Source organism: Spodoptera frugiperda, chromosome 29, assembly GCF_023101765.2.
Source record: "Spodoptera frugiperda isolate SF20-4 chromosome 29, AGI-APGP_CSIRO_Sfru_2.0, whole genome shotgun sequence".
Taxonomy (NCBI): Eukaryota; Metazoa; Arthropoda; class Insecta; order Lepidoptera; family Noctuidae; genus Spodoptera; species Spodoptera frugiperda.
This window is the reverse complement of record NC_064240.1, coordinates 11,834,828-12,112,371: the sequence shown is the minus strand read 5'-3', so window position 1 is coordinate 12,112,371 and position 277,544 is coordinate 11,834,828. Positions and strand designations below refer to the sequence as shown.

At 34.9% G+C, this 277,544-nt stretch overlaps 9 protein-coding genes across 14 annotated transcripts; 3 read left to right on the top strand and 6 right to left on the bottom strand.

Annotated features, from left to right (window-relative positions):
* The first annotated feature begins 1,254 nt into the window (after positions 1–1,254).
* LOC126912730 (waprin-Phi1-like) lies at positions 1,255–3,380 on the top strand. Its single transcript, XM_050706382.1, has 3 exons — positions 1,255–1,380; positions 2,354–2,551; positions 3,195–3,380. Exons 1-3 carry the CDS (start codon positions 1,356–1,358, stop codon positions 3,353–3,355), a joined length of 384 nt encoding a protein of 127 aa, XP_050562339.1. The 5' UTR covers positions 1,255–1,355; the 3' UTR covers positions 3,356–3,380.
* A 93,344-nt stretch (positions 3,381–96,724) lies between these two features.
* Positions 96,725–133,687, bottom strand: LOC118268596 (probable muscarinic acetylcholine receptor gar-1). 2 transcript variants are annotated; one of them, XM_035583138.2, is made up of 6 exons: positions 133,467–133,687; positions 110,782–110,883; positions 110,000–110,156; positions 106,163–106,319; positions 101,810–101,993; positions 96,725–100,683 (listed from the first exon to the last, which is right to left on the bottom strand). In XM_035583138.2, exons 3-6 carry the CDS (start codon positions 110,077–110,079, stop codon positions 98,582–98,584), a joined length of 2,523 nt encoding a protein of 840 aa, XP_035439031.2. In that variant the 5' UTR covers positions 110,080–110,156; positions 110,782–110,883; positions 133,467–133,687; the 3' UTR covers positions 96,725–98,581. The 2 variants fall into 2 exon arrangements, with proteins under 2 accessions (XP_035439031.2, XP_050562335.1); XM_050706378.1 differs by lacking the exon at positions 110,782–110,883.
* A 12,862-nt stretch (positions 133,688–146,549) lies between these two features.
* Positions 146,550–162,093, top strand: LOC118268089 (aminopeptidase N-like). The gene is given in 14 exon segments (XM_050706680.1): positions 146,550–146,589; positions 148,386–148,857; positions 149,667–149,831; positions 150,294–150,608; positions 150,806–150,989; positions 151,384–151,541; positions 156,563–156,771; positions 157,228–157,367; positions 158,146–158,280; positions 158,678–158,858; positions 158,976–159,153; positions 160,756–160,902; positions 161,102–161,180; positions 161,256–162,093. Coding segments are annotated over 14 exon segments (2,706 nt in total). The 5' UTR covers positions 146,550–146,564; the 3' UTR covers positions 161,574–162,093.
* Positions 162,094–163,313: 1,220 nt separating this feature from the next.
* Positions 163,314–189,294, top strand: LOC118268088 (aminopeptidase N-like). Of its 5 annotated transcripts, none has more exons than XM_050706699.1 (14): positions 163,314–163,921; positions 167,559–167,711; positions 167,780–168,067; positions 168,437–168,617; positions 169,063–169,337; positions 169,598–169,763; positions 170,491–170,668; positions 170,969–171,072; positions 171,390–171,584; positions 171,722–171,912; positions 172,197–172,373; positions 172,462–172,608; positions 172,698–172,773; positions 173,275–174,608. In XM_050706699.1, the coding sequence occupies exons 1-14, from the start codon at positions 163,392–163,394 to the stop codon at positions 173,485–173,487; spliced, it is 2,874 nt and encodes a 957-aa protein (XP_050562656.1). In that variant the 5' UTR covers positions 163,314–163,391; the 3' UTR covers positions 173,488–174,608. The 5 variants fall into 5 exon arrangements, with proteins under 5 accessions (XP_050562656.1, XP_050562654.1, XP_050562655.1 ...); XM_050706697.1 differs by lacking the exons at positions 167,559–167,711; positions 167,780–168,067; positions 168,437–168,617; ... (8 more) ...; positions 172,698–172,773; positions 173,275–174,608 and adding exons at positions 179,022–179,180; positions 179,317–179,604; positions 180,007–180,187; ... (8 more) ...; positions 187,957–188,032; positions 188,253–189,294 and having other exon boundaries at positions 163,315–163,921; XM_050706698.1 differs by lacking the exon at positions 163,314–163,921 and adding an exon at positions 165,579–166,305.
* A 325-nt stretch (positions 189,295–189,619) lies between these two features.
* On the bottom strand, positions 189,620–211,427 carry LOC118268349 (aminopeptidase N). The gene is made up of 13 exons (XM_035582802.2): positions 210,760–211,427; positions 202,767–202,940; positions 198,595–198,912; positions 196,372–196,561; positions 195,315–195,571; positions 194,785–194,977; positions 194,408–194,594; positions 193,401–193,498; positions 192,800–192,988; positions 192,075–192,253; positions 191,377–191,499; positions 190,745–190,829; positions 189,620–190,400 (listed from the first exon to the last, which is right to left on the bottom strand). The coding sequence occupies exons 1-13, from the start codon at positions 211,239–211,241 to the stop codon at positions 190,293–190,295; spliced, it is 2,583 nt and encodes an 860-aa protein (XP_035438695.2). The 5' UTR covers positions 211,242–211,427; the 3' UTR covers positions 189,620–190,292.
* Positions 211,428–214,145: 2,718 nt separating this feature from the next.
* Positions 214,146–233,140, bottom strand: LOC118268354 (membrane alanyl aminopeptidase-like). Its single transcript, XM_050706679.1, has 15 exons — positions 232,995–233,140; positions 230,842–231,310; positions 228,359–228,517; positions 227,553–227,867; positions 227,095–227,278; positions 226,469–226,710; positions 226,120–226,309; positions 225,516–225,733; positions 225,188–225,218; positions 224,490–224,669; positions 223,859–224,043; positions 223,385–223,552; positions 222,782–222,925; positions 222,467–222,536; positions 214,146–219,429 (listed from the first exon to the last, which is right to left on the bottom strand). Exons 2-15 carry the CDS (start codon positions 231,306–231,308, stop codon positions 219,217–219,219), a joined length of 2,766 nt encoding a protein of 921 aa, XP_050562636.1. The 5' UTR covers positions 231,309–231,310; positions 232,995–233,140; the 3' UTR covers positions 214,146–219,216.
* Positions 233,141–234,376: 1,236 nt separating this feature from the next.
* Positions 234,377–247,033, bottom strand: LOC118268345 (membrane alanyl aminopeptidase). The gene is made up of 16 exons (XM_035582795.2): positions 246,879–247,033; positions 245,443–245,686; positions 244,385–244,665; positions 243,881–244,036; positions 242,140–242,457; positions 241,686–241,869; positions 240,900–241,138; positions 240,430–240,613; positions 239,758–239,944; positions 239,326–239,423; positions 238,821–238,997; positions 238,201–238,388; positions 236,511–236,678; positions 236,121–236,261; positions 235,624–235,699; positions 234,377–235,115 (listed from the first exon to the last, which is right to left on the bottom strand). The coding sequence occupies exons 2-16, from the start codon at positions 245,680–245,682 to the stop codon at positions 234,798–234,800; spliced, it is 2,955 nt and encodes a 984-aa protein (XP_035438688.2). The 5' UTR covers positions 245,683–245,686; positions 246,879–247,033; the 3' UTR covers positions 234,377–234,797.
* A 5,933-nt stretch (positions 247,034–252,966) lies between these two features.
* LOC118268367 (membrane alanyl aminopeptidase) lies at positions 252,967–264,253 on the bottom strand. Its single transcript, XM_035582826.2, has 16 exons — positions 264,094–264,253; positions 263,480–263,736; positions 263,067–263,347; positions 262,311–262,466; positions 261,765–262,085; positions 261,321–261,504; positions 260,048–260,286; positions 259,409–259,598; positions 258,809–258,995; positions 258,093–258,190; positions 256,421–256,600; positions 255,915–256,099; positions 255,430–255,597; positions 254,889–255,029; positions 254,414–254,498; positions 252,967–253,235 (listed from the first exon to the last, which is right to left on the bottom strand). Exons 2-16 carry the CDS (start codon positions 263,732–263,734, stop codon positions 253,035–253,037), a joined length of 2,871 nt encoding a protein of 956 aa, XP_035438719.2. The 5' UTR covers positions 263,735–263,736; positions 264,094–264,253; the 3' UTR covers positions 252,967–253,034.
* Positions 264,254–267,749: 3,496 nt separating this feature from the next.
* On the bottom strand, positions 267,750–277,205 carry LOC118268536 (membrane alanyl aminopeptidase). The gene is made up of 16 exons (XM_035583073.2): positions 277,043–277,205; positions 276,415–276,644; positions 275,068–275,345; positions 274,728–274,883; positions 274,336–274,656; positions 273,929–274,112; positions 273,521–273,762; positions 273,099–273,291; positions 272,636–272,816; positions 272,309–272,409; positions 271,847–272,026; positions 271,179–271,363; positions 270,304–270,471; positions 269,256–269,399; positions 268,844–268,922; positions 267,750–268,167 (listed from the first exon to the last, which is right to left on the bottom strand). The coding sequence occupies exons 1-16, from the start codon at positions 277,044–277,046 to the stop codon at positions 267,955–267,957; spliced, it is 2,859 nt and encodes a 952-aa protein (XP_035438966.2). The 5' UTR covers positions 277,047–277,205; the 3' UTR covers positions 267,750–267,954.
* Positions 277,206–277,544: the final 339 nt, after the last annotated feature.

Here is a 277,544-nt window from a genome sequence, read left to right as displayed (position 1 = left end):
GTTTTCTCTTATGCAAACTTTACGTTAAACTAAATAAATGAATGTGTTAACTTACAAGATACAGACTATCATTAGTTTTAATCATTAGAATGAAACAACGTCCAATTTATTAATTATATATTGAAACAAAGGTACTGTCTTAAAAATAATTACAAAATTTTGACCGTGTTAAACCTATGTACGGGTTAAATAACCTAGCAGTATGTCTCTGCCCTTATATGATAAAAAGTTAGCCACCAGTGATTGTTATTATCATACAGGGTGTTATCGATTGTTCTTATACCGACCTCTCTAGTTATCAGACATCCCTCGTGACATTTTCAACTACAATGAAGTGGTATTTCGATCTAGGCATGGGTCTTACATTTTCATAAGTCAGCCTACTCTTGGTTTAGTTATATCATTGAGTTTTTGGATAATTTCGTGTATAATGACTACTTAACACGAAATTAATTATGTTGAACTGGTCCTTCTCTTGACACTGGGGAAATCACTGGCTTAATTGCAAAAAAGTAATTGTTGTTTTTGGAATCGAATGCGCAAAAAGTTATCACTCTGATATTAGCAGGATGGACACACCGTCGACTAAGATGGCCAACTTAAATAAGCACTTTATGTTTATGTGTAATGTTTTTATTATGTGTCATGTCATACATTAAAACCAGTCGAGCAAATTCTTTGAACAGTGTATATTATTAAACCGTTATGCCTGTTATTTATTTATTCATCTTTTTTTCATTTTGGTGCCGATTTTATTGAATTAAAAGCGAATTGCTCCTAAAAGAAACATCAGCATAATAATTCATTCGATACCTGTCAAAGAATCCAATTTGAATTCTTACATGTAAGCAAAAATATAGGTAAAATTACGTCGATATATCTGGAACCAAATAACAGTATGAAATATTATGCCATTATCGCTACATTAGCTCTAAAACCATGTCTAGACGAAGTCTAGAAGTGTTTGTATGAAAAAACCTGTTGAGTGCCGAGCCAATATTTACTTGGTACTGAGGTAAGCATAGAGGTTTCGAAAATTAATGGGTATATATATCGATACCTTACGGTAAAGTATTTTTCTATACTACCTTATTATAAAGCTGAGGTTTGTTTGTTTTAACTCGGGTGGTTGATTTATCTAGTAAGGCTATAGGCTATACAACATTATGCTACGACCAATAGGAGTCGAGCAGCAGGTGAAACCGCGTGGGAGTACCTAGTCAATATACTCTTCATCCTATTTGTCTGTAAATCACATTATTTATATTATAAATTCGGGATAATATTATTTTTATGCATTTCATTACACTGAGTGCCAATTACAGATCGATAGTGGTCCACGGAGTGCGTCCATAATGTATTATTTTTTGTTATTATTTGGTAAGTTCTTTTTATACTATTATGGGTAGGTACAAAACTAAAGGCTTCCCTGATGATATAAATCTCCCTATTGATGCCGATCATAGTGGCCAGCTTGTCTAACTAGACTAACCCTCTACACAGAAGATATTATAGTGCATAAGTGTGTGTGCAAACAGAGATATACACTCTCTGTTCCTTCATTCTCTGAAGTAAATAGGACGGCAGACAGACATAGGCGCAGGGCTCGGCTTACGTGCTTTCCGAGGTACGTGCCGAAACACCGCCGAACTTGGTGACTCCTAACCTGATGCTATATGCTTGCTTTAGCTTAAGTGCATCTTGGTATTAGAGGTATCACAAGTGCGAAATTGTTTAGTAGAGTTATCATTTTTAAAAAGTCTTACATAAATGCCATGAGTTGGGGTGCCCCATAAATAAATGTTATGTATTTTTGAGACTTTATTTATTTAAAATATCATCATATAATGCCGATTCTATTTAATTACCTATATTATAACTTGGGATATGCTGAAGGACTGTTTTTGTATAATTTTCTTATCAGTATGTACAAAAGACAGTCAACTTTGACTGTCTTGACTGAAACGAAAGAACTTCTGATAATGCATTAACATGTATTTAAATGTTATTAAGATTATTAAACTTGCTGTGCATTATAGATAAAAAAATGCAGATCTTTCTCATGACCTGAGTTGAAGACTGATAAATTAGTTTAAATGTTTTTTTTTTATAATTTATATCAAGCGTAAATTAACCTCAGCCCAAGAGCGTCTTGTTGATAGAAGAGTAAGGAGGTATAAAATATCAATACCCTATAATTCTATATAAATTTGACTGACAAGGAGTCTCGAGTATTACCGTACTGGTTTTTTTTTCAGTTTTTCGAACATTTTAGTAGGGGCACGGAGTCTGGAATTATATTCGGGGATAAAAGGCGTGACGTTGTTGTTCTATATAATTTTTTCTGTTTCAGTTCTATCCTTGGTGAATATCTCGTCATGTGATCCAGATATAACTGGTTCCTGTCCCCCAAGCCTGCCAGTGGACGTTTGTGACGAAACATGTAGAAGTGACATTCCGTGCACCAAACCTAAGCAGATGTGCTGTGCCACTGCTTGCGGAGGATCCATATGTGTCGATGCTATGACTCATAGGAATAAAGTAGATGAAGGTTAGCTTAGGACTTTAGAAAGTCATTGTTAATTCATTATTTATTAATTAATTATTTAAATTGTTAATTCACGTAGATTTAATAGTACGGATTATGTTTAATTTAATTTTTTTTTACTTGAAATTCAATAAAAAATAATCATTATTTTAATGTATCGAATGTTGCCACGCGTAGTCACACTTACGATAGTGTTTATTCATTACGAGTTCAAAGGCGACTAAAATTTAGTCTAATGTTTATTATTGGGTAATTTTATAAATATAATAATTGGGTGCTGACTGTGACTGGTCCTACAAACGTTTCTGCATGATATTTTCTTATAAAATCAATCTGCATGCCATCATGTCAGTTACATCTGCTTATGATCGAATTTATCAAAACATGAATAAGCTTCTGTGAAAATTGAAAATTGTGTAGGTTAATGTTAATTGTTCAGCAGTGAGGAGCAGATTAATAGTTTTATTTATAATTCAGTTTAGTTTTTTTTATATAACAAATGAATTTATTATTGTTATAAGGTATGATGGGGTTGACATATCCTTGTTGGACAAAAACCCCTCAAAAAAAATTGATAAAGATTAAAAAAAATGCTAAGCTTCGATTTTCCAATCAAACATAAAATATTTTTTTCTAAATATTTCAGTGAAGCCAGGTCTTTGCCCAGAGAAACCCCGTGGTCCTTGGATCTGCACAAATATGTGCACCAGTGACTCTGACTGCCGGCGGGTCCTCAAATGCTGTCCCAACCGATGTGGAGCAAACACGTGTCAGAAACCTGAAGCACAACCATCAGATAGAAAGTAAATCTGTTTAAGGGTAGTTCTTCAGAGACAAAATTTTCGATGTCTATGAGAATATTTTTGAAACCAACTAACAAAAAGGCATGCAATATTTTTTTTAGTATAGTTTAGCTATGTCAGTTACTAGGACAAATAATATTTTTTAAATAATTGCAGTCTAGGTACAAAATAGTTTTTTTTAAAGCTTGTTCTTCTGATTCATATGGCGTGTCCGTTTGCCATTTTCCGGAACAAAGTAGTCGATTTCGCCTTTTCCCCTTTGATACTTCAATATAAATTATAATTACATAGAAAGGAGATGAGTTGTCCTCTTCAAAAAAAAATATGCATTCGTTATAACTATGTTAGTATGATTATAAATAAATAAATAAGAAGTGTCCGGCGTATAATACTGATTCATGTGGCGTAAGCTGCGCATGACCATACTTGGTCGGGTATTAATAATGAGAGTCTGGCTTCCTGTGCGGAGGGAAACCAGGCGTGCAACGGACAAGCTAGGAGGCGGACGTGCGGCTGGTTGGCCTAGATCCAGGTGTTACTAAGGTAAATATCTGATTCATCTGTGTTTGGTTTACATGGCATCCTGATTACAATGCCTATTTTATAAAATTTACTTTACAGTTTTAAAACTTTAATCTATGTTTCGTGTGAAGCTTTTTGGTTATACATTCGTGTAGAAAAATGACAAGAATGAAGTCTGTATATACGATGAGTTATGCATGATTGTAAGCAAAATCCTGATTCATCTGTGCCTGATTCGTATGGTCAAAACCGCATATGAATCATAAAAGTTGCGTTGTCGATATTTTTATTAGTCTTATTTTTAAATTAACTTAGCTATAAAGGTTATAGCTATAATTTAAAAACTTTTTTTTTGAGGAATGTAATTAATATGAGTCTGAAATTGCTAATCCGCCCTGAGCAAGCGTGATGATGAATGCTCGTGATTTCTCTGTGCGAAAGTACTCGAAAATGGTATTCTAAAAAGAAATTAAAAGAATGTGAAATTAAAATAAATACAGAGCTCATTTACATACAATTTTCAATTGTTCAACAGATTCATCTGTAACAATTTCTGATTCATCTGGGCAGAAAATATTCGAACGTCGACATCCCGAAAACTATTTTTTAAAAACGAGTCCCTCATTCGAATATACGTTATTTGGTATACCTATTTTCATATGAACACGTGTTACAGATCTTAAAGTGGAATTAAATTTTGGCCATATGAATCAGTCGAAGAATCAAATTTCGAAGAACTACCCTTAAATAAGTAACTATTAACTATTTTATTAGACGTTTGTTAGGTTAAGTACTTACTTGAGTAATCAGAGTGTTACATGGTAACACTATGGTTAGTTGTAATAGGATAGATGACGATTTTTTATTTAAATGTCCGTCTTGTAGAAAATTTAAAAATATTAAACGCGTATTTAGAATTTTCTTACGGAAATAAATTCTTTTGAAGATATATATATATATATATATATATATTTTATCATTTTATACGCAAAGAATGACGTATTTGTTCCCACTGTTAAACTTTGATTCATTTTATCCAAGTATGTTTATCTTATATGATAAAATTAAAAAATACGTGTCTAACATTTTTTTATTACCCAACTGACGGATTAAAAAGATTTTTATTTTTTTATAACCCACCATCATCCCTATTCTGCTTGCAACAAGACTGAAACATCGTAAAACTATTATACAATGTACGGGACTCATAACTAGTGTTAGGATCTCCTCTAATCTTGTATAAATATCATGAGATATTTCTCTCATAGTAATAATATTCTAGTTAAGCTCTTGAACTGAACCAACTACGCTTGAACTAATTAACTGCACGTAGATTAACTGTCTCAATGAGCTAGTTTAGTTAATGTTTAGATTACAAAACACGATATAGTGTTTCTATTTAATAGCATTTAATTAAACAAAAGCAAAATATAAAATCAAAAACATTTGCAAACAGTAAAAGGAGAAGGATTTTGATAAATTATAATCGTAGCAACCTGCTACGCTTTCGTAGCAAAAGCCTACGCGGCTACGGCGTAGCTAATTCACTCCATAATTCCTTGTTCTCTACTTTCAATTTCACTCTAATGCCTTCCTGTAAAATATGAAAATTGTTTTTTCCAACATTACAAATGTGAATGTTTCACTTAAATTATGATTAAATAGGAAGTTTAAGTAAGATTTGTTGTTCTAAACCTCGGTGTAAAGTTTTAATAAAGGTTGTTTGGCAAGAATATAATTGATAGAATTTGTAATACAATATGTTAACTGTAATACGTAATACGATTCGATGACTCATGTGCTCAGTCTCTATTATATGGGACTTATAACACAAATTGTGAAAAGTGGGTGTAAAGTGGCATTAAGTGCCGAAGCATGCACCTTTGCTGTATATTTAAATCTGGAGATACTAATAATTTTCTATACACAATGTAAAATGGCTTCTGGTGTGGTATCATTTTCAAATATTTGTTCAGGCAGGGGATTGGAAAATATGTTCCTGGGATGCTGTTTCGTAAAGTTATGAGAAGCATGAGTATGTTTCTCATTCATTCATTTCTAGAATACTTATAACAGGCTTATAGGTTACTATTACTATTTAGAGTTTCACACACACTCTCACACTTTAGGTCTGAACACGCAACATATATGTACTCAGTACAGGAAACACAGTTCAACTAATTCCCTCTCCAGACGCGATATAAAAGTGTCGTTTAAGACTTAATTAAATTCTTTCAAGCACCCTGTTAATGAGTGCTTGAGACGTCAACGGTCACTAACGTTAGAGAATCTTATTAATTTTGTAACATGCTGTACTTACTCCAGTGCATTACGTGTATTAGGTGGCTCTGATGAAAGTCTTGATTTTAAAGAGTTATAGGTATGCTATTTCATCTAGGGATATGTTGTAACAGGCGTTGCACCTCGAGGGCTGGACCTAGTGAACTCGGTGCTCCCAGGGTGATTTTAGTGAAGTAAAAATCTAAAGGGCTCCGGAGTAGATCTACTTAGAGTATTTGGTACAACTGGGGTGGTTTTAGTGGGGTAAAAATTCCACACTTCCTAGTCTTTTAACCCCAAAAAGCTAAGCACCATTTGAAGGTTTCCCTCCGTCATCAAAAAAAGGTATGCTATCTCAAGGTTTAGAAGGGCATTGAAAGAAAAATAGAAGGAGAACGATATAATAGCCAAAATCGTGTTTTTCTCAACTCGATTCGGTATATTCGAATTTATGGGTTTTCAAAATCATTCATTAATAAAAAGTCCTTATCATTGCTAGCGCACGCGTACCGTATTAATTTCAGTGAAATATTAAAATTGTTTTGAATGGAACTGATTTTTCGGTATAAAATTAAATGATGGACATCAATTCATATAGAACTTTTTGTACATTGTACAGTTTCTTTTGGCAGCATACAGTGATAGAGGATAAATGTGGGAGAACCATGCTTTAGCATAAATGGACCGGCTCAATCCAAGTAGTACCACGGCCTCACAGGAAACTGACGTGAAACAACGCTTGCGTTGTGTAAGTAAGATTACCGTAGGCCGAATTACCCCCCTTTCCAATCTTCCTAATCCCGGATTCTAAACAACCCTTAAATTCTGCCCTTATGGTGTTGGGTGTCCATGAGCGGCGACGATTGCTTACCATCAGGTGACCCGCTCGCTTGTCTACCGGCTTATATCATAAAAAAATAGGAGCATCCGCAGTTAGAAGACACCTTATAAAAGATTATCATTAATTCGATCCTTTTTTATAAACCTTGTTTCAGAATCCAATATAATTTCTCGATAACATGAATATCTACATAAATATGTGAAAAAAATAACCAAGGTGAAATAAGGTGATATCAATTTCAAGGTCAAAAAATGTCACGCTATTAAAATACTGAATATCTTCGGAGCATATGAACTCCCTTATCCTTAGAGACTAACATTGATATGTTATTATCCAAACAACGTCTTAGTCTCAGATTTACGACTCAAGTCTCATAAAGCAGTATCAAAGAAAACCAAATAAACAAATATATATTTCTTATAATTCCTGGAAATGTGACAAATATCTGTTATTTGGACTGATTATTATGTGACTAAGGTATTCCATTAAGAGACTAACGTGTACTGAATTTGTGTTTGTTGCTTTGAAGTTAAAATTTATTAAAAAAATATTATCAGTTGTTTTTCTCGCAGCGAATAAAAATTTTTCACATTTTCGGTTTATATAATATAATAAACTTTATTCAGAAATGTAAATGGACTCAAAATGTACAGAAATACTCCTTATGTAAGTAGATATCACATAATGAGGTACCTAACAGAAGGTCTCTTTTTCTTCTTTTTTAAAACGTTACCAGTGTGGACTGGTATTAGATAAGTTAATCGGTATGAATACAAATATCACCTCCAGACTGAATGTTTTAAGATTGCAAGATAAAAGTTAAAATATATAATGTCACTATCTGTTTCTAATCACTCTTTAAAACGCAGACTGACGTCACACTTTTTTATATTTTCCGAGATAGTTCTATGAATAGAAAATCATGGTACATACTGGGAGTTTGTAAAGAATGGATGCATTTATAAACACTCATATATTTAGGTATATACAATCACAAACATATAAACAATGTAACTCCCACTGTATTACAAACAGAACATTATTATAACCACCAGTAAATAGAAACTAGCCAGCAACCAACGTAAACACAACACTAACATTCAACCCGACCCGATTAAACCCAGCTGGCTACCACAAAAAGTTTCAAAGAAAGGATTCTCAAAGCTAAATGAGTTGTTCACTTACTTCACTACCCACTACCCGCTTACTTGAAACTCATTTATTTACTTGAGTTACAGCAAAATAAATTGATGTATCGACTTTTTCCATTAGTGAAACATGTTCGGTTTCGAACACCTGCGCTTAATCACGCCGCCTCGGCACGATTTAATTCAGTTCATGACGTTTTTTTTAAATATATTCCCGCGTTGTGTTTTAAGTCGTTTTATTTTTGGTTAATGTGATTTTTTTGTTTCGATTTAAGGTTATTTGAAAAAGATGTGGGAAGATATACTGGTGTGCGTTAAGTCTTGGATGATAAACTGATTGTATAAGTCATAATAATATAATGTGGACATAATTTATTTCAATTATGTATAGACATAATTTGTGAAATAAATTATTTTCTATTAGATAGGGAGTAGACTAGAGCAGATTTATTACCTCATTGTAAGCGAAAAGCAATGTAGGAACTAAAACAGTTCCTTGTAAGCAATCGTTGCAAAATTAAAGAATTATTTCCACATTCTCACCACTGACTTTCATGACAACACAAACATAACACAATATTACAAGCTAAAAGCGATATATGAAGCTGAAAAGCTGGAAGAAAAGCTGAAATCTTCAGTAAATGAAGGCTTTACTTCAAACGTCGGCGCGAACATGATCAAGTGGCGATATATCATGCAGCCTCAATTACCTCGCTCCGTATCGGTGTTTCGATACGAAAACTTAATGTTTTGTAACCACAGGTTTATCGCTCGTATTTGATACATTGTTTATGTGTATATTTTTATACGTAATATCGAATTATTTTTGTCTAAAAAAACTGTTAAGTGAAAGTAGGTGTATATGAAAGCGTGATGTTATTATTTTGGCTTTTCAGGCTGACTACTTTGTTTTGTAGATTGCGTTGTTATAAATGCAGTTGCCGAGCAAGAGCTCTTTTTTTTGAGGAGGGAAAATAATTCAATGATTTCTCCCGCCTTTAGTAAGGCGAGAGGGAGTGTCAGACTCTTACTGACTAAAAACCACGTCGTTCCTAATCCTGCTTTTCGAGCCGGAGCCCCGTAAATCCGCTAGGTAGTCCGCAGCTCCAGATCATCATAATCGCTTAGACTGTCTTGTAGACTGCGTTGGTCACAAAAGTAATTGCCGAACTAGTCCTATCTTAATTGGATTAAATACTTGATTGTTCGTGATGATTTAAAAAAAAGACTCAAAAAGACTCAGTACTGCCATGGAGCTTGTTATTGTGCCCGGTCTATGGCAATAGGTTATTCCTTCGTTGTCCGTTAATCCGTCTGTCAGTGAAGCTAGGTGCTTGTTATGAATCTACATCATTTATTTCGTATATGGTATTGTTCGAAAGAATCCAAGGAACCCTGCATATTCTAGTGCCTTTCTATAAAACAAACCAAATCATCCAAAGTCGAAGTCGTCAGCATTCTAAATCAATTCTTAATTGGTCGTCCGTTGTTCATCACAGACAGGCTAGAAATATCAGCAGGTCAATAAATTGTTTAATTTTGTTCAAAGTAATTTTCAGTATTTTGTGAGATTTTGTTTTGTAAAAAATTCATTTATACCATTTAATTTCTCGTTTGAATTTTTTTAAGGTTTTAGTGTTTCGTATCTACTAACTAAATAAGAAACTAACTTGCTAAACATCGTTAGAGTGACGATAACGATCACACTTGATACTCGAACTAATAATTTGTAAAGAAAATATTTTTCTTACTTCAACATAACCAAGTGTCGCATTATATCACGTCGAATCTGATTCTCTCATATTTTTATTAGAATTCCATAAGATCGAGACGTTTATTTCATATCCTCTAACATAACATACGCAATAAATAAAGAAAAAGTAATTTCCACAGGGATTTGTTTATTAATATTTTTACACGATTTTCAGTATGTGTTTGTATACCATGTTCTATGATGTATGTCTGATTAGCCAAAAGAAAGACATAAAATTCAACCTTTATGAGTTTTATGACTTCAATGAGCCTCGTATTGTTCGTGATGTTTACATTCATTCAAAAACATAGGTTTTGAAAAACATTTTGGCGTACTGAATTTTGAATATGTTATCTACTCTGTGAAGAAAATAGCGTTAATTAAATTTAGATCTACCGTTGAAGAGTGGAGGATGTAGGTCATGCCCATATTCCGAGTTGTTGGGCAAAAATAATAATCGGCCACGGATTTGTGGGCAAATAGTTCAAGAAAAAATGAACTGATTGGTTCGATGATTGGGTTTTCTAGAGGTGATTGAGAGTGTTTTTTTGTTTTAAGGTGGGAAGCAGAAAATGCATTCTTCTTAGTGATTCAAGAGATTTGTGTATAGAATGTTAAAATTATTTATTTTTAGCAGGGTAAAGGCCTCCTTACCCTCCTTCTACGCCTTTCTGTGCAGAGCTTTATTTAACAATTTGAAAATTGTTAAAACAAAATAATAAAAATGTGCTTATCTTGATATTTAAAAATGCGATATATATATAAACTTCTACCACATAGAATTTAAATATCTTATAGAGGTACAAATGCGTAAAAAATATAACTGTCATACTAATACCACTACTTCATACGTAAAAAGATCTCATTTCCCACCCTTTCGGAGACGAACCAAAAACACGGAACTACGTAGGCACATCGTTTTCATTTTAACAGTACACTACTCCCACTAAAAACGCTTCAACAATCGCATCACTCAACGTTGCAAAAAAAATATGAGCGTCCGTAACGAAAGTCGCATTGTCAGAAACTCGGTAGCGAGCACAATACAACACTATAGTCGCGATTATTGTCGGACGGCCGACTGTTCGTGAATGGGCCGCTTTATAGCAACGGTTTTTAATGAAAAATAAGATACGTATTTACTGAAATGCCTTGCTGTTTTCGTTTTTTAAGCAATTTAGTATATTAAAAGGTGAGGACAGACGATAGTTAGGGATTCTAGAAATGGATTTTCTTTTCTGTTTGAGAATGAAGATAAAATTCTAAACTAAGTGGTGTAGAGACAATTGTGTATTGTTATATTTGAAAGTAATTGGCGACAAACTGAAAATCTTCGAGACTTTTTTATTTAACTTGTAATGATTACAAGCACAGTTACGGAGCAGAGTCGTGAAGAGTCAGCATAGAATCTTGGATTAACCTTTCAAACATTATGGTGAGACTCTGATATAACTTTACGATTATCCAATGAAGCCAGTCTATAAACAGACTAAATGATAATCACACTCTAAATCACATCAAATCGAATCGATTCCCAAAGCCTTAGAAATAAAATTAAAAGTCTAAATTCAATGCGTTTGTAAATCGAAGTACATCAATCGAGATTATTGAAAGGATCGAGCTCAAATCGAGTAATACGTTCAAAGTATTCGATTGAATGCTCACGACATTCGTATAGATTTGAGTTTTGGTTATTTCGGTATCTGCGTATGAAGGTATAAATAAAAAATTGCCATGGGTGTATGTATGATTAAGAATTGAGAAAAGCTTGGAAGTGTACTTGTGTTTTCTTTTTTTTTAATCGGATAGAGAGATCAGTGCCGTTCATGGACACCCGCAACACCAGAGAAGGTGTGTTCATCGCAAATAACAGTTGCGTTGCCCCTGCCTTTTAAGAAGGAATATCGGTTCGGAAATACCGCTGACGACAGTTTTCTTGTGCGAGGCAGAAAGATTCGTGAGAAACGTCCAGTTCTTCAGTCCAGTCTAGTTCAGTCCAGTCAAGTCATAACTTATTGAGATTAGTAACAGTAGTACATATTTAGTGTATTTTATAATAATCGCATTCATCTCACCGAGATAGTTCTCTATTCTTCTGATATATATAAAAAGGATTTTTGAAAATAAGCTCTATTTACTAAACCACTGTATTTGCAAAAAAACCCAAAGTCATTGACACACAGGTATAAAAGCTAAATAAATCCGTACTAACTATTATTTTTATTCACGCGACGAGCTAGAAAATCGTGTTTCAGTAAAACATCAAAGCATAAACATTTGATTTTAAAATCGTACCTATTTTTGTTTTTTCCGTTTTCATGGCACAGTTTGCGCTGTAAAGTCCGTACCGTTTATTTCCCTGTTCACAACTGGAGGTTGGCTCAACGTACTTTATTAGAAACGGAAACGTTTACCAGCGCCCTCTAGTGACTATTTTTTAAACATTTTTTTCTCTTACAGTCTCTGTTTATGATGTTATTAGGTAGTCTTAGTGTTTCCTGGTTGTTTTAGATGTGAGGTTTTATTTTTTAATGTAAAATTGAATATTTTATTTGCTAATACTTATCATGATGTTGTTAGTCTTATCTATAGTTAAAACGTTACAATCCATCGGGAATTTTGTGTTTAGCTAAAGTTGAGATTTCGATTAAGATCGCAACTTAGTACTGTAACAAATAAAAACAACTTCAAAAATACCAAAACGCAGAGAAAAATACACACCAATATATTCACAAGTACACCTTAGCCTGCCCATCAGAGATAACTATCGATAACAAGCTCTTATCAAATCAAAAGCAACTAGTGAGTGAACAAACTCATGTAATTGAATAGTTAGAGCGTTTAGAACAAGCTTTTAAAGCAGAGCGAACACTAAACAATGTCATGGGCTCCGTATAGCTTAATCGATGTAGATGGGTCACCTACGCTACCGGCGCACACTGCTTTTTTGGTGTATGGCCTGATTTAACAGCGGATGGAGTAGAATTTGTATTCATGATTGGGTAGGAGTTGGGGTAATAAACAAAGGTACGATTGCTTCATAACAGATGATAAGGACCTTTACGTTAATAATTCCTGGTCTCAGAAATGTTTCACAACAGAAGATTTTTTTTGATAAAATAAGTGTTACTTTTTTCTGAGGGGGGAAAATCATCCTATCACTTCTCTAGCTTTGGACGAGGCGAAAAGGAGTGACAGACTTTAACTGACTAAAAACCACCCGTAATTCTGCTCTTCGAGCCGGACCTTCGGTAAACTCGCTGGATAGCTCGCAGCTCCGGAGGTAATCCGTAGCTCGGGAAGGGGTATACATACATGGATACTAAAACAATGCTAAAGATCATAAAGTATAAAATATCATGTAACTTTTTAAACGTAGTCAACGTAGCGTAAGCATACTTTCTCAGACAGAGGTTTTAAAAACATACAAACATTGACAGACATCTTTAATCCTAACCTCACTTTACTTCCACTCATCGCTCAAGACTTGCAGGCACAACAAACGCCCTCTGGTATGTAGGGCAGGTTCACGTTATTTTGGTTCGTGTACCTACACCCGTTCGCTACCGTGAAGGTAATTGCGCAAATGCGGATCAGGCCTTTAGCTTACGCCGGGTGACGATTTGGATTTTTACCGGCTTGCCACTACGCCGCAAGAAAATAACTTACGATATTTTACCGGCTTGCCACAACGGTACAAGAAAATAAATTACTACATCATGTGATATGCCAACCACAGGAATAAGAGGATTTAAGGCCTCGTTGCAATTTTTGGGCGAAGATTACTTTCTTCTTTCTTTTTCCTTGTATTTTAATCAACTTGGTCTTGATGGTGATGCAGTGTCTGATGTAATGAACACCGTACTTGTTTTCCTCTAAGTAAGGGATCTCTTTATTTACTTTGGAGTAACTTTACGCTGGGAGTGCTTCATTGTTCATCAAGCACTAATTTGATTTTGATTCTGGATCAATCAGAAATTAAAATCATGAAGCAAAATAGAAACTTACATTCATTTTCTTTCTCATTCACTACATTTATAAGTAAAAAACTTTCATCAAAGAATGATTATTATGAAAAATATGTTTTTCCAAACAATGAAAGTATAATAAAATATGAAGTAAAAATAGTGGAGCGACTAGTAAAAAACAATGCTCACTATCCATTCGAAGAGGAACCACTCTTTCCTCGGAGGCAATTTAATTTTCTTCGGAATGTTGCTGCTCATTGCATTTCAAGCGGTAAATCTTGATGAGGCACGACTTCCATTGTGCGAAGTAAATATCATTATTGCAATCGAAAATTACTTTGCAGACAGAATAACAACATCTACTGCTATGTATTTTTCTATATTTTTTTATGTTTTAACATCGTTGCCCCACACTAGGACTTTCTCTTGTGTCGTGGGGGTGTTTACACACAAGTTCACATACACGTAGCACCCAGGTCCGAAACAAGAATTTGTGGATTACACAAAGAGTTGCTACGTGCGAGAATTGAACCCGTTACACGTTGCGTGGCAGCCGGTTGCCCAACCCGCGCTAACCGTGCAGTCAATGTTGCATGATGTTGAAAATGTTTCGAAAAACTTGGTACATAAAATCGACTTAGGAATTTGAAATCTGATTTAAGCAGTTAGGAACGAAAAAATAAATTACGATACACGTTAAAATAAATTAACCTTTAGACATAGAGTATACAAAAATCATATATGGTATTTATGTCGCCCAAAACAATATTGGCAAATCTCCTCTTAACTGCTTCGGAAGTTTATTAAAAACAGATGAACCAAAACGCTCAAGAACGAGATGTCCTGATAAAAAACATCATTAATTCGTGATATTCAATTTCCTTTCATGTTAAAGGTGTTTTAAGGAAATAAATATTGCGGTCCGGAATTTAGGAAATGGGCCAATTTCCACAGCTATTATGTTATATTGTTACGTGTCATACGGTTATTCGTGACCATTTATTGGCTCGTAATGTAAATGCGAAAAGCGCAAGCAAAGTGCTTTGTATTTAGGTAAAATGGCTATACAATTGTTTTAATGATGTTATGGTATTTGATTAGTGTTGAACTTTTTATATCGTCACATACGAGTTGGCAGTGTCTGTTAAGAGTTGTGAAGTTGCTACTATTGATATTATCGATTTTTTTTCTTTGTTTCGTTGAAAAGAATTTGTTGAAGAAGTTCTATCTGTTCTGAATTCGTAATAACTGGTGAAGTATGAATTCACTTATACTTTTTAAAAATAGATGGTAAGTTATTACTGATTGTTTACCATCAGATAAACTGCTCGATTACCTGATATTGCCCGTATTCCATAAAAAATATATTGGCACATGCTAGTTAGATGCACATTTTTAAATCTGCTGAATAATAAATAATAACAGATTTATCTATTCATTATTTAGAGGTAACAAAACAATATAAAATTATCGAAAACTTTACTATAATCAAAGTGCACACTATACATTGCTGGATTTATCGATAATTCTCAACCAAACTGCCTAACATTGTAAACGGTGAACGGTGAATTTTGAAACAGTATCGCGTCAAATTACGGCCACGTTTCAATTTGCTTGCCTAATTGAGATTGCTTCCCGCATATCAATTTGATTTGGCGCCCATCTACTTGCGTCCGACATTGGGCTCCTGCCAAACCGATTTTATGTTATATCTTTATGACAGGAAACTGCCAGCATTAGGAAACTTGGAGTTGTTTTGAAATGTTATTGGACTGTTATTAGGGTTATTCATTTAGTTGAGGTTGGTTTCGAATTTTGGTTTTGATTAAATCAAGTCTTGTGGAACGAAATGACAGTTAACATATTGGATTATCACAATGACTGCGGTACTATACAAAGTACTGTTTCTATAAAATGTTCATTAAAAACTAGAAAACTAAATAAGCTTTAGCTTCTTCTTCTTCTTCTACTAAATAACTTTCAGAGATTTTAACCGTGATCTGACTCTTTACACTATATATACACAATACCACACATAACAACAGAATTATTTACCCACTCATGTCTACAATTTATAAGTCCCAACCACATTCGCCAACCAGCCTTTGTTTCCAACAATACTTTAAACAAATTGGTCCATAACCAACTCAAACATAAGTCTATTTTAGGGTTATCGTGTGGTTCTTTGGGCCCGTGACATTTCGCGAAAGGTTACCCCCAACCCTGTGATATTGTCGCGGCAACCTTGATACTGTCATTATTATTGTAATAATCTATATCGTGATTGATGTAAGGTGAATATTGTGGAACATTTCCTGGTTGAGGGAGTAGTGTGGCAGTAGTTTGTATGTTAAAGTATATGTGTATTTTATATATTTCAAAAAAGTATTGAATATAAAAGGCTGATGACTGTTGATGAAACGAAAGAGATATGTAAGATTCGTAGCAATTAGCGTTCTATTGTTTCTGCATACCCCCATTTGAGACAGGCGTGAGATTATGTTTGTATGTATATGTATATTACTGCTGAAATAAATTGGGTTTCGGAGATTTTAGCTACAGCTTATTTTATTTCGAATTTCTTTGTCTAAATGCTATTTTAGATATGCATGCAACTCCGGGTTCAACAGGTCCACTCACAAAATTTCAAACAATAAGGCAGTCAGGTAGAAAAATCAATGTTATTCACATTCACACAGTTTTCAGTTACAGTTTGTTCTCTGAAAACTTATGAAATAAATAAGTTTTATAAGTTTCGTGTGCACCCACTGATGTTACTTCTTAACAAGTAACTAAGGCTGAAACTTTCAGCCGACTTTCAGCGGACGGAGAAAGTTATCTGAAAAGTATGTAGATTGCATTATTTTGGGAGGGGTTAAAGGTGAAAGGGGTCCGGTGCACGTACTACATAGTAAATATGTAAACCTTATAATATGGTGTTGGATTTTTCTTGAAAGAGATAATAAAATATTAAATGATCATTCTATTGGTTACCTTATTAGTTTTAATTTATTAGAAGATGATTATTTTATGCAAGTGCAAATTGAAAAAAATGCTATGGAGTTTGGAATTATTGTGAGAGCCCTGTAATTAACTAAAATCAAATTAGACTAGTAGAATGCATTTATGTCAGCTTGGAGTTGTCATGCTCACTCAAAGGTCTCATTGGCGGTGGCACGGGCATTGGATCGCTCGATTCCCTGCAACATGGTTGAGTTGGGCGGTGCTGGTGTACGTGTCATGTTCGTGAACGGGCGCTGTCAACTGGGACTGGTCAGCTCCGGACTGCATTAATTTTTATTGTCCTCTAGGTTATTTTCTTTTTCGATCGCTTCGACTGTATATTAGTTTTACATTGTTCTCACATAGTTGAAGTAATCGAAACAATGTAACCAAGAATTGTATTGTAAATCTGATTGAAAAAGAGTAACCTATGGAGTTTCTTGCTCGTTCTTCTCCATAGGAATCTACACTTTGGAACGAGCAAATAGCTTCACTAGAGGACTGACCGACAGACAGACGTTATTAATATTATTATATTTGCTTTGACGTTCAAAAGTGCCTTCCTGGTCTATTTGAAATAAATGATTTTGACTTTGACTTTTGTTCCCAGTGTAGGGTATTACATTCATAACCTCATGCCTGTCTCCTATGGGGGTAGGCAGAGACTCCTTCGCTTCATCACCAGCCATCAGTCTTTCCTATCCGACCGACACACAATTCCTTACTAATCATCCTTATCCCTTTTTTCGCCAATAACACCTTATACAGGGCTAAATGAAGAGGGGACTAAAGTTCTGTATGGCATTACATTAATATTATTCAACCTGGGTATATGAATCTGCAGGAATTAAAAATCTAAATGTTATGTTTAAATGTTTACGTTAAGATTAAAATCGACCAGTTCAATAGTTGTAATTCCTTCAACTTCAATCGTTTCAACCGCAGTTCTAGGCTTGAGCCCACTTCCACCTACTTGTAAACATTGCCCTTGACCTTGGTTGTCGAACACAAATTCACAAAGACTTGTAAAGGCTCTGTGCTGTTTTGTACAAGGGTTGTTTGCTAAGCCCTCGATGTTTTGCTATTGGAAGGCTTCAGAAAGAAAGTTAATTCGATTTTTGGTGGAAGGCCAAACATTGTAGTTGTAAGAATTATATTATAATGTGTCTTTCATTTGTTATTTTATCGATGTACATTAAGGGCACTATAATTACTAAATACCGCTAACAATAATATATTCTGTAGTTAGAAAAATGTCTATCAAATAATCGATTTAAATGTAGAGAAAAATAATTTATTTCTTCTTCATGTTTCATTTGTTAAAGCCGTTGTTAGAATTAGTCGCAACAATATTGGTAAAAATTTAATTTTATTTTTAATAGGTCATCTTATGTATAATTTATAGTGAAATAGTATTTTTTGTTAAGATAAATTGCTGCATCCTAGCAGCGTCATTTTGATACTAATTAACTACGTATTTGTACAACACCTTGTGTGGGTACACGATTGCTTCGTGTGTATAGATAAAGATTTTAAAGATCCCGAGACCACATCAAATAAAATTTCAAGAATTAATTACACTTTTGACAAATAATGTAATTTTAAAGAAAAACTCACTTGTATGACTCTACGTGTACACAAATACGAACAAAGATCCTTCTGATCCAAAGCAGCCTTGCCTCACAGTCACAGTATCAATAGTGTATAGAAGGGTAACACATTTGTTTGGAACAAAACTCAGTTGAAGGTGATACATGCTGAATATGTAATTTAATTTGTAGACTATGTGAAGGGGAGGGCTAGTTTTTTTTTTATAGAAATGAAGTGCTGTCCCTTATTTTGTGACGTTGTACTTGAACGAATTTTTTAAATACTATGTTGCCCTCGGATTTTCTCCCTTGCGTTTACAAACATACACATGACATCCAGATCTAAAATGACAATTTATAGACTATATGAAAAGTTGCTCCATGCAGGAATCGCACTCGCTACATTCTACGCGGCAGACGGCCAGCCACCGCATCAACCGTGCAGTTAAAGATAAAGCGATGAAATTACTTTGTCCAACATCAAGTTTGATCTAAAATATTTCAAGTGCTAAGCTACTTTAACTAAAATACTTGTAATATAACTACTACCTTGACTCTTGTATCTCTTTCTTGCTAATATTAAGTATTCATTAATGAAGATAATTTCATACAAACTGTAGCCACGAAATCCCACAAACATTAACCTTTAACCGCAGCCAAGTTCCCAAGTGCGTCCGTATCAAGGCTCCCGCCACAAGACCAGCGTTCAATCAAAACTAATCCCGAGGTAAACTAACGTAGACTAAATCTAACCACGCACTAACCACAAGTTGCAAGTTTACACAGTTTGAACCCAAGTTTTAACCCAATAGTCCCCTTGTAAGCTCGATTAACCGCCCAACGTAAAACTTAGGTAATGAGGCTAAGATTACTTTGAAGTTTGAAGCGATCTTGTTTAATAGGACTCGTTGGTCAAGTGGTCGTAGCCGCTGCTAAGTCTGTAGGTTAAGAATTATTGCGATTTTTGTTAAATTTTTTTTCGTAGTAGTTGCTACGTCGTACCATACTACAATCCTGCTACGCCGTAGCAATGTGACAACGTGTTTTTATAAATTCTATCATGCATGATTTTAAGAGCTGCGAAAGAAATACAAATTCAATAATATAAGCACGATTTTATTTAATTTAAATATTTATGTTTTGTTTATTGGATAGGTTTCGTTCTAATAAACAGACACGTGGTGTGAATATGAAATTACTATAATATGAATACAAATTTCTCTAAACAAGATTACAAAATTGAATAGGAGAATATTCTAAACCATCCAGTTCAATTGAAATCCGAATTCAAATCAATACAGCCTTTTTCCACGAATATTTGTACATTGAATAATAAAATTACTGTTGCCGAAAATGAACCTTTGCTACCCGATCCCGAACGCGGTATCTTCCACAACGCACTTTTTTGAATTGCATCGAATTAACATAAATATTATTTTTATAATTCCAACCAACTGATGATGTAGTTCAGTACTATGTAATCAAAAATACAACCGAAATGCTTTATAGTTTATTGAGTAATTCGGATTCGATTGTCGGGTAAATGACATATTGGGTACGGCAGGTATTAACAAATTAAATAAGCGACATTATCAAAATAATGCAAAGATATAGTTTAACTCGTGACTTATAAAAATTGGAGTAACTGAAATAGGTCTACTTGGGAACATCTACCCAGTACCAATCTGGGTGTTTGTGGGTATATGGGTACCCATAAAAGACTCCACTTTACGGCTCATTCAATAAGACGGTGTCAACACTACGTATTTGTTTAGGCTGCCAATAAATCTACGTATGTTTGTGGTACTTCGGTACTTTTAGTGACGTGGCTTTCGAGTTATTTCCTTCGTACTAGATTTTGTATAGTCAACTGATTTTTATATTTATAGATTCTTGATTTTGTATGCAGTAGATTTTCTTTTTGAAGTGAAGATGTTTTATTGTGTGTAGTTGTGATTAGATTTTTGTTGGAATTCGAAAGTAGGTTTTGTAGTTTTAAAAATGTCGTTTTGGTCATCAAGAAGTATTATCAAAAAGTTTGATTTTAAATTTATTGTTACATGGAAATAGTAAACTTTTTACTAGATTCATTTTAACGTTGCTTCGTTGGTTGAGTGGTCGCAAGAGCGACAGCCAGACAAGGGGTTCGATTCCCGGGTCGCCAATATTCTCTACCAACCTCTTCGGGGATTAAGAACATGATGATATAATACAATTTTAACGCTGCATTACATAATCCGAAATATCAAGAATTTATACCTCCACCCCTCGGTCATTTTAGGCCCAGTCACTAACTTTACTTGCACATAAACCTATTTATTAAACTAACAAGTAAACCTAGTCGCATCAACTCCCACCAATATAAACTAAACTATGAACACACAAGTACATGATTGAACATTGACACGGAACGTAACGTTAGCACGCATGGAAGCCTATCTAAACTCACAAGTCATAAAATCTGAGGGTGTGAACAAGGTACCTACGTAACACGTACAACGACTCTTATCGACTCAAGTTAGTATATGGTGAGGCTAGATGGTATGTGAATGAGGTAAAAATGAATATGGGAGAACGAGTTTGTGTAGGGAACGATGAAGGTGAAAGTATCGCCTTTTTTTGGTGTGGATATCTAATGAGGAAAGTGGAGGTGAAGTAAATGATTAGTTTATATTTTGTTGATTGAATAATCCATTTATTCAAATATTAAATGGAATTGAATGAAAAGGGACATCACGATGGCTTTAGATAAAAAAGGATAATGACCCTTCCTACAGTCGAGCAAAAATGATTGGATTGTGGAATGATCTGAAACAAAAAGGTAGTTTGTTGTTAGATGACAAATGTCATGTCATCTCTTATGTTAGGATAGAATGTATGGTAATAAAACTTCAAAATGTATTTTAAATTATCTAATTTTGATATCCATTTTTATAAATTGTGGCGAATTTCCTATCTTAATATTGACCTTCTTTATGTTTCTTAGTACCACAAGTTTATAGTTTCTTTTGAAGAAGTTTGTGAAAATGATTCGATTGTCTCGAATAATAATATTTTCGTGGAAGCGTCCAATGTCAGTGATCGTTTCCTACAGAAACTATTCATGGCTTCTTAGAACTAAACATGCTAAGGTAATGTGATATTCAAAGCATTTCATATTACCTGGTATACGTATGAATGTGTGAATTTATTAAATTACTTCATTATCACACATTGATTTGCACTTTTTTTTAAGATTAGCCCTTTTAAGATTAGCCAATCAGCCTTTTACATAACAGATACGATTTTAAAGTAATTATGTGTATGTACTATTTAGTACTAAGAACTTCTTAGTTGTCGTAGGCGCGTTCACATACACAACACAGCCAAATTCAGAACAACAATAATCGTGGATCACATAAAGAGTAGTACTAAAGTTGAATTTGACCATTAGATCAAGTCTACAACAGATAAAATATCAAAAACATATTTAGAAGAGATACCGAATGACATTGTCGAAACATCGAAAGTTATCGTGCTCGCTCGTTAAATGCTAATCGATAGAGTATCGAGCAAACTTGAGTATCGCATGTCGAGGAAGCCACCAAGGCCAGGGGTAAAAATATTGTGGAGAACGGTGCACTGTCTATGAATTATTTCGTTTACCTCCATTTTGGAGAATTTCAAGGTCAAGTTTGTGCACTACAAGGAAAAACGAAGTAGATTTTCTCGTGGGTTTGTCAGGTAGGATGAAAGTAAAGTTTTCTTAATAATTAAACGGCTGTTTTATGTAAAGACGTTTTGTCATGATTCTTTACTGTTTTTCGTAGTTCTTCTAGAGACAGGTTTCATTTTTAATGTGCTTAGTTTGAGTTGTTTTGCATTGTTTCGCATTTAAAATATTCTGTTTAACGATTTTGCTAGGTATATTGCCTTCTTTTAATGATTTAAATGCAAATAAAAAAGCTTAAAAAAACAACCGCCTTTGTTCAGTAAAGTCGGTTATTTTTTGTTTGTAAAATGTATTTTTATGGAATGTTGAAATTATACCTAACTCTTAGAAAACATGCTGTATAATTAATAAATAAATTATATATAATAAATTATCATTGTGATTATAAAACACGAAGAATATTTTCTTCATAAAAATCCCACTTTATAAAAATATCATAATATAATGCCTCCGTTTAATCGCATAATCACAAAACTCACGCATCACGGTGACGCGTAATCTTTTGCGTAACAAAATGTTCCACAAACGATAAAGTTTAAGCTATAAACCAGTTTATGCTCTCTCGTCTACATCTTACATTTTGCAAACATGTGTTTCATCTGTATTGAGATTAATCGTTCATAAAATGGCAGAATGCTCGTTGTAATTATAATTTCTATTTAATTAAAGGATGCTAAATATATTAAGCTAGGTACAGGTATTATAGTACAGGTCGTTTTTAAGGTCTAATATAAAAATAATTAGTCGTTTGTTGTAACCTGTGCGTAAGGCAGTTGTCCCACCGGCAACGATGAACGAGTAACGAGTAGAGCTAGAACTAGAAACGAGTGAAAACGAGTGAAAACAAAAACAAACAAGTGAAGCGAGCACTCGCCGGCAGTGTGAACAGTCAGCGATCAACTATTTGTATATGCATCTCTTTTGTTTACACGGAAAGTATATCTATTGTACGTTTCTTGAGCGAGAAAATAGCCGATAGTTAGTCGTTCACTCGCCGTTGGTGGGACAACTGCCTAATGTACAGTAAAAAATGTAGTAGACGCATTTTATGATGTTGTTTAAAAAGTTAAAAAAGTATATTTTAAGGTCATGAATATTTTTTGTAGTTTCTATTACATTATTTTGTTTCATTGGACTTTTATAATACATGCTATTCTAGTACAAATAATAGTCTGTATTCCTATAGTCATATTCACGATCGTTCGACCAAGGCAATCAACGAAATATAATAATTATTCAAAGGTTAACGTTACTATGTAATCAATAGCAACTCCTAGCTAATATTATTAATTACCTAATATCAAATTGGTATCGAATACAAAGTACTAAGATTACTAAGCTTAATTGCCTGTATTGTTAGGTAGGTTTCAGTTTCAAAAGATGAATAGAATACAATATTCAACACTGAATCATGAAATGCTAATAACCAAAGGATCATTAGTAACTAGATCAAAATATTAATGATGTTGTAACAATACAGTCTGTGTTATTTTGTAATAAATATTATTTATTGTTAAATAACTCAAGTAGGAGTAGATTCTTCATAAGTTATCACACTAATATTATAAATGTGAAAGTTATCATGAAGTCTTCTTCTATCATGATATCAAGTTCTGATGATATTGTTAGTGACCATGTCAGTTTAAAATTTTATAATGTAATAGTTTGTTTGTGTGTTTCGATGGACTACTATCATCCCGCTGAAACTGCTGAACGGATTTTGATGAAATTTGGTATACAGACGGAACGCTGAACACGACGGTCCACCCGCACGAGTTTGGTTCTGGTCGGGCGGTGAGCTACCCGTGCTCGCCGTCCGCAAACCCGCTCGCCCTAGTACATCAATACTTAATTCAACATTTCATTGTACTCTCGACAGTAAGTAGTAATAAGTAAGTTAAGAACAATACATACATCAAGTACCACGGCCGTAACTTCAAGTTTAAGTTGAATATTGAAGTAGAACCTAAGTTTCTTGTGAACAAAGAGCTGATATGAATGAGTGAGTGACTTTGTAGACATCCATTCATCTCGTCTCTCTTATCTTTTTAAAACTAGTTTTGTACCTTTTTTAACTAATTCTAGTGAGAAATGATGTAGGAGAAAGTTAGAATGTGAAAGATTGTGGTTTTCAAAGTCAGAATTGTTTAATTCAATTAATGTTGTGTTTATAGGTTGTATGTATAGTTTACAGATCTATACAAATTGAAGTTAATTGATTAAATACGTATTAAATAAAGTGCTGATCTTCGATCAAACAGTTTTCATACTTAATCTAAAGTGTTAATGCATAAAATCATATCTGTATTTTTTTTAATAAATATAAAGATAAAAATAATAAGTTATTTACAAAAAGGAAAAATTAATACATTGCCTCTTAACTAGAGTATCTTGTTATATTAACATTTCAAATATTAAATATTATACCTAACATAGAATAGTGGTTCCTAAACAATAGAACATTTGAATTATAATACAGCGTGTTCACATCATTATACCAACCCTTCATTATGGTACGAGTTGGTATAATGAATCATTTTATTGTGACATCATTCCAACCGGCTTGGCTGATTTTCAATGGACGCGGAAGTGGAGCCCGCTGTTCATAATGAAACATTTCTGTACAAGACTAAAAATAAAAATGTATTTAGAAAAAATATTGCGCTCATTTTTTCTGAAGAATGAGATTTGGAGCATTTCTCCAAATCTCTCATTTGTATTTTGAACACTATGTTATTGGTTTTAGAGCTTATTTCAATTTTGCTTTTACATCGGTACGGTTATTATTAGTGTACATATTTTTGGTCCGCGTTCTTCTCCTAAGGGATAGACAGAGCACTACCCATGAAATTAAATATCAAAATCCCATGAAATATTATTAGCTTGCTCAACTCGGAGCTTGCATTTGGGTTCGCATACTTATCAATAATGGTAACTTTAGAAAAATAATAATATTACTTTTGTTTTCTAAAAGGATTCAAATTACTTTTATATAAGTATTTGCGACGCATGTAATAAAACCAAAATTAGGGATCGTGCGTAAAACAAATCATTCTCTCATTAATCGCCGCTAGTGGTATTTCAGTGAATTCATCCAGTTTTTTGGCTCGTCCGATTTAGTGGAAAAAGATGGTGGGAACTTTGGCAACGTGTGGTCGCCACAAAAACTTGGCGAGCGAATACACGGCTGTGTTGTGTGGACCGACATGTTTGTGTTTGGTTTTCATTGTAGTTGAAATTCAGAATGGTTTAATATATAATGACGAGAATTTCTACTGACTTCAGCTTTTGAAGATTATTGTGTTGATAAAGATTTTTGTACATATTTAATAACCCCTTGTTATAAAATATGTACTAAGTTACTATACGATCGAATAGGAAAAACCTTATTAAGTCTCTCGAGGCAGATTCCGTAAATCAAAACCCTAAATGACATGTGTAAAGGACAATTTATCAAAATTTATTACAATAGACCTTTTTGTAGTTCCATCAATCAGTTACATGTGTCCCTCGGAACTAGTTCGTAACATTCGTTCAATAGTAACATAATAGAAACTTTTACAAAGGAACATATTTTTCTGAGACACAAAACTGTCACTAACGCTTGTTTCCTTTTAAATAACTTTGATTGATTGCGTACTAATAAAAGTTATGATAAATGTTAATTTTGTTCTATATAAAGAGCTAAAAATATACCTAAAACGAATACATCAATGATATAAATGAGAAAATTGGAAAGTTCTAAAAACAAATTAATCATCGCGTCGAAAATGGAACCTGAAACATACCATTTCAACGATTTCAAAATCGGTTGACTGTACTACGGCGTAGCAGGGTGCTACGTCGTAGCAAAGTTACACTGAATTATTTATAAATTATTTGTATGTTTTTTGGCAACTATTATCATATGATAGCATTTTTAAATATTATTTGATTTATTAGTTTCCTATGATAGACTATTATTAAAAGAAATTTAATTTCATGAAAATGGTTTCGGTCAAACTTTGTCTAAAGTGTTAAATAAATAAATCTTCATTGGATTTCAGACACGTTACATGATTGTCAAAATTTCTTGTACAAAGTTATGTTATGAGTTTCAAAGTTAGAACAAATTGTTGTTTATTATTCTAGTCGAGTTTCCGAATAATATTTTGTATAGATTTTATATCAGCAACTTGTAAAGAGGGATTGACAATATTTGGGCGACAATGAAACGGGGTTTCGTAATTTTGTTTGATTTTCAGTTATTTTTTGTGTCAATCAGTTCTATTACCTTTAAACACATACAGCAGTAGAAATAATATGTGTACGTTTAATAATTACTTTCTTTGATTTATCACATAATAGTCTATTGCTGGACTTAAGAGGGTTTTTCAAACAATCTTGTGATTTCACAGGCTGCTTGAAAATCATAGTTTAAGGTTCACATATATAAGAAGAGCTCTCTGGTTTCTGTCAAAAAATCACTTTCTGTCAAATGTCAAATAGCAAGGATGGTGACATAAGTATACCACTCTGTTGCCACCATACACTACAACTTCATCTCTACAGAAAGTACACTAAACCCAAACAAGTACACCCTGTCTATTTATACCCGACAGTCGTAAACTACATCCTTTGTATGACGTCGGGACGAACTTTTTTTCATAATCACGAACATGAAATGCTCCACGAGACAGGCGTTGAGTTTATGTGCTCAGTAAATATGGGAGACGAGTGAAACCACGTGTTTATATTGAGGATAAAAAATGTCCACAAACTGCTTTATATTCCTCTTGTCTAATACATGTTGTCGTAAAGTATTTTTAGTGTTAAGTTGTGTGTAACATGTATTGGGTAGGTTTAGGTAGTCCTTCAGTCATAGAACAAAAAATCTAGAAGATACTACTTTTTTCACATATTTTTGGTATAACTAAACGTTATACGAATATTTAATAATACGAAAATGAAGAAAACTGAAGTTTCAGGAAACTGAAGAGAATTTTTCCGACTGTTTGACGTGGTTATTTAAACTAAATTCAAGTCAACGAGGAACCCATAACTATCAGTAGCATGCATATATTTTCAACAAGTCCCTAAAACTTAGAAACGTTAAAACAACTGAGATAGTCAATCGATTCAAAACTAAAATACTCCTGTAATATTTCAAGTTCAAACACAATCAAGATAAAGTCTTATACCTTTGTTCCTTTTCATTGAAGCCACTCCCTCGAAGAGATGAAATATGGGATGAACTAATAACAAGGTTCAATGAACTTATCGACGTTAATCTGTAAATTGACACGCGATTATATACGAACACGTTTCGGGAATCGATTGAGATGATTCTCTGGGGTATCGAGTTGGCAACGTTATGTAGTAAGTACTTGAAGATAATATATGGTATCTGTAATTCTCAACGGGTAGGCTGTGTTTATGATGTATTGAATTATTGTTTGTTACTGTTGTAGTTGTAAAAGGGAGCTGGGTTGGGGAGTCCAGGTACTAAGACTATACTACTCTATTATTTATTCAAATAGCTTCACTAGAGGACTGACCAACAGACAGATATTTTTAATGTTAGCTTTGATGTTCAAAAATGTTTTCTGGTACCTTTAGTACGAGTTTGATTTAAGATCAATGAAAACGAAACGAGAGCGTGTCCGGCGCTCTGATTGGTCTGCTCGAATGAATCAATCAAACAGAGCGACGAATGCGTTCGCAATTTGATCTCATTGAACGTAAAGTAAACTCGTACTAAGGTTTCTTCATAATGATGTGTACAACTTATCTGAATAACTTAGTTATGACTACTCCACTGACCAACGTGTCATATTTTAAGGTGGCTTTAAAAACGTACAGCCGTGAATGGAAAGTGTTAACAAACCACTAAATATGACCATAGCAACAGCGCACAATTAATTTTCAACCTTATGGTTAATCGTAATAAAACTCATATTCTATAATCATAAAACAACCGCCACCGAGTTAATTATTCGTCATTATAAACTTTTAATCTGTTCCGAAGTTTTATCACGATCCTACCCCTGGTTTGTTGACACGATGAGAAAATTACAAATCGTTTTCATAAGGCTGTGTTCTAATATAACGGGGATACGCGACCGTCGCGCGATTAAGCGACTACAGAGGTTGGGCTTTCTGTTTTAAAATCAGCTGAGTCATCAGCTCGTCACTTACTTTTTAGTCAAAGTTACACCGTCTTATTTACTTTGATTTTTGACAGAAAATACTAACATTAGGTCTCAGGTTCGATTCTTTAATCAGAAAAAGTGTTATTGCTTTGGTTTCTCAAAAAAAGTCTTAGTTAGGCATATAGAATTGTTTCTGAATTTTTCAATTCATCAGAATTTTTGCCATTGCCAAGTAGAGGCGTTGTGAAATTGGAGATACAAAAAACTTGCATTGCTTTCAACTATCGACAAATACTATTGCTTCAAATTCATGGTAGAGGTTCTGTTAAACATAAACAACGGTCGCATTTTCACGTTACGTCACAAGTCCACCGACTAAGCCTAATAAATCTTGATAAATAAAATATGCATTGGAAAGTCACAAGTAAACATTAATTCATGGTTGTTTAACTTTTTTTTTGTGCTTGTTTGTGCGAGATCCGTTTACGAAGACAGCATCAATCTCTGTCAGTGTTGAGGCGTCTGCATAAATGTATAGAGTTGTGTTTACAGGGGTCGCTGTCGTTTTGGAATTGATTTCTGACGTTATTAGAGGTCATAAGGTTTGTGTTTTTAATTGGAGTTGTTTGTTATTTGATTTGAGATCAGTTTAACCTCAGATTTAATAATTAAAAGTCAGCGTAAGGGATTCTGATCCGGATCGTGGAATATCTAGCGGGTTACCGGGGCTCCGGCTCGAAAAGCAAGAGTAGGAACGGGGTGGTTTTTAGTCAGTAAGACCCCGACACTCCCTCTCGCCTCGCACAAGCCAGGATAAGGAATTGAATGATTTTCCCCCTTCAAAAAAAGCTTAAAGTACTCTTTTAAAAACTGCAATCTTTAGAATCTATTTTACTATTAAAAGTGGAACAATGTATTTCTTTGTCTATCCCGAAAAACACAAAGAAAAAAAGAAAGAGCAATATGTAAGCGTTTACTATGATCGCTATATTTTTATGAGTACTTCCACGGAGCTGAAGTGACAATTCCGTCCTCAATAATATCCAATTTGCATGCATATTTCTCTCTGTAGACCAATTCTATGGAACACAGAGTCAACCCAAAACGAAAGTATCCAACATCACAAAAATCCTAAACATTTACATAAAAGTGTCATACTACTTTAAATCAAACACAGACGTCGACTTCCATTCCAATTTATACCTTCTTACATCCGCAATAAAGTTCTCATTCGACTGGAAAATTTTATCTTTATCACAACCAGAGGGCAATAATCTGGCGCTTTTCATATCTGTTCGGGAAAATGGTAGTCATTAAGTGTACCCTTTTAAATATATTCATTTTAGGCCACCCCTTAAATCGTATGTATGTTCGTAAAAGATAAGTCGAAAGCTATTCGACTAATTTGAAAGGCTATTATAATAATTTTCATAATGTTTTGCTTGAAATTCGTTTTTTTTTTTCGTTTACGATAGCTTTTCTTATACTTAACGCCATTTTTTTGGTTTGTTCACGTATTGATTGGACTTCGAAGTACAGTACTGACAGCGACTATTATAGTAGGCTGCGCGACGTCAGATTTGTGAAATGACTTCATGAATAACGTTTATTTAAAATTTGTATCTCACTTTATGTGTGTCACAAGTGGACGAGAGTACCAGAATCTTCTAGATATTTACTAGTAATTGGTTTCTTAATTACTAATTCTAATTAGCTAAAGACATGTAGTTGACCTTTTTCTAAATTAACTAAATATGACGGTTTATTCACGTACATTTCATACTGACAGCCTACTGTTGTAGGATGCGCGACGTCGCCGCGTCTGCGCATGCTGCTTATGATGAAGAGTCAATGACTCGAAACCAAAGCTTTTCTCCATTAATATACGTGTGTTAACTGTGATTTCTAGTTTATCTAGTATGTTTCACGATAGTTATTATGATAACATTGACATTTCTCTTTCGTTTTCACTCTCCCCTTGCCATATTTTAAAGAAAGCTTGACTCAATGACAGTCAATCATGATGCTAATCAAAATACCTAAATAATAAGCCAACTGTAATCAAACGTTGTCTGCCCTAACACTTCCCCTTTTGGGATCAATCCAGTAACAATAGAATTGACAGTTGATGCCGAGGCAAGCGTGAAATGATTCAGATTCCAATTAACTCACAGACGTAGATTGAGCGAATAATTTCAATGGAACTATGTCCTATTACGAGTATACGTCAAATATAGGTTAATTACAGTTACTAGTAATATATAATGTATTATTGATTTTAAATTTATTGAGATCAACAATTATTTTAAAAAGAAACATAAAAAAAGTGATTTCCAAAATGTAGTTTCACCGAAAAACAATTTTTGTTCGTTGCGAGAACGAATGCTTGGTTTTGAAGATTTTCTATTTTATAATTAATGGTGTAATGGAAACCGGAATGTGAAATGGGTAGTACTGTATGAAGATGATGTTTTCACAATCACAAACTGCTGATGATCATTGTAAACTGTCATAAACAAAGAAACTAAATTTCTTTTTTAAGGTATAAGCCGGTAAACGAGCTGACGGATCATCTGATAGTGAGCAACGAAACACAACGCAAATATTGTTTCACGTCGGTTGTCTCTGAGCCCGTGATATTATTCCGGTCGAGCTGGCCCATTCAGAAGCATGGCTCTTTCATACTTAATAACCTCCTTCTTGTGTCTAAAATAAATAAAGTTTATAGAACTTTATTTACAATATTCGTATACATATTCCATTAAAACAAAATTCATAAACACAAATACTAACACATGACACCATATAACCACACTATTGCAAGCACATATTAATTACAGCACGGGACGTTACAGAGCCGTCACTAAACTGAACTCTGCCGGTGACACGATATATCAGGGAGTTGCGCTAAACTGAATTAATGCACGGATATCACATAATATTAATGACACAGCTAATGACACGGGTAATGACGCTGAAACAGGTAGATAAATGAGTTATTCTCCTATTTGTTGTGGAATGATGTTAGTGATGTTTAGTTTTTATAAAAGGCGAGTAAATGGGGCTCTGGATCGAGAGGAAAGGAGTACTTGGAGGAAAATTCACCATTGTTTACTGTTTTAAGAATTTACAGACATATTTATTAGATACTAGCTTTTGCCCGCGACTTCGTTCGCGTGGAATAGTGACTTCCGGCAAATTTTTGGTTTTAACCACATAGTTCCCGATCTCGCGGGATCTCTTCAAAAATGAGATGTGGAAGATATTCCAGGGAACTCTTCAAAAATCAACATAATGAGCTCTGCGTTTGAATTTAATAGATGTATACTCACTTAGGGCATTGAAAAAATAGTTTAAAAACGGACTTAAACTAACTTAAAACTAAAGAAAGCTACGAATTACGAATTTATAACAATTAAAAAAGAAACTATATTACAACCTATCCTCTATGCTATAATAACCAAGCTTAAACTAAATAATTTAAAAGAAACGACTTAAATCTAATCTAATTAAAAAAAAAATTAGACTTACAATTTTATTAAAAAAACTAACTACAGTAACTACTTGTGGTTCTAATAATCGATATCAAACTAAACCTACGTTAAATAGTTTAACCAGAAAACCAGGAAAACCCAACAAATAAACTTATTAATTGACAAATACAACGAAACCAATTTAGAATATACGAAACAGCAGGACCACTACAGACAAATAATCATACGACTGATAATACACTTTTTCTACGATAGTACCGAAGCGCTCGGCCGATACCCAACCAAATGAATGTAACGAAACCATAGCGCTATCGAGGATAAAGACAACTTGGATTATTTATTTATACTCCGTTCGGGCATTTTCTTTGTACTAAAAGTTTAATTATATTGATATTATTTTTTTCATACCTTTTTACTATTTATTTACTTTTTTTCGATGAATTAAAACAATAACATGAACCGAAGTCGTGTAACGATCGACATAGAATTATCTATACTCCGTTAGAGCATTTTCTTTGTACTAAATGTTTTATTATATTGATATTATTTTTTTCATACCTTTTTACTATTTATTTACTTTTTTCGATGAATTAAAACAATAACATGAACCGAAGTCGTGTAACGATCGACATAGAATTATTTATAAATAATTTATTTCTTATTTTTATTTTTTGATTTTTGAAATAAAAATATATCTATGTCCTTTCTAAGGTTCTAAACTATATCTGTACCAAATTTCAACCAAATCCGTCAAATAGTTGCGGAGATTAATGGTATAAGCATAGAATGTTCGACGTGATTCTTTAATTTGACATAACTTTTTTATTTATGAACCGATTGACATGAAACAAACACTAAATGTAAATTTAAGCATCCCACAATATATTCGTGAAAACCGCATCCAACTCGGATCAGCCGTTTCTGAGATTAGCGCGCACAGACGAACAGACAAACAGACAAACAGACAAACAGACAAACAGACAAACAGACAAACAGACAAACAGACAAACAGACAAAAAAAAAGTTAATTACATTTTTGGGTTCGACATCGACATAACAATAACCCCTGCTATTTTTTTTATTTTTATTTTCAATGTACAGACAGCACTTTTCTACGATTTTATTATATGTATAGACTAGCAAACCTGGCGAACTCTGTTTCGCCACCAATGTTATTTTTTTCCTGAATTTTCTTTGCTATAAACCTCACGGAGCCTGAGACCTTTCCAACGAATGTAAAACCGTGGAAACCGGTTTGTGCGTTCTGGAGTTATAGCGTCAGGAAGGAAATCCCGACTTATTTTTATATAATAGATTTGTAAACAATTACAAATATCTAATAAATATGTCTGTAAATTCTTTTAAAGTTTACAATCACATATTTTTTATACATTTTCAGTTTATTAAAAAAATATTAAATTTATTTTTATACAACTTAAATATATAGGTATAATAAACTAATTAATAGTAATAACTATGACTGAATATTAACAACAAAAAAATAATTTTGATTAGGTACTTATTTATAAGATTGGCATTTAAACAGTAGATTGCCTTATGTGTCGAGCGGTTGCAAGTGTGACTGCCGGGCAAGGGGTTTCGGATTCGATTCCCGGGTTACTAATTTAAAATCCTTCATTAATACATATAAGGAAGTTATGAATAACAAATCATTGCATTAGTCAGTCGATGACAATAACCAGTGGTTTGGTATCACGGATATTAAGCTAGAATAATTAATGCCTATGCTTTTAATTACATTGGTAACTAGAATTCAAAACAGTTTCTGGCTATTCTCCGGTTTGATGTGTCTTGTTTTGATGTTTCTAATTACCGTAACCGGTTAAAATGTAAATGATATTTTGACCGAAACATAATATTATGTAACAATATGAAATAAATCAAATATATAAATTCAGTCGTCAATGTGGCGTGTAACAAATATTGGCGGATTTGTATATAATGTGTTTAAGTCAAAGTAAAAATGGTCATGGTAATTAGAAACAAGAAACGTCAAACTGGAAAGTAGGATAAAGGTCGTTTTATATCAAAACATTACCCTACACTAGGATTTCCTTCTCTGTTGTGGGTACGATTATAGACATACACATGGCATCCAGACCCGGAACAACAATCTCTGGATCACACAAAGAGTTGATCCGTTCGGGAATCGAACCAAACAACACGTTACACGACAGCCAGTTGCCCAGCCACCGCGCCAATCGTGTGATTATTTTTATAATAACAAAAGTAAGGATAGGGATATTAAGGATTACACTTAACTCCATTTTCAGTATTAAGCTCTACCATAAAAATCAAAACGAACAATACAATCACATACAATACGACCTACACCATCAACAAACAATATAAAATCCGATTTAACAAACATAATATAATGCGATATTGACAAAAAGACCTCGCTGCCATGAGCCTATTTCGATGGCGGATAGACATGAGTCAATATTCGAACATACGAACGCTACAAATATTTGCTGACAACCATCCCTTTTTTAATTGGCAAATATACCACCCGCATTTTCCTTTAACCGACGTTTTTTGGATATAAAAATACCATGGGCCATGGGATTCGGGATAATCGATTTAAAACTTTATGGGTACTGTATTAATATTGGTTATGGGTTAACGTTTTTATTGTTTGGTTTGTTTAATTTATCGTGTAGAAGAATGCTGCGTAGGGATTCTGTTTTTGGAATGAACATTAGAAAAGATTGACCCTTTACCCTTCTTTTAGAAGCTTAGTTTAACTAAGTAGGTTTTGTAATATTTCTCATTTTGGTCTGGGTCTGGGTGTCATATGTGAAATCATATATTTGTAAACGTATCCACGACACACGAGAAAATTCTAGCATAGGTTAACGATTTTTTTACAATAACGAAAACCCTGGTATTTTTTTATGGTACAGCGGACAAACGTTCATACGGGTCACCTGATAGTAAGCGATCAGCACCGCCCATGGACACCCGCAACACCAAAAGAGTCACAGGTGCGTTGCCGGCCTTTTACAAGGAGTACGTTCTTTTCTTGTTTGTCAAACAGGTCGTATTGGTTCGTAATTAATTTTAAAGTTTATAGGATACTCATCTTTGAAATTTTTCAGGATTTGTTATCAAAATCATATTCTGAATCACATAAACTCTTATGTAATGAAGTATTTGTTGTGTAATAAAGAAATAAAACAATATCTGTTAATAATATCACAACAATTACAATACACTCGAACACATTGTATCAAGCTGTAAAACAACGAACAGGCTTAAACAACATTAAGCCAATTATTAACATGAAATCTTCTCTCAATAAATACTCGACCAAAATAATCTGATATCACATTAAGTATCAGTTGGCCGCAAATGATCGAATTGGCTCGCGTTTACTGGACACCACTATTCGATAACCACAGAACGTTTTATGTACAGGGTCTATCTATTCATTTTTGTCAAACTCCATTTCCAACCTTATTATTTTGGAATAAAGTAGAAAATCCAATGCAAAAACATAACAAATTGGATAAGGTTGACCTGCTGGCGTCTGTATAAGAAGAAAACAGAACATTCAACTCTATTTTTAAAAACATAAGGTGGAAAATAGGATGGTTTCATGTCAGCCGGCGGTGTGAGTCTACCAATAATCAGATTACTAACAATATTCAATTAAGGACGCAACAGTTTCGTGAAAACGCTGCAGGGTTTGTGTGTTCGGGTAAATTAATAAATAAAAATGTTTGAAAAATTGTTTGGTAATCAATTTCCCTTCTCGATGATAAATGATGTTTATGATTGTAGAGTTATCCATTTAACTTTAGAGTAAGTATTCTTTTCATTTAAAGAAAATAAATGCCTGGCACCAACTGTTCTCATACTCCCAACTTAAATGTTTCAGCACGAATGGGCCGGCTCGACCGGAGTAATACTACGGTCTCACCGAAAACCGACGTGAAACAACGCTTGCATTGTGTTTCGTTGTATGAGTGAGGTTACCGGATGCCCAATTCCCCCCTTCCCAATTTTCCCAATCCCTGATTCCCCAACAACCCTTAAATTCCTGACCCCCAAAAGGCCGGTCTATTCTAGAACTCACTAAGAATAAAATAGAGCGAAATTATTTGGTAACTTTCTTGTATTTCGCTGTGACCTCATATTCAATACAACGTGTGTATTCTGAAAGTTTTTTGCAACATTAAAATGTCATTAACAAGTAAAAGTGTACAAACATACACGGTTCATACTTTATATATTTTATTGGGAAACGTCTGCCGTATGTAGAAGTGGCAGAATATTTACAATTTACATGTTTTTGCTACCTTATTTTATATTCTAATCACAGTTTGGCAAATTACGTTCCTTTCCGTTTGCTTTTCCATCAGAAAAATATACTATGTAGCTATGCTACGAAGATGTAATAGCTAAGCGGTGACCGTTTCCACTGATACTAAGCTATGTAGCTGTGAGCAGCTCGAGTATGCGATGTATCAATAGCAGGGAAGCCATCAATAGCACGCACCTTTCCATATAAAAAACATAGCTGAGTCCGTTTCGACCAATGTTAAGCTGAGTATAGGATTGGTAAAAGCCAAACGCATCCATAGCAACGTAGCACATATCTGGTGGAAAAGAATCCTAATATTACATTGAATTCTTTCTTAAATTCAGATGATCTGCTCATAAATACAAATAGGACTGACCAAATAGCAGTACAATAGTAAACCACATGACATGGACTTAAACTACTACACTGTTATCGATCGCGGTTAGCAATCCGGATCTGCATGAATTCGTAAGACTGAGGTTCGGACCGTTGAGGTCATGTTTCTTGTCACATTCGAATGGACACTATTGAGCTGTGATTGAGACTATAGAACACGAGATCTTCGGTTCTTAAGGAAATAAATAATATGTTTTACTAAAGTGGAAGTTACAGGATTGAACTGAGGGTGAATATTTGAAAATGTCAAACGATTTTCTATAAACTTAATTCGTTACGTCTTGGTCAATCTCTTCTCCCGGTGTCATTAGTACGATCCGAAAAAAAATTGAATTCAATTTAGTCTTTTAATCAAAGATAAAGCGTAGTAGTAGACCGTTGTATTCAAGATCACCTCAAACAAAAATCAACTTAAACGCTATAGCATTAAAGTTGTGATTTCTTCATAACACTTGCACTGTAGTATGTCTGCGTCGAGTAGGGCTACTGTCCAGTTTTTCTTGATCCCTCAACTGTTATACAATTACAGTGTGTTGCTTACACTTTTGGTAGAAGAGTCAAGGTCAGTTTACACTGGTGGTTGGTCGACATGTATATTTCGACGTGTTACAATAGGCAACCACAGACTGTTCTGACAAAACAGGCAGCATTATGCCCGTTTAGACGTCTGTCTTTTGTTGACGCCCGTGTTATTTGGTTAATTTAATCTGTCTCGTTTCACGGGTCTGTGTTTACGTAAATACACATAATACGTATCCATTTCAATTGTAATGCGTTGGATTCACGATTGTGTATCATAGAAACAGTTGCTATTCATGCGTCAATTTTGAGCAATATTTTTTGTTTGAATTTTGAATGGTTACAAATACATTGGCACTCGGTTTTTATATTCTGAAAAGTTTGTTTTTCAACAAAAAACAATACTACCTAGTTTTTTGTTTATACAAAAATGTATTGCATACTGAACTAATGATGAAAAGCTTAGTTAAATTGCTATTTTATACAAACAAAGATGAAAAACACACTGAAAGTTTGAACTATTCATTAACCAGCAATAATTCTGAAAATAAAATAAAACCAAGGAATCATGCCTTTTATTTTTGACTGTGAATACTACCAAGGAATCAAAGCTTAAATTACAAGATTTTATAGTAAACAATGGCACACAGTAAACGTTTGTCAGCGTCTTCAATATTCGCCATATTTGCAGTTTGCAAACCGTCCGCTTGGTACACAGTTGTACTGTAGCTACCTACCTAGTATAATAGCGTAATGGTTGCGGTTGAACTTTGGAGACTGAGGTCTAATTTATAAGAACAAGCGACAAATATGTAACGGGAATGTATTTCAATATCGTGATTTTTTTCTTATGTTATCATATAAATTTCTATACAATCTAAAAAATTACAGCTATAGAACATGTCATAATTATGAACTAGAATACTTCAATTCTGTTAAGTATGTTGCCGTTTCTACATCGTTTAAACAAAATCAGATAAAGTCATCTACCAAGTGACTTTGGTAAACCACTCATAGGTAGAGGAAACTTCATCACGAAATTATCACAGAAAAAAGCTTTCACCTCGCGGCCGATGCGCTGACGGCGAGCTGCAAGCGCATGGGCGACACGTCGTAAGCACGCTGGCAGCTAGCGGTAGCAAGGTAACAAGTCGAAACAACACAGTGCCGGAGGCGAGTCGGAATCGTGCTTGTTAAATTTGTTGTGTTTTCACCTTTACAGGTTTTCGCTTGTCTATTGTATTGATGACCTCGTTATGATCTTATAACTTGGAGTATAGACCCGCTTAACTTTAATACTATTGTGGTACACACCGCAGCGGCCACAGTGTCTCGAGTTTAGCTGCAAATATTACTACCCACTTCTTATTTTGTTCATAATTTTGTTGCTAACAGATTTTTGACGTATCTTCAACTTAACTTTTAAAAACATCGCCTTGTTGTCACTTTCCTTCCATCTGGGTAGTAGCCAAAAACATTGGTATGTCGATTAAATCATCTTCAACTTAACTTTAAAATAACGACTTGTTGTCACTTGCCTCCCATCTGGCTATGTCATATAAATCGATTTTAGAATATAATTATCATCACTTAATTTCACCATAAAATACTTTTCTTTTGAACGAACACATAAAAAAGATAAAAACAATCGTGGAATAGATCCGCAGCAAGAAAGTATTGTAATAAAGCTACATAAAATATAACCAGTAACTTACTACTAAAGAGAAAATTGTGTGAAAACGACAATGAGAAATTAAACAATACTTAGGTTCAGCAAAATTGTATGAAGGGACAATATCGTGACCTATATTCCGCGCCGTTCCTTTTAACTTTATCAATATTGATATTAGTAGCATCGCTGGGAATAAATAGGAAGACGCTAACGAAGTAAATAATAATTTCGCTTCAATGTTACACCGTGAGATATTATCGTACCTAGTGGAAAATATTACAATGACGCTTTTTCATGGCAATAATAAGGTACGTAGTTTTTGATTGTCGCATAAGTTTTGTCTAATGTTGGGAATGGGAGAGCCATGCTTCGACACGAATGAGCCGGTTCGACCGGAGTGATACCACGACCTCACAGAAAGCGGACGTGAAACGACGCTTGCGTTGTGTATCGTTGTCTGAGTGAGGTTACTGGTTGCACATATACCCATTTCTCAATCTTCCCTATCCCTGATTCTTCAACAACCCTTAAATTCCTAACCCCAACGCCAGCCGGCAACGCACTACGAAACACCCATTTCAAATGTCCATGGGCGGCCACGATTGCTTACCATGAGGTGATCATAACAAAAATCGTTATTTAGTAATCATAGTAACAAGTTTTGTTATGATCACCTGATGAAAGCGATCGCGGCCAAAGACAGAGTTACTTTCAAGTAATTCTTCAATACTTCAGTGCCCCAGTACTTCAATGTTCAAATTAATAATAGTACAATATGTATAGGTCTAGTATAGTACGCTGTAATATTCAAAATATAAACCAAATAAAAAATATACCCAAAACAGTTTCAGAGAATTGTTAAATAAGCTCGAGGTACGCGACATTATTATCTAGAAAAGTATCAAATAACCCTGAGCCTACAATACTGGCATTATACTTATAGTAACGATTTCAACAAGTATTACAACCCTAATATTTTGTAGTTACCTTTTATGTTCCACTAACGCAATACGATTTGCGGTTTACAGCTCGAGACTTTGATTTCAACTTAGCTAGGGTTGGCAGAAGTAGAGTTTTTTATTTGTCGGATTAAATACAAAAATGTAGATGTGTTACAATTTTCGAAAATAGAATAACAAGCACATCTGTTAAATAAATAATAAATAATTGATGGCTTCAAGAATACGTTAAAAATGTAATTTATGTTTTAAATACGTATGTAATGTATTATTGCCACCATTATTTTAGATGGATGATGTAGAATGTCATCATTCTCTTCCCACCCTCATCCGTTCGAGGACAAATAAGATCTACAATATTTGTGTACAAACATTCATTTAACTAAATACTACGTGGTTACAAACGCAAAGACCGACCAATCTTCCGTATCATTTTTCATCAGTAGCTCTGATTGGTGGGTTTATTCGAGCCGGCCAATCCGAGCCGAACGCGCTCTCGTTATTATTACTTTAAACGTAAAGCAGACTCATACTAAGGGTATAGATTCCAATAACGGTTTACTACAACCCAACAAAACATCATTGACGCGTGCATTTTACTAACAGTTACTTCAATATAGTTTTGAGGGTAACCGATTTTTGCTCTCACATTCGGTACATATGTTATTAACTTCCTTTAACTTTTCTCATTTGACTAGCTGTCGGGGCAACCCTACTCCATGTAGGCGTGTCACCCCTGACCTTGGGCCGTCAACACGCGACGTAACCTGTTTGGGTTGTCTCCAAACAATGTCACTGTATTTATTCCCCTCGACAATGTTGCGGCAACCAGTTTTATTTACAACTACAATTGTAATCGGAAAAGTACCCACATTTATTATAATAGAGGTTCTTGTGGTTCGTTATTTATTATTCTAAGTGGTATTAGGCTGAATTGATCCTTTTTGTAGGAACGCAAGGTAATTTATTGACAGTATTTTGTCTAGGCATCATAGATTGATCTATTAAAGCGTTGTATATGGGTTTAACAACTCATATATAGTCGCCTTGATCATATAAAAATCAGTGATACCAGAGATTTTAAATTTAGTTTGAAAATTTAACTATAATCATAAGTTATGATTTATAAACTAATGACAGCGATGCGGACTAGTACTTCGACGCCTAACCACACTTAACCACGCCTATTGCCTTTATTTTAGTTTTATGTTAGTTTTTATTTCTTATTTTTTTGGTATTTTTAAGTTGTAAATAATGTGTTAGTTTAGATTAATAATTATTCCTAGCTACTTAATTCAATGAAAACTAAACATAAATCATAAAATTTACTTCAACTATGCATTTCTAAAAACAAACCAATTCTTACTTCAAACCCTATATATCTCTCTCATTCTAACACAGAACTAATCTCGGCCGTATAAGCCACACATCTCAGGCCTAGTAATTATCTGGCAATAGTACGGCACTCAGTAGATACAGCGTCTGCCACTTAAGGGCCAATCAACAGGTTGATTGGAGGTCGTGACGTCTTCCGACTCGATAAGGACATTGCTTGTTGGCAACTAGCAAACACCTCGATCTATTAGGCTGCTGTTACTTGTTTATACTTGTTTAATAGAGTGGGTACTTAGGCTGTTATCAATTTTCAAGTTTATGAACGGTTTATAGTTGATGGTCTTTGGTTTTCTTTAAAACTGTGATAGGAGTAATTCGCTTTAAGACTCAGTCAAAGTGATACTGAGTCATCCACGCATAAACAACCAAATGGATGTTAATTAAAGGTAAACTATTATATTATATTCCTTTTTAAAAGGCCGGCAACGCGCCTGTAATTCCTCTGGTGTTGCGGGTGTCTATGGGCGGCGCTGATCGCTTACCATTAGGTGACCTATCTGCTCGTTTGCCCCCTATTCCTTAAAAAAAGACAGAATTAAAATATGGGCTTATTTTTATCCCATCAATGCGAGCGAAGCCACTGGCAGAAGTAACTCCTAAAACCCCCCAGAAACATTCGTCACACAAACTTCCAAACACGCATATTTCCATATTTATAACATAAACTCACGTCGGTTTCTGCTATCAAGTAGAAATGACAATATTCATGAATAAATGTAATATCCAGCTTACAGTAGCAAATTGGTGCAGTGGAGTGAAGAATTCTTAACAAACCAATGCATATAGCTGTAATGTATTGCAACTAGCAGTCAATGTGCGCCAGGCGGTACTTATCTGAACATGGATTATGTGAATGTGGATAAGAAATCATTAAATTTTTTATTAAGATTGTCTTATTAGCTAGCTTGCATTTATAACGCAACATCAACTTCCAGTGATATTAATTGACTGCACTGTTGTTTCTGTGACTGGGCAACCGGCCGCCGCGCAACATATAGCGGGTTCGATCCCCACACGGAGCAACTCCTTGTGTGATCCACAAATTTTTGTTTTGGGTCTGGGTGTCATGTGTATGTAAACTTGTATGTTTGTAAACGCACCCATGATACAGGAGAAAATCCTAATGTGGGACAACGTTTTAAAATCTATAATATAAAAATAAGTCGGGTTTTCCTTACTGACGCTATAACTCCAGAACGCACGAACCGATTTCCACGGTTTTGCATTCGTTGGAAAGGTCTCGGGCTCCGTGAGGTTTATAGCAGGAAAGTAGGGAAAATCATTGGTGGCGAAACGGAGTTCGCTGGGTTTGCTAGTACTGTATAAAATATATCTTAATAAGCAATGTGGACCTTATAAACTTAGATGCCTGTACTAGGAAATCCCTTATTACATGACATATGTATTTTTATAAACCAAAATTATTTATTTTTATGACTTAACAGATATCAATAAACAGCGAATCCTTTTTCAATATTCTACAGTACCAATACAAATTACTGTTCGTATAAACAGAGGACGAAATACCATTTATAATCTTATCCAGCTTTACGTAATCGAAGTCATGAACGAATCGGTTTTGAGTAGACCGTGTATGCACGCAGCGAATATAGAGTGGATTCCCATGTTTCCTACACTGTGTTATGAATATTTAAAAACGGCTTTTTTATTTTTATATCGGTAAATAGGACCACTCTGAGCTGAATAGAGAGATGTTATGACTGAGAGGTTTTATATATAGCTGTGATGCAAAGCTGGTGATGCTTAATGCTATTGAGGGGGTTATTTAATTTCATTATCATCATCATCAGATCAGCCATAAGCAATGAGGAGGTCATTGAAGGAGGCCTATTTAATTTACATGAGAGAGATTTAGCCGGTGGAGGGGCAGACGGATCACCTGATGTAAGCAACCGGCGCCGCATATAGACCCAAAAGACCACATATCTTATAAGTGCGTTGACGGTTAGGAATTTGGGGTTCACTCAGACGACAAAACACAACACATTATTTCACGTCGGCTTTCTATGAGGTCGTGGTATTTTTCCGGTCAAACACATTTCTATAGTCTCCACGCAATTGTGAATTGGAGTGCAGGGTTTTCAGAGAGAAATTCTCCGTCCGGGTCTCACGACACCCACTGGAATAGTAAGGATGGTGACTATTGTATTCTACTTTGGCGACATCACACGCAATGTCAGTGTTCTCTGATTTCTAACCAATGAAGACTAACATAACAAAGCTAGCATTGTAATAGTTTGACTAGGAATGTTTACATAGCCATAGAACAACCTGTACAAGTGTGCACTAAATAAATATTTTGGAACTCTACAAACATCCCCTGACCTAAAGCCGCTTTGACCTAAAAGCCGACCCTCAAAATATCCGCGACAAAACAATCTTTGTAGGATCAAAACAAACACAGGTTATGTGGACTCACCGAAATAGTCTAGCTCAATGGTCTAGTGTCCATTTGATAACCTAAAAAAACCTTTATTCACTACATACATTTTAAAATCTCAAACGAAACCAACATTATTAAAGCTGAGCCAAGCGAAATTGAACCTCATTTTGTTGGTGGTAAGAGTGGAACAAAGTGCATCTTTTTTATCTTTGAAGCGGGCGGTGGAGAGATTGCATTTTGTTCATACGCCGTTCATCTGGGGGTCGACGGTAAAGCTAAGAGTGGTGAGATGCAAGCCACAGGCAGATTCATTTCTGACTGGTTAGATAGATTGGTTTATTTAAACTCCAGAAATTGAATGTTGGTGAACTATTTTCGAAAGAGACGAGTTATTCTCGTAAATCGTCCATCTGCCCAAATAAGAGACCAACAAAGGGTCTTAAAATATTTGACAAAAATCAAATTACTTAAAATTATGTTTTCTGCGCTAGTAAAGGGTCTTAAAATATTTAATAAATAAAAAAAAACTAGTCCACTAAATTACTCTAGTTTTCGTACTGAACTTATTCACTCTAATCTCAGCTAACATCTCTCCTACCCAGTTAAGAACAGATCACATCAAATACAGTTCATAACCTCAACCTTCATATCTCAATGACCCACAAGATCACAAACATCACTTCCTACCTTTCTCGCTATCAGCTCCTGTCTTCCGCCACTAACCCCTTTCCCACTCCGCCGAAGCACGTGAGATCATATGAATACGAAAAGAGGCCCTTCATTCAGCCGCCAAGAAGAGGCTCGTTACGCATCTCCGGCTCAAATGGAAACTTTTATCGTAGACTCGTAGACTCCACACTGGTTCCCGCAGGAACGAGAATATTAAAAGGACCGCCATTATGCTCGCTGTCTCTCTTTCGAGACTAATTATAAGCCGGTCTAAGTGTACAAATGAGTGGAAGTAGGGCACTGAGTGAGGATTGATTACGAAGTGCACTTGCCGTGATTAGCAGTTTGGGAAAAGAGTTGAGTTACGGAGAAATTTATACATTACATTTGGGATTTTCCTACGGTCTATTTTATAGCGAGGCACATAGTATGTTGCATTTTTCATTGTACTTATTCATTGGTACCTGAAAGATGATCAAATATTGTTTCATTACGATATAAATTGGTACCTGACATTTGTTTATTATGTTATACTTACTGTTAAATTGTAGATTTCCCACTTCTGATTTTATGTTATAATGGAGATTACGAACTCAGAAAACATAATCATAAATACCCAAAGCATGGAGTTCGACAATGCTAATAAAAATTTAAACAAAACAGTTACGAAAACCCAGAGAATGCTATTTATATGCGCCGAGTGCAAGCAATCGAGGTTTCTCAACGGTGCAGCTAAAAATTCCATTAACGCTTTAGCAGAACTATTCGTCTAGAATGCAGAAGGTTTTCCGAAAGGCGAACACAAAAGAAAATGTTACATGTTTCAAGTATTTGCTTCAATGAACTCGGATCCACAATGCTCGTGTTATAAATATAGAACGGGTTCAAATAAACCAGGATTGAAATGCATAAAATTTTGCATTTTGCGTCATTTTCAAGTTAGCATATTGTAGGTATTTGTTTAAAGTAATGATGTAAAATTGTCTGGATTGTATCATATAACCTGTTGGTGTCACACATCACATCAACAGCCTGTTATTGTTTCTTTTATAGTGGAAAAAATATCGTATATTTTATGTGTTAAGTATGAATATATTATAAAAAATAATTTATGTTACAATATTTCAACAAAGCACAAACTTTTACACCTATTGTTGTATCTCTCCATCACCTTAAGGTTGACTGTTAGATAATGCCTAATTGGTATTAAGCCAACCATAAAAAGTATGTACATAAATAAATAAAAAATAAATAAATAGGGCTCCATTTTCTTCTAACTTGTAGCAAAAAAATAATAAAAAAAACTAAATGTATAAAACATAATAGAGAAACGCAAGGTACTTATTAACAGGTCCAAAGTTGACGAGCATTTTGTGTCTCGTTAGATCCAATTTTAACTGTTAAATTCGACCTAAATACTCCACGGAATATTGGGTCACTTGGCTTTGAACAAAATCTGGTTGTTCTTTGAAGCGTTCTGGTGGAGATTTCGTAATTTTGTCACAGGTTCCCTCGTTAAATTGCTGAAGATATTTCATAATCAACACGTTCCACGGTGACAAAGTAATGAAAGTGATTTACGGGAAAACATTTAAGAACAGTTTCGAGGCTTATTTAAATGACAATTTATTAAGTACTGGCCAGTGCTTTAAAATGATGAATTATTTTTGTTTTAGCGAATGCAAAACCAAATATGAATAAAAATAAATAATTATGTTTAAACTTAGCACAGTTTTTTTTAGCTTTTATAAGTCTGGCGAAGCGAAGATTTGGCCAAAGATGGAGCACACAGACTTAGATAGTATCTATTTACTCTGACCTTTAACCCGTCGAGTACGATGCACTTGTTACACCTGATTCCATCGTTAGGTCTACATGTGGAACATTAAACCTTCGTATTACTAACGTCAGCTATAAGACATTTATAAATGTAATCCACGAAAACATAAGGGTTAAACATTGCTATATCCTATAAATAATAATAGAACATGCAACTTTAATGGTGCTTACACCAGCAACCAGTAAGACAGTTAGATGGCTAGGTGAGTTTCCTTCTCATAAAAATCCAACCTTATGTTCTATTTAAACACAATTAGGTACAGTTTAACCTAACCCGTGTACGTAATTTGTTGACACATCATTTATTAAATGTAATCCACGAAAACATGAGCAGCTGTTTCTACGCTGACGTAGTTCCTACGAACACGTCAACAAAAATAAGGTCCCGATTGTAATGGAACAGTTGGGTCAACGTAGAAACGCAATATTATATTCAAAGCGTAGCAATGATATAATTTTTTTACATAGAGATAACTGAGATCTGAACATTTGTGCTTCACGCCCCGTATATTGAAATCTAATGGTGTACAAATAACTAACAAGCTAGCTAAGTGGTCAGCCCAAATATGATGTTTTTTTATGGTATAAGCCGGTAAACGAGCAAACGGATCATCTGATTGTAAGCAATCGCCTGACTATCATAGGCTATTGCTGATGGTGAAAAAAGCTTCTATTTGGTCTATTAGCAGCTCCATATTAAGTACTACACAGGCTACTTAACTGTCCATAATACTCTAAAATAACGGCAAAAAGATGAAAATAACAAACACATCGGGAATAATCCCAACTCGTCTCGTAATGAGATTCCAGTCGGGATTCAAGCGCCATTAGGTGCCTTAATTGACTCTCAAGGTAATGGCGGCTTGCACCTGCCCGCAATTTAATATTGCCAGTCGGAAAATAATATTTTTTTTTAAAGAATACATCATGGAGATTATGATTTGTTGTGGAGATTTTTCTTATTTTTTGTAGATGAAAATATATTTTATTATATTGATTTCTTTTAACATTCTTTTAAATGTTATTAATCATTTAGTAAAAGTTGCCTTACTAAATGAATGTGAAATTGACTTTCTTTATGACGCTTTCACCATAATGGATTTTGCTTCATTAAAGGAGATGAAACTTTGGAAAAGTAAGTTACTTTTTACAAAAACCACGGACAGAAGTTAGTTAATCAAATGCTATTCTTCATCGGTTAAACTACAAATTAAAATAATCTGTGTAATTGTGCATGTGAAGCCTTGAATGACTGTACCAATATAAGTATGCTTTTCCACTAGAGATGTACTATGCTACGTTGCTGTGGATGCGTTTGGCTTCCACCTTATTTGGAAATACGCGTGCTATGGATGTGTGCTATCCCTTCTTATCTTAGGCTTCCCTATTATCGATACATCACATATTCGAGGCGTGGATGTTTTTCGCACAGCTAATTTGCGGCGGCGCATCTTCGTAGCACAGCTAGCTAGCACGCACATCTCAGATGGAAAAGCACCCTTAGTGCTCGAAATTCTAGTTAGCTGATTTTTACAGTTATGAGAATAAGGCTTTTTTTAAAGAAAACAAATCTTTATGGTTTTTGTCCATACAAAGCCGGGGTAAGCCATTATATAATTATTGGTATTCTTGTTTAAAGTTGAAGCAAGTTACATAGCAGCCATCCTAGCATTTACTGATCATATTATTTCAGCTTCACTTGTTTCAGTCGAGTTCCAATCTTACCATGAATGCAGTTCAGCGCGATAACCAAATTTAAATTGAGATTCAGTCGATATTTAATTGGAATTTCAAGTAGGTACTGCATAGATATCTTTGCTAAGTAGTTTTGGCATTAATTGCAATCTTAGTACCAAGTAAATGAGATGAAAGATGCAGAAAAAGCTGATTGTAAGTTTAGTCATACATTACATACAATTACTTACATAGTATAGATTCAGCCACGGTTGACGCGGTAGTTGGGCAACTAGCTGCCACGTAACGCGTAGCAGGTTCGATTCCTGCACAGAGCAACTCTTTGTTTGATTTACAACTTGTTGTTTCGGGTCTGGATGTTATGTGTATGTGAACTTGTATGTTGATAAACGTACCCACGTCGCTGAAAAAAACCTAGTGTTGCAACTGATCGGGATTTTTCATATTCGACGGCCCCTTAAAATTATTATTGGCCAGACAAGCCAACCAGCCAAAATACTGAAGTATAACATCATACCGCGTGCCCCATAGCTGTATCGCTTACTCTAAAGCACTTTCATTTATTTCAGAGTTGTGTGAAAATAATTACACCATTATCTTCATATTTCAAGTGAAAAAGTAACATTTTAATGGCGCTGAATTTGTTAAATGGCCTTTGAAGTGGTTTTGTGTTTTTATTTGTGTGTTTTTAAGGTTGTGGAGTGTTCACGACTGTTTTTTTTAAGGGACAGACAGATTGATGTCGAATTTTTGTTACAGATGTAAAATTCGTAGCAATCGGCGTTCGTATGCATGTCTACTATAAATCCTGATTGTTGTTTTGCCGAGGAGTAAGTAGAAATGTAATGTCTTAAGTTATTTCTAATAGAGGACAGATAGTGAAGTAACCGATGGGACAGTGTGAGAGAGAAAGAGAGAGAGAGAGAGAGAGAGAGAGAGAGAGAGAGAGAGAGAGAGAGAGAGAGAGAGAGAGAGAGAGAGAGAGAGAGAGAGAGAGAGGAGAGAGAGAAGAGAGAGAGAGAGAGAGAGAGAGAGAGAGAGAGAGAGAGAGAGAGAGAGAGAGAGAGTGGAAGAGAAGAGAGAGAGAGAAGAAGAGAGAGGAGAGATAGTGAAGAGAGAGAGAGTGTGAGAGAAAGAGAAAGAGAAAGACACAGAGGGAGGGAGACAAACATAGAAAGGCAGAGAGTTTTTGTAAATGCTTATTATTATAACATAGCCATTAATAGTTTCATATCTCAGACTATTACAGGGACTTAAACAATTATCTGAAATGAACCTGAGATACCTCTCTTATCTAACCAAGTTACAGTTACACGACAACAAAACAAAATGTGATTTGTTTAAACTCGTAAAGTTGTTTTATTTCTTAAGCCGTTCTCGGATTGAAGTGTCGAAGTCGAAGTGTTTGATCGATTCCTTAGCGGCGTGTTAAGTTTACAGTGATTGCTCGAGACACTACCGCGATGAAATGTTTATAGCTATTGAGTCGTTCTTACAAATGTTACAGCGAGTCTGTTTTGTGTTTTCTGTGTAGTAAGTTGGTATTGGTGATGTAAGGAAAGCTGTTAAGTAAAACTTAGTAGATTACTTCTTATTTTTGTGGTATACGCCGGTAAACGAGCAGACGGATCGCCGACATTGCATACAAGCCGTTGCCGGCCTTTTGGGGGTTAGGAATTTTTAAGGGTTAGGGATAAGCAACATTGGGAAAGTGTGTAATTGGGTAACCGGTAATCTCACTCGCATAACGAAACACAACTCGAGCGTTGTTTCACGTCGGATTTCTGTGAGGCTGTGGTATCAAGCCTGGCTCTCCCACACTTCTTATTTTATAACATTGTAAAAATATTCAATTGTTCTGGTTGTGGAAGAAACTTTGTTAAGTTTCAAAGTATAAACGATACTGCAAGAAGATAGGAGCAATTAATATCACTATTTATTCTGTTTAACAATTTTATTTCTTTTATTTCATCACTCTCTTTTTCTAAAAATAAGTAATTGTACTAACTTACGTCCCATCAAAAACTAATCCAAACAACATCAAAGCGAATGATAGTACCACATATGTATTTCATTGTACATAATATATTAAATTAATAGAATTAACTTAATTTAATATCGGCTTACTAAACCACATCGAAGTAGATATTTATCATAGTACACAAAGCAGCTAATCCGCTGAAGCAGCGGTTTACCTAATATGTTAAATGAACTGACTCTCATTTTGAAACCGCTCGGTACAAATCGCTGTAAGCGCTTTATGGTACACACGGGCGAGAAGGTTGGGTAACATTTTCTAAATGTCCTGATTATGGGAGTAAATTAGATTAGATAATAAGTACCTTAAAGACATTACATACATTACTTCACGCCTTCTCCCATGGAACAGGCATAGACAATGGAACGCCAATTGCTACGAAGAATCGTACACACCTCTTTCGCTTCATCAACATTCAGTCTTTTCATGCATGCTCGTCGGTTAAAGGTATTTTTTGTAAGCTAATTTAATTTGTTCCTTCTTTAATCTTAACATTGAAACTGATATTCGACGTAACTTTTCTGGTGTTGCGAGTATCCATGGGCGGCGTTGGTCTCTTAAATTGTGGCGAACTGTCTGCTTGTTTGCACCCTATTCCATAAAGTAAAATGAAGACAGTAACCCATTGGAGATTTCTGTCTTAATTTTTTCCATAGCATCCAAAAAAGCTTATAAAGATTGTAAGTAGAGCATTGGGGCGATAACCTTTGCCTCCTCGTTGGATACATCAAGTCGCATTGTGTCCCCCCGAGTTAATTTACATTTGTGAAACATAGCTCATTTGACAGGGGGCATGGAACCGTTATTTGTTATCGAATAATGTGACCGGAATATTAAGTGCAGTTAATAATTTAATTTTCAAAATTATTCTAAATTGTTATGAAAGGAAAGGGTTGGAGTTTTCTTTTGTAATTAGCATAGAGATTAATATAAAATTCGGAGTGTTAGCTAAAGTAGTATTAGACGTATTTGATTTTTGGAAAGTCAAAGTCAAAAGTCAAAATCAATTTCAAATAGACCGGGAAGGCACATTTGAACGTCAAAGTAAATATTACAACAGTAAAAAAATCTAAATTTTTCTTTGTCGGTCAGTCCTCTGGTGAAAAATCTTAGTAATTCTCGTAGGAGGAGTTCTTAGCAATAGTTTGGAATACGGTAATAGGCTAGAACACATTACTAGCGAAAAGTGCGTAAGTACTGTGTTTCTCTATTTTCTTGTGATTAAAAATTGAAAATATGTTCCTCAGTTCCAACTCTTTGGACTTCATCCAACAAGCCTTAAACACATTTGATACAAAAAGTACCTAAATACCTTAACCTTAGTGCTCATTTCTGATTAATTGTTTTTCTGTAGAAGAGATATTATGACAAGGCTATCGAAGCTTACTGTCCACTTCACAATCTCGAATGTGTCGTGTAGATTGTAAGGTTGATGGAGTGCTTAATAGCTCGTATCAATCCCGAACACTATTGTTACCTGAGCCAATGTTAGAGTATAAATGTTTATATAGCGCTTGGGAATAGTACCTATGACTTGTGTGCTTTGAATGTACTTTTTAAAATAAGATGAGTGAACATTAAATTAAAAAGACCAAGGATTTTTCAACTGAATGATTCCACAATGACTCTATGATTTCATAATTATTTCATAACGAGTTTCTGCTAGCGGTTTTGCCTGCGCTCCTGTGGGATAAAAATATCCTATCACCCAAGTCAGGGCTGTCTGTGCACTATATTTCATCGAAATCCGTTCAGTAGTTTTATCGTGATTGACAGAGCCTAAACAAACAAACATTGATATTTATAATAGTAGTGTGCTAGTGTGGTTTAATTCCTTTTCAAATGCGATTACCATGCGTTTGTGAGAAACCCTACTAAAATACTATGTAAAGTAAGCGCTTAGTCCAACAATGGACCGTCACGGGTTGTTAGTGATGCTGATGATCATGACACACTAACTTTACAAAGTAACTCTCGGGCAATTACACTATCACATCAAACTTGTTTGGATATTTGGGTTTTTGTTCGTCAATCACGCTGAAACCACTGAACGGATTTTGATTAAATTGGGTATACATATAGGGTATGAGTTGACCTGTGTGATATGATACTTTTGTCTTACGAGAACACGTTGAAGCTGCTGGTAGAAACTAGTATAATTATATGCTTTAAATTTAGAATTAGTCAAAGTCAAAGTAAAATTTTATAAATATAAAATAATTTCAGTTTTTCAAGTGTGTCTTATTCATACTCCTAGAGCATTAAGCTTATACCTGTTTAATATATGTAGCAAGGTATTGTGTGGCTACTGCCTGAGAGGCTATTGTTAGGCTATAAGACAGGTGTCTACGAGGAATCAATAATCAAATGTAACGCTACACTGGACGCAAGTGGAAATAATTGTTTCTCCTTTAGATACCTGGAACTATGTTCTATCGATGTTTGAAGTGATTGATCTGAGATTTCAATAGATTTTATGTGTTGAGGACTAGGTTTTGTTCGGTTGTGGGTACTGGTTTTTGAATGGTTCTGATATTATGAAGCGAGTAGCAGGTTCTATGTAAAAAATTGGTATATGGTAATATACATCATCTACCAAATAGACGCTAATTGCGTATTGTCCTACTAAAATTTTCATAATCATACCAAGATAAAAATCTATTCAACATTAACGCTAAAAATTCGCGACAGCGCAGCCGTACAAAACAGCGACGAAAATAAAACAGAGCACTTTTTAAAAAACCGACCAAAATGTCACTGGCCGGCGAGAAAAAGAGCAGAGACCGAGTGGCCATTTTGTGTACGTCACATGCCGTCATGGCGGACGGCGTCACCACGAGGCGTGACGTCACAGGCGACCGGCGGCTGTCGGGGCCATCAGAGCCCGTTACTGACCGTCAGTGGGTCCTTTGTCATGCAAATTTGCGTCAATCGGCCGCTCACTCCTTCGCAGTAAATTGGCGGTGTCGGGAAACCGCGTGAACGTAATTGTTTGTCAATGGAATGCTGCTAATTAAGTTACGTAGATGTGATTGTTGGCCATTCTCAGTCGGTGAAGGGTTGATATTAATTTGAGGTCTTTCACTAATTTGTTGCAAGTTAGTTAGGAAAGATATTTAGTTGGGTTTCGGTTTATTAATTTTAGTAGCTTTCAGACTAATTTGTTGAGTTTCTGTAACCACATCGGTATAATAGGCAAATAGTTTGTCATACATACATTTAACTGCAAAAATTGTACATAAAGTTATATTCCTAGTTCTCTTCGCTGAGTTCGTTGTTTAAAATGTTCCGAATAAAGTTTGAACAACTAATATTAAGTAACTTATAATTTCTTCAAAGTTTTATCTACTGTGAGTTCAAACTTTAATCGTCCAAATCTTTTTTTATAATGTATCTTTTTATTAGGTACTAATTAACTCTTTCCTTATTAACCCGTGAACTCTGTGATATATATTGTGTAATTTTCTACAAATTTTGGACCCAGTTTGGACGTTGATTTATGCGAAGTGCAAATTAAATACGGCTATTTTCTATGCTATACGTACCTACGTAATGTATGGCTTAGTGTGATTTTCATCAACCTCCGAATGAAGTATATTATTTTTTTATGTACTTATATTTAGGAATACTTTCTTATTTGTCTTCCCTCAAATCTTCAGTCGTTAACTTGTACAAACGCCTAACAGAGCTTTATAAAATACGCGACTGTTTTTGATTTGAATTTGTAGCCAATCCCTGTACAAACACAAAAGAAAACAATGAAAACATCAAAAAACAAACCGAGTTTTATGCAATACATGAAAATGTAATGACAATACATAATAATATGTAAACTGAATTCAACACAAGCAAACAACGTAACACAGAGTATACTCAAGCAAAAAGGAACACAGATTTTTCTATTAATTAAAGGTCCAAAAAAACAATTCGTTAGCCCAACAAAATTAACAACTCCAACCTTAATCTATGCGAGACTAAATGAATTTTCATTCTGTGAATTATTAGCTTGTTAAGAGAGTAAAATTCATTAGGGCCCGTCAGACGCGACGAAATCGCTGAACGCGGTACGTTGCGCCTCGGTAACGGACACTTTGAAAGCAATTTAGAACTCAGCAGATTACTGGTGATTAATATAAATGTTGTTTATATAGCTGTTTACTGGTTAATGTACGGTTAATTTGGTATAAGGTTTATTTTCGTATCAAACAGTTGGAAGAGGTAAGAGCTAATAATGACAACAGTCATTATCGTCGTCCAGAACTGCTTGCAATAGTCTACTGTTGGGCGACAGGATGCCTTGTCAAAATTTTCACGCTTGGTGGTAGGTGGGATAGCGGTCACCTTTTAAGATGGTAAGTTATATCAAGCTGTTTGGTGAGTACAAAGTCGACCGTCACCACCTCAAGTCTTCTCAAGTTTGTACACATTTTGCAGAAGCTAGGTAGCAACTTTACCATAAACCAGAACCTTAAATTAATCATTAATTTTTACAAACACACCAATAGAAAAAAAAACTGTCAAGCATTATTCCTGAAGGAGTTGGCAGAAGTGCACATTACGGTACGTAATGCCACTGTACAATGTACATCCACTTTTCACCATTTATGTAATAAGATCCATGTAATACGGGCTGAGTTTATGGCTGTCAACTGGATTCAATTTCAGACAGCGTGCTACTATTGTAAAATTTTCGAAACACTGAAAAAATACCAACAATACTTTGTCTGACAAGAGAATCGAAATCGAGGCCCCTTGCCCCATAGTCGCACTTACAACCACTTGACCAACGAGCACAAAATTGCTCAAAACTTGTGCAAAAACATAAATTTCTTTCATTATAAAACCATTGCAGCACATTGTACTAAGCCTGGGCTCATTCTCTTCAATTATGCGACACTTAATACAAATTACTCGGTGTTTATCGCGTTCTACTTCGTTTACATAACTTTAGCTGAGACTTACTTGTACCGAAAATACTTAACAGTGCTTAATGGTAATTTTGTTTTTTAAAATACTTTCAGAACATAACATCAAGTAAACAAAAAAAGGTAAAACTGGAGTGAAGGTGTAGTGTTTTTTTTTTTTGAGGGGGGAAAATCATTCAGTTGCTTCTCCCGCCTTGGGTGAGCGAGAGGGAGTGTCAGACTCTTAATGACTACAAACCACGCCGTTCATACTCCTGCTTTTCGAGCCGGAGCGCCGGCAAATCCGCTAGGTAATCCGTAGCTCCGGAAGGTGTAGTGTAGGTGCCATACATTCAGACTATTAGGTAGATCAATGCTATGTATGTATGGATCACCCAGACTATCTAAAGCACAATCAAAATAGTTATTGATTGCGTGATATTGATTAACAAAAAATAACATATAATAATCAGTAAATTATTATACATGCGACATAAATTAAATTGTATCGGAATTTGTACAGAAATAGGTAACTCTAAATATACCTTTCCACCAGCAAAGTCACGGAAATAAACTAGTAAACGATAGTAAGTTTGCAACAAAGTCAAACATTATGACCTTTAACGACATTAAAAACTATACACTAATCATATTATTGCTGTGCGCCGAAAATTGCCCCTAATGCGCCTAAACTCAAGGTCGAGAATAAAGTAGGTGATTTAACGAATAAATTATGTATAATTAAGGTGAACGAAGGTTTATTTAAAACACATTAGGTTTGTATTGGGTAATTAACGTATTATGAACTGTGTTTGTTTTTATCAGAGGTTTAACAAAACGATAATTATAGGATTTAGCGAGTTCTGTTATTGTTTTGTTTGGAGTTTTAAATAAATGTTTTTTATGTATTAGAATGTGCATTTCTTTACTTAGTGGGTCGATTTAATTTATTCGTTCTGCCAATTTATCAGACTGCAGGTAGTCAGGAAGTCAGTTCAATGTGTAGTTCCTTCATCGATTTTTATGACACCTTTGATCGCTCTTGGTAATTCAAACGGAAAAAATATGCTACGTAACTAAATGAGACGTTAATTCGAACTTATAATAATTTTATGTTAATTCAAACTCTTGATAAATAGAAGTTGCATAGAGAAATTTGTAAAAATAAGTACCTAAATTCTGAGGTAAGTCAAAATTTCGGACTATTTGATATTTCAAACATTCGTTTATTTGAAGAAATATTTCATTTTTAATAAATTTGAAAAGAGTCCATAAAATTTCGAATTAGCGAGTGTCGTCTGTATGTGTATTCAATATAAATATTATCACCTTTTAAATGAAATGGAATCAATCGATTAATTCAGCGATTGTATGTATCAACACACTCATGAAAAATGTTCTCAATCGCGAATACTAATGAAAACGGAATGGATCAATTAAATTCCAATCATGAAAGCTGAAACGATATGCGATTCTGGTCGAATATTAAATCCGAATAATAATTTCTCGATTTGGATATTTCAAATATGCATGGCATCGTTATGAAGTGCTTTCACGGTCGAGTGAGCGTAAGCAGGTAGCAGGAGGAATTTCAGTTCCGATTCCTGATTCTATGAAGCTGTTTTTGTGGTTATTGCATATTGATAGTCGGAAATGTCATAATCAGTAACGTTATAGTCACTTATATTATACACTCATGCCAGACAATGACTCTTATTACACTGAACGGTAGAGCTACTTTCATGATACAAGCATTTAAACCTTGATACCTCTTCTATGCATGACATAAGTACTTTTTACAGTAAGCTCTGTTGCTACCAATCTGAGTATAAAACAAGACCAATAACTGCACGGTTGTCGCGGTGGCTGGACAACTGGCTGTCATGCAACGTGTAGCGGGTTTGATACCCACACGGAGCAACTCTTTGTATGATCCATAAATTGTTGTTTCGGGTCTGAGTGTCATGTGTATGTGAACTTGTATGTTTGTAAACGCATCCATGACACAGGAGAAAATTCTAGTGTAGGGCAACGCCTTTAAAACAAAAAATAATAAACACGAGATCACAACGAAAAATCCTTCTACTACTAGCTACCACCAAAAAAACTCTTAAAACATTACAAAAAAAAAGAAGAAAGAGCAACAATCTGTCTTCGATAAAAATCTTCACCCTTTTGATCCTGCGTAGTGCTGTTAAGTCAATGTTAGTCTTAACGTGGATAATCCCGTTTTTACACTGAACCATTTACCCGGGCTTAAAGCGGCCAAAGTTAGGGCCGGCTTTCCCAAGCGGTGTATTGGCGGTATTTTTTTTATCCGCCTAAAAAAAGAAAATGGGTTTCGGATTGCGCCAAAATCAAGTTAACAAGAGAACATTTTTACAGCGTGTTTGTAATCTGAGTTTATATTTCACTGGTTGCTGTTGCGTTTGGACACCTATGTGTAATGTGTATATAGTGGTTGATGTTTATCAATAGGTGTATGATATACATTCCTAACTATTGGTGGTGAATATGATCTCATGTAAAGATCAGGTACAAAACACTGAAACAAATTAATTCAAGCCTTCATGAAAAGAGTGTATTCATTCTTAAAAGGCTGGCAACACCTGTGACTTCTCTGGTGTTATGAGTGTCCATGGGCGGCCCTAATCGCTTACCATTAGGTGACCCGTCTGCTTGTTTGCGCCCAAGAAAAAAATCAACCTTTTTATTACGGAAGAACTTCAAAAGGCATTTTACTTTTTGCAGAGAAACACAAAAGAGTGTGTGATTTTTACCTCACTAAAACCATTGCCGGTGGCCACTATCATCACCTACTCTGGAGCCCCTAAGCAAAATAACCCTGATGTAAGAACATACAGAACTTACTTTGCACAACGATATAAATCAAAGAATATCATTGTTGTATCATATCATCGTTGAACTAAAGCAACAATAAAAATAAAGAAACTTGTATATAAAATCTCATATCTTGTACACAACATCTCATTCAAGCTACAACATTATATAATTCTCGTCCTATAAACGAGTCTCACGTTTAAGTAGCTGTCATGTATAATGAGAGCAGGTACGTCACTAATGTGATTGCTTGCTAAGCGCCTGATAAACTAGCCTGCATCCTAGATCACTGTTTAATGCACTTTCAAACTTAATATTCATTACTTTGTATATATTGCTGTTTTATTAAGCGATGTTTTGTAAAGAAAATGTTTGTATGAGAAAGAGGTAAAGCAATTGTGACTTTTTACATAAAAAATATAGTGGTTGGTGGTGTGAATTGGTAGTGTTTATTTCAATCACAAAAATATATTGTAGAATTTTTCTACCCTATGTCTGGAACAATTTGACTATTTTGCCTTTTTATGGAATAGGGGGCAAACGAGAAGACTGGTCATCTGATGGTAAGCTATCAGCGCCGCTCTTGGACACCGTAATGTTCTTGGTGAATAATCGAAATAAAGCTCTTCAACGCGTAACAATGGGCATAAAATTACAATTATATAAGTCTCTCCAACATTTAAAAAAATAAATTCCGAAATAATTTCCTTAATACTAGTAGATTTGTAACAAAAAAAAAAACAAACAGAAAACGTTATGCAAAACCGAAAGAACGCATTATTTCCACGGTGGCACACAAAACAATTTCCGAGCTCCCATTATTACGTTGCAAGACGAATAAATAAGGCTTCCGTTGAAGGAAATTCTTTGAAGCACTCAACTCGCAACTCTTTAACTTTATTCGACGCGACTATTAGACGCACTGAACAAGGTAGCTTTATATTACGTTAGTATTTGCTCATTACTTTGAACACACTTACACATTCAACATTTATGATGCCTTAGTTGCACGACACTCCTCTAGTCGATTTTCGAGCTTTACGTGGATGCTTTTGATAATGAGAACTGGAATGGCTTGAAATTAGTTGAGTAACCTTATCGAACAGTTTTGTATAGTACAATCAAGAAATTATTATATAAAAATATTCACGAAAAATACAATAGGACAATTAATTTCGACTGCACGGTTGGCGCGGTAGCTGGGCTATTGGCTGGTGTGCAATGTGTTTCGGGTCCGATTCCCTTACGTAGCAATTGTTTGTGTGATTTACAAATTGTTATTTCAGGTTTGGATGTCATGTGCATGTGAAATTGTATGTTTGTAAACGCACCCACGACACAGGAGGAAATCCTAGTGTGAGGCAACGTTTTTTTAAGAAAATAATTTCATATATTTCAAAGTAAATTACTTAGTAGCACTACAATATTCACCGGGCCTGCTACTATAGGGCATAATAGAACTTTTACTAAGGCTCTATGTAATGATAAGATATGAAGTATGAATAGATTCTAAGAGACTAGCCTTCACAAAAGACACATTAAGGCCAATGAGATATGTAATCTGCCGGCAAAATGAGATCCCTGTAATATTTTGGTACAGATCTTGATCTCACCATTATATCTTTAGCAGGTGTGATTAATCTTATTGTGCTTATTTATTATATTAGCTATTTATGTTTATAAATGTTATTTCTGTTAGCTAATTAAATTGATTATGCTTAATTTATTGCTTACCTAGCTGTAAACAATGTATGTATAAAAGTTTCAACTTCCATTTCTTTCGTTATTGCAATAACTATTCTCATTTTCATTAAAAAAGTCCATGAAAGAAAGTATAAAATACTAGTATATCTACTTTTATTATGATTATAAAACGCTCTTAAAAAGAGTATTATAATTAACATGCATACATAACCCTGTCTCCCATTGGGGTAGGCAGAAATAATGAAACGTCCTTTGCTACGAATCTTACATACCTATTTCGCTCCATCAACAGTCATCAGACTTTTAGTAGGTTAATGATGCTTTTAATTTGGCCCTTCTTTAATATATCGGTTATCTGGTCGCTATATATATAGTATGTAAACAAATAAAATAAAAAACTTAGACAAAAAACACATAAATAATCATTCTTATTATTCTTCTACAAAATGGTACACTACAAAAAGCATTTCTTTTTTAATCTTGTATCTACCTACAAACAAATTATCCAACTCGATAGTTAATAGTTGGAAACTTCGCTCTGATAGTTAAATACTTGACATGGAACTTACTTACACTTTTACAAGTTTTCTGAAGCGCAAGTTTTCAGTGCAAAATCTCTGAAATTAGTTTCTCTAGTCACACGAAAGGGTTCATGTAATAATGTACTTTAAATTAAATGATATAAAAGTTAATATGTTGTTTTTTTAAGATTATGTAATGTCTGATAATAGGTACTATCGATTTTGATATAAATTTGAAATGATGATTCATCATTTTTAATTTTCCTAACTATAATACCTCAATTTATTTACAATATTTCAAATAATACCGCTTTAGAATAGTCATAACACAACCATTGCCAGTTAAAACTGAATACCAATCCAACACAATGCTACACGTGTCTTTACTTAAGATCTCGTTCTAAAAGCCTGTACCTGTCTCCAGGGCCATAAATCATCGAATACTGAAGTTTACCAATTAATAACCAATCGAGTGTCCTAGCCATTGAAACCCAATCAAACTTTCACCAAAGTATTTCAAGTGATATCGTAATTCTAAGACGGTTTACATTTCAAAGATTTTATTTGACTAACATTCATTTGAAAATGTTGATTCGTTATACCCAAATATTATTTGATCGAAATTATTTTTGGCTTGAATTAAAACTTTGAGAATTTGTGAGTTGTTTTCGGAATTTGTGTTTATTTTTTTGTAAGTTAAGTAAAGTAAAGTAATAATAATAACTTTCTTCGAGATGATAAGAACAGAACAACAATTTTGAATATTTAACAAACCTTCCATATTAAAAACTGTCAAATATCAATTTTAGAAAGTATTATGTGTGAGAACGGTAAATGTGAAATGGTGAAAAGTGGGTGTAAATTGCACAGTGACATTACGTGCCATAATATGCACCTGGCTATCCCTTCTGGGATAAAAGGTGTGATGATACGAACGAAGACTTAAATATCTCCTGATTTAAAAAATAAGCTCTTAATGTGTGAAGTCAAATACAATCTCGTCGCTTATTGTTCGCTTATTGATCAACAATGTTATAAAAGGACATTATTGAAAAAATAATAATGCATATGTTTTTAGTATGTAAGTATCAGTCCTACGTTTTGGTATTTTTATGAAATGAAAGCTGCAAAGACCTTCAGTTAAATAGTGAATAAATCCTGTCCATTTTAATTCTCAAATGCCAATATTATTACAACTATTAAGCACATAATTTTGAATATAAATACTAGATAATTTTATGTGAATAAACCCACTAGAGATACATTTGACTGCGAACTTGTTACTTGACTGTTTAATTATAATAATAACCACTTAATTTAAAGGGACGTCAATCGTCAATTAGGACCACTAATGAAGCGAATGCTCTGTTAATATAATTTGTTACTTTGTAGTAGTTACATACCGTATGGACAAACCTCTTATGGCCTAATTAAAACCACATATTTGTAATCATCTCGGATGACAATATACGAAAAATTTGCGAAATTAGCTCAGTAGTTAAGCCAAAAGGTGCAAGAAGTACTACTTTTAGTTCCATTTGAGTCACATGAGTAATTTCCATACTATATATGTATAAGTATGTAGAGGCTGCACGATAGATTATTACGCTGCTGTAGATAGATTTACAATCAGATTAGATGGTTCTAAATAGAATAAAATAAAAAGCCAATGTTTAAGGCCTACTTAGCCAACTAAATCTTAATGTCAGTTAAGTGTCGTTTCAGTATTCCACTTATATTTGAGACGTTCTTAGTTTTGAGATGCACTTAACTAAGGGCTGTATTTGATTGACTTTCGAGTATTCGGGCATAAGTCACAAAACTGCTTTATAAGGGTAAAATAACGTTGACTTTTCAAAGTGTGATATTGAAAACTCTACCAACATTCTCTTATAATCTAAATCAGAGACGTAACCTAACCTACTAATATTATAAATGCGAAAATTTGTATATGTTTGTATAAATGCGAATAAGATTACCAGTGAAACTTAAATTTTACTGAATTATAATTTGGCTGTCTCTACTTATTATTTCAAAGTAAAGGGCTTAATATTTTGGTATACTATGGAGATTTACTGAAATGTACTGTGTAATTTGGTCTAGATGTGCCCAGTTCAAGCCTGGCTGAACTATTCTATTATATGCTCCGTTACGTTATTCAATAATCTGGTCATATTATTATGCTGCGGACGGATGCTGCGAACAATTTAGCATCCCATATTCTGCAAGGCATTTTAAGAGGTATTGAATTTAAACAAAAATATTAAATGCAAGTAAATATAGGTAGTGCTTCATCCTACTAATATTATAAATGCGAAAGTTTGTATGTATGCTTGTTTGTTTATAACTCCTTCATGTCAGAATGGCTGAAGGGATTGAGATGAAATTTAAAGCAGGGGTAGATTATAGTCTGAATTAATATATAGGCCACGAGAATGCGGGCGAAGCCGCTTGTAGAAGCTAGTATCATATTATAATTTCAAATAATATGTTTCAAATGTAACTTTTTTACAAAGTGAGGTCCATGTAATGAGAGATAAGGTTTAAGGGTTAAAAGGTGTGATATGTGCTTATTTTTCAGTAAAACGGGATCTAAAATGTAAATAATTAACGAAATATAAGTAATAGCGTTTAAAATAAAGTTGTTCCGTCCCAAGCTGGATGTTAGTGTACTGTGGTTTCCGTGGTTACTGCGGTTAGACAGTTTCAAACCTGTTGAATTGGGTCAAGGTATCATTTTCTAAACGTCTCTTATAGTCGTAAACTAACAAAACACACAATTTGTGTTGTGTTTTATTTAATTTAATACACCATCAAAATACATTTATTTCAGATGCAATAAAAAAAAAACAAATAAGAAGTAGGTACAGTTTAAAAAACATATTATTAGTATTGTATGGATTTAATATCGAATGTCCCAAGTCTGCAGTGAAATGAGACCAGTTAAGCACGTGCGAGGGCGTTTCGCTGGTTTATGCAAACGATAATGTTAAATTAACCAACGTTTGGGCAGCACTGTAGCAGTATCTTTTAGTTTTCGGTGATTTTGACCGCATTTACGACCTTTAAGCCTAGCCACGATTATACCAGTACTGGTTGACCAGTGATCTCTATGTGTGGACGTCAGCAGGAAACGTCTTCTGAATAATAATGATTTAATGATTATTAATAAAAAATGGTTGTTGTTATAAATCACATCATAAGTAATCCCCGAGAAAAAAATATATAAAATAGAGCAATTGGAGACATCAACAGGCTCGCCGCACACCGCAAAACTGCGGACAAAATATTTACAGTACACTTGCGATACGGGCACAACAAAGCGGTGCAATTTAGACAAATATAAACTGTTCCTTAAGTAAATAAGGTTGGTTTTACATAAACAAAGTTTAAGGTAAATCGCAGCTTGAAAATTGTGGGAAGGTTGCGTTCAACTCCATGAATTACTCATGTTTATTTTCACTTGAAAGAGTTCGTGCCGCCAACGGGACTCGAATTTATAAAATTACTTTGAATTTTTCATTTTTAAAAACCTACTTTTAGAACTATTTTATGTAAAGTTTTACTAATGTCGATTAAAAGGTCACTGGTAAATCGAATATTTGCATGTCACTTTATGTAAATTTTATGTCTTTTAATTTTTATAATTATTTTAATTTAATTAATTAATACCGAGTTGCATTAAGGCTTGGAATTAAGTATCTAGCATTAGTTATGAAACGCAAAGTCTACGCAAAAAAATGCTTTCTACTGCAATATGAGTGTCTAGTTTTTTAAATTCTACACACATACAATACATACGTACATAACCTCACACCTGTCTCCCATGGGGGCAGGCAGAGACAATAGAACGCCAATTGTTACAATTCTTTTTCTAAATTCTAGTATAAGTAAAAAGTTCCCTCTTCAGGGAATTACAAGTCCTATAATAATATTATATTGTACGTTTATCAAAATTTCATAGAATATAATATGCTTGAAGACATTCCGCCGTACTAGGCTTAGTGTTCACGAGTGCCAATAACGATGGAGCGCGAATATTTTCATTTATGGCCCATAGAGTTTTATTAAACCGGTTTTGTAGACACACCTTATAAAATTTTATAGGCAAAGATCTCAGCTCTGCGTTTTTATACTCTGTTTACATAATTTATGTTTTTGTGGCTCTCCCTATGTTATATAACCAGGATTTTGTACGATATTGGCTTGTTTTTTTTAATAAAATATGCAATGGGATGGTATATCGCTTCTGGTTTATCCTCAAAATATTGGAGAAGGTGAATTTTTTGCGTTATTTTTGTCAGGTGTCAGTAAAAGGAAGTGTGTTTGGAGGAAAACGTCTTTATTTTGTGCTATGAAACGTTTCAGAATGAATAAATTAATAATACAATTCGTTCCTGATTTATCTTTAATGTTTCGTTTGGAAAAAAAGGACTTAGTACATGCCTACAAGTTACTACCGACCAAAGACAAAATCACTTATGTGCCTTACAAAGTGAACATTTCTATGAACAAACAAAGGCATCAGATATATTATGTTGGTACTGCTATTAAAAAGCAACATTCAAAACAACACAATATTTTAATTGACAGCAATTGAAGTGAACAACTATAACTTTACACGATAGAACCAGTTTAAAAATTGCAACCAATCTTACTCCTTCAAAGTTTCAAGTTGACTCAAGTAGTATCGCTTGACATAAACGCTAGGTCACTGTTCAGTGTTCAGCTTCCGAAGACTAAGTTTTTAGTACTTTTAAAGGCGTTAAAACTGGGTTTTATCTTGGTAGGTAAGTCGCTATTACTGAACACGTGGCTTGGAGATATTGATGTAATATTCGGTTATTCAATTTTGAAAATCATTTTATTAGAATTCTGGAATATTACTATATGTGTATGCTTCAAAAGTATGTGTATGGTTAAGTATTTTTTTGGAATAAGCCGGTAAACAAGCACACTGATCTCTGATGGTAAGTAATCACCGCCGCCCCATACACTTTAAACACTAGATGTGTTACAAGTGCGTTGCCGGTGCCTTTTGGAGGTTAGGAATTATGGATTGTTATAATAGGAAAGGAAGGAGGGTAAGTGGGCCTCCGGTCACCTCACTCACACAATGAAACACCACGCAAGCGTTGTTTCACGTCATATTTACCTCAATATTGTTCACCGTATTATTGAAAAGTAGTGGTTGTTGTTGATGTGCGTCTACTATTTTTTAAACGGTTTTAATTAAACTGTTTTTATTTAACCTTTTTCTTGACGTCAATTCGATCTGATATTCGATACTCACTCTTAATATTGATGACCATGCAATATTAGGCCATGAAAACCGTTTAACCTAAAACAGTATTTTTATGTTTTATTTGCTAAACAAAATATTGCACCAAAAGCGGTAGAAGTATCAAATAAAAATATGTATTATACAAAAATCTTATTATTGTTTTCAGCTTACCTAGAAAACGGTTAATTTTCTATCTTATTTATGTTTCGTATTTTTTATAAATTCAATATCATTTACTTGACCTTTGTTGGCCAATTATATTGTAATTGGAAACTATTGTTTATCTCGCCGTTGTTTTGGTCTGTTAACGTGGGGAGTCTATTATTAAATTATGAATCTGTTACTCGATATTAAGAGTTCTATGAAGCTCATATTGTTTTGTCTGGTTGGAAAAATATGAACGTTCAAAGAGTTACCAAGAGATCAGTCCTGATTTTAATAACAATTGTGTGTACCTAGTAGAGGAAAACAGTAGTGCTTTTACTAAAAGTAATCGAAAGGAGAGTGCGTTTGACGCTCTGATTGGTTGGTTTATTCGAGTCGGCCAATCAGAGCGCCGAACGCGCTCGTTTCGATTACTACGTAAAGCAAACTCGTACTAAGGGTACAGTTGTATTGTGATGTCACATGACCAGTTTATCATGGTCTCGCCTTGTATGATCGTTCATATCGTGTTATGGTGATAATATTTGAAAGTCTTGTACATTTGGGTGGTTTACTTATAATTCTCGTATATATAATTTATTATCTATATTTTTCAGCGCGTTCATTAGTAACAAGAGTAATAAAACAATAAATCAGACACGCGCCCTGCTATACAAAATTGTAATGTACTGCAGGCTGCTGGTCCGCTCAGTTATGATTTTGGGCAAAAGTAATTTCCGAGCTCCTAATTATGGTCTATTATATTCCTTATAAACGATTTTAATCGACGCTGGGTTTTCTTGGCAGTCTTCTTTCTTTTTCACGCGGTTCTCGCAAGAACTGAGATTTTTTAGAAAAGCCTAGTTCTGAGGGAGTGTCTTACTAAAAACCACCCCGTTCCTACTCCTGATCGAACAGTATGACAATGACAATAAAGTAGTCTATCAGGTGGCATCAAAGAAAATAATGATGAAAACATTTAATTCAGACTATCATTATGAAACTTTGAACTTAAATTTATACAGCAGAGAAACCAAATTGAATTGCCAATACATGATTTCCACACATAAAATTGGAATACGTTTGTAAAATACGAGTAAATACGTATTGGGTTTTTATTATATCGTAAATAAAGGGTTTGGTTATAAAGTTTAAGTTTACTATGAGTCGTTTTTTTATAAGATTGGAGTACTAAAATGTTTGGTGAGATTTTTCTTACGTACGCTATTGAGGCGTTGGTGGTTGATGTGTATGTGAGTCGTGTGAGTAGGTTTATGGGGGTTATTGAACTTTGAGGAGTAAGAGTATAATGGCCTTGGTTACTTTGTCAGATACTTGGTCGGGAGATATGTGAGAAGTAGGTTTTGTGTTATTGTCATGCTAAAATCTCACGATTTACCATTTACAGGAACCTATATAAGTTTCATGTAATATCTTTGGCGAATCTGTTGCCATATTTGGGCACAATTCCAGATTCCATGCGATTTCTTAGATTTTTTCGAAATTTCCTAATAGTGGATCTATTAGAAATCGAAACCGGAATCCTTTGTCCGGCAGTCCCATTTACAATCACTGCATCAACGAGAGTGCGTTTTTGACATATACAACTAACATACACACCCAAAGTACACAAAATTAGATTGACAACAACGTTTTATACCAAAAGTTCCAAAAAGTCTAGATCCAAAAAAAATCTAATAAGGTAGTCGGGGACCTAATATTGATTTTTCATTAAATCGTTTCGTAGCGCGGAGAAATCGAGATAAAATATATTTGGCCAATGTGGGTCACGTCTCAGCTAATAAATATTATATTGATTCCCATTTTATTATGATTTGAAAATTAATGGCCTTTCGGTTATAGGTACAGATATCGGCGAAAGTTTCATAATTATTTAATACACATACGAATTATTGATGAGGTTTATTTTGGGACGGTTTTGTACTATAAGATTTTTTTATGGTATAAGCCGGTAACCGAGCAGATGGATCACCTGATGATAAGCAATCACCGCCGCCCATATACACCCGAAACACCAGAGGCTTTAGAAGGGCTAGGAATAAGGGTGTTAAGTAGTTTGGAATTTAAGGGTTGTTGAGAAATCAGGGTTTGGTAAGATTGCGAAGGGGGTAATTGGGCCTCCGGTACCCTCACTCACACAACGAAACACAACGCAAGCGTATTTTCACGTCGATTTTCTGTGAGGCCGTACTTGAATGTCTTTTCACCAAATCTCTACAATAATTCAGAATCCAGAAAAGAAACCATTCTTTAACAGTTTATTGGACCAGTAAGATCAAAGGCCGACTCGACGGTCAGAAAATAAAACTATTTACAAACAACTTGACCTCACACTAGACAATAAACAGCCGTAGCCTTCCTCACTACTTGACAATGTAAAGATATTTCAGCAACCCCAGTACAGGAGCAACAAGTACATAAATTCCCTTATTAGGCCATGTACACATTGACGGGATCACACGATGTTTACAATATAAACGTTAGAACACACTGCTTATTATTCATCGTCACGTTTTTCAATTGAGCGTAAGCACGTATGTGTGTATACAGCCTAAGACCACGAGCCTGCTGTACGGTACTTCATTTATTATAGTACTAGGTTTGGAGCTTGGTTTTACTTGAAATTATTGGATTATTTTCATGATTGCTTTTACGTCAATAGCACGTAACACTAGACTGATATAAAACATTACTTAGGTTTGATATAGATAATCTTCATGCTTGCCAGGGGGATTGGGGATCGTAGTTTAAAAGATTCATGTATTATCGCCGTCCAATAGGTACATATTGCAATAAGGCACTATATCGCATCACATCAACAGACTCGATCGGAGAAGGTTTGAGCATGAATTCACCACGTTTTCCTTCACCACCATGTTTTAACGTAAAATTTATAAGTACGTAATAGTACTAATTTGAAAATTATAGTAGTAGTATTTAGTAGTAGTATAACTCGAAAAACGCCACATTGGTACTTGCCGTTGGAAGATTTCGAAACTGCATTGTTATGCATGAGAAACGGGCGTCTAAAATCTTCGGGCCATCAGAAAGGAACTACAAGGTTCCATAGTATTGACTTTTACAACACCTAGGAGAAGAGTAGGGCCCGATTACAAAAGTATGACACTGTACCCTTAGTACGAATTACAAAGTAATTGAAACGCGAAAGCATTTGGCGCTCTGATTGGTTGGTTTATTTTAGTCGGCCAATCAGAACGCCGAATGCGCTTTTGTTTCGATTACTTTATACGTAAAGCAAACTCGTACTAAGGGTACTGTATAGTTACCATGTAGTTTGCTATTATATCTATTACGTACAACTTGTATGTATAACCCTGAAAGCACAAACTCCATAGAGTTTGTTATGAGCTAGATAGTTTAGCCGCTTCTGTAGATCCATTACCGTGTGGCATAGGACGTAATAGAATAATGCACGGTCTAGCCGAGCAATGTGAAACAAACAAATTTTGTTGGTAGTGCACCGCTAACTACATTACCGTATTTCCTTTCTAGGTATCTTGCTGATGCTGTTAGGGATTCTGTTATACAAAGTTTATAGTTATAGCGGTTTACTATGGATATATGTTTTGTGTTTTTTAAGTATGTGTTTAAGCTTTCGGTTCTCCGGAAAACAGATTAAAGTGTTCTTAAATTAACATATATCGTAGTTATATTATCATGTGGGATACAGATAAAGTGTGGGAGAGCCTTGCTTTGGTACTACCTCACAGAAAACCGACGTGAAACAACGCTTGCGTTGTGTAAGTGAGGTTACCAGAGTCCCAATTGTCCCCCTTCCCAATCTTCCTAATCCCTGATTCCCCAACAACCCTTAAATTCTTAACTTCCAAATGGTTGGCAGCGCACTTGTAACGCTTCTGGTGTTTCAAGTGTCCGTGGGCAATGGCGATTGCTTACCATTAGGTGGTCCATCTGCTCGTTTACCGGCTTATACCACAAAAAATCAATGGAAAATTATTACTGCGGATTTTTAAAATTCGATAATAACCTAACTCACAGTACACTAAAGTGAATGAAAAGCAAGAATCAATACAAGATGACCATTTCTAGATTTAAGTTTATTACTTCAATGACTCGTAGCAATAAAACTCAAATATAAAGATAAAAAAACAAATATAGGTTGATGCGACGTCGAAGTACAGTTAAGATCACAAGCAGTAAGTGTGGAATAAACTTCGCTGTGCACGTAAAGCCAAATTGAATTATGTAAATATGTACTGGAAACAGTGAGGCAGTCTGTTAGCACTTTATTGTAACAAAGTCACTTTTGGACGCGAATGTACCAGAGGAAAAAGTACAATGAGCTAATGTGATTTGCATTTTCTGAGTAACTTCGTTTAGGACGGCACAGCAGACGCCAGTAGGGATGCTTTTCAAAAAACAACTTTATTGCTAATGAAATAAAGACGCTGATGAGTTAAATTGTTAAATTAAGTATGTATCTGTTATCTTGTTTGAACAGTCTCTTTTGTCATGTCGTTTGTGGTTGCAGTGTGATGGGCGATTAGCCCTTACTTAAAGGGTTTAGGCTTCTTTATTTTGATTGAAAAGTCATGTGTTGTTTCCTATATTGCACAGAGTCCAGTCATTATATTACTATCTGAAAATAGAAAATACAATAGTTGTGATCCGATTTAAAAATAGTATTTTAACTGCCTCGTTGGTCGAGGGGTCGCAAGGGCGACTGCCGGATAAGGGGTCTCGATTCCCGTGTCGGGCAAAGTATTACTAGGCTCTTTCGGTTTAACGAAAATTTCTCAGTAGTAGCACAGAGTCCGGAATTGTGTGTCCAGTATATGGCAATAGGCTGACCCCTATTACATGGGACTTATGACACAAATGGTGAAAAGTGTGTGTACATTGTAAAGCGGCATTACGTGCCGTAATGTGCACCTCTGCCTACCTCTTCGGGGATAAAAAGCGTGACGTTGCTAGTATTGTAACTTTTTCTTTACATTTTGAACTGTTAAAGAAATACATAAGATAAAACCTATTTCCTTCTCAGTCTCGTCGGCCCACGCTGCAATAACCGGGCGGCAGCCGGCGCGGATTAATGACCGGCCATCTAACATCGCTCACTTACTGAACTAACTTTACATAAATTAATTAATGCGTTGTCCAAAATCTTGGACGATTTATGAGACAAGGGAGTATGTGGGAGAGTTTAGTATGAGGATCAAGATATTTTGGGTTCGTTTTGGTTTCCTAGGATCAGAAAGTGCACAATTTCAATTAAGGATCTATTTTTCGTCCATTATATGACACTTTTTTATGGGAGGAAAATCGTCTAATGACTTCTCTCGTCTTGGGCGAGAGCGTAAGACTCTTACTGACTAAAAACCACCCTGTTCCTACCCCAGCTTTTTGATCCGGATCCCGGTAAACCCATTATGGGGCATAGACTGTTAATGTCTATTGCTATGATAGTTAGTACCCTCTTAGTCGGCTCTAAATATATTTATGGCAAAAATAAGGTTTACATAATAAAAAAAATCTAATCAATACCAAACAATATAATACCTCGTAAGACCTAACTACTTATGATCAAAGTAACCCACACATATGCAGTGAAGATAATCTCAGAACACAAACGAAACACGAAGACAGTTAGGCGGCCTATTTGCACGCATCCGTAATTCCCTAATGAGGTCACCACTGTACCAATGACGTCACACCTCACGCGACACGCGACACTCGCAGTTACAGGAAAAATGTACACATTTAAAAAAAGGGGTATGTATAGAGATTTCAATAGAATGAGATGTGAAAGAGTAAGACTAATATAAAAAGAAATATATTTGGCAATGTGAATGATCCGTACTGATATTATAAATATGAATATGTGTTGCAACGAAATGAAAAACTATGAAAAAATATTTTTCAAATTCCTGTTAATACAAAATTTTTGTAAGCGATTGCCACTATAAAAGAGTAAGATTAGCCCACTCTAAATTTACAAATGTAAACTTCTACAAATGTTTCAAACAGAGATTTCTCTATCACCTGTTATGTCGTAATATAATTATATACATGGGCTTTGTATATAGTTTCTGTAACAAGTCTTGTAAGGTATCTCGTTCGCTGCCGAAAATTTTACTGACTTCGTGTAATATTACTAGGGCAAGCCAAAGTTTGGAACGAGGTAAGTATACAACATTATGTTATACGAACATTACACTTGTTTTCTACGAAAGGTACGGCAGAGAAGTTGAGTTGTAAGGCCATGTTATGTTGAGAGTTCATATTTCGTGTTAAGTCAGGACATACGCCCTTAACATTTTGTAAGTTCCTTGTATATAACATGATTCATCTTTTGATGTTTTAGGTTTATGTTGATGCATTCTGTTTAGTGTATGTTTCCGGCTTGACAAGAGTAAGATACCACCGGAGTTATGATATGATGATGTGCACTTTTGATATAAAAATTTTAGTGTATATTTCCGGCTCAAAAAACACCGACGTGAAACAACGCTTGCGTTGTGTTTCGTTTTGTGAGAGAGGTTACTGGAGGATCAATTACCTCCCACCCCAATTTTCACAAACCCCGATTCGCCAAAAACCCTTAAATTCATAACCCCTAAAACGCCAGCAATGCACTTGTAACGCCTCTGATATTTCGGATGTCCACGGGCAGCGGCGATTGCTTACCATGATAAAAATATCGCATGGGATCCTGAAATTAGTCGAATAACTTCTTCAAACTATTAAGAGAGTAAACAGAACAACCTAATTAACTGCATGCTTGTTTTATAATGATTACTTAGAAAACATCAAGAATTTTCATAACCAGCGCAAAATCAATTAAATAGAGCATTAAAGAACTATAGAACTCGTTAAGACGATGAAATAAGACCCGTCTGATAGCGGAACAGCTGTGGCTATCAAAGGACCCCTATTTAAGTGTCATAATCCGATCTTCGTAGATTGTGTGCCGTATAAGAACACAGATGTACGACTACTTACTAGAAGTGACATAAAACTGATGCTGTTATGAGTAGTTTATTAGTTCGATATTAAGTGGGGACAGCGGTCTTGTTTTGGTGTTAAATATTGTGGTACAGAATCCGTGTTATTGTATAGGGCAGAAGTTATAGGCACAAAATCGTTACTAAGGAATAGTTTAAGTAATCATTGAATGTCTCTGAGCACGGCTATTAGAATTTTTTCAAAACTTTTTAACTCTTCGTTTTGATTATCCGATATGGTAGTGACACAAACATCAAAACAACATTACTAAAAATAAGTTATAAATTAAACAACAAGATATTTCCACACATGACGGCACGGTTGGCGTGGTGGCTGGCCAACTGACTGCCGTGCAACGTGTAGCGAATTCGATTCTCGCAAGGAGCAATTCTTTGTGTGATCCACAAATGTGTATGTGAACTTGTATGTTTGTAAACGCACCCACGATACAGAAGAAAATTCTAATGTGGGGCAACGTAAAAAAAAAAACCATAAAATCAACCAAATCACACACCCATTTTAAATTAAAAGCCACATCCAGCGCTGCTACCTCTCCTATACTATTGAATACGGTCGTATTAATCCTCGCCGACCTCTCTACAGCCTTTGATCCTGGACACAAAGGATGAGCTGCTTACCTGAGCATATTCCACATAACTGATATGGAATTAAACTTCAAGATGTCTGCCTACCCCGTTGGTATGCGAGCGTTATGATGCCGCATACTCTAAAGTGTTGGTTGAAGTTATTTCGTAGGTAGTACTTAGAGTATATAGGGTACTTGACCTTGGAGGGTTAGAAGGTGTGTTAGGAGTCTTAAACGGCTTGTGTTCTTTGTTTGGTTTTAAGTTGGCCTTAATAACTTTTTGTTAAATGTATTAGTGACAACTATTTACTTTCTTTGATAAAAATTATCTAATACAGTCATATAGTCATATTAGACCATTTTAGTCACACTCAGAGTCCTGAGTACGGTTTTTACCGCCGTACTCAGAGTCATTTAATGGTAACTTAATCCTATCCTTAGCAATTGTTTTTAATAATAAATTATTAGTAAGGAATAGTTTAAGTGATCAATAAATGTCTCTGAGTGTGGAAGTTAGTATCGAACTATCTAATGATTGTATTGAAGTTTCGAAAATTTACATGGACGTTTAAAATGAAACTTTGTAGTATAAACTGTATCATCTATTTTATCTGGGTAGGTTGATCAACATTTTTAGTACATGCTAGAAATTGTACCGAATTCAAATAGGTATAGGTACTCTTTATCATGTCAAAGAAAAATAATCACTAATGAATTTTACGTAGCAACCTTTTTAGCATACGTAGATAATTTGCATGTTTACGCATAAGCCTTCGATAGGACTGAAATAGAATAGCAGTAGAGTCATAGTAAGACAAGGCATACTTGATTTAATTTCTAGGTCGAGGGAAAGACGGATCTGAAATCGATGAGCTCGCATCGCACTTGTAGTCGAGTGGAAAGAATCGAGTGTAACTTCGAGATCAAGATTAATGCATACTGGATGCAAAAGACTGACTTGTCAGTTGCTGAACGCGTGGTATGTTCATGGTTGAAGTAACATGTTTATGGGTTTTTTCAGTAGATACCTGTTTGGGGAACAGAGAGTAAAGTTCCCTAAGAAAAGGAGGATCCTCCGATCAGGCGAGGTGATCATGCCTGGCGGGCTTTCTGCCTAACTGTTGTTCGTTGGGATTTTCTATCCATGTTTATTCGCATGTAAAATTCGTATGTACGATGTAGGATTTATGATGTCATCCATTGATTTGTTTATCAAATGTTTATGTGCGAATTTTATCATCTGTCTGTTACTTATCATGTGTTGCCATACTGTGGCATCAAAACGTCTGTACAGTAATATTCTAATTGTAAGCTATAATTTTTTCTTCTACTATTTTATCCGTGGTAGTATTCACTATGTCGACAAAAATAGCACTGTTTTACGTATTTTCTCCTTCTCAATACCAAAATCAGTAACGAAAAATATAAACAGATATGCATTTTTTATCACGTTTCCACCATCGAGATTCCCAAGCCACAATCCTATAAATTCCTTCCCCATACATTATGCAAGCATCGTCCATTTTTTGGTTCACCTCTATATTCAGCATTCCCTACTTAAATCGAATTTGGTTGGACAGTCAAGTGGGTAGGTAATGTCTGTCCGTCTGTCAGTTTATGTTCGGCACGTACGGACCTCCTCTGAGACTGGTTTACTATTCAGGGATTTGTCACATTAAGGTATTTTTAGACCACATACCTGGAGAACTGTTGAGTTTTGGATAAAGAAATTGTGAATTGACTGACAGAATAAATGAAGACGATGTGTATAGTGTAGGTAAACATTTACCAAAATCCTTTTGTCTCAAAAACAAGGCTTCATGCTTTATTACCTGGATAAACCTATTCACCGAAAAGCTAAATGAACATGTTCTAGAAAAGACACAGCCTAAAAAAATGGAGTACCTTCGAAACAGGCGCAGTGAACCAATCGATTAGTTCACAGAGATTATTTTCGATTAAATATTTTATGCTACGACGCAAAGTTCCTAAAAGCAAATTTTCTGGATCACTGGACAAAATAATGCTTAAAGATTGGGTCCATCGATATGACATTAAAGGCTGATTCTTTTAGGTCGACAGTTCATGACTTTGAGTATCTTTTTCAATGTTGGCAGGCTGTTTAGTGTGTGGCGTTCAAAAGAGCGTGATGGTTTCGTCCTTAGTTGGTTAACATGTAAGTATAGCATAACGATTTTTGTGATACTCTCAGTATATTTTTATAATAACTATCGTAAGATATACTAAATTAACTAAAAAATTACGGTTTACGCACGTAAATTAATGGAGAAAAGCTCTACTAGTTTCAACTATCCTACTGACCGTAGGCTGCGCGACATCACCGCGTTTGCGTACTCTGCTCATTAAGAAGAGGCTGTGACTCGAGATTAGTAGAGTTTTCTCCATAAATTTACGTAAGTAAACCGTGATTTTTAGTTAATTTTTGGATAAAATTTATGAAATTACACACAAAATGACTCTATGTCTAAAACAAACTTCCACTAGTTAATTTACTCTACGTATGTTTTCGACCATCTACATTAATGCATTTAATAATAAACACATTACCAAAATTATGAACTCAATAACCACACCAAAAAACAGACCATACCAACATACACTTAAGATAAAAATTCACACAGCACACAATATAATAAATCAGGAACGCCACACAATCTGTAACATAAACCTGAATCATCGATTTACGTTGGTAGCAGACGTTCTATAGACCGTATCAGGACAATATTGGGTGACAGTACATAGTATACAGGTAGTGACATAATATTAAGGATGAACCTTCACCCTGTATACGTGCTAAGTGCAAGCTCACACGACATCGCTTGATAAGAGTAACGTCTGGTTCAGACGCGCGCTCGTAATCTGTTCGAGTTTCCGATGTACCAAATGTGGTTTAGAAGTACAAGTTTATTTTATCTTTTAAAAGTTTGGTTGATTTACTGTTTTACTTGGTTGATGTTTAGTATTTGAGGGTTTTTTTGGGGCCCAAAATCTTGCAATGATTTCTCTCGCCTTGTGTGTGGCGAGAGAACAGTTGTCAGACTCTTACTGTTTCAAAACCACACCGTTCCTACTCCTGCTTTGAGCTGGAATCCCGGTAACCTGTTAGGTTTTCCGCATCTGCGGATAATTTTGTGTATATATATATTTTTTAAGAGGGGAATATCATCAATGACTTCTCTCCTTAGGCGAGGTGAAAGGGAGTGTCAGACTCTTATTGATTAAAAAAATTGGTGTGTGATTCTTATGAGAGTAACTGTAGCGCACGAGATCATGAAAACCAACCCTGTTTAATAGTTTCTGCCTATGTCTTTATTCTGACGGTCAAATCCAGAATAAGTTTTGTTTTGTTAATACTGTATTATTAGATTTTGGAGATAAAAAATCTCATTAATCCTGTTCCCAATTATGTAATCAAATTGACATTGTTATTTCGACCATTGAACAAAAATTGAGATTAATCAAAACGATTGTCCTTAAATTTCACTTTATCCAGCTCACTTCTAAACTTCACCGAATAAAAATGTTGAATCTAAAAATCGTTTTATATTCAAAAGTGCTCGTAAAACCGATACAACACTGATGTTACTCAACATTCTTCACTTTGTTTTCATCAAAGAAAATATCGGAAAAATATTTACCGTGGCTCTATCGTGTTAAAATGTTCTCGAATGAATCTCATTTTGTTGGAACGCTTGTGTTATTCGATTCTTGTTACGGTGGCAAAGTCAATTTTAAGACGTTGCCTTTTGACGATAGGCGCTGTATTGAGTTAAAGCGGTATTCAGCGCCTAGTAGCGCTTTATTGTGCCATACAATGTTATATGATGTCGGTTGCTGATATCATTTGATTCGATTTTCGCTTATGTTTTAAAGTTTTGTTGTTTTTCGTGCTTTATATTTTGTGGAATTGCTTTATTATCTTATTATTTTACGCGTAAGAAGTAATTACTGTCATTTCACAAACATGTACTGTTTGTAATAAATACCGACTCTGTACGTAATCTGGTACGCAGTACCGAATAACGTTCGATTCTCGAAGAGGTCGGGATATAATTCTATGTGCCATCGTCCAGAACGCATTCTCACTGTTTTGTAATAACACCCCGTTGACACAAGAGCACGTGTCACAACTGATCGATAGACGGGATCAGTATTTATTTTAATTTTATTTGCCAATGCACAAATTTTAAAGCTCGTTGCCACCACACTTACATAATGACCACGACCACATAAATGCTTAGATTTTCAGCATTATCATCAGTCCAATCCTCCAGAATTATGTCAATATTTACTTACATAATTCCAAAGCTTCCTAAACAATAACCTTCCAATTGATATAACCACATTTGACTCCGTGACCTCAGTTTATTCGACAATATTACGGCGTCATGCTATTCTGTAGTAATACAACTTAGCATTGAACCCAATGACCCATGTTCACGCTCTAAAAAGCAACACTTCTAATGAAATCAAGATTGTTAGTTATTTACTACATTTTACTTTCATTAAAAACGTATTTAGTTGTTTCGCTGATAACAATTTTGGTGGAAGCTAAACAGAAGTCTAGAAAGTTAATGCTAGGAATAGTTAACTAGTTTTCAAGGTAATGTTAAGTATGGTTTGTCTATTGTAGCCTTGATGTCTACAATCCGTTACTTGTTTCATACAAAGTCTTTGTTTTATACAAATTTCAGATCTGTACTCCAAAAGATCTAAATGGCTCATTATTTCCATACATGGTGTGTCTCTTTTAACAAATCAGAACTTAATTGTCTTTCAAGTATTCACTAATTTAGTTGACAAACATTTCATTGACAAGATTTATTAATATTTTTATATGGAACCGCTGGTCTGTCAGTATATGAGACACAATAGAAAACACAAATATATTGTGTCTCGCGCACATCAGATCTCCAGCATACTTATATGTTTCCTATGTATATTGTATGTAAAGGGTGTCCCAACAAGAACGCAAGATTTAAAATGTTAATAAAACGCAGATATTTTTTAAAAAATCGTGAGAGCTTTATAATTTCGTAAAGTAGAGAGGATGAGGTTAACTATGGAACAATACATCGGGCAGATGGCTGCGCTGGTTTGCTGAAACATACGCGATCTTTGAATGAAATTTTCAATGACCGTTTTACATAAATGCTGCGGTATTTCATTAATACAGCGTCCAATTTCCTTTTTAAGGCTTGAGTCGTCGTCGGCTTATTCGCATAAACCATCGACTTTAAGAATACCCCAAAGAAAAAGTCTAATGGTGATAAATCACATGATCTAGGCGGCTAATTCTGGTCTCCAAAACGTGAAATAACACGACCGGGACATGACTGATGCAGCAATTCAATTGTTTCTCTGGTTGTATGACATGTGGTGCCATCTTGTTGAAACCACATACCCTCCAAATCCATTTCTTCAATTCGAGGTACGAAAAGACTGGTTATCATTTTACGATACCGAACACCATGATTGACTGTTTGCGCTTGACCTGCTCATTTTTAATCGTGTAGTGCTCCATTTTTATTAACCTCGTACCTTATACTAACAAAAAATAACACGTGTTCAAATGTCAAACAATGATACTTCGAATGCCGCCAAATTTAAATCTTGCGTTCTTATTGGGACACCCGTTATATCAAAATTGTATCACAATACAATATAAAATCTGTTTGTTGTAATCTGTTGTTTAAATGTAAACATATTGTAGTGTACTGTAGGTTCAAAGTATTCACAATAAATACGGTAAAACCAAAAACAAAGAACCATTCGTGTTTTCCCTAGTAACATTGTTATTATTGAAATATATCAGAATTCCAATTAAAATCATAGCCAGCAACAATCTACGTATTTCATCGTTTGTTAAAATGCTTTGCGTTACACGTGTTTGGTGGAACAGTACGAAAACCTTTTGTTTCGTTTCGTATACGAAACTGGATTGTTTCGAAGCTGGACGGTCTCATTCACCGGCAGACAATTGGTGTCCGTTCTGAAGCGTCGGTTCGACATTGTCTTTGCTGCTTGTTTTACACCATGTAGGACTCTGTTGCTGTGTAAATAGGGCTTATTTTCAATTGGTATGTTGGTTATTTGTTGTATGAGAGATTAATTTTATATAATTTTGGTATTATATTTTATTTTGAGAAATTTTACAGTTGTTGCTGAGTATGATGATGGTGATGTGTTGATGAGAGCACATATAATAAAAATAAAATAAAAATGCTTACCTCTTTAAATCTGGTAATATATGCTTTAAAGTATGGTATTAAGATGCATTTTAGATAACATCAAATATTGTTCTTCTATTCTTAGTAAAGGTAAAATAGCGTAGCTTCCCAAGATATTGTGTGAACGGTTCCAGGTTGCTCAGGATTCAAAACAGCACATACGCCGACAGCGTGCTGCGTTTCACACGCGAACTTATCGGGCCGAAACAGCACGCGAACTCAACTCTCATAATCAATACCTTTGACTTTAACTAAATAATAATAAGGTTTCAAACATCAAGATTCCAATCAAGGTGACCAGTTTCTTAAGTAAAAACAGAGAGGGAATTTTAACTAGAAGTGCCTGTAGTTTACATGGGAACTATGAATCAGCTATCTTTAAGTCTTGTGTAAGGGTGCTTTTCCACCAGAGATATGCTCAGTAACTATGCTACGAAGATATTATAGCTAAGCTGTGAAACTATGTGATTGTTTCCATTGATACTAAGCTATGTTAGGCTATCAATACCAGTTAGTTCGTTCAATATCTACGCAATATGGATGCAATTTCTAGTGTTGCAATTCAAGAGTATGAAATTCTACAATAGCAATGTCAATCGATCAGAAGTCGGATTCAAGGGTAAGCTCCCAGCAAAGGGCGGATAAAAATTGGTGATAGCGGTAATGATGCTTTGTTATTTATTAATACCCATAAAATCAATAAATATTATAAAACAAGATGTTATTTGATAAAAAGAAGTAGATACAATCATACAGTACGTCGTCTTTCTTTAGCTATAAAAAACAATTATGGGTATTTTGCCCAAAATTTTTAAAAATTCAATGGCTCATACTTAGCCCTCTCAAATTATCCCACTAATAGAAACCTATTTACATAAATAGTCACAGAACAATCATACAAATTCTATAACTGAAGTAGTTCTCGGGGTCTCAATTCTCTGAACTTCGAGGAAACTGCAATTTAATTATGTAAGGTCCAGCGCAGAGCAAACAGTTATACGTGCTTTCCGACACACGTGCGTTGAACACACCCAAACAACCCGAATGTACACACGCTCACATCAAGCTATGGTAACCAGTACAAACTGACCGTCGAATCTGCGGAAAGTTCATACAATGCGAGACCATGATAAGCTGGTTTTGCATAGCTTCATGTGTACATACATTTATGTACTCAGGTACATATTGTACCAAATTCCTTATTGTTTTCGTTGAGGAAATTGAAGGAGGTTATAATATTGCATTCGGTGTTAGATATCCTTCTCATGTTGTGTACCTTAGGGTTGATACTAGGCATCCGGAGCTGCGGACAACGTAACGGGGCTTCGGCTCAAAGCAGGAGAAGAAACGGGTTTTTAGTCATTAAGAGTCTGACACTCACTCCCTGGAGAAGTCATTGGATGATTTTCCCCCCTCAAAAAAAGGGTTGATACTAGGCCTTAACCAGATATGTCTGAATATCCTATGATGTTCATTCCTACTAATACTTATATCCCTATTCTTTCACTCTACTATCTTCCATATTTTATTGAGATTCGTTGTCAGTTTTGCCAGATTTTTCAATATCATTGATCTAAAACAAATGCGGTTTTAAAATAGTTTCCCTATTTTAATCTGCGTCTAGTTAATCTTGGGTTAAGACTTCTAGTGACCTCGTATCAATAATTCGACTTTAGGTCTACTAAGATTAATATGATAGATATCCTAAGTTTCCAGACTATAGACATAGTCGTTGACCTAACAGTTGGATGTTTCCTCCGCCATTGATTTTAGAGTGTTGAATACGACAATCCCAATCGAAAGGGAATTTATACACGGAATCCTATTAAAATAGGAAACTTATTGATGATCAATTTAAATGTGAGAGAGTCATACTCAAGTTTGGGAGAGCCAACTGGATCGGAGTCATAGGATGATAGGATGCCTCGTTTCCGGGAGGCCCTATTCCTCCATTCCCAATCTTCCTAATCCCCGATTCTCAAACAACCTTTGGGGGACCAACCCTACCCCCAAAAAGCCGACAACGGACTTGTAGTGTTTCAGATGTTTTGGGTACCCATGAGCGGCGGTGATTGCTTACCATCGAGTGATTCGTCTTATACAAAAAAAAACAACAAAAAGTCCACAACTTTTTTTATTAACACACAAATTGAGTCTACACCCTGTGATTTAAAGCGACGAAGAACCTATTCAAATTTTAACGTAATAAAATTGCGACCTTACAAGAAAAGCAATTAACACCAAATTAGACTGTAATGATTTCTCATTAGTTAACTGACAACACCTGTGATTATAATTACGAAGCTTAATTTATGAAGCAAATTGTTATAATGATGTAATGGCGAAATTGATGGCAGGTTTAATTTATTATTATTATTACATGTTCTTCATCTTCTTATGTAGAATTTTGAAGGTAAATAATATATTGATTATGAAATTAAGATAGTCTTTTTTATACTTTTAGTTTTTCAATTAAAAATGGTTGTTTTCCGTAACGGTCCTCTGCTTGACTATGAGACTTCTCTAAATTAGACGGTTTTACATAATCTCTTTATTGGAAGTTAAAGTTTTAGATGAAACTTGATTAACCATCTTGAAAACATCATTACATACAAACTGAGCTAAAGCTATCATTTGGTACACGATATCACATAGATCTTTCATGTAAAAATGCAAACAAATTAATTTCTACTCTGAGTACATAATACACTTAATTACATTGTGTCGGTCGACATTCGAGTTTCTCAGTTAGTAACAGAAGCCTGGCAACACATGTAACCAGAAGATTATAATTAAACTCAATGAACCATATTATATCGTATTAAATAGATTATCCGCTATTGTGTGTCAGGCTGTATCAAAGGGAGCGTTGTCGTTGATAATAATAAGATTTATAATTCTTTGAAACGGTAGGCGGTGTTGCAGATATTTAAGTGAATAACTTTTTACTATTTGCGTGATTGGTTCATTTTTTTATAAGAGAAGACCACCTCAACCTCGCTTCACCCAGTAAGTCAGGGTTTAAAGTTGATAATACCATGAAAACACCGAAATTTTATTTCATATTGACTTGCACTGGGTAGTACAATTGTAGAATATTCGTAAATCCATTATCTAGAAACAATAATTCAAAATTCAAATCATTTATTCCAATTAAACCATAAATAGGTTATTTGGAAATGCAACAAATAAAAAAGTAAATAATAGTTTTTCTAATAGCATTCCAAAAAATAATAGCGTTTGTGTAGCTTCGAATGGAGAAGAACGAGCAAGAAATTCTATTGTTACGTTTGTTGAAACCCATAAAAATAAACTAAAATATTTATCTAACACGACAACAAATCCTCACCCTTCACTCACACTAGTAACAACTTGTACAACTTCGTTCATTACCATTTTTCATTAGTTTCCCAGACACGTCTTACAAGTTCTTCAGAAAATCTTATCCCTTTCGCCTGAAAGTTTGACTGAAGGAATGAAAAATGAGGGAGGCTGTACAATATAGCGGTTATTGAGCGAGAGTGCAAAGAAAACGTTTAAACATTCTACTAATGAGTCCGCGGATGAATGATGCCTTGAAACAAAAGACTGAGATGAAATACGAAATGGTCGCAAGGGGTCGTTCCTAGTTTGATAGTTTTTTATGGAATAGAGAGCAAATGAGCACTAGGATCACCTGATGGTAAACGACCAGCGCCGCCTATAGATACCCGCAACGCCAGAGTTTACGATAGGATTGAAATTCATAGAAATATTTCCAAAGAAAAAAACCTTACAAATGTTTGTCGTTCAAAAGTGCCTTCCTGGTCATTTGAAATAAATAATTTTGACTTTGACTTTGAAAGCATATACAATTTTAAAGCTAAAAGATCGATGACAATAGGCTCATCCCCCATTAGACGGGACTTATAACACACATGTTAAAAAGTGGGTGTACACAGTACGTGGTATAAACAGTACACGTGCCGTAACGTGCATTTCTGCCTACTTCTTCGAAAATAAGAGGTATGGTGACAGATATATTGATAGATTTTATTACATTGTTCATGAGTCGTATGAACACACATGCATTATTTTTAAACCATTGAATACTGAAAAGAACCAAAATTATAATCTAGATTCATTTAAAAGTTAAAATGAACCTCCAATTTTGAAAGTAAGCATTATTCTAGACAATATAATATATACACACTTGTACTCATAAACAAACTACACTTTTATCCCATCATCCCAGTGTGATTTCCATTAAGAATATGAAGAGACTGAATAACAAAACTAAAACATCACAAATCAAGAAGAAGCCTACTTGTACTACTTGTAGAAAGTCGGCGCTAGTAGTGGTCTGTCTCCCTCTCCGTACTCTACGATACTTTCATTGTTGGACGGTAAAACATGGTATGTGCCATTATTTTTAGAATTTTAACGCTGCTGTACATCGAACCTAACTTACTTGTCCTACTTTAAGTGAAACGTCTCTGATTTATGTGTCTAACGTTAATGTATATTATTATTAAGTTTGTTCTTAATTTCTTTAAACTGCTTTATACATTTTACTTGAACGGTCTAAAAATAATGGTGAGCCTACCTTTGTTTCGTATATTTTATAATTGTCTGAATGTTTCCTAGTTAGTAAGACCTAATAAATAAATAAATTACCCAACTACATGTTATTTTTAGTAGCAATACATCTTTTATACAAATCGGTTGTCTACTCATTCTACATAACATTGAATATATTATTCAACATAACATCTCCAAAATACAACATCAACATAAACATCTTACCGTTAGGAGTTATGCCCCAATAAATATAGTGACGTCATGATTTATTAGTGATTAAAAGGCGGCAGGGTACATTTTGTTTTTATTTTAGTGAAAATAATGTAGTGGCCTTACCGTGAAATGATCTAGTCAAAACAATAAAAGATACTTTTTTTCTATTTACTATTGGTGATATGATATTCTTATAAAATTGCTTCTTCTTTGAGTATTTGGTATCTGTATCAGGTGTATAGACATAACGACTGTCTGTGATTTTCGTACAATAACAACAATTGGGACCAATTTTATCTCTTGAACATTGAACTCTGGATTGTAGGAGATATTAGTTATTTACTAAAAGTAAAAACTAGAACATTTCTTTTAAACGTAGAACGTTTATGCAACTGCAAGATTAGATTTACCATATGTGTACATATTTTAAATAATACAATTATTTTGTTATTTAAAACACAACTATCTTCAACGCGTTGCATGAAATAAATACGTTTTGTATATCGGCTTGCAGATACACCGAGTGTGAATATAAAGCTATTGGAAAAATTGACATTTCAAAATTATTCCTTAAAAATGATCTAGGTTTAAAAAATCAAACACTTAGTTTTTCTTATATTATAGTAGGTATGGTTGTTTTTGTTCAAGAAATATTTCTATCAAAAAATATATTGTCTGAAATGTTAACCTAAATAATGCCACATACCTTGTTCCTAACTCGGACCGACCGTTTCATTTCATGCAGCGTTGTGAATTTAATTCATTGCTCGCCTCACCAGCATTGTTTGCAACTATTGCTCTCGTTGTTCGTTGCTTGTTGCTCGAGCATTCGACTGTAAGCTAAGTAATTACTAAATATTTATTTTAATGGCTTCAGATTGAAATGTTTCGTAAGATTATTGTCGTGGATGTGATTTAGTTGATGTTTTTGGAGTAATGTTAAAAGAATATAGATAAGTTACTTTTGTAAATATTTTTTGGACATTATGTAATGGCATTTTTTTTTTTTAAAAAAACGTTGCCCCACATTAGGATTTTCTCCTGTGTCGTGGGTGCGTTTACAAACATACAATTTCACATGCACATGACACCCAGACCCGAAACAACAATTTGTGGATCACACAAAGAGTTGCTCCGTGCGGGAATCGAACCCGCTACCCGTTGCACGGCAGCCAGTTACCCAGCCACCGCACCAACCGTGCAGTCAATATTGATTTAATAGCATTTAAAGATATGAATTTAGTTGCATTTAATGTGAGTGCTTTCTCTTAATCTCATCAAACATTAATCAGACGAAATGTTAGGTAACGTCTAGATATTAAAAAAAACAACTGTAGTGTGTATGACAGATGAATATTTCAGAACACTATTCCAATATAGCCTAAAATTGAAAGAGCCTGAAGTATGAAAGCATATTTGTTTTTAATTCAATTTTCTACGGCGACCAATACTGTTGAAAATTGAATGTTTTATAGAACATAGGGCTTCACCTATTTACTTTCACGTATAAATTGCAGCAATGTAAATTGAGTGCGGCCTTTCAAAAACGTAGATCGGGTTTGTTCAAGTGAAAAAGTGGAAAAACGTTTATAAATATTATATATATCCTAAAATTTACATATTGCATATGTCATATACATAAGTGGTATAGTTTCCATAAAATTGTGGGAAATGCGTAGTAATTCGTAGCACCAGGTAGATAATGCCGTAGCCACAGCGTAGCATTTTCGTAGCAAATTCGTAGCCAATCTGTAGTAGCAGCGTAGAAGCTGTATAGAGGCTGTGTAGTAAACATATTATAATAGATACCATACGTTTGGTTTCAATTTCATTTCATTACAAATTAAACACTCAAAACTAAGCTTTAAAATTTCTGCAATAGAGTCTAATCACAGATGCACAGCCTTACGATGCTTTTGTTTCAAATCACATCGTACTCCGTCTCAAGGGAACAGTATAGCAATGTTCTGTCAGTCAGACCATGTAGCTACGTCGATATGTCTTTCGCGTCGACCTGAATATGTCTGCTACAGAATTTACAAATGGCTGCTACGTAGTCCTTTGAGCATTGTAAAAGGAGAACTCCAATTCTACGGGTTTATGTTATATAGATGTTGTGTTAGCTTGTTATTAATAGTTACTGTAAAAACTTAAACAAGTAAAATTTAATAAGTTATACGTATTTTGTGAAGGACATCGTGAGGAATTTTTTTTTATCTAGGAAAATCATACAATGACTTCTCCCACCTTGTGTGAGGCAAGAGAGGGAGCGTCAGACTCTTACTGACTAAAAACTACTGAATAGATGTATAAGAAGTATAAGGGCTACGTTTTGTCTCTTTCTGACTTTCCACTTTCCTAAAATAACCGGAAGAAATTTGTAAAGAACATATCGTAATTTTCAAGATAGAAATAGGTATTTTGACTATTTATGACTTACAAAAAGTCGTTAATTTATTTAGAAATCAGCCGCTAACTCCTTAAAAAAACACGTGAGAAGACGTAAGCAAAAAACTAGTTATGCGCATAAAAAAATTCACAACACTGAAGAAAATTCTAGCGTGAAAGAAGAAAAATAAGTTATTGCTATCCATATCACATAATCTATTGTATTCGAACATAAGTATAAAACACGGAGTTTATTCTCTTTCTCTCAATCAAGTTACCGTTTGCCTCTCCTCGAATGATGAAAAGCAAATAAAGCCTAGAAGACTGGCGCCCGGTATTCGTAACCAAATTTTGTCTCACCTGAATATGAAATGAAAATGTACTGAAACTTTTATATTTCGTGAGAGTCACGTTTCCAAAACTTGTAGAAGTGGCTTCGAAAGATGAAAGTTCTCGATGCGGTGTTTTGAATTCAAAGTAATATTATGTAATTTAGTGCTAGGTGCTAGATAATGTAAATACATACATTTTATTTGATGAAATAATAACTATGTCACTAAATTATTAATTTCTTGATCTGGAGGTTGCAAGTTATCTAAATTACTTTAACCAATAAGGATCCACTGCCACATTCAGAGACGTTGATTGATTACTTAAGCTATTACTAAGTACCGATTTTGTTCCGAAAACAATTGCTGGGTTAAGTAAACATTAAATTAATGAGTACGGCGGTTAAAGATTATCATCTTTCTCATGTTCACTCATTTCTTTTCTACTTTGACTATGCAACCGAAGCCGCAGCTAATAGCTGGTATGATTCATATTTTCTAGAACTACTGATTTGTATTCCATAGATTTATGCATATAAAGTAAAACCTTTGCAAAGCGTGTTCTCTTTAAACGTAGACAAACTAATTTCCTGATGGCAAACACCGGATATTGTCTTTTATTCTTTCTTTATTTCGAAGCCTGGTTTTATGAATGCATCATTGAATGAAACTACATTCAAAGATGTTTATTTTTATTTACAGTCGTATGTTTTTTCTGGTTCTTGGTTTACTTTATTTAATTAATAAAGTTACACCAGTTTTTTATTACAATAATATGAAAGTACTCTTGTATCAACTAACTGTTTAATTCATGACGGAATGTACATTTTAAGTGTGGGAGATTCATGCTTCGGCACGAATGGGCCGCCTCGACCGGAGTTATACCACGACCTCACAGAAAACCGACGTGAAACGCTTGCGTTGAGTTTCTTTGTATGAGTGAGGTTTAAGTTTTTTACGGAGGCTTAAACCATAAAAAAGTAACATATACCAGGCCAGAACATCTTTTTGTTAGTTAATTATTAGTCTTCTAGAAAAGGTTGATCTTTTTGCTGTATATTGGGCACGAACGTAAACATCATGCTTTATTTTTCAAAAAGCATATAAAACTCGACTTTTGTTGTGCACAATCCAAAATTACATGCTATTATTTTTCTATAAAACTCGTCTTACATTTTTGCCCAACCCGTTGATTTACGAGACAGTTTTAATTTATGTTTAAGAAGTTCATAAAACAATTTGAATAGACATTGCATTGTGCTAAGCACTGGCGTAACCACGAGAGATGCAACAAGCATCATTAGTAGCTTGGGTCTGTGCCAACAATCCGATGCTCGCCACATGCTCTCTGTTGAAACGAGTCTCTAGGATGAGTGGTCAGTTATTAACTGTCATTAAATGACTAACTTCTTGATCTGAAGGTTGCAAGTTTTTCAATTCATTTTAACAAATAAAGGATTTAAAGATTATCATCTTTCTCATGTTCACTCATTTCTTTTCTACTTTGACTATGCAACCGAAGCGAAGATATTACTACCTATTAGCTACATAGCAAGTACGATTCATATTTTCTAGAACTACTGATTTGTATTCCATAGATTGATTGTATATTAAAGTAAAACCTTTGCAAAGCGTTGCCCTTAAACGTAGACAAACTAATTTCCTTGTGCAAACACCGGATATTGTACAAATATACTTTCACGTATTTCATGAACCCAGGTTATACCGATGCAACATCATTTGAATGGATCTACATTCAAAGATGTTGCTCCATGCGGGAATCACAGTCGCGGCAGCTGGTTGCCCAGCCTTTACTTTTTTTAATCGATAAAGTTACGAGACTTTATTAGTTAACGATAACAGATATTTGTTAAATAATAATTTTGAAAGTTTTGTATCTCTATTTTTACACTTTAACATTAAACAAATGGATTTCGTTACGAACTGGTTCAGCGACGGGCGGGCAATTTCGAAGTATAAATAAACGTCATTGTTATATTATTATGTGATGTGAGGATTGTGTTCTATGATATATCCACTTTTAGTAGTAGTGGGATATATACATATTTTTTGGGAAAGTAAATATAACATAGAGGTGGACATTATGTATCCTATTATAAGAAGAATAGAAATCTGAACCTATTGTTGACCACAATACTTTAATTATATGCGTTTATCCAACAATTTCGCCTAAGCGATTGTCTAGTTGTAGGTGATGATCAAGCACACCTCGTCTACCTATGAGCAATTTCTTCATTCTTACACGAGCTCTAAATTGAATCGAGTACTCAGAGCCAGTTAATTTATTTAACCCGGTCTTTACCAATAGTTGTTACGGAACGAAAATCGTTACTAAGGAATAGTTTAAGTAATCATTAAACATTTTGTTACGGCTAGTAAAACTTCATGTTTAACAGTGCACAAACTCCATAGAACCAATCTTTCGATTTCGTTAAACTTTACCCAGAAGCATTTTCTTGAGGGAAAACAAAGTCGTTGTTATCGTCAGCTTCACTAAGTAATACATCGGCCAGACGAAACAACTATTTGTGGATCATACAAAGAGTTGCCATGATTAATCAAAGCGATGCCGGTTGCCCAGCCGCGCAACGAGCAGTCCGAGACAGTATTAGTTAACGATAACAGATATTTGTTAAACGAAAAAGTTTTGAAAGTTTTTATCACATTTTTACACTTTAACGTTAAAAAATGGATTTCGTTAAAACTTTCCCGACGACGGGCAATTTTAAGTAACATTCTTGTTATAATTGATTATTTTAATAGTAGTGTGTTCTAGTATATCCAGTGGTTGGTGTGGGAGATATTTATTATCTAGTATATATGAACATAGAGTTGCTTATGTCACAATGTTAAGAAGAATAGAAGGTAACCTATTGTGACAAATTATTCGTTATATCCACAATTTCGCGATGTAGGTCTGAGAATCGTTACTATCTTTTTAAATCTAACCGCCGAAGAGATTTAATGGTTACTTCACCCATTTACAATTTTTCGGAACAAAACCGTTACGAAGTAAGTTTAAGTAATCATCAAACGTCTCTGAGTACGGCTAGTAAAACTTCGTGTTTAACAAATGCACAAACTCCACAGAACCAATCTTTCGATTTCGTTAAAACTTTAACCAGAAGCAATCTTGAGGGAAAACAAAGTCATTGTTATCGTCAGCTCTCGACTAAGTAATAAATCGGCCACGTAGGATATTTGCAATTTAATAGCCATATTACCATAAGCGATGTCCGGCTGCAGCCGCCAGCGGAGCGGGCCGTACGCTTTAATAATGCTTTTAGTACCGCGGTTATAAAACCCGATCACATCAACCTTTGGATAGCCTATTATAAGTGGTATTAGCGGTTTTTAGTTACATTCTGGTTTAATTGATTATTTTAATAGTAGTGGCGTATTAAGTGGTTGGTGTGGTTTGTGTAGTGTATCTAACTATAACCATGTCACAATGTTAGTTACGCCTCCGCCGAAATGTCTTGTGGTTCGATGATGAAAAGGACTAGGTCTGAGAATCAAGTTGCTGCAATTACCCCGCACTACTCTCCGAAATTTATACCGGTAAAAAACGTGATAAGGGTTGTTCGACCTTGCAATTGTGTTCAAGGCTTTGAAGCATAAACTCCACAAGCGCATCATCGTTGACCGAGCTTCTTTGGCCTAAACGCCTTTCAATGTGTTCGAGCGCAATTAACTAAACTTTGGTAGAGTTTGGTTAATTCACGGTTACACCTTACCTGTAAGATGAACTGAAGATGTCTTTTACTCTAAATCCAAAATGAAGACCTGGGAATATCATAATTACAATCCACTAATTTACAAGAGCTTCTTGCTACAGGTAATAATTATAATTGACCGCATTTCGAATCTAATTACTGTTTCACATTAATTTACCTCGACTATTAATCAACGTAGATTGGCTAAATTCAATTAAAATTACTTATTAGTAGCGATGAGTCGTGGTGGCCCAGAGGTTTAAGATACCCGCTCCTCATACATGTGGGTGCGTGTTCGTAACCTACCAACGGCAAGTACCAATGTCACTTTTTCTGAGTTATATCTACTTTCTAAGATTATTCAGACCCTACTGAGAAACGGTGAAGGACAACATCACGAAAAACCCTTGGCTTATAATTTCTGATCATAAATTACTTCTGCTCTTCGAGTCGCAGTCCCGGTAAACCTGCTAAGGAGTCTGCAGCTTACAGGTAGCTTGTGGATACCAGCATGCCAAAAAAATATAGGATATTACAATCCAAAGAAGATTTGTGTGTTGGACAAAATATTATAAAGTTAAGCTACTAAATATTACTTCATGTTTATGGCCCTTAAAACATAAACCAACTATCCATTGATACAGGAATAGGTCAAAGAATTCCACGTCACCCACACTCATTAATAAATCCAACTCCTTTCACATACTCACACGTCTAATCAACATTCTTCATTGAAAATAGAATAATTCATATCACAATAAAAGCCATATTCGAATAGCCTGCATAATTTATAAAGATGCCATGATGTTCTGAAGCGTCCACTTGCAATAACAGAATGGGGACGACGATGCGCTAATTGCAACGACGGCACATGATATCACGCCAATTAATTTCACTCGTGATCATCCCTATCTTCTACACGTAAAGCCTAAAATCCTCTGGCAGAACTGCAATAAAAACTTTGTTGACTTATATCGAACAAAGTTGTTGAAGAATGTTGTGCAGATATTGAAGGCTGTATGTCGTTGTGGTAAGGTTTAGTTTTGTGTAGATGGTTGGCATGAAAACGTGGTAGTTGTATCGAACGAGGCTCGATTACCGTGGTGCAGCCTAGCTCCCGACATTAGTTGTATAAAAACTGATGCTAACGTTACCTATAGTTGGTTCATTCAAATGCAATACAATATTATTTTACTAAAAACTTTTAAAAAATATCATATAGAACTCAATCTCTTTATTACCTGTCTGGTTAGTTGAGTTGGGGGTCCCAGGTTTGATTGCTAGGTCGAGTAAAAAGTCGAGTAAAAATATAATTGACACAGATGTGTCAATTATATTTTATCGATGGGTGAGCATATTACTAGTTGCAGTTTAAGTATCTACTTAAACTGCACCTAGTAATATGCTCACCTCAAATTATATGAGGCTGATAATATAATTGGTAAATGGTTATACAGAGTGATATTATACGAATAATATTGTGATTTCTAAAATGTACACAACTTATTACCCACTAGCGTCCTATTCACAAACGCAACACATGTTTAATTAACTTTTCAACACAAGAAAGTGAATCTTTAACAATGGTAGCGTGCTTATGAGTTTATTTCATTGCACAGAAATGCGACAGAAGTTTTACTATTATTAGAGCTATATAGAATATACCTAATCCAATTATTTATCACCCCTACTCGTCTTACCGGTGTCACAAGTCGATTAACAGTGACTGTGTAGATCCACTCTCCAATAAATTTGCATTTTCTGAAAAGTGTGAAGATACACAAGGGATACCCTTTTGTCTAGAACATGACAATGACAGATGACAGTACAGTAGCACATAGACGATCGACAAGAAAATCAATGAATAACGTAATAAGTAAAATATGAAATGTGTATGTTTGTAAACACACCCACTACACAGGAGAAAATCCTAGTCCTACATAGCACATGTGAAGTTTACATGCGAATAAACATCGATAGAAAATCCCAACGAATAACTTTTGGGCAGAAAGTTTGAAAGGCATGATCATCTCGCCTGGTCGGAGGATCCTCCTTTTCTTAGAGAACTTTACTCTTTATTCCCTAAACGGTCGGGGTGGACAAACCCATAATAATAAGGACCATGACGGACTCTAAGTTCCACATTCTCATTGTAAAGTTTCACATTAGAAAAGTTAACCTTACATACATACGCATGTCTCCCATGGGGTAGGCAGAGACAATGGAACGCCAATTGCCACGGTTCTTACACCCTTCTTTCGCTTCATCAACAGTCATCAGTCTTTTCATGCATGCTCGTCGGTTAAAAGTTAACCTTCTGTATTCCATTTCATTAATGCCCACTGTCACATGTTCATTCCGCGAACTATTGTTGTATACGCCATTGCGTATATCGCATAATTTAGTCCAAGTGTAACTGGTCCCCATTGGCCACATGGGGACCAATTGTACCCATCAGGTTGTAACCGAAAGGTTTATGTTATGGCTACAATCATGTTTCCTACATCGTATTATGCTGTCAGTGTATGTAATGGAGTTGTGCTTGATTTGTGGTAGGCTGGCCTTATTTTATACTAAGGGTACGATATATAACGTAACTGGTGAAAAGTGAGCGTCATATTGTAAATGGACACCTCTGTCTACCCCTTTGGGGATAATGTCGTGTTGTTTCGCTTTATATTAAGATTGGTATAATTTTAGGTGGCGTTGTCATAAACTGTTTTGATTATTTGAAGAAATATTGGTTTCCTTAATGTATTTATTATGTTTGTTTTCAAACAATAAAGGCGAGGGAACAATTTGTGACAATAGTATTAAAATAAATTGCCAAGCAGATACCAAACAATGTCGAAACTCTACACGCTATATTTTCACAAACTGTGCACCTTTTTGGTTGTTTAGCAGTTTTTTTATGGTATAAACCAGTAAACTAGCAGACGGATCACCTGATGGTAAGCAATCGCCGCTACCCATGGACACCCGAAACACCAGAGGCGTTAGAATTGCGATATGGGTGTTTTTGCAAACACATGCAATCAAATGTTATTGATTAAATAAACTGAAATATTATTAATACAGTATTATGTCAAATGTATATTAAATTAACTAACTAAATACATATAGATATGTAACTCGATAATACAATACAATAGCTGAGAACAAATTGAACGGGCCAGTCATTTATAACACCTTCTCCTACCATGTATTGTTTGAGCTGACAGCTATCGCAAGGGTCCAAGTTGTAAGCGTATAGCGGGGACGAGGTATTGATGGGGTAGGAAAGTTTTGAGTTAATTATACAGAACTTAAGTGTGAGAAAGCCATGCTACGGTACGAATGGGCTCACTCAACCGGAAACACAACGCTTGCGTTGTGTTTCTTTATATGAGTGAGGTTCCCAATCGTCGCTTACCCAACAACACAAGAACTGACTGAAAATAAAGAGGTAGACTGAGTGTTCTTGAGTTTTACAAATGGAGGGAACTAGAAACATTTGATTCCATAAAATTATTTTGCAACAATCTAGAAATTATTCAACAAGTTTCTATTGTAGAAAATATCCCTTCCAAACAAAATGCTATTCAAACCAATTTCTTTACAATTGTGTATGAATGTTATAATGCATATAATTATATCTTCTTCTTTCATGATTTAAAAAACGTCTTAATTATGACCACACAACCTGATTTATTCACAAGCAATCGCCTTACACTTGTACCACACGCATCCCCGTCACTGCCATTGTCGTGGTGTTGTGACGACTATCTCGCCTTGTTCCATACCTACCCTATGTATCTACAGGTATGGTGGAACGATGCCCAACCCTACTAATGATGTATACTTATTCCCAGCTTCCTTTCAAGCCTTGCACAGCAAAGGGAATTTTAATGATAATTTCATTTTTTTAATTCTGCAAACCGGTTTATAAAAGGGGTTTGGGTGGTACGTTTTTCTGATTGTGAAAGGATGGATTTTAATGACAATAATTATATTACAGTCGTTATGCTCTGAAAGGTTAGGTAGAGATGTATTTTTACGTATTATGTGTGAAATAATGATTATAGCAGTCGCGGTTTTATTACACATACTGGCAGGCTGCTACGCATGTGAGATACGAGAACTGACAGACTGGTGATCGGTGCTAGGATCTAAGAGTGCAGGTTCAGACCATGACAGTGTCAGTGGAAAAAATTGGCGTTTCTCAAATGGTCATGCTAAATGAGTTATTCAAAAATCTATAACAGGTGACGATAATACAGACACGTATTCGGGAATTAAATTCGAGCCATTAATATAAGACCTCAAACCTTAAAACGTCTTACTATTGAAAATACGTAGTATTGACGTATTAAGCATTTATCTCTTCAAGCACTACTAATTGATAACATCGTTTTCCAGCCAACGGTTTGTTAGTCATTAAGGTTATCTAGTGTATAAATTAAACAGTCTTTTAAGAATTTAGAACCGAATTTACAACTAGGCATAGATTTTCTACGGTTAGCATAAAAAACCTGAATCTAAATTAACCGCACGGCACGAAATGGCTAAGTAATCAGTAGTTACCGTAACGCGATATTTTGTGGTAATTACGAAGAATTTTTGTTAAGAATGTGAACGAGCCTATGTAAATCTACAGTAGAAAGAAAATTCCTCTTTTCCATTAAAATAAATATAAAATAACTAAGTTTGTTTTGACATTGTATAGTTGACTCTTTTAACTTACTAAAACTTAGACTAGTCTAATATTCTTGTTATCATATGAGTTACAAGACGTCCACTGCTGAACATAGGCCTCCTCAAATTGATTTCCCAACTGACTGATGGACACGACCTGCATTCTGTGGATTTTTGCAACCTTACCCATATCATCTGTTCACCTTATCTTATTAAGTATGGATAAACCGTTACTAATATCCTGAACAGTCTCTTTTTTCATTTGTATAGAAGGCTACACGTAATGATGTAGTAACTATTTTAAACTTCAAATTACGTAGATAGCATCTAAAACTACCTTGACTTTCCATAACAACATTATCAAATGCGTACTACATACAACCACAATCTCCAAAACTATTATGTGAAAGGTCTAAATAGCTAATACAATTTGAGGGCTCACCTTTCTCACCAATCAAGGGTGGCCGTCGCTACGTGCCAGCAAATGAGCTCTTTATCCAACCTAGTTGTCGTGGAAATGAATCTGACCTCAGGATTAGGCCTTCGTTTATTTTCGTCTTCAGAATAATGGTGTTTGTCACGGCACTGTCACCTTCCTAGACAAATTATACCAATTTTATACGTTTCTTTTTCATTCGTTCATTTGTTTTCACTGATTACTTGCTCGGTTGTTTTGTAATTGGATCAGGGTCACTGATAATCTTGCCGTGTTGATTTCTTTGCTTTATTTCGGTTGCTTGTGGATTTTCGTTATTTTGTTTGCTTATCAGAGGATTGTCTTACTTGCTGGCGTAGTGACAGTTGCTAAGATCGATTGTCTGCTTATTTTTTTAGACGGATGTAGAACGTTTATTTTATACCCCTATCTAATCATAGCAAATTATGAATACAAATGATAAAATGTGTTTATTTATATTTTAATGTTTTTCTGGATAGTAAAGTGACCTAGAACATCTAAAGGGCAATAAAAATAATCTGTTTGATGAAGAAATGAAATCAAGTCCTTATAGGTAGCTCTCTAGCGCCATGTCAAATAAGATCAAGTTTCGCCTAATAAATAGGTAATGAAAATTCTCAATTTCACCAAAACACGAGGAGATGGGGAAGTCATTAGATTACAGTGATTCGAAGTAATAATAAAATATGATTATGTTGATGGATTTTTTGATAGAATTGATTATATATTTCCTCTTAGACTTGATAAGTTATTAGAGAAAAGGCGTTGGTAAGACGATCAACGAAAAATTGGCAATTTCTGTTTATTTTATTTCTGTTAATTGTAAAAAACACATGACATCTGCATTGTATACAGCATGATTTTAATCCACACACTCGAAAATAGAATCCATAGCTATACACATGAAAGTCCAATTTTCATTGCACACAACTTTTAAATCCCAAATCCCTTTGGACAGTATTGCAAATTCGATCACATTGTACACGTTTTAAAAGGCTATAGAGCTAAACGGGGATTTGCGACGAGCTTGCGACAACCGAGCTTCATTTCATCGCAATATTTTACTATTAAGGGCTTACTATGATGTGTGATAGTGGGTTTTGTATTACAATTATGGTTATTGAGATAGCATTATTGTGTTTATAGCATTATTTATTTTCTGAGCGGTGAGTTGCATTGTTTTGAATATTATGTGTATGTTTTTCTTTTTGTTTTATGTATGTATAATATATTCTATTTTTATTTTCCTTTTTAGAGTAGTCTAATGTCCTTGAAAGACCTCGTTAAGAAAATTATGAAAAGATAATGACGATGACCGAAGGTTTTTGAAACGTTAAAGCAAATAACGGAAGGTATTCATTATAATTACTAAAATAATTTTTAGTAATTTACTGACTTTAAATGAAATACAAAAATGAAATTACTATTTTTATTCATTATAATTCTCATTTTCCGACATAAAATGAACAGACAGTATACAAAGCATATGTACAATTTTATATAGTAGTTATTGACACTGTTCTAAGGCGAGAACACTAGATTAATATTATATTACTAAACACAATACTGCCCATGACCAATTATTATAATCATTATGACTATTTATTATTATTTACATTTACTAATAATAATACGATGACAACAATGAGTTTCTTTGGTATAAACAGCTTAAGATTAACAGGTATAAACTTGACTAGAATAAAAATATTTTATTCATAAATTATTTAAACATTTTAAAATAAAATAACCTTTAATAATAAATAACAATAAAAGGATCAAAAATAAAATAATTGACGATAATGGGCCGCTAATAAATAATAAATTAAATTTTTGGCTCAATCCGTAAAAAATAAGGTATTATTATTGTTATTATTTCTACGGGAAAACACTTTCTAATAGTATATGACATCCATTATAATAATCGGGGCATGATACACGTTTACATTATTAATTTCTATAAATGCATTTGAAAAAACTGATCGCTTGTACTGGCTATAATAATTCTATTTTCCTTTATTAATTCTTTAATATTTACCAACTAATTTATTTCACTTTTGTCTTTCATTTTTATTCTGCAATAACTTATTAAATACTCACAAACGATACTTTTTAATATACAGATTATTTAAAGCGACTATACATTCATAAAAATTATCGGGAACTATAAAAAATCTATTTGAAAATGCTTCAAGTTTCGTTTTTTATAAATGACACTATCTGATATGTATTTACACGATGAGTATTATAAAAATATCAGTCCAAAGGAATTGAAAATCTAGGTAATAACTTATCTGTGTATATGTATATTTCTTGTATTAATAATAATTAAAAGTAATCTACTCAAAATCTGAAGCATTTTCTCTCAAACTTATTTCTCAAATCAACTATGTTCTAATAATCCAGTTTACATAAGAAAACTAAGTCAGATATTACGGATACACTATTTCTTTATCACCTAAAACGGTTTAGGCCCGCATTTTTAGTGTTATTTCTATACAAATATTATTTTAATTGACTATTTCAAACGCTAGAAAACTTTAGCTGGGCTCAAGGCTAAAAGCTTCGAAGCGTAATCTCATTTGAGTATGTGACCATGAGTGAGTTAGTCTTGTTCTGTTATTACATCAGAATACTTTGTTTCTTTATGTTATTCTTTTACTATATTGACATCAATAAGTTACTCAAAATTATTGTTATTTTTATTCTAATAAATTATTTTAATTAATTTTAATCTAACATTAAGCTAAATACCAACTCATTGTCACACACAATACTATTGTGGCTTATTAAATACTTCATTTATTATCATTATACAATAAATATTCATATAAATCTAAAAACATTTATATTACCACAATGTCTTCGACATCACTTGAAGCAATCTCTATCAGACTAAACTAGTATTACATTAATTAATTATAACATTAATTAGAAATACGAAGAGACTTTAAATTCACCTTTATATACACGATCTAACAATTTATTGTCAGTTCTGAACATTTGAAGAAATAAAAATCAAAATGTACATTTCTATTACTATTTACATTTAATAAAGATTTGCTTTTATAAAGCTGAAACCGCTATACATTTAATACACGTACGCTACACGACTCCATGTCTATACAATGAAAGCTTTTAACAAAGTCATTAATTTGGTATTGTCTTATTAATATAATAATCATCTTTCAATGAAAGTTGTGCGTAAAACATTTGCCATCGGACTTTCGGTCAGTTTCTCCGGTTTACGCGTGTCGGTGACCGACATACATGGACTAGGTGATGTGGAAGTCCCCCCGGAGGAGTCTCGTGAAAGTCTTCTTGAACTGCTGGTTGGCGAGCGCGTAGCAAAACGGATTGATGGGACTGTTCGCGTAGCACAAGAAGTACGAGAACATGTACAGATGTTTGTTAATGCACGGCGGGTCAGTGCAGAAACCCTCCACCAGCGCCAGTATGTGATATGGAGTCCAACAAACGACGAACGCGCCTAATATGAACGATATAGTTCTAAAAGCTTTCCTCGCTCGGTTTTCCGATTTCGATTTCTGACGACCAATGCTCGGGAACAGACCGTCTCGCTTTGAACGTTTAACTTTTAATTTTTTTCCTATATTTTTTACAAACTCTTTCTTGGAGTCGCCGCGGCCTGACCCAGTTACCACGGTAGTTGATATATCACTATTTTCGACCGCTGGACTTATTGCGGGATTGAGTTTTAATGGAGACGTTTTTGCCTCAACCGGCTTTGGAGGTTGAGGTTCATTGTTGTTGGAAGACGACGATACAAGAGTAATGACAGGCTTTGAACGTTCCCCTGTAGTTAAACTCACCTCGGTATTCACTTTAATTGGAGGAGGCGGGGAGAAATTCGTTTTAGGCTGTGTTACTTGAGCTTCTGCGGTCGCTCGTATTAAGGCTGCTTGTAATAAAGACTTGTTAGTTTCGTTACCTGAATTTAAAGTAGGCGGAGATGATGGTTCAGTCGCAGTCGCGGTGGGGAATGTGACAGATGAGGGTGGGCTCTCGTATGTGGGTGATGGCACATTCACAGAACTCTCATCCATATACCTCAAGTCTGCTCCGTCCATACCTACAAGCATATCGTACGACGTCCCATCTCCTTTCATAAGTCTTACAGTCCTAGTGCGAGATGATTCTGAATGTGATGGAGGGCTTTCAGAAACTGGAGGACTACACCTGAATTCTGTCGGGGGTGGAATGATTCTTTGAGCAATTGTAGTCGATACTTCTCTTTGTTCGGACGGTGTTGTTATACCAGATGATAATGGGGACATAAGACTAGCGGTAGACAATGGCACATTTGGTATAGGAATATTGTCGGTACCCTGCGATGTATCAGGGTTGTCAGTGTCAAGTAAACTCTTCTCTGATATCTGTGATAATGATGATTTTGGCTTCTCTAGCTCGTGTTTGAGAATTGGTGACTGTTTCATATCAGTTTTAATCATCATTCCGCCGTTAAGTCGCATGTTATTCAATAGTTGAATAGCACCTGTTTGCATCACTAAGTTAGCCACAGACGGCCGTTTCTTAACATTCGTCTGTGTAGTACTTTCTTCATCTGAATCAAAAGCTGGACTACTCGACCTTTCTGCTTCCACCTGATCTTCTTTCTTATCTCCATCAGATTCAGCTGTAGTAGAAGTACCAGTTACAGTAGCACTACTTTTGTGAGCTGAAGACTTCTGACTTGAATTGGAGTCACTGGATCCACCAAGATTAAGCAACGGAGCTGCCAGAGAACCCTTTGACGTGGAATCTTTCCGCATCGCCTCAGATACTTTCATCTGATCCTCACTGGATATAGTAGCTTTCGATAAGGCTGCCATTCCGGCAGCTCGGCCAGCCATTCCTGTCATAACTCCAGCACTTAATGCCACCATGGACTGCATCTTTCTTTGTTTCGCTTCGCTCTTCTTTTGCATATCATACGCTGTTTTAAAAATTCCAGCATAAAGTACAATCAAAACGAACAGCGTAGTCCAATAATAGCCTATGATTAAAGCTGTATTGAATATTGGGTCTTTTAAAAACTGCACGGCACATTCGCCTTCTTGTAAATCTCTGTATCCAACAAAATGTTCCCATCCGAATATTGTCGTAAAGAACAGTAAAGCTGGGATGATCCATGTTACGGTTACCATCCAGATAACTCTATTTTTCGTGCGCCAGGCTCTATACCGCGCCGCAATTTTCACGCTGCAGAATCTATCTACAGTTATAAGTAGGACTGTGTATTGTGAGACGAGACACACGGTGTAGTCGACTGATAGCCAAAGGTCGCACAGTAGGGGCCCCAAATGCCAGTAGCCCTTTAGAACGTAGTCAGTGTAGAATGGAAGTGACAAAGTACCTGTAGACAAAGAAAATAATGTTCCGTTAAATACTTTCTTCATTATCAGACATTAAAATGTCAAGGGTGAAACTTCTCAAATTCGGAAATACCTTTTAGTCAGAATTAATTTATCAAAAGCTTGTAACAATGTTCCAGTTAAAAGTTTCTTAGAGTAAACAGAAAATAATTAATCGAATAAATGGTTAATTTTATTTACTTTAGTTTGATAACAGAGACAGGTTCTCTTTTAATAAACATTTAAGTGTATTTTCATGAGGAATTTATTTACTGTTTTAGAAAACTTTGCTTTTAAACTTATCTTCAAATATTTATAGAAGTTGAAATATTTTCGGAGTTAATTAAGCTTCTCTAAATATTTTTGATTTCTTTTTATAAAGTGTTAGTTTTTTCGTAGCTTTCAGTGAAAAGAAAATACTTTAAAGTAATTTGTATGTATAGATTATTTTATTATACAATATAAACTACTACTTTGAAAACGACTAAGGTACTAGGCCAAGCATTTTTAATCATTCCTTCGTATCTAGTAGTATTATAAAAACATTATAACATTTGTTTATAAATAAAGTTGGATATGTTATCCATTCATACATCACTCAAATTGAAGTCAACACCAAACGAATTAGGCTATCTACTAAAATATGACTAGATTACGGAAATTTCCACAGAAATCGGACGTTTGGGAATATAAAGGATTGATGACTATAACATTGTAATTTAATTACGAAGCCACATTTTTAACTCCTTTTTTAATATAAAAACTACTCTACTAAAATCTTTAACGTAGTTCTGAAATTTCAAAAAAGCTTAAATTTATGTGTCCACAGATCCGCATCGTACGCATCGCACGCACCACGCGCAATGGATTTTAGTTTATATTGCATAGAAACTCATACATCCGCATCGTACGGACCGCATTATCGTACTGATGACGTCATACGGAATGCGTACGATGCGTGCAATGCGTACGATGCGGGCCTGTGGACGCTCACCTTAAAATGAAGAAATATGTAAAACTATAGTTTTTACTCAATAAATAGAATGTTGAAACAAATGAATGAATTTCAACTCTCATGAAGTTATCTTCAAGTTGACAAAAATATTTATAACTAACCAAAACTCTTACCAATTAACAGATCGGTGGCAGCTAGCGAGGCGATGAAGTAGTTACTGGGCTGTCGGATGGTCCTGTCGACCAGGAAAGCGAGGAGTACCAGCACGTTACCGCTGACTGTCAGTAGGATGACCAACACCAGGCACGTGGCAAAGATGGCGGCCAACCACAGCGGGAAGGGCGGCAACACTGGTTGCTATATAAAGAAACAGAAGTTTGGTTATTTACAGGTAAGTGGTTTTATTTAATAATACGCATTAATAAAAATAATGTCGTGTTAGCATGGAGGCTTAAGACACCCGATTCTCATGCATGAACCCTCGAAACCTACCAACAGCAAAGTATCAATGTGACATTTTTCAAGTTATATGTACTTTCTAAGCATATTTAGACACCACTGACTAACGGTGAAGGAAAACATTGTTAGGAAACCTGAACTTATAATTTATAATTATAAGTTTGAAATCGCCAATGCGCTTTGAGCAAGCATGGTGATTAATGCTCAAACTTTCTTCGTGCGAGAAGAGACTTTTGGTCAACAGTGGCCACTTATGGTTTTGTACATGGATGGATGATTAATAAAAACTAAGCTTATGTTATCGACATGTAAATCATCATGAGTGAGTACGGTATGTCTCTAGTTCTTTCTCAATAATAGTTATTTATTTTGCTACTTAATTTTTGGTTCATTGTAATTGCACATGTATGACAAATGTAATGTATAAAGTAGTTTCAGATTAAAAACAGTTTTAATGATTAACTCATTGAAAACCATTAAAAATAACCTCTGTTGGAAACATTGCTGATACTAATTATCCATATTATTCAAAAACAATAATAATTATTACTGATCACTATTATGATATTGTTGAAATGGTCAGAGTGGTTGAAATGATTACTCAAAGTGCACATTCAGATTTATATGTGCATCCAATATTATGAGTAACGCTGTGATGGTAGATTGATTAATTGGTGTCGTTGGTCGAGTGGTCGCAAAGGATTTCGAGTTCGATCAGCCGGGTCGGGCAAAGTATTACTGAACATTTATCAGTTCTTAAACATTTCTCTGTAGTAGCACGGAGTCATGGGACTTATAACACAAAAGGTGAAAAATAGGTGTACATTGTACAGGTAGGCATTGCGTTAATTTTTGCCGTAATGCGCATTTCTTCGGGAATAAAAGGCGTGACGATACGACGACGATGCAAAAGGCATGATATTTTATGAATCAACAATATATCAATGATTTATGTTTTATGGGATCCTAGCGGATGGATTAATAGCAGGACATTCAACCTAATTCATAAATCCTTAGGATTACAACTATATAGTAATATACCTACTCAGAAACCGTTTATTTAGGTTCGTCCCATATACTCATATAAATTTTATCTCAATCCTCGTTTTAAAACATGAATTATGTCAGGGCTTAAACATTTCCACCATTTACCAATATATCTTAGAAGTAGATAGATCATGTACACCTAAATATCCGTGTGAGTAGTTCCTAATATTATAGAAACAGAGATTAATTCCAATTTTAGATATTGCCACTACGATTTATTAGGGTTAAGGGATATAATGTCTATTAAAAGCCTTACTAAAATCCCTTCAAATTATACGCAGCTCTAAAATTTGTAATGATCTTTGCAAAGTTTGGTCGACAAACCAAATGGTGACTAGAATCAAGTTTTGGTTATTAATAAGCTTTTAGATATTCAAACTGATTGTTTTAGTTTTAATGAGTTACCGATATATTTTGGACTGAGTGGGTTTTATTAAAATAAACCTAAAGTACGATTAGTGAGTTATTTGTTATACCATCGAGTTGTTTTCGTAGCTCATCATTAATGCAACTGCTGTAGCAATGTAGATATTTTATCTGTACATTGTATAACAACAAGTGCATATACGTGATATAGCATTGTTTATCTAGCGATTTAAAGATAGACCTTTAACCGTATGGTAACAAAGACGGAAGAAAGAATTCTCCTCAAAATGTAAAATAGTCGATAGCTCAAAACACGCCCATTAGCATTTCAAATGCAATCAACAACACCAAAATCACTGTCCAATTTTACATACATATATACATTCTAAGCATCTAACCTACATGATGTGGGAGAACCATGCTTTGGCACTAATGGGCTGGCTGAATAGGAGTGATACCACGGCCTCACAGAAAACCGAATTGAAACAACACTTGCGTTGTGTAAGTGAAATTACCGAAGGCACAATTATCCCCCTCCTAATTCCCGATTAAACAACCCTTAAATTCCTAGGCCGGTAACGCACTTGTAACGCTTCTGGTGAGAGCGGCGATTGCTTACCATCCAGTGATCCGTCTGCTCGTTTACCAGCTTATATTATATAAAAAGGAGTATAAGTAAACTGGTGAAAAGAACACTTTATCCATTGCATCTATGCACCAGTGCTCACGCAAACATTCCAACACACGGCCGTGACACAATGGCGACGTCGATAATGTACAATCGATTAACTGTCTGCACCGTTAAACACTGGGTCCCACCTTTGTTACCCTTTCTATTTTAAAAGAGGTTGGCAGAAATAGAAAAGCTTGGTTTCAAGGTCTCTGTTTAGTTAGTTACAATGTAATTTGTAATTCTGGGCTGATGATAGATCACTAAAGGAACCTTACACTGAAATCCAACAGGTTAAAGGATAGGTTAAAGAAAAAGATGATGACGACGAATGACTGTTGAACCAGTTTTAGTGTACTTCTGATACAACATTTTGGATTTACTTTATGGAAAGTCAAAAATAATATAGCTGATTATAGATTCGAGCTACACTGATTTTCAGCAACCATGGTGATTAATGCTCAACCGAACAAAATGAATCCTTTTACAGTAGTACACCAATTATAGGCTGTTGATGTGATTAGAAAATTATTATAAAGATTTCAGAAACCAGAAACAATGAGACGTTCAAAACTAACGCCAATCAAAAAGACCAAAATGTTAGATTCCGTACTTTTGATTGAGTCATCAAGAATAAGAAAAGTTTTTCCGTATCATCCCTTTCATTGTTTGCGCCATTCAATAAAACACAATAAGAAAGCTGCCTATTCATTAACAGTAGGAGTTTCTTATCTACAGGCTCTACAGCGACCGATATTAGTGCAATTAAACTTAGTGAATGGGCCAAAGGAGATTGATACCGACTTAGCCATTTTTATCGAATGAACAAAGGCTATGAAAGAATAACAATTAAAGTATCGGCTCCGGTTCCTAATAAATGTTCAAGTTTTAATTACTTTTCGGAGGAGTATTGTTTTGAAATATTTAGGACTTGTTACACAATGTCTGGATAGCTGCTATGTATCAGATAACTTTGACTTAGATACGTAATTTGTATGTCTTTGTATGTCACTATCTGTCACATAAGTTTATCGGAAACTTATATATAGCGGTGTAACAGACGTTTTATGTAGTAGGACATGTATCAGAGCAAGAACTATTTAGTATTTCTTAATTTTTATTGGTTGTCTTCAGTTATATTTATTATTGGTGCTATTCAGTTATAGGCATATTGTTTTTGCATTGTTTTCAAAGATTCTTTAAAGAACAACATTCAGTTTTCATTAAAAGTTCAGGCACAGTTTCATTTTTTAAATGGTATTCCAAGGATAACAAACCTGACAAATTGAAAATTTACATCTCCGGAATAAACATAGAATGGTGCAAAATATTATGTAACGAACTTACAAGAAAGTAAGTTTAAAGAAATTCCTTGAACTTCCAATATTATCAGTATGAAGTAAGTACTAATTAACATCATTAAATATAAAAGTTTTTAAAATTCTATTCTTAACATAAATGTAGGTAAATCCGACGAACATTCTCTCGCAGTCGAGTTATTTTCAACTCGGTAACGAAACAGCAAACTTCGGTCATTAGTGGCTTGTACTAGTTCAGTGCCTGAGCTAAAACACTTCTTACTTCCAATCCACTACAAGTTCCTATAATATTTTCTCAATTTTTCATAGAACAAAGATAATTAATAAGTTCGTAAATTAGGTCGACAGATATGACGGAATAAATGGTAGATGTGAACTAATTGTTTTTGAAGATAAACTATGAATGGCGCAATCAAATTGGATGATAGATTGTGTAGTTCGAAATCAGGCACAATTACTTATGGGCACTTTTTTAAGACTTGATATTTTATTATGTAAGTGCCTAGGTACCTTACGTATGCTTTTTATGGAATAGGGGGCAAACGAGCAGACGGTACCACCTGATGGTAAGCAATCAGCGCCGCCCATGGACACCCGTTACACTACCGCCCTTTAACTATTTTAATACAATGTATAATTAGGTTATTTATAAAATGGAAACTCACCAAGCCACCATTAACGGTGAGAATATTTTCGAATGTATTGTTGAAGTAGTAGATGTCAGTGTAGTTCGTGCCATTGGCCACTAAGTACTCGCCGTGACACTCTTGGTACCCCCCAGCGGTGGTTAGACATGTCCTCTGTCTCATCTTCTGTAGTTTCCTGTTGACAAACAAACATACATTTTCAAGCTAAATGTTTACTCATAACCTATAGTCCCAAACAAATTAGTCACGTATATAAGTTATAAAAAGTAAATTAAAACATTACACCATTAACATTATACATTACTTTAATCCGATTTAAAATAACCATACTATTGAAAAATCATTTTATATTGAAAATATACCCCGGTCCAAGAGCATTCCCCTGAGGAACCCCACACAAAAGGCTTCAAAAATGGAAGTAATGAAGCACTGCAATCAAGGAACGCAATCTCCACGAATGGAGTGATATCGTTCCTCGGCTAGATCGCTTACGTTTTATTAAATTGTGGACTCATCAACTTTTCGACCACATTCTGTGGCAATAAAGCTAAAAGGTCCTTTTGGAAAGATCTGTTATGTAGCCATAGGGTTGTTGGGACAGACCCTTGGCTATTTATATGTTCTTTACGACGGCGAAAAAATTGTAGCCCGTCCCTCAGAAAATAACGATGACTCAATAGCAGAAATATGTCTGCGGTTATTCGGAGTTCTAACACATTTTTTGTAATCCTATTTGTTTTAATACAGGATTACTTTTTATTATAACCACAAGCCGATTACAGTACATCTTAATATTAAGACTTTAACTAATGCACTTATTGCAAATTTTCAATGGTCCCCTATAACAATGCTGCAAAAATGCTGAATGCTGTAGCTGTATGATGTTTCTCAACAAAAAGCTTCGGTGCTGATGTTTTATTTTTAATCTCAGAAACAGCAAGCCACATCCAATACTGAAAAATGTTTGAGTCTACAATCAAAAAACAGTGCATTCACCGGAGCCTTTGCCAGCATGCATATTTGAGGATCTTTTAATTTGTTTTCACTGGAATTCTTTTAGAGCTCTTCAGATACTCGTACTCTGTGAATTCAGAGTGCAAAACAAAACAACTGTGGATTGCTTGCTTTGTTATTTTTACCTTGGTACTGGTATAAACAATTCGACAGTTATTTATGAAAACTGTTCTTAATATTGTATATTTAATTTATTTGTGTGACTTTGTAAAATGACTGCACGGTTGGTGCGGTGGCTGGGAAACCGTTCTGCTGTGTAACGTGTAGCGGGTTTGATTCTTGGATGGAGCGACTCTTGTGTGATCCAATAATTGTTGTTTCGGGTCTGGGTGTGATGTGTACGTGAATTTGTATGTTTGTAAACGCACCCATGACACAGGAGACAACCAATTGGCCAATTGGCCATGGTCGCCAAGCTTAACCATTATCGCCAAGATAGTCGCCAAGCTTGGCCATTATCGCCAAGCATAGTCGCCAAGCTTGGCCATAGTCGCCAAGCTTGGCCATAGTCGCCAAGCTTGGCCATAGTCACCAAGCTTGGTCGTGGTCGCCAAACTTGGCCATAATCTTCTAACATGGCCATACTCGCCAAGTTTGGCCATACTTTCCAAACTTGACTGCACGGTTGGTGCGGTGGCTGGGCAACTGGCGGCCGCGCAACGGGTAGCGGGTTCGATTCCACGGAGCAACTCTTTGTGTGATCCACAAATTGCTGTTTCGGGTCTAGCTGTCATGTGTATGTGAACTTGTATGTTTGTAAACACACCCACGACACAGGAGAAAATCCAAGTGTGGGGCAACGTTAAATAAATAAATAAATAAAAACAAAAATTGGCCATAATCACCAAAAAATTAATAAATGGGTTGTTGTTATTTTTATGATTATGGCCTGTTGTCCGGTCTTAGTTAAATATATACAAACTGAATAATTATAATTATGACACCTCCAAGCATTCTAATTTAATAATCATATTCTATTTTCTTGCTGACTCAGAACTCACAGTCAACAGTATTATCGACCTTCTAAAAAAACTATTTGAGGAGTATTATAGCAAGTCATTTTCGTGGAAACCTACGTGACTGTACGAAACACGTTGGTGCACAACGTGAATTCAATTATAATTGTGAATCGATACCTGCTTACTAGTAGTCAGTCATTCGCTAATAAATTTTTTTGGAGGCAAAGAGCAATTTTTATCTGCTAAACCTTTTAAGCCAACCGTAAAAATATATATATTTTTGCCTCATGAATGAATGATTGAATTCTTGCTTCTACTCATACACAAATTGGGTTAAATAATCGTATTTGTTCTATTTATAAAATATCAATATTTATAAATGGACTGGATTTTTTTTAAGGAATAATCTGGTAGACGACCCGCACACAACGAAACACAACGCAAGCATTGTTTCACGTCGGTTTTCGGTGAGGCCGTGGTGGTATCACTCCGGTCGAGCCGGCCCATTCGTGCCGAAGCATGGCTCTCCCACACAGTAAAAATTTCAATCCAAATAAAAAATTAACTTTGAATTCTACAGCAAAAATAAAACCCATTGCACGTAGCTTCAGCACATTATAAGAATATAAACAGCAAAATTTTACCGACCAAACCTTTTCTTCATGAATACAGTATAGTACTAACTTTAGACGTACAGATATTTCACCAGACCTCCTCCACTATTGTGTTTTATAATTCATGTAGAAACTGAATTTAGTGCAACTACATACAACATCGTGAAGCATTCGGAATGTCTAATGGGTCATAGTGGGGGCATTTGTTTGTTTTATAGACATAATAGCACTTTATTTTCTTTTTGTGGCTGCAGGTCTTAAAAAGATACAGTTGAAGTTAGGTAGGTATAAATAATCAAGGCACATCCAATTTCTGAATCGGTATCTGCTTAACTATGTTCTTGTGTATATTATGTTCTATGTAGAGCATATTGTCTAGTTTTATAAAGTTCTTGGTTGGCTGGTAAAACCAGTGTTTGGATCTTTTGATATCAAATTTCCACGAAAAGAGACTAAGCAAGTAATTTAAGTAAATCTAATTTACTTGAAACGATTTAGTAGTGAGTTGAAAATTCCAGGACGAATCTTCTGGTATCTAGGCAGTTAAGTTATTTAATGGATTAAGTACTGCAATATTCTGAATTCTAAATATACTAAAGCCCAATACATCCACAGATGGCAATGTTCTAAAATAAAAACGTAGGTCTAGTTTTAATATTGTGTACCCACGCATTTCTATAGAGGAACACGTGCGTCATGCCGCGTGAAGATTTCACGAGCAGGCTTCGTCTGTGAATGGTCGGCAGTTACCGAAACATTCACGTGTTTTATGTGATACTCAACTCGATAGGTTAAAGTGAATCAGAAGCTTATAGCCATATTTATAACGGCTATCAAGATTTTATTCGATTCTGTGAATCTTGTAAAGTAGAGATTCTCTATCGAGTTTTGTAATAGTCGGTGTTATATTAGTTGCTTTCTCGATATTATTATGGAAATTTAACCTCGTGAAACGTAATGTGAAATCTCAAATTGACCAAGAGAGAGAAGAAGAAGAGTGGTGAGAGAAAGAAAAATCAATTGCTAGTCTCGCTAAAACTCGAATACCGCTAAACCGATTTAGCAAATTTTGGTCTTGAATTGTTTTTAACACTTTGAACGCTACAGGGGTCACCGGTGACCGACGTTAGCGGAGGATTTGCCTTCAACAATTTTTTATTGACAGTCAAACACTTAAGCAAAGGAAGGTTTAAAATGATCAATTTCATACTTTGTACCGTTTCTAAAACAAAACTAAGAATAAGCTAAGAAGATGAGTATCTACATACCATTGCGTAATAAAGCTGGTGCCGATTGTATAAATCGGTGTGGACCGGTTGACGTCGAGGCTGGTTTCCGTAACGTTCATCTTAAAGGCTTGCTATTGAAGGCTGCTATTATTGTCTGAGTTTTGTGGTCAGGTCTTGCTACCGAACCTCAGTGCGTCTGCAACAAAACTGTACGTAAAACTAAGGATTATGTAGTCACAAAAATATGAATAGGCTCATAGATTCGCCCCCTATTACATGGGAGTTATAACACAAATGGTGAAAAGTGGCATTACGTGTCGTAATGTGCACCTCTGTCTACTTCTTTGGGGATAAAAGGCATGACGATATGACGATGAAAAATATGAATAAGAATGTCGTAATTAAAAAAAAATGTTTTTAACTTTGATGGTAAGATATTAAGATATCGTGACATATTAAGGGTTCTTTGCTTCTTACCTCCCCAAATAACATTAAAATTAGAAAAATATGATCTTAAAGTTTTTGGTATTATTAAAAATACTTTTCGGACTAATGCCCACTGTAACAAAACATTTATAATCATCACTATCATCGTCATTCTCTGTTGCTTGCTTTCCTTCATTAACAATAACCATCTTTTGTGAATTCCCTTCCATTCATCACCGAATTCACGTTTGAAAACCACACATTCGTCAACCTTTACACCGTACCTAACTAGAACACCCTTGACACGCAAAATAATGCAAACATCAACGTAGAATGCATGTCTTACTCAATAGCTATTATGTACCTCCCTCACTGTCGCGCTATTCAAATCTCACCGTTATAGATAAGGAATGTGCCAAACGGGGAACGGGTGTCGTCCGGTGGCCGCGGCGGCCCGGAACGCTAGCGTCGTCCATGCGATCACGGCTTTATTTCATCTGTAAAGGAAACGCTTGAGTTTGATCAGTGGACCGAGAATGTAGGTGGGAATTATTTTTGTTTTGCTTTCGGTATGATTATTGGAATTTTATGGGCTACTGAATATTTTGCTGGTGAAATATTGTTTATCAGATATTTTTGTGAGAGGTGTCTTTGAACAATTTTGTGAGAGTTCGTTTGCTAGTTAGTGGCAGGTGAGAGTGGAGGCTTATTTAGTATACTTTGGACTTTTAATCTAATTAGTGGGTTAAGTAGATTAAGGCTTTTTATTCCACTTTAAATTTATCATAACCTAGTGTAGCTTTTGTTTCAAAATATTAACTTTGTTTCACCTTATTTTCATCGTCTAAAATCACAAAACAGTAAACTATTATAAAATAAACAGTAAGTCAAGTTAATTAGCATTATTTATTTACTATATTAACTTTTTGTATCACATTTTTCTCTGTATTCAGAGTGGTACTTCTATAGCTTATTTGCTCAGTATTTTTCCCCGTAATACGCGTATAAACATGTGTAGCGACAACCGAATGGTTCAATGATTGGCTTACTCGCCTGGAAATGGCCTATCTCAAGGACTAACAACAAGATATACTGATGTAGCTCACATTGAGCTACCCCACAATTACAAATAACAATAGAATATCAACCTTATTCCAAAACGATAAAGTTAAAAATGGATTAGGGTAATTGGACAGTTTAGGATAGGTTTATGTGCTTGTGTCCGTAACTGTATCGTCTGCAGTAGGTAGACATTCGATGTAGTAAATTTTCGCCCTTATATTATGTATCATTACGGTCGTAAATGGTATGTAGGTACTAGGAGGATTTACTTCAGCATTTGTGGTTGTGAACAATTGGTTCAGCAGAATTGTGAAGTTTAGAAGCTTGGTTTAGAAATGTGATTCGTTTTAATGGTACATACATGGTAAGGACTGAAACTTAATAGTTCGCTACAATATAATTAGGTATATCCAAATTCGATCTCACAAGTGGTCATTAGTACCTACAACTACTTAGCAATAGGAATCGTGTTTGATCGTCGATCATTGACTATACCAGAATAATAGAAAATTTCTTGTTTACCATATCATAGTACGAAAAACAATATCGATACTAAAATGCATCCTATTCCAAATTTACAGTAGGCTGTGCGATGTTGTCGTGTCTGGGCACGCTACTCATGATGATGAGTAGAGCATTTCTCCATTAATCACAACACACACATCAACAGCCTATAAGTGGTCACTGCTGACCAAAGTCTTCTTCTCACACGGAGAAGATTTGAACATTAATATTAATCACCACGCTTGCTCATTGCGCGTTGGCGATTTCAAACTTTTCAAAACATACTTAATTTTGTATGTCTCACGATAGTTATTATAAAAATAAAGCATCCTATTCTAGTAACATTCCACGACCTCATGCAACCATTTACAAAAAGGGCACAATACACCCATACATCTATCATTATCCACATAAACCAGCCAACAAAACAAAACAAAAGAAACACAAACCATTTCCTTATTTATGACGGACACCATAATAAACACCTTATTATTGACGCATTCGGTGTTTATACCACCGAGCCCTTATTACAACACTTTAGCCATCCCATATCGATACATATTACCGATATGCCATGAGGAAAATGAGTGTTGTCGTGTAACGTTCAAATGTGTACTTAATATGTAATAGGTTAAGGTTTTATTTTGTGTTTTGAGGTGGAAAATGGGAAATGGTGCATTTGCTCCGAAATTCTTGTTTCTTTATTTAAGTATATGCTTAATATGTTACAGGTTAAGGTTTAATGTTGTGTGGGCATAATACTATACTTATGTATGTTTAATCAACGATTGAACGAATCATATTTGCCACGAAAATGATCTTTATTACTTTAAAAATGAATGTAAATATTGTTTTAAATAAAAATTAATAATGTATATGTAATGTTGTTTGTTTTTTGTAAAAATTCCTTAAAAAAATGGCACAAATTCTTAGGCAGTAAAAATGCCTCATTGAAGCGTTAAATATTTAACTTTAATATAAGGTAAATGCTGATTAAACAATAATAAATATAGAATCAGTATCAGTAATAGTACTTGACTTAAGACTTTCTAAAACATATTCTAGCTAAGAAATTACAGTTACAGTGCTCTTAGATAAGGCATAAGACTTAGACATAAGAGACATGAACTACCTCTCATTCGCTACTATACACCCTAAAATATTAGCCCCTCTTTCTACTAAGGCCTATATTCCAGTTTTCGGCGTAGTAAAAGGTGTATTCAGGTGAGTCAAGGCGAAATAAAGGGTTTCGAAGGTCAGTACGTACGGTAATGCAGTAACTATTATATGCGCGCCGTTGGATTTTGTGAGAATAATTTTAGGTGATTGACCTTTGGGGATATAGCTTGGGAGGTAGCTTGGAAATTGGTTTTTATATAACATAGGTTACCTTCAGTGTTGTTACGATGGTAGGTGGAGGATAGGTGTTTTATCAATACTGAATATAAATATTATGGATGAGTTTTTTTTTTGTAATCTAGTATGAAGGTTTTTATTCTCCAAATGTGTAAGTAAAACTGTTACTATTACTGATTGGAGAAATGCATACGAGAAATGGTAAACATGTCTTTTTAAAAGAGTTTCTTGCTCGTTCTTCTTCATTCGAAGCTACACTTTGGAACGAACATCTAGCTTTACTGACAGACTATTATGAATTGTTTCTTTATTTGTTGACATTTAAAAGTACCTATTTATGGTTTAATTTGAATAAATGATTTGACTTTAAATTCGTTCGTTCATTTCGTTCAAGTAATATTTGGATTGTGTAACTTCACTTTTACACTTAATTCATCATATCATAGCGGTCATATCGGTTTTTTGAGAGATCATGGTATCATTTCGGTCTAGATGGCTCATTTGTGCTGTTTCTTCTATGAAGATTCCATTCAGTTTGGAAAAAACGCCATGCCCTGATCGTACTTGGGACGATTTTCCCTCAGTACTATCGTTGACAAAAAATATAAGGAAAATATTACATATTTCGAATAAGAAACAGTTGAAATAAATCATCATCGAATTCTTTTTGTTATGAAGTTTAAATTAGGAAGCGGCAGCCAAAAAAGTTTGAATCGCAATATAATAAATAAAAGAACGAATTTCCAAACTTATTTTGGTATAAGTTTAACTTTTTGTTGATTATATTATACAATCTAAGGAAAAAGGTAAAAAGTGTAAAATAGATGCAAATACTTATTATCTCATTTCGAAGAACAATGCAAATGAAACTATAGATAGCTGTCTTAAAGTACAAAGTCAACTGAATAGCAAAAAAGACGACTTCATTCAATACTATCTAAGTGATATCGATCTCGTTAGCAAACAGATCAATCATAAAATAAAACCTTTTTACTGACTCTATCTGACAGCATAGATCTGTATTATCACCAAAGAGTTTTTAACTAGTTACACAATGGACCTAATTAAAATAAAAATCTTAAAATTAAACCTTTTTAGTAACATTAATCGAGAGAATAAATCTGTTTTACAACCAAAGAGTTTTTAATTCATTACACAACGGACCTAATTACAACAAAAATCTTAAAATAAAACCTTTTTACTGACACTATTTGACAGAATAGAATCTGTATTCCAACCAAAAAGTTCTTAATTCATAAAACAACGGACTTAATAACAGCAAAAATCTTGAAAATGACAGTTATGATAACATTTTTAATTATCCCTTTGAAATTCTTTGATATATAGAAGTGGGAGAGATAGTGGAGTTGTGAATTCCAAGATGGAATTTAATATCGAAGCTCCAATTACGGTCCAGATATTTTTGTTAGTGATTAATGATCTAGACTGAGTGTTCTGCGGACTTATGAATTTTTTGTTCGATTTGTTTTGTCTTGTTTGATTGTTTAGTGTTATTTTGATTGTATATTTTCGCTCTGCAGACAAGATTACAGATTTTTTTAAACGTATGCAGTAGGTATATTGAGATAACTTATAAAATAACACTAAGAAAAACGTAAAATAAATGTTAGCATCAGTATTAGATAACAAATATTCTTGTTATTTACTTCATTAACTAAAAAAACGGTTTACTCACGTAATATGTATACTGAGAAATGAAGCTTATGAGGAAGAGTCCCTCTGTGACTCGAAACTAGTAGAATTTTTCTCAATATATTTACGTGAGTAAATCGTTATTTCCAGTTAATTTAGTATGTCTCACGATAGTTATTATTTATTCATTGCCTCCACATATGACTATGTGTGTTTCTAGTTAATTATAGCATTTAAAACTTTTGTTTTTACGCTCGCTACGCTTGATCCTCGGAGTATGTATATAACAGTTTTTATGTAACCACTAGACCAAGTTCAAATGTACAATTCTAAGTACCTTCTGTATTTTTTATTCACGACTTGACCTCATGGAACATATTGGAAAAGAAAAATTACATCATCACATCAACAGCCTATAAGTGGCCACTGTTGACAAAAGGCCTCTTCTCACACGGGATAGGTTTGAGTAGTAATCACCACGCTTGAACAATGCGGGTTTGTGATTTTAAATTTATAATCAAAAATTATAAGCCTAGGTTTCCTCACGATGTTTTCCTTCACCGTTTGTCAGTGGTGTCTAAAGAATCTTAGAAAGTAGGTACATATAACTCGAAAAAAGTCACATTGGTACTTGCCATTGGTAGGTTTTGAACCTGCTCACCGCATGAGAAGCGGACGTCTTAAACCTCCGAGCCACCACGACTTTAAGAAAAATCAATTGTACCAAAATTGCATCGTCTGGGCCCAGGAGATTAAATTCAATACTCTGAATGTCCTCGCAATACTGCGCGCTCTCAAATGTGCATCGTTTGAGATAACTTACGTTTGCTAGCCTCGCTCGAAGTATTGCTATTTGTGGCCCATATGTAGCCAAACGGTTTTGAAGATCATGTTTTACAATATTTCTAACGGGACCTTCTTTTGACTTAACTTGCCTTAATATGTGGTTTAATTTTTTTATTTATTTCTAACTGATTCAGATATATTATATTTTTTAAGGGGTGAAGTCATTTTATGTCTTCTGAGGACTGGCGAGGCGAGAGGGAGTGTCAGATTTTTACTGACTAAACTTTGAGCTGGAGCCCCGGTAACCTCTTACGTTGTAAGGAGCGCGGAATCGGGCATCAGTTCTAAAGGTCCCTATCTGTGGTGCTCTGGCTCTTTGAGGGTCTGGTTCTGGTCGGGCGGCGAGCTACTCTTGCCCACCATCCGCAGACCCGCACTTACGGTGGTAGATATATTATACATCTCAAAAATACTTAGCAACTATTCCGATATAATAAAAAATAAAATATTCCCGAAGTAAATTCTCACTTCGCAATTCACAAATAACAAAATAGTTAATTACTTAGCATGATAAAATATTCTCTAAAGTAAATCAGCGGGCCGTGAAATGGTGCAAAAATATGAAATACTTAAACTAAAGATTTTTACTTTTCCAAGATGGCGGTTGGGTACTCACGAAAATTAAATTCCATTGATTTAAAAAAGGACCACTCTTTCGGCTGTGAGCAGGTGACATTCGAAATGACATTGACATTAAAAAGCTTCATTTAAATAAAGGGGGGCAGGGGAGTTTTTATGATGATTAGATTTTCATTTTGGTAAGGATAGCAATTCATTTCTACTAAGTCTTTTTAAATGATGTTAAATATGAGGTCTGATTTTGATCTCTGTCGAGCCAAACTGGTAAAAATAGATCTAAAATGGTGTTACGTTTTTGACCGATAGTTTCTTTCTATTACCTACAACGACTCTATTAAATTCTTCAAAAATCTGAAAATATCAGGAATTTGTTGGAATAACAGTTTTTATTTAGCTATAATACATATATAATACGTAGGACTATTATTTCTCTGCTTCGCGCCATAAATCCAATCACAGGTGATAATGGTTATATTCTTTTAAACTCAACCCTTTTTTTAAACTTAAAAACATATATTTTCATGTTGCAAACGGATTATTTATCCGTGTTGGCAACAATGCTGAAATATTGGAAACTCACAAAAAATAATGAACATGGTAAATATTCCGTTTTAAATTCTAATGATATTACTAGGTAGTGACCATGTAAGTTAAAAAAAGATACACTTATAGAAATAAGCAAGAAAATCTAGAACTACGCATAAACAGTGATCCACAAAGTTAACAATTATAACAGCTGACGTTTTATAAAAACTGTTTGCTTACTCAATGCAAAAGGGTCGAAACTGTGTTACAATAACAACTGAACTATCGAAACGTAGTTAGTATGCAAATTGGTTTGTAGATTCGAAATTAATAGAAATAGATAATGGCCAGAGATTAGGTCGACTGTTTAATATTCCGTGCGAAGCAATATTATCTAGGGATGGATTTCAAACTTTGAATGTAACAAACTTCGATTTTGATTTTGACTGCCTTTCACTGATTGTACTTGGGAAGTCAATACTGAGTCCAATTTCCTGGTCATACAAAGAATTATTGGGTTTTCCGACACCCAATTTCTCATTAATCACCGAAAGAGGCATTGTGAGTTGTAAAGGAAGGAAACTTTTTCATTTTTAGGGTGTTAATTACCTACATACTACTTCCAAAGAGTTTGTTGTTTCCTAAATTAACTTGTGTTTTAAAGTATTTACCGATCGTGTTCGTCTTGGTATTACTTACACTTCATCATTAAAAGTAAGTACGTACGGTAGAAAACTTTTCTGGTTTTTCGGTTTCGAATATTCTCAGTCAGTAACATAGAAGTCTGGAATTAGTGCCCAGTATATGGCAATAGGCTCACCCCCTATAGATGGGATTTATGACACAAATAGTGAAAAGCGGATGTATTGCGTACCGTAATATGCAGATGTGCCTACTGCCTACTGCCCTTCGGAGATAAAGGCGTGACGAATATAAAGTCCTTGAAAATAAATTTGAATTGTAAAGAGAAATTACTAGAGCATTGGCAAAAGGCTACCGGGATCGGAAGGCAAGGAAGGTAAGGAAGCCTTTGCGTAAGACGATCAAAAAGAGGTGAAAAAAAAGTCCAATAATAATAATAATTAGAAATAAGCGAAGGACGATTACGAAGCCTTTATCTTTTAAAAAGGAGCTCTAAAACTTATTACAGGTTTCTTCTTGTTTTATGAATAGCAAAATGATTACTTATTGTTCATAAAGTTTCTTTTGTTTTTAGTTCACCGTCCAAAAGAGTGCGGGAAGATAATTAAGGCTTATCTGGAAGACGTCGTTAAATACTTTTGGAGTTGAGGATTCAGTTGCGAAATTTTTAATTGACGGATTGAGGTGCGATTGCCGTGAAACTGGGTTGATGGGGAGGGAGAAATGAAAGGTGATTTTGAAAGGGTTCAAATCCCCTGCTTTATAACGTTGAACGTTTTATCTTTGAAAGTGTTTGTCAGTGTGAATTTTGCTCTTTTATTATTTTTTTTGATGGTAATGATGATAGAGAGGTATTTTGATAGTTAGGAAGCTAAAGACATTTTTTTAAACGTCTCACCCTTTATTCCTGAAGGAGTAGACAGAGGTGCACATTGCGGCACGCAATGCCGCTATACAATGTACACCCGCTTTTCACCATTTGTGGTATAAGTCCTATGTAGGGGTGAGCCTATTGCAATATACTGGGCACAATTCCAGACTACGTGCTACCATAGATACATTTTGGAATAACCGAAGTTAAAAAAGTTATTAATCATGTCATTTCTAATTATAGTACAAACTATTTTTGCCTTTATAAATAAAAAAGAATGCAAAATTACAAATACAATTTTTATGTAGATTAACAACAATTTGTAACGTATAAAATATAGTGCTTCTGTAAAACTAAACCTGGCTTGTTACTAGCCACTTATTTACGAGTATGTGCCAAAATCTGCATACATGAATTAAAAAATCTCATCGGTCCACGCATGCATTTAAATAATAATGTGTTTTCTCACATGCTTCTGCATAACAGGGGAAAATATGCAGCCTTTGTCATAGGTGTTATTCATAAATATTTTTACTGTTAAAAACTGTTTTGGTATACAATTTAGTTTTATATTGGAAGCATGTAAAACAGCTTATGATGGAAGTGCATTGTGTGAAATATTTTATTTGCTATTAGGTGAAAAATATAATATTATATATTTAGGTAATATGAAATCGCATTAAATTCCAGGATAGCTCGCTGCCCGACCAGAACCAGACCCGTGTGTGTGGCGGATCGCGCCAGCAGACCACCTTAGGTGGGCCAGTAGGACTGATTGCTGATCCGGAGCTGCGCACTACCTTTCCAGTTACCTGGGGCTCTGGCTCGAAAAGCAGGAGTAGGATCGGAGTGGTTTTTAGTTAGTAAGAATCTGATATTCCCTCTCGCGTCGCCTAAGCCGAAAAAAGTCATTGGATCTTTTCCCCCTTAAAAATAAACATAAAATTCCATTCTGGGAAGAGATTGGTGCGTGGAGACATCAGGGTTGCAGAGATTTTAGCGAAATACAGATGCAAACTCCACGTCATGTCGTTGGTTCTAGTTGACAGTTGTTGTTATGCTTTGTCCGAAAACTTTGACAAAGTGGTTTACCAAGAATTCGGACTGGGTCAACCAACTTCGGTAAGTTACTAGCCCCATAGTACAAATGCCTCCAAAACATTGTTTGTTTACATTGTAAAACTCAAAATTGCTATTGTTTGAAACAACTGGAGTTGCTATTTATCCCCACTTGTTTCTCAATTTCTACGTATTTTAACATCATCACAATTTCAGTAAATATAGTTTCAGCTATTGTGATTTAGGGACAACAATAATACACTTATACACTACAATATACACTCACAAAACAAATATCTACAATATTAGTTATGAGTTTAAAATCGCAAACCCGTATTGAACAAGCAAAGTGATCAATGCTCAAACCTTCTCCGTGCGAGATGAGCTTTCCAAGAGAGAGAGAGTTTGGTCAGCAGTGGCCATTTAGGTACAGGCTGTTCATGATAATAATGATGATGATAATCTACAAAAAAACATCAACACAAACGATTAAGCTTAAAGACTTAAGATCTTAGTAAGAAGAAGAACTTGGTAGGAAAAGTAAACAAAGGTTTTATACCGAAACATTACCACTTTATGGGATCCGAAATAAAAATCGAATGGCGTTCTATCGGGAAACAAAGATACGTAAGCTTGAGGTCTCCGATTTATGTGAGGACGTAAAACGCAAACTTTGGTGACAGATGTTGACCAGTAATGAAAGTGTACCGAAATGTTCGCCGCACACGTAATCTGCGATCTGATTCCGAAATAAATAATTGTGGGTTTGTGTAATTGATATTGTAGTTATTGGTGTGTATTTGTTGCAAGAAAGTTTTTAAAATATAAATCTTATCAAAACGGAGCCCCAGACAGACATATAGCGTCTAGATTGGCGATATATTAAGAAGGGTCAAATTAAAAGTACCTTTAACCGAAGAGCATGCATGAAAAGACTATATCTGTTGATGAAGCGAAAGAGGTGTGTAAGAATTAAAGCAATTGGCGTCCCATTGTTTCTGCCTACCACCAAGCTGACAGGCGTAAGGTAATGCCGAAATGGAGAAATAAATAGAACAATAAAGGACGTTATTTGAAACTTTCAGTTTTGGGAAATATAAATGTTCCAAGTCGAGTAAAAAGTTTTTAGCATCTAAAAAGTATTTTCTTGGGTGAAGATGAAACATTTCTTAATGTCCTGAGATAATCACGTCTCCTTCCTCCTGACATAATATGTTGGACTTACATCTGTCTGTTTTTCACACACCCACGTCGTTTTTTACGTCAGACACTCGTTCTCAAGCGACATAATTACCGCATGACCTTCAAAAGACCTTAAAAAAATCAAAACGTTCACCAGCATGACGCTGTTCACCCACCCTACATAACCTGTCTACAGGAAGAACAGGGGTAGTCTATTTTTAACCCAAAATCCATATGACTAGGGTCGCATACCCATTGGAGCATAAAATCATATTTAACACACGTGGCAACACCGTCCAATTAATTTGAATTTGGAACTAAATCATCGGTTTTGCTGGCAACACAATATAGAATTGGCGGTAACTTTATTAATGGTGTCTGGTTTGTTTCCGATTAACTTATTTATTGTTATCTATTCTAATTTGTTTTCGTTTACTTTACACATGATATTGGACTTGTTAACACAGAAGAAGTTGAAGATAATAAATTAAATTGAGCAGTTATACTTATAGCAATAGGTTCATTACAACATGAGACTCATAATAATTAACTGGTAAAGAGGGTCTTCAGAAATCAAAAGTGTGACTTTACGTAAGAAATTAGAAAAATAGTATCACCACTCCTTTTATCCTCAAAGGGATAGACAGAGGTGCACATTGTGGCTCGTAATGTGTATGTGTTGAAAACATAAAATCTAATGCAAATACAATGAAAATTTAAAACAAATTTACAAAAAACAACAGCAACAAAGAGAAGAATCAATGTGTTTAATAGAGAATTAGCCGCAAGAAGTCTAGCCCCCGACTAATACAGTGTCATTTATCTAGATTATGTTCTAGGCAGTAAATCGGGTCGCTTGCAGAACAACTTAGCCGCAACTTTAAACTTATCTGCTCTCCGCTTATGTTGCCTGTTTGTAGACGTCTGACGCACGTACTGGAAAATGTATAAGTAGTAGGTGTTATTTTCATTCATAAAATTATAGTGTGATGATATTTATTATTAGGCTTTGAATGAGTAATTTTGCTTGTTACATTTCTAATGGAATGTTTTACTAGAAAACAGGCATATAACGAAATATGCAATATGCAATGCAACGTCACGCCTTTAAGGGATGCCACATTACGGCACGTAATACCACTATACTATGTACCATTTTTCACCATTTATGTTACAAGTCCCATGTACTAGGGGGTGAGCCTATTGCCATATACTGGTTACAATTCCAGACTCCGTGCTACTAATGAGAAATTTTCGAAAAACAGTAATAGCCCAGTAATACTTAGACCGACCCGAGAATCGACCTTGAGACCTGTTATGTAGCAGTCGCACTTGCGACCTCTCGACCAACGAGGCAGTCGTATTACCAAATACCACGTATAATTTCAGATACTTTGCTATCATGAATATTTTTTTAATCAATACATAATTCTTAGTAAACACTGGAATTAACTTGCTATCTCAAGTGCAACGAACAAATGATACAAAAACAGACAAAGACCATGAAAGATAATACAATATTATATTAAAATTTCTATTCCTTTCAAAAATCATTTGCATAAAAAGTGAATCTTGGCGTCGCCGTCGTCCTGAAGCGTTTAAGCTGCTACTGAACAAGCTCATAAAAATTTAAAACCACTGAAGTTAGTTTTAAATATTTAACATTCACTTTTTAAACTGTTTGAGTTGCATTAAAAGGGAAAATATTATTTTCATAAACATGTTTTTAAGTTTTGCATCTTTTGAATCAGTTTAGGTATATTGTTTGTTTTGTGTAGTTAAAAAGAATCTACCTACAACGCTCCTTTTGAATTTCGATTAGTACTTTAAAAATGTATTAAATTATGTTTGCTTACATTGTTGTTTTAGTATTTATAGTCCAGTCATTTGGTAGTTTTACCTGGAAAGTTTTCCGGGAGTTTTGAAAAGTGGTGAATTTATAGATTTGGGTATGCTCTTTTCGAATTTCAACTTTGCCACCTCGTACAACCGCCGCTCGCGCCGCCATATTGAAAAAATGGCGGCTAAAAATGGTATTTTATTAATATCTCCGTTCCGACGCATTTTACGAAAAAATATTTATCTACAAAATTAAACTAGAAAAAATTTCCTACAATTTATGTATTGATAACTTTTTCATAAAATCAATAGTTTTTGGCGTACGAGCGCCGCAAAGTATTATTCATCTGCATCACCACGTGTACAAACAATGTGTGTTTTTTAAATGTTTCAATTCTTAAAAACTAATTATGATATCACGTTCAAACCAATTTTCTTTGAAAGTTTCCATAAAAATCTACAGCATATATTTTTTTTAGTTTTCTTACTCACTTATTTTAAAAGTTAGAGGGCAGGACACATTCGATAGACCTCATGTTTCCACTTTGGAAGTGTCTATCTTTCAAACAATTGATTTTGACGACGGAACGGAGATATTAATAAAAAACCGTTTTTAGGCGCCATTTTTTCAATATGGCGGCGCGAGCGGCGGTTGTACGAGGTGGCAAAGTTGAAATTCGAAAAGAGCATACCCAAATCTATAAATTCACCAATTTTCAAAACTCCCGGAAAACCTTCCAGGTAACCCCCTTTTATCTACCAAATGACTGGACTATTAGTTTAGTCCATCTAAAAGCCTCAGGTTAATGTCAACGTTCGATATGTCTAGGAGAAAAAGAGATTAACCATGTTTTCACATAACAAAAAAAAAGGGTGTAACATTAACAGCCGTACTCTGAGTAATTTAATGGTTATTTAACTCAGTCCTTAACAATAGTTTTCAATTCAAAATCGTTACTAAGGAATAGTGTAAGTCGTCATTAATTATCTCTGAGTGTAGCAGTTAATGAAATAACGAACAAAAACTACTTAAAACTAGTGACTAAAGCTACTTAAAAGTAGTCTTTACTCATCAGATGTACAAAAAGGACAGAAAATCTAATCCTATATCCACCACAAATTGCACAACAAGACACAACAGTACCTATCTAAAATTAAGACCCTCTCAGTTGTATCCCGATTGGCTATTCAATAGTTAATTATAGTCCCTCGGTAGTACAGTGCAGTCAACTTGCAGTATTGCAGCCAAGCTTTAATGGAATAAGTTGGTAGTTAGGCTCACCTGTACCTATACGGGGTACGTAGATGTGGTTGGTTCTATTTTGGGGGTGAACGGTGCATAAGGTAAGTTAGTGGCTGTTATTTTTTAAAATAAACCTAAAAAAATGTTTATTAAAGCTCTAATAATTATAAGGTGAAGTATTGGTCATTTTGACAAGTTTTTATGTATTCAAAGTGGATATAGAGAGGAAATTCGTTTTTAAAACTTATAATTTTAGTCACTTTTATCACAATTTTGCCTTCGTAGGCAAAAGGAAAGGAAGGAAAATAATAACCAGTCGTATCACGTGAGATACGTGGAAAATTACCGAGTACAGAATATATAATTTTATATACTTTGATTCTACAGAATAAATAAGATATTATATTTCCTAAAACATGGCATCTTATACTCATAATTTCAAGTCAAATACACAAGATATCAATTAAAATTAAAACCACTCTTAGTATCATAATTACACAGTTACAATTTCAATGCGGAAAAACTATTCCAAACTAGGTTCGCTTCGGTCTAGTTAATGCATAAGCACCGGTGTTAACTTTTCAAGTTAGTGAAGTTATTCTCTTGATTTATTTAAACTCTACAGTTGAGCTGTTTCGCTGCGATACTGAAGTACTTGAAAGTTGAATAATGTAAATTTTGCTCAGGAATTGGCAGGCAAGCTTCTCGTCATACAACAATGTTTTATTTGTGGATTAATCAGGATTTTACTGCCTACAACTGAGATAGCTTATATGCCTACTGAAAACGAAGTTCTATATTATGATAAATTATATTTTTATTTTGAGATAATATTATGTGGCACTTAGCTTTTATCAACCTGCATTACAACATATATTATTAATATCTGGCTTTTAAAATTTTATTAGAAAATAAAAGAAATGTAAAACATTGTGCTACCTACTCTTTTGTCTGTCTATTACCTATAAAGCAGTATTTTTTTAAAAGACGTGGCCCCACACTACGATTTTGTCCTGTGTCATTAAATATAAATTTCACAAACACATGACACCCAGACCTGAAGCAATCCGAAGAAATTTTTGTACTACTAGCACAAGCAATCTCACTGGCACTATAAGTCAATGATATCACAAAGTTTCCTTTTTTATTACACTTCAAAATAAAGTACTTACTCACGACGTTTTGCCCTAAAAAAATGCCTCCAAAATCACCACATGATAACCAAAAGCTATAGCCCTGTAATTGTATTACAGGGTGATACAACTGACAGCCCTTAAATTACTATTCTGTGCGAGTGACAGACCAATCTCAACAGACGACGTCCGGACATTTTCGGACCATCCAACTTTAGTGTGTGTTTCATATAAAGTACCTATTGAACAGATTATATTTTTATTTTTACTTTGATAGACATGCTTTTTATAGGATTTTTGTTTTGCTATTAATGTAATATGTGGGAAGTTCGGGAGTTTTTTTTAAAGATGTTTTCAGAGTTTTCGTGATCATAACTACATATAGTATAGTATATATTATATGTAATGTTATTATGTTTCATTACAATTGTGTGAATATTGATCACTCTTTCGATTTAAAGCTCTTATTATAGGGAATTCAAACTGTAATAGTGAAATCCAGTTTACATTAAAACATATAAATATACCTCATCTTATTCTTCTAATCACACACCTTCCTTCCTTTAAAAACCTTTTTTAAGGGGGGAATTCATTAAATGACTTCACTCGCCTTGAGCGAAGGCAAAAGGGAGTGTCAGACTCTTACTGACTAAAAACCACCCCATTCTTAACCTATAAATACCTAATCTACCTACTTATAAAACTTTAGCAGATATACTAGACCACCAGCAGCAGTAGTGGAAGCGGATCTGCCAGTGACATCACTGGGACTATCTGACAAGTGACGTCATCGAGTTGGTACTATCTGATGAGATGCGGCGGAACGGATATTGCATCATGTAGCTACGCTGATGGGGACACGCTGTATAGTGTATATAGACACGCTGTATATGGACTGGGACAAACATGGAGCGTTTGTTGTTGTATATGGTTGGTGGGGTAGGGAAATTAAACCTGCTTGTGGCGAGTTATGGAATAGGATTTGCATTACCGTCCAGTTGCCATGACTTAGTAGTTTACAAAATGGTGTGTATTTGCAATTCATATTAAATTTAATAAAATTTGTAGTATAGCGATTAAAAAAGAAACATTTTTTTAAGGTGAAATGTAATTGTGTATATTTATTTTTTTATGATCATATTATTATGCTGAGTTGATACTGGATGTTGCTGGCAATTTTATTTACCGTCTTCATTTTTTATATCCTAAAATTTTCTCCTTACTCTGAAAAATACTATACTGAAAACCACAACAAAATCGATTTAGCCAAACGCGAGATAATCGCACACAAACATACATACAGGTCAAACTGACAACCTCCTTTTATTGAAGTCAGTTAGTAAATTATAAACCACTCAATATTTACTCACGAGCAGTGTAGAAGAGTATATTTATATTGCATTTGAAAAGGTTTCCGTATAAATGTGAAAGGAAGGAGCCAATTAAGTGGCCAGGTAATGAGACCAGCGCCTCTCTAAGTTCTTATACCGTGGCTAAAGTGCTCTAACATCTCTAGAGGTGGACTTTCAAAAGATATTCTAGAAAATAGTTGGTATTTTCTCAGTGATATATGATAGTATGGTAGTCTGTGTAGTTGTATGTGCTTGTCTACATTTTTAGTATAAAGTGGGTGGTTCTATTGTCAGTTGGATATTTTATTTTTTATATGGATTCCATTATTGTAATTTTACAGCTTGAAGTTTTAACATAATTGGTACTGTTATATTCTTTTGGAGCTACGTAAAGATTTATTGCAGGTGATTGGTAAATTAGTGAATGATATTTAAACACGTGATTTTACTTATGATTACAAACAACTTTCCCAAAGAAACTTTTTTGTATACTCGTTAGCCACCCTATATTTTCTAGCTTTATCATTCTTGATATTTGCAGTATCTGGCAATTACTAACAACGATGTAGTGTAACAAATATCTACTACATTGAAAAATACACATCCAGAACCAATGTGAAAGAACAAACTTGATTCTTCAGATACCAAAGCAATCAAACGAATAAAAATAAAAACGAGCAAGTAAGCACTTCTGACACAATAACGAACGAACAATGAAACGAAATAGATCGCCCATTATAAAATTTTGTCTTACAAAGCAAATACGAAATTGCAATCTCGCGAGAAAACCAAAGCGTAATTAAAATGCTAGTTACAACGCGTTTTGCTTTCCAGCCAGCCCGAGAATTCGAAACGATCTGTTCAAAAAAACCGCGCCAACTCTCAACAGTCACGTTTTAAAAATCGAACACCAGAGAACGAGATTTATCGTCTAATATCGTTGAAACAACGGCCAGTACCATTTGTGGATTGGCAACACTGGTGACTACAGTTGCCGTGTAGAAATAAGGTTTTAATCGTTTGTTTTTTTACAGGTTAAGGTGCAAAGTTATGGAGTTTTTACGATTGAAGATCAATCCAAACTGTTTTCTTGTTGTGATTTCTTGTTATTTTGTATAACGGCATCATATGCCGTAATGTCCTCTGTCTACCGATTGGAGGATAAAGGGTGACTTTACTTTTTTCATATCTTACTATTTATTGTCTTCTTCTTAACTTATGATTTAAAAACTTAATTTAAATCACACCTTATGTTACTCGTATATACTACGTTAGATTATTATTGTGTTTCAGAAACAATAACCTATTTATACAAAAATATCAAAAGTTATACCATAGCACGTGTATTCAATACATTGTAGCTAACGTAAATAGATTCCAAATACAATGCATAACACTGTATGCATTAGCTTCGGTTTAACGCCCTCAAAGTAAGCATAAACCGATGTAACAGGTTGCTGACTCATTGCCGATATTGTGTAGTTTGGGTGTCTGTAAGCATTTCGTGTAATTGTGTTTATTAGTGTTATGTTTGTATGTGTGTACTATGTAATGTGATTTTGGTTTTATATTTCAGTAGAATGGTTGGTTGAAGGACATCTTTTACCTATCGAGTGTCTTGTGCGCCACCATTGGAGTATAAGATAGTACATATCCCAAGCTTGAACATGCCACGGGATAATTAGTCTACTTCGATGATAGTTCCAAAGGTTATTTTACTGTAAACTGGTTTACTTTATCGCTTTGTTTTTATGTATTTTATCTGCCCATGGTTAGTTCTTGAAAGCTAAACAATTTGGGTAATTGAACAGTTGAATCTTGATTGACAAATTCTAGTCGTGTGGATCGGAAATTTAACACACCCGCTACTAATGCATGAGAGTATGGCATCAAAATCTAACAACGCGACGGAAAGTACCAAAGCGACATTTTCTAAGATTATTTAAACACCACTGACAAACGGTAAAGAAAACATCGTAAGGATACCTATTTCTTTTTTGAGCGAGATAATCATTCAATGAGCGCTTTGTTTAGCAGTATATACGGTTGTAGATGTGTAGAAAATTCGTCAACATGTATAAAATATTTGTAAATAAGATCTTGCACAAAATAAATCATCACATCCTACTCTGACCAAAAAAAAAAAACAAAATTCTTATTTATTTTAAATAAAAAATCAAGAATACAACTCCCCAAGCACAGCAGTGTATTCCACATTTAAACGAAGTCCACAGACTAGTAATCCCGTGGTACCTTGCGTTTCCATTAAGCTGTCTGCAATGTTATTCATCATGTGCACCACCGTCTCACCATGTCGAAACAAACTGTACAAACAGACTCACTGATGTAGCTGCACTTGTTTTAAGTCTTGAGTCACGTAGACTTTTGTAAGGAGCTAAATTGAGGCTTGAGTTGATAGTACGAAGGTTTATATTTGTATATTTTATTTTTGTGTTGGTACTGAGATATTGAGTTGTGCTAGTGTGTAAAATATAGTATTTCGATTATTTTGGCTTGCGGATGTATTATACTTTAGAAGAGCGCTCAAAAACTAGTACCAAATAGTGTTGACAATATCAAACGCCTTATTATTTAAAAGGGTGTTCAAACTGAAGACTGAATTCATATTTTTTTAGTTAAAATGGAAATTAAATGACATTATTTATTAACTGTTATCTTATTTATACCTTGAAATATTGTCATATTTCATTGTTGAAAGTAATAATGATAATTACAAAATTAAAGGACACGTTTTATCTAAACAAAATATTAACCAACACATAAAAATACCCGACATATTCATAACAATATAACAGCATAACTGCAATAAAATGTCGATAATAACACAGCACTCTGTATAAAACATAGTGTGTTCATATTTACACTACTATCGTCCGCACACAACCGTCAACAACGCGCATTACGGTAACCAAACAAGCGTATATACTTTCAATATTTATTCAAAGTTATACCACGACCAGAAGCACCTTTAATGGTAGCTCATATATTTTTACTATTTTCACACATAGAAATAAGCAGGAATTACATACCTGTATTGTATGGTAATAGTCTCACTACCTATGATATGTGAAATGAGATTATATAAAAATTCACCATTTTCACTCATAGAAATACGCAGGAATTACATACCTGTACTGTATGGTAATAGTCTCACTACCTATGATATGTGAAATGGGATTCATAAATAAAAATGAAAAGAAAAACATGGTTTGCTATCAGACGGCCTGTAAATATTGTTTATTTTGCCAAGTAGTATAAAAAAAATGTAGAATAGCTTGCGTTTCATTGGGTATATGAATCTTTGATATAATTATTTTTGGTATGTAATTGGGTATGAAAAATATAATCCTTTAGAGTTGCAAAATGATAGTTAACATAGTAATTTTTGCTCCATACACGTTTTTCCAGAAAACATTTGCACAACACCCTAAAGAGATTCTTGTGTCAGAGTTTGAAAAACTGTCATAAAATCACAAGCACTTGAAATATTTCGACTTGGGTCCTAAAAATGAATGGAACATTAAGCGACATCCCAGTCGCCAAACAATAAATAAGAAAAAGTATGAAAGGAAGCAGAGAGAAACAATGAACGATACAAAGTAAACGACTTAAAAAAGACAATGAAAATCTGTTCGGATTACAAAAATCTACGAACTATTAAAAATGTTCACATTTTTTTTACGTTTGATGGGTCGACGTTGTTCCGCTATCTCGCCTGGTGGTAAACGATGATGCAGCCTACGATGAAGCACGTCTGCCCTAAAGCAACCTATTCATTCGGGCCTTGAAGACACCCAGATTATACATATCAGGTAACACAGTCTACGGCAAAGAATTCCACTCCCTGGCAGTTCGCACAAGGAAGCTTGAATATTCAGTTCAATTCGTTTGTAATACATAGCATAGCTTATAGAAAAAGCAGTCTTGTATAAAAACTCACAAAATTATGAACAATTTGAAATTGGAATACACTGGTCTTGGACAATGGTAGCGCCATCTAGTGATAATATCGAAATACAATAATCTGACTGGTTTCTTACAAAGCTTTCTGAACGAAGTGTTATGAAACTGGATAATGAAGAATGAATATTATTCTATTAGGATCTTGCCACTTTTTGATTTTGGTAACGGAACAAAAAATGTTAATCAAAGCGAATGAATTGTGTTCTACAGTAGAAGCCTCATTATTCATAGAAAGTCGAAAGGTAACATAGCTTCGAGTTGACTGATTCATATTGCATTTTTTATGTTTTTAGTGGTATAAGTGTTTTATGGAATATGTGACAAACGAGGAGACGAGTAACCTGATGGTAAGTCACATAACTTCATAAAATACTAGAATCCGTTGGGACAGTAAGAGATCAACTTCCAAAAATACGGTTTAGGAAACATCACTGGCTCAATTCAACGCAGCAATATACGAACATTAACCGTAAACCCATTCTCACATACATATCAATAAATTGTCACCAACTTATTGCTAGTCCATTGTCTTCCATATAATGACATAAAGCCGTTCTTTGAGACCGAGCCTATTCAAGTGTCTTCAAAGTCATATCCGGATACACAAGTGCATGTTAAGTCTATTGTGTACGGATTTACTTCAAAGTGAGTACGGAGTAGTTGTCTTATCCATATTATATTAGGTAAGCCATATTTTATTTCGGATTTTATACTTAGAAGATTGTTTATTAACAGTTGGCTGAAATGATCATTCATTACTGAATAGTCAGAATGGAATTTAATAAACAGTAAAGGGAGAAAATCAATCAATGAATTCTCCCTCCTTGGACGAGGCGAGAGGGAGTGTCAGACTCTTACTGACTAAAAACCACCCCGTTCCTACTACTGCTTTTTGAGCCGGAGCCCCGGTAAAACCCGTAAGGTAGTCCAAAGCTCCGGATCAGATGATCAGTAAGTCTATTTAAAAGAGATTATGATGTTCTTTATTCGAGAAGCAATATTTGTATGCTTTATAAATCTCTTAAAAGTTGAAGATGAACTTCATATTCGAAGGTTTTATTTATGAACGAGAATATTTCTTCGGAATTCGTATCACATTACCGACTGTTTGAAAAGTTAATAAAATACATATTGTATTATTACACTTCTGCATATATCTCTGGTAAAAATAGACACAACATAATAGTTCTTTATTGACACATCACCCCGTTTCAAGGTTCCGTCTTCATATAACATAATGTAATGCATATTCAGCACACGACCCTAAAAGATAAAGTATTCTTACATAAGAAACAGAAAGCTCACTCGTAAGGCGACGTAAGATGGCCATAAATATCAAAATGTTTTAAAAATATACTTATTTTAGGGAATAGAGTACTTTTTTGGAGAGAGGGAAAATTATCCAATGATTTTTCCCACCTTGAGTGAGGTGAGAGGGAGTGTCAGACTCTTACTGACTAAAACCCACCCTGTTCATACTCCTGCTTTTCGAGCCGGGGCTCTGGTGAACCCGCTAGGAAGTCTTCAGCTCCGGTGGGAATATAGTATTTAGGAAATACCGAAATTACCGAAATATTAGAGCAACAGCTTATAATGTATTACTATTACTGCAGTAATACTAACTGCCGTACTCAGAGTAATTTAATGGTTACTAAACCCAGTCTTTAGCTATTGTTTTCGGAACAAAATCGTTACTAAGGAATAGTTTAAGTAATCATTAATGACTGAGTACGGCGTTGAGTGAATATTTATCCTGTTTTAAATAGCTACTTAAAATCTATATATCAGGTATCAATAAAATAATAATTTCATGTGATACGTTACTGATTGTTAAAATTATCATGATTAGGTATAATAATATTTTTGTGCTTCAGCTTTCAGTAGTAATGAGGATGTCATTATCTGACTACTAAAGATTGTATAGAAGAAGAAGATTAAAACGTTACTCTGATGGAATGATGAAGGGTAATTATTATGATTATTTCGAGGTGGCTGCCCGGTCTAAGACGTCCGCTTTTCATGCACGAGGCTGCGAGTTCGAAACCTTCCAACGGCAAGTACCAATGTGACTTTTTCCGAGTTATAATATGTACTTTCTGAAATTATTTAGACACCATAGACAAATGGTGCAGGAAAACGTCACGAGAAAACCTGGGCACGAGAAAACTCATAATATTTAATTATAAGTTTGAAATCGCAAACCCGCTAAGCAAGCTTGGTGATTAATGCTCAAACCTTTAGCAGACCAAAGACTTCTTCTCATATGGAGGTTGGTGTGATGTGTGTGAACCATTGTGATTCTATTATTTTAGATATATTGAATAATAAGCGTAATTAAAACTTAAAAAGATTGTAGCCAAAAAGTTAGTCATCAATAAATATCGAATTCATGTCTATTTCGAAATTCCAAGAAGCCAGTGTTCTTGAAGAGGCTCGTTCATTCGACATAAGATCTCTTTGCTGTAGGCTGCCATTAATTAAAATGTACTGCGAAAAAAAACTCATTTGGCCTCAAAGACAAAGGCACTGCTTGAAACAGCCTCTTTATGAATTTTCGTATTCATGTTATGCTTTTTGTATGAATATTTTAATGAATTTGACAATTTAATAGTTTTATGAGTATGTTTTGGTTATTTAATTTCTGCGAAATTAAATGTGTCGTGTATTTGACTGTTAAGGCGTATTTGTTATTTTTTTTATAAATTAATGAAATGGTTTTTCAGTGACGATTTTAATAAGTAAAATTGTTATATACATTTAAACTTCATAGAGTGTTGGATACATGAAAGGATAATAATATGGCATTTATTTTAAGTACATAAATTATTATAAGAAACAGTTAATAAACTCTTTTGTACCAAACAAATAAAGTTAACTTATAATTTACTTTAATACGTTTTTGCTAACCAATCCCTTGGTGACTAACTGATGAAAGTTTAAAATTATAATTTCCATATGTTAGAAGGATTGTAGTTTCCACTTAAACTTTGTCCAGGAACGCGTCCCGTGAGACATATAAACCCATTTCTAACTCAATGTTAAAATAACCACCTGAAATTCAAACTTAGAACTTCATTTAAATAGCTCTAACTACTTTTTAATGTCCTCACCACGTACGTAAGATTTTACTGAAACATTTTCATAATGTCATTTAAAAATAAAACCTCTATGCACCATTAAAAACGAAACTCATTTATCGAAGGTACGATAAAACAAAATGTAGTTTTAATATTTCAAAAATGGAACTTACCGATAAGAACTAACTCCAATAACATACATAATTGAACACTAGCCACTGAATGAAAAAACAAAAAACGCTCTATCCATTTGAAAATGGAATGTGAAGTTTGAAAATTATTCACTGTTGAAACTGACGAATAGAAAGTGGGTTAGTTGAGTGAACGACGCGGAGCGATACGCGAGCGGAAAGGCTGAGGCGCGCGAGATAACTGGCTACGAAGCGTAGCGGTGCTACGGTGCTACGGGGCTACGAGCTACGACGCAACAGGCAACGTTGATTGTCCGTTTAGACGGCACAGTCGAGATTTTAATTGAAAGATTCGATGTTTGATAAACTTGTGATGATTTATGATAAATTGTAATAAAATATTTACCTAATACATGGTTTTATTCATGAGTTTTACAAAAATATACACATACTTGTTAAGTAAAGTTGCAAGCCTTACTTGTTGGGAATGTAATTCGGGTTGAATATTTTTGAGATATTTAATAATAAATTGTATTCATTGCAGATTTAAATAAATATTTGTTCAGCAGTGGATGTCTCTCGGCTGATCATGATGATGTTTGCAGATTTGTAAATAATTACCTACACATAGAAAATAACTGTACTATGAGTTCTCACCTATATACTTCTTATATGGCAACAAGAGCAATATTATACAATGTTGTAAAGAACGTAAAAGATTCAAATAGATTACTTTACGAGCAATGAACTGAGAATGTTCGTGTGGCGATATAATTTCGCTCGTAGTTCAAATGAAGTTTCTTCTTGAAAGCTACTTAATTGAAGTAGTATTTGGTTTAGGTGTGATATAACACTTGTATTCTCTGAGGAGTTTAGTATAGCGTAGATTATAGTAAGTATAAGTTAAAGATATTTTTTCTTAGAAAAAATATGTTTATATCGAGTTTTAAGTTGTTTTATTTTGTGTTTTTTAAGACTTAAAGCTCTCACCTGTGAACGTTGAAACCAGCCACTACTTGCAATTACAGTTAGAGTATACAGGTATTAAACTGAAACATAATATAATTGTTGACACAAGTTATTTTACTTTTAGTTCTAGTTTAGGAACTATTTTGAAATAAAATAAAAAATAATTTTATCCGCGAATTAACTGTGAGGTCTATTGGTTAGGTGAGGTTAAGTTAGATGTACTTATTGTGTATGATTTATTTCTATGTATGTATAACCTCCAGGGCTTGTCAACTGGAAAAGAGATATTAATTATTACAAATATGTTATCGGCTTTCATTTCTCACTAATCAAAGACGAAGAACTCGACTAGTTACGTGAGTCAGCCGATAACATAATAATTACTTTAGTATATCTCACGAAAGTTATAATAAAGATCAGAGTCATGTCGATAGTACAAATTATAAAATTCGCCGTTCCTTTGAGTAACAGTAATACGATAATAAGGTAATTTATGTTCATTACTTCGTTCAGTAACCCAATTTAACACTACTTAACCATGTAATAAAGTTATTTTTACAATAAAAATGTTCAACTTTCAGTTAAAAATTTCAATTAATTAAATATTTCCATATCAATAAACCCGAGTTTCAGTGGCCGTACTTCGTATTAAATGCAGCCAACAATTTATAATTTAATTTAATACGTAGTAAGTATATGAATATCATGTTAAATCAATAAAAGGAAACTATAATTAGTTCAATATTATTTTGTTATACAAAATAAACATCCTATAGTTATTATTTAAAAAAGTGGCTAGCTGACGTTGAATAAATTTAATATTACTTGGGTTCGATTTCTATAAATAAACCTACTAGTTTTTTTTAACGCACCAGGAATATTTTCTCTCAACAACATGCAACGTCACGCCTTTTATACCCGAAGGGGTAGGCAGAAGTGCACATTATGAGACGTAATGCCGCTTTACAAGATACACCCACTTTTCACCATTTGTTTTATAAGTCCCTGGTAATAGGGGGTGAGCCTAGTATTATGCGTGCATTTACAAATGTACAAGTTCACATGCACATGACACCCAGATCCGTAACAACAATTTGTGGATCACATAAAGAGATCCGTGCGGGAATTGAACCCGCTTCACGTTACACGGCCGGTTGCCCAGGTATGCGTCAACCGTGCAGTCGAATAATGAAATAACTATTTTTGTGTTGCGTAGCCCATTTAGTTGAGAAAGGATTAAAGACGACAAGCAGCAACGGGTGAAAACACGCGGCTGTAGTTAGTTATATGGTAAATACATATAAATTGCATGTAACTAATTAGTCTAGTATTACCAATGATACACAATCAGCTGTTTGGGTGTCTCAAAATTAAATACGCACAGTAATGTCGCAGCAGACGATTCGCTACTGATAACAATTTTTATACTAGATTCAGACTGATTAATGTTTTTCAAGGATAATCTTATTTATCTGATACTGTATTTTTGGAATATCAATTAACTGCAACATACGCAAGAGGGATTAGGCTGATGGCGTTTTTAAATGTCTGGTAGGTAATCTTTTGTGGGTATTACCTACTAGACGTTTAGGTACAGCTTATATTTATAGAAACATTGATTAATAATTACCCTAAGAATTTCAATTACTTATCAGTGTCGTAGTACGCATTCTATTTCGTTGGCTATAAGTGCGACTTACGTGCAAAAGCTCATGGAATAAATTCCAAGGTCAGGTAAATTCTAATTGTTTTTTTTTCAGTTTTTTAATTAAGTTCTCAGTAATGTTTAGTATGCAGAATCGATAAAAAGATCCAGTATAAGGCATGAGATTCAAATTGAAATCAGGTTATTTCTACGTAGATATGTATGCAGAGTACCTTTCTGTATACCTCCGAGGATTTAAAAGCGTGATGTTATGTTATGTAACACTTAACAGTAGTTACAATTGTAATGAAGAAAAAAAAGGTTCCTTCAGAATTCACACTTTCTACAAAAAACCTTTTTTCGAAGGCATTAAAAAGAAAATGATGATGAGAGGACGAAGCCCTTTGATGCCGTAAGCTAGACTGATGAGCATGGGATTTATAGGATCGATTACTCAGTATATTTTGTGACTTTTTTAAGGTTCTTATCAAGTTTACGGTTTGAATTATAGGAAACCGTTTTCAACTTAAATAAGTTCCTTCAGTCAAGTCATCAGTCAAGAACTGATGGCACTGAAACAAATATGTATGGTTTAAAAATAACATTTTAATAGTGCATAGGGCGTTATAAAGTTATTTAATTGTCAAAAATGTTAGGGGTACCTAGAAGTGACGTTACGCGATATTTCAAATCGATATATCTCCGAAAGTATTTGTTTACGTATGAAAATAAAAAATTCGTTTCTAATGTTTTCAAATAATCTACAACACGGCATTAAAATAAAAAATAGTCGTCATCTACACATCTTATACCAAAGAAAATTCTAAACTCTTTGTAACCGTAAGAATTTTCAAAAAAAGAAGAACTAAATAAAAATATACTTATTTGAGAATTTGGCCATCTCTCGCTCTTGTAACCAATCTACGGATGACGCTTAGTCAGAAGTCTGAATTTATTTTTAGAATTTTGTTCTTTATCTTCGCCGATGCAAAATTGCAATCCGTTGTTCAAGATAACCAATTGCTTGTTTATGAGGAAAATGGTCGTGATTTTGATAATAATGACATTGAAGTTGCTACCCAATTTTTTTGACAAATAATTGCACAATGTTATATTTTACACGCTTAATCCTTAGAAAGTACAATATAATTCTGAAAATGTCACATTGGTGCTGGCCATTAGAATTAGGTTTTGAACTCGCACTCTCAAGCATGAGAAGCGGGCGTCTTAAACCTTCGGGCCACCACACCACAACAATTACTAACAATTACTTAGTAAGGAGTAAAAGGCATAAAATAACAAACATTTCTTTAATAGCAGTTTTCAATAAAAATATAGTGTATTCAAACCCACCCACAACAGAAAAATAACCTAATATAGAGCAAATTCTACAAAAACATAACAAATAAATCCTTTTTCAAACACAGTGATATCAAATATACGTACCACATCGCGTTGGTATTCAAACAAAATATGTCTTACTCTACAATATGAATGTGATAATGACACTTAACTTTTACCGACATCAAAGTGAAAGCTCGGCACACTCTCTTTGTGAATCTGCGCATAATATCACTATTATTCCCCACGACCCACATAGTCGAGAATTTTCTTTTAAGTATCATTTTGTTTTTAGGAGTTAGCGAATTTTGTGATAATTTAAAAAGGCTATGTAGTCATATTTTCGTCTTTGTGTGTTACAATGCTTAATTAGTCGTGTCGTCGAAAGTATGACTGTTGGAAAGCCAGGGTGTGCATTTATGGAATAATCCAGTAATCACCTAATGGTAAGCAAGCGTTGTTTCACGTCGGTTTTCTGTGAGGCCGTGGTATCTTTCCGGTCAAACCGGCCCATTCGTGCCAAAGCATAACTCTCCCACACGTGATATCTTGGTTGGGCAAATGTGCCTAATCGGGATTTTGTATATTGAAAATGGTCATAACAGATGGTCTGAAACTGTTTTGTGCAGTAATAGTTCCAATTTGCTTCCAATTACACGGGCTCCTTACGTGACCTAATTTTTTTTTTTTTATTTACAGACTTGTAGCACTCTTGCAATTTATTTTGGTGTTACGAATGCGATGCGAATCGTGGGCGGCGCTTATTGCTTACCTCAAATTGCTTAGTTTGTTTATTTGCCCCTATTATATAGGTGCTGAAAAAAATTCCTTTGTCTTTAATATGTGATTTGAAACATAATCCTACGTTCACGGAATAATGCACCTTATGTGATAGGTAAGTAAGTACAAAAACAAAAGTAATTTCTTTATAAAAAATTCGCTTCCGATAAGACTAGCCGGTGCAACAATCACACTATTTATAGATATGACGAGGTTATTATCTATTCAGTAAAATAATAATATAATATAATATAATGTTTAAGTCTGTTTGTTTAGATGTTTGTCCGTCAATCACGCTGAAACTACTGAAACTACTGAACGGATATTGATGAAATTTGGTATACAGACAGGGAGGTATATACACAACCTGCGCATCTTCCTCACATAGCTACATAGCTTAGTATCAATGGAAGCAGAAATATAGTTTTTCTGCTTAGCTATATTTTCGTAGCCATATCTACATAACACATATTTAGTTGAAAATCATCCTAAGTAGGACGGCAAATGAGCACACGGATCACCAGATACCGGTGTAAGCACTCGGCGCCATTCATGGACACAACACCAGATGAGTTGTATATAGAACCAGCCCTATGCGGTAATCTTCATTTTTTTTTTAATTTTTTTTTTTAATTACGTTGGACCACTAGGATTTTCTTCCGTATCGTGGGTGCGTTTACAAACATACAAGTTCACATACACATGACACCCAGACCCGAAAAAACAATTTGTGGGTCACACAAAGAGTTGCTCCGTGCAGGAATCGAACCCGCTACCCGTTGCGCGGCAGCCAGTTGCCCAGCCACCGCACCAACCGTGCAGTCAAATCGCAGTAATACGGCGAAATACAATGCAAGTGTTGCTTTCACCTGCCTGTGAGACCGTGAAATGACGCCTGTCGACATGTAATAATTTTACAATGATATATCAATATAATATATGTCACGTGTATTTCGATGCCATCATAAGAATTTAGTTAAGGGAACATTAGCAATTTATCTTCAAATAATGCTCATTATGATATGTATTGATATAAATTTAAAATCAGTAGCGAGATAACACAAACACTGATTGCAAGATTAGTGATCGGTGACCGGGTTCCATTGTAGATTGGGTAAAGATAATATGTAAAATTTTGTCAATTCTTAGTATGCAAATGCGTAGAAAACTGTAGCTGATGATTAATCGCTCATGCAGTTCAGTATGTCACGGGTATAAACCCAAGGTCAGGTAACGGGTGAAGTAAATACTATATATCTATCTATATCTATTATTCGGATTTTTTGAATGTTAGCATGTATATGTAGTTACTAACTGTTGCCCGCAATGTCTGCCGCGTAGAATAACGATTTCTAACTTCCGACAGACTGACTGACGTTTTCTGAAATAAACCTGCCAATGAAAGTCCTGTCAAAATCGTTCCAACTATTTCAGAGATTAGTCGGAACAAACAAATAAACAGACAGACACAAATTGTAAAAAATGTGATTCGGATGTAAGCAAAAGCGACAATTTCTATATTACAAAAAGAAACTCCAATTTTATTAACTAGTATAGATTTTCAGAAACACGGCGGTACATAACATGACTGCCTGATGTACGATGAATAGGAATTTTCAACTCTTACAGGCAATCGAGATGAAATTATCAAAGACTGATAAAACTCACTTAATATTGTAGATTTTCAATTTAAAAAGTCTACTTCATTAATCTAAAACAGTATAGAATAGATTACTTGATGCTGCTCTAGCAACTGCATAGTAATTTTTTAAATGTGTGAAAATAACTTAATGTTTACATAGTATTTCACGTTACTCTAAGTATTATGTTCAAAGTATTTATTATTCATTACAGTATTGGTTGAAACGTGCTAATACTTTGTAAATCTTGTTTGCAAGATTATTGTTTTGACTTCAGAATCGAGTAATTTTACTAAACAAATGTTTTATCATTTTTCCTTCGTGTTATTTTGTATTCAGTTAAGTGGATATATGTGTTGAAACTAGTCACAAATGGTGAGTGCATTTGAATATTTTAAAATAGTATTAATATCTGTTACTTTTGTATCTATTACTTTAAATATCTATTAGTTTAAAAAGATAAATCATTTACGTCATAATCATCAAGAGCCTATACGAACATTAATTACCACGCTTGCTCAATGCGGGTTGCAATTTTAAACTAACTTATTAGCAATTATAAGACCAGGTTTCCTTGCGATGCACTTTTCTTCACCGTTTGACAGTGCTGGTCACACAACTCACATTGGTACTTATCGATGGTAAGTTTCAAACCCGCACTCTTATACATAAAAGGCAGACGTATAATTTATGTACCGGAATGGTTTCATTTAAGAAATATGACGCATTTTTTATTTTATCGAGAAATGAATTGAATGAACAGCAGTGGCGTAGCGTGCCTTGACGGGGCCCCGTATAAAAATTTGTTTGGGCCCCCTATTTTTTTGAGGAGGGAAATCATCCAATGACTTATCCCGCCCTGTCTCTCAAGCCTCAAAGAGGGTCTTAACGACGTTGAGCCCATGTTTGGTGGCCCTTAAGACAACCTTAATTTTCCTAAAGTTGCTGCCAACTTTTGAACGCATGCTTTACGCGAAAAAAGAATATGGCATTTGTAATTTCTGAAATAAAAAAAAATTGGGAAGTTTTTATTTTTTGCTTATGCACGTTGGGGGCCTCCATAGCCCGGGGGCCCCGTATAATTGATACGGCAGATACGGCGCTAGCTACGCCCCTGATGAACAGGTAGGCTATCAGCTTCTACGTAGCATATTTTGGGTTCGATATCGGTCCAGATTAAATATTTGAATGATCCGCTGATATTTGTTCCGGGTCATATCTATGCAAATTCATTTGTGTTTTCATAACATTATATTAATCACCTTTTAGTCTCGTTAAGCAGAGACATAGATAAAGGGGTGACTTTGAGATTAAGAGATTAAAAACCAAACAAGAAAAGAGAGAATTCCTTTTTAAAAGGCTGGTAACACACCTGTGACTCCTCTAGTATTATAAGTTTTTAAACTGACATGGTCACTAACACTATTATTAGAACTTATAACGGGATATTTACCATGTTTATTCCTCGAGTATTGCGAGTGTCCATGGGCGACGCTGATCGCGTACCATCAGATGATGATTGACGATTGCTCGTTTGCCACCTATTCCATAAAAAAAAACAAAAGATTGCCTGACCCGAGTATTCAAAATCAGAATCTCAACCAGTCAGTGAACTTACGACTGTTGAATCAACCAGACAAGCACGGAGCTGCGGACTACTCCGGAGCTGCGGACTACCTAGCGGGCTTACCGGGGCTCCGGCTCGAAAAGCAGGAGTACGAACGGAGTGGTTTTTAGTCAGTAAGAGTCTGACACTCCCTCTCGCCTCGCCCAAGGCGAGAGAAGTCATTGGATGATTTTCTCCCCTAAAAAAAGCTCCAGGCCCAACATTTAAAAGAAAAACAAGAAGCTTTACTTAATTTATGATAATGAAGGGTTATGGACAAGAAATTAATATTCAGAGACGGTAATACCTTAATTGAATCGGGCTCGTTGGTGAAAATACTCCGAAGTAATCCAGAATAAGCGTTGTTTGTTGTTTGCCATGAATCTCTGTGTAACTGTGTACAAAGATTTGCTTATATAGCTGTGACTCGTCTCAATGAAGCTTGCTTGGAGAAAGATGATAACGAAGTAGTCTTACGATTTTGTCCTTTTTACCAACTTCATTACATAATTTGAAGAAATATTTTTAAATAACCTTATATATAATAAATATTAATTATTGATTGTCTATATCAAATACCCGTCCTAGAAAAACTCACCCCCTATTACATGGGACTTATCACACAAATTGTTAAAGGTAGGTGTACAATATACACGGAATACCACTGTAGGTGTACCTACAGTGTCATTCCGTGTCGTAATGAACACCTCTGCCTACGCCTACGGGAAAAAATAACCCTTACAATAACTACCCTCCTAACTACCGTACTAACAGAAATTTTATGACTACTTAAACTATTCCTTAGGAACGATTTTGTTCCGAAAACAATTGCTTAGGCCTGGTTTAAGTGACCATTAAATGACTGTGATTATGGCGGTTAGCGGCCTACCTATTTGCGATATATTTAAGTGTTACATTAGTATTACTTTCCTGTCCTTACTAATAACGAAGAGAGCTTGTTCTAATTTTATACCTGAATTAATTAACTAGTTTAGATCCCTTAGTATGAGTTTGTTTTACGTTGAACAAAAACGAAACGAAAGCGCGTTCGGCGCCTTGATTCGACGATAGGAATGAACCAACCAATCAGAGCGCCGAACGCGCTCTCGTTTCCATAACTTTAAACGTTAAACAAACTCGTACTAAGAATGCCTGGTACCTTGGCTAGCGTACGTATAGATAGACGAAAGTGCAAATTGATATTTGCGATGACCATCGGGAAAGAACCGGTATAAAATAGATTATAAAGACAAACATTCCGACATACACAAAAATAATCTGATTATATATTCCAATATAATTAAGTATATCTTATGATGGAGACTACATTTCTAATTAGTCATACTTGATCGATTTATAATACAGATTTGTATATGTACTGACACCAGATTATTTTAATCTTTAATCTCATGTTATTGAACCGAATATCTTTAAAAATTGATATAATTTTTTCACACATCTATCTTAATACTCTCTAGTTCCTCCATTTTAGCATTTAATCTAAAATCTCAGCGTTATTCGAACAGCGTATCCCGTGGGAATTGATATAATAGTTTCACACACCCATCTTAATACTCTCTAAAAAAAAGCACTAGCTTTTACCAGAGAGCTTTGTCCACGTTCCTGTGAGGATAAAGGTAGGGACCTTATTACCCTGCAGGGGACGATCATGGTTGAAATCTAAATCTGAATCTAATCACCCAACTTAGCTAATACCCTGTCTGTTTGTCCTAATCACATCTAAGGATCAGGAAACTTTTCACATTTCAGTAATATTCAGCGTGATTGACGATAGTAGATAGGAGGATAGGATATAGTATTATAATTTGTAACATCATTGTTCGTTTGCAATTTTTTGTCGTCTCAAATAATTTCTCCGTTTATAAACACGCTGAACGGCTTATTACATTTAATTTAAAAAAGTAAATAAAAAAGGCTTTTCGTTGAAGTCATAATTTGTTATAGTTAGGTACGCCACTTGAGTCAATATTTGAATAATTATGATTAAGAAACCATTTTAGTACTGTGTGAATTAACTGTGCAGGTGTTACTTACCTGAAATGATTTACCTGTTACACGGTCTATTTGGTGCGACATAAATTAATATTTTATTAGCTTTTTTTTGAGGGGGGGAAATTATCCAATGACTTCTCTTGCCTTGGGCGAGGCGAGAGGGACTGTCAGACTACTGACTAAAAACCACCCCGTTCCTACTCCTGCTTTTCGAACCGGAACCCCGGTAAACCCGCTAGGTAGTCCGCAGCTCCGGGATATTTTAGCTACAGTGCTTTTTTATGAAATAGGGGGAAAACGAATAGACTGGTCACCTGATGGTAAGCGATCAGCGCCACCCATGGACACCCGCAACACCAGAGGAGTCACAGATTGCTTCCCAAACAATATGATAAAATAGATGTAAAAGTAAGTTGGTTTATGCTCTTCTCAACCAATATTTTTGTTGTTTACTTAGAAGTAATAATTATATTGTAGGTAATATAAGCTAGCAACTTTATTACATAGCTTTAGGTACCTAGCCTGGCTATGACCAATGAATGGCTATTCAATGAAATAGGATTTGCAAACGGAACCACAGACGATGAAATCGCTCTTCAAGTATGAAAATAATCTATACATCGCGACGTCGTAATACCATGAGTATCAACATTAAAAAAATGCCCTAATCGTCACTGATAATTTTAGGCAATCAATTAATATTTATTGATAATGATCATGACACGTTTATATATTATTGTAGATTAATTTGCGCCAGTATTGTAGTGTCCTCGTAAATACAAACACAGGTGAGTGTTCCTTATATTTTTTTGGCAAATATGCAGCAGATTTTTTAATATTATTTAGTCTTTAGTTATAACCTTGAGTCTTTAGTTTAATTTAATATAATGATTACTATACAAAAATAAATTAACTAAATAGATAAATAAAATAATGATTAATAAATATTAGTAGATTATATTTATGATAAGATGTTTTTTTAACGGACTTTGCCCGAAAATTTTTGAGACTATTAATTTATGTTAATAGTAATTCGAACAGGACATTTTTACCTAGAAAGCCTTACTATTACTAGTTTTAATAGGTAGGGTATTTCATGATTACTGATAAATGACACAACATGTGGTACAGTTAAGCATTGGTATGCAGGTAGTAAGATGAAGATTAATCTAATACAGATAAATATTATAGCTATATTGTTATCCTAAATTATTATTTGCATCTCATAAATTATTTATCAAAAAAAGTGTTTTGACCCGAATGTAACTGAAATGAGTCATACATACTCGTATTTGTGTATTACATACTTTTTATTTACACACGTGTGAGTTTATGAACTCATAGTCAATCAAGAAATATTTTTGGCGATTGTTTTACATTTGGTTGTTTCGAATTCTTGTTTGCTATAGTATTTAATTGCGCAGTCTCTGAGTAAATGTAAGAATTACTTAGTTACTTACCGTTTTAGGGTGTTACCACACCAATCGAGCGAGCGTCGATCGATGGTAGAATGGATTAGTCGACGTCGATCGATAGTATCTACCACACCAATCAATCGATAGCCGATAGATGCCATCGATCGATGGTAGAATGGATAAGTCGATGTCGATCGATAGTATCTACTAGACCAATCGATTGACCGGCAATCGATCACTTGGTTAGTCGACCGGTATCCGTCGATCATGTGGTAACACCCTTACACTTTACCTAATCACTAGATCTTTTTAAAAAAAATTGCATATCTACATGTAGTTGGGAGTAGAAGGAAGGTCATACGCTAAGAAGGATAGATACATTTAGCATGGAGGGATCTCCATTATTTTGATTGACATAGGCTATTGATGTGAGTAAAACCGCGGTGTAATGTAACACTATCAAACTTTGGCCAAGGTCATAAAAGTGAATAGTAAATGCTGCGCATGTGCTGAATTTCAGCAAATAATACTAACAAACGCTTGCTCAATGCGGGTTGGCGATTTCAAACTATAAGCCATATAATACAGAAATTGTAAGCCCAGGGTTCTTCACGATGTTTTCCTTCACCGTTTGTCAGTGGTGTCTAAACGGTCTTAGAAAGTACAAGATATTATTTTTACATAAATAAGCATAAGACTTTGTGTTTGAATTCCGAATCAGGTCGATACAAATCCATTTCGAAGGAAAACCGGACTTAAGTAGTATCGAGTGCATTTAATAAAAATATTATTATCGCTAATCATACTATTTAAATAGATTAAGATAAAAAAACATTAGGTACAATTATCTTTTTTTATTTGTGTGTAATAAATACTTATCGATTTTCATTCTAAAGTAGGTAATGTCGGTATGATAAAACCACAAATTGATTGCATTAATTCTTTTTATTATACATATATTTCAAAGTCATAATCAAATAGCGGACATTTAAAAAAAAGTTAGCGCCTCTTTCTTTTGAGGGAGGAAATCATCCGATGTTTTCTCACCTCTTCACTCTGAGTGTACTCAGAGTCATTTAATGACTACTTAACACAACAGTAAGCTTGCTACAATCATTTTGGTTCTCACAAAGTAAACGTGGGAACTTACGGTACTAACTAAAACACTCTTCAAAGAAAAGGTTCCGTAAAATTTCAATAGATGGGGTTATATGTCCTAAAATTTCACTATCCGTAAGAGGAAAATATTTTATTATTATTAAATTTTACTTCACATCACATGAACAGCCTATAAGTGGCCACTACTAACCAAAAACCTCTTTTCACACGGAGAAGGTTGCGCATTTACTTAAAATCAAAATATTTTTCTAGATACAACAATATTCTCTAAGAGAAAATATTATACCCATCAAGATTTTTTCTAATACACTCGATGTTTCTGCCAATTGAAACATATTTATTTACCCACCGCTTAATAGTAGCCATTTATATTTTTCTGGGCGCCAATAAAAGTTATTGTTTTATATCACATTGGAAATCTCGAGAATGTTATCGCATTGATAAAACAAAAAACAAGTTATGTATACCTACTTGCTTTTATGTAAAAACGTGCTACAGATATATATACATACCTACACGTGCCAATTTTATATAGATGTATATTTATCTATTATTTTCCATTTGGTAACTAAAGATTAGTGAGCCAGAATATTTAGCGAAGACCAATCAAAAATGGACTTATGTGAAATGAAATATGGTACGTATCAGGTTGCATTATGTTATTATAACTTTGTTTATTATATAGATTACGAGCAGGATATAAGGAACATTATTGATTGCACAATGTTGAGAGATTAGACTACTGCGAATGAGTAAAAACAAAATTTTAAACTTAATGTAATTTGTCGTAATTTTGACAGCAAAAACTGTTGAAAAATTAAATATCGATTTGAAATAAATATACTATATTAACATATGTGGGAACTATTCTAATCTTGTCTGTGGACCCTAGTTTTTATACAAAAACTAATCACTCTGAATTTACTCATTATGTATTCATCATAGTATGAGGTTTTATAGCCTATAACCTTCCTGGATAAATGGACTATCCAACACAAAAACGATATTTTAAATCAAATCAGTAGTTTTAGCAAGTTCAAACAAACAAATTCTTCAGCTTTATAATATTAGTATAGATAAACATATAAAATTAAAGATGTAAGATTAATAGTACTCTTATATATTATCTTTTAAAAATCAAATTAAGGCAGTTCTGTTAGAATGGACTTCATGATGGTATTCTACAGACTTCCAAAATATTGAGACTACTCAAATGATTGGGTAACTCCATCTTCAGCTATGTCAAGTGGATTGTTGTAGAATATTATCAGTGTTGATAACCTATCTATATAGGTATGTGCCGCTCTATACATTTATCACAATAATCTATGAGACGGAGCCGGGAAGATAAATTAATACCTACATGTACATGCTAAGCTGCGTAAGAATTTATATAAAACATTTCAAGACAATGAATGGGTTTAAAAAAACAGTAGTTTCGAGAGACTCTGTGGACCAGTAGGCTGCGCACGCTACTCATGATGAAGAGTCCCTCCGTGACTCGAAACTAGTAGAGTAAGAGAAAGTAGTACAGCTTTTCTCCATCAATTTACCTGGAAAACCGTGATTCTTAGTTAATTTAATATGTCTCACGATAGCCGGTTTTAAATGTATGATTTTCAACAATAGGGTGAGAGATTCGAAAACTTGAGAAGTATTGTGAAAACTAGTTTAAGTGGTATACACTTACTAAGTATATTTATTTAGATATCACTGGGGAAAAAACGATAAGGAAACCTAGACTTCTAATTTTTGAGCACACGTGTGTTCCTTCCTTCTCCGTGTGAGAAGAGTACTTTGCTGATGATGATGATGATGAAGTAGAAAGATTTTATATTAGGTTATACAGTTAGTTTGTAGAGAGAGTTCTAAATGTTTACTTGGATTTTATTTTTGTTTCATTATGGGGTCATTAGAAAAATCGAATGCCAGTAAAAATCTATATTTCATTGTCTTGTAGAATAGAGTTATTTGAATTCATCTTTAAAGGAATTTTAATCCGGAACTTAGAGCTCTGTAGAACTAAAGACGAAACATTTTAGATATTGTTATCGTATCATTTATCAATGATCTGCCAGGAAATTCCAATGTGTTTATTGGGTGTTAATAAAAAAATAGAATATTTACTATTGCGACTAATATACCTAAAAGGGTGATATTTATAACAACATTTCCCTTAGAGATTACCCCTACCACCAATCTCTCCAATCTACGAATCCCCAACAATCCTCAAATTGCTAACTCTCAAAAGTCCGTCAACGCACTTGCAACGCCTCTGGTATTTCGGGTGTCCATAGGCGGTGTCGATTGCTTACCATCAGATGATGCGTTTGCTTGTTTATATTCCACTCATTTATATCGATTATATCGCATAAAAAATCCTATTCAGAAAATGAATTGTTTTTAATTTATCCTATTTCTTTTCTCTTACAGAAATGTATTTACTGACACTACTTGCCCTCATCGGGTCGGCGTTTGCCGTACCCGTGACAGAATTGTCAAAGCAGAGCCATGCTGACAAATACGTCCTACCCAGGACTGTGATGCCGTCATTCTACGACGTCGTTCTATTCCTCGACCCCGACAATGAAGCCTACTTCGAAGGATCAGTTGACATCAGAATCATTCCTGTAAAAGACACAAATGAAATAGTTCTACAAGCTATGGAGATGACAATTGATTCAAATAATATTGAAGTGTTTACTGACACCCAGCCTGAAAACAATTTATACAGTTCACACACGTTAGCTACTGATGACACACATTTATTCAAGATCCAGTTGAAGGAAACATTGCCGGCTGCTCGTGTCCACACCATTAGAATCAAAAACTTCAGAGGCCAATACGCGACTAACATGTTCGGTATTTACGTGTCCACATACACCAATGAAGCGGGTCAGACTGAGTAAGTATTTTCTTAGCTATTTTAATTACAAATACTCACATGTAATTATTTAGTGCTACTCCAGATAATTACTTCTCCTACTACTATTCCAGATTTCAGTAGCTGTGGATTTGTAGTACTATTTAAATTTGTTTTCTTTTGCTCAAAAATTACAATTACTAACAACATTTCCAAGTAAGCCATTTCTTTCGAAATGATAATATAGTACATAATACATATTAGACAAGTCCAATGTAAAAGAGTTTCACGCTAAAATAATACAAAGAAAACATAGTAAAAGTTGGTCTAGAGGGTGTCTTATACATAATGCATTATTCACATTTCTGCAAAGCCCCTGTTTCCACAAACAATACGGAGTATATCAAATCTTGTTATAGCACTGAGATTACAAGGCTATGCAAAAGAAGAGTTTTAACCTTTTGTTTATGTTAAAATAAAATAATAGAGCGAGTCTGGATTAGAAATGAAATGAAATAAAATGATGAAATGATATTTATTTCTGTAAGTAGGTTATAAAATAACACTTTTACACGTCAATATTTCAAATAGCTAGATGAGGCCGGCATTTCCTATCCGACTACTCTGAGAAGAAATGCCAAAACAAACTCAGAGGTCATAGTCTCTTTTAAAGTCCAGACAATGAAATAGAGGATAATTAGAATTCCTGTGTTCGAAATACGATTGTGAGTTTTTCGATTTAAAGTTATTTTCTACGATAGAATAATAATTAACAAACATGAAGCTGAATGGTACTAACCAAGTACTTACATAAAATGTAAAATATATTAAAAGATTTTGAAAATTTCCAGAAAACTGATTACGTCACAACTGCAGCCTACTTTTGCCCGCCGTGCGTTCCCGTGCTTCGACGAGCCTTCCTTCAAGGCCAGGTTCAGGACCACCATCTACGCTCGACCATCTTACAGCGTGGTCGAGAGTAACATGCCTTTGAGTCCCCCCGACGATTTGCGCAAGTAAGTATTCCGACAAACATTTATTACTTATACAAACTTACTAACATTTAACTTCTGTACCTGTTTGACGAGGAACTCGACTAGTGTCGCGGAATGCTGCTCATGAATATGAGCGTCTGGCATGGCTTGAAACTAGTCGATTTCCTCGTCAAACAGTTACTTAAGTAAGCCGATAAGATAATAATTAATTTAGTAACTATGGTTCTCGAAATTTATATTGAAATTATTTAACTTTTGAAACCAAATTTTAAATTAAACTGATTTTGAATCAAAATTAGTTTAAATTAATTTGATTTTGAAAAGAATTTTGTGTACAACAAAATTCTTGTTAGGTACTTTCATTTGTTAGAGTTTCGTTTTATGCAACACATACACACATAGTGAATACATTTTATCGTTAGTTATAATAATACTACTTACCTACACAGTCGATGCTCCAATCACATAATGTTATTTTTGCAGAGAAAACGTTCAGGGATGGAATAAGTACGAGTTCCAAGACACTCCATTGATGTCCACATACCTACTGGCTTACCTGGTCTCAAACTTTGAGAAAATTGACAACGCGGTCGAGCCCATCTTTAACGTTCCATTCAAAGTATTTTCAAGGCCTGGCATGCAGAAACCTGCAGAATTTGCCCTAGAGTTCGGACAGAAGAACATGGTAGCGCTACAAAATTACGTTGAGTTTGACTATGTATTACCCAAACTGGACAAAGCTGCTGTTCCTGATTTTGCTGCTGGTGCCATGGAAAACTGGGGGCTGGTCATTTACAGGTATGCAGTCCGTTATGGTCCATAGTATTGCTCTATTCCGTCTTTGTGATTATTTCTTAGAATCTTGTTTTAAAAACTGAACAGTTCATAAAAAATATATTGCATTTTATTGATTTTTTAAAGCCTTTTGATTATTGACTCGAGTTTTTAAAACCTTTTGATTATTTGTAACGGAATCAATTTTTTTTCGATTTTAGAGAAGTGGCTCTTCTGGTGACTGATGGAGTGACGACTACTGCTACAAAGCAAAATGTTGGTAGAATCATCTGCCACGAGAATGTTCACCAATGGTTCGGCAATGAAGTCAGCCCTGACTCTTGGACTTACACTTGGCTGAACGAGGGCTTCGCTAACTTCTTTGAAAACTTCGCTACTGATATGGTGCATATTTTTTTTTTTATTTCAAGAGCTATCGTCAATTTGTAATCTATCCATACTTTTAATCAAAATTATTATTTAAAAGATCGAGTGGTTGCAAGTGCGACTACCGGGCAAGGAGTCTCGGTTTCGATTCCCGGGTCGGGTGAAGTAGTACTGGGCTTTTTTCGGAAATTTCTCAATGGTAGCACGGAGTCTGGAAATGTGCCCGGTATATTATGGCTCACCACATAAATTGTGCAATGTGGATGTACATTGGCATTATGTGCCATAATGTGCACCTCTGCCTACCCCGGCTGGGATTAAAGGTGTGACGTTATATTTAAAAGTTATGTTCATTGTTAAAAGTTAAGTAACTCACTGACCTTTTTCTAATTTTTTTGCTTTGTGTCCTCAGGTGCTGGATGAATGGCGTATGATGGATCAGTTTGTACTGGCTCTACAGAACGTCTTCCAGTCTGACGCTGTCCTCATGGTGAACCCCATGACCCACGCTGTCTACTCTCCCTCCGAAGTCATATCAACTTTCAATGCTGTCGCCTACCAGAAATGTAAGTAAACAGCTATACTGTATTTGCATCTTTAGTTTTTACGCTTTTTTTTTTTATGAGACATGCCGGTAATCGAGCATACGTATTACCTGATGGTAAGCAATCGCCGCCGCCCATGGACACTTGAAACACCAGAGGCTTTACAAGTGCGTTACCGGTTTTTTGGGAGTTAGGAATTTAAGGGTTGTTGTTCGGGAATGGGGATAGGGAAGATTGGGAAGGGGGAATTGGGCCTCCGGTAACCTCACTCACACAACGAAACACAACGCAAGCGTTGTTTCACGTCGGTTTTCTGTGAGGCCGTGGTATCAATCCGGTCGAGCCGGCCCATTCGTGCCGAAGCATATCTCTCCCACGCTTATTGCAATATTACTCGTAATATCAGAACAAGCGTCAAGCGTTACTAACATTGAACGATTATAGAAACTTTTTGTTCCAATTGAGAAAGAATCATCAAAATCCAATAAATTTTCTCTCCTTCTCTTCCACATGTAAGATAAATATTTGTGTCAAACGGAACAAAAACGCATCGACTCGTACTAAGTATTACATATTTGGCCCATTAAATAAACGCGTAGAATTATAGCCTAAAACATGTAGGTACTGCGAAAAACGTCCAAGGTATAAATAATTACTAAAAATAGAACTGTTAATTTGTAAATCATTTAGAAATGAAAAAAATACGACTAAGTATGTATAGTAAATTATACAGATAATACATAACCTAAAACATTACAAAATTTATAGATACAATATTACCACTCATCTATATCTACAAAACTTGAGAAAAAAAGCATAGTTTCCACAAATAATGTGTTATAATAAAAGTCTTCTTGATGGCCCCAGTGTGGTTTACTTTTTTGCAAAACGAAAATGTCTCTTATCAGGATTGAGAAACTGATACAGTACGCTATCACCTACTATCACTTGCTCGTTATCTCGACTGACATGTGAAATGACTTTTGTAACAACTTTTTAGGATATAATGCTATCTAGATACTAGTATCAAGTTCTTATCTTAGCTTGATATCTGTATTTGCTCGAGAACGTTTTAAATTGCGTTTTTTTGTACAACCGATCGTGGTTACGACGTCATTCGAGCCAATGCTTACTGATGTATGATTAATCTGACACTTTATGGATACTTATTAATTATAGACAATATTCTCATCCTCATTATTTCTTTAACCAACCGCCACCATACTCAGAGTAATTTAGTAGTTGCTAAACCTAGTCCTTAGCAATTGATTTCGGAATAAAATCGTTACTAAGGAAGGAAGTTTAAGTATTCATTAAACATCTATAAAGTACAGCAGTAAAACATATTCTGAGTAAAAACTACCAAATAATTGATGAAGTCTAATTTCTATATTTACGGCATTACAAAAAATTTTCAATTATTTGGTTTATAGAACAACGAAAAAACATGTCATTTTATATTATCGTTTATTAAAAATTGATGTTCGGCTGACTTCTTAATAATTCTAGCCATATTTCATTTTCCTTTACTTATGCAAATATCACATGGTTCCGTAATTCGTATATGCTTGCAGTTCCTCACTTCCAGAAGTATTCCGTCATTGGTCAAACTACAACAGAAAAAATCAATTATGTAATTATTTTTGTTAATTTTTGTTCACCAAGTTATAAGAATTAGTTAAAGATAAAATAATTCTAAGTGAATATTTAAATGATACGGGTTAGCGTGAAATTCGTATTCTTGTTATTATGCCTAGGTCATCATTTAGCCATCTCCTTCCCTCTCTCCTTCTCTTCCACATGCTAAGATAAATATTTGTGTCAAACGGAACAAAAACGCATCGATCGTACAGTATTACATATTTGGCCCATTAAATAAACGCGTAGAATTATAGCCTAAAACATGAAGGTACTGCGAAAAACGTCCATTGGTATAAATAATTACTAAAAATAGAACTGTTAATTTGTAAATCATTTAGAAATGAAAAAAATACGACTAAGTATGTATAGTAAATTATACAGATAATACATAACCTAAAACATTGTTTCAAAATTTATAGATACAAATTACCACTCATCTATATCTACAAATGCTCTACTTTAGTAAAAAAGCATAGTTTGAACAAATAATGTGTTATAATAAAAGTCTTCTTGATGGCCCCAGTGTGGTTTACTTTTTTGCAAAACGAAAATGTCTTTTCATAATTGAGAAACTGATTCCAGTAGTCTATCACCTACTATCACTTGCTCGTTATCTCGACTGGCATGTGAAATGACTTATTGTAACAACTTTTTGGATATAATGCTATCTAGATACTAGTATCAAGTTCTTATCTTAGCTTTGTGATATGCAACTAATTCATTGTGTTCGATGGAAAAATTTTAAAGTTGCATTGGATCTTTTGTACTGACCGATCGTGGTGTACGCACTGTCGACTTCTCTTGCTGAATGTCCATTATTGCAAAAATTTATAGTCTTCAACAGGCACTGGCAATGGAACCTGTTTGATGATATATTTATCCCTGAATTGCAAGAATAGACAATATGTATCATAGGTCATTATTTAGCTTTACCACCATGTGGCTCGCAACCATACTGCCAGAGTACTTTACATCATTTGCAAATTAAAACCTTTAGACATTAAACAGCCTTCCACGGCAAGGTTTTACCAAGAACACCTTGCTCATGCCACTATAAAATACGTTACTAAGGAATGTTTCTGATTAAGTCTTCGGATTATAGACTATTCATTATGTATTTGACTTATTGTTTACAGCATAAACACATTCTGAGTAAACATATTTTGCACCAGCTACATGTAAAACTATAGAAAAATGTGCCGTTATTACTTAATCAAAGTAGACATCCAATTTCTTATAACTTTACGGCAACAAATTGATGTCAATATGAAAGCAATTATAGTTCTGCTGGATATGAGTCAAAGGTATTTAATAATATAAATCTCTGGTGGCGGTACCAATGGCGTCAATTTGACTTTGGCGCTAACACAATCCAGGCTTCATTTTTGAATTTCATCCCAATGTGGCCATACAATATTCATTAGTCCAATAGCAACAATTTGCTCTGAACTGCAATCAATTTTATATCTGAATGCAGCTGTGAGGATTCACAACATTTCTATCTTGATATGATGCAGTTCAAGTGCATTTCGCGCTTCGCGTTGCTCAGTAGTTTAATTTGCTCTTATATTTCTTTGACTTGCCGTATTTCGGTTCTGCGGCCTACAGTTGGTGGCAAAAAACGAAAGTCCAACTGAAAATAAAAAGCTCTCATACATTTTCTGCTTAACCATGTAAACCAAATTGTAGTAGACCAAATAGTAGCACAAAAGTGGAAAAATCAATATGAAGACGTGAACTTACCTTGATTAACAAACACTTATTAGCAAATAAAAATCTTCAGTCTTGTAAAACTCGAAAAATATTAAGAAAATCTCTGGAAAATTTGAAAAATATACATTTTATTTTGCATATTTTAACCTCACCCGCAACACGAATGTCACTGTCATTCACACCAATAGACTATTGAAAGAGCATCTTTCTTCGAAAACGTGAATAGGAACTTTAATTTACACAAAATAAATTTCTGCACACGCGTAGACAGTTGATAATTTGCATTATTTCTGAACGCACGATGGAGTTTCTATTAATGCTTAATGCACTTTTCAACATTTTCAATGGATAAAAAAAAATACAGACAATTGTTTATTCTCCCTTTTCATATTTATGCATAAATGTCTTTATTTACAGAATTTGAATTTAGAAACAACAAATATTTGACGACAAATGAAAATTTATTGAATCTAGCTTTTTCCCGCGACTTCGCCCGCGTCTGGTGGCGGTCAAAATGCTGCCGTATGTCATCAAAATGTGAATTACTTGAGAATATGTTACTGTTAGCTTTTTAAAGATATGTATTCCATAGAAACACGACCGCCGATTCCATTTTATAATCACGAAAAGTAGCCAAGGTTATCTATATTATTATCCTTTAGTTCCTAATATTGCCATGTTTTGGTTATATTCCAAAAAAATCATTCGTAAGCGTAACCTCAACACAAACAATTACTTTCGCATTCATAACATTAGTAGGCAGGGATATTGGCGATTTAAATCTATAATATGTGTATTTAAATAAGAATCGAACGCGAGTCTCCACAGGCAACGTATTAACGAAAATGACGAATTTTCAAGCACATTAATTCCTCTATCAAACATTATACGAAGTAGATTTTTTTTCGCTCCTCATTAAGTGTCTAAATACAAAATTTCACTGTTACAGCTTTAAAAATGACTTTCCATATGACCATTCATCCCCTATTTTTACACTGGCATTTTGTTGCAGTAAGTAAGGTCTATTCTATCTCAGTACCAAATTTCATCAAAATCGGTTCACTGGTTTAGGCGTGTTTGCAATTATGCAATTACAGACAGACAGAGTTACTTTCGCATTTAAATATTATAGGGATTCTATGCTCCAAGTCTCCAACGCACACTTATTCAATAGCATTTGTTTTTTAGTATCCAATAGCATTTAAAACATAAGTAACAATGTTATTTAGTTAGAAAACGTTTGTATGGGATAAAGAAAAGGGCAAGGGTTTTTCCGTCAATTATTTGATATTTTCTCGCCGTAAAAACCATCCTTGAAATTCGACGAATATTATGAAAAAAGGGCCAAATTGGTCCAGACGTTCTCGAGTTATGCGCTTACCAACACTTTTAGCGATTCATTTTTATATATAAGATAATAAGTTAGGTGCCACCAGATACGCAGTGAATTTTCTTTATTTTGATACGGAAAGTTAAATAAATAAGGTTGTTTATGTCTTTTTAGAGTTATTATTTTTTTTAGTACACATTTACTTTATTTTACACTAATATAAATGACATGAACTTTCTTAACGTAAACAATATAAGTATATTTGGTTACATAAAGCTATGTATAGTTGTACCTTATAAACATTCTATGTCAATATTGATTTACTTAATCCAAGAAATCTTTCGTTTTCTTTGAACACAATTTTTGTTTTCCTAGGAACGTTACCTCACAGACAATAAGCTGACAGCTCCAGACCGCTGGCACGTACCCATCAACTGGGTCCTATCCACAAACCCTGATTTCACAGACACTAAGCCACAAGGGTGGGTGCGTCCTACCTTCCCTGCTCTTTCCTTCGACATCCCCGGTCTGGCACAAGCTGATTGGTACATCCTCAACAAACAACAGACTGGTAAGAACTTCAGAATTATTTAAAGAATAACAAATTCTCACTCAGCCAAATATTGTACCGAGTAGAGGCGTATTGTAAGATCCACACTTGAACAGTGATAGATAACACCAGGGCCACGACCATGTTAAGAGCGTACGAAGAAGAAGAACATAATTATAAGAACAATACTCTAATCCTAACATCCTCTATGTAATCACTAACAGGATTCAAGAGTAGATCTAACATCATTCTTCTTTGATTTTATACCGTCCAGCCATTTCAAAGATTAGCTAGAACAAACAGACAGATAAAAATTGTAAAAATATTATTTTGGTGTATGTATATTCATATACTCATAGTAAAAATCGGTTATTTCAACATTACAAACAGACAATCCAATTTTATTGATTAGTCTAGATTGTAAACAGAGCATAGTTTTATATTTGGTTTATTTTTACAATGATTTATGTTTTTTAGGTTACTATAGAGTGAACTACGAAGTTTCGAACTGGGTTGCATTGGCGAGCGCATTGGGAGAAAACCACGATGTAATCCATGTTCTGAACCGTGCCAACCTTTTGGACGACGCGTTCAACCTGGCCAGAAATGGACGCCTGGTAAGCAAATCTAGGAAACTGCTAAACCAAAACCAACAACCGACTTCTTCTACGTATATACCATAGGTAGTTAGGATTAGAATTTCATTAACCAACTGTAACTGTTCAATTACCAGACTTAAGAAGAATGCGACAAACTCATATCATATACCTACAGATATTTTAATGACGAATACCAAATAGTAATCCCATTGAAATTGTATTCTTCTTTTTTAAATTACTCTGAGCGCACACAAAAGGTATTTCAATTCGCAGCGATAATTGGAGTGGAATAAAACAGGATTGTGGCTTGCAATATTAACTGCTGGTTTGAACAGAATAGTAACGAGATTCTGGCTCAGCTTCAGTGCAACTTGTGCTATACAAATTGTATGAGACTGAGAGCACCGACCAAGTTTTATGAGAAAGTATGCCTACGCTGCGGCTTTTGTTCGTGGATTGAGCATTGTATGGATTTTTTGAAATGCCCTCAATTATCATGTTTTTATTTTCATGTCCTTTTATATATCCGTGCTGTAAAATACTTTCTTTTCTTTTTTTGCTCTCGCGTATGGATCTGATGTAAGTACATGAGTAGTAAAATTGGTGTCACTTAATTAAGACTTCTTATTTCATTTGTATGTCAATATCTGACGCGTATTCTTCTTACTAGTAAAAGTAGAGAAGAATAAACTAATTCATGGATTAAGAGAAATAGACACCATCTCCTAGTTCATGTTATTTTAAAGAGAAATATATTTCGGTAAAAATCTAATCCTTCTATTTTTTTTTTTTTCAGAATTACCAAGTTGCCTTGAGCTTATCCAGGTACTTGGTCAAGGAGGAGGACTACATTCCATGGGGTGCCGTCAATCCTTCAATCACATATCTCGACTCAGTCCTCACTGGATCAAGCGTTTACAAATTATTCCAAGTAAGTGCCATTTTAATCTGTATCAAGTACACAGTTACTTCCTCGTTAACATTGCTGAATATCAGGACCCTTAGTACGAAACGAGAGCGTGTTCGGATCTCTGATTGGCAGGTTCGAATAAATCAACCAATCACAGCGGCTGACGCACTCTCTTTTTTATTACTTTAAACGTAAAAGCAAACTCGTACAAAATTTCATAATTCTCAATATTGTAGTGTTTGTTTGTAGACTCGGTCATTATTACAACGGAGTTGTTTAATAAATCAATCATAATTGATAACTGATGTCAATTCAACGGCTTTGGCAAGACCTTGTTGTGAATATTTTAAAATGGCCGTGAATGTCTGTAGCTTTGAAGCAATGATTCGCTTTACTAAACCTTATTATTTTTTTGCAGCAATACATTCTACAGTTGACTGCCCCGTTGTACGAGAAACTTGGATTTATAGCAGATAATGATGATGAACACGTGACTGCCTACCATAGGAATATTATCCTGGATCTGAACTGCCGTCACGGAAATGAAGCGTGCACCAGTACTGCTCAGACACTCCTCGAAAATTTCAAGGACAATCCAGGTAAGTCAATGAATTTAATTATTTTGGTCGCACCTTTTCAAGGTTGGATAAAGTTTTTTTTTTTTGCTTTATGAAAAGCAAAAATATTAACATGTATTTATTTATTTTGTCATATAGTTGCACATAATTTGAATCCTGACATTCAAAATCTGGTTTACTGTGCTGGTCTTCGTGGAGGCAGTGTGGACAATTTCAACTTCCTTTGGGAAAGATACTTGAACAGCCAAGACCACAGCGAGCAGTCCATTCTGCTGAATGCTCTTGGATGCACCTCCAATGCGGAACGTCGTGAATTGTAAGTTGTATGTTAATTTAAAGACAAATATAATCTAAGGTGTCGGAAAGCCACGCTTCAGCACGAATGGTCCAGCCCAACCGGAATGATACCACGGCCTCACAGAAAATCGACGTGAAAAAACGCTTGCATTGTGTGAGTGAGATTACCAGAGATGCAAATATCCCCCTTCCTCATCCCAATCCCCGATTCCCCAACAATCCTTACATAACGTGTTGCAAAAATGCTTTGTATCATATTTTTCTTCCCAATCAATGTAGTAACCTATATTATTTTTGTAAGTCACAATAATCATAATACAAATATAAGTAAACGGCCACATGAAATAAAGATAGATTGATGGATTTCTTTCATAACTGGAATCTACGTAATCTTTAAAATTTATCAGTAGATATTATCCCACCCAAAACATAAATGTGAATTCGATAATATTGGAATGCTTCGCCTATAAAAGAAGTGAGATCTAAATAAGTACCAAGTTCCATACACAGACCTCAGTTAAAAATGATATAACAAGTTGGCAAGTTTTCACACACTTTGTTATAAACCTACTAAACGCAATGAGTCAAGTATATAATTTTCTATTAAAACTTGCCAAGTTATATCATTTTTAACTGAGGTCTGTGTATGGAACTTGGTACTTATTTAGATCTCACTTCTTTTATAGGCGAAGCATTCCAATATTATCGAACTTGGCATCCTTTCACATTTATGTTTTGGGTGGGATTTCATTTATTTTTGTAAGGTTTATTTTCTTTTTTTCTTATTTTACTTTACTTTGACTAAATACAAACCTTCGTAACGAATTTTAGGTCGGTACGACCATTGGAAGATATAATATAAATTTTTTGTTTTAGTTCCTTAGGGGTATGAATTTACACCTTCATTATTTTTAAAACCGACTCACACTTGGCCATTTTCAGATTTTTTCCTTTACCTTGACCTAAAGACCTACCTCCATGCCAAATTTCAAGTCAATACGACCATTGGAAGTGGTCTAGGTTTTTGATGAGTGAGTCAGTCAGTGAGTGTATAGTAAAAATAGCGATTTTCTGACGTCAATATCTCAAGACCTACAATAGGTACATTAATGAAATTTTGTATTTTAGATAAGTAAGTAGATCTCGACAGATACTAGAAATTTCATATGCGTAGATAAAATAGATTTTGAGTTATAGGTGGGTCGAACTTGGCCCGAAATGGTTCGTGTAATATAACCCACGGCCGGTGTGTCGGTTTTTTTGCTCGAACTTGGCGGACACACTGCCGTGTGTCTAGATAAAGTCTCTCGATACGATTGACAAACTAGATAATATTTCATCGTTACTTTTGGTAATTCGAATTAATATCGATTTTTGGGTTATTTTTTTCATTCTATAGTTTGTTCTTGCATGCATACGAAATTGTGATTTAAGCACTTACAATCCACTCCAATCCAATGACCAATTATTACCTCTCCAATGAGAAATTATTGAAAAATAAAATAAAAAGAAATGAATCTGCTCAGATATACACATGAATCATCAGTGTGTTTCAATCTTAAATACACCTGATATGATGTTGCTACTAAGAACTTATCACATATATTTTATTTTTCACCAGCTACATGAACCAGGTTATTAGCGACTCGTCTCCTGTCAGAGAACAGGACAGGCACACAATCTTGGTGTCTGTCACCAACGCCAGTCCTGAGAGCACAAATGCCGCTCTTGACTTCGTTGTTGAGCACTTTGCGGCTATCCAACCAAGGTAATATTGTTAAAGAGTTTTTTTTTCTTTCTCAGAAATGATAGTAGACAATTGTTTAAATATACTGAAATCAGAATTTATAAGAAGAGCGGCAATCCTAGATTTTTAATGAACGAAAATTCTTTATGAGTTTGTCCTACAGTTTTATTTTTTCGTGTTAAGAATGTAGTTTTCTCTTACTTTACTCATATTTTTACAGAGTGCAAGGTTTGACTGGCACCACCAACATCCTGAATGCGTTTGCCAGAAGACTTACAACTCAAGAACATTCCGCGAAGGTAAATATTCTTTAAATTCCCGTATATATTTATATCCAAGTGACTTCTGCTAAATTATTTGTTTGCCTTTTCTAGATCGATGAGCTGCACACACGCCATCAAGCCATTTTCACCGCTGGAGAGCTGGCTTCAATCGCTGGAATCAGAGACAATATTGCTGCCTCCATTACTTGGAATAATGAATACGCACAAGTTGTCGACGACTGGTTCCAGGACAATTACGGTGACGGCAGTGACGGCCCTGGCGATAGCGGTGAAGAGGGCAGCGGTGGAGAGGGCAGCGGTGAGGATGGAGATGGTGGTGGCGAAGACCCCGCTGGTGGCGGTGCTGCCAGCCTGGTATCAGGCCTAGTAATCTTAATTTCGTTTGTAGCAACATTTTTCAATCATTAACATATAGGTTGTACTAATTATATTTGTCTACGTTTGGCTTAGTTTCTACATTCCTTTTTATTTGAACATAACATTGACTGGACAATATTATTATATTAATGTTCTGATTACAAAGTATGTATGTTTGAATGACGATATATATCCATCTACAATCTACGTGCGACAGAAAGGTAACATTTATTAAAATAAATAATATATTACTACATCAATGTTAATGTCACATTAATGCTTAATCCAATCTAACGTTTAATGTTATAAAGTAATTATTATTACATTCAACAATGAAGTGTTCCATTAAAATACTAAATCATTTGAAAAGACAGCTTCGTCTATAGCTATTAATGAAATAAATTATGTAAGACTGTTACATTCAAATGGAAAATAATTTTAACTGTTAATATTGTATAATAAAAATCCATAATTTTTGTTTATAATAAGTGTACAAATAAAATAAGATTATATTTTTCTATGAACCTTGTTAATGTTTGTATAGTAAATATTTATTAAATAATAATAATTATATTTGGATTTTTATTTCATAGAATTATTTAAAATTGTATGCAAATGAGGCTCAAAGACGAACATTGGCTTACTAGAAATGATCTTAATAATTATTCGAAGAGGCATAGTAAGAGCCTTAATATATCGAACATAGAGTAGTGTAGTATCTGTTTTATGGGAAATACGGCAAACGTGTAGACAGTACCCTCAGTACGAGTTTGCTTTACGTTTAAAATAATCGGAACGAGAGCGCGTTTGACGCACTGATTAACTGATTCAAATGCACAAACCAATCAGAGCACCAAACGCGATCTCGTTTCGATTACTTTAAACTTAAACAAAACTCGTACTAAGGGATCAATTGATGGTAAGCAATCGGCCTGCATTGCTCACGGGTGTTAGAGATTTGAGGATTGGGATTGGGCTTCCAGTAACCTCAGTTACACGGTGAAACACAACAACGGCTTGGAGACCATGGTATCACTATGGACGGGCCGGCTATTCGTGACGAAACATAGCTGTCCTAGACCTCAAATTCATTTAATTTCTCCCAGGTACCAAAATAATTTGTTGTGATTTTTTATTTATAGGCCTCATGAACCTATTTCCGACCACTACTGAACATAGGCTTCTTTCAATAGCTCACGATTGAGTTTGATCAGATCTTGATCAAGTATTTCATCTAGATTGCATTTAGGTATCATTTCCTTAGCATCATTGGTAATTCCAAGTACTTGAAAACGTCAGATCTCTGAGTCATCTAAACGTCCATTGCACAAGAGACAATTTATTGTTCACTATGATGCGACACTTTTTTTTACATTTGAAGTACAAATTATGAGAACATCTTTAGATTTTGTAGATTTTCATTCAATTCTTGGTGCTTTTATTCATACATAATTACGTTCTATTCTATCCTATGCAGAAACCAAAAAACTACATTTACTCTTATTAGCCTCGCATTCTTTAGTAGGCCTCATGGCCTTTCAGTTACACTTAGATGCACTACTACATTGATGAGTTTTCTGTTACTGATATGCTTAGTAAAGAAACATATTATAACCGTAAAGCAGTTTTGTATATTATTTAAAATAGATAAATAAAAGTTTGTAACAAAAACTAGAGTACTGTGATAAATTGGTCACTCGATAGTAAAAATGATAACTAATCTTGAAACACAGTGTACACACTTTATCGTCCCAGTGCCTACACTGCTCAGAGCTAACTTTAAGAAAAATCTGGTCAGTTATTTATAGGTCATCGACGTATACGCATTAGCGTAAATTCGATGAAAAGTTACCATCTAGTGTTGTCAAAATGGGTCTATTTAGATTCGTGTTTCTAATAACTATAGTGTCAGTTACATGTAAACCTGTTGATTTGAATATTGTTCAGACTGAAGTTGATGAGTTAGGACTTGAACCAAAAAGTAAAAATGTGATTAATGTTACTGAAGGCACATCAAATGAAGTTACGAATAATGCATTGGTAATGCGGAACCAGGTACGTCCTGGAATGGAAGTATCGAGTTATGCTGTGGAAATAAACGCTAATGTTGAAGGTGGTTCGTTTGATGGAAGAGCGATCGTCAATTTACGAATCTTCGATCACGATACAAGAGAAGATCCAATTGTTTTAAACGTTGCCGGTTTAAATATAAACAGTGTGCAGTATGCTATTATGGGCGGCAGTAATCTGTTTGATGCCGACTACTCTACGGATGATGATGACCAAATATTGGAAATAGAACCTGGGCAACTAGGTTCACAATACACATTATACATTGAATATTCTGGGTCTTTGAATGGGGTTGGCAAAGGATTGTACAGAGGAAGCTATGGAGACAAGTAAGTACTTTATTTATTTCATTTTTTACTTTTAATCTCAAAACGCATTATTGGAAAACTATCAGGTTTCTGAATTGTAAGTTATAACTGAGCAACATTAATCGGTATACAGCCAACATAACTATAGCTATGCAATACCTTTACATGTGTGGGTAATTTTATAGTAATGTGCATAAAAACAAACGTAATAGCCAAACGCCTATTACGCACACATTGGTAAATACTATATTTTTTGTGTCGGTATACGTATTTTTATAATTTAATACATGGGTATTTACAATCGATGATATCATTCAACATTTTCACTTGAATAGACGTAGTGCTTTGCTTTGCTTGCTTCATGATTCAGTAGTCGTGGTGATGGTACCTAATACCTACAACACCCACGCTTTGATGTGTGTCAATGATGTTTCCACTTCTGGATATGTCCAGAATTACTGTGAGTAATTAAATACTCAATAATAATTAAAACAGCAAAATACACTTAGAGTTGTCCATTTGCCATTTTAATACTAGTAAGATAATGTGCTCACCGTCTAGTCTGTCGACAGCAACGATGAAATGCCCTCGGCTATCACTATAAGATGACGTAAAACAGTCGATTACTTTCATGTTATCATAGTACATAAGTTCTTTCAAATTTTGCACACAATACTTACTCACGTGAAACTTTTGAGGAAAAATTTACTAGTTTCAAGTCGCAACGGGATTCTTGTTCACGAGCAGCGTGTGTCGCGTGACGTCGCGTTCAGTTCGTGTGAATAAGCCCTAATTAAATTAAATTTAATTAGTTGATAGTTTAATTAGTTGGTAATTAAATTAAATTTAATTAGGTTGGTCTGTCTCATGATAGTTATAACAAAAAAAAATGTCTATCAAATGATTGTCTTTGATTAGATTTTATAGTCTTTTTTCAAATCATATGGTGTATTACCAAATTATTATCACAGTTATTAGTTACATACTATTACTTTTTGTCATTAAAATAGACACCATCATTCCTGATTAATATATGCATTTTTACCATCTGACTTCATATTGATAACTTAAATATTTGGTTTACTCACGTAACTATTTGAATAGGTAACTCGACTAATTTCAAGTCACGTTAAAGGCAAATGTCAGTTGTTAACTTAAAATAGTAATAGTAATAATTATGTCTCATAAGACTAATTATTTATTATTAGCTTCTGACCGCGGCTTCGCTTGCGTTTCTGTAGGATAAAAAGTAACATATATGTTATTTTAGATCACAATCTATCCATGTTCCAAATTTCATTCCGATTTTTTCAGCCGTTTTAACGTGATTGAGTAACAAACCTACCTACTACCTACCTAACCTATATACACAAACTTTCGCATTTATAATATTAATAAGATTGTATTTAGTTAGATACTTCATTTTATTGATGACAATAACAAAACTAGACCTCTATAGCCACATGCCTCACAAGTAGACTAGTGGCAATAGTGACGTCAATCAGTTATGTGATGATTTCGTTACGTAATTGTAGCACAGTATTCCTACATATAAATCTTCACTGAATGCATTATCTCCATACAAAATGTCGATACAACCTTGATAAATTTAAATTTCCACTGATACCTGTATTCTATCTCCGTTGTTTGTCATATTAAACCTAGTTGAAACATTATCGAGATCATCTCGTATCTCTTGGATCATTTTTATGATTAAAATGTATTCTTGAATTCTTTCTCAAAGTCCCATTTCCCTCAAGACTGCAAAACGAAACGACGCATGGAAGTGTTAGCGGCAAAGTGAAGGGCCATTTAAACTCCATCAATATGGTTTGGTCCAAGTTCAAGTGGAAGTGTATCTTCTTTACTTACATAATCTTATTCAACGTTTTTACGAAATCACTCCCTCTTATTAATTCACCATCTTCATTAAAATCTAACATCGATTCAGAAAATATTGAAACCAATTTTGCCACAAAGAGTGCGGAGGAATCACTTGAAAATTATAGTGGAAATAAATATGTGACTGACGACGGTGATGTGACTGTGAATGCAAACCGAAGTGATTTATTCAAAAATGTTAGACCAGGACAAACTGTACGTTCGTATGAACTAGAAATAACAATCAATGGAGATTCGTTCAATGGACGAGCTTTACTGGAAGTTAATTTAACGCCAGATACTAGAGAAGATTCTATCGTTCTTCATGTTGAGGATTTAAATATTAATTCTGTGAGAGCGGGAATTATGGGCGGTTCAAATATGCAAGACGTCGACTTTGGTGTTGATGATGGAGAACTTGAAATCTCTCCAGGTACAGCTTCTACGCATATGGTTCTTATAGAGTACAGTGGACAGCTATCAAACAATGGACGTGGCCTTTATTTAGGAGGAAGCGACCAAAAGTAATGTATTTTTTTTTTACCATCTTAACCACTTTTTTAAAGTATAATGTTTGAACAGTGGAATCTTTTTTTTTAAGTTATTTCATCAATACCTCTGTATCTTTGCAATCATAATCGTTATTAAGGAGCAATGCAAACGTCGTTTAGTGCTTTATGGTCATCAATATTAAAAAAATCTTCCGGAATTTTATTTATTTTAGGACTTGCTTTTTGAGGCTTACAATTGTTGGACTTGTTTCATCTCACGATAGATTTTTAAAAAAATAAGTGGTATTAATCGTGATTTCCAAACTTAATTAGATTAATTACACTTATTTATTACTGAAATGTTTAACGTTATGTAAAAACGTAAGTTTCTAATAAGTAGTTAATTCATGTTTCCCTCTATATTTTTTAAATATTTTATATTATTATTTTTAAAGTTACTTATAGTTACTGTTGTGTTGAAATTCTGCTATTTTGTTGCTCAATTTAAAACTTAAAAATGAAAATTATTCAATTTGAAATTTAAGACTACAAGACTGTGGTGACCGAAATAGATACTTTTTTTTATTTTCCATTATAAAAAATTTAGAAGTGTCATTTAGTTTGTTTGTAGAAAATAGAGTGGGAAACAAATGTATAGGGTCTGGATCTGGATCAACAATCTACATTTCTATGGCAACAGTCTACAATATAATTAATACAGGCTTTATCCGGAATATAATCTACAAAAGTCTGTGGTCAAAATGTTTGTGCTTTTGAAGATACGTTAAAGTTTTCGTTCCAAGATAGTTTTACACAGTTAGTTCAAAAGTATACATCATATATCTATACATATAATAAATCTGAGGAAGGATCAATTCTGTACATTGAAAATATTAAAAAATAAATAGCAGAGTGTTACTGGATTGATCCTGAACCCAAATATGTGTTTTTTTTGTCTGTCTGTATGTTCAGGCATCACGTGAAAACTAACGGTTCGATTTCGATGAAACTTGGTATAATTATACCTTATTATCCTGGGCATAAAACAGGATACTTTTTATCCTGGAAAAATACGTTGTTCTGTAGAACCGCAAACACACATTGCGTTACCCGCAGTGGATTCAGCGCCGTACCCTGTAGGGTCGAAAGTCGGGTTAGGCTTGAACCGTTTGATTAAAAACAATATAACAAAAAAAAAATGATAAAACATCCACGCGAAGATCGACATCCGCGCGGCGGAGTCGCGGGCGGAAACTAGTACTAAATAAAAGCATATTTGTTTTCAGCACATACTTGGCAATGAATCTACATCCAACATACGCGAGGCGCGTGTTCCCATGCATGGACGAGCCTACAGAAGCATCAATAATCTCCTTCTCATTTGAGGGCCTGGAGTACAATCATCTAACATCCAACGCTATGCTAGAAGAAAACAGCCAGTAAGTAAATTAACCACTAGAAGACCTCTAGAAAAATAAATTATACAATTTGCACTAATTTATTCCAGAACCCATTTCCGACCATTGGTAGGTCCACCGCACCTTTGGGGTATGATAGCACACAATTTTGGAACTGTCAACTTACCGACTTCCAACGTTGTGCTATATGCGAGACCTGGAATTTCTAACCAAGAATCACAAGCCTCCGTAGCCATAAACTTTTTCTTCAATAACTTAAACGAATGGACTCAAAAGCCATACTTCGAAGTGATAGAGAATCAAGATGGCCGAATGAACATAATGGTGCTACCTGATGTATCCACAGATTGGAATTCACTTTCCACAGTCGGTATTTGGTGAGTGTTTAAGTTTTTAATTTGTTAATTTACATCGTAAACTAGTTTCTGCTGTGGAATAATAAATATCCTCTTTGTTATTCCAAAACATAATTTACCCTTGTTCTAAATTTCATTGCGATCCCTTCAGCCATTTTGACGTGATTGAGTAACAAACATAAACACAAAAACTCGCATTTATAATATTAGTAAGATCAATTGTCAGGTCTGCGGCAATTAAACAAATTATGTTAATTTTGTCTCATGAATTGGTCATGCCATGCTTTTATTGCTGTCTATAACTCTCGTCCAAATTTAATTAAAATTAATAGTCAACATGGAGTGTCCGACTGTCCATCGGTAAAGATATTTTTGAAATTGTTTTAACAGGGAGCCCTATGTGTTAATGGAACCAGTTCATGCAGTGAAACAGAGGGCGATAGCACTGACTAAAATAGCAGAGGCTATGTCGAGGCAATGGTTCGGATATGTGATCTACCCGCAGAACTGGAGGTACGAATGGGTCGTCGCAGGATTCACCACATACTCGGCGTATGAAATGATGAGAATGGTAAGCAGTTTGACATAGAAGTTCCTTTCGAGACATTTTTGTAATAAGATAACAATACATTGGTTACCGATGACAGTGGTTAGCTGGTTTATGTGAGCAGAATAGGCCTTTTTATCGTCAGACTAGCTGACCCGGCAAACTTTGTACCGCCTCAATAACTTATTATCACCTTTTAAACCTTTCTTGGAATTCCACAAATAATTCAAGACTAAAATAATCCAAATCTACCTAATCTAAACAGACTGACAGTTCAATTTGACGTTTTAAAAGTGCCTAAGGATTAATTGAAATAAATGCTTTGATTTTGACTTTGACAGCAATTCATTTTTATATATAAGAATAAAGTGACCTCCGGCCATTTACAATATTGTCAACTTGTTTTATATGAAATTTGTTGTTATTAAAGTTTAAAGGGCTTAAATTTTTTTCTGTTTATTTGTTACAGTTCCAAGCCGACTTTGCCACTGATATAAATTTACTAGACGTTAACACATTATTCGTAACTGAAGTTATACAAGAGAGTTTGCTACGCGATGCTTACATCAACTCAAATCCATTGGAACCTGCAGACGATCTTTTTGATGAAGATGCAATAAGGGACCATGTAAATGGACTCGTCAAGATAAAGAGTGCTGCCATCATGAGAATGATCAGACTTGTGCTCGGTGATGATGAAACCGATTTTATTCAAATAGCAGCGAGAGCTCTCCTCAATATGCGGTAAGTAATAGAGTGGTTTTAGTATAATGAACGGCCAATAAAATATGTAGTTACTTTGGTTTCATGAAACTTCCAAGTCACAACTGGACTCCTATGCATGAGCAATGAGCACAGCGCTGTGACATCACGCGGCCAACCTGTTTTAGAATTTCGGTGTATAGCCATATTTTTTATTCTTTTTCCGCAATATTTTGTTACTTTGAGTAAACCTCAACTATGTTTTTTTTTCTGTCTTAATAAGTAATACCTATTCTTTACAGATCGCTAGAAACTATAAATACATTGAAGTTTATAGATGGAATAAATAGTGAATTAGTAGATAGTACGGTTGGTGACTTTGACGAATATTTAGATCCATGGATAACTAGCAACGGGTATCCCCTTTTACGCGTTGAAACCACGTTTAGCGGAGTTTTGCTGCATCAGGTAATTATCATTTTACAGATAACATGTATTTTCTGCTCATAAGTATAAGAGGCGTGGCGTGGTCTGCATATAAAACCAAATTATAACAACATGTTAGCTATATGACTACCAAGAAAAGTGATTACAAGAATAAAAGCACTCAATTCTCGATAGTTTAATCAATCAATAGTGGGGTGAGAAATGCTAAGAATCCTCAGAGGTGGAACAGATGCTAACACCTCAGGAGACAGGCCCTGGTAACAAACTACATTCGCACTTTGAAAACTAACGAGAACATTGTTGAGTTGAAAGAAGAAGTGGGTAGGTGCGCTTTGCTGAACTGAAGTTATCAGAAGTCCTATTCTTCAACAAACATCTTTTTTTAATGTATAAGGGCAACAAAGATCTTTATTTAATGTATAAGGGCAACAAAAATCTTTTTTTAATGTATATGAGGTAAACGAGCAGACTGATCACCTGATGGTATGCAATCCTCACCGCCTATGGACACCTGAAACACCACAGGCGTTACAAGGGCTTTGCTGGTCTTTTGAGGATTAGGAATTTAACGGTTTTGGAGAATCGGGAATTGGGAAGGGGGGTAATTGGGCCTCCGGTAACCTCACTTACACAACGCAAGGGTTATTTCACGTTGGTTTTCTATGAGACCGTAGTATCACTCTGGTCGAACCGGCCCACTTGTACCGAAGCATGGAAGATCTTCAGTTTTAATTTTATTGTTTTCCAGACACCCTTCGCTTTTACAAATAGAGAGTCGCCAAGCCGTCTCTTACCAATAACCTACACAACGAGTATAGAAAAGAACTTCGATAATATCCATCCGCAGTTTATGTTAGATATTAACCATAACTTAAACGTATTCTTGGATGAGGAAGATTGGATCCTCTTCAATATTCAGGGGCAAGGTGAGAAAAGATGATGGTTTAATAACTATTGTAAATTAATTGAAATACGACTTACTCACGTTAGCTATTCGAAAGGTAACGTTAATAAGCCAAGTTTTAATTAAGCAAGCAATATTTCCTTCCTAAACCGTTTTATACGATCGTTATATTTATATTTAATAATCTTCATTTTATTTTACTTAAAAGTTGGTACCACCTCATGTCAGGCATTTGCTTCCCCACATATACCTATATTTCTTGATCATAAATAGTTCTTAGTCTTCGTTTATTTTGATTGGATTTTATCACATATTATTGCAGGATATTATCGCGTTACCTATGACACTGTGCTTTGGGAAAGAATTATCGAAGCCCTTGAAGATCCTGACAGAAGGGAAGAAATACACCCCTTGAATCGAGCTACTGTGAGTAATCTGAATTAAGTTTTAAGTTGCTTCTAAAGTTTATTCAGATAGTATTCAAGGATAATTATCTTGCAGTGGTAAATAGAATACATGTATTTGTCTTAAGGCAAATCTTTCGGCAGGGTCCTTTACTTCTTCTGCGGGTATTACAAGATTCGATTATCATTTAATAGGCAGTAATCAAACTGTGATTTAGGAAAACCTCTCTTTGATAGAGGAGATCCATAGCTTAGTAGTGGAAGTTTTTAAGCTTTTGAGGTGAAAATATTATTAAGTATATTCATAATAATAATATAGTGAAATTTATTTACTTGCAGCTCGTAGACGATGCTCTTAACTTGGCCAGAGCTGGACAGCTGGGCTACGACATAGCATTTTCAGTAGTCCTATCCATGGAACATGAAACTGAATATGCCGTGTGGAAGGCTTTCGTTAGAAATATGAATTTCTTGAAGAAACGACTAGAAGCTTTTGTATTTGACGATGACGATTTAGATCCTGATATTTATTTGGTAAGAAATATAATTTCGAATAGGTGTGACTTGCAATGCAACAAAATCGTTTTGAAAGACGTCACGTCTTACTGTTTTAATATTCTGTTGTAACCATGCAATTACGTGATTACTAATCTTTTCAAATTGAATTGCAGAGAATGGTCCGTAGAACTATACCAACTTTTGAAAGAGAAATAGGGTTCTATCCTGATACGTCTATAAATGAGCCATCGATGACCTCATTGACTCGAGGTCTGGTGATGGACCACGCTTGTAGAGCTGGGTACCGACCTTGCATCGCTGCAGCAGTCGATTGGTTCTATGACCCTAACAATAACGAAGTAGTGTAAGTGTAACGAAGCATTTATTTATCTGGCAAGTTTTAAATACAAACAAGTTATTTATTTAGAATTATTTGTTCCTCAACGTGCTTCCACAGACTTATCACTAATTCCTAAAAAATGCAGCATAATGACTTATTACTATTTGTCTAGCAGTAATGGCATAAATACGTTCACTTAACTTGACAATGATTAGTCAAGACAACAAGTAGACTTATTGACCAAAATGTAATTAACACAACAGTAGACAAAAGACAATCAATTGGGACCTTTTACAATTATATTTTAGGAATCCTAACATCCCTCACGAAATCAGACCAGCAGTATACTGTACTATGGTGAGGGAAGGTGGTGAAGATGCCATAGAAGCATTATTGAATAGACTGGAGATTGAACCGACCCATTACGAGAGAGTTGTCATTTTAGAGTCTCTAGCATGCTCAGATGATCCCGATTTTATTAATGGGTGAGTTAATATAACTGATTTTATTTTTTGACAAAAAGACAATTACGTATATTACGTTATGTTATTTAATAACGGAATAACATTTCAGATATCTCATGCAGACTATAGTATCAAATAGTCCCTACAGTGTGGAAGAACGAGTGAAGATTTTCGCAGCAGTGGCAGAAAGTAGTTACACGAATGCAGACCTAGCTCGTGATTTCATGAGATTGAGAGTCAATGAAATCAGAAACATGTAAGTATATCATTGACTGATGGTAGTTGTCTCCAAAAAGGTTTCCACGAAATCTGATTAAGATGTTAAAATATTTTTTGTTTGTTCAGGTATGGCGTGGAGAAACTTGAACAGTTGATATATGTCCTGGCAGAAAATATGGCGGACGGTGATTTAACTAGAGAAGTAAGTAGAAACAAGTGTAAAGAATATGAAAATTTACAAATACAAAACTTACCAAATTCTTGTAGTACTAAACAAAACTGTCAAGCCACACATTTTGACTAACGACTTGGCAAGTTAAGCCTCGTCTCCACTTGGAACATTTGTCGAGCGACATGTGTCCCCAGAGACATCGGGCGAAGTCGGATAACATCGCCGCGACATTGTTGACTGTGCGACAAGGAATTGGAAAGGATGTTCCTAGTAGGGACGAGTCTTTAGGGTTTCTGGAGGCCATGTAAAGCAAGTAATTCAGTTATACAACTGATAACGATCCAACCAAAGCAAAAGCTTGGTTGGATCATCTTAGCAGGAGCACTATTTTGGCCCTAGATTTTTAACGGCAAAATGTACAGTGGGCAGTATGTGCCGTATAATAAAAAAAAAAATGTCAAAAACAAATCGTGAAACTTTAATTGTGCTTGCTAGTGCTGTTCTAAAAGTTGAAAAATAAATTGTCCACAGTTTGAAATCTGGGTTCAGAGTTCGTTCAATAACTTGGAAGACTCTCAAATGACTGCTGAACGTGCACTCGCGTATGTGCAAGAGAACCAGAACTGGGGAGACAAGTATACGGATGATGTGTATGAATGGATCGACGAAAACCACGCACCCACGCTTGTGTTGTCACTAGTAGCACTTTGCGTATCTGTCATGGCGGCAATATTCAACAATTAATTTAATTATTTTTTTTAATAATAAATTCAAAATGTCGGAGTTGTAAACGTAAGACCAAAATTTAACTTTCAAATTTTGAATTTATTTTATGCGTAATAGTTAATTTTATTAAGATTTTATTGTTGAAGTAATTTGTAATTAATATATTTTTATGTTAGTATTAAGATAGAATTAAAAAAAGAACTCTACAATACAAGTTAAGTTTAATTATAATTTTAAATGTTAATAGTCTACATAGAATTTAGGTAGGTATTTAAAAATTGGTGATGGGTTTAAGAAACTCGATAATATCGTTGTCGATATTATTCGTAGTTTCATAAAAGGTTTGTCCGAAATTAAAAAACAAATCGGTTTGCAATTGAAAATTGTATAATCGATTATATTTTTAATATTCGAATAAGCTTCTGTGTGATCACATCTTGCTACATAGAATGTAATGAGAATGTTTGACAAGAGTATGAAATTAATATTATACGTACTTATAATGAGTAATTTGTTATTGATAGGTTTATGTAATTTATAATTTTAGTTGTTAGTACCAGAATTGCACAAAGTGACTTTAGTTTTAGTGAATATAATATAAATTATCACTTAATATTTAAAATTATTAATATACGTATAATATAATAATATTTTAACAGTTATCTTGGTATTAGTTTAAGTATAAATATAAAATAGATGACGTATTTTAAGTAAAATATTAAAATGTAAGAGTATTTAAAACTTATTATTTTATGAAACATTTGTGTTTGATTTTTAAGTTGTATTTTTTTACTGCATTTTCACTCATATTTTTAATATTTTTGTTCGTAATTAAATAATTTAAGTAAACTAAATCTGTGGCAAGCGCGTCCTCTTGCCTCAAATTTAGTGTTATGTGTATTAAATATTATTTAATGTAAGTATATTACGATAGAAATAAGAAATCGAATATAAACATAAAAATATATCTACTATATTTAAATCAAATTTTTTAATTTTAATATTCATTATTATGTAGTTATTACGGGAAAATAATGTGTAAGTAATAAAATCTTTAAATAAAATAAAATGTAATATGTACATATTGCAAAATTGTTCAAATGTAAATCTAAATATAACATTAGTTAATAATGATTAAACGTGTTTGTTTTGACCTGTACCTACCACAACAACCTGAGTCGTGTGTGACCAACACACAATTTCATATAATAAGTGAATTACACACTAAATTGTCCCGCGCAGATATCAACTTAAAACACGTTATCATTACTTAGGTATAAACACTTTTCCGCCGTTCTCATAGTCATATAATGATTACTTAACCCGGTCCTTGGTAATTGTTTACGGCACAAAATCGTTACTAAGCAATAGTTTAAGTAATTTTTAAATGTCTCTGAGTGCGGCAGTTAGAGACATAATTAATCAGGCACAAAAAATGTTGTGAAGAAAGGGGTGCGACCTAATACTGCCTATTATCTTTTACTGCCTGTATAATCTTAATACAATTATCTTCCAAAGAAATCGACCAGAAATAGAATCGGGGAAAAACCAAACTTCAATCAGAAATAGGTATTAGTAATTTGAGGTAATGTGACGCAATGTTCACATTTGTCGAAGAACTGATAACCATTGGGGTAAACGTGTTCTAGAGTGGAGACCGCGGCTTTTTTTTTTTTTTTTTGAGGGGGGAAAATCATTCAATGACTTTTCTCGCCTTGGGCGAGGCGAGAGGGAGTGTCAGACTCTTACTGACTAAAAACCACCCCGTTCCTTCTCCTGCTTTTCGAGCCGGAGCCCCGGTAAACCCGCTAGGTAGTCCGCAGCTCCGGATCAGGCATCAGCCCTGTTGGGCCCCATCTGTGGTGGTCTGATGGCTCTTTGAGGCGCGCGCGGAACGCGACGCGCCGCACGCACGGGTCTGGTTCTGTTCGGGCGGTGAGCTACCCTTGCTCGCCGTCCGCAGGCCCGCACTTACGGTGGCCGGAGATCGTCTCGGATCCCCTACGCCCGGAGTGTCTTTCGCGACGGCTGGGGCGTGAGGAGGTTTGTTCTCTCACGCGCCCCGCCTCCTCCTTAGCTAGCATGACTGCTTCGCAGAAGGAGGAGACGGCATCCCAGTCCCTCTCGCTCCGCACCATGGCCTGAACCAGTGCCGGGCGCGAGAGGTCGCCGTCGCCGACCACATCCCTGAGGACTTGGCGGTGCTCAGCCCACGCAGGGCACACCGCCACCGTATGTTCTACCGTGTCCTCCGGGCGGTCCTCACAGTGATGACACCCGGGCGTTTCCTCCCGCCCAATAAGGAACAGGAACCTACCGAAACTCCCATGTCCGGTAAGCACCTGCGTTAGGCGGTAGGTGAGGACGCCGTGGCGCCTCTCAAGCCACTCCTCAAAGAGGGGACTTACCGCTGCGATGACAGCGAGCCCAGGAGACCGCGGCTAGGCAAGCGTAGTGTAAAGCCAGTTAGGTGGAATGACGATATCCGCAAGGTGGCTGGTAGTGGTTAAATGCGTAGAATGAGCATAGTGGCGTGCCATTGGAGAGGCCTATGTCCAACAGTAGACGAGAACAGTCAGATGATGACGCAATGTTTATTCGTATCAATAGGTACGTAAGTGATGCAGTGATTGAATTTAATTTTCTTCATCAACTGCAGAGTTGCAATCTTATCTAGTACAAATTTCCAAGACGTCAAAGGAGACGGATACTCTTTCGTACATGTTTCACTGCATGTATGAGATAACCTGAGGCCCAAACGCCAGGTTTGGTCTGGTCCCCTAGTCAACAAATCGCCTATCCTCAAATTTTTAACCACCAGAAGGCCGGTAATTCGTTTATTACTCCTCTGATGTTGGCGCAGATTGAACCGTCGGCTCGTTTTCCTGTCCACAAAATAATAAGGGGTCAACAAACTGGTATCAGGAACATGATCCAGGCTACCGGTGATATTATCAGTGCAATTAACAGTTTCGCAGTTAATCATTAATACATAAAGTCTTATCATGTCTTAGTTGTAATTTAAAGATACTTTTTGATAAAGTGTAGGAGAGCCATGCTTCGGCATGAATGGGCCAGCTCGACTGGAATGAAACCAAGGCCTCACAGAAAATTCAACCTTTCCAATACAACAATTCAAAGTTTTACATTGGAAACAGACGCATCTAGTTTTCAAAAAAGGTTATAAAAATTGCAACAACTTAGTCTAGTGCCCACTAGACTTAGTCGTTGCAATTTTATCATAGCCTGTATAATATAATATCTATAGAACAAATCGGTCCTCATTTTATTTATTTTACTATATGTAATGCAGTGTTTAATAATATAATACTCCAATATTATCTTAAAAACAAATCAACTTGCAATTGATAAAATCGGGGAAGTACTATACTCCTCCGTCAAAATACTAGTATGATGTCATGATAAAAGCGTATGCCTCGGTTCACAAGTGTCTGCCACTAACGAATAACGAACATTTTGTTCGTCTAACATGTTTGAGCATTCGAATACGGATTTTATTTATGATTATGTAATTGGTTGGTTACAACAGATTACATAAATATAAGTAAATGAGAAGGGCATATCCCAGAAAATGATGGTGAAATTAACAGATGTATTTCTTCTTCTCTGTTCTCTGTTTTCACACGTATACATATGATAAACATAAATAAATGATTAATTATGGTGTAAGCCTGTAAAAAAGCAGACGGATCAACTGATCGTAAGCAATAGGCGTCGCCCATTGACACCCGAAAAACTAGAGGCGTTACAAGCGCGTTGCCGGCCTTTTGAGGGTTAGGAATTCGCGGATTATTGGAGAATTGAGGATTCAGAAGAATGGGGAGGGAGGTAATAGGGAATGCACACACGGCTAAACATCAACCCATGCAAGACCAGTACAAACTGAACGTCAAATATGCCAATTTGTGTAACTCGATATGTAACCGTGTGAACAATGGGCGGTCTTATGTCACAAGGCGATATCTTATGGACCACCTTTGGGAGGAGCTGTAATACTACGCCAGGCTACGAGAACTACCAACCATCAGGCGGCCAATAAGTGTTGTTGTTACTGACAGTACGATAAAAATAGAAAAAGATTAAATCTATATGCTTATCTCCAATGTTTTATCTAAAGCTAATTGAGACACTATCAAAATTATTTCGTATCTTATACCGTATCTATCTTAAACGATTAAACATTTTTGTGATTCATTAAGACCCATTTCCTTTAAGAACGAATCGACGCATAGACGTGTTAGGACTAAAGTGAAGGGTCATTAAAACTCCGTCGGTATGGTTTGGTCTAAGTTCAAGTGGAAGTGTATCTTCTTTACTTACATAATCTTATTTAATGTGTTTACGAATTCACTACCTGCTACTAAATCAACATCATTAGAAAATTTTAAAACAGAATTTGCTACAAAAACTTTTGGAAAATTCATTAAAAATTATAGTGATATATTGGATGGAAATAAAAATGTGTTTGGTGGTAATGTGCCTGTGAACGCCACTCGAAGTGATTTATTCAGAAGTGTTAGACCAGGTCAAACTGTACTTTCGTATGAAGTAGAAATAAAAGTCAATTTTGATTCATTCAATGGACGAGCGGTACTGGATATTTCTTTAACTGCAGATACTAGAGAAGATTGTATTGTTCTTCATGCTGTGGGTTTAACTTTCAATACTGTGAAAACAGGAGTGTTAGGTGGTTCAGTTATCACTGATGCCAGCTTCTTTAATGATGGCAGACAACTTAAAATTTGTCCAGTTAATACGGCATTGTCACATACTGTCATTATAGAGTACACTGGACAATTATCAAACACAGGACAAGGCCTTTATTTGGGAGGAAGCAATGAAAAGTAATTACTTTTCCAAGTACTATTTTTGTAGAGTGATAGTTTGAAAAAAATATTATTTTACTGGTTTCTTTTTCGAGGTGTAAAAATCATCATATGACTTCTCTCGCCTTGGGTGAGGCGAGAGGGAGTGTCAAACTCTTACTGACTAAAAATCACCCTGATCCTACTCTTGCTTTTCGAGCCGGAGCCCCGGTAATCTGCTAGGTGGTCCGTAGTCCGTAGCACCATTGGGCCATCTGTGGTGGTCTGAGGGCTCTTTGAGGCGCACGCGGAACGCGACGCGCCGCACTCACGGGTCTGGTTCTGTTCGGGCGGCGAACTACCTTTGCTCACCGTCCACAGACCTGCACATGGTTTTGCTGCTAACATAATTATCCTATCGAAACATTAGTAACTTGTAGGTGCGCTTTGAAAATGATCGTTATTTAAGTTGTCGATTCATTAATATTATTGTCTCTCTGCTTGTTAGGTCTTATCACAAAAGCATCAGCTTATAGATGGAAATAAAATACTATAAATAGCAATTCATAACAATATCTTACGACTGAAACTATAAATAATTTAAGCATCTCTTTAGAATGTTGGCAACGTCTTTGTGCCTTTTGTATTTGTGTTTGGTACATGTAGTTTGATTTCAATTCACCTTATTAACTGTAACCATAATTTATAAAAAAGGTTTGTTTTCAGCACATACTTGGCAATGAATCTACATCCAACATACGCGAGGCGCGTGTTCCCATGCATGGACGAGCCTACAGAAGCACCAATAATCTCCTTCTCATTTGAAGGCCTGCATTACACTTACACTCATCTAATATCAAACTCTATGCTAGTAGAGGACAGTCTGTAAGTAAATCAAAGTTCCAATCATCTCACGTCATTATCATCTAATTTATTTGGTGTTGCTAAGGGTTCAAATTATGTAGGTAAATTTATACTAATAAGCAATATTTATTTATTATTTTAAATTGATTTATTACAGAAGTCACTTCCGTCCATTGACTGGTCCACCACACCTTTGGGGCATGATGGCAACCAATTTAGTAAATATTAACACACCCACTGCCAATGTTTTGTTATTTGCGAGACCTGGAGTTTCTAACGCAGATTTACAAGCCTCCGTAGCTATAAACTCTTTCTTCAATAATTTAAATGAATGGACTCAAAAGTCTTACGTCGATGTAGTTCGAGACCAAAATGGTGCAATGAATATAATAGCGCTACCTGATGTATCCACAGACTGGAACTCACTTTCTATCGTCGGCATTTGGTAAGTGTTTGTATTCTATTACTTGGTAAGGACTGCTTGCTTTCTTGATAAGGGATTTATTGTGTTATGTTCCAAATAAAATATTGCTCATGTCCCTGAGACAATGGTCGGTTTGGTACAATGAAGCGGATTTGTTCCCTGTAAAAAAATAGGTACATTGCTTTGATCTTTACGCAGGTGAAATAAGCGATTTTAATTCTGTAATATATTTAAAGCCATTAATTAGAATACCTCGAAGGTATCTCAAGAGGTACTCCTGCATGGGTTTTACTAGATACGAGTACTATTGATTGTGGTACAAATTACTGACTTTAGCAAGATTCCGATTTTTGTCTATACTGGATAATAAGTGAAGATTGAGCATCCATATCGGCAAAATTTATTTTGAAATTATTTACACAGGGAACCCTATGTGTTAATGGAACCAGCTCATGCAGTGAAACAGAGAGCGATAGCACTGACTAAAATAGCAGAGGCTATGTCGAGGCAATGGTTCGGATATGTGATCTACCCGCAGAACTGGAGGTACGAATGGATCGTCGCAGGATTCACCACATACTCGGCGTATGAAATGATGAGAATGGTAAGCAGTTCCATATGGACGCTGATATTTCAGGTTGTTGTTCGGGAATCAGGGATTGGGAAGATTGGGAAGGGGGGAATTGGGTCTCCGGTAATCTCATTCACACAACGAAACACAACGCAAGCGTTGTTTCACGCCGGTTTTCTGTGAGGCCGTGGTAACACTCCGGTCGAGCCGACCCATTCGTGCCGAAGCATCCCACACTTAAAATTCGCACGAGCCAAGGAAAGCTTGAAGTGAAGCGCTTCGTCGATTGTCTTGTGGTTACATGATAGAAAGGACTAGGGGGAATCGAATTATGCGATTTCCCCTAGTCCCCTTAGATGAAATATCATGCACAAATTGCCAAGTGTATTGTGGTTTTTAAACATTATATTACAACATACATACTAGATCTTGAAAAGTTGAAATGGTCGAATCATTTAAATGTAGCTTTCTATTTTCTTCATATTATTTTAATTTATTAGTTCCACCAGTAATATTGTTTCTTGAATTACGAAAAGCCAGTTAAATACGAATTAAAATAATCATAAAATTTTATTTCACAAACCTAATTATTATTACTAGTGGTCGCCTAGTGGTCGAAATTCGACCATATACGATTTAATTTACAATACCACTTAACATACGTTCAAGGATAATTTTTATTTAATGAATTGCTATTAGTTTTGTAAAATTCAAATTAATATATTCGGGCGCATCATGAACAGGAAAACTCTATTCATATGAGACGTGAGAATATCATCGCAATGTCTGTCGATTTTGACGTTTTGTCAAATACGATCAGATACTATGCACGGTAGTGTGTAATTATTTATTGATGTAATGTACTTTATAAGCAGTATTTTTGAAAAATATTAGCGTTCGCAACTTCTCCTACACATAAACTATAAGTGTACCAAATTTTATGCTCCTACGTCCGAGCAATTTTCGTAAAAAGGGGTCCAAAGTTTTTGCATCACGTATTAATTTATTTCTTTTACTTGGTTGTTACATTTTTAAATATTAAATTAAAAAGAAAAAAAAATAAAACATTTAAAAATATAAAAAGCAGTAGCCCACCAGTAACGGGATAAATCCAAGCTACCGGCGGTCAGGGCTCAAGAGAGAGGAATTTCCGGACAATGTACTGTGTCCAGAAGTACTGCCTTCTGCATCAGGCTCTTGATCCAACCATCTAACGTTAGCCTACTCAGGTGTTGGTCGAGGCTTTTGGCTATAAGGCCATTGGCAGATACGACTATCGGCACAATGATTGCTGAATCTACATCCCACATGTCGACAACCTCATGAGCTAAATCAAGATATTTACTGGCTTTATCTTTTTCAGCTTTCACAAGATTCTCGTCATGTGGGATTGTTATATCAATTATCATTGTGCGACGGCTTGGTCGATCTATCACCACAATGTCAGGTTTGTTAGCAACAATTGTCCTGTCTGTGATGATAGTTCGATCCCAATACAGTGTGACATCTCCATTTTCAAGAACTGGGTCAGGCAGATACTTATAATACGGCACTTCAGATTCAACAAGTTTGTATTTTAAAGCAAGTTGTTGATGAATAATCCTGGCTACAAGATTGTGTCTGTGCAAGTACTCTCCGTTAGCTAAATGAGAACAACCCGAAATTATATGTCGAATGGATTCCCCTGGGCGATGACATGCCCGACAAATGTCAGCCGTTCCATCCTTTATAATATACTTTCGGTAGTTGTTCGTCAACATAACTTCGTCCATAATTGCACAGACAAAACCTTCCGTTTCTCCAAATAAGTTACCAAAACGTAGCCAGGATACGGACGCTAAGAAATCTGTATCTGGCCCATGTAGGGCCCGATAGTAGCGTCCGTGCAACTCCTTACTTTGCCATACATTCTTGCGATCCTTAGTGCTTAGTATTATAGGTTCTCTCCAGTCCTTATTAGCCAAGGAGAGCGGAGTAAGTCCTTTGTCCACTGAGACAACATCTCGATGCATCCCCACCTCCATTTTGAAAAAATATTTTCGGAGACTGCACACTTCACTATTGTGTAGGGTTTTGGCATTTAAAAAGCCTCGCCCCCCACATTTACGTGGTATGTACAGTCTCATTACTGATGATCGTGGGTGATGCATCCGATGCTCAGTCAACAATGAACGGACTTTTCTGTCCAGGGCGTCCAGTTCCGTTTGAGTCCACTTGAGTATGCCAAAAGAGTACATCAGTACTGGCATGACCCAACCGTTGTAAGCGCGCACCTTGTTACCACCTGATAAAAGACTATTGAGAACTTTCTTCAGGCGGCCAAAGAAGCGCTCCCGCAACGCTTCATGACAGCTACATCAATGCCTAACGCTTCTGACATACCCAAGTATTTATAGGTTTCGGTTGAAGAGAGAAGTCTAAAGTTTGTGGTATCAGAGTTTCGTGTTTCATCTGATTCCACAATTTCCCCCCTCTTTACATGCATGATTGCACATTTGTCCACACCAAATTCCATCCTAATGGCATTACTGAACGTTTCAGTAACATTTAGTAATTTCATTAGATGCGAGTTGTTTGGAGCAAATAGCTTTAAATCATCCATGTAAAGTAGGTGGGATATAATTTCTCCCCCTCTTCTCAACCTGTAACCTAACCCGGAATCCTCAAGCAAAGTGCTTAGAGGATTCAGAGCTAAGCAAAACCATAATGGACTCAAACTATCACCCTGGAATATACCACGCTCTATCCTAATGGGTTCATCGTTCTCACAAATTTGTCGACATCCTGGATAGCGAAGAACTGTTCTCCATTGTCTCATACATGACATCAGGAAAGCACGCAGAGCTGTATCGACTTTGTACAGCTCCAGTACCCTCATGAGACATGTATGTGGCACGGAGTCGTAGGCCTTCTTATAATCTATCCAGCATGTGGACAAATTCTTGTGAGATCTACGAACCTGTTGGCAAATGGACATGTCAATGAGGAGAAGCTCCTTAGTACCACGGGACCTATTCCTACATCCATTTTGAGAGGTAGACATGATATTATTGTCTTCAATATGCTTATTAAGTTTTTCTCTCAAAATGGATGTTAGGAGTTTATAAATTGTCGGTAGGCACGTAATCGGCCGATAATTTTTGGGTTCCGCGGTACTTCCAGATTTATGGAGCAGGTGGGTTAACCCAGTCGTAAAGAATTGAGGCAAAGATCCAGACTCCAAAGCTGACTGAAATTGAGATGCCAAGCGACTATGCGAACTGGTAAACCATCTTAACCAGAAATTGTGCAGCCCATCCGGGCCTGGAGCTTTCCAGCTTGTGTTTAATTTATTATTATTATTATTCCATTATTTGTTACAGTTCCAGACGAACTTTGCCACTGATATAAATTTACTAGACGTTAACACATTATTCGTAACTGAAGTTATACAAGAGAGTTTGCTACGCGATGCTTACATCAACTCAAATCCATTGGAACCTGCAGACGATCTTTTTGATGAAGATGCAATAAGGGACCATGTAAATGGACTCGTCAAGATAAAGAGTGCTGCCATCATGAGAATGATCAGACTTGTGCTCGGTGATGCAAATAAAGATTTCATTCAAATAGCAGCGAGAGCACTCCTTAACTTCCGGTAAACGATTAAGTCCTACATGAAATAAACTTTGTTTTATAATAATATGCTTTAAAAATATAATACTGTGTTTTACTGACAGAGCTCTAAATACTGTGAATACAGTGGACTTCATAGATGGAATAAATAGTGAATTAGTGGGGAGCAACAATAACATGTTTACTGACTTTGGCGAATATTTAAAACCATGGATAGAAAACAGCGGGTATTCAGTTTTACTAGTATCGTACAGACCTGATACTATTGTGCTGGACCAGGTAAGTATTTTTATTACAAAATATTTCTTTTTTAAATTTTGGATAAAAAACCTTTTAATAATTCTATTATTTGTCTTTTAGTTACCTTTCAGCTTCACGTATAAAGAGTCCAGTAACTTACTCTTACCAATAACTTACACGACGAGTATTGAAAAGAACTTCGATAAAATTCATCCCCAGTTTATGTTAGATGGATTGCGACACTTAAATATAGTCTTAGATGATGATGATGATTGGATCATTTTCAATATTCAGGGACAAGGTGAGAAAAGTTATTAGAACGACTTAAGGTAAGCGCCCACAGGTACGTATGTATTTATTTCGTATGCCGTCATCAGTACGCATCGCAAGTAAGCATTGCTGATGATGCGGTCCGAACGATACGGATCAGTGGATGCAGTTGTATGAGTTTCTATACAAGACAAACTAAAATCCGGTGCATGCGATGCGTACGATGCGGGCCTGCGGTCCCGTACCTTTACTTACCGATAAATAGTTTCCGCCACTTATTCCAAAATGCCATATCGATACCTTTGGGTAGAAAGGTCGTATAAACCAAAACCCGACTTTTCAGGAGAGCAGAAAAACGTTTTTTTTTACAAATACTATACTCTGGGAATATTTCCTGAAAGTAAACGAGGGTATGCATCGAGAAGTAGCAGCAGTGGACAATGGATTCACTCCACTATCTGTAGCAAAAGAGAACTGGCGCAAACCTGTGGTACTGAGCGTCAGTGACCGCAAGGAGGTATAGCATAGCAACTTAGCAAGGAGCTCTACGGGCGCTTCTTTCGGGCCCTTCGTAGACCGGTCCGTATCTTGGCTACGATTCAGTAATCTCATTGGAGAAACTGAAGGATTTGTCTGTGCAATTATGGACGAAGTTATCATTACGAATAACTACCGGAAATAATTATATTATTAAGGATGGGATTGTTGACATATGTCGGGTATGTCAAAATCCTGGTGAATCCATAAGACATAATATCATTTCTGGTCGTGGTCGATCTATCATCACTGATAGAACTATTGTAGCCAATAAACCTAATATAGTGGAGATAGACCGACAAGCGTGCCGTACGATAATGATCGATGTCACCATCCCCCATAACGAGAACCTCGTGAAAGCTCAGAAAGATAAACAAATAAAATATGTTGACTTGGCTCACGAGGTGGTCGACATATGGAATGTGGATTCGGCTATCGTTGTGCCGATAGTCGTGTCGGCCAACGGATTAATACCCAACAGCCTCGACAACCACGTTAGGAGGCGGGTTGGGCGGATGGATCAAGGGCCTGATGCAAAAGGCACTACTCCTTGAAACGGCACGTATTGTGAGGAGGTTTCTGACTCTGGAGCCCTAACCACCGGTAGCTAGGACCATGCTTCCGCTACAGGCCGACCTGTTTTTATATTTTTAAATATTATTTTATTTTGTATTTTATAAGTAGCATTTAAAAATATTATTTTAGAGAATTTTGAATAAATATATGGAAAAAACAATTATGTTACTCTCAATAGTAGGAACTCAATTATTATTTTTCGTAGGCTTAGGTTTTTGTTTTTTTTTAAATGCGAGCTTGTGTGTTGGTCGTAAGGTGCTTTTTGCAATGAATAATTATGGTTCATACACCAACGTCGCGGGCTGCCTTTGGATTTACGACGTCGAATTTAAACTATGTTTAGGTAATGCATTTAACACATAAGTGTGTATAAACCATTTAAAATTAACGACTATTTACGCCCTGAGTTAATATTAATTGTGGTCATTATATCATAACAAAACAACATAAAAAAACTATTCGGTTTGTACATTGAAAATTTACCTTTTTTAAGAGGCTATGACCGAAAATCAGATCGGTAGAGAAAAAAAAACTGAACAAAATGGTATTTTTAACTCAATTTGGCCAAAATGGTTTATACGACATTTCTACCCAAAGAAATCGATATTAAATTTTATCGATGACACATCCAATCTTTAACTCGCGCACTCAGAGTCATTTAATGGTTACTTAACCCAATCCTTAGCAATTGTTTTCCATACAAAATCGTTACTAAAGAATAGTTTAAGTAAGCATTAAATGACTCTGAGTGTGGCAGTCAGTCTACTTCTAGACATTGAGTTACCGATAGACGGTATGATACCGCTGGGAAAACTGTTTAATTAAGCCTCGATTAAATTTAAGGTCTTTTCTTAGTCATAAAAAGTAAAATTTTATTAACATTTTTTTTTAAAGTACCACCTCATCATATTCAATATTTGTAGATTCCCCTAAGTAGTTCGAGATGTGGTAATGATTAAATTATAAAAAATAATGTTCGTATCTAATGTTTCTTTTTATACATTTGCAGGTTATTATCGTGTAAACTATGAAATTCGACTTTGGGAAAGAATAATCAAAGCTCTAGAAAACCCTGAGAGAAGGAAAGATATCCATCCCTTAAATCGTGCAACTGTGAGTATATTTTATTTCCATGTCATTATTATGTTTTAAAGATTATTTAGGTTTAAAAAAAATAAAAATATATCTGTATTCTTTTGTAGCTTGTAGATGATGCTTTAAATTTGGCTAGGGCTGGAGATATAGACTACGAAGTAGCACTCAGAGTAGTTCTAAGCATGGAGCATGAAACTGAATATGCCGTATGGAAAGCTTTTGTCAGAAATATGAGTTACTTGAAGAAACGATTAGAAGCATATGTTTTTGACGATGAAGATTTAGATTCTAACATATATTTGGTAAGACAATTACAGCATTGTTACTTTTTGTTGATAATAAAATACAGCTGCTATTAAAATCGGTTGGTGCCACTTGATACTAGTAAGAACCGGACTCTCAACACATTTGAATGCACCATTATGTTTTGTGAAAGGTTCCCTTAAATACATGTGATGTACATGAGAAACCATACGGTTTCCCTTATATAGTATTCCTCTACCATTAATTGATTCGTAAGCTTTGACACTACTGTAGGTACAGGGTATTAAAAATTAAATATACCATAATACCTTCAGCCCAAAGTATAAATTGATCCAACAATCCAATCCAACTTAATCAACGAGGTATATTATGGAAAAAACACCTTAACATTATTTACTCCGTAGAGAATGATCCATAGAACAATACCAGCTTTTGAAAGAGAGGTAACGTTCTACCCTAATATGGCTGTAATTGAGCCATCGATGACCTCATTGACTCGAGGTCTGGTGATGGACCACGCTTGTAGAGCTGGGTACCGACCTTGCATCGCTGCAGCAGTCGACTGGTTCTATGATCCTGACAATAAAGGAGTAGTGTAAGTGTTTTGCGTGATTATGTTTTTCCGATATTATCTATACATACTAAAACAAGAAATGACATCAACACAATACACAAACACAGAGAAGACAACTAACTAGAACGTTTTATAATTATATTTTAGGAATCCTAACATCCCTCACGAAATCAGACCAGCAGTATACTGTACTATGGTGAGGGAAGGTGGTGAAGATGCCATAGAAGCATTATTGAATAGACTGGAGATTGAACCGACCCATTACGAGAGAGTTGTCATTTTGGAGTCTCTAGCATGCTCAGATGATCCCGATTTTATTAATGGGTGATTAATAACTGATTTTATTTTTTGACAAAAAGACAATTACGTATATTACGTAATGTTATTTAATAACGGAATAACATTTCAGATATCTCATGCAGACTATAGTATCAACTAGTCCCTACAGTGTGGAAGAACGAGTGAAGATTTTCGCAGCAGTGGCAGAAAGTAGTTACACGAATGCAGACCTAGCTCGTGATTTCATGAGGTTGAGAGTCAATGAAATCAGAAACATGTAAGTATGTTTTCAATATTATGATGACGATCCTTTTCAAAAGGAGGCTTTACATTTTATTTTCTGTTGGTTCAGGTATGGTGTGGAAAAACTAGAACAGTTGATATTTGTTCTCGCGGAAAATATGGCGGACAAGGATTTAACTAAAGAAGTAAGTGAAACGCAAATTAATATTAGCCCTTTTCTAGCGAGTCAGACTTACTACTTCTATTGCAAAATCTGGTTTATATTCACTGACTATTGTAAAAATCCTAATTTTAATATTAATATTATAAGGTAAATACATAAACAAAACAGCTTAATTACGTGGCTTGTTTGGGTGAATTTGCTAACTAATGCTTTCTTAATTAATAAAAACTATTTGTCCGCAGTTTCGAATGTGGGTGCAAAGTCCTAACAATAACCTAGGAAACTCACAAATGGCTGCTGAGCGTGCACTCGCGTATGTGTATGAGAATCTAAAATGGATAGACTGGCATGTAAATTATGTGTATAGAACCATTTCTCATATCGCACCTCCTATTGATCCAACTGAGCCCTCCTCTACTGTCGATCCCACTGACCCTAGTGATCCACCTACGCCCTCCTCTACTGTCGATCCCGTCGACCCTAGTGATCCAACTGAGCCCTCCTCTACTGTCGATCCCACTGACCCTAGTGATACAACTGAGCCCTCCTCTACTGTCGATCCCTCTGACCCTAGTGATCCACCTACGCCCTCCTCTACTGTCGATCCCGTCGACCCTAGTGATCCAACTGAGCCCTCCTCTACTGTCGATCCCACTGACCCTAGTGATACAACTGAGCCCTCCTCTACTGTCGATCCCACTGACCCTAGTGATTCAACCGATCCCGACAATCCTGGTGTTACGGACGATCCTAGTGTTTTCGATCCAAACCACACGTCCACATTCGTACCATCACTAGTAACACTCTATGTACCTATCATGACGATAATGCTATATCGATACTGTTAATAAACTACACTTGTCAAATGCCGCAAAACAAACGACTTATACTATGTTTCACATAAGAAAACTATTTTTCTCCTGAAATTGAGAAGGTGACAAATGATCACACATACTAAAGCAAGAAGTCAGCTGTAAATATTATTTAAAAAAACTATTTTGATGTCTAATGTACGCAAAAATTAAAAGCCTTAACCTCTTGTTTGTTGGTATATGAGACCCAATAGGAAACACATTGTGTCTCAAAAGACCACTACAGCATCAAATTGCACAATTCTCTCACATTTTGACTTTAAAAGAGACCTCTGAGTTTGTTTCGGCATTTCTTCTCATAGTAGTCCGTTAGGAAATGGTGACCTCATCTAGATTTTTCTTTTTATAATTTTTGACGTGTAAAATCGCACTTTTGTAGCCTATTTACAGAAAAATAAAATCATTTCGAAATAATTTCCAATAATTTCATTTCATTTCACTTGACGCTAAATTTTATTAAGTACCTATAAATAAAATGGTATAAAAACAAAAGTCGCGTATTTTTTACTACATAATACCAATTTGCCTTTTATATATTACTGGATTTACGAGAAATTCATATTATAAGTTATTTGAATTTCAGTTATTTTTTCTACACCACAATTTATTTTAACTATGGTGACACTCGTGTTTTAATAGTGTAGTTCGTAGTAAGTATTTAAGAAATACTTAAAGACTCCTTCTCGACTGAAAAATATACTATGACATAGGTATATGTAGGTTTAAAACAATAAATGTAAAACATAGAAAACATAATTTATTGTGAGTTTAAATTAAATCATTTAAACATTCTTATATGATTTAGATAAATAAATTGTAAGCTTAATGAAATATATTATTCAATATTAATCGCTTAAAATTAAATAAATTGTAATAATATGTACATATTTATTTCAAAATATATCCAAAAAGCTTAAATATAATATAAGTTAAGAACGAAAAGTTTTTTATCAACCTTCCTTATAACAATTATGACTAGAATTATGGTGTTTATTTTTAGAAAATAAATAAATAATTATAACAGTTACAATGTAATTTTTAGTTTTTTACAGTAAGTATACAAAAATAGAAGGAATGTGTCGTGTGTGAAAAATGGATAGTGTAAAGTATGTATATGAATCTTTTTAATTTTAGTTACATTATTTACTACTCCACTTTTATTAAAATATAATATACAACTATCAAGAGTTCGACAAAAATAAAATTTTCAACAATTTAAAAAGTACAATATTCATAATAAATGTTTGTGTCTAAGGATACAAAGACCAGTAGGAAGTGTAAAAAGATTACAAATAACCCAAAAAGTTTATATAAAAAATATTGTGATATAATACAATAAAAGATTGGTGAATCATAGGACATTATATGATATATGTAATAATAATATTAATTGTAAGTATTATTTATAAGTTACCGTGTAAGTATATTAACGAACATCGCTATAAATATGACATAAAACGAATATTTCACACATGAGGATCCTCCCGTCTGCAACTTCTCCGTGACAGTTTCAACAAACTGTAAAAAGAAATTACTCGTAAATCATAATTTAATTTCACTTTGGCGACACAAAACTGACAGATGACAGAAGTCGCACATAGACTATATTATGAAGTTTACATGCGAATAAATATGGATAGAAAATCCCAACGAACAACAGTTGCGCAGAAATCCCGCCAGGCACGATCACCTCGCCTAGTCCTAGGATACTCCTTTTCTAAGAACTTCACTCTTTGTTCCCTAAACCACAATTAATTAATTTAAACGCTTCAGAAGCCTTAAGAAACTGCTCACGTTATACAGCAGCCAGTCTTTCAACCACTGTATAGAGCTAAAATCATCTAATGTTATAAACAAAATACCTTTTCTGTAGTAGTAGACATTGCTATGGGCATTGGTCTCGGTTCTCCAATTCGAGTTTTAGCGAAAAATCTATTTCTCTCGCGTCTGAAACAGAAAACATGTAGAAGAATGTACTTATACTTTTTTATGCTATAAGCCGATAAACCAGCAGACAAATCACCTGATGGTAAGGAAATGCCGCCGCTCATGGACACTTGAAATGCCAGAGACTTTACTCACACAACGTGCGTTGCCGGCCTTTATTTCTGTGGGGTTAAAATGGCTCTCTCAAGACTTACAAGAAGCATTGTCGGGGAATCGGGGCAAGCGGTAAGTCCCCTCTTTGATTTCGATGTGAGTGAGGTTAATTACCTCCTTCCAGGTCGAAAGGAACGTTCCGTTCGTGCCAACCATGCATGGCTCTCTCACACTTATAGACTTACAAGAGGCATTTATGGGGTTTCTTGCTCGTTCTTCTCTATTCGAAGCTACACTTTGGAACGACCTAGCTTCACTGACGGACAGACTGACAGACTATTGTTTATTTTTCTTTTGTTACCTAAGTATATGGTTTACTTGGAAGAAATTATTTGACTTTGACTTGTAAAGTTTTACTATATGTTTCATAAAACAATGATATTTATTTACTCACACTTTCTTGTCAGCGGTGTTCTTGTCATCCAACTCAATCTGGTTCAGTTTGCGTAAGAAAGTTTTCATCGATGTATCGTTGGCCACCTTGAAGAAGTATGACATGCGACAGTCCGGGAAAAGGCTGAGAAAACAAATTAATAAATAGGAGGTCAAAATCTGATATTACAAATATTTTATTTGAATTTTCCTTAAGTATGTGAAATCATAAAAAAGATAGCCCTTTAAGCCAGTTTTTGATTTTTGTGACCAATTTCCTCTCAGTCGATAATTTGTTGACTGACTCGTTGGTCGAGTGGTCGAAAGTGCGACTGTCGGACAAGGGGTCTCGAGTTCGATTCCCGAATCGGGCCAAGTGTTACTGGGCTTTTTTCAATATTCTCAACTCAGTAGTAGTAGGAGTCGGGAATTGTGCCCAGTATATGGCAATAGGATCACCACCTATTACATGGGACTTATAACAAAAATGGTGAAAAGTGGGTGAACATTGTATAGGTCATTACGTGCACCTTTGGCTACCCCTTTGGGGATAAAAGGCGTGACGTTGCATTGCGTTGATAACTTGTAAAATACTTCAAAGAGTTGTATTATGAAGCTTTCACCTACGGCGATGGTAGCAGGTTGAGCAATGAGGGATGATTTCCCTCTCGAATTTTACAAAAACATCAATCATCTAATAAATCATTAATATAATATTACTTATGCTTATGTCTCGTGTCTTCGATATACAGTTCCTTAACGTGATAGTGACAAGGTTCATAGTTGAGTGAACAAGCGAGTTCCACCACCGAGCTCCTGAACAGCCTCATCAAATACTGATTGTCCTTGCTCTTCACTAGCTGCGTGTAGATCGGAACTATCTTTTTCACCATGAAACTCTGAAATTAAATGTGAAAAAATGAGAAACTTTATTTTAATATTTATGAAGTAAGGCAATAAACGTAAAGTATTACTAGCAAACCTGGCGAACTCCGTTTCGCCACCAATGATTTCCCTGTTTTCCTTGTTTTCTTTAGAAATTTGTCCTAATTTGTTTTTGCTATAAACCTCACGGAGCCCTATACCTTTCCGATGAATGCAAACCGTGGAAATCAGTTCGTGCGTTCTGGAGTTATAGCGTCAGGAAGGGAAGGAAAACCCGACTTATTTTTATGTTATAGATTATTTATAAAAAACATGATTGTGACCAATAATTTTTTTAATGAATCTTTTGATGTCTGTATGGCGGCAGTATATTTGTAAGCTGACCGCACATTTGTCATATAGGTAAACAACAGTGCTTTCTGAAATACCTCAACTTATTAAACTGTGATCTTCGACATGCCTACCAAGTGTGTAGTCTATGAAAAAGTCCAGTAGACCTACAGTCCAGCCGTGGACTGTCACCGGCTGTTAATATAATATGTCTTTTAAAACTTCCTTACCTCCCATTCCCAGTACAGATGTCTGGTCATATTACAAGCAGCGCCCTCAATCATGAGCATATCGTACCCAGACAACGCTGACTCCCAGACTACAGGGCTACGTTCCTTTTCCAGATAATCCAGAATTTCCATGGCCAGGTCAATATCTAAGTCACCGGCTACATAGAGAGCAAATACGTCGTTTACAATCTGAAAGAAGGGATAACAGAAATAAAAAAAAAAATTGACAAAAATCACATCATTATATCATTTCATATACAAGTTTGTAAAGACATAGGCACAAATGGTGAAATGGATTGCAAGAAAGACAGTAGGAAACAATTTCCTGAGTTTTAATTTTATGAACGATTAGTATTTTCGATCTCGAAAGTACCCAGTACCAGTAAATAGATTCCAACTCTATGCTAATGGAATTGCTACGTATGTAGATAAAAGTAGTTAGACTATCCTTGTCCCCATCAAAATAATATAATGCTGTGTCTACCAATAGAGACAGACGTAAGCGGTGAATGAGCCTTCAACAGATTTATTGTCGACAGTCAAATGCCTAATTGACTCTGAGGAAGGCTTTAAGCCAGAGCTACAAGACCGTCTTACTCACTTGGGCTCTATTTAGTTCATCTATGGACATCATATTCTCCTTCAAGGTTTTGGCAATCAGCCTCCAAGTAACTGGATCGTAGTTAACTCTGTAGTAACCTGTAAATATCAACAATCACAATTTAGACCAATTTTTCGACTGTTTGTTAAAACGAGTACTGAATGCTTATCAGTGCCTCTATAATGTGTTTGTTTTCGAGAACGCGAATAAAACTACCAAAGCGCCGAACCAACTCTCGTTTCGAATACTTTAAACAAAGCAAACTAGTACTAAGCCCTCTGATATACTTGAAGTTTCTTAGTAAATACATATAAACAGAATGTTTAATACAAAGTCATGTTTTACTAAGACGCCTACGTCATAAAATATTTGCATTACTTCGTCTACAAAATGCACTGCATCGTGAATAAATCAGCGTTGTTTTACGATCGTGGGTATGACAGAAATAGATTCATTGCTAAAGCCAAGGACTTGTCAAGTTCAGTAGTATTATTCTTAGTAGCTCTAGTCTAGAGATTAAATGCTTACAACTTGTGGTATTTTATAGGTCGTTTCTTTTGAAGTTCGTAAAATGGGTTGTTTGATTTACTGATTGAATGGGTATAAAATACTTTTTATGATGATACAAGTACTTATACTTGTGATGTTGTAATATCATTATCTTTTTTCTGTTTCTCATGAGGTTTTGATATTGGGTGATATTTAAAGTTACTTTTGGGTTAGCTAAAAGTTTGTGGAAAATGGGATTTTATGAAGAGATTTCAATTAGGTAATAAGACTCAGTCAGTAAGCGATTGTCTATTTCGTTATTACATTTGCAATGTAGAAGTAAATACTATGAATATTCGTGTGAAAATAATAAATGCATTTTTTAACCTCTCGTATATAAGAAAACGATAGAAAACACATTGTGTCTCGTGTGGCTCCGGCACACGAAGGTTTCTTCGAAAATATTTCGAGAAAATACATAGGTTCTATTTATTACATTGTAAACATTTGGTACGTACCAGATCCCTGCCTATTAAGTATAATCCATCCATCGTTCAAGACCTCTCCGAAGGTGTAACTTTGGGCACCGATAGTGAATCTAGGGCGGTAGCAGTTGTAGCAGTTCTGGTTGTTTTCAACGACATAAGATATGGGGATCAAGAAATCCGTGACTTCACGGTTCTCGCGGTTGAAGCTGAACTGTCTCTGAAAGAAAGAAATAAAAATAGTACTTTTAAAATAAATGATAGGAAAATCTATACTTACATTTTCACCTATACAAATCATGGAAATAGTCTAAGTGATTTCAACCAAAGCATTAACTAATAACATGTTTAATATAAAATACGACTTTCATTTACAATACATTTCATTTTTATTAGTTGTTAATATCTACCTGCTTTAGTTGAACAGCATTAGGCGAGCGATCTCTCAACACTTGAACGTTGATCACAGGGTATCCTCTCCGTCTGAACCATGAACCGAGAATACGGGACGCCGTGGAACCGTTGAAGAACTGGTGAAGGCACTCAATTGTATTCTGGTCTAATGTCGTGGTGAAATCTTGCAAAGATATGTATTTTCCTCTCCTGTAATGTAGCCAAAAATAAAGTAGTCAAGACTTGCAGTTCAAACATGTGTTAAAGACCACGTATAAAAGCTTATAAAGAGGAATATTGGCAACCAATTGATCAGTATGTGGAATCGAAACTATTGTTTTTTATGGTACCTATAAGCCGGTGAACGAGCCGACAGATCACCTGATGGTAAGAAATCGCTCACTCACACAACGAAACATAACGCAAGCGTTGTTTCACGTCCGTTTTCGGTGAGGTCGTGGTATCATCCTGGTCGATCCGGCGCATTCGTGCCGAAGTATGGCTCTCCCACACTGAAAATTTAATAGTATACCTATTATCTACTCACCTAGATTTGATATAATTCACCAACGCATAATGGAATTTGTCAGATTCCACCCAGTTTTCTAGCATCCATAGTATGGCACCAGTCTTCATAGTCACCAGTTCCTTATACCTTGGTGGTATCTCTATGGCCAGTGAAGTGTTGAAGGTCTCTAATGCTGGAGTGCTTCGGTGCCAGTCCACAGCCATGGCTTTGTGTTTCATTTGAAGACCGTAAGCAGCTAAGCGACGTCTTTCTTGTGTCATGATTCCATGGTTGTACTGGAATTGGTTGATAAAAAATATTATTATACAATTATTTCTTTGTTAAAGTCTTTGTTAGTGCGAATCTACATGGTGTGAAAAAGTTGCTTTTGTTTTTATACTTTGTGTAAAAAAATGACGTGCTAATTATAACTGAACAGAAATAAAGAATTGTAATGTATCATGTAATGGATGAGAGCCAATTTAAATATAAAATGGCAATTTTCAATAGCTCCTTGAAAATATTCTCGATAGCAAAAACATTATTTATTATTTTGATTATAAGATTTTCCCATGACCGATATTCCTAATTTATAAGGCTTATATCACTCGCTTCATAGAAATAAAGACTAAACTGCTTTTCTATGAAGAAGATACCTAAAAAAATGAATGCAATGAGTCTCTGGTTTCTCCCATGATGAGAGAAACGCTTAAAGTCTGTGTTGTGTTGTTTACGCATGCCGATGAATAATAAATTTCTTATAACGAAGGTCATTGGTTCTAGGTCACAATGACGAATCGAACTGATTTCAGAACCGTTTTAGCATTATGCCCCTGAAACTTTACATAGATATTTATTCTCATCGAAAGATACTTTTCTTGTACATCTTCTTTAGCAAGAAGTTTTGATTTCGATTCCGCATTAACAAAAGTGGGTGTTACAAACATTTTTATATTATGTGAACCTTTGCCTTCCCTTTGGGGTATCGAAAGGTATGATACAATGTGTCTATAAAACAAAGACAAATAAGTTGACAAAGACTTGATTGGCTAGCGTTTACTAACGTAAGAAGGGCAATTTTGACATTTATACTCACTTGAGTCAAGAAGTAATAAGCCAAATATGTGGCCATTCCTTCTTTGAACCATTCTTCTTTCCATCTAGTCCTCTCCACCTCCCCAGGGTTGCCCAGCCATATCCTACACAACTGCTGTGCCAGTTCGAAGGTCATGTATTCAATCTGTTTTATGCTGGTGAACTGGTCTATTTTTGCAAGTCGATGTTCTCTGTAATATGTAAAAGCAAAAAATATGTTAGAAATAGAAATATATTTATTTGCTCCAAAACATGGTATACAAAGATCTTACAATTTAAATGGGATTCACATATTTTGCTTAAATTATAAGCATGCAAATATGTATTTAAAATTATCACAGAAATGTGAGTTTGTATCTATGTTAATACAACATGCAAATACTGCCTAATTAAAAAACTAAAACTTATAATCTAAACATTCCTTAAGACTATAAAAATTATGTTGGTTGAGCCATTTGTATAGTTTTTTTTTTTTCTAAATAGACTAGACTCCGTGTTTAAGTTTGTTATATACGGCCGTGTTTAAGTTTGTTATACATGGCCACATAGTTTTTGCTATATTTGGTACTATTAGGTCGGTTTATAACGAGTTTATATGGATCCCGGCGGTTTCTTGGGATAACTTGCTCTAATTCTTGAAAGAAGTGGTTATGTTTCGAGACAAACATACCAGTTTCGTAAATATACAAACACGGCAAAGGCAGCAGACAAGTCTTTTAAAATGAGATTGTTGTATTGATACAGTATTAATGTATAAAGCCCGTAGAACATACCTATTTGTTTTTTAATATCGGTTAAACAAGAAGCTCTATAGAAGTAAAAGAATGAAGTCTGAGGGTACCTAATTAAGTTAATTTATTGTCTATAAAACATGTCTGCGACATTTCCTGAAGTCAAGTTCATTGTTATTTAAAAATAAAATTAATACAAAGTGCTGAAATATATTTTAGTTCACTACACGTCATATGTTTTGAGTATTATGACTCACGACGACAAAAAAAACTTAGGTTTTAAATTCGTTGCCAGGTACAAATATATAATATGTTTTATTTACACATCGTCGGTCGTTAGGTTGTTTCAACCGCTCAATTGCCCGTGTAAAATATATATTTAAAAAAGATTTTTATAGAATCGCTAAAAATAATCTAAATAAAGTTTGCTATAAACTTTATTGAAGACAAAAGTTATACAACATAAAAACAAACACAGTTTCAAATTCATTGAATATATTTAGAGACGAAATATTCACAGATTGGGATATCTTCATGCGGACGGGTATGCAATCCCCGCCACCCACGGACACACGAAACACCCACAGGTGTTATGAGTGCGTTGCCGGCCTTTTTAGGGTAAAGAATTTTAAGATTGTTGGAGAATCAAGGATTGGGAAGATTGGGGGGGGGTTAGGTAATTGAGCCTCCGATAACCAGTCAAACAACGAAACAAAACGTCGGTTTTCTGTGACGCCGTGGTTTCACTGCGATCGAGCCAGGTCATTCGTTCACAGAAAAACAAAACTAATTATAAATATTAAAAATCAATAACGAAAGAGAACAACTGGCATAATAATATTAATATTCGTATTATAACAGCTGATACTACTTAGTCACATCCAGCATACGACCTTGGCGTACACGCGACTCCTAAGATTAGAATTTAGGTCAAGTTTTGCAGATTCTAGTACAGGAAGCGAGATTTCTCTCAAATGTTGTCGTGGGCTATTTTTTCATTATAAATCTGTCTCTTGGCATAAGTGTTAGGCACTTTAGTGATATTCTGTATAGTGTGAGTCACTGTTTTCAAGATTTTTTTGTGAAGATTTTTATTTTTAAAATCTTAATTTTTATCGAAAATGTTAAACTGGAAAATAATCTGAGACCGTAGTTTATCTCATAGATAGGGTTTAAACTAGTGTGTTTTGATTAATTACTCCATAGATTGACCTGTGATTTCACTGCTGTTGAAAGTTGGTGATTGTTACCTTAAAGGCCATTTTAAACATTACATATTTTAAGTAATTTAAAAGGAAAACTTTTCATATAAGTCACATAACATATAATAATACGTATATTCTAGCATCTAGATCCTATATACATAGTTATTTTTAAGTCTTTGACTGCCAATAGCAAACTGTTGAAGGCAAATCCTCCGCTAACGTCGGTCACCGGTGACCACCGCGGCGTTCAATGTGTTAAGGGACTGATTTCTAATATTAATAACTTACCCGTTTGTCAGGAGATTCCAACTTCCAATTTCATATCCATTAATGTCAGCTGGCACCGCTATCAAATTAATCGGTCCTTGTACTAACGGACGATTTTCCTTCGAGTATTCATGTATCAGGTTTATTATGGTTATGCCATAGTTGTGGATAAATTGGTAGTCACGTAGTTCATCTTTAGGGGCCCATATGATTAGTGTATCGTTCACTATTCGACCTTGTACACGACTACTCGCGAACAGAGAGTAGTGGAATCCGACTTGATGCAGACCAACTTGAGGCGATGGGATGTAGTCCACAACTATATAGTCGCCTTTTATCCTGGAATCAAAATAAAAGTTCATTAACATATTATTCTAACGCAAGTGCGACTGCCGGACAAGGGGTCTCGGGTTCGATTCCCGGGTCGGGCAAAGTATTTACTGGGCTTTTTTCGGTTTTTCGAATATTTTACAGTGGTAGCACGGAGTCTGGAATTGTGCCCATTATATGGCAATAGTCTAACCTCCTATTACATGGGATTTATGATACAAAAGGTGAAAACGTGTCTGTACATTGTAAAGCGGCATTACGTGTCGTAATGTACACCTCTGCCTACCCCTTCGGGGATAAAAGGCGTGACATATAGGTACTATGTACTGATTTCGAAAAACGTAATAAATTCAAAGAAGTATGAACAAATACCCTAGCTTGACTCAAAGGAGTGATGTAATAAAATGCATTGTATTATGACTAATGGGTTTATAGGTCAAGTAATTTTATTAGTATTCAAGAAATCGGTATTCCATTCATTTATGCATTACATTGAAGAATTAACATAAACACCCAAATAAATACCTGTTTTAAATGAGGAATTACTTTCTTTGTAAACAACTAAACGAAGTTGGCCAAGCGACATCAGCATGATAGATGCTTATTGTGGTGATAGTGCAAATCCGCGTAACTAGCATTGGATAATTACGCGTATCTGACAAATGGAGCCAATGTCCAATTTTGCGGGCATTCCGCATAAGATCCCGATTGATAAATTTTTACTATATTCTATTTAAAAATGAGGCATTTGAGTTTTGGCCCTTAAAATAACGATATTAATAATTTATGTTTTAACTTGCTCCTGTAAAATTAGATCAAATAAAGATTCGCGGCTTTAACCTATGGTAGATTTGCCGTTTTGCACTATCCGACGTTATGTCGCTAGGCCTTAATTTTGGCACAGAGAATTAGGTATCATTGATTTTCTACCTCCATAGACAACCGGATATATTAGACTTCCTTGACTTGTAAGGATATAGTAATAGTCATACATACTTGTTCCGAATTTATAATACTGCCAAAATATTCATAGGACGTGATGCATTTATGACATCCATTTAAATCCGATAACTATACAATGAAACTATTGGAGTCGCATACTTGATTGGTTTCAAGCGTGGGTGATGTGATTAAATAATGAATAGTAGCTCTATTATAGAAGTCTGCAGTTCTTATTGAAGTAATAGGTGGCGACTGATGTGGGTGCTAATTTCTTAGTACTTTTAAATTCCTTTGGCAATGAACCATTAGAATTTGTTGTTCAGTGACTAAATTTTGGTCATAGCTTGATATAACTTCAGTCTTTATAGCCATTCCTATGAACGTTAACATATACCAAACTAACTTCTGCCTGCAGCTTCGCTCGCGTTCCCCTATCTATCCCTGTTCCAAATTTCATGCTGATCCTTTAAACCTTTTTGTAGGGATTGAGTAACAAACATACACATAATCTCACAAACTTTCGTATTTATAATATTAGTAAAATTGCTAGAGTTATACATATTTTTATACCCAATGATTAGAAAATGCTACCCGGAATTAGTCCGCCGACGTAATTTGTACATATGGTTTATACGAAGAGTAAATAAACAAATAAACATAAATACATTACAGCATAGAACGATACGTGTTATGTAGATGACATCTCTATAATTAATTTCGGATAATAACATGCATCATACCACCTGTGATACCACCTAAGCTGTAATTTTGTATATGAGCTTCTAGCATCTCTTGAAACTAGTCGAGTTCCTCGCCAAATAGTTACGCTATTAAGCCGAAAAACATAATAACTGATAACAACTTTGCTCGAACGATTTAAGTAATCATTGATACAATATTTTATCATAGATATAAATAAATGAACAAATAATTTAGTACAAGTACATCAAAATTGATTCTCTTTACGACATAAGCAATACTGGTTACCGGTCATGACGACACGACGCGTCTTAGCCACAATAATTGACACAATTCTCAGAGTCTAGAGTTGGAGCGATCTCCTTATAGGGACTAACGTCTGGTGGACCGAGGCGACACTGCGAGCGGATACAGATTTGATTAAATATATAGGTATAATGTTGAGTTATGAGGTATGATCTTTGAAATCTAATTGTTGTATGTTGAAAGTGTCTTAAACTTAAACAGTACTTCATATTTGATTTTGTATCTTTAAAAAATGGGTGATACTATTAAAATGCACACTTCTATTTAACACCTTTGCTGCGGTAATAAAATGTATTACTTCCACCTGGTGCGGTGGCAGTCCAAACAAGCCTGCCATAAACTTTCAGACAGTGCGTGGCGGGCATTTTGAGCCCGCCAATAAAACATTTTTTGTCATTTTTGGTTTTGAGCAGTTTTAAAAACTGATTTAAACTACAAGTTACATCGCTAAACGCTAGCGGTAAGACCTGTCTCTTCATATCTAATGCTCAATCACCCGACAAAAAGAGGAAAGTTGAAAATATTTTCTATTTCCGATTAACCACCACCCAAGTTGGAAGTGAAGAGAAAACGCTGTCTTTCGGAAAACTAGACGACTATTCTTCAATCATCAAGTTGTTACGAGTTTTTTTTTTTAGTAACGCTTTGCTCTTTACTAGTTCTGTGAGAAGTTTACTTTTTCTTCCTATACAAATATTTTGGGGATCTGCAAATGATTTTGGTTTTAATAATAAATAAGACACCTAATATAATCAAAAACATTCGTATGGGATCAGCCCATACGAATGTTTTTGATTATATTCGTCGTGTCGTGTTTTGATCGTGACTATTTATACTAAAGTACAAACGCATCGAAAAAGGGCTTCATTATCAAGCTTTGGCGTCAATATTTATGTTCTATCAAATGTTAACATCGTGCATTCACATAGATGCCAAATTAGGAGAATTGTTTTGATTGAAGATCACGATCAATGGTAAACTAAATATTAAAGGGAACACCATCTGGGTACAAGATCAAAGGTTATTAGAAGAAATGCTTATGACTAAGTTAAGCGCTAGCCAAATATAGCATAGGGCATGATGGTCGCCCAAAAAAGTTACCAAGTTCATCAAATTCAATGAAAGATGTATATATCACGCATTCGCCTTAAACTATACACTTACTGACATACATTGTACCAAAAATACAAACATATCATCACGCCTTTAATCCCCGAGGGGGTAGGCAGAGGTGCACATTATGGCACGTAATGCCACTGTGTACACCCTCTTTTCACAATTAATATTGTAAGTCCCATGTAATAGGTGGTGAGTCTATTGCCATATACCGGGCACATTTCCAGACTCCGTGCTACCACTGAGAAATTTTCGAAAAACCGAAAAAAGCCCAGTAATACTTCGCCCAACCCGGGAATCGAACCCGAGACCCCTTGCCCGGCAGTCGCACTTGCAACCACTCGGCCAACGAGGCAGTCATTTTACCACTATATATTATAGATAAGATATGGGAGACGTTGTGCATATCAGAACAACATATTTGAGCCTATAGCCAAATGCCATTTAGCACTTGTATTCTTGTAAAGTAGAAAACTTAATTGTATGAGATTGACGTAAATTTTGACACTTATCAGTGTTACGCCCGAATAATGAAATGCTACTCAATTTTAACTCGTACTTAAATGTCATCCTATCTCTGTCATTTTATAAAGTATTGATAGCGATGGAACAAGTCTTGAGAGCGTCTTAAAATTGAGTAGTGTTTTAGTATTTGGACATAATTCTTATACATTGAGTTTTCTACTCTCTCTGTAGATAAGCGCTACAGTAGCATTTGGCTAAAGGCTCTGTATAGATAAGAAGTTACTCCACATTTGTCATATCATTATGTAAGAAGGTTAAAAGCTAAGGAAACTTACCCATCTCTTCTCTGTTCTTCAGCTATGACAAGACTTGTGTTGGTATATTGTAATTCTGGAAGTTGCTTCACGATATACACCTTGAACTTGTACACTGCTTCAAATCGTGGGTTCTCGAAGCATGGGAAGAAGTACTTCGCTTTGTTCGGAGATAGCCTTGTTGTGAATAGGTATCTGTAATAGGAAAACATACAGGGTTAATTCCTCAGAACAGCTTTTTTTTAAAGGTTGAAAATCATCCAATGTTTTTTCTCGTCTTGGGCAAGGCGAGAAAGAGTATCAGACTAAAATTCACCCCACACTAGGATTTTTTCCTATGTCCCGCGTGCTTTTACAAATATACAATTTCACAAACACATGACATCCAGACCCGAAACAACAACTTGTGGATCACACAAAGAGTTGCTCCATGTGGGAATCGGACCCGCTATCCCTTGTACGGTAGCCGATTACCCAGCCACCGCACCAACTATGCAGTAAATAATAATCTATTTAACAATCCAGGAATAGACCCTGAGACCTATTGCTGGACAGTCACAATTGCGGCTTCTCGCCTAACGAAGCAATTTAAAGGCATTTGTCTCACATTATCAGGTGAGTAACAAATTGTAGGAACAAAAAAACTAACTTGCACAAGATATGAACCAAGGTCGCGCGGCGTCAGGAAGTAATTGTGAGCACGCTGCAGCGCGTCTAAACAATATGATAGAACCCACATGTTTCTAATTTAGGGTCTATTTTTAAATGAAATAAAACATTTAGCAAGTTTATTTATTTTAAGCTATGTATTGCATTCAATGTTATTTTTTAAATTCAGTTTTGTACGTAAAGGCTCTTACAGGAGGAATGTCATTGGAAAGAAATTGTCAATAAAGTAAACATCAGTACGGGTTGAATGCCTTTAATGCCCTGTCCGACATGCGCTTGTAAAATGTACATATTTAATTAAACCCATTGGGCAATAACCTACTTGACAACTAAAAATGCAAAGTAATTAAAACTAATGAAAATGGCTTGTATAAGTTTACTGGCTACAGTGTGGAGTCTCGGGTTCAATCGTGTCGTGCCTTTTTGTCTAGATATCTTTCTTATCTTAATAAAATAAAATTTGTTTAATGAATATTTTTATCTTCTAATTAATTAAAATGAGTAAGATAGGTATTGAAATAGACTTTAAAATCAGACATTTCAAATATTGTTTAGTGTTCCTATATTGTCAGTAACACGACATATGTCCCATTTGTTATGACTAACGAAGCGAGACACCGGGCAGACGAATTATTTAGCCTACATGCTTGTTAAGCTTCAAAATTCTACCTTAAACTCACACAATCTCAAATATACCTTCATAACGTAGGTTTAAGATTGATTTTACTTCATCCAATATCAATTTTAGTATGTAGTAGGAGGAAAACGCGACAAATACTACAATTCAGGTGAATTTTGATCTTGAGATTAGGACCTAGTGTGATGGATGATGTGTAGGCACACAATGCCATTGCACTATGCAAAACCAGTACAAACTAACCTTTGAATGTACGGAAAGATCATACAAAGCGAGACCGTGATAAACGTTGCCCCACACTATGATTTTCTCCTGTGTCGTAGGTGCGTTTACAAACATACAAGTTCACATACACATGACACCCAGACCCGAAACAAAAATCTGTGGATCGCACAAAGAGTTGCTCCGTGCGGGAATCGAACCCGCTACACGTTGCACAGCAGCCAGTTGCCCTGCCCCGTCACCAACCGTGCAGTGTTGCTGCTTAAGATTGATTATGTGTTGTGTATTGTATACATAAGTAGGTATTAAGAAAAATGTTTTATTAAAAAACGTAAATCATGTATAAGTCGCCGAAGGCCTTGCAGAAGTATAGCACCCACACTACAAAAGAACGCGGGATTAATAGTTAGATAATAATAATTATGGTAATACGATACCCACTCGTTATTTTATGGATTTTTTCTCGTCGTTTATCATAAGAATCTAGTAATACACTCTTTAGGACGCGTATATTGATAATTTCACCTTGGGCGATAGAACCCGGGGGTATATCTACATACATAGATCTACGCAAGACACATGATTTTTATTATATCTCATAAACCGGCAGTCAGGAGATTAAGGAAACCATCATTTCAATTTGCAAAAGAGCCCTTAGCGCATTACACATAGTGAATTGGTATTAGAGCATAATTTTGTAGGATTAAAAAAAAATCTACTATAAACCCAAAATAACCTAACTGCCGCTATCAGAGATATTTAATGATTACTTAAACTGTTCCCTAGTAACGATTTTGTTTGGCAAACTATATTGCTAACAACTGTGTCAAGTAACCATTAAATGACTCTGACTACGGCAGATGACAAAGTAAAACATCTATTAGGTACTGTAACAAAACTTAAGTACCTACTTTAAATATTGAAAGTTCGATAATCCATAAACCAAATCTAATATTATGGCTACTATAATATTAATGTGGGTGTAAAAGCAATTGAGATCTTCTTGTGTGGCATACGTACTAACAAAGTTAATCAATATTCGATATCAAAGTTAATCAAATTACTGCGACCGCTAATATTTTGACGCCAACGCAAACTTCACTTAAAAATAACACACAATGGAGCTTTTACTTTAGTGTTGATCGAGTGGTCGCAAGCTTGGTTGTCGATGAAGAAATATCAGATTCATTTTAAGAGCAAAACTTTGAATGAATGAAAGAGATATACGTATACATACACAAACAAACTAGATAGATTATTACATAGGATTGGGAAGAAACGAAAATACAAAAGGAGAAATTAATAACGATGATCTAATAAGTAATATCGTTAAATATAAAAGTTGTAACAACAGACTACATTATTTATAAACATAAAAAAATGCTCTCTCTGTATTTATTAAGATTTGTTTATTTATATGATGTAATTGTTACATGTATACGACAGAAACTACGTAACTACATCACATCAACACCCTGTTAGTGGCCACTGTTGACCAAAGCTTCTTCTGGAACGGAGAAGGTTTGAGCAATAATCACCTTGCTTGCTTATAATTTATATTAAGAAACTATAAGCCCAGGTTTCCTTACGATGTTTTCCATCGCCGTTAGTTAGTGCTGTCTAAAATGCTTAGAAAGTACATAATTCGGAAAAAGTCACATTGGTACTTGCCGTTGGAAGCAAACCGGCATTCTCATGTACGAGAAGTGGGCATCCTAAACCCTCGTAACTATGTACATGTCTACATTTAAACATTAGAATTATCAACACGAAGTTCTAATACATCGCTGCAATAAAACACTTAATATTTATGGCTTTTTTGCCATATTCTGTTTGTATGTATCTAGACAAAACGTGGGAGAGAAGGTCGCTCGTATATGGTCCTCGGCCTTTGTAGATAAAGGTAGTTTGAATAAAAACTAGTCACTTGCTAATGTGTACTGGACTGGCCAAGTATTTATGTAGGTTGTAGTATCGTAATGATGCATAAGTATTATCTACTGTTGAAGATGATATAACTATGATACAATATGTGTACTAATACTATATAATATTTAGTATTGGTTTGGTTTAACCTATTAGTAAACATGTGATGTAAGTTATGTTATTATATTCACCGATTCTAATAGGGATAATGACGGGGTAATGGAAAAATATTAAACACGTATTTTTTTTATTTTGTCATATAAGATTACAATACTTAGAAAAGAAATAAAGTTTTGGAGTTAGAGCAAATACGACATTTCTACGTATAAAATTTACCTAGAAGTGACGTCACGCGATATTTCAAATCGATATATCTTTGAAAGTATTTGTTACAGTAAGAAAATAAAAATACGCGTCTCATATTTTAAAATAATCTATAATTCATTCATTTGTTCAAACTACTTACGTGGTACTGAAGTTCAGAATAGCATATGTTTGTAATACACTATTAACACATAGGTATTTTTGTTTTTCTTATTCTTAAATTTGTTTTAAAGTAAACGATGGAAACGCTTTTAGAATCATTCAAGTGAGTCAGTATTAGAGTAAAATAAATTTATAGCTCCACAGTAAATGATTTTATTCATCTGTTGTTGGTTGCTTTAAAACTTAATAATAATAAATGTATTTTATTTAATGAAAACACAGCACACATACATAACCTCAGTAAGTACTGCTGAACCATTGAAGACCGATTAATAAAATAGCCCTTTCAAATAGTTTTCACTTGCCTTTTTAGGAAGGATAATAATAACACAATTGTAAAGTATCTAAATATTATACAAAACCATTTTTAATATAAGAATATTAAAAATGGTTTTGGCATGGCAATGGCAAATTAAAATACCCATGACAATAAAAAAATAGACGAATGACATTAATTGTTACACGACCTAGCAGCTCAGTACTGAGTACCTACACTCGATGACATAATTACTAAAGTCAATTTAATTGAATGAACTGATTCAATGCATTTCAAGGTTGTACGGACTTGTGCAAAATAAAATTAGCACCAGCCGGAGTGACGTCATAAAGAATGCGTTCTTGAAAACTGTTTAGACATTTTGCAGAGCACAAATATTTGGTGAAGACGATTTTTATACCTGGCATTATTGCTATAAAAGTTGCCTAAGTTTGATGGTTCAGTACTAGGTAAGGTAGTAAGATATGTACTGCAAACCTCTTTATATTGTGCCCTACCAGATTCATATTGTTTTAACTTTATAAGATACCACCTGTATAACATATGGAATCCAAATAAAGTATTGAGTATTATCAAGGTAAAGGAGATCTGCTATAGTAGTTTGAATAAAAACTAGTCACTTACTAATGTGTATATTTTATAGTAATTAGGTAGGATGAAGACAAGTATCAAAATTGAATACTGTGAATGAATCATCAAAATGAGTTTAAAATTAAGCAAAGTAATGAGATTATCGTTTTTTTTTTTTTGGATTCGTCAATATTGGTTTTATGTAGAAACAATTTAATTTTGACTGGTGTAACGTCTTCAGTTTGTATGCAGACAAACAACAAAACACATGTTGCCTTCACAACTACTTAGTTACATCACTTTTATTCATTGTTGTGGTTTTAATATTGAACTTGAAGATAGAATAAAAATGTGTGATCTCATTTGCATTCGATGTGGGTATGTAGGTACTTAACATATGTAATTTGTAAAATACAAAGACCATATTTTGAAAAGACTTTTATGTGAAAGGGGAAAATCGAGTAAACTCCTAGCCTAACCTAGCCTGAAGAAGTTAGAATTGCGTTTCCGATTTTCGCGTTGAAATATAAGACACAAATTCGAAATACCGCTGTATTTCGAACATAATATAGACACACTGCAATGTCATTGTATAATGTACATGCACCATTTGTATTAAAGTCCCATGTAATAGGGACTGGTTTGGGTAGAGCCAGACATTTTTGAAAACAAAGTAATACCATGCCTGACCTAAACAAAATATCAAAATTTTCTTTGCTCAATCTAGACAACTGTAGTCGTAATTCCTCAGTTCAGTTGTCAATAAACAACATAGTAGAGATAAGCAAGATAGGCACAAACAGTTGGCAAAAAACCTAACTGTGACTAATGCACTAATTACTCATAATGTTATCTTAGGAACACTATTTCGATCCGCCATTGACCTGACTGACCTAAAGCTTCAAGACCAAACCGTTTATTTAATAATAAACATTGTGTCATAATGAGAGCTTTGTTTATATAATAAATTAGAACTATTTGTGTATCTAGGATTTGTTAGATAACGGTGTAGAAACAGATGCAATAGCATCACGAGTTTTGTCTAAACTGCAAAATAAGCTAAATTATCTAGCTAGAATGCAGGGGTAATTTTTTTTGTTTTATGAAAAATCGTTGTCTCACACTAGGATTTTCTCCTGTGTCGTGGGTGCGTTTACAAACATACAAGCTCACATACACATGACACCCAGACCCGAAACAACAATTTGTGGATCACACAGAGTTGCTCCGTGCGGGAATCGAACCCGCTACCCATAGCGCGGCAGCCAATTGCCCAGCCACCGCACCAACCGTGCAGTCAAATAAGATTAATAATCAATATGAGTGAATTTTTTTAACATGGAACAAGGAAATAACTGAAGCATTAAAAGAAACCAGACTCTTTAAAATAAGTTAAAAGGATTATAGAACTGTTAAAAAGAAAAAAAAACTAAACCTTACTTAAAAGTTTTTACTATACAACCTCAGTGCAAGGCTCGGAACCGGTTTAAAAAATACCGGTTAATACCGGTTTATATCGGTTTTCCTCCGAACTTTTCTTAAGAACGTGAACATTAAAGAACTTTATTTTAACCTAAATTAACCGGTTTATTCGACGAGGGGCATGTCGGTACACGCGTTGAAATATTATTATTGAAATAAGCTAAACAGCGCGCGGCGTTTCTTTGATGTGCGTTGTATTAACCGGTTTTTATTGCTCTAAACCGGTTAATCCGAAAAAACCTTTATGAAAATACTGTTCCAAATACCGGTTTAAAAAAACCGGTTTCGCGAACGAAACCCAATGTAAAGGTTTTGCGTACAAGTACATAATAACGGTTTGAAAATTTAACCGGTATCCGAGCCTTGCCTCAGTGTATAAATACAGTCTGCCTAAATACAGCAAAAAGTTTACATAACAACAGCTCGTGTAGCAAAAAGTATGCATCATCCAAATTAGTTGGCATCATCGTATTAGCGCATTGCTAAGTAATATTACGAGTGTAACAAGCCGTTTAAACAGACAATGGAATGTATGAACAATAGTGTAGTGTAAAGACCAGATTATGTTTAGGGATACGGATAAGGATATCATAAAGTAATTATTTTATATGGTATAAACCGTAAACGAGATGGTAAGCGATCAGCGCCGCCTATAGACACCCGAAACATCAACATTACAAGTACGTCGCTGGCTTTTAGGGGGTGAAATTGAAGGATTGATGGGGAATTGGGGTATTTCGAAGATTGGAAAGGGGAATAATTATTGGACCTGCGGTAATCTCACTCACACCTGGAAACAGCGCGAGCGTTGTTTCACGTCGGTTTTCTATGAAGCCGGTCGAGCTGATTTTTTATACTAAGAAAACTTAAACTGATTTTTATACTAAGTGGTTAGTATAAGTCCTATACATAGTCCCTTCTTTCCCTCCTGTCCTATTTTTTGAGGGTTCTAAATCGAGCTCGTTTCACGTTATGTCGCAGCTAAATGCCCTGCAACCGCCCCAACCGTGCCATGCACAGCTAATCAGTTGTAAAGAGTGACAAGAGCGAAATATATGTATAAAACAACATTTTTCCTTACGTAGGAAAACAACCCAAACTCTTAGTTACTCAGTGATAATCGATCGATGTAAAAGAAAGACAGACGGAAACATAATAAGCTAGCATAAAAAACAAATTATTTAGTTTAAACTCTCCCAGCAAGAAGTATAAATACATAAATACATTTATCATTTATTTAAAACCTATGAATTGGGTAAACCGATACTAAATAATTATATACCAAAATAAAAAAGAACCTAGTATACAAAATCATAAAGAAAACATAAAAAATAACCCAAGTGTAATCTGATTGAAAAAGCCCAGTGGAGAATTTCTTACTCGTTCTTCTTCATAGAAATCTACACTACGGAACGACCAAATAGCTTCACTAGAGGCCTGACCGACAAACAGACATTGTTAATATTGTATATTTGCTTTGACGTTCAAAAGTGCCTTCCTGGTTCTATTTGATATAAATAATTTTGATCTTCAATAATAATCACAAGACTTATTTTATGACCTCGTTTTCCGATATTATGTCACGTAAAGGCATAATACGTAGGAGGATTATTATTTACGTCTCAACAGCAGGATTTCCTTTTTTGTGTGTACTTAATGTGTGTGTTTACAAGGAGACAAGAATTTCCGCTGTCATTTTTGTATTAGTCCTAGAAAAAGAAAAAAAACTAAACTAGAATACTTACTTATCCTGTTCACTCTGCTCATCATAATATTTTGCCAAAAACACACCCGTACTGTCTTTACTCACAAATTTTCTAAACGAAATTTTAACAAAATAAAAATGTCTGTCATTCACATGATACACTTGCAATGGCTCATTTAAATATATCTGTAGTTTGCTCGTTAAATAATTGTATTCGAAAGGCCTGGCAACGTTTATTATGTCGCGTGGTCCATCATAAACCTTTATTGAACCACTTTCGAATTCTAAATCCTTCGCGTCAAGCTCAATCACGTTCACATTAGGAGCATTAGCTATTATGGTAATTGTTAATTCACAATCGTAGTAAGCACGGTGGGGATAAATATAAGGGTAAATATTCAGTTCGTATTGCACTGGGTACACTGTATAATTCAAACATTCTTCGTCCACCACAATATTTCCTTTTGTCAACGAAAACAAACAGAAAATAAAAAAAGCGCGAAATATTTTTTCACTCGTCATTTTTATTTTTTTATTTTATTCACAGCTTACATTCAGCCAGATATGTTTAGCATTTGTTCGTCTTAAAAATATTAAAACCTTTTTTAATTAATTCATAGTTCGTTTTTCGAATTTCGCGCCAAAGAGAGCGTTTTACGTGGGACACGTCTGAACGCGACGCGCGCGTAAATGCTTGTAGTAGAGTTGTTCCTCTTCACAGACTAGGCGCCGGCTCACGAACAACCAGTATTTCTTGACCTTCCCCACCTCTTTAATTTCTCATATCATTAGGGCTTCTGAGGGGATTTTAATGTAATGCCGCAGATCTTCGCTTATTGGACGTGCAGTATATTTATGTTTGTGCATATGGTTTACCTTCAAGTATGAATTCAGTACGGGTTCTTTTGAAGCATATTTTTGGACTATGATAATATTGTTTACTTTTGCTAAAATGATATGTTTGCCAAAATAATATTCTTGGAAGTGTTTAAGAAAAGATACTAGGTATTGTATGAGTGGGTCTTACAATACATAGTTACCTAATATGTTTATTGAACTTAATATTTTTTTTATGTTGTGCTTATCAAATTATCAACACAACAATGCAAGATTTATTTAGCAAATATATCTTTTTTTATAGCAAGCAACATATTCGTATTTTTTTGTATAGGCGGAAATTCAGTACCTAAGATAGAAAAAGCAACTGAGAGAAAAAGCAAATGTTATGAATGCGTTACAAAGTGTAATCAGGTAACTCATACAAATAGTGAAATGTCATTCACATCACTGGATGAAATTTCACACATCATTTCACAAATTGTACCATTGTACAAAAAAAGAAAAAATAACAAACTGAACAAAACGAACTCATTGTCCACTAAAATTGCTAAAGAATGTAATTCAAGTCAACAGGCAATTTACCGCACAACACATTAGAAAATAAATCAAATCCCGTGTCCTAGTATGCCCACGCCCCAATTCATGTATCAGAGCATTATGGGCGTATTTACCTTAACCGATCCGATATTGAATCGGGATCGTCGATAACCGATATCCAACTTACCGAAAGATTTCTCGTATTTCGCATATGTAAAATAATAAAGATATTTTTTTATGGAAAAGGAGCAGTCGAGCGCCGCCCATAGACACCCGCAACACCAGAGGAGTCACTGGTGCGTTGCCGGCCTTTTAAAAACGAGTATGTTCTTGGGTATGCTCGGCTTGCCCTATAAAGCCACTGCACTTCAATGTACCGAGACAAAATTTATTCACGTAATGTAAATTATTTTAATTTATTTTTGACAGGCCTTCGGCGTCTGGAGGTGTCGTGTAGGTACTTATGTATATCAGAGTCGGATCCAATATCCAATACCGGATAGTGCGAAAGGCATTGTGTCTACATTTTCTCCTGTGTCGTGGGTGCGTTTACAAACATGTTCATATGCACATGACACTCAGACCCGAAACAACAATTTGTGGATCACACAAAGAGTTGCTCCATGCGGTAATCAAACCAGCTACACGTAGCATGGCAGCTTGTTGCCCAGCCACCGTGCCAACCATGCAGTAAACTGTTACAGGTATCATCATCATCATCAGGTATCACTTCACTTGTCCCGATATCGGATCACTGTCCGAAATCGGATCGCTGTCCGAAATCGGATCGCTGTCCGACATCGGATCGCTGTCCGAAATCGGATCGCTGTCCTACATCGGATCGCTGTCCGACATCGGATCGGATAATATGAAAATGTAGTTACACCTAACAATAGAGTAACGGTGAACGAAGACAATTGATCTGGAAGACTGGAAGCGACCGACGTGTGGGCCGAACGCACTTAGCAACTATTCCATACAGATTATACACCCACGTTTACTTCCATGTGTTATGTTATGATAGTTGCTTTGTGTACAAAAAAAAAACAATATTCTGTTTTTTTTTATTTACATCAGATTATTTTTGTTTATTCTGATCTTAAAGATTCCTTTTTGAAATGCCTGTCGTCTCGTTGTTTTCTTTTTTCAATATCAGATTCTTTTGGTTGATTATTCTGGTCTTAAAGATTTCTTTTTGAAATGCCGTTCGTCTAGTTGTCTTTCGAAAAGGTGTTTTGGACTGTTTTATTAAAATTTAAATATCAATAGCAAAAAGTTAGATTATAAAATATGAATTGTTTAATAGATAACTAGAATAATGCAGTTTATTGATTTTGATTACCATTTTACAGCTGTTTTTTCTATTTACACGAAAATAGAAAAATCTAAAAAGAACGCTTATTAGGTAACATTTTACTTTTCTTTATTCAAAGTCTCTATTTACACACGCACATTTTTTTCTCATACTAACTAATACATTCCTTTTCGTAAAATTATATTCGTTTAATATATGTAATGTACATACATACAGTTTCTACGTGCCTAGTTCAACGAAATCTTCATTCATACGCCCATCACTATTGCTATACTTAGGCACAAATTACGTAAGGAGGTCATGTTTTGAGATTTATGACTTGACATACCCGACCGCTTTGAAAACTATAAGGATTAAACACAAGCTAATTTTGGTAACAACATATAAATTGAGCCGTTAATGCGGCTCTGCTAACGTAAAATCGGTAATAAAATATAGAAAATGTAATTTTAGGAATTTTAGTGCGTTTATTTTTAATCCGTGGTGGAATAGTGTTGGGTTGTGTTTAGTTTTTTCTATCGGTAAGTTAATAAAATAAATAAATGTTTTTTTTTTATTAAATATCTGTCTTGTTTTTTTTACTATTCTTATATGACATTGTGTTCAATATTTTTTTTCTAATATAGATGGATATACATAGATCGTCTGTTGCAAATAAATGGTAGATACCTATATTATAATCTATATCTGTTTATCTATCTCAAGGTAAACTGAGTTTAAATGAAACAATCATAAGCTGCAAATTGCATTGTAATAATAAAATAAACAACAATATAATTATTTAATAACTTCATTACTTTACAATATGTACATATTTTATAAGTACGATTTATCTTTAATTTACGTATGTATTTTACATTATAGTGGAGAAGAATCTCTTCTTTTACTTAAAACTAAGTATATTATAATTAATAAAATATCATAATTATGTATATAAGGTAACTGGTAATTAGTCAACGATATTTATACACGTGATTGTACTCATGATTACAATCTTTTCCAAAGAGATTTTTTTGTATGCTCATTAGTTTCATTTTTATCACAAAACAATAAAATTTCGTGCACGCATGCTTTCGCGTGATCAGCTGTTAACAGGGACCTTATATAGAAAATCTTACTTAGCTAATACTGAACATTTTGGTGCTTTCTATCAAAGAATCACTTATAAGTAAATAATATAACAAACATTGGTACCATATTAAAATACTATAACCATTTATTATTGACGTGTGTTAAGTACCTAATATCAATATATAATTGTATTTAATTCACTTAAAAATAAACATAAAATTCGAATTACATAAAAATACATATTATAAAAAGAATACAATCTTAAAAAATACAAATACAAACATAACATCAATTGCCACGCAAGACGACAAAATTTACTTAATTCCTGAAGAATATCAAGCAGTATCGCTTCACAAACATATCCAAGCCTCGAAAAGCTTCGCCACTGTGAAAAATACGTTAAAAAAAAGATATCAAACCAGAAATGTTTGGATAAAAACTACAGAGGATATTTTAAAAACATATGTCGATGAGGACAGCAACATGATTTTCCAGGACCAATTTCTAGAGGAAACTACCCAGGAACAACTATCTTGTGTGAGTAAAAAGTATTCCGAAGATCCTGTCGTGAAAATTTTAGAAAAATTAGTTGAAGGTCAACAAAGCAAGGAAAAGAAAAGTGTAAAAAAGTTAGCGGAGAGATTTGTAATTGAAAAGTTTGACGGAAAAAACACAAATGCAAATCAATGGATGAATGTATTTGAAAACGAATGTGCAAGGTTTGACATACTAAAAGATGAAGAAAAAATTGAAACGTTCCGACTATTTCTAGAAAAATCATGCACTGACTGGTATTCTTCCATGATGATAAAGCTTAGTTTACACTCCGAATGGTCACAATGGAAATCAAGTTTCTTGCAAACCTATGCCAATAAGGGTTGGGCATCTAGCAAGTATGCTTTATCATTCAAGTATCAATCAGGATCTTTACTAGAGTATGCAGTGAAAAAGGAAAAACTTTTGCTCGAAATAAGGAAAACAATAGATGAAGGAACCCTAATTGACATAATTGCTGCAGGCTTACCGGATTATATAACAGACAAACTTAACAAAGAAGAAATTATACATACAAGCAATTTATTCAACGAACTCGGCAAATTAGAACATCTGGTCACAAGAAAAAAATATATATTCAAGAAAAAAGAAGATACAAAGCCAATTAAAGAAAAATGCAGCATATGTGAAAAATTAAATAAAGGCATACGCTATCATTCAGAAGATTCCTGTTGGTTTAAACAAAAAACAAATATTGAAAAGGATAAAAAGCAAATAAAACTTATAAACAATTCAGAATTAGAATGTGAATTACAATGTGAAGACCAAAAAAACTAATAGTGCCGCCATTGATCAAAATAAAATTAGTACTCAATGAAAATGTTGAAGTATTTGGAATCTATGACTCGGGGTCAAACGTCTCATTGATAAACTCAAAATTATTAAAGATAAAAAATGAGGAAACCGGTCTCTCCAACAAAACTAATTTAAAAACGATTAATGGCGTCAAAAAGGCAAATGGAATGATTACTCTTGATGTTGCCATATTTGATTTGAAAAAGAAAATGAATATTTTTGTAATAGACAAAGAAAATTTTGATTATGATTTTTTGGTGGGACTAGACTGCATAAAGGAATTTTATCTAGTCCAAAATGAAAACTTGGAAATTAGTCAGAAAATACCAATACAAAGAGATGAAATTGATTCTAAGGAAGTCAATAAAAGAAGTATGGATTTTAAGGAAATAAAAAATTTAGTAAACTTCAATGAAGACCTCAATGAAGAAAACTTCAAAATTTGTATTAACCACCTGGACTATCAGGAAAAAGCATTAATTGATGAATTAATATCCAAATATAACACAGTGTTCGCAAAGGACAAATATGACATAGGAAAGGTAACTGATTATGAAGCACACATTGATCTCCTAGTAGAAAAATATTGCAGTAAAAGGCCATATCGTTGCACAATGGAAGACAAGAAAGAAATTGAGAATCAAGTAGCAAAATTATTAGAAAAAAATATAATAGAAGAATCGTATAGCCCATTTGCAGCACCAGTCACGTTAGCATTTAAAAGAGATGAAAACAGAAGATCAAGATTGTGCATAGATTTTCGAGACTTAAATAAAATAGTGGTACCTCAATCACAGCCATTTCCACTTATTGAGGACCTCATAATAAAAACAAGAGATTGCAAATATTTTTCAACACTTGACTTAAATTCAGCATTTTCGTCTATACCTTTGCGTGTTTCAGATAGACACAAAACTGCATTTGTGACACAAGAAGGTCACTACCAATGGACCTGCTTACCATTCGGATTAAAAACTTCTCCAGCCATTTTCCAGAGGATAATGTGTAATATTATACGAAAGCATAAGCTAACAGAGTTCACGGTTTGTTACATCGATGATATTTTGCTATTCTCAAAATCTTTCTCGGATCATGTCAGGCACCTAAAACAACTATTTCAAGCAATTAAAAGTGAAGGCTTAAAACTAAAATTCTCTAAATGCACATTTGCAGCAGACTCAGTTAAATACTTGGGTCATATAATACAGAATAACTCAGTCAGGCCACTAAAAGATAACTTAATATCAATAAGAGATTTTCCAGCCCCAAAAACTCAAAAAAATGTGAGACAATTTTTGGGAAAAATAAATTTCTACCATAAGTATGTGCCAAATATAGCAATAAAATTAGAACCATTGCATAACCTTTTGAGAAAAGGACAACCTTTTAACTGGACTAAGTCATGCCAAAAATCATTTGAAGAAATGAAACAATTATTGTGTTCTCAACCAATATTAACAATCTTTGATCCAAACTTACCTATTCACATATACACAGATGCTAGTATACTAGGAGTGGGAGCTGTCCTAAAACAACCACAAGAAAACAGCGAAGAGAAACCAGTAGCATACTTCTCAAAGAAATTAAATGAAGTACAAAAAAGAAAGAAAGCTGTTTATCTGGAATGCCTGGCAATTAAAGAATGTGTAAAATACTGGCAACATCTATTGATAGGTAGGAAATTTACTGTCTTTTCGGATCACAAGCCACTGGAGAATATGAACATAAGGTGTAGAACAGATGAAGAATTAGGTGATCTGTCATACTACTTATCACAATATGATTTCCAAATTAAATATTCTCCCGGAAAATATAACATTGAAGCTGATTGCCTGAGTAGGAATCCAGTCCTCGAACCCCATGAAAACCAAGAGGAACAGCTAAAAGTAGTTAACACAATAACACTAGAAGACATCCTTAAAGATCAAATGAACAATGAATATATACAGTGCAGAAAAGATAGGTTACAAATAAGGAACAATGTTTATTACAAGAAAGTAAACAAAAAAGAAAAAATAATTATATCTGAGAAATTCAGCTTAGAATTTATGAAAAATGTCCATACAGATCTTGGTCACATAGGAATTAAACAGATGCAAAGAATGATAAGCTCAGTGTATACAGCAGAAAACATGTCAAAAAACATAAAAAGTATCTGTGAAAATTGTATAGTATGTTTAAAAAATAAATCAAGAGGGCAAAATAAATATGGATTGATGTCCCACTTGGGTCCTGCGACAAAACCTTTTCAGATATGCTCTATTGATACCATTGGAGGTTTTGGCGGTTCTAGATCAACAAAGAGATACTTACACTTGCTATCAGACCACTTTACTAGGTATGCATATATTTTAACATCAAGCACTCAAAATGCAAATGATTTCATCAAACTGATAAGAAACTGTGCAGAAAAGGATGAGATTGAATTGATACTCTCAGACCAATACCCAGGGATCAATTCAAAGGAATTCAAGAATTTTTTGGATGAAAAGAATATTTCATTAATTTTTACTGCAGTGAACTGTCCTTTCTCAAATGGCATAAATGAAAGGCTAAACCAAACGCTAGTCAATAGAATCAGGTGCAGGATAAATGAATGTGACACAAAAATAGCTTGGTCAACTATAGCACACAACTGTGTAAAGAATTATAATGAAACAGAGCACACTGTTACAGGGTATGCTCCAAAATACCTACTCTATGGTACAGATGTAACAATTTTACCAAATGAGCTAAAGCAGAAGAAGACAGAATATAATTTACTCCAGGCTAGGAAAAAAGCTCTGGAAAATACAATCAGATCACATGATTACAACAAGACAATTTATGATAAAAATCGCAGAGATATAGACTTCAAAATTGGTGATACCGTTTTTGTGGAGAATGGAAACAGACTTAATAGGAAGAAGCTTGAAGAATTAAAACTTGGACCTTACAAAATTATAGAAAAAATATCAAAGTCTATTTACAGGGTAAACACTGATCATAGGAAGTCAGAGTCAAATTTTTTCCACATCTCAAAACTAACGCCAGCCCCCGACTGCACCTGAAGAGTATCTATAATGACGCTCATTATTTTATTTTCTCTTTGGAGGGGAGATGTAATGAAAACTATATTTTTCATTAATTAGAGTTTTTAAGTGTTTTTAGTTATTACCTACGTTTAAGTTTACTCTTTGGTGGAGAGGAGTTTAAGTTTATTATGGACGTCATGAAAAAAGTAACTGTCATTGTGTATAAAATGAATATCGATAAACGACACAATAATAAACATTAAATGTTGTTTCTTAACAACAAAGAAACTCAATTGTGTTTTGTGTCGCAAACCTGGGAAAATACCTTATATACATATTTAAATAATAACAATAATTATTATCACATTAATTAAAACTCTTTAAAAATGAGTATGGCCAACCCTAATATCATTAGAATGACAGATGGAGACGCCATGATGGAATTACTTCTGATCACTTTCAATATGTCTGCCTTGTGGCTGTTTGCCCAATCAGTGATGGCTCGTGCCTGCTCTAGAGCATTGCGGGCAGATGTCTTCGTAGCTTCTGTGCAGGCAGTGCACTCCGACAGGAACGATTCGAACTGGAAAAACAGATATAAGTTTTTAAACTGACATGGTCACTAACACTAGTATTAGAACTCGAAACGGGATATTGACCATGTTTTTCGAGTTCTATGATGATCATAACGCTTGCAACAGTGCCTAATTATTGGAAACTCATAGAAATAGAAAAACATGGTAAATATCCCGTTTCGAGTTCTAATACTGGAAAAACAGAAACATCTTTACTATACACATTTATATTATGATAAATGCAAAAACGTGTCTAATAGTAGTAATAGTCCAAGAAACCTCCTGACCTCTCTCCGGTCATGTCGGTCTGCCGTTCCATCGGGTTTAGAGAGTGAGGGAACAGAGAGTGCACGTGTGTTTGCACACACATTTGTGCACTATAATATCTCCTGCGTAGTGGGCTAGTTTAGTTTGACAGACTGACCACCGTGATTAAAATCAATCAGGAGTTAAAAAAAGTAGTCTGAGAATATCAACATTTTTGTATTAGTATCCATTTTTGTTATCAATTCTAATTAATTTCAGTTAATTTAAGTTTTAATAAATTTCAACTAAGTTTAAACCCTCATCATACTTTATAAGCGTTAAATGAAACCATTTTAATTAAAAACTTCATATACTATATTGTTATGGATAAAACTGCATTGAAATGTTTACCAAAAATTATACTATTTTCAAACATTGTATCAAAAGCATGAAGATAATACATAATTGTGTATCCTAACTTCGTGATGTCAGTAAATGCACAAGGTTAAACTAATTATCTTGCGCTAAAACAATCTAATGAAGGTTAATAGCATTCATACAATTTAATTTATTACATGTTATGTTTGTCTCGTTGGTCTACAACTGGACGTTTATGTGTCCCCTTTTATAAAAGGTGTCGTAAAATTATCTGCCACAGCTTAAAAGGGTGGTAGTTTTATAGTTTGGGATTACAATAGCGAAGAAATTTCGTACCCCGGACCAGTTAATTCAATTTGAGAACATAAAGAAGAAATCAATTCAATTTGAGAGCATAAATATTGACTTTACTCTAAATAAAATTCACAAATACGCACGATGCGTCACTTCGTGGATAATACGGTTAGCAATTGAGACATTGAAAGAGATAGCTCTTTCATAACAAAGTCATACGTAGATATTTTTATATGAAAAAAGATTACCTACTCATAATCAATCATTTATATTTCCTATTGTAATCTCCAAACATAACACTACCTCCCAATAAAGCCATGGCAGATACTTTTAAAGCTCCTTATATATAGACTCCAGCTACTCCTATAACCCTGGAGAACATCTATTTTTGGGTTAGAAGTAGGTATCTAACCCAAAAAATAGATGTTCTCCAGATAAAAATATATCACCATTTGCTTTTCTACTATAATATCAACAACTATCAATAAACAAAACCATTCATAACCACGTCTATTAAGGAAACCGCTCAAAAACTGTAATTTTCAAGAGCTAGCTATTTTTATATAAATGTAGTATATTTTTGAATACATAATCACAGTCACGATAGATAAAATTACGTCATAATATATCTTTAAACTTCCTAGTTGGAAGAACGCCAAGGGAACGAAGACTTTCACTCAGTCCATCCATCGAAGCGATTTTCGATTTGGGTCAGAACATTCATTCATTAATGGGGAATCCATTACAATGAATGTTGTGACTTATAACTACTCAAAATACAATCAACCATGGTTCTTGGAACTTGAAATAGGATTATGGTCTTTAATATAATGCAATAGAGGTGGTATTAAAACCAAATTATGGGTAATAGTGAATGTGAGGACGGATGTAAAGCAGATTGTTTTATAAAATGTTTAATGCAAATGCATTAAGTATGTTTGTACTAGTCCAGTTTGTTGAGTATTTCAATACCTAATATGAATTTATGACGACAATATTTTCACACGTATATTTTAATATTATGGGAAAATCATTATTAATTGCACTTCACAGTATTATTATTTGTTTTTATTTTGAGTTGTATTGTATTTGTGTTTGTTTAGTGTGTACTGTGTGTGTTTAATTTTATCTAATATTTTGTAGTTTAACCAATTTTTGGACGCTTCCAATTTTATTCTGCTTTAGTATTTTTATTTATAATTTTACAATATAATTGATGTAATTGGTGTATACCATTTTAATCACTAAACAAATAAACAATATTTATTGTTATTTTTACATCTCCAAGGCATCAAGGCCTAATGTCTGTATACAGTCCATTTCAAGTTCATAAAAAAACTATCAATTAAATTGTAAAGACTGAAACGTTAGTTCCTCTTATTGAACATGTTTATTTTGAAGTTTATTTTGCGACAGAACACACAAACAGAAACTACGAGAAATACTAGAGGATATTGGCAAAAACACTATCATTAGACCTTTTCAATGAAATTGACACAATGTTTGACAAACACCGACCTGGTTGTGTCAGGTAATGAGTGTACACTCGTGCAGCCCTCGAGTGCGTAGTGTTTGATAAACACTCATTTGGGTCACCGGGACCTCAATTAGGCCGGCCCCCACTAAAAGGTCATTCTCATGTTTACGTTTCAAAGCGATTCGGTGATTAGAGGTTTGCGGAAATTTTTTGCTGTTTTTTTCTTTAGAAATGTTTACTATGTTTTTGTTGTGTAGTTGGAAAATGAGATTTATTATTAGCTATTTCATTAGATGTGCGATTTTTGTTTTTTTTGAACATATTTAGAGGTGTTAAACAGTAGAATATACCAAGGTAGGTTTTTATAATACTTTTTAGACAAGTAAACGATACAAAAAAATGTTTTAGCGTTTAATTGTTCTAATAGTACGTGTATTTGTTTTGCGCCTGATCTGATACGATTTAATACTTTCAATAACGCAATGATGTAATTTGCTATGATTATATTTGTAGGAGATTTGTAAGAGATTATCGGCCTCGGGATGCTACTTGAAACTAGTCAACCAGCCTCATCGGACAATTCGGCGACTAAGTACAACTCAATTATTAATTTTAATAATATTTCACAATAGTTATAATAAAAAACGTACCTCATTGAAATCAGCTTCAGTGTGAAGAGCTGATGCAACTGTATTCAACACAGTATCCATTGATGGGTATCTGAAAAGATAAGTCAATATAATAACACATTCAGTAATTAGTGACTTATATTGCGACCATCACAAATGGAGAACTGAACTTAAATATCATTGTTTGTGAATTATTATTGAACATAAAACATTGGAAAAAAACAAGAAGACATGCCGTCTTTTAATAAAAAATCTACTTCACAAGACCTCATACTAATGTATAAAATCACCAAAACACGCTCTTATACTACTTTTACTTTGTAAAACAATACTTACATTGAGCTCCACAATGTATAGTTAGATTTCAAGGCATCCATTACGATGTGTCGGTTGCCATACGTCCTGAGTACACTCGTCAATGGAACCGTCAAGTCTTGAGTCTTTATGGGACTATTTTCCACTGTCATTGATGTCAAGAAACTGTAAGAAGATAAATGAGAACATAATTGTATTTATTTATAAGGTCACTAGCAAACCCAGCGCACTCCGTTTCGCCACCGATAATTCTCCCTGTTTTCCTGCTTTTCTTCAGAAATTTCCCAAACCTTTCCAATGAATGCAAAACCGTGGAACTAGGTTCGTACGTTCTGGAGTTAAAGCGCCAGGAAGAAAAACCCGACTTATTTTTATATTATAGAAGAAAATTTTTGTCCGAAGATTTTACTTGTCTTAAATTCTATCATCTCCCATGTACAAATAAATTTTGGTCTAGTTAAAGCCTGAGTCTTCACAATATGTATTTTTTTTTTGAAATTATAATAATTTAAGCAGTAAAACCATTTAAAAGCGTATACCTATGTTTTTTTCGTTAAAGTTTAGGTTCCCTCTTTTCGATATTAAATGCTGACTATGATGATAAAAAGTACAAGAATTGTATACCTTCTGATTCTGTTTTCATCAGAAGTACATCCAAGAGCATCTCCAATAACCCAGACCTCATTCGCCAGGTTGGTGTTCACCATGCGGTTCCAGAGGAAGTCGTAGTCTTCGGCAGATCCATGGCGAAGACCAGTGCAGTACACCACTGGCCGCAAGCTTGCTGCAACTCTGGAAATAAAGGCGTGAATGAGGCTCCAGATCTGAGTAACTATTACAAAGTTAGTTAGTTGTCCACAAAGTTATTTTTCTTTTTCTATTCCTTTAACTGAATATTAGTGTTACATTGTTCTCACATAGTTGAAGCAATCGACACAATGTAACCAAGAATTGTGTTGTGAATCTTATTGAAAAAGAGTGATAAGATAAATCTGGTCTTGAAAGACATGATAATCCAACAAAAATAAATTATTCAATCATGTTTTCGTAGTTAAGAAAAAATTTTACTTCATTATTTGTATATTATATTATACTTACTCAGTGCCATTTTCCTTCAAAGCCCTGAATAACGCTACAGTCCTCTCTACACATCCACTATGCTCCAATTTGCAAGCAAACTCCAGAATTTGCATGCGATTCCTCTGGTCTTCAAGACTGTCCGTGGTCCTTTCTTCGTAACCTAATCTTGTTATACCAGACTCCAAGTGGTGCAGTATGAAATGCTGAAAAAATATTAAATAATCATTACTTGTAAGTCACATACATGTATAGTTTTAAACTATCAAATAATGAAATGGGGAATAAACGGGGTTGAGTAATGTTTTTTTTACCAAATATGTTAAAGTACCTAAAAGATTAGTTAAACATGGTGAATTGCGAACCTTACACGTACGATTTAAAGATCAATAATAATATATATAAATAAAAAGAGCCAAATTGTATGTACGCGCTAATCTTCAGAACTACTGGTTCAAATATAATATTTTTTTGTGTTGGCTAGCTCATTTAGGAAGGTTTGTGGCGTGGCGCATAAAACATTACGCTACAATCAATAAGAGCCAAGCAGAGCGAGTGAAAACGCGCAGGTATAGCTAGTATTTTAATAAACCTAATATTTTGGTATATAATGAAACTGCAAAATGAACATCTAACAATGGTCACTTCATACCTCAACATGTGGTAGCACTTCACTATCTCCTAAGTAGAAATGCCATATTTTGCTAAATCCTCTCAACGCTGCGAACCAGCCAGGGTACTCCGGTTCTGATGGTAGGTAGTCTAAAGCACTGGAGAGTGTTGAAAACGAGACTTCATCAGCGTAAACCAGGGCGAAGAGATCGTTTATAATCTGGAAATAATTACAAATAATTTTATTTCAATATGAACAATTAAAAAAACAAACATAGTATCTGAACTTCGAACATAGTACCTCTTCTTTTTTTAAGTTGGTAAAAAATCTAACACTTAAACTTCAAATAATCGAAGTAAGTAGTTGTCGTAATTGTTTATAGTTATAGTATCTGAACTTCGAACATAGTACTTCTTTAAGTTGGTAAAAAATCTAACACTTAAATTTCAAATAATCGAAGTAAGTAGTTGTCGTAATTGTTTTTTTTTCGTATATAATTTTAATATTCTTTAACCTGTGTCTTTAACCGTGTCATATAAAATGGATAAGACGTTATGCTGTCACGTAACATGACTTTTAAAAATTTGACTGTGGTTTTCGATTTTCAAAATAATAGTGTTCAAAAATATAATTGTTTAATTTGGTGTATGGTATGAGGCACACATAAGTCTGGTTTACACAAAAAGTTACTATTCACGGATTGTTTTTCACAATAAAATAGAAATAATCTGGGTAACCTTAGCACGATTCAGTGTGATGTTTAAATTTCTGTTAATTACTATTATAATATAAATATAATAACCTTCTTTTTGGACTACCAATTCGAAAATATCGTAAAATTTTATTATAGTTTAGAACATTAATTGAGTAAAATAGGTGATGATCTGAGGGCTTAGTAGGATTTTGTATTACTTATAACTTGATCGAAACATCACCACGTTCGGCGCTTTCATTGGCTTGCTCCAATGAAGCAACCAATCAGAGTCCCGAATGTGGTAACGTTTTGACGTAAAACATTAAAGCCAACTATTTTATAATACTTGGCTTAGTAGAAGTATGTTTTACAGACAAATGTTTTTGTTTTTCTCACCTGTTTCTTGCAGATTGAAGATGACCCAGCTATGTTCCCTACTAAGGTTGGAGATCGTGAGTGTAAATGTCTGGTCTTCCATGATGAACACTGGCCTAGTGTTTTCGAAGTCTGGTGCCATTCCTGTGGTATACGTGATAGGAATCTTGTACGTCTCATTCGATGATATGGAAGAATTCACGTAGTAGCGTTTCTGGAAAATAAAGAAAACATAGTAAAGTGTCTTCTTTTTCTAAGGGCTCTTTTTTCAATCAATATACTATTGTGCTATGTAGCTATGCTACGAAGATGTAAATAACTAAGCTGTGAAACTATGTGCCCGTTTACATTGATACTAAAGTCGATGTATCGATAGTGTGGAAGCTATACATAACGCAGATCCATAGCGCACATCTTTCCATAAAAAAAACATAACTTAATTGATTCCGTTTCCACCAGTGCTATGCTATGTGTATCAATGAATATGGTTGGTGGAAGCCAAACGCATCCACAGCAACGTAGCATAGCACATCTCTGGTGGAAAATCACCCTCAACAGTCTAAAAGTCGATTAGCTTATCTTCTATATCTATATACTTACTTGGGTCAAAGTAACAACGTTTGTACTGTAATCAATTGTCACTTTTACCACCGGGTGGCCAGCCTGAGAGATCCAAGAATTCATGACGTCAGAGATGTTATGACCAGGGAAGGATGACAACGCATTATATCTCTGCACTCCTTGATGAAGACCTTCATACAACTTATCTGGGTAACCAGGATTAAATGAGCTGTGGAAAAAGGGAGGAAAATTCTGATATTTTTTGTTCCAAACAAACTCACTAGAAAAATAAGGTAAACAAAATTAATCAAATCGAATATACGAAAAGAAAATCATACGCTACCATTAAAAAAAATATACGCTAACAACGTTCAATACAAAAACTCACTTAATAGTCAAGTAATAATTAAGTCCATATTTGAATGCCTCGTCCTGAATAAGGTGATGCATCATACGGATTACAGAACCAGCTTTCTGATAGGTGATGGTTCCGAAATGGCCGCTGATTTCTGCAGGAGAGTTGACGGCGTTGTTCGTGATTGGTGGTGAAGTTGGACTGTTGTCAGCGTCGTATGCACTGTAGACAGATCCTATGACTAACTGGTTCCCTGCTCCAACGGAAGGATCCACCTGGTAAAGAAAATTATGTTGTAAGTCTTAGAGGCCTCCTTGTTCTTACCATGTTTCTCCTAAACTTCTATTGTTGTGCCCGACAGGGTCCACATTGTGTCCTAGTTAAGTTTACCACCAAAGCCTTACATGTGGAAAGCAAAAAAGTATTGAGTATTGAGGCTACAGACGATTATAGTAAATATTAGAAACAAAATTTCTAACTATGGTAAGAGCATAATTAATATTGTAATTTTTCTTTCTTTTGAACTTTCCGCGGTTATTTTTGAGGTCTTGGCTTGGTTTGGAGATTTGAAAAACCAGTTTACCAAGTTTTAGCATTTTACTAGAAGCAACTACAATCTGCCTTTAAAATGAAAGTATAATACAGTGAACAATACTTACAAACGAAGTGATGTAGTCCTGGAAGTAATTAGCAAAGCCTTCATTCAGCCAGGTGTTGCTCCACCAATGACAGGTCACCAGATTTCCAAACCACATGTGTGTGGTCTCATGCGCCATGATCTGTGCCACTCGGTATTTGAAGTACGGGGTTGATTGACCAGGGACGTATAGAAGCAGGGATTCTCTAGAATAGATTTAGATAGCGTTGAATTTTTATTTGAATATCTTCTTAAAGTCACGAAGAGAAAAGATAAATTCGAGATTCCAATATGTAATTTTTGTAAACAGAAACACTTCCAAGTAGGTACGTATTTTGTTAGAATTAGGTCTTAAAGCCCTTGATCAGTAACTGGTTAAATGACCGTCGGTGATATTAGCTAGTGGTAAAACTAGTTATAGTACCACGTTGACATTAAACATTTCCGTATTTGGAGAAGTGTGTAACCAAACATTCTTACCTATATTTAATGAGACCCCAATTTTCCATAGCACCAGCTCTAAAATCTATCAATGCAACATGGTCAAGTCTCAAATGACTGTTTGTTGAGTAGTAGTTAATGCCAAAATAGCTGCTCAAAGCGTCCACAACTTTCTTTCCAAAATCAAATGCATAGTCACTCTGATTCTTTGCGTCAGGTCGGGTATAGATTCCAAACTCATTTGTCCCATCGAGGCTGGAGGCAGCTGCTTCAAACTCGGAGACCAGGAAAGCAACCAGGTAGGTTGACATTCTCGGGGTTCGGTAGAATACTTCTCGTATGTAGCCATTGGCCCTGTAAGTAAAGGTAGGTACTTCTTGTTGTATTAAAGGAAATTGTCTTGAAAAACTAATAAGTTAAGAAAAATGTCGTAAGTGATTTATTTAATGACGCCATGTGATGACTTTTTATTTTTCCAGGGGGGAAAATTATCCAATGACTTCTTACACCCTGGGTGAGGCGAGAGGGGTGTACATTGTTTAGCGGCTTACGTGACGTAAAAACCACCCTGTTCCTACTCCCTTCGTCGATAAAAGGCATTGTAGTAGTAGTTGTCTTGAAAAACGAATAACTTAAGACAATTGTCGCTTGTCGCATGAAGTAATTTATTTGATGACGCCTTATGGTGACGGCAGGATATACATTTGCCAATATCCCTTCTCTTTCTGTGGGTGACATGAGGATAGGTTAAGGAACTCCGAGATTAGGGCAAAGACTGTTTACGTTGAGTTATACTGAAAAGTGTGTACATTAATATTAATTACAGAAAATCAATATGGACTTACAATAGTTCTCTTCGTTCTATATCAGTATTGGATAAAGAAGGTTGGTAGTCGGCAGGACGATCAATCCCAATTACGAATGTCGCTTTAAGTTCCGGCTCATCGAAGCAAGGGAACACCTTCCTTGCGTGAGTTGGTTCCATTTGAGTTGCACCGAGCCATCTGGAAAGTAAAAATCATGTATTAAATCAACTTTTTCGATAATGGTAAGAATTTAAAATTTTAAAACGAAGTGATGAGTTGTTGGGGAATTGGGACTCCGGTTACCTCACTCACACAACGCAAGCGTTGTTTCACGTCGGTTTTCTGTAAAAGCAGTGGTATAACTCACGGTTGAACCGGGCCATTCGTGCCGAAGTATGGCTCTCCCACACTTAATGTAGGTATGCGCAAATTTGGCTCCTTGTCCACGTAACCGCACGTCATACGCATGCTTTCGTCAATTGACGATAGGTATTCACATATTTTTCTAATAATGTAGCAATTGTTATTCTTCTTAGTTTAGCCTATCTTTATGGAGAAAGTAAAAAAAAACATCTAAATACGAATGCTTTTCATCTCCTTCTTCACATTTCACGATGACATTTAACATTTTTAACCATGTCATATTTGTTTATATGTTATCGCACAATATATCTATATCTTCAGACATTTAATAACTAGCTTGTCGTTATCGGCAGCTACAGTTTCATATCTCCTCAGTAGACGCGTTCTACTGATAACAGATCTTTGCATTGTCAAAAATATTTGCTTTGACATAAAAGGAGGTAATACTATTATGGATATTGCTTAATATTTACATGACTTGTCATTGTCAGCATTTTTTTGCTCTCCTTACTTTCAAGATTTTGTTTTATTATTTTGACGCAAGCTATTTTTCGGCCAGTATCAATAAGTCTGTCAGAAGATTTTGACTTAAGCTCCATACAAAATGCTCCAATAATTTGAGAAATATTAAGTTACCTAGTAAATCTGCAAAGCGAGGGTTGAAATTGGTTCTAAGTGTACTTATTTTCAATGTATCTACTGCAATAATACGATAAGGTATATGACGAATTTTTATTTTATTGTTCGTCATTTTAAAACATTAGACACGTGTTTTGTAGTTTCTTTTGAAACAAATACTTTCGAACATATATCAATTTGTAATATTACGTGACGTCACTTCTTGGTACGTTTTACACGTAGAAATGACGTTTTGAATCCCACTCCTAAACTTTGATTTGTTTTGAGTATTATTATCTTATATGACAAAACAAAAAATACGTGTCTAATATTTTTTCATTACCTAACTGACGGACTAAATACATTTTTAATTTTCATACCCCGTGATCATCCCTATTCTTGTGTTAAATAATTAAAGCCACAATCAAAGAAGTAAATAGACGCCTTGAAGACTGGTATTTCCAAAACATTCCACTTCAAGTCCTCTTTATATTTCATTGACACATTGATGACTATATCACACAATTTCACAATACTATAACATCAAGATAAAGAACTACGTTCAAGTGTTTTACAGTAGAAGTATGAACGCGTGCCAAGTGCTCCTTTAGATTAATAGGTAAAGTATTTGCTTAGTAAACTAATAAATAATAATCAATGAATAATTGTCCTGAATGTAATTCCCCGATATGTTATTATTTATTTATTGGTAGAGGTTTGTCAATGAAATTCAAATAATTTGGCGGTCAATAGATAAAAATAACTTAGAAGAGTTTATTTGGTACGATAGTTAATTACGTATCATTACATGGTAAATATCCCGTAATAAGTTCTAATAATAGTGTTAGTGACCATGTCAGTTTAAAAACTTATATTACGTATCATTACATTTTTTTTGTGTTATTTAACACAACGGGCCGACGTTTGGCCGCTATCTCAATTATATATATCTATTGTTAATTGGCTCAATTAGCCATTTAACTATTGGTCTGGATGATTGGGCGTTTGATTAAATGGCTGAATTTCTCGTTCAGTTCGTTACTAGAATTGTACTGCGAGATCATATATATACAACGTGTAACAAAAAGGGGGTATACATATCAAGTGCACGGTTTCTAGATAACATAACAAACGATACGGGAAGGGTATTTTAAACTCATGTTTTCATGGAACGAAGTTATGAATTTTTCCAATACATAAAATTCCAGAAACCGAACATCAAAATTAGGTAAGTACAGGTACTAGGCGATCAGATTTACAGAAGAAATGTTTCGTAATTAGCGAGTGACCCCTGTAGTGTTGTGATACGTTTGTATGATTTGAAATCAAGAACCATGCGACACCAAGTATTTGGTACCAATTTTTTTTAAACGTATTTTGAGCTAAAACTTTGTGTAGAGATTCTATTCAACCTATATTCTTCAGTGCTTCTTAATGTATTTTGTTACACCCTGTAGAAAACAAGCTAGGCCGTTAATAGAGCGCCTTATTAAACCAATTGGCCGCGACACAAACACAAACGAGTTAAAAATACAACTTACTTTTTGACACCATTCTGGAAATAGTAGTTCCTGTAGAAACCATTCAGATCTGTTCTAATAGGTCCTTGGTACTTGATCTGCAGAATATATTGCACTCCAGTTTGCAAGTTCTCGGACAAGTTGATGTAAGCAAAAGTGTAGTTTTTGTTGAACTCTATGGGGTTGGCAGCATTTAGAGGTATTGTAACCCCAGTACTAAATACAGCTACAGCAACATCTTGGGCAGTGAAGATTAGGTCTTCAGAGTGCAATTTGATTTCGTTCGTGCTGGAACTTGGAGTAAATTGTATGCTAACAGTGCCATCAAAGGTGAATTGTCTTGCGTCTCCAGTTTCAAAGTATGGTGTTATCAAGAGCTGGTACTCTGATGGTATTAGTGGCGTGTTCAGTCGGTAGTTTGTGTCTGTTGTGTACACGCTCGTGTATAGCACGCATGTTAATGCTACTGTCAGTAGTAAACGACACATTTCTGTAATTATAATTATTTTATTATTATAATAATATAGTGAAGTTCGGTCGTAAAGAAAATTACGTCTCAAAATTAACAATTTCAAAGGAACAAAAGTATATCCTACAAAACTAACAAGGGAGTGTTTCAAACTTAGAAGATTTAAAGATTTTTATTACAAATTGATTCTTTAAATTGGTCCGGTAGTTCAGACCTCTAGCCACAAGGCCAGACTTGGATAGACAACCTGATAAAGATAGCAGGGAGCTGCTGGATGCAGGTCGCCTCCAATTTGTCTATCTGGAAGTTATTGGGGAAGACCTACGTTCAGCAGTGGACGTCTTGTGGGTCAAAGTCAAAGTCAAAGCATTTATTTCAATTAATCCTAAATAAGGCACTTTTGAAACGTCAAATTGAATTGTCCGTCAGTCTGTCTGTCAGTGAAGCTAGGCGCTCGTTCCAAAGTGTTGCTTCGAATGGAGAAGAACGAGCAAGAAACTCCATGATATGATTATGATGATCTTCTGGTTATAGAAAGACCATGCAAAAAGACCCATCATATCAAGGAAAAAATTTGTTTTCAACATACTAAGCATTATATAATTCAAATAAGTATTTAATGTAAGATTTTTATTGCTAAACGTGCTCGTTTGTTTCCTCTCAGTTAACAGTAATTTAATATAAATGTTGTTAAATAATAAATTACTTTATCAAAAGATATATTAATGTTATAAAACAATTAGATTTTATACAGCTCTTTAATGATCGTTTCTCTTATATAAAATTATATGTATATTGTTTTTGCACAATTATATTAAAATTCATTACTGAATATTCATTATTCAGTTGTTTGTTCCGCTTAAGTAAAGGACAATGCGGATAATAAAACGCTGATATTTTTTATTATTTTTTTGTTTTCGCAGCAATCCATGTTTTAAAAGTGTAAATTAATTATTCCGATACTATTAAAAATTTATTGCTGGCATTGTGTCTTAACGGAAAATTATCTATTTCCACTCATAAAATGGAAATTCAATAGAGATTTTTTGTACACCATTATTTAAAGTTGTTGTTGTTATGACGGTATAAAATACACAAATACCTAGTTATTATATTTTTTAAACTTTATCTAATACATAACAGAAAGAATACGGAACTCTATAAGAGAAACTAAAATACATGGTTCAACTGAATCTTTGGATATCAAAACTAAGACTTATGCACTGCAGTTGCAATCTACCAGTCGATCACCGTGTCAGTCTGAGTGTCTACTGCTAGATTTTTCACATATTTGATCACGTCAACGTTAACTACGATTTGTATGAGATTACACACACAAATCATATGTCACGTTACCGCAATTCAATTAATTGACTTTTATAACCATGCACTATGCTAAACGTGTCCAACAATTATTAGACAACAGACGAAAAAATATTATAAACTGTTGGGACCGCAACGTGTCTTAGAAAGAGTAAGTTAAGTCAAAAATCCACAAATAACTAATAGATTTTTTTTTCTTAAAAAAATAAGAGTAGTTGTACACAACATTCTTACGTGTCTATAACCAATGTGTGATAAATAAACAAAAATTCAATTGTATAAAGAATAATATAATTTAAAATTGATAGCTATGCAAAGAGAATAGTGTCAGAAATCTAATTAAAATTCAGAGATAAGATGATATAAATAGAAATGAACCAACCTGCCGTGTTCACTAGGACCAACTACTGGCAACTGTTAGTCATTCTACTGAACCATAAGATATCTATGAGTCGTTACTCTGCCTGAGATAAGGAGCATCTTAAGTGTTGTGTTATCGTACAAGATTGTAAACCACTCGTAGACGAACCTAGTCATGTCTTATGGGTTTCACTTAGTAAATGGATAATTATAGTTCACAGTTTAGAGGTAATGGCGTCATTGCCCCTTTGTTGTTATTTGTTTGTGAAGGAAAATCATTTACAATTATATTGCAAGTGTGAGTATGCTGACAACTTGACCGTTATGCACGTCTCTTTCTACGTGTACATGACTTTTTAGTTCTATTATTATTAGTTCTCCACGGTCCCTTGGTCCGTGCCCACTGAAATATTAGTAGCAGCCTAAAGTAATTAATATTTGCTGGTAGTTTAAGGTTTATTTTACAGTTATTTCGTTTCTTTGGACCCCCAACAAAGGATACTCTATCTATAAGTTAGGTCTTAATTTCATTTAATGAGATCAAAGGCACATACTTGATTAAAATCAATGTCAGACATCAAACAAAATGAATTAAAAATGAAAAATTAAAAGAATAAAGTAAAGTACCTAATTTTGTACCATTATACGCAAAATCGTATCTAAAATACAATAAGCCTTTAAGAAACGTGAAAGTCAGTTATGATTTTACCTACAGCAAAACAGATAGACGGACAAACATTTCTCAATGTAACAATTCAGGCGATAACTGTCACTAAATTGATCAAACACAAACATCTTGACTTAAGATTAAATCGATAACATTGTACAGAAAGTTTGAGATATTGATATATTGATACCACTGTATTATTATTTAAACTTTTGTACCTACAAAGATACTCTTACATTTGTATCTGATTTGACTTTATCTATTGTAAAATCACTTGAAATAGGTGAAGGATTGCATTTCAAAATTTTCTAAGTATCTTTTATGATCGGATATCTTTTTGAAGAAATGTATCTTACTAAGTGCTTAGCTCTAACATCATTTCTGCGTTCTATGTTTGCCGTAGTAGATGATATCCCAGGTCACACCATCGTTTACCCCAAGGCGATATAGCAACCAAGTCAAAGTCAAAGCATTTATTTCAATTAATCCTAAATAGGGCATTTTTGAAACGTCAAATTGAATTGCACGTCAGTCTGTCTGTCACTGAAGCTAGGCGCTCGTTCCAAAGTGTAGTGTCGTGTCGTAGTAGTCAAGTGTCTTGTTATGTCGTCGACTGCAGGAGTCGTCCTAGTTAGTAGTTTATAAAGTTAATAGCTTATGTGTTAGAATAAAAAAAAAACAATACCATATTTTATAAATATAAAATGTATTTTTTTAACTACAGTAATAATAAACGATTTAGAAAAAATACTTTATTTATTGATGCACAACATATAAATTGGTATAAAATATGCAAGTTGTTTTCACAGCGTATCCTGCTTTCGTGCCTGTTATCACAGTATTGCTAACACATAGACTAGAACCTTACAATAAATAAACAAACGTACAATATAACCTTTTACTATAACGATCTCCTTCAGCAACTACATAAATAAATATAATTTGTAACAAGCTATATATACCAGTGACCTAATTTCTATTCATTATTAAAAAAAAAAACAAATCAAATTCAACTTTAAATATTATAGCTAGAGGTATATTTTTCAAAAAAATATAATATGTAACTGGTATCAAAAAATTTGTACATTTCTCCGTGAACGAAGATACATTGTGATAGCTTTGTTATAAAATAGGTGTGTAACATATAAAACTTATATTCTATTGTAGCATAATGGCTAGTGCTGTCCATAAGAGCATTATGGTGGCTGGGAATGCAACTGAGGCGGAGCCTGGGGCAGGTTCTGGAGTAGTCGTCGGTTCCTCGCTAGTAGAGGGAGGAGGCGCCTCCGTTGATGTTGTTGTAGTTGTAGTAGTTGTAGTAGTTGTAGTACTTAGTTGCCCATTAGCTATATCTGTTATCTGTGCAACTTTTTCATTGCCCCACGCGATATTCGCTTTAGCTGAATTTATAGCATTGTTACCAGCAGTGAATGCAGACGGATATTCTGCTTCTAGCGATTTCAGCATAGTTGAGTACTAGAAAAGAAATTAAAGTAGTTAGTCAAAAGGTAAAACGATGTATGACATCATGATTGGTAAAGTTGTACTAAATGTAATAAATATCAATTTTCTGTCAGTCTTTGGACTCAAAAAATAAGGCACATTTTATAACAATTCACAGATTCCATACAAGCACTGAAGAAAATACTATGATGATTTGACCTATCTGAGAATAGAACCAATGAATGGTTTATCGAATCACTTAGCCAATATTGTCACACTCATAACTATTTGACCAGTGCAATACAAGAAATACAAATTAAAATCTTTTAATATATTTAAAGCTGGGTGAAAATGATGATTAAGTACATATATGTTAAAATTATGTATGTGTTAAAAGTTAGTTTTTATTTCTTTTTTGGTATTTTTAAGTTGTAATTCATTTAGTCATAGTTATTTTTAACGTTTCAATTCCAATGTTATATGTCAAATTATGAATGTGTATGAAACAAAATTCAAGACCAAAAAATAAAAATTAACTTACTTCTTCCAAGCCTTCTTCATCCAAGTAGCCAGCAATGTTGCTGAATATATTACTGAACCACGCTGGCAGAACAACCCTAGAAGAAAGAGAAAATACAATGTTAAAACTAATATAAGAACATAAAACTAATATTAATTCACGAAGGAACAGACGTATTCTAAGTTAAAATTCATTTTTGTATTTCGACACTCGTAAAATAGGAACTGTTGATAATAGTCTCATGACGTTACTTAAATATTTGTAAATACACAATAAAAATAGCACCCGGGACAATAAAAAAATTACAGTTTCAAAAAAATATTACTAAATTAATTATTATCGACTATCGTCGCGTCGTGTAACGCAGAATGCTGCCCATGAATATGAGCCTCTAGCATGGCTTAAAACTAGTCGAGTTCCTCGTCAAAGAGTTACGTGAGTAAGCTGACAAAATATAATAATTAATTTAGTATCACGAAAAATACAATAAACAAAATATATATGTATGTATTACTTACGCTTTTTCAATTTCTTTTATATTTTCCTTAATGAATGGTATGGCGAATTTAGCGTTGGATGCATCTCCCATGTAGAAGAAAGTGAAGGCGTTCACTCGATCTTGAGCCTTAACGTCATCAGTTAAGATATTTTTCAGGTATCTGAAAATATAAGATGGTAAAATATTAAACGTCAACATTCTATTTGATCCATATTCCATAATACAAACAATGCCAGTTGTAATATTTTTCATTAATGGGCAATAATTATTATTATCACATGTTCAAAAAAATATATACCTAAGCATCATATATGAAAAAATTATAACTAACGTAACAATAATTATAACTATTATGACTTTATATTTTTAAAGTAGCAAAGAATTTAGTTCAAAATAGTTCAGTACTCACTCGTTTCTGGCTTCATTGTTCGTAGTACATCCCAAGGCTCTCAACATTGCTACCTCATCAGCCTGGTTGTTAGACTCCTGCCGACGCTTGAATAAGAAGCTCCATTCTTCATAGCCACCAGCTCGGAGACCCTCACAGAATGTGTGACGTCTCACGTTGGGATTGACACTGAAAAGAAATATAGACAATTCAATACTTGAATAAAACTTATTCTTAAAACAAGGAAACCGTCTTCAATTTCCTTTGATTCTTCCATTTTTTTAGGTAATATCTCTAAAACCTTCTCTTTAGTCCTAAGTCTGAAGTCTACATATAAAAAATACATACTACTATAAGTTTATACTAAGTCCTAAGTTAAGTAAATGTAGTTTATGATAAGTTAGTGATAACCCTCAAATTTGCAACGTCTGAAAAAGGCTGTTAAGCTGTGCATAATATTAAATTTAAGACCTGTAATACCTTAACATGCAAATAAAGAGTTTGAGTTTAACGTCTAAAATACCATACTGAAAACTGCATCAAATCGGTTCAGCCAAACGCGAGATAATCGTCCACAAACATACATACATATGAGACACACTAAAAACCTACTTTATTTTAAAGTCGGTTAAAAGAGAGCTCAACTACAAATCTTATATGTATGAAAATGCTTAATATAATTTAGAAGATCAGATTTAAAAAAATAATCTAGTAGCTTCAAACCCAATTATGTTACACCTAAACCATATACTAATACGTATCGCGTGACTAACCTCTATTTACTATGTGTAAATCGCCATGATGATAAAGAAGTAATCTTACTAAGTAACGGCTTAATAAAACCACTAGGAAATTGACTGTGCCCATTAGAACAGCAATTTGTACATTTTTAGCTAATTCGTAATCACTACATAGTATAAAACAAAGTCGCTCTCCGTCGTCTGTGTGTCTGTATGCTTAGATCTTTAAAATTACACAACAGATTTTGATGGGGCACGGGGTAGATTTTTTTAAATAGATAACAATATATAACGACTCCAATTTGAATGCGAAGCTGCGGGCAAAAGCCAGTAAAATCTACAGAAAGCTATAAATACTGGTTTTAGGCAACTTAATCTACATTGGATCAAAATTCTGACATGATTGCTGTTTAATAAAAGAAAAACGCAATTTCGAAGTTATATTAAATTTAGCATTGTATACTCGAATAGGGTATATGACTAATTTTAATTTTAATGCCCGTCTTGTAGATTAATTTAAAATATTAGACACATTTTTTTTATTTTCTTACGGAAACAAATACTTTCGAAGAAATATCGATTTGGAACATCACGTGACGTCACTAAACTTAAACCTAAACTTTGATCCGTTTTCTAATTATATTGTTATCTTATACAATAAAAAATACGCGTCTAATAACTTTTCATTATCTAACTGACGGACTAAATAGATTTTTAATTTTTATACTCCGCCGCTCAACGGCCACAGACGTCGCGGCAGGCCCAAAAGGAGATGGCGGGACGAACTCAACAGCTATGACAAGGATTGGCTGCAAAAAGCTTTAAACAGAGAGGAGTGGAAGGAAGGTAGGGAGGCCTTTGCCCTGCTGTGTGACGATCATGGCTGAAATCTAAATCTAATACTCCGCCATCATCCCTATTCCATTTCTTCAAAAAAGAGAGAAAAGAAAATATTCCAAAAAGCAACTTACCTAAGTACATCGCCGCTACTGTAAGACCTAAATTTGTTGACAGAGTTGTTTATGCACTCTTCGTGACCGATGTTGCACGCGAAGTTGAGGATGTAGAATCTGTTAAGAGTCCTTGTGATATGCTCGTTGGGATCCACATCGAAACCAACATCCTCAATGACGTTAGTGAGGTAGCTGAACAGGAGTTTCTAAAAAAAAAACATTAAAAAGATGTTAATACTTTGACTGCCAACAAAAATCTGTTGAAGGCAAATCCTCCGCTAGCGCCGGTAATTTTTGCCTCCCATGGCGTTTAATGTGTTAATGGACAAAATTATTAAATCGAAAGTGAAATGTCAAGCAAAATCTAAATACATACATACATTGAAATTCGTTAGTTTGGCCCAAACTCAAAAACCAGACTGTTTTGGTTTATTTGGCCTTGAAATATATTTTTAAGTTGAGGAACGAATATTATGGAGGTACAAGAAAATCACTAAAATCGACAATATTTTTCCATACAAGCTGCTGTTTGAGTAAAACTAGATAATTATGTGACGATAAGGAACAAATATATCATTACTGAACTTTCCACGTAAAGTAATTTTGGGGTACATGGTGTCACCAATAAGAAAACTTACGTCAAAAATAGGGAGCTGTTCAGTATGCAAGAGTCTATTCCTTATCCAGTTAAAACCGGATATTGCTGGGTACCACACATAGAAGCTCGTGTCTTTCTTCAAGAACTGCAGAACTTGGAAGCCAACTTGTAATGACAGCCTTTCAGAACGCATGAGAGCGAACACATCGTCCACAATCTGAAAAAAAATAAAAAATTCTAAGGTTCTCTGCAAGAAATCGATCTAAGCAACTAGACCGCGCGTTGTGTTGGTTGATTTATTTTTTGTTATCTATATAAATGGTGTCTATAGAATCCAATATATTTCTGAATAATTATATAAACTTACTGATTTTAAAATGAAAAATTGTTACAATACTTTTAATATGGTGTGTCAATACTATCATGTTAATGTATTACAATACTGGTCATATTTTTCAACACTATGGTACTATAGTAATTAAGAGGTTAGATTACTAATTGCTCTTAATTGAGAGATACAAGTAGTTCCAGATATTTTTGCTAACCTGGGCTCTGTTCAAATGATGAATAGCGTTGTGGTCGGTTTGAAGTTGTATTGCGAGTTTCAGCCAGTTTTCCGTGTCGTAGTTCACTCTGTAGATATCTAAAACACAAATTGAACATAAGATAAAGTACACTTTTCAATTAATAAAATGCATGATTCCACAAAAACTGGGCATTTTATAGCCATCCTTAGTAAAATTAAAGTATTTTCCATCTCTAGACATAGATTTAAGTTCGAATTATTATACGAATTATAAAAAAAAAATAACCTACATGTAACTGGTATACACCATAATGTACCAAACACCTAAGACTTTAGAGTTCATTTAAGCCTTTAACTGCCATCAGAAAACTGTTGAAGGCAAATCCTCCACTAACGTATGTCACAGGTGACCTACGTGGCAGTTAACGTGTTAACATTGCAATGGACTTACTCTTTTGTTGCACATTGAAGATGACCCAGCCATCAGTAGGAACATTCTGGAGAGTGTCAGTTTTCGTTGTCATCACTTTGACGGGATCGAGATTGTTCCAGTTCGGGCTACTTTGAGTCGTGTAAGTGATTGGCAGAGGCCAAACTTGCTGCGTAGGAGTCGCGGACGGACTAATGAAGAATCGGTCCTAGAGAAAAATATTATTATTAGTTCTACGTGATTTTTCATTTATAATGAGATTTATCGGGCATTGAATGAAATATACATTGTAGAATACTTCGAATTTTACCCCACAATAACATGGATTTAGCTTGAGATCCAATGTTTTTTGTTCGCGTAATTCTAAGTTTGTTGACTGTCTCGTTGGTCGAGTGTCGGAAGTGCGACTGTCGTTCAAGTGGCCTGGGGTTCGATTTCTCGGGTCAGGCAAAGGCTTATTGCTATCGGTTTTTCAAAAAATTCTCTGTAGTTGCACGGAGTCTGGAATTGTGCCCAGTATATGGCAATAGGCTCACCCTCTATTACATGGGACTTATAACACAAATGGTGAAAAGTAGGTGTACATTGTATAGCGGAATTACGTGCCGTAATGTGCACCTCTGCCTACCCCTTCAGGGATAAAAAGCGTGACGTTGCATGCATTCTAAGTTTCTGTTAACAAGTTTTTTTTACCTGTTCAAGTTCGATAGTACCAGCTTGGCTGTTGACTTTAACATCGAGGACAGGGTATCCTTGTTCAAAGACCCAGTAAGACATGAACGATTTGATATCCAGAGCGTTGCCCTCTGGCGATTTTTCTGCTACTGCCTTTTCAAAAGCATCGAAAAGATGAGACGGGAAAGCGTGTTCGTATTTTCTAAAAAGAAAATAACAAATATTTTTATTATGTAATAGTACGTGTAGTTTGAATTGAAATGTAATATACATATAAAATTTCCATGTCACAATGTTAGTTACCGTACTCCTCCGAAACGGCTTTACCGATTTTCACCAAATTTTATATGCGTATTCAGGTCTTTGGTCTGTGATAAAGTTTGTTTACACTTAATTTTTTTTGTCGATATAAGGCAGAACAACGTTTGCCGGGTCAGCTAGTAATTATATAGAGCTTGTATTTGCTTTAAAAAATACGATATAATTACCTGTCCTCCAAAAAGTAGTATAAAGCCTGCCGGAAAGTTTCTTCAGAGACCAAATGCTTCAACATAAGGAGGAATGAAGCTCCTTTAGAGTAGCTAATGTCAGTGAAATGACTGGTGACTTCACTGGGACTATTGACGGTGTGCTGCAAAGCTCTGGTATTAGTTGACGAGTCCATTGATAATGCACTTTGAAGATACATAATGTTGAACTGATCGGCTAATTCCAATTCGGGGTATGCCTAAAAAAAAATTACGATTAGAATTTAACATTTCTCTAAAAGTTTTCATAAAATTTAATTAAATTTATTATATCGTAGGTATATATAACACAAATGGTGAAAAGTGGGTGTACAACTGTACATTATATAGCGTCATTACGTGGCGTAATGAGCATCTCCTTTCCCTACGGGGATAGAAGGCGTGACGTTGTGTGTGTTATTAGGTAGGTGCTAAAACTGTATGACTCCTATTCCATAACTTGTTAATTTTATTTTGCAATTAATCACCAGACTTAAATCATATTTCTTCAGTGATTCTTGGAGTGTTTATAGATCAGGAAGCCAGTGCCTCATTGTCCATTTAGAGCACATAGTTTCTTTTAAGTCTCGACTAACTTGTTAAATAAACTGATGGTAACTTGTTAAATGAACTAAGATTCTTTACTTGGGACTTTCTTCTTCTTGCATAGCGGCATTACGTTTAAGATTAAATGTAGATTCCAAATTATCGTCAAATATACTATCGAAAAACTTAAAAAATGTATTGCAGTTGCGAATGTATACTTACGCCATCCATAGCGAAGTACTCGAAGTAACTGGCGAAACCTTCATTGATCCAGACGTTGTCCCACCATCTACATGTGATCAGGTTACCGAACCATTTGTGGGCAAGTTCGTGAGCAGTAATGGTACCGATAGAAAGCTTGTCAGCAGCATTTGTTTCCCCCTCCTCGTAGAGAAGACGAAGTTCCCTAAATATATGGATTTTCTTTATTAATTATCACAACTAAAAACCAAATTGTCATGTATTGTTTATTTTGATTCATTATTGTACTCACACACTATCTAATAGTTGATTCAGGAAATAACTTATGTAAGGTCACCGTTACCGAAATCGGTAAGATTCTTGTATAATAGTTGATTACAGAATTATTGGTGGTAATCATTTGAAAACTCATAAAAAGATATTGCACTTACAAAGTAGAGTTATAAGGCATACTAAAATTGGTTTCATATGTTACCTGTAAGTCACCAATCCCCAGTTCTCAGTAGCCCCTGAAGCCCAGTAAGGTGAGGCTATCTGGTCATTTTTAATGCCTGTAGCCATGGAGTAGTAATCGATTTTCAAATAATCACTGAGCCAATTGGTAATAGGTGTTCCTATCTCCAAAGCATATTCTCCTTGGCCCTCGGCGTTAGGCCTTGCAAGGATTCTGTAAGACCTTTCAGAGTCATTATTGTCAGCAATTACTTTAAATCCGTCACTGACGTGGAATGTCACCAAGTACGCTGACATTCTTGGAGTCTCTTCGAAGATCTCTTTGGTGCGCTCTCCGTTACTGTAAAAATGCAATATTATATGAATAAAGTAGTAAATTAGTAGTAAATATTAATTAGTATTATTATATGCTAATTTTTGGAGCATTAAATATTAAGTCATTCTATTCAACATCAACAGCTTATAAGTAGCCACTGCTAACTAAACGCCTCTTCTCGCATGGAGAAAGCTTGAGCATTAATCACCACGCTTGCTCAATGCGGCAAAGGAGTATTATTTTTCTTATATTTTATTTCATCGCCTTGCACTCTTAAAAGTTATTTTTATAATGTCTTACAGATTGACAAGTTGCCTATCACACAACCTCGATAGTACATTATTCAAAAACTTAAAGTAAGAAAGCCTCAGTTCAGATGGCAAGTGCATACATTTACACGCTTTAACATGTGTACGACCTGAATCAAATGTATGCAGTTGTAAACGCGCGTCATCAAAAGCTTAAGGCTTAAGACTTAAGCTGCCAGAAAAGATTAGTGACTAATACATTTCGAAACATTTTTGTCGCTTACCACCGGCTCACGAAATGTATTGATTTTTTGTTAATTTATGGTTCTACTCAATAGCTTATCTGGTTTTTATCTCATGTGAAGTACCGGCTGTAGCTTATTCATACCTTTTATATATAGATACTATTCTGGTAACACATACAAAAATTGCCTTCAATTAAGTCAGAACCATTTTTCTGTTTAGTTTATGGGGCTGCCAAAATTATTGCAGAGTTATTAGTATTAGAGTTATAAGTAATTGACCACTTATTATTATAGTTACATAGCACTCTGATGGAAAAGTACCCAAAACGAATCATTTCTAAATCCAAAATTCTGTAACTTTATAGAATACGTTATCTAAATTAAAATATCAGTTAAAAGATTATGATCAATGTGTGTATTTACCACGGGGTGTTTTATTTTTCCTCATCTAATCAAATAATATGATAAGGGATTTAACATTTTTATTAAAGTTGTAAACAAGCATGACATCATGTTCCATTATCTTAAATATTATATCATTCCTATAGAATCAACAGTTAGCAATTCCGATTTTTAATGATACACAATTTTCTAAAAAGTCGGTTTAAATTCCCGGGTCGGGCAAAGTATTACTGGACTTTTTTCGGGTTTTCGAAAATTTCTCAGTAGTAGCACGGAGTCTGGAATTGTGGCCAGTATATGGCAATATGCTCACTCTCTATCACATGGGATTTATAACACAAATGATGAAAAGTGAGTGTACATTGTATAGTGGCATTACATACCGCAATGTGCACCTTTGCCTACCCCTTGGGAGATAAAAGGCATAAAGTAAAGGATATTATTATCTCACCTCTATTTTTTTATATTGAACCCAAAATATGCTCGTATATCAGTCAATAATCACACTAAAAGCATTTCAAAAGGTGATTAAAAAGTAGCCAAATAACTCACGGTATTGAATGTAGCAACTTCATGTTGGAGAATGATTCAGTGAAGCTAGTTGGCCTGTTGATGGTAATTTTGAAGGTGGACTTGAATCCAGGCTCATCGAAGCTAGGGAAGGCCTGCCTTGAGTGAGTGGGCTGAAGATGAGTGGCCAGGTACCAGCTGCAAAACAAAATAACAAAAACAAATTATTAGTTAGTAATCGTTTTTAAAACAAACATACTGTATGGACAAACCTCTTATGACTTTTAATTTCTCAGTAGTAGCACGGAGTCTAGAAATGCGCCCTACTATATGGCAATAGGCTCACCCCCTATTACATGGGACTTATAACACAAATGGTTTAAAGTGGGTGTACATTGTATAGCGGCTTTACGCGCCGTAATGTGCATCTCTGCTACTCTTTCCGGGTCAAAAAGTTTGTGACGTTGCGTTGTGTAAGAATATTGAAGTTATATGATAAAAAAATTAGATGAAGCATTAAATTTTTTTATAGAATATTAAACTCACCGTGTAACTCCTTTTTCATCTTTGTAGTTTCCTCTGAATACACCTCGGGAGAGAGGAGTCTCGTTGATGTTACCTACATAGATAACCAACAGCCTGTATTTAGCTCCCACTTCCAAAGTGGTGCCTGCAGCCAAATTAATTTTTAAAAATTGATGCACTCGGTCTCTTTCGTGTGATAGCACATTAACCATTTCATTATTCTCATCCTTGAATATTCTAACTCCCGTAATTTCTCTTACATTTTCATGTATGACAAAAGAGTTTAGATTGGGTTTGAGAACCTGTAAAAAAATGTATGGAATGTTAAACATATCATAATAAAACATAATGTATCAAAGTCAAAGTTTTTTTTTAATAAATGACTTTGACGTTTTTATCCAGAATCTATACTACGTATGTATAAAGCTGAAGAGTTTGTTTGTTTGTGTGAATGCATTAATCTCCAGAACTAGAGGTCCGAATTGAATAATTATTTTTGTTTTGAATAGTGCATTAATCGAGGCATATGTTATAAAACATCACGCTATGACCAATTGATGCCAAACAGTGGATTGGAAATTATATAAACACGAAAGTAATTCACGCCTCTGTCTCTTCTTTACGCCTACACTACTATACCGATTAGGAAGGTTATAGGATATAAAACATTATGATTTGACTAATAGGAGCCGAGTATAGCGTAGAGGTAGCTAATCTTTAATAAGAGCTGCAAAAATACATTTTTGAAACTATTTTCTACAAAACTTTTTATTAAGTGTGGGAGAGCCATGCTTCGGCACGAATGGGCCGGCTCGACCGAAGTGATACCATGGCCTCACAGAAAACCAACGTGAAACAACAATTGCGTTCTGTTTCGTTGTGTGAGTGAGTTTACAGGAGGCCCAATTCCCCTCTTCCAAATCTTTCCAATCCCCTATTCCCGAACAACAACCCTTAAATTCCTAACCCCCAAAAATCCGGCAACGCACTTGTAACGCCTCTGGTGTTTACTTACCATCAGGTGATACGTCTGATTGTTCGTGTTTCATAAAAAAAAACACAATAAGAAAACTGTTTACCTTGAAAACAATGGTGACGGTACCATCGAAAGTGAACTGTGTCTTTCCAGGTGGAGTGGTTTCTGCCGTGAAGTATGGAGTTACTTCTATATCGTAACTGATAGGGTCCAAGTCCTCAGGTAGACGGTAACTATCACTCGCAGGGTTGAGGGTATTCACTCTTTCAGTGTCTAAGGGCAAGGGTCCATCTGCCCATGCAAGAGCGACTAGCGCCAGAACTATGACACCGGTAAATCGCATGGTGCTGCAATAATATCAATAATAATTTATTTTAATACGTAAGTAACAACTGAGTGTATCTTTTGTTAATCACTAAACTCAGCTAAAATTGAAATAAGTTTTAAAACATTAGTTTAACAATACTTTAGAATGTATATAAATATTTTTAAAATGAATTTTTACGCATTTACTGAGAGTCGTACTCTTGACTCTGAATTGCGTTCTCTTGACCCTTTTCCACCAGAGATTTGCTATGCTACGTTATTGTGGATGCGATTGCTTCCACCAAACATATTCATTGGTATACATAGTTTAGCACTGGTAGAAACGGACTCAGCTGCTATGTTTTTATATGAAGATGTGTGCTATGGATTGCTTCCATCGATACATCGCATACTCAAGCTACGCATCTCCCTCGCAAAGCTACATAGCTTAGTATCAGTGGAAACAGTCATATAGTTTCACAGCTTAGCTATTTACATCTTCGTAGCATAGGTACATAGCACATTTCTGGTAGAAAAGCCCCCTTATACATTTACTCTAATAAAAGAGTATTTTATTATAACGACCTCAAATTCCTAATTGTACACGAATATGATTAGAAGTATATCCGTCTAGATACCAAGGATACATATTTGTTAAATACGTAATATACATTAAATATTTAGTGCTGCTTAGTACACTGATAAAAATAATTTAAGATAAAGGTTCAACGTGTACTTTGTTCTTGATGTAAAATAAAGATAATATTGAGGCAATGATATTGTGAATATATAATTTCAATTATTATGGTAGGTATTTTTTGACCCCAAGGTGGAAAATTTTCCTGAAACCCTCTCGCTTGGAGAGGACAAAAGAGACTGTCAGACTCTTACTGACGAAAAACCACCCCAGATAGGTATAACTCAAATACCTATTTGATTTATATCAAAGTAAATAAGCAATTAACTTGGTTTAAACTTAGAAGTTTAGTATTGTTCAAGTTTGAAGAAATTGACAAAAATATTAAATATATATTAGTAATTTATGACCATCGAAGATTCTATACTTTTCTTACACTCGAACGAAAATCTGCAGCAGACAGCCTACGCCTTAATAAAATTTAACCAAAAACCTAAAACCTCAAGTAGAATCACATAAAAAATTCGTCCATCTATTTATGATACCAAAAAAAATATAAGATAAACAAATTACTTCTTAAAATTAAAAACACGTACCTGTTTAGCAATTGCACCACACGAAATGACTTTAATTCCAATATTTTACGTAAACATATAGATTAGAATATATTATAATATGATATCTATCAGAATTATCAGTCAGAAGGTTCTGATAACGTAAATTATTTTGATAAAAAAAAGGTTTTTTTTTGTGAATTATTCACGAAAATTTATAACACGACACCTTCAATCTGAGACTTCATGGTCTAATTGAGACCGAGAGAATCTCTGCAGGCATTTACGTCGAATAGTTCAACAATAATTATTTTCACGATTGTAGGTAAACATCCTGTTCATTCAAAAATAAGACCATGATGAAGTCAACACCTTAGTGTGTCAATGAGCTGATGTCGCCTTTTGTTTAATAACTATTTGGGAAAACAAACCCTTTTTTCATCCAGTACCTTAAAGAACACGAAATTCCAATCTGATAACTCACAGCATTACCAATATATTCTTTTGGTTTTTCTATTAAATCTTTTAACTATAGAGTCTGCAGATCAACCACTGTCAACCACTAGTTAGGTCACAGGTTAGAGAAGGCCTCAGATAGGAATTATCTGACTTTTTTGTAGAACAAACCGGTAAACGAGCAGACGGATCACCTGATGGTAAGCACAGCCGCAGCTCATGGACACTTGAAACACCAGAGGCGTTATACGTGCGTTGCCGGCCTTTTGGGGGTTCGGAATTTAAGGGTTGTTAGGAAATCGGGAAGATTGGGAAGGGGGAATTGGGCCTCCGGTAACCTCGCTCACACAACGCAAGCGTTGTCTCACGTCGGTTTTATGGGAGGCCGTGGTATCACTCCGGTCGAACCGGCCCATTCGTGCCGAAGCATGGCTCTCCCACACTTAGACTTTGTAAGATAATGTAAAATCACAGTATACAATGAAATTTTATGCTAATTTTTCCAATTAATTTCATTTTGTTTTGTATTCCAGTGAAAATTTATCTTAGTAGATAATATAAACAATAATCATATTGAAAAATGAAATAACATTGATTTATTCGTTAATATAGACACTTATATAGATAGAACTTTAAAAAATGTTTATGAGGGACACGTAGAATGTAGTCGTGTTATAACGGATAGGCAACATGACCTTTCGAAAATAAGGATCTAGAATGAGTCAGTCTTCATTCTATTAAAAACTATTCATATCTATTTCATCTTACTTTGTAAGTTGTCCATTAATCCGGATATCCTACTAATTACTAACATTGTAAAGATAACAGTATTTATCTTAAATTATTATGTTTTCCGGCTTACTTGCGCAATTTTTATTAGCAGCTATATATTAGAATTATTTTTTTTTTAAACGTTGCCCCACTCTAGGATTTTCTCCTGTGTCGTGGGTGCGTTTACAAACATACAAGTTCACATACACATAGAATGAGTGACATATATGTCGTGGAATGGTACTCATGAACAAGAGCCCCTAACGTGGCTTGAAACTAGTCAAGTTCTTTGTCAAGCAGTGGCGTTAGTAAGCAGGTAAACATAATATTTAATTTAGTAGCTCTCACAAAAGTTTTAATATATAAAAAAAAGTGAAACGTGTCTGAATATACGAACCTCCAGATTTATAAAGTAGGATAATATACCTTAATACCTTAATCCTTCTCCTAAATCAGAAAAATAATATGCTGATAATCAGCATCAAAATCGGTTTAGCCAGACGCAAGATTATCACGCACAAACATACATACAGGTCAAACTGACCTTCTTTTTTTAAGTTTGTTAATAATAATATTTATTATCTTCATTATTTTCGTACATCCGCATATTAATTCAGCATAGTAACTGTGTTCTGCATTTCCTCATTGAAAGGGAAATTCCCTAAGCATCTACTCTATCACCTACCGTAATCATAAAAGTCTGCGAACTTATGATACGATAATATGTACTTACTGTTTTGGTTAACTGATAAATATTTTTAGGTACATCCAACAGAGCGTTATTTTTATTTAATTTGACAAAAAAAAACTAATAAGTAAATTAAAATTATGTAACTTAAATATATAGGTATAAAAAATTAATTACAATAATTAACTAATGATTAAAATATTTACAACTTAAAAATAAAAGGAAATTAAAATTCAATAAAAACTAACTTAAGGCGTCGATAAAATAATCCTCATTGGAGTCGTGAGGTAGGCAAAAAAGACTGGTAGCATTGCTACGTTGAATGGCATTGCTTAACCTTTAACCAAGGTAGTAGCCAGGCTTTCCGTCACCTGAGGCGTCAACCATCCTCTTTACTGTAACTTTGTAAAGGCAATTTGCACTTGCACCCCACGCCCCTTAATTTTCAACTCCAAATGGTTTGAAAGTATTACTGACAATAATGCGTACTTTTGCCGTTTGAAGTTCTTGCCAGTAGCAGCAGCAGCACCGGCTTTACACGCTGAGGTTGGGTGATAAGATGGGATGACGCAAGAGTATCAACGCAAGTAGCGTCCCATACTAAAGGCTTAACCATCTTCCAAGGATACAATATTTTTATTTATACAACGTGTAACAAAAAGGGGGTATACATATCAAGTACACGGCTTCTAGATAACATAACAAACGATACGGTAAGGGTTTTTTAAACTAATTTTTTCATGGTACTAAGTTATGAATTTTTCAAATCGCGCCGCCGCGTGATTCAAAATTAGGTAGACAGGTACTAGACGATCAGATTGACAGAATAAATGTTTCGTTGAACGAAGAACCATGCGATACCAAGTATTTGGTACAAAAATTTTTTTAAACGTATTTTAAGCTGAAACTTCGTATAGAGACTCTATTCAACCTGTATTCATCAGGGCTTCTTGATGTATATGGGTATTTTGTTACACGTTGTATAACTTGAATAGAATACTTTTAATATCCGAAGGACTGTAAGTGTAACACTCCATTTTTACCAGTTATGTTATAAGTTCCCTATAATATTGTGTGCTGTTAATGAAAAAAATAATAGAAAAAAAATAAATATTCCCACAAAATGTATCTGGGGGCACGGCAGTGCCCCCGCCAAGTCGAGCAAAAAAAAAGCGGCACGGCCGTACCATCCTTTTCTCGAAGTAATTCGGGCCTTTTTCGACCCCCTATAATTCGGTTGTGGATAAAGCAAGAAACCTGAATCTTCAGTAACTAATCCGGCATTGTATAAACACGGAATATTTAAAATTTCAGTCAATTTGAACCAGTAGTTTAAGAATGACAACTTGTTAAAGTTTCTAAATTTTGTCACTCACTGACTCACCGATCATCAAAAGTCCAAGGCACTTCTAGCAGACTTAGAAGCTTCATATTTGGAATACATATAGAGTTTAGTGTCTTAATCATGGGAAAACTTAAATATTTTGTAATTTCGGTCCAGTTTTCCAAATACACCAACTGCATCAATAACTTTGTAATCCCATATAAATATATGGGATTACAAAGTTATTTATGCAGTTGGTGGTTGGTGGTGGTTATAAATTTAATAGGTGTAGATAGGTACCTACCATATGAGGCAAGGGAGGGGGTATAGGGTGGGTAAGGGTGTGTTTAGCCCATGAAACTGAACAACATTATTACTTGTAAAATGGTCGACGTAATGAAAAACACATGATTGGACATGTCTTGAAGTACGAAAATCTAATAAAACAATATATTATAATTTAAATCTGTTATATATAAATTTAATGCGCTGATGGATATAGGTTCTGCAGTGTTCACATCCGGTCAAGCTTACGTGGCACTTTCGAGAGTTACAAGTCTGGGCGGTTTACATCTCATTAATGTCGACTTTGGAAGTATTAAAGCGCAGGAATCATCAATTTGTGAATACAACAGATTAAGAAGTATTTACCGTCCAGACTTGTCAAAAATTGAGACATCAAAGCCTCCGAGAAAAGCCCATAGAGACAGGGAGTGGGCTTTGAGAAAAACTGTGGCTGAAGCTCAAGAAGTAGTACCGGAAAAGAAAAAGAGGAAGACTACATATAAAAATAAGAAAATATCATAAGACCTTTAACAAAATTCGTTAGAAGTAGATGGTATCAAAAAGAAAGGCTCTACAAAAAGAAGTGAGATCCCATCAAAAACATCCTGTAAAAAACCCAAGTCTCGCAGCTCAGTCTTTCTACCGTCAAAAGTTGTGAGATCCATGTAATACCAAGTCGGTTAATCTATTTAGTGTCTACTTGAAGGACCTTCTGTCTTAAGTTATTACATAAGTTATTATCATGCCAATATTAAAAATATTTAACGTTTTAAACAAATAGATCGACTTGGACATCGCATGAAAACAAAATGAATATTACAATATTATATTAGATTCTTTAGTCTCTCGCGCCTCACGCGATTGAAACTCTCGTTCCTGTTGGTCGCTGGCCCGTTTGGAAAAGACGTGCTGTGTAGTGTGATACATACTAATAATCAAATCAAGCGATGTCCAAGTCGATCTATTTGTTTAAAACGTTAAATATTTTTAATATTGGCATGATAATAACTTATGTAATAACTTAAGACAGAAGGTCCTTCAAGTAGACACTAAATAGATTAACCGACTTGGTATTACATGGATCTCACAACTTTTGACGGTAGAAAGACTGAGCTGCGAGACTTGGGTTTTTTACAGGATGTTTTTGATGGGTTTATTAGTCTTAGTTGAGATCTACATAATAACCATCATATTATAATTCGGCTGAATTTTAGCATTTTATAGAACAGAAATTACTTCTATTTTCCCCAATCCACAATCTTCCAACAAAAAAAAAATCGATATGAATCTATATTAATTGGATTCAAAATTATTAATCATCTGGTACTGTAGGTAAACATATATCTAGACAAAACACAGCTTAGTGTCCTGTAATCTCCCCAAACTTTGTACTACTCGTACTTAAAAATCGATGACGTGATAATATAATTACTCATAATTATATTGGTACTTTTTCTTTATCATTACATTCTAGATTTAATAAAAAAAACAACAATTTCTTTCAGAACACATGCAACAACATACACATATATTTATAATACATACCAAGAATAAACTATAAATATAAATGTCAATCATAATGCTTTTTTAAGGGAGGAAAATCATCCAATGACTTCTCCCGCCTTGGGCGAGGCGAGAGGGAGCGTCAAGCTATATCTGACTAAAAACCACCCCGTTCCTACTCCTGCTTTTCTAGCCGGATCCCCGGTAAACCCGCTAAGTAGCCCGCTGCTCCGGATCTCAATAATAATGCTGGCTCCATTAATGGTTTTTCAGTTGAAATTCAAAAAGACGGAGTCGAGTCTATATTAATACCCTTTTGATGGTTTTCCACCAGAAATGTGCTATCTAGCCATGCTGTGAAGATATGATAGCTAAGCTGTGAAACTATGTTACCGTTTCCACTGATACTAAGCTATGTAATTGTGCTACGAAGATGCGCCGCCACAAAGTGGAAGATGCGCTGCTTGAGTACGCGTTGTGTGGATAGTAGGAAAACCATCTATAGCACATATCCATAGCACGCACACATAACACGCATCTATATCACACATCCATAGCACGCATTTTTCCATTTAAAAACATACTGAACAAGTTAAACCCATTTTCATCAGTGCTAAGCTATGCGTACCAATGAATATGATTGGTGGAAGCCAAACGTATCCATAGCAATTTAACATAGCACATCTCTGGTGGAAAAACACCGTTAGATGGAAAACACAAGTCTATTGTTTCTTGATCTCAATTCCTTGACTGGTTCCTTGATTATGGGTATGACTTTGATCATAAAATATTTATTAGATTTACTTATTTCTTCTTTCTAGCAGACTTTCTCATATTCACTAATCGGTCTCATAATACATACATACATACATTACCTCACGCCTGTCTCCCATGGGGGTATGTGGGGTTCTTACACACTTCTTTCGCTTCATCAACAGTCATCAGTCTTTTCATGCATGCTCGTCGGTTAAAGTTTTAATTTGGCCCTTTTTTAATGTATCGCCAATCTGGTCGCTATATGTCCGTCTGGGACGCCCTCTACCAACTCATATTCGCCTTGTATATTTCTTTCGTAAATCGGTCTCATAAATAAAACAAAAACATATCAATAAAAACGAATTTATTTAAAAAAACAAAATTGTAGAACAATTTCTGTTTAAATCTTATATTTCTAAACAACCTGTAGAAGGACTGTCATGGCGACTAACATGAACAATGACGTCACAGTCTTCGTTGCACTACTCCTAATGGCAGCGAGGATTTTGTCAACATTTGCTGTGCCCCAAGATATGTTGTTACGAGCAGAAGTAATAGAACCCTTGGCCGTTGCGAGCTGAGGGAGATCTGACTGCGTATCTAACCATGCTTCATACTGCAAATAAAGGAATAAAATCATTAGTGAGTATGTTTCTGTTCATAATACTCTTCTAGATATAGGACATAAACGCTTGTCGAATAGAATAGAAAAGGTTGTATAGAATTGACACAAATTAACAAAATCAGTTCATTCAAATTTCTTCATTTTGCTTTAAAATAAATCGATTCTGAATATGAAGCTATATGCTTTTTGCAACGTCACACCTTTGACAGAAGTGCACATTACGGCACGTAATGCAATACCACTATACAATGTATACCGACTATTCATCATTTGAGTTATAAGTCCCACGTAATAGAGGATGAGCCTATTGAAGTTTCTTAAATATTAATATTTTTTACGTATATAAATTCCAAATCGATGAGTATATCTAAGTATTAGTCACCGATATCCTGCTAAAAACTTCGAAGGAAATAAAGAAGGATATAAGATTCGTGAATAATACAGAAAATATTTATATCAGCTCTAGTATAAATAGAGGTCATTGTCCAATCAAAAGTAGTCCTTACTGCTTTAAATATAAAGACTTTCAAAAGTATTCTAATCTGATATTAAAATACGTAATACAGGAATCTAATCAATATTAATTTATTTACATTATTTCAATGATAATTCAATCAGGTTAATGATATGCAATCATAATTTTAAGATTGCAAATGAGGCATTACTATCAAATTGTACCTCTTGTTCCTGCTTGTATAGTGCTTGTACAGATTGCAGTACTGGCTACTGCACTTAAATGAATTGATAATCCACCAATACTGTATACAAAATTAACTCCTAAATTTTTCAACGGTTGCCGCAACTGCGGACTGCCTAGCGGTTTACCGGTACTCCGGCTCGAAAAGCAGGAGTAGAAACGGTGTGGCTTTTAGTCAGTAAGAGTCTGACGCTGCCTCTCGCCTCCCTCAAGGCGAGAAAAGTCACAAGTAGTCAGTCATCATAAACTATCCACCACAAAAAACATAACCCTCCTTCTGGCGCAGTCGGGTAAAAAATAATCAATAGTTAGGCATTATAACAACATAATAGCAAAAAAGTGCCCACTGCTAATCAAGGGCCTCTATTCACACATATAGTGTTTGGGCTTACTCAAGGTGGATTGTCCGTTAGCACACGGAAAAATATACTTTTCCTTTAATAAAATAAGAATTAATTTTCATTGTACTTACATCTTCTAATGCAGATTCATCCATGTAGCCAGCAAGGTTGGACAATGCGCTGTGCACTGGTCGTGCTGGGGAGTCTTCGACGTACCTGATGAAATAAATATATGCTTAGTGCTTAGATGGGTAAGTACAATTTGAAAATTGTAATTTTTTAGATTATACTTCCTAATAGATGTTAGAGTTTTGTTTCTTAAAACAAATAACATAGGATAGTTTTGATGACGTAAAAAATGCAGAATTTATTACGATTTGTTAAAAAAACAAAGTAAACACTACCAATTTTTCAGATATTTCGGCACTGTTGCGATCATAATCACAGAAGAACACACTTAACAGTGCCGAAATATTGGAAACTCACAAAAACTAATAAACATGGTAAACATCTCGTTTTAAGTTCTATTGACATTACTAGTGACCATGTCAGACATTTGGAAATCTTAAATAATTATTATGGTACCTAAATGTATTAAATACTTACGCAGTTCGTATTTCGTTGATATTGTCCTTAACAAATTGCATCACAGTCTTGTAATTCTCCTGGTTTCCTAGCAGGGCGTAGTTGAATGAATTCAGTTTGTCATGGGACCTTACTTCCTTGCTGAGTGTTAGTTGTAAATATCTAAAAAAATAAATTAACAAAATTACATTTCATGTAACAGGAAAAAAATGCACTTGTTATTTTATTTATTGAGTCCTCTAGCCATGTTTAAAGTAATAAATATTAATTTATATGGATACTCGAAATCTTTACTAGTAAATAATAGTAACCTCTTGTTTTAAAAACATATATAAAAAGCAAACCTCGTAGTAGGTTACTGGAAGCGATTCGACTGAAATCGACGAGAGTCATCATCCTAATAAACAATTGAAAAAGAGGTTGTATCTTCACTTAATCAATCCACGAATAACACAATACATATAATTACTGTTAACTTCTCATTCTAACATAATAATAACATGAATCAGCAAGAGCTGGTTTAAATTACGCCATGGTCATATGGTATATTTTTGTAATATACCTGGTCAATAATTCAGGGTCCTTTGTAGCACCCATTCCTCTCAGCATCTCTAGTTGATCGTTAGCATAGTTTGATGCTCTGAATTTTGCTAGCAAGAAGTTGAAGTCTTCCCCGTCTCCTTCCCTCATTCCTGTCACATAGACGTTGCGGCGAACGCGAGAATTGACACTGTAACAAATAATAATTTTATGGTACAAACCAATACCAAATTCATCATTTGAATTTCATCATTCATGATATTATGAATTTGGTATTGGTGTGATTTTGTTTATACGCAAACGGTACGCAATCGTATACGGGATGGTAAGCAATCGCCGCCGCCCATGGACACCCGAAACACCAGAGGCATTACAAGCGCGTTGCCGGCCTTTTGGGGGTTAGGAATTTAAGGGTTGTTGGGGAATCGGGGATTGGGAAGGGTCCTTTCAAATAGCTGCTAATAACTATATTGACCTTGAAATATGACCTTATTTTTATCTACTTACGAATTTCCATTGACTCTCCAGTCATAAAATCGGTCCCAAGATTCCTGGACGCACTTTTCATGGCCCAGTAAGCAAGCGAAGTGGAGTATGCTCTGCCTAGCCATGGTGACGGTGGGAGTTTCGCCTTCTTTAGGTTCAAATCCTAAAGTCGTGATGGCATGCTCCATTAGAGATAGGACGTGGGCCTGTTGAGGAGACATAAATGCATATAAGTTCTCTTTGACGTAAGCCTTTTTTGTCTTTTTTAAAAAAAACTTGCCCCACATTAGGATTTTCTCCTGTGTCATGGCTGCGTTTACAAAGTTACATGTTCACATTCACATGACACCCAGACCCGATACAACAATTATAGAGGATCACACAAAGAGTTGCTCCGTGCGGGAATCGAACCCGCTACCCGTTGCGCGGCATGCCAGTATGCCCAGCCACCGCACCAACCGTGCGATCAAATAATTGAAAAAATCAGGACATAAATGAGGGAAAAATGATCAGAAAGTATTACTTACATCAAACTCGGCTTGCTTCTCAGGTAAGTGCCTGATCCTGGCTCTCAACCAATTGAAACCGCTGATGGCAGGATCCCAAACATGGTGGTTAGTTTCCTTAGCCAAGAACTTCAAGATGTGCAGGGCAAACTCTATGGTCATCCTCTCGGACCTCATCAAAGCGAACACGTCGTCTACAATCTAAAATAAAATTGGAAACTTATTCGTTTAACCGCGGGAACAGAATCAAATAACTGAATAAAGACACACACACACACAACATCACGCCTTTTATCCCCGAAGGGGTAGGCAGAGGTGCACATGCACATTACGGCACGTAATGCTGCTATACAATGTACACCCACTATTCACCATTTGTGTTATAAGTCCCATGTAATAGGGAGTGAGCCTATTGCCATAATATCCTTTTTTTTTTTTTTTGAGGGGGAAAATCATCCAATGACTTTTCTCGCCTTGGGCGAGGCGAGAGGGAGTGTCAGACTCTTACTGACTAAAAACCACCCCGTTCCTTCTCCTGCCTTTCGAGCCGGAGCCCCGGTAAACCCGCTAGGTTGTCCGCAGCTCCGGATTAGGCATCAGCCCTACTGGGCCCCATCTGTGGTGGTCTGATGGCTCTTTGAGGCGCGCGCGGAACGCGACGCGCCGCACGCACGGGTCTGGTTCTGGTCGGGCGGCGAAACCCTTGCTCGCCGTCCGCAGGCCCGCACTTACGGTGGCCGGAGATCGTCGCGCGATCCCCGACGCCCGGAGTGTCTCTCGCGACGGCTGGGGCGTAAGGAGGTTCGTTCTCTCACGCGCCCCGCCTCCTCCTTAGCTAGCATGACTGCTTCGCAGAAGGAGGAGACGGCATCCCAGTCCCCCTCGCTCCGCACCATGGCTTGTACCAATGCCGGACGCGAGAGGTCGCCGTCGCCGACTACATCCCTGAGGACACGGCGATGCTCAGCCCATGCAGGGCACAGCGCCACCGTATGTTCCACTGTGTCCTCAGGACGGTCTTCGCAGTGATGACACCCGGGCGTTTCCTCCCGCCCAATCAGAAACAGGAACCTACCGAAACCTCCATGTAAGCACCTGCGTCAGGCGGTAGGTGAGGACGCCGTGGCGTCTCTCAAGCCACATCAAAGGGGACTTATCGCTGCAATGACAGCGAGCCCAGCCCTCGGTTGCGACAGTCGTTCCTGCCATTCCGCCATGAGATCGTGTCCGAGCTCGTCCCGCCTCGCACTAATCTGGCGCGGCAGTGGAGTTTCGCCCCGGCGACGCGTCGGCGCGCAAACAGAAGACGCGCGCAAGCACTTTCGCCTCCAAATCCCACGGCGGTAATCCGGCAAGGAGGTTCGCCGCCTCTCCGGAGATCGTGCGATATCCGCGGATCACCCGGATGGCCATGACCCTCTGGGACGTGAGCAGCGCCCGAGCTGGCCGCCGCGCCATAATATCCTGGACACAATTCCAGTCCCCGTGCTATTACCGATTTTTTTTTCGAAAATCCGAAAAAAGCCTGGCAATACTTTGCCCGACCCGGGAATTGAACCCGAGACCCCTTGTTCGGCAGTCGCAATTGCGACCACTCGACCAACGAGGCAGTCAACTGAATAAAATACTGCAATTTTACGGAGTTTCTAAAAAAACTTTCCAAAATTTACTCAAACTTAAATTTTGTGCTTACCTGGGCTCTGTTCAAGTAGTGAATACTATCTGGCTGGTTAAGTAGAGCATCACTGATCAATTCCCAATTCCTATGATTATAGTTAACTCTGTAGTGACCTGAAATTTTACATTCAGAAAATTATAAACAAGAAAACACTCACATAGATTTCTGCTTTGATGCCTAAAGGATCGAGTATGGTAATCTGAAAATAATTAGGGTACAAGCAAAAATGAGATTTGTTAATTTGGAATCTTTCACAAAATCTTGTCTATTTACCGATTTAAATAGACTGACCCATTTAATTAACGGTGACAATTTATGAACATTATCAGGGTGACAAGTATCATGTTTTTCCTAACGCCCACCCTAAAGAATTAATATTAGACTTGTAACTGCAATTCAATTCTCGACACACAAAACGTGGTAGCGGTGTCAGCAAAAAACGAACTAGAACCGATTCGTCTGCTCTTAATCACCCCCATATACTCCAGTTCATCCGTGATCATAGCGCTTGCAACAGTGCCAAAATATCGGAAACTCATAGATATAAATATACATGGTAAATATCCCGTCTCAAGTTCTAATATTAGTGTTAGTAGCCGTGCCAGTTTAAAAACTTATAGCCCTAAAGGATTATACACAAGATAAAGATAAAGATATTTTTATTTGCATTAACATGAGTAATATTACACATAGGAAATACATGCAATGGTCGTAGAATAGGACAAAAATACCTTGTTGTTGGATGTTGAATATGACCCATTCTTCTCCAGCGGGTTTTTCAATGGTGGTGCTGGCGGTAGTCATCATTTGTGAAGGTCTCAAGTTGGAGAAGTCAGCATTTGTGCTTGTTGTGTAAGTTATTGGAATAGGATACACCTGGTCAGTTGTTTTCTGATCCGGGTTCAAGAAGAATCTTTCCTGGAAAATTGTTGGGAAACTTTCTATTATTTTTATTACCTGCGGTCTGAAAATGTGTTTTGTTCATGATAATATGTCGAAAAGCTACATAATATTTGTTATTGCATATTCATATCATCCTTATCATTCTTAATTCTTATAGAAAACAATATTTTTAGTAACGTTGATTGGTCTTTAAAATACTTTTCATGTATATCTTTATCGATATGCAAAAGTTTGTACGTGTGGTTACGTCAGAATAGCTGCCCTTCAGCTGGTTTGATGCGATCGGGATGAAAATTGAAACAGGGGTAAATTATGGTCTGCAATGACATATAGGTTTCTTTTCATCTCACGCGGGCGAAGCCGCTGGCTAAAATCTTCAGTCATACTTTTCTAGAAATAATCATTACTAGAATAAAAATTTTACCAACCTGCTTAAGTTCCATCTGTCCCGTTTCGTAATTAATATCAACAGTCAAAATGGGATACCCGGGTTCATTGACCCAGATTTTATAGTATTCTCCAAAATCGAATCCAGGGTAGTTTGCCAAGCTATTGTCCTCGACAATAGCTTCGTTCATAGCTTGCAAGAGATCAAACTGATTAGTAGGTTTGTAAAAGCTGAAAAACAAGAAATATAAAGATATAAATCATAAAAGAAGACAAAATGGCACCTAAGTGCAGTTAATTATACATAATGTACCCGAAAGAACTATAAATGGCCTCTAGCAAGCTACAAATACATCATATTTATACAGAAAAAATCCTCTAAAACTCTCAAAAAACCTGTCCTATTTTTTGTAATATTCTGCACACTTGTTCAGCTTACAATGAAAACATAAATTACATAATAAAAAAAAGGGAACCGCCTTCAAAAGTTAAAAATCGAATCTCAGTTTGTTTAAGTCTTGTAATATTAGCCAACTTAAAAATGAAAAACACTACCAGATGAAAAATACTATGCTGAAAAATACATCAATATCAGTGCAGCCAAACACGAGATAATCGTGCACAAACATACATTTTTTAAGACGGTTAAAAAACTAAGAAATGAAGTCTTTAATACTAACTTGGCTAACAAGAAGAGTTTGCAAGATTTTTGGAAAGTTTCCAATGTCATGATATTTGCTGTCATTCTGAGGAAGGAGGCGGCCTTGGAGTAGCTGATGGTGCCAAAATGTCCGGTTACTTGAAGAGGGGTGTTCACTTCATGGTTGAGGGGCACCGTACTTATACTTGAGTCGAAAGCCAGAGATGTTTGAAGGTAACGACTGTTGAAGTGATCAGGGAACTCATATTCAGGGAACATCTGAAAGGGGCGAAAATATTAATTTTGTATTACTCACTAGCTACTTCCGCGCGGTTTCACCCGCACTGCTTAGTTCCTATTGATCGTGGCGTGATGATTTATAGCCTATAACCTTCCTCGATAAATGCGCTATCCAACACAAAAAGAATTATTCAAATCAGATCAGTAGTTCCTGAGATTAGCGCTTTCAAACAAACAAACAAACTCTTCAGCTTTATAATATTAGTATAGATCTATACTAATATTATAGAGCTGAAGAGTTGATTTGTGTATTAATTTTGAACGTGGTAATCTCCGAAACTACTGGTCCGATTTGAATTATTATTTTTGTGTTGGGTAGTGCATTTATCAAGGAAGGCTATAGGCTATAAAACATCCCGCTATGACCAATAGAAGTCGGGTGAAACCATGGGGAAGTAGCTAGTTGTTGAAAAATAAAATTTGTTACAATCGGTCTAGCAACTATATTATTTTCATAGACTAATTTCGGAATTTAAGGCTGCTAATATAATTAAGTCTAATAATAATGGATCCTTATTTAGAATTTAATTTGTCTCTCTTTAGTTGCACTTTTTGGTTGAGCTTAGTTCACTAGTTTTTTTTTAATTAAGATGATCGATTAAATGTATCAACCGATCATACTACGAACGTTGTACATTCATAATACTAATCACATCAGGATTTGATTTAAATCTAGAAGAAATATAAAACACAGATGCATTATCACTCTGATAAAGCGTCGACATTGTTCAAAGTTAATTTGTTATTATTTATGATGTAATTCAAGACAGAGTAAAAAAGTATTTCATCGAACCTTCAACAACTTTAGATATTGATAAACCTAATAAAACACTTTTCTTAATTCAGAGATTAAACCATGACATTAAAACGTCTTACGTTCATCAATTTTTTTTATTGGCAGTTGCAGTTACTATCTACTATATTTCAGAACAAATTAACAGATAGAGACTCATAAGAGTTGAAAATGCTATTTTGCAAGACTTTGCAAGTGCTTAGAAATTAAACTGTCTTACAGCATGTGTCGCCATGTAGCCGAAATAACTGGCATATCCCTCGTTGATCCAAGTGTTACTCCACCAGTAGCACGTGATCAGGTTACCAAACCACTTGTGGGCGAGCTCATGAGAGACGAGGGTGGCAGCGTAGTGCTCGTTCGACATGATTGTCTCATTCTTATCAATAATCATGTACAGTTCTCTGTGAAACAAAACGGAATATAAATAAACATTTATTAATAAAAACTGAACCTGTCGGAGGGCTTAAAACCAGAGCGTGTCCGGTGCTCTGATTGGTTACTACATTCTCGTACTAAGCCATCAGTTAACTTAATCCTTCCAGTCTTTTCGATCAATGTATTGTTTGTTAGTCAATTAATCTGGCAATAATGTTTTACTTGGTACTTATAAAATTCTGATATGTATTAAGTATGTAAAATGTGTAAGTATATTTTTACTCACCTGTAGCTCACCATACCCCAGTTCTCAGTACCAGCAGAAGCCCAGTCAGGAGATGAAACGTGGTCATTCAACAAATTAGGATGGAGTTTTTCGTATGGGATACCGAAGTAATTGCTGAAGTATTCTGTCATTTTGACGGCTAGTTCCAAAACGTGGTCAGCAAGACCGACAGTGTTGGATCTACCGATGATCCTGATTGGTGGATTGAAGGACGTGTCTTCGGCGATCACTGTGAATGTCTCACTGACGAGGAATGTCACGAGGTACGATGACATCACAGGTGTGGCAGCGAAGTCAGTTCTAACACGGTCGTTGGGTAATCTGAAAGTAAAGTAAGTGTTTTATTTTGATGTTTAAATACTTTTTTTAAGTGTTCTTGTAAATATCATTACTTGAACGTAGCAGACATAAATCATGACATTCGAACAAAATAAAAATGAATCCATAACGCTTAATAACTAATTGTTTACTAAATTCCAGGTTGGACTTTCAGTCTCTCTTAACCTATTAAACAAACAGAAACTGTTCTATTTACTTTATACTTACGTTTCATAACCAGTATTACGAGTATTGGAGAAAATGCCGTTGTAACCAGATGGTCTTGAAATGTGCACTTTGAATACAGCTTTAAATAAGGGCTCGTCCCAGCATGGGAAGGCTTGCCTTGCGTTGTATGGTTGGAAGTGCGTCGTGGCGTAGATCCTGAAAAAGGAATTTGAAAGAAGATTTAAAATGTTCTTTCTATTTTGTCAAGACAAATAAAATATGGTTTCAAATTCGTTACGATTTGTTTATAATTAAAACAGCCACTAACTAAAAAGCTTGATTTTAAGTGATATTTAAAACATTGTTAGTTTGAGGACCGTGTGAGACTTTTGCTAGTCATTTTATTTTTAGTAAATTATATTCTGACAGTTTGAGCATTTGTGTGGCCTACCCAAATGTTCTTTTGGTTGGTGTTGTTCGTCGGATCATTCAGCAACAGCCGTCAGCTGAGCTGATTGTAAACTGACACATGCGTGCTGCCATCTGAACAGGTCCGCTCAAACTGCTGTGGTTCTTTCCTCAAAAGACCACTACAGAATCAACTTGCACGGTTCTCCGACATCTTTAATTGATTTTGTCTGGACTTTAAAAGAGACTATGACCTCTGAGTTTGTTTCGGCATTTCTTCTCAGAGTAGTCAGATAGGAAATGCCGGCCTCATCTAGTTATTTAAGAGATTGACGTGTAAAAGTGTTATTTTATAACCTATTTGCAAAATAAATATCATTTATCATTTATCATTTATCATTGATTTACCTTTCCACGTTATTTTCATCAGTGTACCATCCTCTCCAAATACCTCTCTTCATAGGTCCTTCATTCATTGTACTTGAATATTCGATGTGCAAAGTGTAATTCACATTAGGAGTCAAAGGATTTTCTACATTGACTTTCAAAAAATGGTATAAAGCTTCGGTTTCATGTGGATTTTGGCTGTTCAAATTAACTTCTTCTCCAGCAAGGTTTTTAAGTTTTACGTCACGAATTGTATCCACGTTGGCATGTAATACAATTTGTCTGACGTTCTCAACTTTGGCCTGCAAAAAAAATCTTTTGTGTTATATTTCGTGTGTTAAACTGTGGGCTTGCGCTTTGTCTTTGTCGAAAGAAAATTTAATAATTGTATTTTTCAATATTTTAAAGCCAAATTAATATTTGCTTTTGCGTACCTGGATGACAATGTCAACTGACCCATCATAGCTGAAGGGTCTATCAGCTCTTTCGCCGAAGAATAGATCGAGGTAAATATCGTAATCCAAAGGCTCTACGGTCGTGGGGAGCCTGTAAGCGCGTTCATCGTTTCTCGTGGCGGGAACTTCTTCATATTCGATTTCTTCGAACTCTCTGTACGATGAGAGCGGTTGGTCACCCACAGCCAGTGCCAAGAGCCCGAAGCTCAAGGCCACGAAAAGTAGTTTGGACATTTCTGCAAATATTGAAGGAACAAAATGTAAGTGCATAGATACCTACCAACACAAAAAATTACTGCGTACAGAAAATGATTTTATTATAATGTAATAGTAGGTATGTTGGTAAGAGCGTTAGTTTTTTTATGACTGTCTCTGTAAATAATTTTATGTAAATAAACAATAAATAATTATATATAATATATTACATTTACGTTCTAAATTCCGTAATTTTGTCCTAATTTCGATTTCTCACCGCAGCAACAAAAATAAATATATTACACATAAAAAAGCCTCCCTCCCCTCCTATACCGTTAAATTTTTCATTTTATATTATAATAACACTAATATTATAACGTAACAAAATGGACACCTACCTGATGTCGACAATGTCCTGAACAATGCCAAATGTGATAAAACGCCACACTGAAATCGATTAGGCCAATAAAATCTTGATTATTTGAGGCCGATAAATGGCGTTATCCAAATACTCACGCGTTAATGGTCGATTCTTAGATAAACTATCACAAATTTTGGCATACCTAGGATTATTTACTTGTCTTTTTTCCTTATATTATTATTATAAACATTTACATCCGCTTAATAGGGTAAAAGAGCCGAACAAAACAAACCTATATAATATTATCTTTTATTCCTTTAAACTGAATTAAGAAAAAATAACATATTCTATGTGTGCCAAACAGTTTATGCGTATAAATTGTTCGTATATTAGAAGACCTAGTTAAAAATTTTTACGGTGATAGAGCCTAGCTGCTTTACATATCTTGAACAAGAAGGTTGGACCGAAAAATACCACCTTCCGTGATATCAGGCGAAGTAATGACGCAATGTCAGATTGCGCCAGTCCACAAACAGGGAGAGAGGGCAGGAGACCGTGAGGAAAGCAACATCCACCTCCAATACTAATCCAGCCGCCTCAACGTGACCACGACCGCTCTGCCAACAGCGAAACGACAGTGAAGAAGAATAACGCTTAAGTGTGGGAGAGCCATGCTTCGGCACGAATGGGTTGGCTCGATCGGAGTGATACTACGGCCTCACAGAAAACCGACGTGAAACAACGCTTGCGTTGTGTTTCGTTGTGTGAGTCTTCCCAATCCCCGATTCCCCAACAACCCCTAAATTCCTAACCCTAAAAGGCCGGCAACGCACTTGTAACGCCTCTGGTGTTTCAAGTGTCTATGGGCGGTGCCGATTGTTTACCATCAGGTGATATATCTGCTCGTATACCGGCCATGTGTTCCATAAAAAAATGACGCAATGAAGTGTGTTTCATCTAGTAACCGAGGTTCAGATACCCAACCCACTGTTTGATTTCGCGGATTGCGGACACCTGCTGAGAAAGAACGTACCTCAGTCTCATAGACGATGACGGCGATATTCTACATTTGTAGTTCACCTAAACGATGTGATAACTCTCTGGTCTTACAATACTCCCAACATTAGGTCAAAGTCAAAGCATTTATTTCAATTAATCCTAAATTAGGCACTTTTGAAACGTCAAATTGAATTGTCCGTCAGTCTGTCTGTCAGTGAAGCTAGGTGCTAGAAAGAAAAACGAGCAAGAAACTAGGTGCGATGAGAGCTTTTGTCTGTATGTTATTTATTGATAAACTAGTGGGCAGGTCTCTCCTCGGGTTTGACCCGGTGAAAATGGGCACCGCGTCTCGCGACCCGCAGGAAAAACGGTGCTCATTGCCCCCACTAATTAAATGTCAGTTGCGAATTGTGAATACTGCTTTGTGTGTTGTTCTGAATTTTGTGTGAATGTAGATTGAATGCCAGTTGTGAATTGTGAGCTTTGTATTACAAAAAATATATATATTTACCTATACTGCTAATTAAACTAAACGTACGCGAGCAATTAAATACTCATCAATAAAGCAAGTACCTAATTAAAAAGATTACCTACTTTAAATTATTGTAATGGCTACTTCCAAGTCAATTAAATGCACCTACTTAATTCTTTATCTAAATATTAATATTGAATTATTGACGTAAGTTGCACAGAAAAGGTGTGGACGGATAATAAATCCTTTAATTTATTACTCTATCGATGTTTTTATTGCAATAGCAATATTAAGATAGCTTACCTATCGCGAAAGTGTGGATTAAAATGTAAACGTCACTGGTTTTTTTTTTCTTTACAGACGTTTTTGCTAGTTGCATAATAAGTCGCCCGTTATAATGGGAGCGCCTACTGTTTTAATTGTATCAAGCACAATCTTAAAATTAGAAGTTATGAATTAGAAAAAATAATTCAATCTCTTCTCCCGCCTTGGGTAAGACGACAGAGAATGACAGGCTCATACATACATACATACATACATAATCTCACGCCTGCTTCCCATGGCGGTAGGCAGAGACAATGGAATACCAACTGCTACGAATCTTACATACCTCTTTCACGAGGTATGTAAAATTTATTTCTTCCTTTCATCGTATTAACTCAAAACCACCTCACTCCTACTTAAAGCTAGACTTTAGTGCCTACTTTTCTTTTGTGAAACATTCTTATAGTTCCCCTTTGGGAAGACAAAAGGGGCCACTGACAAGACAAACTTTTATTTAAGTACTTAAACTACCCCAGTATTATCAGCTTACATGGTCATCAACACCAAATTAAGGTAGCCTGGTTTAGATATTCGATATTTTTCGATATACTACTCTATTAAATAAGTAAATAATAATTCAGTTGGCTGCGTGACGTCGCCACGTCTGCGCACGCTACTCATGATGAAGAGTCCCTCTGTGACTCGAAACTAGTAGAGTTTTCTCCATTAATTTAAGTGAGTAAACCGTTATTTTTAGTTAATTTGAATATTAAAGTTTAAAAATGTAAATTTTTCAAGTGTCTTCTTTCTCCTCGAAAACTGTTATATTTATGTAATGGCCAAATCTCATCGCAATCAAACTGATTATATAAATGTAGATATGCATTCTGGTTAACATAATATCGCTAACTGATGAACATATATAATATGATAAAGAACACTGTTTTCCTTAAAACTGATATTAAGACATTTAGTGTTAAGACCGGTTGATATCTGATAAGAACAACTACAAGTATCTTATCGGAAAGTGTCCATTTTTTAATTATTATAATCAGACTTGATCAACGTTTTATCTGCCGCTTGATCAACCTTGAAGTGTGACACTTTTATATTATGTATCGTATTTTTCTTTCAAGTTACGTTCTGTATTAATTTGCTCCGATACGCGTGGATATCTTTCAATACCTATCTAAGTACATTTTAGCTCACGTTTTCTTTGTTTTTCAGCTTTTTGGGAACTTTAGAAGCATAACAATAAAGATTGAAAAATTTTCAATTTAATGCTTGTTGTCCAAATAATCCAAGTATTGAATTTGGTGTACAACGGCTGCCTTAAGACTGACGATCAGGTTCTTTGTGCAAGAAGCTATCTTGACAATTTATGTATAGTATAGGTAATTTATGTATAGTATAGGTAATTTGAAACTATGAAAAGACCAGAATGCAAAGCAGAGAAATATGGAGAGCCAAAGTCTTTAAAATAAACCATCTTAACAATTTTGACTGCACGGTTGGCGCGACGGCAGGTCAACTGGTTGCCGCGCAACCTGTAGCGTGTTCGATTCCCGCACGGAGCAACTCTTTGTGTGATCCACAAATTGTTGTTTCGCGTCTGGGTGTCATGTGCATGTGAAATTGTTTGTCTGTAAACGCACCCAGGACACAGGAGAAAACACTAGTGTGGGGCGACATTAAAAAAAAATTAAGACACCTCGTTGGTCTAATATAATTACCAAGAGATCAGCTTTCTTGCCCGGGCCAGGCTAAGAATTAATGTGTAAAAACTAGTCGAGTTCCTCGTCAAACAGTTACGTGAGTAAGCCGATAACATACTAATTAATTAATGTTAATTTTGATATTGTGATATCTTCATGGTGTAGTTTGTGTATTGTTATAACAATGCAAAGTAAAACTTGACAAAATGGGTACTGAATTCGAAAATAAAACAAACGATCAAATAATTTATGTACAAAAATATTTAATTTATAAGTATGAAATACGAGACGACAACGACATGAAAATGTGAAAAACTATTTCTTAAGTTTAAGTTTTCATTCAACATTTAAGAACTCCACAGAAAAAAACGTCCTAATAAAGTTACTTGATGATTTTATTAATATATTTTATTCTATAAAAATATTGGTTAAATTATTTAATTCTAATTTAACGGAATAGCTGAATGAGCATAGCTGCAATGATGAGGAATGATGAAGCGAAGATAGCAGGGGAACCACTTCTGACTGAAACGAATTTGAACACTTCAAGCACATTGTTGCTACCCCAGTCAAGATTGGCCATAGCAGAGTTGATTACACCCTGACTGGTACTGAAAGCCTCTCCTAAGCCGACTTGCACCATATAGGCCCATTGCTGGAACTGAAAATAAAAAAGTCACAATTAATAAACACACTCACAAACATACATACACACAACTTTTCAAAACACTCACTCACTTTAAATCTAGTATTGCTTATTTATGCCATAAATAAAATGTTTATAGTTGCATCATCTTCTAGTAGTTTTACTTTTTGTCTACTAGCCTTACATAAAATAAAGTTTGATTTTATTGACTTAAAAAATACGATCGAACACTGACTTCCAACATAGTATACAGGTCTGCCTATTCTGGAAATCAGGGTTTAACAACTAATTTGTACTACAACTTCTGTACCTTATTTTCACACAAAGAAAGGTCCAAATCCATTGGTGTTTGAAAATAAAATGAATTATTTATTTATTTATTTTACTGCAAAAAAATATTAACACCTAATTTTGTCACATCACAGAAGAAATAGAATTATAGGTACAGTCTGAGTCTCAGTCCAATGAAAAAGAGGTTGAAATAGAAGACTAATGCTTCCTATACTACACGCACTGCTCCAACAGTTACCTACTGATTCACAATTCATATACTGTCCGCTCTTGCAGACACAGTCAACAACCTGCAGCTGCCATTGATAACTGCTCAAACAGTGAGCTTAACTGCTCTTTTCTTTAGCAGATCCATAATAAAACTTAGAAATAGTTAAAATGGGAATTCTTTAGTACTCACTTCAGTTATTTCGGGATACGTGTTCAGGAAGCCGGCAAGAGCGTTGATGCAGAGGATCAGACGAGCTTCACCGCCATATCTTTAAAAAAGGCATATCATTTAATCCCAACCCTTTGTACTAAATCGTTAGTGGTCAAAATTTTTGTTTTTTTTTGCAAAAATCATAGTTAATTTGTCCATAGCCTATATCATACTAAACTTAATGTGTCTATAAATAAATATCATAAATACATTGCTTATATTTTTATTTCACATACCTAAATTATATGCGTCTATATCAATTTATCTAACACAAATGTATTGGTTGAATTCGAACTAGTAGTTCCGGAGATATTGCGTTCATACAAACATACATACATTTAAAAAAAAAAGTATAGATATAATTACATTGTTTGATGAATAAATTACTTACGTTATTCTGATTTCCTGGTAATTATTTCTAAGGAATTGGGTAACGATTTTCACATTTTCTAGGTTTCCTTGCAGAGCAAAATTGAAAGCGTTAGTGCGGTCGTGGATACGAATCCGGTCGTTGTACATGCTCTCTTGCAAGTAACTGAAATAAAAGAACATTTTGTAATGCAAGTAAAGCTATGAAATTTGTCATTGAATTCAATGAAAAAATTCCTCATGGAGTACAGGCATAATTTCTGGTATAAATGATTGAAATCCTCAAGAACAAAATATATATAATTATGTATATAGGTATAAGGTATAAGGTAAGGACTGGTAATTAGTGAAGGATATTTAAACACGTGATTGTAATCATGATTACAAAAAGCTTTCCCAAACTAACTTTTTTGTATACTAACTAATTTTCTTTTAATCACAATAACAAAACAACAAAATTTCGCGCGTGCGTGCTTTTGATCAGCTGACATGCCAGCGCCCGCGTTATCGGACGATTAGTAGGTATTTTGGAACTTTACGCGCTAAGGAAATTTTGTTGTTTTGTTATTTTGATAATGTTTTAGTCACCCTATATAGGACAGGATATAGGCAGACTACTTATAGTCTACTATCGTGTGATTATACTACTTGGCTCCTATCCTTCCTTGACAAATGAACGAACCAGTAATTCTGGAGATTAACGCATTTAAACAGACAAATAAACTTTTCAGCTTTATGTGTGTATTAGTTTAATGATAAATGATAATGGTAAATGATATTTATTTTTGCAAATAGGTTACAATGTAACTCTTTTACACGTTAATCTCTTAAATAACTAGATGAGGCCGGCATTTCCTATCGGACTGTTCGAAGAAGTAATGCCGAAACAAACTCAGAGGTCTCTTTGAAAGTACAGATAATAGATTTAACAACTTTATGGTAGTAGTGTATAATAACTTTGTAAAATGTATAATTGTGTAAAATGCATAACTGTGTAAAGTGTATAACTGTGTAAAGTGTATAACTGTGTAATGTGTATAACTGTGTAAAGTATATAGCTAAATACTTACTGTTTAAGAGCATCTTCATCTTTGGTGCAAGGTAGGGTACGAAGCATGATTACCATATCAGCGGTATTTTCTGATGTGTTGTATGCATTGAATAGAAAGTCGTAGTCAGATCTATCACCCTCACGAACACCAACGCAATAGACATGGCGACGAAGGTTCACAGGTACCCTGAAATATAATTATTTTAGAACAAATATACAGCAAACAGTCGATTTTTGAAAAAACTTTAACAAATCATTATTCTCCCGCGTTATTAAGCATCGTGGTATCCTATTATCATCCTTATTTTTATTGGATTGGTTGAGAACAGTGTCACAGCTTAATTTACTGAAACCAAATTTTGTGTTTCAATCGGCAGAATTGTTAATTTTTGGTTGAGGATAATGACGTCGTTAACTTTTTGTGTTTTTTTTCTGGAAAATCACCCCGTTACATCCATCTGGCAGTAATATTTTCTGCCAGTGACACTAGTTTCTGATAAACATATAAACTTGATTGCCTCTTTGGTCGAGTGGTTCGAAAGCGCGACTGCCGGACAAGAGGTCTCAAGGGGGCAAATTACAACTGGGGTTTTTTTTTTCGGTATTTCGTAAATTTCTCAGTACTAGCACGGTGTTTGGAATTGTGCTCAGTATATGGCAATAGACTCGTTCATCCTATATTACATGGGACTTATAGCACACATGGTGAAAAGTGGGTGTATATTGTGCCACTGCACAATAATGCCACTGCATTACGTGCACTTCTGCCTACCTCTTTGAAGATAAAGGCGTGACGATGCATATTAACAGAGTAGTATTTTTTTTTATAAGCAAAATTAATTATTTATTTGAAGATGCAAGTAAGTAAATTATGGTTATAAACGTTATACTAACGGTTCGTTGTTTTCTTTGAAATCTTTCCATTTCTGTAAACTATCAGAAATGCAACCGCTGTGTCCGATGTTGCAAGCGTAGTTTAAGATCTGGATTCTGTTTAGGATGGTGGCGGTAGAGTCGTTGGGGCCTTCGTTGTACCCGAGGTGGTTGATGACATTGTTCATAAGGCCACGCATGTAGCTCTGCAAAATTATAAACAATTTTAATAATAAGACATTGTAATGAAAATGTATTTTTTTAATTATAACATTTAGTATTCGATTATACGAGTACCCAAACCCCTTTATGTAAATGGAAGATGAATAATGACAATGTTAAAATTCAATAAATAATAGATTTTAGAACTGACATTCATTGTTTTCCTATAATATTTAATTATAAAAATAAGCCGAACCGATTTCCACGGTTTTACATTCATTGGAAATCTCTCGGACTCCGTGAGGTTTTTAGCAAAGAAAATTTAGGAAAATCTTCAGAAAAAACAGGAAAACAAGAAAATCATTGGTGGCGAAACGGTTTGCTATGTTGTGCCTAAAATACTATGATAATCATACATCATAATATTCTACGTTTTGTCATATAAGTAGGTAATTTTCGGTTTATTAGAAATCTTACTCTAACACGTTTATAGGTTGAGTAATGTAAAAATGTCTAGCAATACTTACAGTGAACGCTTCGTGAGCTCTGGGCATATGCTCCATCCGACGACGGATCCAGTCAAGTTGAGTAAGAGCACCGTTCCACACGTAATAATCAGTTTCACTCCTCAAGAAATCAATAACATGGAAACCAAGTTCCAGATTGATGTCATTGGAGCGAATGAAGTACAGCACATCATTGACAATCTAAAAAACATATCACATTTTAATAATATTATCTACCTATACCTACCTAGTCAACAGCAGCATTATCTCTGGCTACATTTTTGATGCTTTTGTTGAAATCAAAGAATGCAAGTGTATTTCCTAATAATATTTGCCGTTATATACAGTTATTATAGCCGTTATAGACAGATATTTGACTTTATGTCATAGCAATAAAGTTGAAAATCGAATAAAGGCAAAATGACAGAAACGTGGAGTTTGACCTGCTTGTGTCTATACATTTTGAAAGAAAAATAAAATTACTTGAGCTCTGTTCAGTTTGTGAATTTGTTCCCTGTTGTTGCTGTTCAGGTAAGATGAAAGTGCTCTCCAGTTGTTATCATCGTATTTGACGCGATACAGTCCTGCAACGTACGAGTACATGTATAATAAAATATTTCATATAATAATGCCACCGTCACCACTGACGCAGAAGGGTCTTTATTTAAAAGTTAAAAATAATTTTCACTTTACATCAACTTATTTCATCCTCTATTCCTCGCAATAATTAGTTATTAACATTTTTCTTAACAACGGATTTATATAAGAGCTATTTAAATTTGACTATGGTATGGCAGTGAAAATACGTACCAGATTGTTGAATGTTAAATATGACAAAGTTGTCTCCTTCCTCGCTTGCCAGAGCCGCTTCCGATGTATTAAGCAAAAACTTAGGCTTGGTCGAGCTGAAGTCCAAATGTTTCTGCTCTGTCCAACTAAGCGGGATCTGCCAAGTTTGGGTGGGTCTAACGCCAGAAAGTTGGTAGCGTTCCTGAAAGAATATCTTTAATAAGAAATCTTTTCTCAAATAATGTTAAGGTATAATGTTAACAGAGATGGATATCGTGCTGTGTTCCTCCGTTGTAAAGATAAAAGATCTCGACCTAACAAGTAATCGCATTCGCGTCAATCGCAAGTCAAATTACTTGACGGTGTTCGTTCATACTTTCTATTTGCCCAATGGTCTAAGTAACGAGTATGTGATTCCAAATGCACATACAATTATATTGTATCAGTTTGTACTTACAGTATTATTTTTAATGGAATTACTTACCTGTTTAACAACTATACCGCCAGTGTTTACGTTACGGTCAACAGACACGACTGGAGAACCACGGTTTTGGATCCAACTATCGAATACAGCCTCAAAGTTGACGTCCGGGAAATCATTTAAAAATGTATGATCTTCATTGATAGCCTTTTCAAATGCACGATACATGAGCTGGGGGGTACCGATACCGTAGGCACTAGGAAGTAAATAAAAGTGTTCAGATTGTTTTTTTTTTTCAGCCGACTCAAATATGGATCAAAATAGCTAAGCCACTTTCTAACTAGTTAGGCATGACCTTCTCATAACATGAAATTCTTATTTAATGTTTATCACTTATTATAGTTCAATGCATAAATGAATTATTTCTGGACTTAAAGTCTTGAGAATTGAGTGCAAGAACTAGTTTTTATAATGGGATAACTTACTTGTCGCGCAAGTAATGTCTGAGCGCATTACGGAAGGTCCTTGGTCCAACAAAATGCTCCAACGTTCTAAGCACAGAAGCTCCTTTGGCATAGCTGGTAGTACTAAAGTGTGAAGTGATTGAGGGATTGTTTTCAACCTCTTCCCAGTTCATAGGAGTAGCCGATGGACTGGCATCTGCATTGAGGGCACTGTGCACGTAGTCAACGACGAATTGATCAGCTAATTCTAGTTTTGGATCAGCCTGTAAACACATAAAGTAGATGCTATTATTTCAATTTAATACCATAAGATAAGAAAATGTGTAACGATAATGAAAAATAAGGATGTGTCCGAATTGATTTGAACGACTGAAACAAAGTAAACAGTGCGTTTTATTATTATGTATAATATATTAAAATAACATTTACCCAATGCGCAGCAAAATATTCGAAGAAGCTAGCGAAAGATTCGTTTAGCCAAAGGTTACTCCACCAGAAACAGGTGACCAGGTTACCGAACCATTTGTGTCCCAGTTCATGAGCCATGATGGTTGCAATGGTTATTTTGTTCGGTAAGTTGGTGTTAGCAGGGTCGTATAAAAGGTAAGCCTCTCTAAAATAAAAATAAATTATTTAATTAGAATCTTCTCACAAAGATGTTATTATACTAACAGTTGGTTTTCGTGATAAATGATCAACATGTTAAAAATTTACATCACTTGCTTCATTTAGCAATTTTGTGAAATAAAAAGAATGTTCTAGCATCATATTTTTATCACATTACTTCTAATTTTACACAAGACAATATTATGTAAAATTAGAAGTTATTAACTGACCTGTAGTTGACCATTCCCCAGTTTTCCATAGCACCAGACGGGAAGTCAGGCAGAGCAATATGATCGTTCTTCATAACTGACCCTTGTCCCATATTATGGTACTCGATGCCAAAATAGTCATCTAACTGGTTGGTTATTTCCACACCGATTTCGGCAGCATATGCATGTTGGTCCGTCACTCCTGGGCGAGAGATAATGTTGAATGGTCTAGGATCAGTGCTTGTGGCATTAGTGGGCACGAAGTCGCTCACGTGGAAAGCCACAAGGTAGGCAGAAATGATGGGAGTAGGGTAGAATGTTTCGCGAATGCTACTGCCAACCCTGTGGAGGTACAAAAACATTAGAATAACAAATATTACATTTTTTAAGTAAAATATATTTATAGAACTTACAATTGGGTAGAACTGATTCCCATGTTGGAGTAAGATGGGCCAAGATTGTAAGGCCGAGTGATGGAGAGTGTGTAGCGTGACTTGAACTGTGGCTCGTCGAAGCAAGGGAAAGCTTTCCTGGCGTGGTAGGGCTGGAACTGCGTGGTGGCGTAGTACCTACAACGTTCATTAAAAAATCGTATATTCAGTTTAAAAGCCAGTAGACATTAATTTCCACGCGGGTGAAGTCGCGGGCAAAAGTGTATAATATATTAACTTGAGATTTACAAATTTCCTAAGCTTTCACTATTTTAACTTAGTTCAGGTCAAAGGTTTTAGAGAATATTATTTAAAATTTTACCTGCGAGTGTTTTCGTAGTAATAGTAACCTCTGTAGAAACCTCTGTCGACAGGGTTTTCGTTGATGCGGCCTCTATAGTCGATAGTGATAGTGTAGGAGCCGGTGACGAGGGGTAGGTGGAAATGAAGGTGTAGGAGTTCAAATTTGTCGTCATAGGAGAAGGGATTGGGGGACCTCAGTTGAACATTTTCACCATTTGTGTTGTTGACAACATTGATTCTGGTGACAAAGAGATTTTTCTGGTGCATAGAGATTTGCTCTAAATCGTTCTCTCTTACCTGGAAAAATGTTAAGAGTTGTTTTAAAACCTAGACAGTAACTACCTCCTAGCTGCATTTTAAAAACCTAAAGGAAAACTTAACTAACCTTGGAATCGATTTCTAAACCTCATGTTAGGTAGTCGCAATTGTGACCACTCGAAAAATTTCATTCGACATAATCAATTATTTTACATTTTAATGCAGGACAGATTAAGATAAGACCGCCATCGAATTTCGTTTCACTAAGTCACGATTGATCGTCTATGTGTATCGATATGATAATAATAAATGAATATTATTGATAAAATAATGAAGTTATCGGATAACCTTAATCGATATCGTAAAAAAAAGATTAAAATAATTTAAAACTATTTTCCTTTGACAGACCTACTGTTATAACAATATCGTAAACATATCTTCAAGTAGTTGTATTTTTAGGGGCAACGTAAAAAATATTTTTTAGAAATAAAAATGTTTTTTGATTTGAAATGTGAAAATTTGCCAAAAATAAAATACGAACTAAAGTAGAAAAATACCGTAATACGTAAATAAAAAAAAATATAACAGATTTATTGTTTTCAAATATTTTTTTTTCTGTATTTATACAAGTAACAAATGACTAATGATGTTGTATCGTAAGGCTCAAAGGTTATTTGGATTGATTTATTTTATTATTAATTGCCGATTGACGTCGATTATTGATAATATAGACTTTAATTAAATTAATAAATTATATAACTTTTTATTTGACGGATCAAAGTGGTACAAAGTGCTCACAAGTTGAACAATTTTAGAAATTTGCACTGAATTCCAAAATCTTGAAGTGCACGACAATGTTCAATAGCAAAGTATTATATAACAAAAGTAGTAAATAAGAATGAATCTATAAACTATAGGTTTCATATTATTATAATAATATTATGTAGATTCAACAGTAGATCAATCTATTCCAATCAGTATTTTTTTCGATTTTCGACATTAGGTAGGTATATCATGGCATTAAAGTTGAAAATGTAATAAAGAAACAGAACTGTACCTACTAAAATAAAACATACGATTTTATGTTTAAATAAGAATAAATACTTACAAGAACGATCATCTCCACAGATCCTGTGAATGTAGCCCCTTCAAGGTCAATATTGTCCAGATCTATTTTCATGTCAGTTGGGTACACATTGTCACGGAGACGGTAAGCTGATGTATGGACATTTGAGGAGTAGTCAAAGAACTCCAAATTTGACCGCATATCCTCTGGGAGAAGTGCAGCAGCAAATCCCAGAAGAACGCAAAACACAGCGGGAACCAACATTTTGGTACCTGAGCAACGACAACGATATTAGAACATTATCAATATTATATTCCCTTCACATAAAATGTTTGGTAATTCTGGAATGCTAATAACTGAGGATCGAACTCAGTGGAGTATATTAATGGAGAGGCCTGGAAGGCAGTAGATGTAAGTGATAACATATTTATAAATGGCGTCCAGTTTTTCTAACGCCCTTGAAATATTTATATTACAAAAAAAATCATGGTATAATCCCTTCAAATTATACCTTCTGGTTAGCAGTGTTATCATAACTATGAAAAGTAGAATAATCCAGATAGTAGAAAACTAATAAGTGATAAAAACATTTTCCTTAAATCTAAAGCTCTGGCACAAAAATCAGTATTGATAAGGACATTGTACAAAATAGCAGAAAAAAAATACTTACCCATGGTTGCCCCAGCGGTACCAAACGAGTGACTAAAGGGCTATAGTTAAAATATTATATATTTATCATTAATTTATCAACTTATCTGGTCGTACCTACTGCTAATATTTCGATGAACACAGCCTAATCAATAGCTTGGATGAAATCTACGATTATCAAGTAATGAGTAGATAAAGAAAATATGTTTTTCATGACGGTGTGACTATTCACAGCTAAGCATGTAAAATATGCAGACGTGTTTTGACGTACTAATAAATGACTTCATTTTTTTTAGTTACAGTTTGAACTTTACAGTTCTCTATTTCTTTAAACAGTTGTCAATAATATGAGTATTTTGTCTTTATATAGCCCACGAAATAAAGATTAAACTTGTTTTTTCTTCTACTCATTTTTTATAATTAAATAATATAACATAGTTATTTAGAATTTAATTTTCACTTTCGAATAAAGTGATGCCCGAATTTCAGAGGCATTCGCATATCGTACCATGTACCTACTATAC

Bases quoted from the DNA above. Each gene is read 5' to 3' on its own strand.
- LOC126912730 (XM_050706382.1), top strand. From the start codon at position 1,356: ATGTATTATTTTTTGTTATTATTTG. The intron at 1,381-2,353 runs GTAAGTTCTTTT...TTTCTGTTTCAG, and splicing joins TTATTTTTTGTTATTATTTG to TTCTATCCTTGGTGAATATC. The intron at 2,552-3,194 runs GTTAGCTTAGGA...TAAATATTTCAG, and splicing joins TAGGAATAAAGTAGATGAAG to TGAAGCCAGGTCTTTGCCCA.
- LOC118268367 (XM_035582826.2), bottom strand. From the start codon at position 263,734: ATGTCCAAACTACTTTTCGTGGCCTTGAGCTTCGGGCTCTTGGCACTG. The intron at 262,467-263,066 runs GTAAATCAATGA...TTCCTTTTTCAG, and splicing joins GATGAAAATAACGTGGAAAG to GATCTACGCCACGACGCACT. The intron at 258,996-259,408 runs GTTGGTAAAATT...ACAATTTTCCAG, and splicing joins GACAGATGGAACTTAAGCAG to GAAAGATTCTTCTTGAACCC.
- LOC118268596 (XM_035583138.2), bottom strand. From the start codon at position 110,079: ATGAACGTTACGGAAACCAGCCTCGACGTCAACCGGTCCACACCGATT. The intron at 106,320-109,999 runs GTATGTAGATAC...GTTTGTCAACAG, and splicing joins ACCAGCTTTATTACGCAATG to GAAACTACAGAAGATGAGAC. The intron at 101,994-106,162 runs GTGAGTTTCCAT...TTCTTTATATAG, and splicing joins TCACCGTTAATGGTGGCTTG to CAACCAGTGTTGCCGCCCTT.
- LOC118268345 (XM_035582795.2), bottom strand. From the start codon at position 245,682: ATGCGATTTACCGGTGTCATAGTTCTGGCGCTAGTCGCTCTTGCATGG. The intron at 240,614-240,899 runs GTAATTATATCG...TTTTCTTTTTAG, and splicing joins TACTACTTTTTGGAGGACAG to AAAATACGAACACGCTTTCC. The intron at 235,700-236,120 runs GTAAGTAATACA...TCTTTCTTCTAG, and splicing joins ATAAAAGAAATTGAAAAAGC to GGTTGTTCTGCCAGCGTGGT.
- LOC118268349 (XM_035582802.2), bottom strand. From the start codon at position 211,241: ATGACGAGTGAAAAAATATTTCGCGCTTTTTTTATTTTCTGTTTGTTT. The intron at 198,913-202,766 runs GTAAGTTTCCTT...TTTTGATTCCAG, and splicing joins GAAGAACAGAGAAGAGATGG to GATAAAAGGCGACTATATAG. The intron at 191,500-192,074 runs GTAATATTATAT...TTGTTTTCTCAG, and splicing joins GACACGAGACATAAGCATAA to CCTTTTCCCGGACTGTCGCA.
- LOC118268536 (XM_035583073.2), bottom strand. The intron at 274,113-274,335 runs GTCAGTTAATAA...TTTTTATTTTAG, and splicing joins TGGGGAATGGTCAACTACAG to AGAGGCTTACCTTTTATACG. The intron at 270,472-271,178 runs GTTAGTATAACG...ATTATATTTCAG, and splicing joins TTCAAAGAAAACAACGAACC to GGTACCTGTGAACCTTCGTC.
- LOC118268088 (XM_050706695.1), top strand. From the start codon at position 165,728: ATGGTTTGGTCCAAGTTCAAGTGGAAGTGTATCTTCTTTACTTACATA. The intron at 179,605-180,006 runs GTAAGTGTTTGT...TTATTTACACAG, and splicing joins CTTTCTATCGTCGGCATTTG to GGAACCCTATGTGTTAATGG. The intron at 186,506-186,594 runs GTGAGTATATTT...ATTCTTTTGTAG, and splicing joins ATCCCTTAAATCGTGCAACT to CTTGTAGATGATGCTTTAAA.
- LOC118268354 (XM_050706679.1), bottom strand. From the start codon at position 231,308: ATGTGTCGTTTACTACTGACAGTAGCATTAACATGCGTGCTATACACG. The intron at 226,310-226,468 runs GTGAGTTTTTGT...CTTTTTCCACAG, and splicing joins AATTATTACTTGACTATTAA to CTCATTTAATCCTGGTTACC. The intron at 225,734-226,119 runs GTAAGTATATAG...TTTATTTTCCAG, and splicing joins ACGTTGTTACTTTGACCCAA to AAACGCTACTACGTGAATTC.